Source organism: Lepidochelys olivacea, assembly GCF_965140295.1.
Source record: "Lepidochelys olivacea isolate rLepOli2 genome assembly, chromosome: 1".
Classification (NCBI taxonomy): Eukaryota; Metazoa; Chordata; order Testudines; family Cheloniidae; genus Lepidochelys; species Lepidochelys olivacea.
In genome coordinates this window covers 38,577,285-38,823,332 of record NC_140411.1, presented here as the reverse complement: position 1 = coordinate 38,823,332, position 246,048 = coordinate 38,577,285, and the positions used below count along the sequence as shown (strand labels likewise).

General features: G+C 41.8%; 4 protein-coding genes and 1 long non-coding RNA gene across 6 annotated transcripts; 2 read left to right on the top strand and 3 right to left on the bottom strand.

Moving 5' to 3' along the window:
- Positions 1–2,714: 2,714 nt before the first annotated feature.
- On the top strand, positions 2,715–34,538 carry LOC311515904 (protein MFI). Its single transcript, XM_084619400.1, has 9 exons — positions 2,715–2,794; positions 9,112–9,190; positions 10,376–10,468; positions 11,888–11,941; positions 14,453–14,656; positions 18,214–18,347; positions 28,993–29,163; positions 29,413–29,468; positions 34,080–34,538. The coding sequence occupies exons 2-9, from the start codon at positions 9,122–9,124 to the stop codon at positions 34,256–34,258; spliced, it is 960 nt and encodes a 319-aa protein (XP_084475526.1). The 5' UTR covers positions 2,715–2,794; positions 9,112–9,121; the 3' UTR covers positions 34,259–34,538.
- Positions 34,539–38,052: 3,514 nt separating this feature from the next.
- On the bottom strand, positions 38,053–165,013 carry ATM (ATM serine/threonine kinase). Its single transcript, XM_084649077.1, has 63 exons — positions 164,925–165,013; positions 150,358–150,462; positions 150,163–150,275; positions 147,128–147,273; positions 145,192–145,356; positions 139,540–139,705; positions 138,892–139,130; positions 135,416–135,579; positions 132,284–132,453; positions 130,166–130,537; positions 129,397–129,591; positions 127,580–127,675; positions 126,142–126,367; positions 125,208–125,345; positions 124,106–124,231; positions 120,791–120,880; positions 118,924–119,095; positions 117,445–117,644; positions 116,796–116,878; positions 116,537–116,692; positions 115,923–115,998; positions 115,275–115,405; positions 114,556–114,676; positions 109,910–110,086; positions 106,817–106,986; positions 106,249–106,495; positions 105,451–105,569; positions 98,840–98,966; positions 97,652–97,851; positions 93,053–93,227; positions 90,851–91,015; positions 90,322–90,454; positions 87,359–87,454; positions 86,120–86,291; positions 85,536–85,677; positions 84,303–84,479; positions 81,450–81,627; positions 80,498–80,585; positions 79,884–80,039; positions 78,686–78,794; positions 77,658–77,746; positions 77,472–77,574; positions 76,039–76,187; positions 70,067–70,171; positions 69,137–69,256; positions 67,755–67,989; positions 64,834–65,001; positions 64,559–64,678; positions 63,442–63,659; positions 62,720–62,927; positions 61,322–61,435; positions 60,654–60,812; positions 59,030–59,168; positions 57,283–57,365; positions 56,698–56,838; positions 55,126–55,242; positions 52,854–53,003; positions 52,063–52,228; positions 49,469–49,555; positions 49,265–49,379; positions 42,991–43,054; positions 41,955–42,091; positions 38,053–41,831 (listed from the first exon to the last, which is right to left on the bottom strand). Exons 2-63 carry the CDS (start codon positions 150,427–150,429, stop codon positions 41,651–41,653), a joined length of 9,216 nt encoding a protein of 3,071 aa, XP_084505203.1. The 5' UTR covers positions 150,430–150,462; positions 164,925–165,013; the 3' UTR covers positions 38,053–41,650.
- Positions 165,014–165,085: 72 nt separating this feature from the next.
- NPAT (nuclear protein, coactivator of histone transcription) lies at positions 165,086–197,589 on the top strand. 2 transcript variants are annotated; one of them, XM_084644530.1, is made up of 18 exons: positions 165,086–165,241; positions 169,132–169,250; positions 171,451–171,511; positions 172,993–173,065; positions 173,630–173,670; positions 174,624–174,851; positions 175,372–175,453; positions 176,752–176,884; positions 179,518–179,609; positions 179,697–179,784; positions 181,769–181,865; positions 182,430–182,555; positions 183,876–185,549; positions 187,091–187,206; positions 187,284–187,392; positions 189,541–189,598; positions 193,653–194,799; positions 195,685–197,589. In XM_084644530.1, the coding sequence occupies exons 1-18, from the start codon at positions 165,205–165,207 to the stop codon at positions 195,760–195,762; spliced, it is 4,359 nt and encodes a 1,452-aa protein (XP_084500656.1). In that variant the 5' UTR covers positions 165,086–165,204; the 3' UTR covers positions 195,763–197,589. The 2 variants fall into 2 exon arrangements, with proteins under 2 accessions (XP_084500656.1, XP_084500655.1); XM_084644529.1 differs by having other exon boundaries at positions 175,369–175,453.
- On the bottom strand, positions 176,779–180,800 carry LOC311529135. Its single transcript, XR_014713776.1, has 3 exons — positions 180,375–180,800; positions 178,099–178,180; positions 176,779–176,882 (listed from the first exon to the last, which is right to left on the bottom strand). It is a non-coding gene; the product is annotated as an uncharacterized lncRNA (long non-coding RNA).
- A 1,942-nt stretch (positions 197,590–199,531) lies between the features above and the next one.
- On the bottom strand, positions 199,532–219,453 carry ACAT1 (acetyl-CoA acetyltransferase 1; the record flags this gene model as incomplete). Its single annotated transcript, XM_084644746.1, has 12 exons — positions 199,532–200,021; positions 202,061–202,218; positions 204,749–204,813; positions 205,263–205,376; positions 208,020–208,115; positions 209,125–209,275; positions 211,772–211,915; positions 214,512–214,612; positions 214,892–214,987; positions 215,665–215,782; positions 217,165–217,212; positions 219,298–219,453. 12 exons carry the CDS (start codon positions 219,451–219,453, stop codon positions 199,901–199,903), a joined length of 1,368 nt encoding a protein of 455 aa, XP_084500872.1. The 3' UTR covers positions 199,532–199,900.
- Positions 219,454–246,048: the final 26,595 nt, after the last annotated feature.

The following is a 246,048-nucleotide window of genomic DNA, read 5'->3' as shown; positions in this document are numbered from 1 at the left end:
CATCGGATGCATACTGTGGAAACTGCAGAAGACATTATTTATACACAGAGACCATGAAACGATACCTCCTCCCACCCCATTCTCCAGCAGGAGAGTGAGTTTGTGTGTGTATGGGGTGGGGGGTGAGAAAACCTGTATTTGTGCTAGAAATGGCCCACCTTGATTATCATGCACATTGTAGGGAGAGTGGTCGCTTTGGATGAGCTATTACCAGCAGGAGAGTGAGTTTGTGTGTGTGGTTTTTGGAGGGGGGTGGGGGGGGTGAGAAAACCTGTATTTGTGCTGGAAATGGCCCACCTTGATTATCATACACATTTTAAAGAGAGTAGTCACTTTGGATGGGCTATTACCAGCAGGAGAGTGAGTTTGTGTGTGGGGGGGGGGGGCGAAGGGTGAGAAAATCTGGATTTGTGCTGGAAATGGCCCAACTTGATGATCACTTTAGATAAGCTATTACCAGCAGGAGAGTGGGGTGGGAGGAGGTATTGTTTCATGGTCTCTGTGTATATATAATGTCTTCTGCAGTTTCCACAGTATGCATCCGATGAAGTGAGCTGTAGCTCACGAAAGCTCATGCTCAAATAAATTGGTTAGTCTCTAAGGTGCCACAAGTACTCCTTTTCTTTTTGCGAATACAGACTAACACGGCTGTTACTCTGAAACCTGTCATTATATTCACACTCATTAGCATATTTTCATAAAATCATATGGAGTGCAACATCACACACCTCATAATTTTTTAATATATTTATACTCACAACACCCCTAGAAAGTTCTATTAACTCTCTTTTTACAAAGAACTGAGGATCAGGAAGACAACTTACCCAAGGTTACAAATGATATCTGTGGCAGAGCAGGGAATCAAATCTTGGTCTCCAAAGTCCTATGCTAGTGTTCCATCTAGTGGTCTACCTTTCCTCTCCTACATGCACAAAATATATATTAGTCATCTTTGTATTCCAGGTGAATTCCCTTTGGTTCAGGACTGCTCTTCAAGAAGGCGCACTAATACAGGCTAAGAAATGTCTTCTCTGACAGTGGCATCATTATATTCCAGATAATAGAGTCTGTATCTGCCCTGTCACTCCCCCACCCCTGTTGCTTTCCTACAGTATTTTAAATCGGGGGTAAACAGTACAATCTGTGGTCCAATCCTGACAGGTGCACAATGCCCACACATCTCAATGTGCTGAGGGCATCTATCTCCTTACAGAAGGGTGCCCTCATTTGTGGAGGGCAGGAGCTAGGTGAGCCTCCTTTGGGGCTGGTGAAATACTTCCCTCTGAGGGAAAATGGGGGCAGTTCTGCTCTTGTCTTGACCTGGAACAGCAGTCCCAACCCTGGAAAGATCTCATCTTCCTCAGTTCCCCAGAGCCCTTGGCTCCCATTCTGCACCCCAGCCAGAAGGAAACTTCTGGACTCCCCTGGATCTCCCCTCCTCAGTCCCCAGCCGAAGACACCTCCCTCAGACCCTCCCCTCCCCACCCTCCAGCCCGGAGACACCTCCCCCGCACACACACCCCCTGAGCCCCCAGCCGGGAGACACCTCCCCTGGACCCGCCCCCCAGCTCCCAGCCGGGAGACACCTCCCCCGGACCCCCCCCGAGCCCCCAGCCGGGAGACACCTCCCCTGGACCCGCCCCCCAGCTCCCAGCCGGGAGACACCTCCCCCGGATCCCCCCCCTCAGCCCCCAGCCGGGAGACACCTCCCCCCCGAGCCCCCAGCCGGGAGACACCTCCCCTGGACCCGCCCCCCAGCTCCCAGCCGGGAGACACCTCCCCCGGACCCCCCCCCTGAGCCCCCAGCCGGGAGACACCTCCCCTGGACCCGCCCCCCAGCTCCCAGCCGGGAGACACCTCCCCCGGATCCCCCCCCTCAGCCCCCAGCCGGGAGACACCTCCCCCCCGAGCCCCCAGCCGGGAGACACCTCCCCTGGACCCGCCCCCCAGCTCCCAGCCGGGAGACACCTCCCCCGGATCCCCCCCCTCAGCCCCCAGCCGGGAGACACCTCCCCCGGACCCCCCCCCGAGCCCCCAGCCGGGAGACACCTCCCCTGGACCCGCCCCCCAGCTCCCAGCCGGGAGACACCTCCCCCGGATCCCCCCCCTCAGCCCCCAGCCGGGAGACACCTCCCCCCCGAGCCCCCAGCCGGGAGACACCTCCCCTGGACCCGCCCCCCAGCTCCCAGCCGGGAGACACCTCCCCCGGACCCCCCCCCTGAGCCCCCAGCCGGGAGACACCTCCCCTGGACCCGCCCCCCAGCTCCCAGCCGGGAGACACCTCCCCCGGATCCCCCCCCTCAGCCCCCAGCCGGGAGACACCTCCCCCCCGAGCCCCCAGCCGGGAGACACCTCCCCTGGACCCGCCCCCCAGCTCCCAGCCGGGAGACACCTCCCCCGGATCCCCCCCCTCAGCCCCCAGCCGGGAGACACCTCCCCTGGACCCGCCCCTGAGCCCCCAGCCGGGAGACACCTCCCCCGGACACCCCCAGCCCCCGGACACGCCCCAGTCCGGAGACACCTCTCACAGACCCCCGAGCCGGGAGACACCTCCCTCTCAGCCCCCAGCCGGGGTCACCTCCCTGGTCCCGGTCCCCTCCCCAGCCGGGAGACTCCTCCCCCGGACACCCTCCCGCCCTTAGCCCCCGGACACTTCCCCTGCTCTGGACCTTCCTCCTCTCACCTATAAGCCCCGCCCCCTCAGTCCCCGCCCCTAGGCTGTGGGTTACTATAGCAACGGGAGGCGCAGCCGCCACCAGCCGAGCCGACCTGGCGCTGCGGGGCCCGGTACCCGGTGAGGTGCGGGGGGGGAGGGGGGGCGCGCAGGGCTTCCCCTCACCCCCGCCTGTCGCCAGCAGTTCACCCAGGAGGGGAGCGGGGAAAATCACCTCCTGGCCCCGACCCCCCCTCCCGCTCCGGGGCCCCTCCTGCTCCCAGGGTTTCCCTGTTTCCTTTCCAGTCATTTCCTGGCTCCTCTCCTCCGCTCCAGGCGCCGCAAGGCGTCCCGCTAACTCCGGGGCCACTTTTATTTAGGTGCCTTTATTCTTTTTTCTAAAGCCATCAATTGTCGGGTTTTTTTAGTCCCTGCCCCCCCGGCCCCAAAGACAACTGCTTCAAAGGCTCTTTTCCTGTTTAAATAAAAATGTGCATATGTGTTGGAGGGAAACAAATTTGGATAATGCACACATTTAGTTTTCAAAATTCCCGAAAATTATTGTAAAGAAAACATAAGAACATAAGAACGGCCATACTGGGTCAGACCAAAGGTCCATCTAGCCCCGTACCCTGTCTTCTGACAGTGGACAGTGGCAGGTGCCTCTGAGGGAATGAACAGAACAGGTAATCATCAAATGATCCATCCCCTGTCACCCATTCCCAGCTTCTGGCAAACGGAAGCTAGGGACACCATCCCTGCCCATCCTGGGTAATAATCTTTGCTACACCTATCCTCCATGAACTTATCTAGTTGTTGTTTTTTTTAACCCCGTTACAGTCTTGGCCTTCACAACATCCTCTGGCACAGAGTTCCACAGACTGTGTGTTGTGTGAAGAAATACTTCCTTTTGTTTGTTTTAAACCTGCTGCCTGTTAATTTCATTGGGTGACCCCTGGTTCTTGTATTTTGAGAAGGAATAAATAACACTTCCTTATTTACTTTCTCCACACCAGTCATGGTTTTCTAGACCTCAATCATATCCGCCCCTTAGTCTTCTCTTTTCCAAGCTGAAAAGTCCCAGTCTTATTAATCTCTCCTCGTTTGGAAGCTGTTCCATACCCCTAATCATTTTTTAAAAATGCGAGAAACAATTATCTCAAAGTTATCAAAATAGCCCGTACAGTTTCCTGTCAAACATGATAATTTTCTGTGGGGAATAAGGCTGCTATTTCTGCTGTTGTGTCCCACCCACTTTTAGCTAAGAACTAAAGCAGAGAGCTTTTTAGCTCGGTTGCTCTGTACCTCCTCCTCAAAAACAAAATCTATGGTAACATGGATTGCACAGATGTACAACACCTTCAAAGGCTATTTGTATTATTCAACCTTTTTATGGCCAGAAGAACACAGCTGCTTTAATGGAAACATGCAAACTAACTGTAATCACTGTAAAGTCAGCATTTAAAAATGTAGAATAAAGTGAGTAGTTCAGCATGATACAGAGTATGACAGATGTAGAAATGGAATCTAGTTTAAACTCAGGGAAGATGCTCATGCAGTTTGGCTAATGAGAACTCTAGCAGCAATTTAGAAGCCAGATTTTTATTTCTTAGAGATTGGAGGCAATATCCTTATATTTTGTAAATTTAAACTCTGTACACTTTATAATCCATGGAAGATTATCACTTTCAAATCCAAATTTATGCTTGCAGAACTTGGCATATATTTTACTGACTTGCATGACTTGTGTTGAAAAATCAGAATGGATCTTTTCAAATGCATTGTAAATCAAAATGCAATAGTGTCTTAGGCGAAATTACACCCAAAATATACAGTACTACAAAATTTAAAGACATCCCTGAAATTAAACTTCAAAGATGTACTGAAATTCCTCACTTTAAAAGATATTACATGTTTTGATGCCAGTTCTTCAAGGTGTTGCTTACCTTCAATTCCACTGAAATCAATGAGTTGAAGGCAATCAGTATGGTCCAGGAGTTATTCAGCACCGTTTGTGAGAGTGCTCTTTGCTTGGTCTTTTATTTTTGTCATTTGATGACAGATTATTATTGCACCAAATCAACTTTTCCAGAGGAAGCACTTCCTTTTACTGACGGACATAAGTTTTGATCTGTATAATTAGGTTGAGATAAGATAAATTGACCTGGTAATGTCAATTGGAATTTGCATTTAAGCATTGTGTTTGCTTTCCCTATTGCATGGTCCTAAGGCCTTGTCTACTACTACCACTTTACAGCGCTGCAACTTTCTCACTCAGTGTAGGTGCCCAGGCCCTGTCTCATGCCTAAACTCCACTGCAATTCCCTCATGTATCTCAGCTGCAGGGCCCAATCTGTCAGGCAGTCACAGAGCATGCCTGATCCCACATAAAATGGGGGTGGGGGAAGGGGAAAGCATATCCTCCATTATAACCTTTAGTCTAATGGATAGGGTACTTGCACAGGATGTGGGAAATCGTGGTTCAGGCCCCTCTGACTGATAAGAAGGGATTTGAATGAAGGTTTCCCACTTCACAGATGAGTGCCTTAACCACTGGACTATAGTCATTTTTGCTCTCTTTCTGGCTAAGTGCATATTTAATTATTTTTATCCAGTGGAACACCTTAGAGAGAAACCCACTTCAGAATATCCCAGAGCCCAGTGGTTATGGTACTCACCTCAGAGGTGAGAAAACCATCTTCAAATCCCTTCTCTCCAGGTGGAGGAGGGAATTGAACCAGGGTCTCCCACATCCTGGATGAGTTCCCCAACCACTGAATTAAAAGTTAAGGGAGTCTTTCTCCTTCACTCATCACCACATGGCCATTTTCCATGGAATTGGGTTTTCCACTGCTGTTGTGGCCAGAGATAGCTTTGGGGCCTGTCACGGGAGAGGGTTCGTGGCTATGGATCCCAAATGGGATCCAGCCTGGACTGTTTGGCATGTAACTCCAGGAGAGAGTTGGGGCTTAGAACACACACCTCTCCTCAGCATCTATTCATTAGCTTAGGCAGCTCCTTGTCTAGTGTGCTGGCTTTGTGGATCCCATTGTTAGGTGCTTATCTCTGCCCATGCATTTTATAAGGAGCCTATGCACTTAAGTCAGAGTCTCTGGCATCCACTGGATGGCTAGGTGCTTAAAAGTTAGGTGTTGCAATGCCAAAGTCCCTTTGTGGATTTTTGCCTTGGCCCCTAATAGCACCTAGAATCCAAGAGCAGATGAGGTCCTAAAATCAGTCCTAAATTGTGAGCCTTTAGGGCAGAGGATGAGACACATCCTTGATCGTGAGGGCAAGAATCACTTGGCCATCCCTTCAAGCTTCTTCCCAAGTCTATTAGAATCACCTCTATTTTGTTCAGACTGACTTTCAGTTAAATTGCTGCCATGCATATTCCAGCCAGGATCAGGCACTAACAAAGCACCCACATTGCATCACCTGAGTTAACTGAAATTACAAAAGTGAGCTGAATTTCATCCTTACACTGAGAGCACTGCAGCCCAAGTCATCTCATAGTTCCCCACAGTGATATCTTACACCAACCTTGAAAAAAGAGGCATCAAGGTAGAGCTTTACAGAACCCCACATGAAAGAACCATCAGAGCACTCATTTGAGGGAAGCTGGTACTTTACTTATTACTTCTTTTGTTCTATTCTTTTAGGTATATAGGTCCAACTGACATGATGCAATTAGACACATGTTCTCCCATAACCTCTAAAACCTCAGGAAGTTAAACTGGCTACAACTCCTCCAGTGAGAGCACTGTCAGCAGAATTGCACTGTCCAACTTATTACAGTAAAGAGCTTTCAAAGGTGTGATGCTAAAGTTCAAAGAATGGTGATGCTAAAGATGAAGCAAATTTTCTTGTTTTCCACCATTGCTTCTGCATTCTTCATCTTTAGCATCACAATGCCATACAACTTTGAAAACTCTTTATTATAATCATTGGACTGAGTGCAATTGTGCTGACAGTACTCTAACCTGTTGGCCATACATTTCTACTCCTGACAGTCATCAATAAACCAAGTTTACCTATGAGGATCATGAAGAAAGAGAAGATGCTTAAGAATCATCATATAAATAGTTCAGGAAAAAATATCATAATGTCCTACCAGCCATTAGACAAATTGAGTCACCAGCTGCAGAGCATAGAGAATTCTGCCCTGATGATGACACTGTCTGAAAAAGGTGTAATTTCCACCCTGCTGTCACCACACATTACCAAAGACAAGATCCACGTTATGCCCCGCTCTGTGCATGACACCTGAAATTACCTGACAAAATACACATTTAGGATTTTGTGTTTCTCCTGCTATAGTGGCTGATATTACATCCAAAGCAGATATTACATCCGAGGCTGGAGCACCCATAGGGAAAATTTAGTGGGTGCTCTGCACCCACCGGCAGCCAAGCTCCCCTCACCCACCGTCCCACCTCCCCCACTGAGTGCACTGTGTCCACGCTTCTCTGCCTACCTCCCAGCGCTTCCCGCCCTCCCAGTGCTTTAGCACACTCCGTGAGGTGTGGGAGGAGCGGGAATGTAGCGTGCTCAGGGAAAGAGGCAGAGCCGGGGTGAGGATTTGGGGAAGGAGTTGGAATATTGGCAGGGAGGGTGCAGAGTTGGGGCAGGGACTTTGGGGAAGGGGTTGGAATGGGGGTGGGTCCTCATGGAAAGGATGGAGTGGGGGCAGAGAGGGGGTTGAATACCCACGGGAAACAGGGGAATTGAGCACCTATGGTGGGTCAGACAGACAAAGAAAACGTAAAGCAGGAAGGAGAACACAGGGTCAGGCATTTGGAAGGAGAAGAGAATTTTTGACTACAGGACCAGTCAAAGCTGAGAAACTGGCTGTAGGAGAGATAGACTCTGGGCCAGGAGCAGATTTACCATGAAAGAAACCATGTGGTGGCATGGGGCCCCCAATAGGAGGCCCCCCAAAATGCAGGACAAATCTCATCTGACAAACTGCCCCTGAGTCCCGGACGGCGGTGCAGCAGGGCTCAGGCAGGTAGGCTGCCTGCATGCCGTGGCCAGTGGCTCCACACTGCTCCCGGAAGCGGACAGCTGCTGGCATATCTCTGCGTGACCCTAGTGGTGGGGGGGAGGCTCTGCGCGCTGCCCTTGCTCCGGGCGGCGCACGGAAACCCATTTCCCCCAAGAGGCGCGCAGAGATCCCTGCCCACTCTGCCTCCCTCCCTGCAATAACCTCAGGGCTGCCCAAGAAGCAGCTGATGCCGCTGGCCCCAGGGGCTGCTGGAGCAACAGTGGTCCCAGAGCAGCAGCGGTCCCAGGGGCCACCCTGGAGGCCATTGGAGCAGCAGCCCCCGGGGGCCTCGGAGAGCAGTCAGCCCCTGCCACCAGAGCAGTGGTATCCCAGGGTTCCCCAGAGCAGTGGTGCTCCGGGCTCCAAGAGCTACTAAGTTTTAGTCGGGGTATTTATAGTAAAAGTCATGGACAGGTCACGGGCCATGAATTTTTGTTTATTGCCCGTGACCTGTCCATGACTTTTACTAAAAATACCCGTGAAGATATCTTAATCTTACATATGAGAGAATGAGATCTACTAGTTCTAAAATCTACTAGTTCTACTAGTTGTAAAATCTTAAAGATGATAAGAAACAACCAGTTCAATTCACTATCTACAGCTAATAATTCCATTATTTAATAAATTAGATAGTTTTAATTGCAAAACATATTTTGATAAATGTAGCACATTTTTAATATAATTTGAATTTCCATCCAAATAGAGCTTGCCACAAATCACAAGTTAAAAAAATATCATCTAGTAAATAAGAAATGTATCATTCACCATTTTCTACATAATAAAAAATGTAAAAATTAAGACTCTGTATAAATATATGTTTAGCTCTATAATTGCTTAAATTAATGGAGATAAATATAGCATATTGTCCTGGTGAGCAAAAAGAAGCACCAAATTTAGTGTAAAGGCCATATTTAGTTGCAAATCCAACCAATGATAATCACCCTTTCTTCAGGTTTCCTGCTTGCTGATTTAAATCATGATTAAAATCAGTTATTTAAATCACTTTGATTTCAAGCAGTACACCCATGCTGAATGCAATTGTGCATGGCCATCATTGAAAAGCAGGTATTGTTTTTTGTCTGTATCTGTATTTCACAGTTACTTATGCAAATTCTATGAATTATTTAATTTTGTAATTTCTACCTAAGATTACTGCTCTAGAGGGGATATAAATTAGTTAGAGAAACTAGTTATTGATGAGTAACCTATTTTTTCTCCATCTTAATTCAAGTCTTAAAAGCTAATGTGGGTGAGGTAACACAGCTACAACAACATTTTTAAAAGACACATTTTTTTAAAAGTGTTTTTTTTACCAGATACTTACTTTAAACTGGTTATAAAAGAAAAAGGGCGTGAAAATAGCAACTGAGGCAGTATTGAATAGTTGTGAACAATAGCCTTATTGTTTTAGGCATTTGTAAATGTCAATGGAAGAAGACAAACAGAACCATGCTGCAAGAGTCATTCAGAGGTGTTGGAAAAGATGTATTGTGAGTGTGAAGCACTATTTTATGTTTAATCATTTTTTTAATCCTTAAACACTTAAGTAACAATTTTGATATTTTTCTCCTCTATAAACCAAAATGGTGATGGAAAGTTTGCCATGAGCAGGAACTCCAGGGGTGTGAATCCCCCTTCCAGTACAGCTGTCCCCACACATAGGGCTGATGCTGGCCATAAAACTTAATAGAGAGTTAACGATCCACAGAAGCCTGCATATACAGTATATTACAAATTATATGTAATTTTATATTGTCAAAAGCCAGTAGAATTCCATAGCTGCCACAAGAAAAAAAATCACATCACATTACCAAAGGGCGGTGGTGTATTAATATAGGTGGAATGTGTGGGCTTCCTTCAGGGGTGTTTTGGTCTTTTTATTCTGTGTTCTGCACAGTCTACAGTAGCGCATAGCATGCAGTGAGGCACTGATTACAATAGCTTTAGGAACAGAGGGACAGCCCTCATCAGGAGGGTGGGTGACTTCTGTATTACTGGGGAAAGTTGCCATTTAAAGTGTTATAAGTTGTTAATGATGGGATGATGGTAAAGAGAAGCAAAGGAGGAAGCTGGACAGAAATGGGAAGTATAAAAGGCACTTAGATACCACGGTGATAACCTAGTTCACAGAGAAAGAAATGGACAGACTTTTAAAAAGTTATTGTAAAGGTAATCCCCTAAATCCAAAGCTGAGGAATAAAAGGTGGTCTCGTTGGGAGTCTTACCAAAGAGATCTTTTCAAAGGTAACTATGGTAAATTAGGAGATTTAGATGCTCTCCTTTAAAATTTCCCCTAGTATATGGCAGCAATTCCATGCTTTAATTTGTATCTATATGCATTTCTTTCTCTGAAAGCTCTCTCACTTTTAACTCACTCTGACTTAATACCAAAATAAACAATATAAACTTATTTTTTCAAATATGCACTTTGTTACACACATTTGACTGAATTCAGCAGTGCTGTAATGCTATTAACTTCACTCTTAAGGGCTGGGATGAGTACACCAGGCACAAGTTTAACTCTGTGAGGCCATTTGATGGATTGTGCCCCACACTGTCCTAAATTCTGTGTGATTTGGCATGGGGAAACCCTGAACAGTGTCATAACTATGTTCAAAATCTGGAAAAACTCCAGGGACAATAGTTTTTCTTGGTATATTTATACTTCTCTACAGAATGTCCGAGTCTTTCAATACTACAAAGAACTGATAGGCTTTAGAGGAGTTGGGGACCCTCATCTTCTGATGAAATGCATTGACCCTAGAGAGGTAAGCGCTGTATTTACTGATGTATTTTCATTGCTATATCTGTGTACATGTTACACACATACTGTACAATATAGTTCAGGGTGTTAGTGTTTTAATTTTAGTTTGTCTCACTGTCGTTTATTTGGGGCATAGTATTGGGAGACAAGGATCATTACAGCATTATAAATCAAATACAGTTTTTGACTGTTCCATCATTTGAATTCCAAGATTTACTGATGTAGGATACTTTGTGGATTGAACACAACCAAAACTATGTGCCAGAAAAGAAATATATAGTAGTTACAAAAGAAAGTATCAGTAAATAACAAAAGTAAAAGCATATCCAAGCTAGAATTAGAGGGAAAAAGGAAAGGAGAAGGCTGAGCCCATAGAAGTCAGTTGTTTTCTAGGAATTAAGGACACCAACTCATTTCATATAGAGAGGCCATTTAATAGCTAACAGATGGTAAAAGGCATTTTGGGTCCAATCTGACTCATACTGTTTCAGGCCAAGCCTGATTATTTTCAGAGCATGTTGTAAAAATCATCTTTCCACAAAAACCTTTGTGTAATAAATTGCCCCAAGGCATTAGTCACATATGAAATGCTGACTGGATAAAAACAGTGGTCCATCTAGACCAGTATCTAATGCTTGAGTGGATGTGCAAAAAAAAGTGCAGTAGGCAGTTATAGAAAAACCCAACCCTCAGGAAAGTTTCTTCCTCTCCCTCAATAGCTAGAGGCTGACTTGTGGTCAGATGTCTGAGAGTTTTTTATCGCTTCCAGAACTCTTGCTTACTTTAAAAAAATATTTATTGTTGTCACTCCGAATATTCGCATTATCCATATAAATGCCTTATTCCTCCTTGGAAGAAATACTAAAACAAGAACAAAAGTGAAAGAGAAAATCTCCTCCCTCACCCTAAAAAAACAATTAAACAAAAAACAGTAATATAAAGAAGAAGTGAGGAAGAGAGTCAATTATAGACATCATTCTGTGAACCCTACTTATTGTTTCTTGTCCTCAGATGCTATGGTGATGGATATCTTAAGTACATATGGAGAAAATTTAATGAAAGCCATTGCTCTCCCACCTTTACTTGTTTGCTTCTTGCATGCCACAGTATGATGTCCACACTATACTGCAGAGAGCAGAATGAGGCCCATTATTCTGCCTTTTAAACTTTTTACATACTTCAATTTATAGATGAAAGTCTTTTTCATCTAGAAAACATGGCACTTCCATAAGAATAAAATATCAACCTATTTATATTGTGTGCATCCCTATTAATATGATATTGGACTTATGTCAGAGAAGAATCTAAACACATCTTTATGTATGACAAACTAAGTTATTTAACTGTCCATTACTGTATCTTTCTGTCTTGATTTCTCAGGACTATGGAAGCTTCGTGGATTAATGTCTTTTTCTTCTTGCAGGCAGAGTTACTAGATGCTGCAGCAGGTGTTTATATCCGATTCAGACTAGGTGGTGTAAGTAGCGTTTTAAAGAATATTGAAATATTGACATTCATTCTATATCTAGGTAATCACAACTTAATGGACTTATATTAATTGTATTCTAACAAACTAGCAAGGTTAGTATTTTTTAACCAGGGTTCCTGAAATTAGCTTCCTAAATCCATTCTTAAGCATCTGACTAATTGATCTGACTTTTCAGCTGGATTTGTGGGTGCTCTCACTGCTATGGAGGTGCAGGGGTGCAATCCTGGCCTTATTGATGTCAAGGGGAGTTTTTCCAGTGGTTTCAATGGGACCAGAATTTCACCCCAAGACTTTATTTAAGTGACTTAATTGAAAATTTTGACCCAAGAGTCTGCTTAGATTTTGGCCTTAAGTATTTGCCTATTGGTATTATACAGCTGAACAGTCACTCTGGAATAGCACAAGCCCTGTGTAAGAGTCTCCTGCTTTCAAAATATCTAATACAGGATTGTAAATCTATTGCTACAGCACTTGAAATAGCTGGAGAGAAGCTGATTTATTGCTAGGTTTTAGAGTAGTGAAGTCAGCTGTAGCTCATGAAAGCTTATGCTCAAATAAATTGGTTAGTCTCTAAGGTGTCACAAGTACTCCTTTTCTTTTTGTGATTTATTGCTAACATTCTTCCCTGCTGTCTGGCTAACAATTTCTAGTAAACTGTATTTGGCAGACTTCTACCCTGTAATTATTTGGTTTCTGCTCCTGACCTACTCTTCCCTGTCTAATACCAACTTATGAATAATACAACATTAGTAAACCTCACCTTGATGACATATGATATTAATAAAACAGTTTGCTCTCTGGTGGAAGGCACAGTGTAGTGCTCAAGGTCCTGAGCTGATTTATTCCTTACAGGATTATCCGGTTCAGTGAAAGTAAACATGGAGGTGGATGAAGTTTTTAGATTGGAATTATGGAGCCAACATATTCTTTTCTTTACTTACCAAACATTGGCACCATGACAAAATATAAATTTGAAAAATGATTATTTTAATCAGAACTGTCCTAACATTTTAAGCTGTAGTATTTGCAATATATTTACAAGACAGTCCAATATGACCTTATATTTCTAGGTTTCCATCTCTCATGCTAGAGACACATACACGATTATCTTGCATCATAACATTTTCCATCTAAAAAGTAATATTAGCACAGGGAGAGAATGTATGCTTCAATTACCTATTACTCCTCTTTAAAAGTTCTTTAACTCCCTCACAGGTTGTCAGTCTTTCTCCATCCCCTCCATGTCAGTCTTCACAATGGGCATTCAGGAGTTCTAGAAAGAAAAATCATGGGTTAGACAGAATTTTTCCCTTTCTCATCTATTTACTACTAAGAGATTTAGACTATGGAAACAAGGCTGCTAATCTATATATTTCAACTGAGAACATACCAGATGGACCAGGACTTGTCATTGAAATTACAGCACCTCTGACTGAGAGAGTGGGTTGCTTGAAACCAAACCAACAAAAAAACCCTCTCAGTTCTTTAAAATCTATTTAGCCATCCACACAGCAAAATTAGTTTCACTGCAGAAATTATTACAGGTTATAATCTAATTTATTAATGTATTTTCTCATCTTTAGATCATCAGTAAGGTCCATTACGTAAAAGTATTAATTTGCATGTACCTAGCACCTTTTATTTAAGGTTGCCAAATTGCTTTTCAGACTAACTAATCCTCAGAATAGGCATCTGAGAGAGAGGTAAATTATTATCTCTATTTTACAGACAGGAAAACTGATTAAAAGAAAGGTTATATGACTTACTAAATTCACACAAAGAGTTTGCAGTTTATCTGGAAGTAAAACCCACAAATACAGATTCACAGTCTCTGTTATAGCTACTGTGCATGCTTAACTTTTCATTTAAAATATTTTTTCTCTTCCCAATAAACTTCCTTCATTCAGTTCAGAAAAATAAACATTATAAAAGAAACAATAAATGCCCATAAATGTTGTGTATGCTTGTGACAACACACCAAAGACCTTGCACTCACTTAGAGTCAATGGAAAAACTCCCACTGATTTTACGGAGTTGAGGACTGCATCTTTAATTTCACTCAGAATTGTAATCAGCCAATCAAATCTAATTTCAGCCTGTCCTGTATGGTGTTAAGCTATATTGAAATGGGTAAAGGAACTGTTTCATGGCTTTTGTAAACCCGTTTCTGTCAATAGGGTTAGACAAGGTATTAATCTGACAATTTTTAAAAAGTAGGAACATTTGTTTATAACAGGTTTCAGAGTAACAGCCATGTTAGTCAGTATTCGCAAATAGAAAAGGAGTACTTGTGGCACTTTAGGGACTAACCAATTTATTTGAGCATAAGCTTTCGTGAGCTACAGCGCATCCGATGAAGTGAGCTGTAGCTCACGAAAGCTTATGCTCAAATAAATTGGTTAATCTCTAAGGTGCCACAAGTACTGCTTTTCTTTTTGTTTATAACAGACACTGTCACTAACTGGATCTCTCACTTTCAAGTGTGATATTTCTTTACAGACTAAATATCCTCCAAGTATATATTACAAAATATTCACTCATAGACCCATCGTGGATATGTGTGCTAATAGCCCTAAAGATTATACAAAGCCAGCATACAAACAGCTGCTGCCAGAGGCTATTCATGGACAGATTTGGAAAGATGACCGTAATGGCTGGTACAAGCGTGTGGAGAATAATGGTTGGAGACTTCTTTCGATCAGAGTAAGCAAAGAATAGCATTTAAATTTTTTCTTTAAAATGTTAACTTCTTTTTCTTACATAACCTACACATTATAGAGATTTAATTTCACTCACTATATGGATCACTTCATAATGTATGGGATCTTTATTTCCATTTGAAATAATGACCTATGGCAATAGTCACTCCCTGTGAGATGTTATAATACTATCGTCATCATTTATTTATAACATGTTCCTCATCACCAGGTCACTGAACAACATAATAAATAGAATATGATTGAATTACCATAAGTACCGTACTACAAGATCATGTGCTGGGTATGAAATAAACCTGTTTATTAAAGTACAATATAATACTTAAATATTAAAATACAATTTCATACTTCTCCATATTAAGGTATAATTTTGTTTGGATTAAAAATCTGTGAGAGGAGTCAATGTACTTTTCTCTAATACAATGTATAGCTTGAAATATAAAAAATATTGAAATTATGTTATGTTAAAATTATGTCTTGTTAAATTCTTTTGGAAATAATTGGTAATATTTTTAAAAGTGAAAGGTTTGTACAAACATAACACAGAGTAATTACAGAATTTAATTAGTTATTCAGGGAATTATTTGGACCCCAAGAATGACTATGAAAAGAAAACTCCATTTCAAGTATCAATCATGAGATGATTTAGGGCTGGATTACTTGGTATCTGAAGGTTTGTGGAGGTAAAGGCAGGTCTAAGCCACCTTTCTGTCTTCCCTGTCCTGAGTCTGAGCTTGCAAGTTAGAGCAACCACAGGGCTGCACTAATGAATAGAATTCCTTTTTGGATATGATACACAGCATTACAACATTTAAATAATTTCTAATACACTGCATAATGACATGAATCATTCAATGTGACATCATCAGAAGTCTTCTCTAATCCTATTATTCTAACTTACTCCACTTCTTCACACCTTTAGCTCATCCTGTCCAGCCGCCTCTTCCAAGCAGGCATTTTGATGAGGTTGTTGAAGACAGTATACCAGTCTCCTCATTTCTGTCTGTTCCTCCTTTTTTATTTACCAATCACTTTTCCCACTTCCTAAGTGCCTGAACCCATATAACATTAGACCAGTGGGTCTTAAGTGTGGTGGATTGAGGGTATGCCATCCAATTTACTTCAACCTTCCACCCCCATCCCATCCCTCTTCAGGGACCACTCTCGCAAGATTGCCCTTCAGTGGGAGGTTCAATCTCTTCTTCAGACAGGGCCATAGAGGAAGTACTGTTGGACCTCAGAGGACAAGGCTTTTATTCCCATTATTCCCTGATCCCCAAGTCAAAGGAGGCCTCAGGCTCATCTTAGATGTAAGAGAGTTGAACAAATTGCAGAAGAAAATAAAATTCCGCCTGGTTACCCCAGTGACAATTATTCTTTCCCTGGAATAAGGAGACTGGTATGATGCCCTCAACTTGAGGGATGCTTACTTCCATAGCACAATATGTCCCAACCATAGAAAGTTTCTCAGGTTTGGGGTGAATGGTTGACACTATCAGTTCACAGTATGTCCTTTCCGCCTGGCAGCTGCTCCTCAGGTATTCACAAAGTGCATGACAATGGTAGCAGGTCATCTTCAAAAATTAGGTGTCCATAAGTTCTCATACCTGGATGATTGGTTGATCAGAGGTCAATCAGAATCTCAGGTCCTCTCCAGCATATCCACTGCTCTATCCATATTCAGTGCTCTGGAGCTCTTAGGGAGCAGAGAAAAATCAATACTGAGGCCTGTACAGACAATAGAATTCATTGGAGCAGTCCTCGACTCCACAAAACAGGTTTGAAACCATTCAGAACCTAGTACTTCAAATGAAAGCTTACCGCTCACAACAGCATGCAGGTTCCTCCGCCTGTTAGGTCACATGGCAGCATGTATCTATGTAGTGCAATACACCAGACTGCGACTCAGGATACTACAGACATAGCTAGCATTATTATTTGCCCCAAATTGTCACCACTTGGATAAGGTGGGTCAAGTGCCAGAGCTAGTCCTGTTGTCTCTGGATTGGTGGACAGACCCTCTAAAAGTTTGTGTGGGCATTCCCTTCCTTCCCACGCTGCCAACACTCACTCTAGCCACGCACGCATCATCTCTAGGTTTGGGGGCTCATATTGGATCCCTGAAGACTCAAGGACTCTGGTCATCTCAGGACCTAGAGGCTCACATAAATGTCAGGGAGTTAAAAGCAGTACGTCTATCCTGCTCAACCTTCCTCCCCTACATATGCGGGGAAGGTATGTATAATATGACAGACAATTCAGTGACTATATTTTATATAAACAATCAAGGAGGGGCATGGTCAACCCAGCTCTGCAAGGAGGCAGTTCCCCTCTGGGTCTTCTGTATAACCAACTCGATTCACCTCAAAACTGTTTTCCTTCCAGGGAAGCAGAGCACACTGGCAGATCAGCTGAGCAGATCGTTACCAAGCAACACAAGTGGAATTGACATGTGCAGTCACTCAAAGAAGAAACGGTTACCTACCTTTCTATTACAGTTGTTCTTTGAGCTGTGTGGCACATGTCTATTCCGTGAGCCAACCATCTTCCCCTCTATATCAGAGTACATCCAGTTTGAAGGAACCGAGGGAGGTCAGGAGCAGCTCCGCCCTCTTACATCAGCGTGCAGTCATGCACAGCAACAGGAGGGCATTTGAGCCACCCCAATGGGTACTGCTGGGGGGGAAAAATTTCCGACATTTGTGCACGAGGTGTGCACACACCTACAGTGGAAAGGACATATGCAACACATCTTGAAGAACAACAGTTACGGAGATATAGGTAACCTTTTCCTTCCATAATAATAAGACTTTGCATATACATAGCGACATCTTTCACCCAAAGATCTCCAAGTACTTTACAAAAGTGGGCAAATGTTACTATCTCTATTTTACAAATGAGGAAACTGAGGGGCAAAGAAGTTAAGTGACTTGCATAGGTCACAGAGAGTCAGTGGTGGTGTAGGGAATAGGAATCAAACTTCTGACTCACGTTCTCTTATTCTAGGCATAAAACCATGCTGCTTATTTCTGCCCTCTTCCCTATTACATCTATCCCTATGCCTATTCCTTTAAGCCTGTCGGGTGGTAGCCTCTGAGTAATAGTTCTGGAGCTTCTCAGAGAAACCTAATCTGTGTTTGGCCATTATTTGTGTGATTATTATATTACTTCTCAGTATGTTATCCATGAGATTTTTCTCTCCACTATATTAAACAGATTATCAGCAATTTAAGAATCAGCACTCTTTTTATGCAAAAATTTACTAAGGCAAGGCACAATTACCATTGAATTAATGTTTGGAAGAGAAAGTATACTCCTTGCATGTTTAACCTTGTGTCTCTCAAGTTACCGACAGGATAATGTATCTTATGCTGAACAGATAAGCAAAACAGGCAAGTGGTAAGTCTTTAATGATTCTCAATGTAAAGGATCAATCATGGGGTTTATAAATGAGAAGACATGGCCAGGGGTGTAGTGGGGAAGAAAATCAGTAATGGTGTTTTTGTGAAACTAGTCCAAACAATACATCACATTTGCCAGTAGTTTTGGAGGACCATAGATCCTGTAACTGCTGAGGACAACACAAAGGAAAAGGAATTCCATTACTCTAAGCTGAAGAGGAAACAAGACATTGACCAGAGAAGAAAAAGGAGAAAAATTGAATGGATGACAAAAATGTGAGTTGATGCAATTTTCAGACTTATGTTTCTGGGCATGATTAGAGTGGTATTCTGGTCATGGGTCTTTTCAGAAATCATTAGCTTTCATGGCTAAATTATCTTAAAACACCATGTAACTGTGTTATAAGTAATGAAGTTGTATATCACTACCAAGTCCTGTTGAACCTCCAAATGGAGCTAGTTCCATTTGGGGCAGCAGGATATTGCCTCTTCTATATCTGAGGCTGGATAGCTCCTGCAGGAGCTATTATTTTATTGGCTAGATCCCTCTGCAGCTATGCAATGGCGGCTGTGGAGGCAACGCAGAAGGAGGTGATGTGACCTTGGGCTGTACTATCTCCCATGTGGATTTCCGCATAAATATCTGGGAGCATAGAGAAAGACAGCATCACAGAGGGTGATAGTTCTTCCCAGTTCTATTCAGAAAAGAGGAACTCCACATATAGGCAGCTTCCTCTTCTGCTTGTAGATCACTGCCCCCATCATCTCTAGAATATAGCACCTCCTGCCCCCAGGAATTTTCATCTTATTTCCCAGAGAAGATCACCCATATCTGGAATGGCTGTATAAGCCACCAGGAGCAAGCTGAGAACAAGATCAGAAACATAACATCTTCATTCTAAGACACCAACCTATACACACAAACAATAGTCATTGAATCACTGAGTGCAAGCAGGGTCACCATCTGTGACAAGGACAACTGCTGTTGCTATATGGTAGGTTTGTATGGAATACAACAGAGCATTCCTAACCGAGATTGCCAATACTTCATTTAATAAGAGAAATCTACCATGCAGCCTAAAAAGGGCAATAGTCTAACCAGAACCAAAAAAACATTGCTCGACACTCATGACCTCGCAGCTATGGCCAGCGTCTAGCCTCCTTTTCTAAGCAAACTAATGAAGAAACTAGCAAAACACAGTCTCCAATGGGTCCTATCAATTGCCAGAATCCTGGCTCCATCTCAGTAAGGCTTCAGACCAGGCCACAATACAGACACATCACTTGTTGCTCTATTAATGACATTCTTTGGGCCATAGATAAGGGAAGATCATCCATGGTCATCCTGTTGGACCTCTCTGACATTTGTTACTGCTGATCACTAAACTCTCTAGTCCAGCCTCTAAGAACGTGCAGGGTTGGAAGGTCACACCCTGAAATAACTCAGGTCCTTCCTTTTAGGTCCTTCCAAACCAATAGCTACTTATGGGCAATTGTTTATCCACCTCCAAGGTCCTGACCAGTGGAATCCCACAAAATCTCCGCTATATGATTTAACGTCTATATTGAACCATGTTAAATAGGTAGGAAGGCAGATAGAGCAATCATCTCTAATGCTAACACAATGGAAGAAAAGTTGTGGCTCTCAAGCCAAATAGATATCAACATTTTTATAACCCCCGCTTGAGTAGGCCAAATTTTATAGTCTATTTTCTGAAGAGAGAAAACAAATTATTCCTTGGCATTAACCGTTGTTTCAGGATCAGGTGGGCATGTGTAAAAAGTACACAATTGCAATCCCAAGTGCCTCCATCACCAAACAGGCATACCACTGGATGTCATTTAACTGGACATTCATTTTATTTTAAAGATTACTACAAACTTAATTTATTAGAAAAAATATAGCATCCAGAGGTATGACTTTTAAATGGGAACATATTCACAGATTCTAAGGGTCAGAGAAATCTCTATGATCAGCTCCACTAGCCTGACTTCCTCCATAACATAGGCCATAGATTTATACAAGCCCTTATTGGCTTTTTCGAGAGGGATAACAGTATTGTGCTGCACATCACCAGTTCCAAACACATTGGCTTAACACAGATTAATCAGAATTAAGCTCACATACATCTATATTGTAATGCAGTACCCACTTCATCACATCTAAGGCCTTGTCTACACTACGAAATTAGGTCGAATTTATAGAAGTTGGTTTTGTACAAAGCGTTTTTATACAGTCGATTGTGTGTCCCTCCCACACAAATGCTCTAAGTGCATGTAGTCGGCTGTGTCCACAGTACCGAGGCAACCGTCGACCTCCGGAGTGTTGCACTGTGGGTAGCACAGTTCCCGCAGTCTCCGCCACCCATTTGAATTCTGGGTAGAAATCCCAATGCCTGATGGGGCTAAAACATTGTCACGGGTGGTTCTGAGTACATATCGTCACGCCCTCCCTCCCTCCATGAAAGCAATGGCAGACAATCGCTTTTCTGGGTTACCCGTGCAGACGCCATACCATGGCAAGCATGGAGCCCGCTCAGCTCACTGTCACCGTATGTTTTCTGGGTGCTGGCAGACGCGGTACTGCATTGCTACACAGCAGCAGTTTATTGCCTTTTGGCAGCAGACAGTGCAGTATGACTGGTAGTCGATGTAGTCCAGGGTGCTCTTTTAACTGACCTCGATGAGGTCAGGGGCACCTGGGCAAACATGGGAGTGACTCAGCCAGGTCATTTCCCTTTTAAGTTTCGTCTCATGGTGATTCAGTCCTACCAGCAGTGCACTTTTAATCAGCACCCAGGAGATGACGATGACCAGCAGTCATACTGCATCGTCTTCTACCGAGCACCCAGGAGATGACAATGGCTAGCGGTCGTACTGCACAGTCTGCTGCCAGCAAGATGTATAAAGATAGATGAAGTGGATCAAAACAAGAAATAGACCAGATCCAGGAAGTTTGTGGAAAGCGTAGGGGACAATTTCCTGGTGCAAGTGCTAGAGGAGCCAACTGGGGGGGAACTTTTCTTGACCTGCTGCTCACAAACCGGGAAGAATTAGTGGGGGAAGCAAAAGTGGATGGGAATCTGGGAGGCAGTGACCATGAGTTGGTTGAGTTCAGGATCCTGACACAGGGAAGAAAGGTAAGCAGCAGGATACGGACCCTGGACTTCAGGAAAGCAGACTTCGACTCCCTCAGGGAACGGATGGGTAGGATCCCCTGGGGGACTAACATGAAGGGGAAAGGAGTCCAGGAGAGCTGGCTGTATTTCAAGGAATCCCTGTTGAGGTTACAGGGACAAACCATCCCGATGAGTCGAAAGAATAGTAAATATGGCAGACGACCAGCTTGGCTTAACGGTGAAATCCTAGCGGATCTAAAACATAAAAAAGAAGCTTACAAGAAGTGGAAGGTTCGACATATGACCAGGGAAGAGTATAAAAATATTGCTCGGGCATGTAGGAATGAAATCAGGAGGGCCAAATCGCACCTGGAGCTGCAGCTAGCAAGAGATGTCAAGAGTAACAAGAAGGGTTTCTTCAGGTATATTGGCAACAAGAAGAAAGCCAAGGAAAGTGTGGGCCCCTTAATGAATGAGGGAGGCAACCTAGTGACAGAGGATGTGGAAAAAGCTAATGTACTCAATGCTTTTTTTGCCTCTGTCTTCACTAACAAGGTCAGCTCCCAGACTGCTGCGCTGGGCATCACAACATGGGGAGTAGATGGCCAGCCCTCTGTGGAGAAAGAGGTGGTTAGGGACTATTTAGAAGTCCATGGGGCTGGACAAGTTGCATTCGAGAGTGCTAAAGGAATTGGCGGCTGTGATTGCAGAGCCATTGGCCATTATCTTTTAAAACTCGTGGCGAACGGGGGAAGTCCCAGATGACTGGAAAAAGGCTAATGTAGTGCCAATCTTTAAAAAAGGGAAGAAGGAGGATCCTGGGAACTACAGGCCAGTCAGCCTCACCTCAGTCCCCAGAAAAATCATGGAGCAGGTCCTCAAGGAATCAATCCTGAAGCACTTACACGAGAGGAAAGTGATCAGGAACAGTCAGCATGGATTCACGAAGGGAAGGTCATGCCTGACTAATCTAATCGCCTTCTATGATGAGATTACTGGTTCTGTGGATGAAGGGAAAGCAGTGGATGTATTGTTTCTTGACTTTAGCAAAGCTTTTGACACGGTCTCCCACAGTATTCTTGTCAGCAAGTTAAGGAAGTATGGGCTGGATGAATGCACTATAAGGTGGGTAGAAAGTTGGCTAGATTGTCGGGCTCAACGGGTAGTGATCAATGGCTCCATGTCTAGTTGGCAGCTGGTATCAAGTGGAGTGCCCCAGGGGTCAGTCCTGGGGCCGGTTTTGTTCAATATCTTCATAAATGATCTGGAGGATGGTGTGGATTGCACTCTCAGCAAATTTGCAGATGATACTAAAATGGGAGGCGTGGTAGATACGCTGGAGGGCAGGGATAGGATACAGAGGGACCTAGACAAATTGGAGGGTTGGGCCAAAAGAAATCTGATGAGGTTCAATAAGGATAAGTGTAGGGTCCTGCACTTAGGACGGAAGAACCCAATGCACAGCTACTGACTAGGGACCGAACGGCTAGGCAGCAGTTCTACGGAAAAGGACCTGGGGTGACAGTGGACGAGAAGCTGGATATGAGTCAGCAGTGTGCCCTTGTTGCCAAGAAGGCCAATGGCATTTTGGGACGTATAAGTAGGGGCATAGCGAGCAGATCGAGGGACGTGATCGTTCCCCTTTATTCGACATTGGTGAGGCCTCATCTGGAGTACTGTGTCCAGTTTTGGGCCCCACACTACAAGAAGGATGTGGATAAATTGGAGAGAGTCCAGCGAAGGGCAACAAAAATGATTAGGGGTCTGGAACACATGAGTTATGAGGAGAGGCTGAGGGAACTGGGATTGTTTAGTCTGCAGAAGAGAAGAATGAGGGGGGATTTGATAGCTGCTTTCAACTACCTGAGAGGTGGTTCCAGAGAGGATGGTTCTAGACTATTCTTAGTGGTAGAAGAGGACAGGACAAGGAGTAATGGTCTCAAGTTGCAGTGGGGGAGGTTTAGGTTGGATATTAGGAAAAACTTTTTCACTAAGAGGGTGGTGAAACACTGGAATGCGTTACCTAGGGAGGTGGTAGAATCTCCTTCCTTAGAAGTTTTTAAGGTCAGGCTTGACAAAGCCCTGGCTGGGATGATTTAATTGGGGATTGGTCCTGCTTTGAGCAGGGGGTTGGACTAGATGATCTCCTGAGGTTCCTTCCAACCCTGATATTCTATGATTCTATGATTTGTTTTGTACTCATTTTCTCCACCCTCTCTCCGTGAAATCAACGGCCTGCTAAACCCAATTTTGAGTTCTATCCTTGAGGTTTTGAGTTCTATCCTTGAGGGGTCCATTCTGTTTCTTGTAAAACCACCCCCTTTGTTGATTTTAATTCCCTGTAAGCCAACCCTGTAAGCCATGTGGTCAGTCGCCCCTCCCTCCGTCAGAGCAACAGCAAACAATCATTTCGCACCCTTTTCCCTGGATTGCCCGAGCAGACGACATAGCACAGCAAGCATGGAGCCCGTTCAGCTCACTGCAGCAGTTATGACCATTGTAAACACTTCGCATATTATCGTGCAGTGTATGCAGAACCAGCACCTGAAAACCCAGGCGAAGAGGCGATGGCAGTGCGGTGATGAGGACATGAACACACTTTTCTCTAAAACTGCGTTCCCCCGCAATTTGGAGATCATGGTGTTAATGGGGCTGGCTTATGCCACGGAACGCTGATTCTGGGCCCGGGAAACAAGCACAGAGTGGTGGGACTGCATACTGTTGCAGGTCTGGGATGATTCCCAGTGGCTCCGAAACTTTCGCATGCGTAAGGGCACTTTCATGGAACTTTGTGACTTGCATTCCCCTGCCCTGAAGTGCAAGAATACCAAGATGAGAGCAGCCCTCACAGTTCACAAGCGAGTGGCAATAGCCCTGTGGAAGCTTGCAACGCCAGACAGCTGCCGGTCAATCGGTAATCCATTTGGAGTGGGCAAATCTACTATGGGGGTTGCTGTGATGCAAGTAGCCAATGCAATCATTGAGCTGCTGCTATCAAAGGTGGTGACTCTGGGAAATGTGCAGGTCATAGTGGATGGCTTTGCTGCAATGGGATTCCCTAACTGTGGTGGGGCTATAGACAGAACGCATATCCCTATTTTGGGACCGGAGCACCAGGGCAGCCAGTACATAAACCGCAAGGGGTACTTTTCAATGGTGCTGCAAGAACTGGTGGATCACAAGGGACGTTTCACCAACATCAACGTGGGATGGCGGGAAAGGTTCATGACGCTCGCGTCTTCAGGAACTCTGGTCTGTTTAAACGGCTGCAGGAAGGGATTTACTTCCCAGACCAGAAAATAACTGTTGGGGATGTTGAAATGCCTATAGTTATCCTTGGGGACCCAGCCTGTGCCTTAATGCCCTGGCTCATGAAGACGTACACAGGCACCCTGGACAGTAGTAAGGAGCTGTTCAACTAGAGGCTGAGCAAGTGCAGAATGGTGGTAGAGTGTGCATTTGGATGTTTAAAGGGTCACTGGCGCAGTTTACTGACTTGCTCAGACCTCAGTGAAACCAATATTCCCATTGTTATTATTGCTTGCTGTGTGCTCCACAATCTCTGTGGAGTAAGGGGGAGATGTTTATGGTGGGATGGGAGGTTGATGCAAATCATCTGGCCACTGAATACGCGCAGCCAGACACCAGGGCGGTTAGAAGAGCACAGCAGGAAGCAGTGCGCATCAGAGAAGCTTTGAAAACCAGTTTCATGACTGGCCAGTGTTCTATGTGACACTTTGGTTGTTTCTCCTTGATGAAAACCCGCCCCCTTGGTTGCCTCTAAATTCACTGTAAGTCACCCGCCCTCCCCGCTTCGATCACAGCTTGCTTGCAAAGGAAATAAAGTTACTATCATTTAAAAAACATGTATTCTTTATTAATTGATTACAAAAATAGGGAGATAACTCACAAGGTAGCCCAGGTGGGGTGTGGGAGGAGGGTAGGAGGGAAGGAAAAGACCACTTTAAAACTTGTTGAATGCCAGCCTTCTGTTGCTTGGGCTGTCCACTGGGGTGGAGTGGTTGGGTGCCCGGAGCCTCCCACCCCACGTTCTTGGGCATCTGGGTGAGGAGGCTATGGAACTTGGGGAAGACAGAGGGTGGTTAAGCAGGGGCTGCAGCAGCAGTCTGTGATCTTGCTGCCATTCATGAACCTCCACCAGACGCCAGAGCATGTCCATTTGATCCCGCAGTAGCCCCAGCGTTGCTCATGCCTCCTCTGATCTTCCTGCCGCCACCTCTCCTCATGTTCATCGGCCACTGTCCTGTACTCTGCTGTTGTGTCCCTCCACACATTCTGCTGAGCTCTGTCAGTGCCGGATGACTGCATGAGCTCAGAGAACATGTCATTGCGCGTGCGTTTTTTTCGCTGCCTTATCTGAGATAGCCTTTGGGACAGAGGAGGGAGGCTTGAAACATTTGCAGTTGCTGGAGGAAAAAAAGGGAGTGAAGATACATTTTACAGAACAATGGCTATACTCTTTCATGGTGAACAACACTATTCACATTACATAGCACATTTGATTTTGGTACAAGGTCGCATTTTGTATCTTATATTGAGTGCCTGTGGCTTCGGTGTTAGAGATCACACATGCAGGGCTGGGCAACAGAATTCGGCGCGCAGGCGGCCATGGTAAGCCATAGTCTTTCGGCTTCTGCAACGTTCATAACAGCAGCCCCCTCCTTTCCCATGCCAAGCAAAGCCCGTTAAGTTGGCCATTTAGTACTGCAGTTTTCCTGTTAATGTGCAGCAGCAGAAACCAAACTAACCCTCTCCCCCCATCCAATTTTCTGGGATGATCGCTTTTCCCCTCCCCCAACCTCCTGGCTGATATCAGGAAAGATCCCTGCTAGCCAAACGCGAACAGCTCAGTGCCAATGCCCGCCCCACACCCCCCCGCGGCTAACTGTGGGGAGGATTCCTTTTCAGCCACAGGCAAACAGCCCAGTAGGAATGGGCACCTCTGAATGTCCCCTTAATTAAATTCCCCTGTTTCAACCAGGTTACCATGAACAATATCACTCTCCTGAGGATAACAGAGAAATAAAGAAGGGATGTTGCTTGAATGGCAGCAAACACTGGGACCATATGCTGCCAGGCTTTGTCATGCAATGATACCAGATTACTTGCTACTATCATGGCGTGGTAAAGTGTCCTACCATGGAGGACAGAATAAGGCTGCTCTCCCCAGAAACCTTCTGCAAAGGCTTTTAGAATACCTCCAGGAGAGCTTCATGGAGATGTTCCTGGAGGATTTCTGCTCCATCCCCAGACACGTTAACAGACTTTTCCAGTAGCAGCACTGGCCACGAATGCATCCCAAGTCCTCAGGGCTACTTAGTCATTAAAAAATGCTTGCTTTTATAACATGTATTATATTTAAAAAGATACACTCACCAGAGTTCCCTTCTCCGGCTTCGTTGGGTTGGGAGGGTATTTCAGTCAGGGTGATAAAAAGATCCTGGCTGTCGGGGAGAACAGTGTGCTGTGTGCTCTCCCCAAGCTTGTCCCCCTCCTCCTCCTCATCTTCCCCATCGTGGCGGAGAACATCCCATCATCGGAGTCCATGGACAGGGGTGGGGTAGTGGTGGCGGCCCCCCCTAGAATTGCATGCAGCTCAGCATAGAAGCGGCATGTCTGCGGCTCTGTTCCAGAGTGTCTGTTTGATTCTTTGGTTTTCTGGTACGCTTGTCTGAGCTCCTTAAGTTTCATGCGGCGCTGTGTTGTGTCCCTGATGTAGCCTCTGTCCCTCATGGCCTCTGAGATTTTTTGAAATGTTTTGGCATTTCGTCTTTTGGAACGTAGTTCTGATAGCATGGATTCCTCTCCCCATACAGCGATCAGATCCTGTACCTCCCGTTCGGTCCATGCTGGAGCTCCTTTTTGATTCTGGGATTGCATGGTCACCTGTGCTGATGAGCTCTGCATGGTCACCTGTGCTGATGAGCTCGCCTGGCCAAACAGGAAATGAGGTTCAAAAGTTCCCAGGGCTTTTCCTGTACAGCTGGCCAGTGCATCCAAGTTCAGATTGCTGTCCAGAGCGGTCACAACTGTGCACTGTGGAATAGCTCCAGGAGGCCAATACCTTCGAATTGCGTCCACACTAACCCTAATTCGAAATGGCGATGTCGATTTCAGCGTTAATCCCCTCGTTGAGGAGGAATACAGAAATCGGTTTTAAGAGCCCTTTATGTCGAAAAAATGGCTTTGTTGTGTGGACGCGTGCAGGGTTAATTCGGATTTAATGCGGCTAAATTGGACATAACCTCATAGTGTAGATCAGGCCTAACATAATGCTACCCTCACTTTGAGGAGGAGAACATGACTCCACTTTCACCAGAGTTTCAGCAGCACAACACAACAAGCTGCTGTAATGGGAATGTTAAAGTTCCTCTTACCCCAGCCAAAGAAACAAGATAAGAAGTTGATCCCAAATTACAGTCTGAAGCAGGAGATTATTTCTGGGTGTCACAGGGTCACCGTAATGAGCTTTTAAAAAATAATGAGCTAAATCCTTCATTCATTACTCAGGCAAAACATCTCTTGGAGAGACAAGGCGGGGGAAGTGATCTCTTTTATTGGACCAACTTCTGTTGGTCAGAGAGACATGTTTTCGAGCTTACACAGAGCTCTTCTTCAGGTCTATTGAAGTCAATGGGAATTTGCCAGAGAAAGGAATAAGCCCACAGAGATAGAAGAAAGAAATACAGCTCTATTTTGAAAATTGTTGAAGTTCAGCTTTTGTCCCATTCTGACCTGAGATATAATTCAAACAACATTCTTATATGTAAAAGGCAAGGGGACACACAATTGTTTTTGTAGTATAATTTTTAAAGTTACTTCCATTTATTTAGTATCATAACATTACTCACCACAAAGAGCTTGCAAATCATTTCAAAGTGTGATGCCCAAAGAATTTCAATAAGCCTAAAATAGTTGGATTGTTTGTGGTGTTTAACAATGTTTTCTTTAACAACAAAAATCAGTTTTTCCTTGTGATTTCTTTCTCCCTATATTACTGGGAGATGGGGCAGGCATGAAGAATGATGATTCTTTTCAGAGGAAGAGGCAAGTTGGCCCATGTAGTTCTTGCAAGTATCCTCCTTCCTAAACAAAGGGGAATAATTTCCCAAAGACAAGAACTAAGAATATAAAGCATAAATGGGATACTCAGGTTTTCTTCTTCTCATATATTCTAAGCTACTACTAGATTATCCTTCTCATAGGCATAGTCCTGACATAATTAATGTACGGGGTCAAGACAGGTGCTTTAAAATGGTAGGGAAATATTTATAAAAGTAGCTTCTCCTAGGAGTTAGGTCATTTTTTGACCCTCTCATGTGCCTGAAGTGAAGATCTCTGTTTCAGTTGTATATCCAGTGTACAAATTGTTGTGCATGGTGTGGTGTACTGTTTAAAAAACCCAGAACTCACTCTATATGGTGGTTGAGAAGGTGATGCCTACACAATTGTTATATCATTTTGTAAAACGCTTTGAGGATCATTTGGGATAAAAACTCTAATATAGTTGATATTAAAATGATAAAAGAAAAAAAATAGTAGAATCTATATTTAAATTGTGTACACACATACTTGATTCTCTTCCCCTCCTTACTATGTCACCATTAAATCTCAATTAATAATGACTAAGGTACACAATATTTCAGTTCACAGAACACCCATGTTATCCTTAGTTGGTTCTGCTAGAATAAGACAATATGTTGGGATATAGTGCCCCTTACCGTCAGAAAATATAACTGTTCCAAGCAACCTGCAATAACAAATTCTTGTTTCACTATTAGGTATCATGCAAGAAGCTTGCGGGTCAAAACAGAGGACCCTACCACTACAATCTTAATTCAGAGAAGTGCAGAAGGCATCGTCAATGCTATTGAGAAAGGAGGAACAGACAATGTAATGGAATGGGAAGTGGATGAACTGTTGCAATGGACAAATGCACTTAACTTTGAAGAGTAAGTATGTGGGTTTTTTTGTTTGTTTTCTTTCCCCTCTGAAGGACTTTATGATAGAGCCCTGATGATCCCCAGCTTCTCCCATTTTAAATCTTCTCCCTCCATTATTCTCTATTGTGGCCTTGATCTTCTTGGAAACGTTTTAGCTTCCAAAAAGTTAACTTCCCCAAAATAATAAAATTGTGTTTAATTTTCAGGATTTTATTAATTGTACCTTAAACTGAATGTGTGTTTACTTAATGTGCTTAGATATATTAGCCAGTGGAAAGAAACTGCAACAAGCAACTCATCAGCTAACTACCAGGGTAAGTGGTGCCAACTATAGCTGTGGTAAATGGCTTCAAATAAAATTTTGCTCTCAAAAATTACTTTAAAAATTGCAGCTATGTTCCATGTTTATTGTGTCAATTATTTTTTTCCATATCCACTATCTTTAGCTTCCAGGCAAAAATATTCTAATTCCCATCATGCAAACTCACCAAGAAATCTGTATATTTATCAGTATCATCAAGATCTGGTAATCTTTGATATGAATATCAAAAGTGTAAGTCATTTTTAACCTAATACTTGAAAAGGAAAATGGAATGTAGAATTCCAGAAAATATTTGCCTCTTCAAAGTCAAATCCTTTTTCTTAAACTCAACTGTAACCAATTATGATTTACACATTTGCTTCTACGATCTGATTTGTTAATATTTCTCCAAACATCAGTATTGCTCATCTTTGAGAAAACAAACAAGTTCTGATCGCTCTAGTCTTTTTTAAATTGAATTTCTGAATCATCTTTATTAGTAACGCATGTGTCTTTTTACAATCAGGTTTTATATGCAGTAATTTAGTTTCTCTTTTTTTACATGTTTTTTCTCTGCTATTAGCAGGCCAATAAACCTAAAATTAGACTTACCAGATATGTTGGTTCACAGGCATGTTATTTATTTGTATTATAGTAGTGCCTGGGATTTCCCAATTGTGGACCAGAACCCAACTGTGCTAGGCACTGTACGAACACAGAACAAAAAAGACAGGCTCTGGCCCAAATACCTTACTATCCAAGTAAGGCCTGGTTTTAAATATGCAAGAGCTATGCTTTCCAAGTTTTCCAGTGAGGAAGATTCTTGTATACTCCATCTATCCATTTGAAAGACTCAAGGGAATACTCTACTATTTTAAACTAAAAATACACAAAACAGAATCTCTTGGGATGATGTACTAAGATTTATTTTAATTTATTATTGTGGCTTATTGCTGATATGCGACTCCATCACTAATGTATGTAATGCACTTGCACCCAGTATATTTTAGGACTAAATAAACCATATTCTTGGCTGTAGTTGTTAGGTGGGAGTTGACAACCAGACAAAGGCGTGTCTGTGTTCTGTATGGGCTTAGGTATCACAGTGTGCGTGGTACTTGGGCTATATCCATACTTAACACTTCCAGTACAAGGGATTTTACAAGTATCACAAAAGTTGATCAGCAGCTTGTCTGGAATAAAGGAATGAACTTTGCAAAAAAGTGCATCTCTCAGATTATTCCATAGTAATATTCACCCTAACATATGAAAAAAATTTGCAGAGCACCTTATAAAAGTAAAGCATTTTCCACAAAGCCAGTGAATGTTAAAACATTTTCATGACACACTAACTGGGTTATGTTTGGAACTGGCATACCCAGTTCCAAAATAATCAATCATTTTTAAACAGGGGTGTGTCACATGTGGCAGCCAACCTTAAAAAATAAATGATTTATTTCATATGCTAAACACATTGTAACAGCATCAGTTGGTAGGTTAGAAGTGCATGAGAAAGTCTGAAATCCCTGAGAGTCTTCAGTCAGTTGGATCTCTTGATTATTTGTAGATAAGGCCAGAAGGGACCATTGTGATCATCTACTCTGAACTCCTGTAGAGCACAAGCCACAGATCTCCCCCAAAATAATGCCTAGAATAGATCTTTTACAACATCCAATCTTGATTTAAAAATTGTCAGTGATGGAGAATGCACCTTGACCATTGGTAAATTGTTCCAACTATTAATTACTTTCACCATTAAAAATTACACCTTATTTCTAGTCTGAATTTGTCTTCATCTTCCAACCATTGGATCATGTTATATCTTTCTCTGCTAGCTTGAAAAGCCCATTATTAAATATTTCCCCATGGAGGTACTTACAGGCAGTAACTCTTTAACCCAGTCACTCTTTAAACTTCTCTTTGTTTAGTTAAATAGATTGAATTCCTTGAGTCTATCACTATAAGGCATGTTTTCTTTAATCATTCTTGTGGTTCTTCTCTGAACCTTCTCTAATTTATCAACATCCTTCTTGAATTGTGGGCACCAGAACTGGACACAGTATTCAGCAGCAGTCACACCAGTGCCAAATACAGAAGTAAAATAACCGCTCTACTCGAGATTCCCGTTTTATGAATCCCAGAATCACACTTTTGGCCACAGCGTCACACTGGAAGCTCATGTTCAGCTGATTATCCACCATGACCTCCCAGAATAAAATCCCCTATCCTGTAAATATGGCCTGCATTCTTTGTGCCTAGACATATACATTTACATTCAACCATATTAAAATGCACATTGTTTACTTGCTCCCAGTTTACCAAGAGATCCAGATTGCTCTGAATCAGTGATTTGTCCGTTTTGTTATTTACCTCTCCCCCAATTTTTGTGTCATCTATAAACTTTGTCAGTGATGATTTTATGTTAAACAGTGAAGGGCCAAGAACCAATCCCTGCAGGACTCCACTAGAAACAGACTTGCTCAGTGACAACTCTCTGTTTATGGTTACATTTTGAGATCTATCAGTTAGCCAGTTTTTAATCCATCTAATGTGTGCCATGTTAATTTTATATAGTTCAGTTTTTTTAATCAAAATGTCATGTGGTACCAAAGCAAACTTACATGGGTAGGGGGAGGAGCCCCTTCAGGGAGGCTAGCCCCTGGTTCTGCTCCTTCCATCCACAAGCCCCGAGACTCCCTGCCCTCCTCTGCAGCCAGAGCCCCGAGACCCTCTACCCCCCTCCCGTGGCCAGAGCCCCGAGTTCCCCTTTCCCCCCACGTGGCCAGAGTAGCCCTGAGTCACCCCCTCCCCATGGCCAGAGGAGCCCTGGGTCAAGTGGAGCCCTGAACCCCACCCCCAACCTGCTTGGAGGAGCCCTGGGCTGGCCAGAGCCCAGGCCAGCCACAGCTGCACCTCCTCTCCCCAGACCCCAAGCTGCCCCGCTTCTTGTCCTTATTTCTGCTGCCCATGGAATTCTCCTTGTGTCCCTTGGCTTCCCTTATCAATTTTCTACAATTCCTAACTTCTGATTTATATTTTTTACTATCAACTTTCCCTTTCTTCCATTTGTTGTATGTTATTTTCTTTAGCTGTCTTCACTTCCCCTCTAAACTTGGTTCTTTTTTAACCAGCACAGCCTTCTTTCTCAGTTGTGGGATTGTGGCTTTTGGAGCATCTAGTAAGGTGTTCTTAAATAATTCCCAAGAATCTTAACATTTTTCTATTTAAATTTTTCCTCTCAGCTGATTTGACTTGTAATTGTTTTCAGCTTTGTGAAATTGGCCTATTAAAGCACCAAATATATATATTACTGGTCTGGATTTTATTCAGTTTGCACAACATAAATGTGATCAAGTCATAATCACTTGTACCTAAGCTACCATTAACATTTAGTTTGGTAATCAGTTCCTCTTTAGCTGTTAGGACAAAGTCTAATATAGAATCCTCCAGTGGTGGCTGCAACACTTTTTGAGTTAGGAAATTGTCATCTATAATGTTTAGAAATTACAAGGACATTTTAATACTGGCAGCATTATCTAGCCATTAGTAAAGAGACATTGGCTAGTGCAATGGGATGTATAAAAAATTAGATTTTTCTACTGATTCTGGAAGAGGTCAGGGTTGTGGGGTTTTTTTTAATGTAATTTGCTAAAAATGATGCCTAATATTAAAATGATTGTAGGATGCAAATAAAAAGCCTTGAGTATTTTTAATTAACAGTAATGCTGTCATCACAGAAAACAATGTAAAAATATCTCAGTTATGCTATCACTGCTCCAGTGACAGACAACACAGTTGCTGAAGTGGTAGGGAATCCAAAGCTAAATAAATATAAGCCAGTTATAAGCTGATGTGTTCCCCGACAGGGGTTTGCATTGATTTAACAAAATTGATTTAAAAACAATTTTAGTTAAATCTGTGAAACTATTATGTGTAGACAAAGCCTTAGTTAAGTCAGACAAGAATCACTCTTCTGTTTATTGGCCATCTTGACAAAGCAGCTCTCACAATGATGCTCTATTTAGACATTATGCAGTGGTCTGGGCTGTATTAATATGCAACATCTCATAGAAGGGTGGTGGGACTAGTCAAAAGAAGGCCAAGATACAAATAAAGGGCCAAATTCTGCTCTCATTTGCACTGTGCAAATCCAGAATAACTGTTGACTTCTATAGATTTACTAATGAGTTACTCCACTGGGAAAGTAGAATTTGGCCCACAGTTTATTCTTGTGGAGGAGAAAAGGGGAATAGCTTTCATTGTTGGAAAATTAGACTGTATTTGCATTTGATTTTTTAACAATGGTACAGAATAAAACTGCTAGCAAGGTATGTTTCCTAAAGTTGTTTTTGTTCATTCTAATTTCCTCCATCTCGCTAACACAAACAGAACTTTTTAAGCAGGTTTGTTCAAGTGTGCTGAGTTTCTGAGTTTAATCTTTGTTCTTTTAAAACAGCATTATACGGATTTTTTTCAACAAAAAGTTACAATGTGTGAATATTGTAAAGAGAAAAGAACTATGATAGGTCAAAGTATAACTGTGGGACAGTTAGTTTAAATATCTATATTAACTCTCACAGATTTTTCTGACCTATATTTCAATTTTTATTTTTATTTTTTTTAGGTTTCCAGTTTATTGTATCACAACATGATCCAGGTGAATTCTCAGAGCTACCCTATGGAAACATCCAGGAAATACCAATCCTTAATCCATTAACTTTAAATGAAACAGACTTCAAGTCAGGGACATCTATAACACCATTAAACTCACCTTGTAATCTCCCAATGGATAACAAATTCTGAATAATTTTGCTCCTATTCATTTGGATACTATTTTGCTCTACTTCAATTTGATATGAAATGGAGCTATAGTTTCAGCAGTTAGAGCTGACTAAACAAGAAATCTGCATGTGAAACATAAATGTGCTACATGATTCTCTCCTCTATAAAAACAAATTACAACAGTATCCAAAACGGTTTTGAATCAGTCATAATGTGCTAATAACAACCTCCCCTACTTTTATTCCTCTTCTAGAACACCTACATTCAATACATAAAATTATGCCAAATGCTTCAGCAAATATTATAGTGATCTGTTCTTTCTATAGATTTTTTTTCAGCCTCTAAAATAAAGTGGATGCTTACAACTGATACTTATCACTTCCAGGACTTTTGAAAACACTTTCGAGTCCATTAAGCCTCGCAGTACCCCTGTGAGCTAGCTATGGATTACCCTCCATTTTAGCAGTGAAGAGACTGAAGGTTAAGTGACTTGCCCAGTGCCGCCATCTTGCTTCTATTTGACATACACTGTTACAGTCAGAGTTCTAAAACCCAGCAGATCCTACACAGTACAATTGTGTCAATGGAATTTGCTGCTATCCTACTCAGAGTAAGATGAAGGCAGAGCAACTACTGAATAGTTATGTTTCAGAGCAGGGCTGAATGGAAAATGTTAACATTGGTCTGAACCTACCTGAAAATGGGTGTGAGGGGGGCGGCGCTCTTTTTTGTTTTGAACCAGAGCACCATCATTTCACGTTTGTTAGTAGCAGGGCTACAGTGCAAAAAACCTCTAAAACAAACTAATGGGAATTGGTCTGAGATGGCAGAACACATAACGGCCATATTGGGTCAGACCAAAGGTCCATCTAGCCCAGTATCCTGCCTTCCAACAATGGCCAGTGCCAGGTGCCCCAGAGGGAATGAACAGAACAGGTAATCATCAAGTGATCCATCCCCTGTCTCTCATTCCCAGCTTCTGGGAAACAGGCTAGGGACACCATCCCTTCCCATTCTGGCTAATACCCATTGATGGACCAATCCTCCATGAATTTATCTAGTTCTTTTTTGAATCCTGTCTTGGAATTCACAACATCCTCTGGCAAAGAGTTCCACAGGTTGACAGTGTGTTGTGTGAAGAAATACTTAGTTTTTTTAAACCTGCTGCCTATTAATTTCATTGGGTGACCCCTAGGGTCTTGTGTTATGAGAAGGAATAAATAACGCTTCCTTATTTACTTTTTTAGTCCTCTCTTTTCCAAGCTGAAAAGTCCCAGTCTTATTAATCTCTCCTCAGACGGAAGCTATTCCATACCCCTAATAATTTTTGTTGCCGTTTTCTGAACCTTTTCCAATATCAATATATCTTTTTTGAGATGGGGCAACCACATCTGCATGCAGTATTCAACATATGGGTGCACCATGGATTTATGTAGAGGCAATATGATATTTTCTGTCTTCTTATCTATCCCTTTCTTAATGATTCCCAACATTGCTAGCTTGTTTGACTGCTGCTGCTGCACGTTGAATGGATGTTTTCAGAGAACTATGCACAATGACTCGAAGATCTCTTTCTTCAGTGGTAACAGCTAATTTAGACCCCATCATTTTATATGTATAGTTGGGATTACATTTTCCAATATGAATTACTTTGCATTTGCCAACATGAATTTCATCTGCCATTTTGTTGCCCAGTCACCCAGTTCTGTGAGGTCCTTTCGTAGCTCTTCAGAGTCTGCCTGGGACTTAACAATCTTGAGTAGTTTTGTATCATCTGCAAATATTGCCACCTCACTGTTTACCCCTTTTTCCAGATCATTTATGAATATGTTAAATAGGACTGTACAGACCCCTGGTGGACACCACTATCCACCACTCTCCATTCTGAAATTTGACCATTCCTACCCTTGGTTTCCTATCTTTTAACCAGTTACCAATACATGATTACCTTCCCTCTTATCCCATGACAGCTCACTTTGATTAAGAGCCTTGGGTGAGGGACCTTGTCAAAGGCTTTGTGAAAATCTAAGTACACTATATCCACTGGGGCTCCCCCTTGTCCACATGCTTGTTGATCCCTCAAAGAATTCTAGTAGATTGGTGAGGCATGATTTCCCTTTACAAAAGCCATGTTGACTCTTCCCCAACAAATTATGTTCATCTATGTATCTGACAATTTAGTTTCAACCAGTTTGCCCAGTACTGTGTTAAGCATCGGGTCATAACTAACCTTTTTAGTGAAGACTGAAGCAAAACAGACGAACACCTCAGCCTTCTTGGTGTCATCTATTAATTCTTCTTCCCTGCTAAGTAATGGACCTACATTTTATTTTGTCTTTCTCTTGCTCCTAATGTATTTATAAAACCTCCTCTTATTGATTTTTGTGCCCCTTGATAGGTGTAACTCATTTTGTGCCTTAACCTTTCTGATTTTTTCCATCCATCCATACTTAACTATTCTTTTGTATTCATCCTGAAAAATCTGTTTCCACTTCCTGGAGAATTCCTTTTTGATTTCCAGACATTAAAGAACTCCGAATACAGCCATATTGGCTTCTTACTATTCTTCCTTTCTTTCCTTCTCATTAGGATAGTTTGCTGTTGTGCCTTTAATATGGTCTCCTTGAGATATTGCCAGTTCTCCTGAACTCCTCTTTCCCTTAGATTTTCTTCCTGTGGGACCTTACCTACCAACTCCTCACTGTTATTCAATATAGAGTCTAAAATTCTAGATTTTGCATTTTGTTGTATTGCTTTTTCAACAGATGCCTGGGTAGCTGAAGTGCCCCATTACTCCCAGGTCTTGTGTTTTAGATATTTGTTCTAGAAGTGCATCATTGGCTTCTTCCTCCTGAGTTCATGGTCTATAGCAGAACCCCTAGCCGGTTTGTAATATCAAAACAAAACAGTTTTGCTTAAATAATCTTTACAAAGAAGTTTACCAACAGGATTTTTTTGGGGGGTGAGACGTCCCTTGTTATACCTTACATTATGGAATTTATTCCAAAACAACTGTGGGAGAAAACACACACAAAAGCTGACCTTTTTCTTGGACTAACGGGTGAAACATTGAATAAACCGAAGATTGTTTTGGCAATAAAAACAACTTACAAAAAGAGTGTTTTGTAATTATGGGCTGTAATCTGTTTCAGGACTTTCTATAACTACTATATATATAGTGAAGGGAGGGATTGCAAACACTTTGGCAGACAGGATATGTGTGTGTGTGTGTATATATATATATATAGAGAGAGAGAGAGAGAGACAGACAGACAGACACACACACACACCTGCACTCATGGCAGGACGATGTATTATCTAGACCATTTAACCTAAGCAGGAGATATGGTATAACTCCTCTTATACATCGACTTCTGTAAATCAATTCCAAGTCATACTTATGTGATAAAAGCGAGATATTTAACACACTCTTCTCTATGCATTCCTTCTCTACAGCAGCTCCCAATTTTTCCAGTCATGGTCTTCACTCCCTTGCCCCACCCCCTCCCGCTAAAATGATCAGTTTAGTTAATAGTGACATTTTAAATATCATCATTAGGTTTTGGTATCAACATTCAATAGATCAGTGGAGCAAGGGGAGTTCATATCTTTCAAAGGCTTTGTTTCAGGTTGTCTGCAGACTCTACAAGACAACACTGCAGCAGCTTACACTAGGTTCAGACTCTGAACCGCAAAATAATAAAAAGAACATATACCTTCAACTTTTAACAGTCACACAATTGAATTTCACTACGTCAACCCTAGCACCCATTGCTAACAATGATATCTTTATTGAAAATTTTTCACAGAAGCGTTATAGCTCTTGCAGGTACAGAAGATTAATATTCATACAGAAAAAACAATCAGTCATGCAGTACCACATGCAAATATAAAATACATTTTATGAATTCATAACTTCTCAGTTTTAAGCAAAGAGTTTTTAGTGGTGAAATCAGATGTGTATTCTAATGTGTATTCTTTAAGCCCAAAGTTCCATAGCAACATAACTCACTTCATAACTACTGGGAAATTAATGAGAAAGTGTGTGTTGTTGGTCAGAGATCATGAAAAGGTTCCAGTTCAGTAGTTATGGAGACTGAAGTCTTCACTTTCCCCAAACAGCCTGGCTTCCCCACACTACCCTGCCAATTTAGCTCCATTGCTGTTCTGGAGTAATCTTCTCTAGTGGTAGAAATGGTAGGTTCAGTCTCCACAGCCTATTGAAATCTGTGGCCTCTTTGCTGAGATTTGAGGTGGGGCACTTGTCCAACAGAAACTGCGTAAACACCAATAATTCATTTTACATATGCAACAAAGTTGTCACTGGCTTTAAAAAAATATAAATCTAAATCTGTTATTTAAAAAAAAACAACCCTTCCCTTCATATCATATGCTCACAAAGGTCTAATATTTTCCTTAGAAACAGTCTATGAAAAATTCATCACATTTTTCAAGCATATAACAATTAACATACTCCAGGGAAATACCAGAATATAAAAAAATGCAGTATAACATGGCTTCACATATTTTTACCTTACTAATATAGTAAATGCATATGGCTCTTCGATATTAATCTACCTTAGTTTCAATGCTACTGCACTTCAATTTCTGCCTAACCATTATTCAGAACAAAATGCCATTCACACTTCATGTATTTATTAAAGGTCTTTTCTGGGTCTCTCTTATACAAAGGAAAATCCAGGCATGTGGCTCAAAAATATACCGTTTAGAAGTCAAATACAATATTCACTTTTCCAGTTCTTACTTTTAAAAAGAGAGAACTACTGCAACATACAAAAACCGAAAGAAAGCTCAATGCTTAAATGGCTTCTGTTGGGTGGTGTGGCGTGGCGTACTGTGGCTTGACACTGGTAACTTCACTGTAATTAGTATAACAAGGTTAATGTAAATGCTAGTGTATCACACATTAACATCACTTAGTTAGGTATTCCTCCACACAAGTAACATTGTCAATGTAAAATTAATACATGATCTTCCATTATAAATAACGAAAGCATACATAATTTATATACATTTCTTTTTTGCCATTAATGCAGCTTGGGCAATGAAAACAAATGGATTAATTTCATTTTCTGGTCCTCATGCACACTGAGTTCACACGACACTACAGGGGAATGTTTAAATTTAAAACTCTCTCATCTCTGAAGCTAAAAATTAATGAACAGTTTATTCATATTAGATTAATGATTTATTTTAACACAAAACCTAAATTTTGGGCCTAACTAGTTGACAGTGTCCCTTTCCAGGGGGATTTCTCCATAACCGGTGCAGTCGGGATAGAGTTTACCCAGACACTTATGTGCTACATCTATACATATAACAGGAGCTAGAACCCTGGCCCAATTAAACATGAGTCCCTTACAGTGATTTTGGTGTTTTTTAGAGGAATGGTGACAAAATTGCAGGTCGTAAAACCAATAGCCCAGATTTAAAAAAATAAGTGCCTAAAGTTAAGACTCCTATTTCTGTATTTAGGCCTCTAGATAAGTTACCTGACATTCTGACGTGCTCAGCATCCAGCAGCTTCCACTAAAGTCACTCACTACATTTGAAAATCATCCCACAGTTGCATGGCAAGACTCTTCTCCTTTTCCTAGATGATGTCATTAATACTTCAGTATAGTGGGGCACTTGTCCCATCAGACACGTTTAATTCTGAGGTGTAGCTACAAACTACTGTCCCCCTAAAGGAAGTAATTTTCACTCTTCCCTTACTCTGTATAGTAGGAAACCCAGGATGCAATTTTAAGGTTGAATCCAACACTGATGAGCGTCAATATAAGTGTATGCACAGAGTTGTTGTAAATGTGTCGGTCCCAGGATATTAGAGAGACAAGGTGGGTGAGGTGATACCTTTTATTGGACCCACTTCTGCTGATGAGAGAGACAAGCTTTCATGCCATACAGAGCTCTTCTTCAGGTCTGCAAAATGTATATTAGAAAGTTTGTCTCTCTCACCAACAGAAGTGGGTCCAATAAAAGATATTACCTCACCCACCATGTCTCTAACAGAAATGTGTGTCTGCAGCATCACCAAACTAAAAAAGACTTGTCTTAATTTCTACCAGAAGTCTGAAATAAAATGTGCATAGAAAAAATAAATTTTAAAATTACAGTGAAATAGCAAAAATAAGGCAAACTAAAGTCAGCGAAATGCTAAATTATGCCAACACTCCATCATTAACTTACACTGCTATGAAAAAGGCAGAAAGTCCATATTAAGGATTTTGCTGAATTTTGTCAGAGTTTGTATCTTTTATTAGTACTTTTTAAAATAAAACAAAAAATGTTTCAGGAAGGATTTCAGAAGGCATAACATGGACACTATGGACGGAACAGATTTCCCTATTACACATGCTTATTGACTATCTTACCAAAGTAGGCAGTTTCATATATTACAAAGGGGCAAGCAATGAAATGTAACTAGTAAAACTGCACACAAGTTGTGCATTCAAAATATAACTTTAAAGCTTCCAAAATGTATTTATGTCAGATATCAAAAGAGAGTTTACTCTTGAACCAGACCCTGTATGTCAGGTTTCAGCCCAGGATCAGTCTACTTTAATAGATGAGTTGGAGATAAAGTTAATGTCGTTACTTAAAATGCTAAAAATCATGGTTTATACAAGGAAAGTGTCAAAACAATTTAAGCTACAGCAGCACAAAAAGCAGCACTATATTCTACTTGGCTCAAAGATCATTTATCTAGAAAATACTGTGCAATAATGTCCCATTTCCTCATCATCAGCTGTCTAATTAGGCTATAAAATACACAAGAACCTATCAGTTCACTGGATATGAAATTATTTTTAGCGCTAAACTGTTATATTTAACATTTCCCTTTTTGTAGTTTTGTCTAGTATCACTTCAACATCAGCTTTAAGATACAGTGTTTCTTCTTCTTTTGTAACACATTTAAGTGACTTATTTGATGTCTTTTAGCTTACAAATCATTCATTCAGTAAAGGTAATAATATAGTCTATAAATGTGACACAAATCAAGCTCTAGATGCTTAACTAATATCCAAGATTAGATGGATGTTTTAAAAAGGTTTTGCAAGAACATTGTACATGCCATCTCACTGCAAGCAAAAAGTATCTGTTCCTGGAAGGTCACAAGATTTTCTTGGTATGGTATAGGAACACCAGAATACTGCACTTAGGGTTTTGTGTATGGTGAACACAGTTCTGGAGATCAACAATATAATCTGATAAAGATCATTTAAAAATTAAACACTTGTTTCAGGACTACTGCTTTATAATCTACACAGTTGATTCTCATATAGTATTTCCATTAAGAAACATCAATATGAAATGCTGACCCAGCCACCCTTCCCCCAGAATTGAACAGGTTTCCTATTCACTCTTTAAAATCTATTGGATACTTCAAGATCATACCCAGGGCTTCCACCCTGGAAAGAGCCGACTGAGGTTTTTGGGATCCATAGCCTGCTGTATGAGAAGGTTCACCTGTCCTCCCACACTGAGCACTGTTCCCTCCTCTACACCTTTCAGCTTCTCCTGAAGCCTCATCAGGACACGTTCTGCAACTTTGTTAAAACTCTGGTCATCTCTGATAGCAAAATAAAAATGACAAATAATCAGATTATATATGTCGCCCGAATAGGATGAACAACTTTGGGTAAGAAGAGAAAAGTATAAAATCCAAGGCAAGAAATTAAGAAGCACCTCTTACCTGGCTTTTCTGTTACATTCCTGATCACTGGTACTGAGTGTGGAGTTGATGTCAGCCTCATCCTCTGGTCTCTGTTGCAAATACAATGCTTTCAAAGGATTCATGGTCCAGTCAAAGAGAGGATCATAGAGCAGCACCTACACAGGAAAGAATTATCTTTTTAAATTAAGTTTTAAACTACAACTAGTTCAATGTCCTAACAGGAAGACATAAATAAAACAGCTGAAGCCCATGCTAGACACGTGGGTAAGAGTCTCTTATTTGGCACAATCCAGTAGAATCAGAATGTCTCAATTAAGCAGACATGGTCCAGAATCAAAACCCAGCACATCTGACCATCCCCAGACATTGGAGAACTTCTGATCCAATCCAAATTTTGTTGCACTGGCCCATCTCTACAATTCAAAGGTCATTATTTTTAATGATTAAATATTGTTATTGGTTTTCAGTACACAATCTTATGCTCCTTTTTAAATTCCTTTTTAATTTTCAAATTATTAAGAAGCTTGTGTAGCAAAACACCATTGTTTCTCTTATTTTGTTGAGTGTTTGGTTGCGTGTTAGCATTGTTTTACGGTTGTGCCTTGATTATTATGTTCTTTAAAAGTAACACCGTGTTGCCAGGGCAAAATACCCAAACTGATATTTTCTATTACACTTCACGAAATCACCACATTTTGTCTACTGAAAGTACTGTATAAAAGGGATTTAATTCCGATGGCATTGGTCCTGGTAGGAATGCTATAGTTCTCTCTGACTGGAAGTTTCTGGATACTGAATAACAGGCAATTTGTTTTAACAATTTATATGCCTGAAATGGTTATCACAGTAATGTGAGTTGGTGATGGTTTAGAAAAAGCTACATGCATGCGTAATTCTGGAAAATGCAATGGAACTACAACGTGAAAAACTTGCTACAAATATTCATTTGTAGCTAATAGTAAGAGTCATAAAACATTCCAGCCTGCATATATGAAGGCAGGGAATTAAAAGTTTTCTTTCAGTTTTCCATCAGGAAGCATGAAGAAACATTTACCTCCACGATAGTCAGCAAAGCTTCTTGGGAATTTCTCATAACAGCCATAGTCTTCTCACAGCATCTACAAAAAAAATTTTTTTTTAAAATCACATTTTTGGATTTTCTCCCATTTTAGTAAAACCAAAGAGTATTTTTCGATCGTTTAAACAACTGGTATTCATACCCTTCTCAGAGATTATTTTACCACAAGATTATCCTCACTGAAGCTTCCATTTTAGAAAATGACTGAGGAATTTCTGACCTGATAATTTTCTGTTAGCATCCTCTCTCTCCATTCTTCACTAATGGGCTAATGTCCCACACCTGTGAATTTGTAGGGGGCCCAATGTTGTTGCTGGAGCCTTTAAGACTAGCCATGAACTTCAGCTCAGGCCACCAGACGAGTTCTTCCTAAACTATAGTAACACTCCAGCAACCGATTATTAGCGACAACTTGACAAAAACCTGATATATTAATTACCTTAACACAATTATATGTCTAAGTGTCCTATTAGAGAAAAAAATCAATTTGTAGTCCAGTTACTTACCAAATTGCCAGGGAGGGTTGAATGAGGAGAGAAACTGCTAATAGTAAGACTATTACCAGGTAAGAAATTTCTCATTCTGTTGCACATCTCCTCATTCATCACTAATGGGAAGTAGCGAGCAGCGAACCACAGAAGTAGGGAGGAAAAGAGAACAGATTTTTAATTATTATAGTAAAATAATAGGCAAGAATGGCTGTTCCCCCATATAAAGAAAGCAATGTAAACTAAGACGTTATCTGGGAACCAACCCAGTCGCAATCATCATCATCATGTTCCCATTACGCCTCTGGTGTTTAGGGCAGTGATGAAGAGACGGGCTCCACCTTACGAAGAGAGGGAAGAGCATCTTTGCAAGCAGGCTAGCTAACCTAGTGAGGAGGGCTTTAAACTAGGTTCACTGGGGGAAGGAGACCAAAGCCCTGAGGTAAGTGGGAAAGCGGGATACCGGGAGGAAGCACAGGCAGGAATGTCTGTGAGGGGAGGGCTCCTGCCTCATACTGAGAATGAGGGGCGATCAGCAGATTATCTCAAGTGCTTATATACGAATGCACAAAGCCTTGGAAACAAGCAGGGAGAACTGGAGGTCCTGGTGATGTCAAGGAATTATGACGTGATTGGAATAACAGAGACTTGGTGGGATAACTCACATGACTGGAGTACTGTCATGGATGGTTATAAACTGTTCAGGAAGGACAGGCAGGGCAGAAAAGGTGGGGGAGTAGCACTGTATGTAAGGGAGCAGTATGACTGCTCAGAGCTCCGGTATGATACTGCAGAAAAACATGAGTGTCTCTGGATTAAGTTTAGAAGTGTGAGCAACAGGAGTGATGTAGTGGTGGGAGTCTGCTATAGACCACCGGACCAGGGGGATGAGGTGGATGAGGCTTTCTTCCGGCAGCTCGCAGAAGCTACTAGATCGCATTCCCTGGTTCTCATGGGTGACTTTAATTTTCCTGATATCTGCTGGGAGAGCAGTACAGCGGTGCATAGACAATCCAGGAAGTTTTTGGAAAGCGTAGGGGACAATTTCCTGGTGCAAGTGCTAGAGGAGCCAACTGGGGGGGAGCTTTTCTTGACCTGCTGCTCACAAACCGGGAAGAATTAGTAGGGGAAGCAAAAGTGGATGGGAATCTGGGAGGCAGTGACCATGAGTTGGTTGAGTTCAAGATCCTGACATAGGGAAGAAAGGTAAGCAGCAGGATACGGACCCTGGACTTCAGGAAAGCAGACTTCGACTCCCTCAGGGAACGGATGGGTAGGATCCCCTGGGGGACTAACATGAAGGGGAAAGGAGTCCAGGAGAGCTGGCTGTATTTCAAGGAATCCCTGTTGAGGTTACAGGGACAAACCATCCCGATGTGTCGAAAGAATAGTAAATATGGCAGGCGACCAGCTTGGCTTAACGGTGAAATCCTAGTGGATCTTAAGCATAAAAAAGAAGCTTACAAGAAGTGGAAGGTTGGATATATGACCAGGGAAGAGTATAAAAATATTGCTCGGGCATGTAGGAATGAAATTAGGAGGGCCAAATCGCACCTGGAGCTGCAGCTAGCGAGAGATGTTAAAAGTAACAAGAAGGGTTTCTTCAGGTATGTTGGCAACAAGAAGAAAGCCAAGGAAAGTGTGGGCCCCTTAATGAATGAGGGAGGCAACCTAGTGATGGAGGATGTGGAAAAAGCTAATGAACTCAATGATTTTTTTGCCTCTGTCTTCACTAACAAGGTCAGCTCCCAGACTGCTGTGCTGGGCATCACAACATGGGGAATAGATGGCCAGCCCCCTGTGGAGAAAGAGGTGGTTAGGGACTATTTAGAAAAACTGGATGTGCACAAGTCCATGGGGCCAGATGAGTTGCATCCGAGAGTGCTAAAGGAACTGGCGGCTGTGATTGCAGAGCCATTGGCCATTATCTTTGAAACCTCGTGGCGAACGGGGGAAGTCCCGGATGACTGGAAAAAGGCTGATGTAGTGCCAATCTTTAAAAAAGGGAAGGAGGAGGATCCTGGGAACTATAGGCCAGTCAGCCTCACTTCAGTCCCCGGAAAAATCATGGAGCAGGTCCTCAAAGAATCAATCCTGAAGCACTTACATGAGAGGAAAGTGATCAGGAACAGTCAGCATGGATTCACCAAGGGAAGGTCATGCCTGACTAATCTAATCGCCTTCTATGATGAGATTACTGGTTCTGTGGATGAAGGGAAAGCAGTGGATGTTTTGTATCTTGACTTTAGCAAAGCTTTTGACACTGTCTCCCACAGTATTCTTGTCAGCAAGTTAAGGAAGTATGGGCTGGATGAATGCACCATAAGGTGGGTAGAAAGTTGGCTAGATTGTTGGGCTCAACAGGTAGTGATCAATGGCTCCATGTCTAGTTGGCAGCCGGTGTCAAGTGGAGTGCCCCAGGGGTCGGTCCTGGGGCCGGTTTTGTTCAATATCTTCATAAATGATCTGGAGGATGGTGTGGATTGCACTCTCAGCAAATTTGCGGATGTTACTAAACTGGGAGGAGTGGTAGATACACTGGAGGGCAGGGATAGGATACAGAGGGACCTAGACAAATTGGAGGATTGGGCCAAAAGAAATCTGATGAGGTTCAATAAGGATAAGTGCAGGGTCCTGCACTTAGGACGGAAGAACCCAATGCACAGCTACAGACTAGGGACCGAATGGCTAGGCAGCAGTTCTGCGGAAAAGGACCTAGGGGTGACAGTGGACGAGAAGCTGGATATGAGCCAGCAGTGTGCCCTTGTTGCCAAGAAGGCCAATGGCATTTTGGGATGTATAAGTAGGGGCATAGCGAGCAGATCGAGGGACGTGATCGTCCCCCTCTATTTGACATTGGTGAGGCCTCATCTGGAGTACTGTGTCCAGTTTTGGGCCCCACACTACAAGAAGGATGTGGATAAATTGGAGAGAGTCCAGCGAAGGGCAACAAAAATGATTAGGGGTCTGGAACACATGAGTTATGAGGAGAGGCTGAGGGAACTGGGATTGTTTAGTCTGCAGAAGAGAAGAATGAGGGGGGATTTGATAGCTGCTTTCAACTACCTGAGAGGTAGTTCCAGAGAGGATGGTTCTAGACTATTCTCAGTGGTGGAAGAGGACAGGACAAGGAGTAATGGTCTCAAGTTGCAGTGGGGGAGGTTCAGGTTGGATATTAGGAAAAACTTTTTCACTAGGAGGGTGGTGAAACACTGGAATGCGTTGCCTAGGGAGGTGGTGGAATCTCCTTCCTTAGACGTTTTTAAGGTCAGGCTTGACAAAGAGCTGGGATGATTTAATTGGGTATGGGTCCTGCTTTTGAGCAGGGGGTTGGACTAGATGACCTCCTGAGGTCCCTTCCAACCCTGATATTCTATGATTCTATGAAGCTCCTCCACTCTCGTGTGTTTCTGGCAAGGCTTTCAATGGTTCCCCAGCTGTGTTCCAAGTTTTTTCAGCTCAGCTTCCACAGCTCTTCACCATGTTGTTTTTGAGCAGCCTCATTTTCGCTTGCATTCAGGTGTCCATCTTAATGCTATTCTGGTGATGGAACCGGTTTCCATCTGAAGCACATGGCGAATCTGTCTCCAACGCCTCCTGGTAATGATGGTGCTCATAGCTTCTTGGCTGCACTGTGTGGATAGGTCTTGGTCTGAGATTGTTCTGAGCCAAAAGACATGAGGATTTTTCTGAGGTTGTATGGAATGAAGACAGTTTCAACATGTCAAAAGCCGAACCAGCCCAGTAGTATCTTCTTATTAAAGGATGCCTCTGTAGGGGAATGGACACTTAACTGCAAGTCTTCCTTTGATGAGGCTCATACACTTTTCCCCCATTGCTCCTAGATGCCTACATATTGACTGGTCATTGTCATAGACAGTTTATTGGACTCAAATTGCTGGTCTGATCCTATGTGGCCATGTTTGTGGTTTTCGTTCAGACACACCACTGACAGAGCTGTCAAAGTGAACTACAAGGATGTGTATGCTGAGATTTTGGAAATTTGTTTTCGAGGTATGTGCTTCTCCCCTCCAGACAGCCATGTCTGTTTTGACCCTGGGTGGGCAATTCTCTGCATTGGCTTCAAAAGCTGTTCTTCATTTGAACAGGGGATATAAATCCTTTGGAGGAGTGTCCAGTTTGAACTAGCCTGTTCGTCTGGTCACTAATTGGTCGTGTTACCTATTGCATGGGTATTGGTGTGTAACTTGCGACCTGAGCCTTGCTGTGACTTTGGGTGCTGAGGAACACCCAATGTTCCTAAGGAGTCACCCATCCAAGTACTAATCAGCATGAGCCTGTTTACCTTCTGAGAGCAGACTGTCCTGAAGAAAATCCAGAATAGCTGGGTATCAGGGTTCTTGGGGTTTTTGTTTTCCCTTGATACCATAAGATAAACTTTATCCAGATTCAGGTTAGATCTTTCGTGTTCAAGCTTCTTGAAGAAGAGTAAATTCCCTGTCACTTTGGAGAACAGTGCAAGCCTGATTAATAGTTCTGTCCTAACAGCCAAGCTGTCAAGTGTAAATGGGCTGAATGGGGGATAGGACCTTGGTAAAGGATGTCTGGTCTCATTTCTAGATGCAGTGGAGGGAGGGGTTTCTAACATTATGTCTATTAGGTCAAAAACCATGTTCTCCTTGGCTAGTGCGCAGCTAGATCTATCACAAGAAAACAAATCAAAATTGAAGTTATACAGAAGACTCTCAACACCAGTCTTACAAACGACCAGTTTTATATGAGCAAGTTGACATGCCTTCATACTGATGCCTTCGAAGCACTGGAAATGCCTTTGCAGTGGTTTGAAGGCAAGAAGAAAGCAATGCAGAGCATCATAACGCAACTTACGTTACGTACGTACAGTGATTTTGAGGTGTTCTATTTTTATGAACTACTCACTGTAGGCCGCACTAACAGCATAGGGTGCGTAGAGAGAGTGCAGCCTAAGGGTGAACTTTGCGGATCTGCACATGTGCAGAAGGGACTCCTGGCCAGAGAAGGGAGGGTCTCCAGGACCTGTTATGGTTGTTACTGCCTAGCACCAGTTTTTTATCTTACCAAGCAACAGTTTCTGATTTCGTAACCTGTTTTCCTGTACTGATTGGTCAACTGATAATACATATATATATTGTACATTATTATCAGTTCTTTGGCAAGCAATCTGGCTAAGGGTGTGTGTGTGTTTGCCCTACCGTGATTCTGCCTGACCAACAGAGCTCCAGTGCTTATGGCTTTACTTTCTTTTTTTAATAAAGTTTATTATTTAAACTACTCACTGAGGACTCCAGAATTTGGATATTGGACCAGGCAGGTAGCAGGAGGAACCCACAAAGTGGTACTAGTGCCACAAAAGGGAAAGGCCTAGCAGAGTGTGCCCCAATACTCAATCCCCAGTACAATAAGGGGTCTACCGTAAAACAAAATGGTCAAGAGAAACTGCACCATCAACTGTTCCATTGCCAAAGGGAGAAAATCTAGTGGCCTGCACTGATGGGAGTCTCCAGCAACAACTGACCACCTTTGAACTCCATCAATGGGCAGCCTTAACCCATTAGTGATAAATGAGGAGAGAAGCTGTGCAACTGAAGGACAATATTAAAGATTCCATAATTGATTGTTACATGGTACTAATTCAGATTTAGTTACTCTCCATAGGAAGTTAAGTGTTCTCTCAACACTCTCTGCACTATATTACATACTATAAACAATCATAATTTAGGGAACCTTCTGCTGCCCTCTTACACCTAAGAAGCATCACTTACCTTCTAAAGACTCCCTCCACGCCAGTGATGCCCATCCCATCCACAATGTCTCTGGTTAACCTAAAGGGAACAGTTTCTGGTGTGGGAAGGATTTTGCCCTGTTCAAAAGCAACCCCTGAAGTAAGAGATATAGTGAAATGTTACAAAAATGTTTAGGAAAAGAAAATTGAAAGCTTTTTTTTTTTTTTTTACTTTTCCTCTTACCTAGGTCTATGTGCACCAATTCTGCAGTTTGCTCATCTATCAGGATATTCTGTACATGTCTATCTCCAAGCCCAAGTATGTAACCAACTGAAAAGAGATTATCTCAAAATGAAACTATCTGTATGTAATCATGATTTGTAAAGCTATTTTAAATTTTAGTGTACGTGATTGCTCCTTAGCGTACATGATTACGCCCACACATTCACCTTTGTAAAAATGTTGAAAATTCTAATAGAACATATTCGTAGAATAAGCTTGATTTATGTAAACAAGTTAAAAAGAGAAAAATAATACATACAGTTCTATATGTATACATGTAGCTCCAGTATAGTATACCAAATGTCATACAATACGTTTGCAAACGAAGAGATGGAATTAGATAAAATAGGTGAAAATGTCTGCTGATGTAAATGTGCACAGCTGTATTTCAGAGGAATTCTTCCCATTTGCATCAGCAGACAATTTAGCCCTATGACTTCATAAAACCGGTCCAAGTAAGAAAGTAGATTCATGGTAAAATAAAGAACAAGTCAAAAATATTTAATATGCAGTAGAACTCTCACATCTGGATTTTGCTAATCTATAAATTTTATAAATACGTACAAAAGAAGCAATCTTTCCTCACTTTTCAGCAAAACGATTTGATAGGAGATGCTGTAGTGAGTGACTACTAGCAAAGTTTCATATTTTTACAAAACAGTATTTCATAAGTTCATTCTGGCATATAATAAATAACAACTACAATTGTCAAAATAAATGTACAACATGCATTTTGTGATGCATTATCTTTTTCTTATTAGCTGACAACGAACCCACTAATTTGTTAAATTCAGTCATTCACAAATAAGTCTCCGGGTCATATGTCAATCAGTAAATTCTACTGTACTTTATATAACAAATTGAATTCAAAGTATGGACATCATCTTCGTGTGTGAAAAAGTATGAAAGACTGGTTCTGTATAGGGCTGTGTACACCACTTAAGCTGCATGTTGAGGTCTTAAACATGTCACTGGGCTGTGTGCAGGTCTACTGAACAGGAATTTACCCTAAGAGAAGGCATACATGCTAGCCATCACCTTCAGCCCCCAACTAAAACCTCTCCAGCTCATCATAAAGAATCTACAACCTATTCTGAAGGACGACCCACCACTCTCACAGATCTTGGGAGACAGGCCAGTCCTTGCTTACACACAGCCCCCCAATCTGAAGCAAATACTCACCAGCAACCACACACCACACAACAAAAACGCTAACCAAGGAACCTATCCTTGCAACAAAGCCCCTTGCCAACTGTGTCCACATATCTATTCAGGGGACACCATCATAGGGCCTAATCACATCAGCCACGCTATCAGAGGCTCGTTCACCTGCGCATCTACCAATGTGATATATGCCATCATGTGCCAGCAATGCCCCTCTGCCATGCACATTGGCCAAACTGGACAGTCTCTACGTAAAAGAATAAATGGACACAAATCAGACGTCAAGAATTATAACATTCAAAAACCAGTTGGAGAACACTTCTATCTCTTTGGTCACTCGATTACAGACCTAAAAGTGGCAATTCTTCAACAAAAAAACTTCAAAAACAGACTCCAAAGAGAGACTGCTGAATTGGAATTAATTTGCAATCTGGACACCATTAAATTAGGCTTGAATAAAGACTGGGAGTGGATGTGTCATTACACAAAGTAAAACTATTTCTCTATGTTTATTTCCCCCCACACTGTTCCTCACATGTTCTTGTCAACTGTTAGAAATGGCCCACCTTGATTATCACTACAAAAGGGTTTTTTTTCTCTCCTGCTAGTAATAGCTCGCCTTACCTGATCATTCTCGTTACAGTGTGTATGGTAACACCCATCGTTTCATGTTCTCTATGTATATAAAATCTCCCCACTGTATTTTCCACTGCATGCATCCGATGAAGTGAGCTGTAGCTCACGAAAGCTCATGCTCAAATAAATTTTTTAGTCTCTAAGGTGCCACAAGTACTCCTTTTCTTTTTGCAGATACAGACTAACTACTGGCTGCTACTCTGAAACATGCTCAGTATGTTCATCTTATATTAAATAGGGATTCTTGCCATGTTGTTTAGACCGAAGATAGAGCCTACTTTAACACTATTGGATGTCTTCCAGAACCTAAATATTTATTTTAGCCCCAGAACTCAATTATCCAGGAGTTAAGGAAAAAATATCAATTTTATGGAACCTTATTAAAACCCACTTTTTGCATTTCCCTGTTAACTGCAGCAGCCGTTAGGTAATTGAGTGTTTGACTGAAAATATATTTTAAATCTTGTAGGACTTAAAAAAACCTTATAAAAAGCAAAACAGCAATGTTTGATACGGTCTTTCTAGTGAGACGAATGGAATCAGTGTTTCAATAAACTGGGTGCTGGAAGGCATCATTTAAAAAAAACAAAACACCTGTTTTTGTTATTCTTTATTTCCCACCCAATATGTCTTAGCTTAATTGCTGTTACCGTAAAATGTTCTAATCTCCTTGTTTATAGTTATGCTAGTTTATACCAACATTAGGTTTGAAAATATATTCTCTTGAAAAGAATGATAGCAGTTGCTTTACATACCAATAGATGATGTAGCTACACTGCGAGTATATGCCAATCGTTTCTCAAACCAAACAGCTGGGTCCAAGAATTTTTCCATGCAGAAATAGCGAAACACAGGTTGAAAATTCTGGCAAACGTCCATAAAGATGTTGTATTTCTCTTCAGAATGCTGTTTTTGTGCATCCTTTAAACAAACCACAAATAAATTAGACATGTTTTCACTCATTAACTAGTTTGGATGGAGCCTACTCCAATCTTTGGAAAGAAATACACAATGTTCTACTCCCATATCAAATGCTCTCTCTCTAACACAGATACACAATCTTGTAGCTGTGATAAAACTTCTTTGTATTCATGTTAATAATTATATTATTTTCTAGTTTTCATAAACTACTGTGTTCTCTCATTATCATGAGAAACACTGACAAGTGTAAATTAATTCTGCAAAATATGGCATGCCCTGTTCGGCTTCCACAAAGGGTCCATTTTGAACTTCAACTGAGCTTTGATAATGGAAGGGATCATCACATGATACTATTGGAGATCCAACTATAGTTTGTTTCTTCTTATGCCAAGTTTTTACTTTATAATTTAGACTTTTAGTAATTAACCTCAGGTTATTGTCATATAAACCTGGAGACCTAGTTAAGTAGTTCTATTTCATTGCCTATATTCTCAGTTTTTAATATTGTGCTTATAAACAGAAATTTATTCATTAACACAATACTTTATTTTTTTTAAAAGGTCAAAACTCTAAAGAATCTCTGCACAACACTAAATGAGCAAGATTTTTTGCTATTGTGACTCACCATCATAGTCTTTTGGCAGTGAATACTGCTGTAGTCTTTTGGCCTGTATCTCCTGTGAGCGCCCTCTTCAGGATTCACAAGAAATTCACCGATGGGAGCTGTCCCTGAGCACCACTCCAGGACACCACTTCTCTGAGAAAGGGGGACCACCTGGGAAAAGAATACCAACACCACAAACATAACATGTATCTCTTAAAAAGGCATGTGTATTGGAGTAGACTGTACAATTGAGTTCAACATACCTTGTTATGACCCAGCGTACTTGGGGCAGCCCTCACTGGAAATGCCAAGGTCAGGACAGGCTGCAAAAGGGAGAGCAGATACTCCCAAGACTGGTGGGTAACACTGAAGTTAAACTCCTCAACCAGTCACAAACTATGCTTCTGATTCCCCACATTGGTTATCAAGAAGCAAAAAATAAATCACATAGCCTCCTTTACTGCATCCCAATTCTCTGTTTCCCAATCAGCACCTAGTGCTCACCTAGGTCCAGTACAGTGAGAAGTTATTTTAAAAAACCTCTGCTCATATAGACAAAATGTTCTTCTGACCCCAAAGGGTCAGCCACATCACCAGGTCAGCATAGGTTTGGATCTTACACAAAATACCACGCTGACAGCCAGTCCTTTAGTGTCTAAAACTAAAGATTTATAATAAAGAAAAAAGAAAGAACAAGAGAGATGTTAAATGGTAAAACAGTCACATACATAAAAAGAGGTCAGAAGCAGGACTGAAGACAAAATGGAGAAGATGCAGCTACCTTTTATCGTCTTTTGCCATGTGGCTTTGTTTCAAACACAAGCTTGTGCCATACAGCATCACACTTGTTTTTATACAGCTTTTTCTAAGCACAACTGGAAGACCTCATTTTAGCAAAAGAAACTGCTAGGGAACCATTCACAGCTATTACTAATACTTCAATACAACATAATTACCCTGCTGAGTTTCCACGTTTGGTCAGGTAGTAAAATGATGCAATGATTACTAATAGTTCAACACAAACTTCATAAGATTATTACAAGCAATTGCTCGGATTAAGATATCATGTAACAATTGCAATGAGCATATGTGAAATTGGAGATACTAGATGACCACAGTGGTACCTTCTGACCTATCAACCAGTTTTTAAACCATTATCAAATCTCACAAATATAGTCTGTTCACTAGTACCTGGCAATAGATGTCCATATCACAATTGGCTCTAACTGCCCCCTCCTTGTTGGTAGCCTTAGCAGACTGAATTGGTAAGGAGACTAAACAATCCTCTGGCTATTGAGTGGTGGGTATCTCTTTTAGTTTTGATTCCTTCCTACTCCTTTGTTTTTTGTACATCTTCTGTCTTCTTGTCCTTGTTGTTTATTGCTGATGGATTATGAAAGACTCGAAATCTCATAGTAAAGAGGGGGTTTGTGTTTTCATGATGATATTTTCCATTTATACATTTAAAAACCTTATTAACACCTTTTCCTTCCTCCCTGTCCTCCTTCATTTTGCATGTTTACAAAATATACCAAGTTTGTTTGAAGACTATTTAAGCAAGACAGAGTGAAATCCACCTATGAGTTCTTGAAAGTATTATAGGATACATAAATAATTAGGATAAATCACTTCACAGACTGAAACACACAGCTCCAATTTGTCAAAGACAAAGCTCATTCAACTTTCATTTAAAAAAATTATCAGCTCATTTTAACTCTTTTTATAATAGGTTTGTACATACCATACACATTAAAGGGAAGAAAAAGGGGAAAAACTTATGTCCAAACTAATTTTCTATATCCAGAAATATTAAATTCATTCTTTGTCTCATCAAATACAGTTCTGACTTTCAGATCCTGCATTTGCAGATTTAGGATTGGGCTTCTGGACTCAGTTGAACTTGTAAGGGATCCTACAAGACTGAAATTAAAGAGAAATCTTAAATGATCTTGTGTGCTGAAGCCTAATGGTCAGCAGCTTACAACTGAGTGGCAGTACATGGCTTTCTCATTTTACTGTTCCAAGTCTGTACAAAGAAAGCTTCCAAGAGTATTTAAATAGACATCAGGGCACCAAATAATTTTTCTGTGGACTTTTATCGTTTGTGGAAAATTAAATGGTAGCCTTTGTTTTATCTGAACTCTTCCCCACCCGAGGACATAGTTAATTTCTTGACAACATACAGTACTTTTAGCTAGCTTTTGGGTTATAGAAATAAAAGAAGAGAGTAAAATTGTCACACTACACAAGTGCCATTTATCACAACTCTGCTGCAGCAGCTGCTGGAGGCTACCTTATATCTTCGGATGGTGAGTTTTCTTTTTCTGGTTTCAGTGTTTTGCTGGAGCAGTGTATTACACATCTGGAAAACCTGCTGCATGACAGCATCCTGTCTCAGGTCATCCCGGCCCTTTAGAAGAAATACAAAAAGCAATTAAAGGACAATACTTCTAACATCCAACTTCCTCTTTATTGCAATAAAGGTGCTCTTAGAAGACCAACAGCATCCATAAAACATAAAAATTAAATGTTCTCCTATCCACCCAAGTCAAGCTATGCAAATGTAATTAATACTTGGTTTTGTAGTACACTTCAGAAGCTTGAAAATAAAGTTCATCTACCAGTTTTTATTCCTTCTTCCCATGTCAAACATTTTCTTTTTGATTTTTAGGGTTTCCAAAACCTATGTAACTTACTTACGTTAGCATGCTTTTAAAGATCTCATTTTATTCAACGTTACACCCTATCCCATAGTTAGCCATAAGGACTGCAGAGTGCAGCTTTTCCAGGGGTCTCAGAGTACTACAACTGCAACACAGTCCTAGTTACCACTGCCAGAGATCTGTAAAACCCACATTTCCCAAGAGTAGTGCTATATCACTGTGCAATCAGATGGGCTAGAAATTAAGCTGGTTGAACTAATGCAGTCACTATTTTTAAAGCCCCTTGGGAATGTATAAATGGAGTTAGAGATCATTAATCAAATCAATCCATTCAAATCAATCCATTTTCTAGACTCTTGTAAATATGTTTGAAATTTCAAAGTCTCTGCTTTTAAATTCTCTCCAACTAGTAATCCTTTTATTTCTAAGAAAAACAAGACTAAGCACTTAGAATAAAGAGGGCTGGACTAGATGTTCTCCTAAGGTCTCTTCCAACTCTAATCTTCTACGATTCTATCCAAATAATTCTATACCAACAAGCATGAACTTCTGAGCACATCTTTGCTTAGCAGTGTGAAAATAAAGTGCTTTATTTCAATACACACTCCAGCCACTAGAAGGAACATAAATAATCACACACTTCAGCAGGTCTCATATTCTATCCAGTACTGGGCAATAGTACATGTCCATATTGTAGGAGGACGGATATATACAAATTAGTATATTCTATAGATACTTAGTGATTTCCTTTTCAAAATACTTATACAAACACACACACTCAAAATAACCCGTACTGGGGAAACAGACAGAGATCTTAAGTGATGCACCCAAGCACATAGGAGGAGTCTGCTAGAGAGCTGGGATGAGAACTTAAAGAGCTTCAGGCTTTCATTCCTGTACTCAGATCACAACTTTCTCCATAGCCCTGATTTTTAAAGGTATTTGGGCATTGTAATGCCTAACTGACCTAGGAGCCTAACTCTCATTTTCAAAGGGTGACATAGGCAAGTCTCGTTGAAGTCAGTGGGACTTAGGCTCCTAAATGCTTATGTCACTTTTGAAAATGAGTGAGGCTCCTAAGTCAGTTAGGCATTGAAACACTTAGCAAAGCAACACTTAATACTTTTAAAAATTTGGCTCCATGTCTATGATTTGTAGAAACAGGACACTGCCTTCTGGCAACTACATCATATACAGCTCACCTTGACAAGTTGCCTCCTCTCTTTTCCATCTGATCCTATACAATCTATTATTTTAGGCAGATTCAGGCCTCCTGCTAAGCGAAACTCTGGCTTGAATGACCTTATTGTCACCAAATTTTCATATTTTCCAGTAGGGTCCACCTGAAATTATAATTAAAAATTACTATAAAATATCAGATTCATTACACTGAGGAAAAATGTTTCATTATCTATAGACCTGAAGCTTTACAAACTTCATTAGCAGCCTTTAAACAATGCAAGATTGTTACTATAGGATATCTGTAGTCTCCCAAGGTCAAGTAGTTTATTAATCATACTAGCACTAAAAATAAGCATATAAAAACCTAATGAAACAATATCTATATTAAGAGATGAATATACAATATCACAAATATATACCAAAATCTATTGAAAAATATACAAATCTGTAAACGTGTACTCATAAGCACATACATAAACACAACAAAGGTGGGGAAAGAGGGTATTTAAAGCAAAGAAAAAAAAAGCAAAGGACCACACACCTTGACTTCCATTGAGAAGGAATGGATGCATATTAAATTGTAAATATATCTCAACTTTATTCACCTTAATTTCCATGGTGGGAACAACAACATCCTCCAAGTTCTTTAGTTTAGTAATAGGCTGGCCAGCAGGAATACTTATGCCTTCTGCAGTGAAAATCAATGCATTATTTTAAATCAAGAACTGCAGTTCACACTTATCAGTTTACCCTTGTTTTCCCCCAAAAGGTTGCTCAGTCTGGGTCCTGAACCCAATATCTGAGTGAGGGAAAGGGCAGCTACTCTCATAAGCAGTCCTTGGGCCCTTTCATCTAAGGAGCCAGACTGAGGTAATGAAAACACTTCCCTCACAGTCAGGAGCAATGGAAGCTCCCTGAAAGTAGGGGGCCACCAGTGGCCGAACCATGGCCCCACCCCCCAAGCCGCCACCCTCATGCTGCCCCTTCTCTGCAAGCCCATGTGCTCATGCTGCCTCACTCACCTGATGCCCCATCCTGCCCCTTCCCCCCAAGTCTCTGCCCCCGTGCTGCCCCTTCCCCGAGACCCCGCCCTCGTGCCGCCACTCCCCCCCAGACCTCATCCCCGCTCCACCCCTCCTCACAACACCCCGGCCTCCGCCTTTTCTGCGGAAAAGGACCTAGGGGTGACAGTGGACGAGAAGCTGGATATGAGTCAGCAGTGTGCCCTTGTTGCCAAGAAGGCCAATGGCATTTTGGGATGTATAAGTAGGGGCATAGCGAGCAGATCGAGGGACGTGATCGTTCCCCTCTATTCGACATTGGTGAGGCCTCATCTGGAGTACTGTGTCCAGTTTTGGGCCCCACACTACAAGAAGGATGTGGATAAATTGGAGAGAGTCCAGCGAAGGGCAACAAAAATGATTAGGGGTCTAGAACACATGAGTTATGAGGAGAGGCTGAGGGAGCTGGGATTGTTTAGCCTGCAGAAGAGAAGAATGAGGGGGGATTTGATAGCTGCTTTCAACTACCTGAAAGGGGGTTCCAAAGAGGATGGCTCTAGACTGTTCTCAATGGTAGCAGATGACAGAACGAGGAGTAATGGTCTCAAGTTGCAGTGGGGGAGGTTCAGGTTGGATATTAGGAAAAACTTTTTCACTAAGAGGGTGGTGAAACACTGGAATGCGTTGCCTAGGGAGGTGGTGGAATCTCCTTCCTTAGAGGTTTTTAAGGTCAGGCTTGACAAAGCTCTGGCTGGGATGATTTAACTGGGAATTGGTCCTGCTTCGAGCAGGGGGTTGGACTAGATGACCTTCACGGGTCCCTTCCAACCCTGATATTCTATGATTCTATGATTCTCTCTCCCCCTCCCTTGTTGCTTGCCCCTACGGCCAGTAAAAAGGGATGGGGTCATGACCCCCAGGCCTCCCCTGTTCCAGTGCCCTTGCTCCCAGTAGCACTAGGAATTCTCTGCAGGTCTCATATCCAAGAACCACTCCAGCTGAACCTCACAGTGCAAGTTGTTTCATGAGACGTCTAAACCAGAGTAGGTCTTATATTTAATACAATTAGGACATAGTAGCAGTACAGCAGCCCATCTGCATTTTGGTAATAATACTTAATATTTAAATAGCATCTTTCATCCAAGGATCTCAAGAAAACAATCGTTAACTGACCTATCCCCACCTTATGCAGTGTCATGCCTATTTTACAGCTGGGGGAACTGAAGGCTAGAGAGACTCAGTGACCGCCCCAAGATAAGGCAATGGTAGAGCTGGGAGTAAAGCGTAGTAATTGTAACTCTAAATACATTGCCTAACTACTGACCAAGAAGCCCTCTTTTCAAATACTTACTTCTTTGACATTTCCATGGAGTGGCATCCAGATTTGCTAATGTGATGTATGCATCACAAAGTGCCTCAACACCTCTAACCATTTGAGGTCTCCTACTTTTTATGATGTTAATTATCTTGCTGGCAGCCTCCATTCGATCCTACAGAACAAAACAAACAAACAAAAACCCAAACACGATGAAGTGAGCTGTAGCTCACGACAGCTTATGCTCAAATAAATTGGTTAGTCTCTAAGGTGCTACAAGTACTCCTTTTGTTTTTACGAATACAGACTAACACAGCTGCTACTCTGAAACCTGACCTTTTGCAAGTTACTTCTTGTCAGATCAAAGACACACAGTATATTGCCATCAAGTAGAACTGAAGCTATCCTGTGAAAACAGAGGAAACACAAGTACTGAATACCCTCTGCAATACAAACCTGGATTCATATAAATGCTAATTCAGTGTTTTCCAACCTGGGGTGGGAAGAACAGTGAACTATTTGTGGGAGTGGGTATATCCAAACAATGTGGAGAAGGAGTGAGGCTGCGAAAGCTGCAGGACACCAGATCCACTCTCCATCCTCCTGCAAACATGGGGCAAATAAAGGGGTTGTTGGTTCTTGGAAATCCACCCACCATCCCCTTTCCTGCTTCTGCTATTGTCCCTAATGTAGCTGGCTGGGGGAGCAGCTCACATGTACAAGGCTGAAGGCTCAAGCGGCTTGCCCGCCCAAGCTTCCCTTCTCTGCTTCCAACTTTGTGGCACTTTGCTCAACTTATCACACCACCAATGGGAGCCCCAAACCGCAGCTACACGTAGACTACTGACGAGTTGGGGAAAGGGATCAGAACTATCAGAGAAGAGGAGACAAGCCAGCGACAAATATGGAAAAAAGATAAGGAAACCCTCCCAGAAAAGACAACGGGAAATGGACAGAATAAAGGAGAGAAGCCAGAAAACTATGAGAGGACAACAGTGTGAGGGGACAAAGAAAGTGCCCAAAGAGCACCACAGAGGGGCTCCAATAATGAAAGGCTGAGAAAATCACCATAATCATAGCAATGATAATTATCAACCAAAACAATAATAATGCTAACTTAAAAAAAAAGCCATGATATAATGTTACAAGTCATTACGGTTTATAGCACTAACGTTACTCTTTTTCTCTGGGAAAGAAATAAAGATATTAGAATCATGTTGCACAAACCCAAATACTTTTATCTTACAGATTTACATTAAACACTCACTTAACATTAAAACAGAAAAAACTTTGGTCATTATCAACTTCTCGCTTATAAACCCGCTCAAGCTCTTGATGCAGCTAAAATGTCTTTACAATATCTCACAGGGTGAAAAATCCAAAAAAAATTTCCTTTCTGACACTCTTGTAATAGCTGATTTGAATAACAACTGTCAAGGCTGGTAGGTCCCCAATGTCCATAATTACAAGTTTTGATTTTAAAAATCAATATTTAATTTTTCCCCATTCTTCCTCACCCCACCAAAAAAATCAAGTAAATGAAACTCTGCACTATAACATCCTTTTAAAGTAAATTAACTTTCTGACATTATGATACTAAATGTGATTCATAACCTAGAACTATGTGATTCATAAACAAAATTCAGTTTGATTTGAGTACCATATCTAGCTGGGAGATTTCTTTCGGTACATTTTTTGTTAGTCTGTTTCTTCTTATTGCCTCTGATTTTGCCAAGAGTTCATCCTTGTTGGCATTTGCCAAAGCCAATACTATAAACAAAGTATGATGTGGATGATCCAGTGAAATTCTAGATATTAGCTGTCAAGAAATATAACAAAAGTCAGTTATTAAAGATATTATAAAAATTAAAATGAATTACAAATCAGAGCAGTTAACTAAGATTTTAAACTAAGAAGCAAATGTTCAATAAAACACTATTCAACTCTTTCATATTATAATCAACATAGAAAGGACTGAACTTTTTTTTTTAACCTTTCATGGTCCTTTACAGACAAAAATAAAGTAACACCATAGCTAAGTCTGTATTTTGATGTCTGTACTATATAAAGTATGTTTTTAATACAATGGTCTGATTATTCTAAGAAGACTCCTAAATCAGTGGAAAGAATTGGCAGAACAAAAACCAAGTTTTACATTTCAAGTTTGCTACATCTCATTCTGTAATGGAATAGTTTAGGCTTCATGACTCAGTCAAGACAGAATTGTGCTCAAGAAGATGCATGTTCTCTTTAGGAGTTTTAACATAAGTAAGACGCATCTCTGTACCATTAATCTAATCACAATACTTATGATTTAGTATTGATTACATTATTTAAAACTTCATGAAATCCTAGACAGCCCATGATCTTGGTTCCCATTCGAGCAGCCAGCTGGTACATCAGAGGCAAAAACTTGTATGACGGAATCTTCTCTGCATCTGTCTGTTGAAAAATAAATCAGATGTAACACAGCAATGCACATAAAAGAGATCACAAACACAAATCAGTAGATAAGCACCAGTGGGTATGTACTGACATTTTAAAAACATTTTAAAAACATTTATTGGCTGCCCTAGTGGCAGCATGCTGCACACCACTCCCTCCTCACTAGTCGCTCGCTGGGTGCCACAAGTCCCAGTGCTTGCAGCTTGATCAGTATGCAGCAGCACAACCGCTCATGGGTTTGAGCTATCAGGATCATACTCAGCCAGCTTTGCTATTAAGTAGCAAATTCAGTTCAAAGTAGCCTTACTGGTTTATAAAACTCTGAGTGGGACTGACCCTGATTATATGAAAGACCTCTTCATTCAGTCACTGCCTGATGGCTTTTTATTATTATTATTAAAAGTGCTATTATTGTTATTTTATTACAGCAGTGCTTAGATGCCTCAATTAAGATTGAGGCCCCACGGGTCTGGGTACTATAAAAATGGATGGTAAGACAGTCCCCAACCGGGAAAGCTTACAATATAATTTAAAACAAGAAACAACATAAGTGTATTAAAAAACATATAAAGGAAAGAAGGGAGGACAAGGATGCCTGTAAAAGGAACACATGATTACATAGACTTATTCAATTGTTCCAAGTAATTCTAGTTTTTAAAAATTAATTATAAGACAGAGAAAAGAAATAAGCTAGATATCAGCAACCACTACTGGCAATGTGTTTAACCCTTATCACTTAGGTATTTCCTCCAGGTATCATGGTAGATGCTTACAATCTAAATTAGGCATAACACAGCAAAGAATGAGAAAGGGAAGGGTAAAAGGTAAGGGAAAGACAAGGGTACAACAGTGAAAGATCAAGAGATGTGCTTAATGTTATGGACACTTTTGCTAACTTTTGTTATTAAAAATGTAGGGGACAGAAACAGAAAAGAGGACCACAGTTAATGATGAAGGGTGATAAATGAGCAGTACATAAAGTGAGAGTTGAGGAAAGACTGAAGAAGGCTGGTGTACAGGTCATGTGCCAGACTCCAGGCATATGGGCATCTTGAGAAAGTGTGTAGAGTAGCTAATGGAAGGAGGCAGATGGAGAAAGCAAATAAGTGAGCTGTTTTGGAAGAGTGCAGTTCAGGACATAGTCATTAAGATACAAATGAGAGACGAGAGGTGGACACACTGGCAGAGCCGTGCAGGTCCTAGCATGTGAAAATGAGGAATCTGAATTTGATTTTCATGTAGAATCAAAAGGATAAGAAAAAAGTAAGAGCAGAAACTTACCTTCATCATTCCATTGACTTCAAAAACTCCAGAGTTCTCAAGCCAGAGGGAGCAGAGGCGGAAGATCCACATATCATGCTCTTCTCCACTAAGTAAGCAACTGATGTAGTTCTCTACCGCTTTGCATAAGAAACGTTTACGATCTTCACTCAGTGCACGAATTGCACATTCATCAAGTTCAAGCTCCCGCTGAACCTTCACTGTGTATCTATGAATGGACATTAACCATCTGTTAAAACACTGACGGGGAGGCAGGCTGGAGTTCTCTCACCTACAACTTTAAGAAATTTTCCAGCATTTTATACTTGCTTTTGTATCAGCAAAGAAAATCAAGCAATCCTTAGATCAAGTACCCTCAATGTCCTCCTCATTTGGGTACACTGGGCACCCTTGATCTGTGATTAAAACACACTGAAAATCTAGTCCCATTTTTTCTAATGACTGGACGTGAACACACCAATGTAAAAGTGAATTTCTGGCAATAGAAACAAGCACGAAGACTTGACCCACCTCCTACAGAAAACAGAGAATCACTAAAGCTTAGAGTTTTCCCTCACTTTCCCTTCCTCTTACTAAGAATAGAAGAAAAATAGTCAGATGAACTCTAAGATTCCATCAGCTCTACTGCATGTGCAAATCCCAAATCTGGTTACACTTTGCTCTCCTCTCTGGTGCTGTATGGCAATTAGCTATAGTTACCTCCCCTCAATCTGGACACCCACCTGTTTGTCTGAACCCTGTGCTCCTTTAGGAGGCCAATTTCCTCCTTGGCTTTCTTCAGCAAAGCTTGCTTGTTTTCAAACTCTGAGGATTTCATGTAGTTCTCAATTCTTTGGTACTGAGTATCAGAGAAACGAGCTAAAGAAAGGAAAGCCTTCATCTTTCCACTCTTTAGCTCATCACTGCTGTCTCCACTGTGGCTCCCAGCAATTTCCACTGCCTAAGAGGAAAGTTACAAATATAGAAATGATAAGACTGATGATCATGTTCGCATAATAGCTATAGCTAACGTCTACTCTCATACTGCTTGATTAAACAATTATTATTATTTAATGTTTGTATATACTAGCAGATGCACATACAAAATAAAACCAATTGTGTTAAAGTATTTTTTTCCTAAGTGAATGTAATCCTCAGAAAGGACTTGGATTTTTCAGCGCTAGCAGTTGATGCCCATTTTAGTTACAGAACCAAATGGAATTCCTCCAACACTTACTATGTATTACTCATATAATAACAGTTGTCCATGGTGCTTTACAGTACAGATAAAGAAAAATTCTCTGCCATGAAGAGCTTACAGTCTAAGAAGGGCAGTCTAACAAACGAAAGACAAGGAGATGACAACACAAGATAGAAAAGAGGCTGGAGTTACAAGTGAAACGGAGATGATGGTGAAGGTATTTGGAGAATATCAGAAAAGTCAGAAGGGATAACTACAACTGAAGAGTCACAAATTAGAGGGAGTAATGAAGTGAGTGGCAAGCAATACTGAAAGCAATGAGGCGGTTGCCGAGAGAATACAAGGTGAGAGATCAGTGAGAGTACAGACCATATTGAAGGCAAGATCAAGGGAGTAACCCTTACAGTGAGTGGAGGAGTACAAAAGTCAAATAATTTTACCTCCAAACAGGCTATTAAATCTAAGTTTCACTGTGGAGTCTACAAAATCATTAATAAAAAGGGTATTTGCATCTGAGATGTTATTCTAGAATATATTGAAAATCATAGTATCAATATGGAAAAAATGAATGCGGCATTGTAAAATTTACTTTGACATTTTTACAAGGTATTATATACAGAAGAATCTATTTAGTTGCATGTTTCCATGAACCGCCCTACCTTTTCTAAGTATTTCTGCATGATAACTGTAGGGTTTTCCAAACATGTTTCTGCTAACCAGTTTCCACATAACCTCAGACACTCTGTGTATATCAGTCTTAGGCTCGGATCATTCTCAACCTTTGGAGAAGCACATTTTTAGAAAAAAATACCAGACTTCAACTCAAAAGTAATTTTCCATATAAGATGGTCAACCTGTAAAACCTTTTTTCCCATCTAAATACAGCAAATTAAATTAATTAGGCCCGATGTCAAGGTTACATGTTGACACACACCTGAAACCAATTTGTATCCAATTTCTTGATCATCTCCTTGAGAATACTCAGTGCTAGACTTTCTTCTTTTTTAGCCCAGAAAACCTGAGCTTCCTCCAGTTGCCACTCTGAGACTACACACATAGCTGGATTGTATTGCTTGATCTGAAACATTGCTCTTTCAGGAAGCTGAAATAGAAAAACTAAATTGTCAATTATATTTGTAAGTAATGGACACATTTCATAACAGGCTCTCCGACACCATCAGCACTTTATTTTATTTCTTTAAGACATCCCTCTTCTGCCTGCTTAGTGTTAAGAATTGTTTTGTTGGGAAGAAGGCAAGGTCTTTTTACATGTTAGAGCACAGGCATAGGCTACCCTATCATTCTGATAACCAACAAGTTTCAAAGTATAGATTCTTGAACTGAGCTTCACAAAACGTTAAATGAAGCATTAACATTTAACATTGTAATTACTGTGAGGTAATAAGACAATATGGGACAGTGAGCTGGCTTATATTCATAACCAAAAGACTGTTAAAAAAGAGGTTCAAAATGTGTTTTAATGGAGGCCAGGTAATCCACCAAAACAATATTACAATTTTGTTACAAACATTCTACACAATTCAAAAAACCCAAATGTTAGAATTCCAGGAAAGAACCGTTAAGGGCTTGGCTACACTTGTGAGTTAGAGTGCATTAAAGCATCCCCGGGCGCCCTAGCTCACTACCCGTCCACACTGGCAAGGCACGTAGAGCGCCCTGACTCCATGGCTAGAGCGCTCCTGGTACTCCACCTCGGCGAGAAGATTAACGCTTGTTGCACCTTGGCTGAAACTCCTGGGTGTCAGTGTGATCGAGGTGTTGCATTACTGCGCTCTGATCAGCCTCCGGAAACGTCCCATAATCCCTTTAAGTCAAGTGGCCACTCTTCTCATTGTTTTGAACTCACTGTAGGAATGTGGATATGCCCTTTGAAAGCTCTGTTTCTGACAGCTGGCACGCTTATCTGCTCCGAGACAAAGCAACCATTAGTGTGGAATGCTGTGAGAGAGAGAAGCGGGGGGGGGGAGGGAGGAGGGGTCTGCTGCTGTCTGAACTTACAAGACAGCATGCTGACATGCTCTCAGCCCCCCCCCAAACCCATTCTCTCTTCCCCCACATACACACAACACACTCCCTGTCACACTCCACCCAACCACCCCCATTTGAAAAGCACATTGCAGCCACTTGCATGCTGGGATAGCTACCATAATGCACTGCTCTCTGTGGCCGTTGCAAGAGCTGCTAATGTGGCCATGCCAGTACGCTTGTAGCTGTCAGTGTGGACAGATTGCAGCACTTTCCCTACTGCGCTCTATGAAGGCTGTTTTAACTCAAAGCACTCTACATCTGCAAGTGTAGCCATGCCCTAAGTGACCCAGCCCATTCCTGACTAACATATAATCCCTCAGCACTACTCACTTTACCCAAATATACACAGTCCCCTCAACCTTTCCCTCTAAAATTTGCAATCATATGCAAATATCAAAATAACAAATTACCAAATTATTGGAAATTGATCCCTTAAGTAGGAAATGTGGTTTTACAATCTCCTGCATATATTTTTGCAAATATTAGGGGACAAAGGTAAGGTTTTTCTATTCAGGTTCTTATAAGGCACTCAGAGTATCTGAGATTGGGTGGGCAGTGTAAATTGGGTTGATGAGGTGATAAGGGCAAGATATGAAAGATTATATAGCAATGAATCTCTTAAGCCATTCTGGAGACGCTGAGTGCTTGTTTACTCTACAAAATTAGGCTGACTTAAGTTAGGTCGACCTATAGCCATTGTAGCAATTAAATAGGCTGTTTGGTGTCCACACTGCCATCCTCCTTCCGGGAGTGTGCATCCTCATCAGAAGCGCTTTCACTGACTGAAGTGGGGCATTGTGGGGAACTGAAAGCTGCAGGGCTCACACTTCATCTCCTGTTGACCAGCTGGAGCTCACAACGGAAGCCCCTCACCCTGGGGCTGACAGCTGGAGCCAGAGAAAAAATGGCCTTAGTGAAATCATGGCACCAGTGAAGTAAATGGAAGCTTTGCATTTGATTTCAATGGGCCAGGATTTCACCCCCTATGTGCCTTAGAAACATTCTTAAAACAACTTCTAGAAAAATTTTAAAAAATCCTAAACTTTATAATTTCACATGCCATGTCTCATTCCAGGGTCGATATTTTCTAAGACAGGTTTTATTTCAAGGAATAAGGATATAAAGAGGATATAAAAAGTATTGCAGCATCATAATTCTGGGTCAGAGCTGTTAACCAAGCTCAATATGCACAAAATGTATAACTGGTGCTCACATGGTAGCCAGAAATAGCCCAGGTCACCTTTCACATCCTACATTGAGTTTTCAGGTCAGGCAGATGTAACTGAAAATTGAACACATTTGATTTAGAAGTCACTGGGATAAAAAAAATGGGAATTCTACAAGATGATTCATAGAGATTGACTCTTCAGAATATAATGGCACTTTAAGTGTATATATATTTGAACATGACACCAAGATGCTGATGTTGAGGAATTCTTTCTGCAACTCTCTCCTGGAATGCTGGGAGAATCTATGGCGTGATGATGAAGTTTTACATCTACCCAGTGTACCAAACTGGAATTACAAAAGTTGTAGAAACATCATTTACAGATAAAAATTTCAGTTTTATAACATATACTGCACGGAAAGGCGTGTAATTATGAACAAAAATGTGAAGATATGCGTGTAGCATTCATAAAATATTATGTAGGTTGACTCTCTAGACAAACAATTCAATGAATAAACTTATACGGAGTATAGGAATTTAAGCATAGTTGGTCTTCAGCATTATAGTGAAAAAATTCCTTGTTAACTGGAGAAGTAAGTGTTTTTCAGACTGATTCTTGCTGGAACTACGGTAGTTACCTGAGTGTTTTTGGCAGTTCGTGCCAATTTAGACAGTTCCACTAGATGTTTGGTGAGAATGTCTTTAATACATTCTCTTTTGGAATTCTCACTTTCCTTCTCAAGAAGGATCTCCAGAATTACAGTCCGTAAGGCCATGATAGGCTCCTGGAAACCAAAGTCACTGTCCTTGAGAAGCTGGGACTGTCTCTGCCACTTCAGATAAATGTCATTCAGTTGTTTGTTAGTAACAGATCTGAAATCACAGACATTAAGAAAGGAAAAGGAAAAAAGAGCTGCTATTACTTCTAACCAAATATTAATGAAATCTGAGATGTGAAGGAGCTTGTTTTACAAATCCCAGGACTATAAAACAATTGAAGTCAGTAGCTCACAATATATGGTCCAGAAAACAAAAATAGTTCATGAAACCCTTCCTGGTCATGCACAGAACAAACATCTTGAAAAGCAAGCAAGTGGAGGATAGGGATTATAAAAGGATTTTCAACATTTATAAGAAGTTACGCAAAACAGCTGATTTAAGCAAACCCAGGTTTGTGAAAGGAACATTCGGGAGGCACGACAATTCCAGTGTACATGTTCTTGAACACTTGTTTGAATTTAATTTGCTAAGTTCTAGTATGTGATAAGGCTGATAAAAAAGCTGGCAAAGGGAATCTTAATCTGTATCTACATGTACATGGCTGCATGACAGAATAAGGGTATATCTACACGTGGAGCTGTGGGTATGATTCCCAGCTTGAGCAGACATACTCACACTAGCTCTCATCAAGTTAGCATGCTAAAAATAGAACATGGCAGCAGCAGCACAAGCTATAGAAGAGTGTGTTTTATATGGCCCATATTTTTATTATACTGCATGCCTTTTAGATGTACTGTTTTATCTTGTTAGAGTATAAGCTCTTTGGGGGGTACTGTATCCTTTTTTGTGTTTATACAGCACCTAGCACATTGTGGGAGCTACTGGAAAAAAAATACTACTAAATCATTAACAAATATTAGTCCTGACAAGGTTTACAATAAACTAAAATAAAGACAGTCCATGCCCTGAAGAACTAACAGTTTAGAAGGTAAACAAATAGAAAACAGGATGCACTGGGAAATCCAGAAAAGTCCAGTATAGTGGATTTTCATAATACCAGCATTCTTTTCCTGTTTTTATAAGCAGGAAAATATTTATAGAAAAAGGCCTTTATTTATAACTAGAGAACCTGCGAAGTTGCTTGTAAAGGTGGTATCTATAAAGTACATTTGTCAAAGAAGGAAAACAGAGGGACTAGCCTCTAGTTACAGGTTGCTTAAAAATAGCTGAGAGATGCAAGAACAACATCAGACTCATAGCTAGAACTGGAAGGGGAATTTAACATGAAGAAATAAAATACCTGGAGAAAAGCTGTCCTATGTTTTCCAACTCTCCAATGATCTGTAATCTGCAGAGTGTGGGATACAATGAAAACACAGACTCAAGACTGCCTTTGCACAGCTCCTCTACTTCGCTCACCCTAGGGATACAATACAGCAATGCTAAATACCTTTATCTATTGACAATACAGTTTACATGTACAGAATAGATATCAAATATAAAGTATATAGCACCAACACATATTTTATATTTCAGTTTAGTAAGAATTTTGCATTATTATTAAAATAAAAAATTCAAGGTTTCTCCCTTAAGAATCTAAATGAAAATGTGATCAGGTTTACTGTCTCATAGCCTATATGACATTCAATTTAAAGGGACTACTCGGAAGTAACTTTTTCATCTATTAACAGGAAGGGGATGTACACTAACAGAAGGTCATTTCTCCATAGAAAGTAACTCTATTTTTTAAAAAATTAAATTTGTCCCTTCCTCATAGAAACTTCTTGCTGCTCTCTTGAAAACTGCTGGTACTTTGGTGTAACAGGACCTGCAGAGACAAGGACTTGTTATGGCATAAAATGCCAGTAGTTTGTCTCTTCCTCCTTAGTTTGAGGATTAAGGCTTTTAATATCTATCATTATTGGACAGCATTTGCAGCCTTGCAAAGAGGTTGTTATAAATATCTCTACCAAAAAGATTACATGTGTATGTTGTTTGTGGGCACAAAAGTCACTTTACACAATTAATTCTGTCCGTGTGTCAAGCATACATGTCCTATTAACACTAACATGACTTGTATAGGCACGAAAAGGAGAATTCAGGTCAAAAATCTATAAGTCAAGTTACAGCTCAAATATCAGTCTGATTTTGTTTGTGTAATACTTTTCTACAGCTGCACAAACACAACAAGGTTTTACATACAGAATATTTATAGGCATTTGGTTTTTACCTGGCATCTTTCAGGCCTTCATGGAAAGCAGAGAATTCTCTGTCTCTTAAAGACTGCAGAGCATTATACAATGATTCATGGTAGCCTGATCTTCCCATCTCATCTCTTTAAAAAAAAAAAGATTAAAAACAGCAAAATTATATTTAAACTTAAGGTCATCAATAATCGTTATGATTGAAAACTACAGTATTAACATTCTCTTTGATATAGTACATTTAAGTCATTTTGGTGGTGTCTTCATAAAAGACACAAACTAACCTAACTGAATAAGGAGTACAGTCAGGAATTTTTAAGTGGTTAGGTAAAGATTTGCCTAAAAAAATAAAAAGCAACCCTGTAACACAATACATCCTGTAAGCCTAAGTTATTGTTTTCAAGTAAACAAATTAAAAAGGCAGTGAGAAATTATTAAAATTGTATTTTATACATGGAGTCAAAATTTCAAATTACATTAAAATGTACATCCACCAATGTGATATATGCCATCATGTGCCAGCAATGCCCCTCTGCCATATACATTGGTCAAACTGGACAGTCTCTACGTAAAAGAATAAATGGACACAAATCAGATGTCAAGAATTATAACATTCATAAACCAGTCAGAGAACACTTCAATCTCTCTGGTCACGCAATCACAGACATGAAGGTCGCTATCTTAAAACAAAAAAACTTCAAATCCAGACTCCAGCGAGAAACTGCTGAATTGGAATTCATTTGCAAATTGGATACTATTAATTTAGGCTTAAATAGAGACTGGGAGTGGCTAAGTCATTATGCAAGGTAGCCTGTTTCCTCTTGTTTTTTCCTACCCCCCCCCAGATGTTCTGGTTTAACTTGGATTTAAACTTGAAGAGTGGTCAGTTTGGATGAGCTATTACCAGCAGGAGAGTGAGTTTGTGTGTGTATGGGGGTGGGGGGGATGTGAGAAAACCTGGATTTGTGCAGGAAATAGCCCAACTTGATTGTCATGCACATTGTGTAAAGAGTTGTCACTTTGGATGGGCTATCACCAGCAGGAGAGTGAATTTGTGTGGGGGGGTGGAGGGTGAGAAAACCTGGATTTGTGCTGGAAATGGCCCACCTGATGATCACTTTAGATAAGCTATTACCAGCAGGACAGTGGGGTGGGAGGAGGTATTGTTTCATATTCTCTGTGTATATATAAAGCCTGCTGCAGTTTCCACGATATGCATCCGAGGAAGTGAGCTGTAGCTCACGAAAGCTTATGCTCTAATAAATTGGTTAGTCTCTAAGGTGCCACAAGTACTCCTTTTCTTTTATTAAAATATATGTAATTATTCCAAAAACTATCATACAATAAATCTACAATTTTAACCTAAACAACAAAATGCACACATGTAAAGGTTCTTGTATTATCTGATTGCGTTCTAATATGTACATCAGTATTGTATTAATAGCAATTCTGGATCTGGATCACCTTTCCAGGGCAGTGTCATCTGCCACTGAGCATGTCCATGAGTTGCAGATCATGAAACACCTTCCAAATATGGAGGATAACTGTGATATAAGCAGTCACAGACAATCTGACGGCAGTACCAAGGGTGCAGCAGATGGTGGTGTTGTCCCAGTAAAAGGGCAGTGATGCCTAAAGATGGTACTGAACATGGTGAATGTAAGCTGCCATCAAATAAGCCTGTTGTCAATGACATACTATAAAGGCATGCAATTGCCCCTCCAGAAGTAACTCTGGAAAGGCAGAGGAACTATGATGGGGTCAGTGGCATTTGCTCGGATAAGGATCTCTGCATCCTCATCTGTCACCTACTTATTGCAATTTTTGCACTGGTATGGCACATGGCTTACATGGATGAGAAAGGGGGACTGGAACTGCATACACATTTTCCACTGTTCACAGTGCAGGTGATTCAGCAATGCAACACTAACTCTACTACCTCTCAATCCAAGTCCCGTGGTGATGGTGACAGGCAGAGGATGCTGCTGGAGGTCCTTAGTCACAATCCTGCACACAGATGGCCTGGGAGTGATGGTCACTCATCACAGACTGGAGCAAATGCCATGATCAGATCCTTCCCTGGTGTCAGAGTCATCCTACCTAAGGATAGTGCTGCTCTCCTCAAATGGGGAAGGGGATGGAAAAAGGTCCCTAATAAATTCTTGCTCCAACCAAATTTGTCAGAGTGACATATCTTGGCTGGTCATCCAGCTTTGCTATGGTCTAAATATAAGAAAGACCCCCCCAAAATTTTGCAGCTAGGAATGTTCACACACTCCTTGACAGAAATGATGGAGTTGAGTGTAGAACCGCTGTATTTGTCAGACTGTTGGTGTGGTATGATATAGATATTTCTGCACTCAGAGTAGACTTGCTGGCAGGACACAGCTACCAGAAGCGAGTGCTGGTTACACCTTTTATTTGATTGGCAAATATGATGATGAATGGAGATATGCTCTGGTGCGGGGTTTGCCACCTGCTTTTTGATTGCCCACAAACTTGAGTCACTGCTGAAGGGTGTTAATGACAGACTTGTGCTCTTCTGCTTCGGTCTTGCTACAGGTCGTCATGCTTTTGTCATCATTGCATATGCACTGACAATGACACATCCAGATGACGATATGGACCCCTTTCTGGTCTCCAATGTCTCCAAAGAAGGTTGCGTGCTGGTTCCCATACTCTTTTTCTTCCTTTTTTGGCTATGCTTATGGATGCATTTCAAGACACAGACAAATGAGTATTTATCCAGTTCCATACTGATGGGACATTTTCAAGCTGCAAGACTGCCATGCTCACACGAAAGTGGCAGATTTACTCATTAAGGAGCGATTATTTGCTGATGACTATGCATTGGTTGCTGACTTGATTGATGACATTAAATTTATACTTGATCACTTCAAATATGCAGTCAATCATTTTGGTTTCACCTAAATGGTTTGCACCTAAAGAAAACTGGACACCGTACCCAGCATGTGCCAGGAGATACCCAATTATTAAGTTCACCAGTGTGCCTCTTCAGTCAGTAGAGAAGTTTTGCTACCTAGGGAGTATGCTGTCACACAATGCCACAATTGATCTCCATCTCACAATGCCATCTCACAGGGCAAGCCAACTCTGCATTTGATATGCTGTCTCACCACCTATGCCATGATAGGGGCATCAAAATAAGCACTAAGCTAAATGTGTATTGGGCAGTTGTGCTTACAATGCTTCAATGGTTATGAGGTATGGACACCATATCGGACACATATTAGGAAACTTGATCATTTCCACGTGTGCCATCTTCACTCTGTTCGCAGAGTCAAATGGTAAGACAAGATTCCCAATATAAAAATTCTTAATCATTGTTGGATGTTCAGTATTTATATAATGCTGATTAAAGATCAGCTACGCTGGTCTGGTCATCTCATTCATATGGCCAACTGAAGAATACCCAATGCTATATTCTGTGGTCAGTTAAAGCAAGGCACTCATTCTCATGGTGGCCAGTCCAAAAGACACACTGAAGTCAAACTTGAAGGCATGTCAAGTTGATCTCGGCAACTGGGAAGCAACAGCCTTATAAGAAAGCAAGATGGCAGCAGATCTGTCATGTCGCCGTTAACCGCTTTGAAGCAAAGCGCATTAACAACTTATATGAAATATGTGAACATCACAAAGCAATGATACAACAGCCTCCAATAGTCATGGACAATCTTCTCTGTCCTACATGTAACCATGCTTGTGGTTCTTGCATTGGCCTAACCTCACACACAGGTATTCACCTACAGTGTTTGCTGAATCCTTGCATGTCAACACTGACATGAGACTCCACCTAAGTTCCTTCTAAGCTGTGAAGCCGCCCACCAGTCTATCAAGTGCTGCACACTTCAGGTGCTCCTCCCTCCACTGCTCCTGCCCTCTGCCTTGGAGTCCCTGGCCACCTGCTCCTGGGAGCCTCCTGCTAGCTGTGTGGGGCCAGTGGGGGAGGGTGTGTGTGTGTGCTGATCTCAGGGTGTCCCCCTCCCCTTGCTCTTCATCTCCACAGAGCTGGGGGGAGGGCAACGGGACATAACAGGGCTCAGGAGTGGGATGGAGCTTGCTGGTGGCTGCTGCTGTGTCTGAAGAAGCAGGCTTCAGACTGATGAATGAGGATCTACTTAAAGGGGCAGCATGTGTCTCTCTCCCACACACACACAAACACACACACAGAGTGCCTCTCTCACACACACACTCACAGTGTGTGCCTCCCTCTCTCACTCACACACACACACACAGTGTGCCTCCCTCTCACACACAAAGAATCTTTCACAGTCACCTCCCAACACATACTTTTATTATTATTATTGTTGTTATTTCTTGATACTTCCTGCAATGCACATATATTCGCTGTAATTTTATTCTTTCAAAGTGCTGTTATTTTAGTTTTTTGACTGGTTTATGCATTTCATAAACTTATTTCTCTCCTATGCTAATTCTTTGAGTAGTCATAAAAAGAAAAGGAGGACTTGTGGCACTTTACAGACTAACCAATTTATTTGAGCATAAGCTTTCGTGAGCTCACTTCATTGGATGAAGCTCAAATAAATTGGTTAGTCTCTAAGGTGCCACAAGTACTCCTTTTCTTTTTGCGAATACAGACTAACACAGCTGCTACTCTGAAACCTGTCTTTGAGTAGTGAGTTCTAAAATGCCAAACCTGTCCTGGCTAGAGTAATTATCCCTATGGTAACTTTAAAAAAAAATTATATCTAGGTTTCTGGTTTCTGCTGGTGGTGCACATTACCTCGATATTGGTGCACATAACAAAATTAATTCCGCACATGGATGGAAAAAATTAGAGGGAATTCCACCATCAATAGTCCTAAACTCTCACTCTCTTGCCAGTCCCTTTTCAACAAAAGATTCCCTTTTCCTTAATTCTTGGCCACATATTTTATTTCCAACCTTTTTTCTCTGCCCTTTATTCCCCCTCTCCTTGATCTTTGTCTATTCCCCTTCTTTCCAGCCCAAATATCACTCTCTTTACCTTCCATACTGAATCTGAAGAATCTTTTTATCTAGGTTGTTATACCACACACATTACTGCAGCATTTTAGAATAGCTTGTCTCTGCTACCTTCCCTATACCAGGGCCAAGGGAGCCTCACATGAGTGAGAGCATCCTGAATGCGGCAGCTGGAAGAATGAGTGTCACATGGACTTCCATTAGATGGGAAACATGGAGATGAGCAGCAGCCTCCACAAGTTGCTTTTAAGTGAGCACTGTTTCAATGTAGCAGAAGAGAATACTGCAGTCAGAAGCACCTCTTTTTCAGATCCATCTCCACAGAAGAAGCCAGGGAGAAAGTTCCCCTCCTCCTGCTTGCAAAATATCGGTGGAAGGACTCAGTGATGTAACTTAAGCCTTTACCAAGATGGGAGGGGATCTAGTCCCTTTTCCCTCTAAAGGGAATATAGGCTTGTTCTCCTCATCAGAGACAAGGTGTACGCTACTCCATGCCCAGTACATCATGTCACCCTTAGGCATAAACCTTTCCTTATGAAGGAGTAGCCACAGAACCAAATTGGACACTCTTTTCTTCAACTATTGGTGAAGTCACTCTTAAGGATCAAAGAGCAATCTTTTCATTCTCCTATAAATCAAAAATGGATGCAGGAAAGCATTTCCCTCACACTTAAAAAAAAAAAAAAGATTCATCTTGTGGCTGAGACTAAAAATGAAAAGGCGATTTTAAAGAAAATTATCAGTAAATGAAAAGAGGAAATACAGCTATAACAGTAGCATTTGCTATAATAGACTGATACACACACATTACAAACAGGGGTTTTACATGAAAGGGGATTGGTTTTTGTTTTTATTTCAATTGTGCAGATAACTAAGATAAACAATACTGCACCGTTTCTGTCCCACAGCAGTTATATTTTGAAGTTTTCCTTTTCCTTAAAAAGGAACAGGATTGTTAGATTAAGCTTTAACAGACTCCAGCTGGAAAAGATAAACAGAGAAGTTGGTTTACTTAGCAGAAGAGATGTGGTCCCACTGCATGTTCCTCCAAGCTGCCTGGTAACGAATCTCCTTCAGTTCAGCACACCACTCTGTGTTTTCATATTCCAAGCCTTTTAAATAGGTGGAAAGAGTATGGCAGAGCCCAAAATTCTGCAAGGCCTACAATCAGTAAGATTAAAAACAAAAGGCAACATTTCACTAGTCTGGGCTGCTTTTCAAATGGATTTGCTTACCCTTTTGTTACCAAAGTAAGATTTCCAGGTGTGGAACTACCATTATTTCTAACCTAAGAACTCTGTAAGTGTAAAGCATTCACAAATAAAAAGGCTCCAGCCTCAGCCATCTCCCAAAACATCATCCACAGAACAAATCTTCTTGACACATGAGAAATGAACTGCCTGTGCAATTTTTTCACTCCCCCACTCTTGGGCAGTGGCACGGCAGCAGATCACTGACTAAAGGGCCTTCTGCACTTGTGACAAGAAGGATTGGCAAGATTTTCCCCTGATTAAGCCTCAGTACTCCTGTGGAGTCGGTAAAGGATCTTTCTATATATTTGGATCATTTAACTAAGTAATGAAATGCAGCTACTCCTGAAGAGGACCATGACAGATGTTCAACAGTGCACAGCAGTAGCAAATGGTTTTGGGGCAGTAAAGGAAGAATCCCAGATTAAACTGAAACCGCAGGAGGAAATTTAGATAGGCAGAAATTAGTTATCAAAGTTGGAATTTAGCCGAATATTGGGGTGAACATCCCATGTCTTACAAAATGTGCCACTGTGTATTTAATGACCACATGTAGACAAGACCTCGATTTTACTTTTTATCTGAAAGATGGTACCATCTAGCAGGACAGTGTACTGAAGGATTAATTCTATAGCAGTGGTTTTCAACCTATGGTCCACAGACTATGTCTAAGGGGTCCACAAAAGGTTGTTGTTGTCACAGAACATTGGTTTTCAACCTGTGATTTGACACCTGGGAGTCTGCAGACTATGCCTAAGATTTCCAAAGGGGTCTGCACTTCCATTTGAAATTTTTTAGGGGTCCGCAAATGAAGCCACTGCTCTATAGTGATTCAGGTGGCAGCGCGCTAACAATACCATTACTTCCTGCAGCACCCGTGTTTTTAGGAGATCTTGAGTTTGAGTCATGACTTAACTCTTCTTAGTTTGAAATATCTGCTGAGTGTCATAGCACAAGGTGATACGGTTGCAGGCTTCCAAGACGAAAATACAACATAGCATCTCATACTAATAATACATAGTGTGGTCATAGTTAAAGTGCTACTATATGAAAATACATCAAAGACTAAAGCCCAGACTATTATGTTAATAGAATACCAGAACAAAATCAATTTCAGGTTTACTTAAGCAAGAATATTTCTGATCCCTAGAGGGGGTGATTCCTGTATTTATTTCCTACTAAAGGAGTGAATTACCTCTATTATTCCTGCCTGGCGAGTAGCTGGAGGGAGGCTTGCTTCAAGGTCATAGGTTACAAGGGCCTTTCCCCATATGGCCTCGTGCTCATATGTTCTTATCCTGTTACACATAAAGAGTAGTTCTGAGATTTCAAATGCTTCATAAATAAAATTATGCTTTTATAAAAAATGAATAAATTGTACCTAGCTAATGGCTGTAACATTCTTCCTCCACCACAGCCATAGAGACTATCAGGCTCTCCTATACTTCTGTATATTTCCATGAGAAGGTCCTAAGACATACCATCACAAAACAAAACATTTCATAAATTACTTTGAAACAACTTCAATTATAGTATACATAAATATCTATATATATGCATTAGAAAATCACGTCTGAGATGGTTAACAATGTTTGACATTTACATCAAAAGCAAGAATACTGAGATCCAGTGCAATACTGTCAGACTGCCTAGACCAGAGACTCTCTAAATGCTTACTGTTAAGATTTTTAAAAGAATTTAGGAAATTTGGCTAACAGGCAAAAGTAGCATAAAATTAATCGACATAAGATGTGAAGCTGACAATTTGAAAGTTGGTGAATGTGATTTATGAAGAATGAAATATTAGTTGAGAGCGATTACTGACTCAGAATAAGTAGCAAATAAATTTGTGCAACATGACACAAATGCAGAGTATACCATTGTGTAACACCATAGTCATGCTGTTTTGATCTGAGAGAGCTGTTCTTGGTCATTCAAACTCACTACGATCATCCACTTGCTATATTTTATTGATATATGTAGCATCTCTCTGGAACAAAAGCTCAGTCAACGGTAACCATATGATCAGTTCTTTTATGAGCAAAAATTGTTTCTCTGTGTTTTTATACAATTGCCTGCTACTACTATTTCAGATGAGTTAGTGTGAGCAAGGGCTGATGTGTTCCCAAATACCCTATTCAGCTCATCTATGAAGGCAATTGAATGTTTTACTTTGAACTAGAGCTAGTAAAAAAAAAAAAAGTTACTCAAAATGTTTCGAAAGGGGGATGGGGGAGCAGGAGGGAACATTCAAGAAAATATTTCTCTGAGTTTTGACCAGCTGGGCTCAAAACTCAGACAAGAAATATTGCTTACATTGGAAATACATATGTTGATTATTTCATTTCATTAGGTAGGTTTACTTTAAGATTAGATAATACTTCGTATGAGGAAGGCACTATTCCATACCTGTAAGCTTATTCCAGTTTCTTCTTTACTTTTCTCATTCAAACTGTTAATAGTTGGACTTTGGCTTTCTTCTTCAAATGTTAGATTTTTAGATGCTTTGAAAGCAGATCTATGAGAAGGGGACAAACATGTTGAATTAATTGAAAATCAGTACAGGCCACAGAGATGCTGAAATAATCCCTAAAAGGGCCAGATCCCTGGTGTTTCAGAGAAGAGCTTGGCATACCTTGGAGTTGGGCAATTTCCTACAACCTTTCTGCTTTTAATAGTGAATGCCACTAGATGCCAAACCAGCCCCGAAGGGAAGTTAGAGTAAGTCTTGTGGTTGCTCTAACTTATGCTGATGAATAACAACTTCCAAGGAGTTGCTCAGTTAGTCAGTATGGCCAGTTGTTACATCTCCACTCTATCTGAAATGATGTATACCAGTGGTGGGCAACCTGCAGCCCGCGGGCCACACGTGGCCCATCAGGGTAATCCACTGGTGAGCCGTGAGACAGAATTTACATTGACCGTCCGCAGGCATGGCCACCTGCAGGTCCTAGTGGCTGCAGTTCGCTCACTGCTTTAATTCTGTGAAGTTATTCTGAGCCAAAATAAACAATTCACTACATTCAGTATTGTATCAGTGTAAAAAAAAATAAAAATAATGCATTACATAGGAAAGTTTTATGTTCATTGTATACATCATTCATGTCTACACTCAGTATATTATGAGATGCTGAACAGTAAAACCACGTAATTCTGGGCACCATTCTGTGTAAATTTCCCACTCCACTCCCCCATTTCTGATATAATTTAAGCAATTAATTTGTCATGAACTGCTAGAGTTAAAATTTAATATACTATCCTATTTGGAAGTTGAGATTTAAGACTTTTGGATGATAGAACATATTAGTTTTTAGCTCTAGTTGTTTTCAAGATACCAGGCACTAAAATCATGCTGGAACTGAAGTGATAAGAAAGCGTTCTGGTAGGTAATCAGAAAGATATGATTTTAACATCTGATAGCTATCATTCTGTCAGGGCTAGAGCCACTTTCGTGGGCTAGTACATTTTTCTGAGCTTAAAAAAGGAAGATTTGTCTTCCTGATACATAATTCACCTTTCCTTCTCCAACAAAACACCACTGTACAAACATCCACAACATGACCTGTTTTGACTGAAATGTGAAGAATTTTCACACAAAAAATAGTACCTTTTTTGTTGTTTGTCTAAGTTTATCTTGTCTGCATAGATTTCTGTGTAGAGCAAAGCTGTGAAGTGAGCAGCACAAGATTGTGCTACCATAGCAACCTCAAGGTAATTCAACTCCAGCCAGAAACTGTCATCAAAAACTGTACCTGAAAGAGATCTATTTAAATACAGCATTAATACTAATGTAATAATACGAGGCCTGCCCTGTAACATAAAGCTAAACAAAAGAAATACACTGTAACAGTAAAGCCTATGCCAACAGGTACTGTTTTATCTCTAAAAAGACACACCTACACCATGTAAGATATTTCCAGACAAAAGGTTTTTGGAAACTGCATTCAGTTTAATCTACAACCCTTCTAAAGGACCCCTATTTTCAAGAGAGCAGATTTCCAGGTATTATATGCAATAAAATGTCACTAGTGTGACATATATGACAATATCACATAAATACACAATGTGTATCTATTACTTTGAATGTCTTGTTTTCTTATTACAATTATTTAAGTGGCATCCATGTACATTGTAACTCCTCCAAGGTGTCACCAAGTTTTAGTACAGAGAAAAAAAAGTAATCTTAAATCAAAGCTAATTTTAAAAATAGATACAACTCACCTCTTTTGACTTCTCAAGTAATCAACAACATCAAGCATTGTTCGTCGAGATATTTTATCTAAACCTCCACGAATAAAGGTTTCTGGTTCTACAATTTATATTAAAAGAGAGAGAAGTGTGAATACACATCATAAAATGTCTGATGGTAAAAAAAGGTGTTGTTTACATTAAGGTGAATGATTAAACAGTGAATAATTGCACAAACAAGATTTTCTAAATGCTGTCTGACTAAAACTGGTGTGTGTTTTATATCTAGTGTTAGAAACATAGGCTACATCTACACTACACACCACTGGCGGAGGCATGTAGTGTTCGTGTAGCTACATGCTGCAGTGAAAAGCACACTGTGTCCACACTGCAACGTGTAGCTACACTTCAGTGAAAGGCTCTGCAGAGGGGAGGCAGCAGTGAAAGGCTTCACCTGTGCTGTTGCCAGAACCTTTCACCGCAGTGAGGAAAGGCTCCAGAAGCAGGAAGCTTCTAGAATCTTTCCCTGTGACGAGGAAAGGCTCCAGGAGTGAGGAGCTGCCAGAATCTTTCCCTCTGCGAGAGCCTTTCCCCATTGCTGGAGTCATTTCTTGTGGTGGGGAAGGGCTCTAGCAGCTGAGAGCTGGCAGAACCTTTTCCTACTCCTGGAGTCTTTCACTGTGGCAGGGAAGAGCTGATGCAGCAGGACACTACACAGCTAAAACCAGCCGTGCCAACAGGGAGGCATGGCTTGGGTGAGTAGAGAGCCATGTAGGGTACACACTCGAATACACACCCACACCTTTCAGATGTGTCTTTACTCCACATGCCTATGCACTGCCTCACTGTCTACACTGCTATTTATACCAGTGCTACTCAGGTATGTACACTACATGTCTGCCGTAAGAAGTACGCAGTGCAGACACACGCTTAGAGAAAGAGGAAGAAATCATAATTCTTTTCCATGCCATTTTCATGTCATTACCTGAATTGGAATTTGCAGGTGTAGTTGATCTGCTCGATGATGAGGAGTATCTGCAACAAGCTGTGAAAAACCTCTGTATATGCATGGACAGAAGATTTCGCCAAGTTTCATTTGAATCATGAAGCAGGATATCATGAATCAGGTATGGGAGCAAAGTCTGACAAAAGTCTGTTTTCACCTGGAACCCACAAGCACACACAGTCAGCTGCTGGTAAACACATTTCTCAGCTCCTAACTATAGTCAAGGTCCACTGGCCAATATGACTCTTTTACTGTAAAACAAATAAAATAAGCTTTATCAACTCATGCATATCAATTTAGTATCTGAATGCCTACTAAAAGAGTGGTTTCAGAGTAACAGCCATGTTAGTCTGTATCCACAAAAAGAAAAGGAGGATTTGTGGCACCTTAGAGACTAACAAATTTATTTGAGCATAAGCTTTCGTGAGCTACAGCTCACTTCATCGGATGCATTCAGTGGAAAATACAGGAGGGAGATTTATGTACACAGAGAACATGAAACAATGGGTGTTACCATACACACTGTAAGGAGAGTGATCAGGTAAGGTGAGCTATTACCAGCAGGAGAGCGGGGGTGGTGGTGGGGAGCCTTTTGTAGTGATAATCAAGGTGGGCCATTTCCAGCAGTTGACAAGAACGCCTGAGGAACAGCGGGGGGAGGGGGGAATAAACATGGGGAAATAGTTTTACTTTGTGCAATGACCCATCCACTCCCAGTCTTTATTCAAGCCTAAGTTAATTGTATCCAGTTTGCAAATTAATTCCAATTCAGCAGTCTCTCCTTGGAGTCTGTTTCTGAAGTTTTTTTGTTGAAGAATTGCCACTTTTAGGTCTGTAATCAAGTGACCAAAGAGACTGAAGTGTTCTCCGACTGGTTTTTGAATGTTATAGTTCTTGACAGCCGATTTGTGTCCATTTATTCTTTTACGTAGAGACTGTCCAGTTTGGCCAATGTACATGGCAGAGGAGCATTGCTGGCACATGATGGATGGCATATATCACATTGGTAGATGTGTGGGTGAAGGAGCCTCTGATAGCGTGGCTGATGTGATTAGGCCCTATGATGGTGTCCCCTGAATAGATATGTGGACACAGTTGGCAAGGGCCTTTGTTAGGTTCCTGGGTTAGTGTTTTTGTTGTGTGGTGTGTTGTTGCTGGTATTTGCTTCAGGTTGGGGGGCTGTCTGTAAGCAAGGACTGGCCTGTCTCCCAAGATCTGTGAGAGTGATGGGTCGTCCTTCAATAGATTGTAGGTCCTTGATGGTGCGTTGGAGAGGTTTTAGTTGGGGGCTGAAGGTGATGGTTAGTGGTGTTCTGTTATTTTCTCTGTTGGGCCTGTCTTGTAGTAGGTAACTTCTGGGTACTCTTCTGGCTCTGTCAATCTGTTTTTTCACTTGAGCAGGTGGGTATTGTAGTTGTAAAAACGCTTGATAGAGATCTTGTAGGTGTTTGTCTCTGTCTGAGGGGTTGGAGCAAATGCGGTTGTATTGCAGAGCCTGGCTGTAGACAATGGATCGTGTGGTGTGGTCTGGATGAAAGCTGGAGGCACGTAGGTAGGCACAGTGGTCAGTAGGTTTCCGGTATAGGGTGGTGTTTATGTGATCATCGCTTATTATTACTGTAGTGTCCAGGAAGTGGATCTCTTGTGTGGACTGATCCAGGCTGAGGTTGATGGTGGGATGGAAATTGTTGAAATCATGGTGGAATTCCTCAAGGGCTTCTTTTCCATGGGTCCAGATGATGAGGATGTCATCAATGTAGCGCAAGTAGAGTTGGGGCATTAGGGGATGAGAGCTGAGGAAGCGTTGTTCTAAGTCAGCCATAAAAATGTTGGCATACTGTGGGGCCATGCGGGTATCCATAGCAGTGCCGCTGATTTGAGGTATATATTGTCCCCAAATGTGAAATAGTTATGGGTGAGGACAAAGTCACAAAGTTCAGCCACCAGGTTTGCCATGACATTATTGGGGATTCTGTTCCTGTCGGCTTGTAATCCATCTTTGTGTGGAATGTTGGTGTAGAGGGCTTCTATGTCCATAGTGGCTAGGATGGTGTTTTCAGGAAGATCACCGATGGACTGTAGTTTCCTCAGGAAGTCAGTGGTGTCTCAAAGATAGCTGGTAGTGCTGGTAGTGTAGGGCCTGAGGAGGGAGTCTACATAGCCAGACAATCCTGCTGTCAAGGTGCCAATGCCTGAGATGATGGGGCGTCCAGGATTTCCAGGTTTATGGATCTTGGGTAGCAGATAGAATACCCCAGGTCGGGGTTCCAGGGGTGTGTCTGTGCGGATTCGTTCTTGTGCTTTTTCAGGGAGTTTCTTCAGCAAATGGTGTAGTTTCTTTTGGTAACTCTCAGTGGGATCAGAGGGTAATGGCTTGTAGAAAGTGGTGTTGGAGAGCTGCCTAGCAGCCTCTTGTTCACATTCCAACCTATTCATGGTGACGACAGCACCTCCTTTGTCAGGGTTACCCCCCCGCTCTCCTGCTGGTAATAGCTCACCTTACCTGATCACTCTCCTTACAGTGTGTATGGTAACACCCATTGTTTCATGTTTTCTGTGTATATAAATCTCCTCACTGTATTTTCCACTGAATGCATCCGATGAAGTGAGCTGTAGCTCACGAAAGCTTACGCTCAAATAAATTTGTTAGTCTCTAAGGTGCCACAAGTACTCCTCATTCTTTTTACTAAAAAAGTGCTTAATATTTTTTTCTATTTGAAAAAATGGTGATTTTATAACAGAAATTATCTGATGTTAATAGGAGTCATGACTAAGTTTGCCACAATTATCTTTGGCTGCTGCACATGGAAGCTATATATAAACTGAGCTCACCTCACACATTGGTTTCAGTAACTGAAGAACTTCATTTCTCACTCCTCCACTGTCCAGTAATGAACAGGTCAGATTCTTGATCCAGGTATCATGACTTACACTCTGAGGAATCCACACACTTGCATCATCCAGGTTTTCTGAAGGACTCTCTCTTTCATTACTTGGTACTTCTAAAAACTACACAAAAACAAAAATTAAATAAAAAAATGCAAGGATGTGTTCCTCTAAAAAATAACCAGCACACACACAACTTGGTCCAAAAATTTAGATGAACAACAAAATTAAACACACACAATGCAGAGTCCAGCTGGATGAAAGCATTTAATCAGGCTTAGTTTATATTATAAAATAAATGTAAAATGTTATAATAATGCATGGTTATAGTTAAAACCAAAGAAATAAGGAAATAGTAATGGTATATTTCAGAGTAGTAGCTGTGTTAGTCTGTATTCGTAAAAAGAAAAGGAGTACTTGTAGAACCTTAGAGGCTAACAAATTTATTTGAGCATAAGCTTTCATGAGCTACAGCTCACTTCATTATGTTTGGGTTTTTGTTTGTTTGTTTTGTTCTGTAGGATCGAATGGAGGCTACCAGCAAGTACTCCTTTTCTTTTTAGTAATGGTATAGTTTCTCCAGGAAAATCAAGGCCCCACTACACATCATATTTTAGGTTGCAAAGTCAAGTGCTTGAACGGTAGGAAATGCTTGGTTTACAGTTGCTCATGCGACCTTAATTCTGCTCCTTTGTACTTCCATCAAGTGCACTGATTAGGCAGCAGTCTTGTGGAAAAAATAGTATGTGATCAAGTAAATAAGGACTTTCATCATAATGTATACATACAGAACTTCCTGATAGCAAGGCTGTGGAGTCCTTTCCACGAAAAAGGTAATGGGAGCCCCACAGCTTGTTATATTTGGAACTAAACTTGATCCTGTAAACATTTCACTTAATATCAGGTCTTTTAGTTAATGGGATGACTCACTGTAGTAAACATAAGGTGCAAAAATAAGCGTTTGCAAAAATCAGTCCCCCTGAGAAAGTACAAGAGGTAGGAAAGATGTACAAAAGGAACTAATACTGTACTGGCAGGAAGAGGGGGACTATCTTAAGGATCTTTTCCATCTCTAGATTCTGTAAAACTGGTCTTCAGAAATGTTTACAGATCTATATTTGTTTTTATATTTTCTGTTCTCATTACCCTGAACTGCACAAAAATAAATAAAAGAAATACCTTCTTTCTAGACACTCTGAAAGGATGTAGATATATTAACATGGGATCAGCTTTGTTTTTGTAAATCTCCCAAAATTCGTTACCAGCCTTGGTGGCTAAAATGTTTTTCAAACAGGCAGCAGCAGCAGATCGAACACCAATACTGAAAGATAAGCATATCTGAGTAACAGATTCTTTAATAATTTAACATAACCTTATGAAGTCTATGTTAAAAAAGTATGTACATCAAAGATAATTCTAAAGGCACTTGATACTGATGAGCCATAGGATGTGCATTACGGATGTGTGTTACAAAAGAGACTGCAAATATTTACAAAAAGGCCGCAACTGGCATTGGGCAACAAGATCATTTAGCTAGAATCCACATCCAGCCCCTGACTAGAGACATTGTAGAACACCACAAACTGATTGGAATATGAGTAATCTGAACCTCAAAGTGGATCATTAGTGGAGAGTTAACAGATTGTTGCTTGTGTGCAGGTATTAAATAAAATTAGGAGACAGAAGGCAGAAAATCTTTTTACAACAATAGCTACTTTTTTTCATTGGTGCTCGTTTAAGCACCGAATCAAATGTACACTTACCAATCATCTATTAAAGCATTATTTATTAGAGTCAGCATTATGAAGACCCACTGAAGTTCTCTATCTTCAAATAAGTCAGCTGCCTTGGAATAGAATGCATTTTTACTATGTTGCAGAGTTATGGTGGAGAAATCTATAGGACCCAGTTCTCCCAAACAACTTCCAACAGCCTCTGCAAATGCAAATATTACTTTTATAGTCTCCAAATAGTAGAGGAAAAAGCTTTACTTTTTTTAGCTGTGTATATGTGTGTGTGTGTGTATATGCATACATATTACATACAGTTTTATGTGAGCCGTGTTGTTCTTTCAACATCTCATGTTAGTGGAAACTAAGGGCATGTTTATACTACAAACTTAAATTTCTCTGTAAGTTTCTATGTTAGTTGAGCCCAGAAAGCCTTGGAGATGCCAAGCCTCGGTGCAATGCCCAGGCTCCTGGCAGGAAGCCTCAGTGGAGCTGGGCTTCCCACGGGGAACCCAGGCAGCAGGCGGCTGGGAACCAGGGGGCAATCAGGCTCTGAGTGGGGAGCTGGGTGTGCACAGTCTGTCTCAGAGCGTGGAAACTGGGCAGCAGCATGGCTAAGAGCCAGGAACCTGCGGGAAGCTGGGATTTAGCTGGAGCCTCCTACCCGCCATGGAGTGGCTGCTCGGCTTTCTTGTCAATTTCATGGCTCCAGGACATACACTAAGTTTCAGACAGAAGGAAATAGACAGACATATGTCTATTTCCTTGCTGCATTCATACAATCCATATTTGTCCCAACAGATTTTGGCTTTCAAGTTTTGACATGTCCACATTCAGCTGTAGCTATGAAAATTCTAGATCTTCTAAAACATATTGTGTAACATTTCTTTTACCATCATCAAGATGAGAAGAGACATGCTGCAGACATAAGGGTTGGGCTCTGGTCCAAATTCAGGAAGTACTTAATGGAAATATATTGCAGGAATGACAAATGTATAGTTTTGTTTTCAGAAGTGCTGAGCAATGCCAGTTCCCATAACAGCTATTGCAGTTGTGGGTGCTCATCAGCGCTGAATACCAGGTTTTTAGTTTTTCAGATGAGGAAGATCTAAACGCCTGGTTTACCACTGCATACTAGATGTTTAAGTGAACAGCACTAATTTTAGCATCATGGGAAACATTTTGCAATTGCCTAAGATTAAAATAATTGTCATTTAGCGATACTAGTGCTAATGTAGAAGATGTAGATACTCACAAAGCAAAATTACTTACCTAAAACTGCCTTTTCACCTGTATGATTAACTGCTGTCTTGGATAGTTGTAGCAAGCTCACCACCAACTTTACTATGACATAGTCCTGGGGGTTTTCTACCATTTAGAAGAAAAAAGGAAAGCATTAATGTCTATTCCACGTGTATTTGTAACAGACAAATTACACTACTTGTAATTCTATTTCAACTAAGATCTCAAAATGCATTCTGAACATTAAAGGGGATAGTTATCGGGTCAAATTTGGTACACAAAAGCTTTTATAAAATGTAACACAAAATAGAAATGTTTCCATATTTTTAAAAATCATCACTTCTTGAACCAACTCTTGTATGTTTCTTGGTCCAAGTCACAGGATTCCCTGGAACTAAAATTTATATATATATTATTTCCAGGATTTTATAATGGAAATGCAAACAGACTTCTAATTTTACCTTTTGATAGCTGCATACATTAAATATTATCATGAGATAACCAAATGGTATTTACAGCACAGCAGGATGTCATAACAACTGACTGCAAGAAAATATATAGAGTCAAGGTCTGGGATCTTCTGGTACTTATTACCTTCCTCTACAGTCAGCCCTTTCTCTATTAGATTTGTCTGAAACTTTTCATGTTTTTTAAACAATGTACTGATTTTGTATTGAGGCAAGAGTGACTCAAATAGGGAGGAAAAAGAGGAATTTATCCAACCATGGCAAACATATGGGAATTCAGGGCCAGATACAGAAATATGGGCTGGCCAATAATATTGAAAACCTACAGCAATTCAAGCTTCTTCTCTTCCCTCACCTCCTCGCATTTCCAGCACCCTTTTTTGTTACTTTTGGAGAGACTTAAAACACGTTAATAGCCCAAAGAACTAAAGGAGGGAGGTAAAGAGGAAGAAGGGGATCGCTGAAACATCAATTAGGGAGAAAGTGGTATAGATAAGGGAGAGGAATTTTTGAAGTTATTTTACTTCTTGAATCTTTTTTATTTTTCATAAAATCCATGAATTACATGGTACAAAGACACATTCAGCTGTTTCCTTTTTTAAAAAAGCATTAATTTAAAATTGTTAAAGATCACAATTCAATTTTTAAAATTCAAAGTAGCTGTGGACAAACTACCAAAATGTCCAGTCCACATTTCTGCTCATAAAAGGACAGTTGGTTGATTCATATTTCAAACTTAACAGTAGTGCTTTTACATTACAGTAGTAGTTTTATTAAGTTGTTATAGCTAGTTGTAGGTATGCAGTACATTCTATTATGGAACTGCACAGTGCCTAACACAACAGGGCCTTCAAGTTAGCTGACGCCTCAATGTGCTTCTGTAACACGAACAAATTAATAATAAATAATCATCACTACAGAAATGTAGGACTGGAAGGGCCTTGAGAAGTCATCCATTCCCCCATGCTGAGGCAGGATCAAGTGAATCTAGACCATCTTTGAAAGGTGTTTGTCTAACCTGTTCTTAAAAACCTTCAATAATAACCACAGTGACAATAATTAAGGTAGTAAGCCAGTTTCCAGTTTATCCCTGACCTCCCGTAACTTGCACAAAAAAAATCTGCTGTCAGCCTTTATTTTAGGCTAGAGGATTTTAAACAAACACACATACACACACAGGAGGCTAATTGGACAAGCCATGGTTACCTTACAGGACTTTAAAAACTTGTTTTAACATTTTCTGGTCAACTCATAATTCAGGAATGGCTTGGGCTCAAAGATTTCACACTTGTATGACACACTCATGATGACCTCTGAAAACTAAGTGTTAGGTCTTGTTTAATCTTAAGGAATTCCAGTATTTTTATAAATGAATCCATATATTTTAAACACTGTTTTGTAGACCTTGTGAAATCTGTACTACCCACACCAAAGGTGACAATGTCCATAGGAAATCTTATACAGCCTGCAAACACAAACAGTCTCTTTGAAGTTTTAATGTTTCATAGTGCCTCTTGTAAATTGTATCAAATTATTATAGGCAGAACTGCCTATTATAATAGCACTGCCTATTATAAAGGCTGCCTGACATTTCCCATTATAAGATCCTATTTTCAATCACTCATAACTTTGCCAAACTTCCCTGTTTGGGCTGTAGTTTTCCATGTCAGGTGTCTGTCTCAGGCTGAATGTTTTGGTGTTTTTTTTGGGAAAAATTCACCCATAATAATTCAGTCACTTCCAAGAACAAGGCTAGGGGAAGTCTCAATGTCTAGTCCATGTAAAAAAAATTCTGGCAACCTTTTTTTGAACAGCTCTAGCATCCCACATGCTTTGGAGCCAGGAACTTTGGCAAGGGGGTGACCTCTGTCTCTGTGATGTGTCTTTTGCCATCTCTATGAAACTTCACTCAAATTTGGCCAAGTTATAAGCCTTTGAACAACTGCAGTTTACACATGCTTAGTGGAGATTTCTATTTTAGCAGCTAAAATCTGTAAAGATTCCATCTTCAAAGAGCTTGCTTGAGCTGTTCACAGTTCTTAAGTGTGATCGGATTGTGCATGCACCATCCTCCCAGAGTGGCTGAGCACACTCCAGCAGTGAATTGCTGCTCTGGGCCAAGGTGGACACCAGAACTGAGCCTGTCTCTGCTGGGCTCTTTGGCTCCCCACTTCTGGTGTCTAGAGCGTGGAAGAGGAAGTTGCCTGATTTTAATTTAGAGGGGAAAACAGCTGGACTGAGTCCAGGGAAAGGAAAAGATTGGGACAAGGAGCCGGGTAAGATGATAGTGAATATATACTGCTCATATATACAAATATACCTACAAAAAAGTAGGTGTAGTTATATCACTCATATGACATTATGTATTGTATAATACTCACTAAGAGAAATTTCACAATTTGCATCATAATTTATACAGTACATATCAGTCTGGTGTATGTGTGAAATTATAGTGGAGTTATTTTACTAATCAAAAGAATACAGCATGCAGAGGAAGAAATAAAGCATGCTATCAGGAGTCTGTACCCTGGAAATGTTTCATGAGATCCTTCATCTGATCTTTATGTTGTTCCAGTTGTTTGCGTAAATCATTTAATCCTTCAAGTCTTGCAAATGGCAGCGACTCACAGAAACTTACCGATAAAAAATGGTTAATTTCCTGCAAAACAACATTTTTGTAATAAGTATACATTGCATATACTCGTTGCATCTGACGAAGTGGGTATTCACCCACGAAAGCTTATGTTCAAATAAGTCTGTTAGTCTATAAGGTGCCACAGGACTCTTTACTGCATATACTATGTTTTAAGTGGTGAAATGGTCCTCAAAGGTATTTCACTGAACACCAACAGATATGAAATGTACACAAGAATTGAGAGACAAACAAATTGACTAGCTCCTGTAACTAGGGATAGAATAAAAAAAGTCAACATGTCTACTTTAAGGGGAAATAAATTTCTTTCTATACTGTATCATATAGCCAGTACATTTGCCTTCAGTTGAAAGGGACCTATTACCGTGACTGTGCCAGGGCCCAAATTAAATAGTTAATTACCTCCAAAAGTGAAAATGCTCCTTTACTGTATTTGATTTTCTGCTGAGTAGCACGCAAATCTTTAAAAGCAGGATGCTCAGGAAAAGGATCTAAATGTTTGATTGTTTGGTACAAGTTTTCATTATCCTTGTTATCGATCACTAGGTACTTCAACAAGTCTAGGACCTGTATATTAAATTAATTAATTAATTAATTAATTTAAAAGGGATAAAAAAAAACAGCTTAATAAAAAAAGGCTCCTCAAGCCAAGCACAATATTCTATGAAATAACATTTATGCATTCTATACAGACTAAATTATTCCAAACTGATAACTGAATATAACCAAAAATTCATAAACTATGTGTTTTACATTATTGCATGTTATAAAGTGTTTAAAAAGACTTTGGCACATTCACGGACAATATAATATTTGTATGAGTGTCACTGTAGCCATGTCAGTCCCAAGATCCTAGAGAAACAAGGTGGGTGAGGTAATATATTTTATTGGACCAACTTCTGTTGGTGACAGAGACAAGTTTTTGCGGTTACACAGAGCTCTTCTTCAGGTCTAAGTATGTTTCCCAGATCTGAAGAAGAGCTCTGTGTAAGCTCAAAAACTTGTCTTTCTCACCAACGGAAGTTACTCCAATAAAAGATATTACCTCACCCATCTTGTCTTTCTAATGTAATATTTGTAATTCATTGAGGCTTAAAAATAGAGATAGGATAAGAATGAAGTAACTGACACAGAAATTCTATAATTTAATAATTTATTTGATTTTCTTACTGTTGAAAGCTATAATATTTTGCATGATTTGGTTGGCTTACTTTGCTGTTAATCTGAATGCCTAATAGCGTTACTAGAATAAATTGAATATTAATAAGGCTGGTATTTGCCACGCTATCACAGATCTGCTGTTTTTATTTAAGTTTGGCTGCTCGGCTGCTTAAAAGTCCACTGCAGAACTTCTTTAAATATTTTTTTTAATTAAGTTGCTAGCTCTCTAAGTGCAAAGACATTCTTCCAAAAGTTACCAAGTGTAACAAATTTGGTGCCGTTAGCCTAAAAATTATCAATATACAGTGCTTCTGCAGAGGTTCCTGTATTTTATATACAGATATAAGATGACAGGAGAGCTATAAAGACATGTAATTTAGGAATTTATAATATGCTTTATTATAGTAAGACCTAGACTTATTTATATGAGTTTTATTAACATTTTATGTGTATTAGGGATTTTCCTATTTTAATGAATGTACTGGGGTTTTGGGTACATTTTAATTAAACAACCACATATTATATTTGAAAAAAAATTGTGCTGTTTTCTTAGGCATTTTTTTTTCAGCTAAATCATGGGCTGTATTTTTTGCCATGATAAAGCTGTAGTTTCCCCAATTTATTGCCATGACAAGCCTTAAATATAAACAAAACTGTGAAGACAACTACTATACTGCTCTCTCTGTTGACCAAGAACTTGTATGCTAAATTTCAGCAAAAAGCACAATTTTACAGGAAGGCACAAACCCAGTAGACAGGGTTTTGAGAGCAGAACTGCTGCAATAACCATAACTGTGGAGTTGCAAATGCCCCTCTACTGATAGTTTGCTTTAAAGCCACTGAGCAACTAATACAGAGAACTGAATATTTGCCAGTCTGAAGTATCTAGGCTGGGGTAGTCAATAGGTGGAACGCGGGCCAAATCTGGACCACCAGACACTTTTGAACGGATCCTGAAATCTTTTTATTTACTTATCATTATTGTTATTATTTTCTCTGGAGTCTAGACCTTGACGAAGAAATTTGGAACTTGACAAAAATAATTGACTACCCCGACTTAGGCTAACAACATGTCTACATAGAAAAATGCAGTCTATACACATCTATATCTGAAGTAAAGTTCTGTCCATATATTCCCCTTCAACAGTAGTGTGTGCTACAGGGCTAAACAAAAGATGTCTAAGAAGCAGAAATGTAGTAAAAACTGTACTTTTCTTACTGAAAAAGGCCATTTAAAAAAAAAATCTTATGAAATAACTGACAACTGGTAACAAATGAAAAAAATCGTGATGTAATCCTACAGAATATAGAAAAAGGTGACTAAACTTTATGTTTAAAACACAGATATTTTTATAACTAATACTTTTGTTGACTTGAACTAACTACAAAAGCCAGGAGGCACATAATAAAGAAAAGCAACAAGCGCATCTTCTGAAAAGCTACCTGCTTCTGAATTTCAGGCTGGTCCCTGACGAGAGGTATTAGCGTTCCAACAACAACATGAAGGTGATTCTCTAGGGCATCCTTACAATATGTGACTGCTGCGTGGCAAACATGATTTAGAAGGTCACAGCAGAGGGAAAAGCTGCGCATGGACATGTCTCTGCCAAGATTAGGTCTGCCACAGGGGAAAAAAACAACAAGTTTGAGGAATTAAATTAAAAAAACAAATATTTCCATTGTCAAAGCACTAACTAACCCTTTGCATGACAGGGAGAAATGGGGGGAGTGGGGTGGGGGGCATATAAACATATTTAAGAGGCAGTGATTTCAGTCTTAAAATGGTTGACCCAATCATCACAGTGATTTAAATTTCTGCACCTTAATAGTACCAAATCCCCAAGTCCTTCCATCATTGTTATATATGCTAAATTTAGCCATTGTCAATATGGTTTAATTCAACAGAGTCAAACAAGAGTGAAAAAGAAACAGATCTCCTCTAGGGAGGAAAAAATAGTATACAGGCTGCCACGGATGAAAGGTAATGGATTTTGTTGCAAGGAGCACCGGAGTGGGGAATTCTCTGATCACATCCCTCCCTTTTGTGAAGTGGATGTCCTGTTATAACAGCTCCTGTATTCCCGTGGAATTTGCCACAATACATTGAATTTGTCACATCACAGAACAATACTCTAGAACCTAGACAGTCCATGGGAGTTAAGGCACTCAACTCTCACTGAAATTCTTAGGGTCCCTTGAAAATTCCATACTAAACCATCACTAAGTATAAATATATTTGCTTCTAGCCTTTATAGATTGGAAGATAATCATGCCAAATGTAAACTGAGTTTAAGCTGACATGGTGACAGTTTTCTGAGTGTGTAGAAAACCCAAAACAATGTTAATTGACTCCTACATCACTACGGATTGTTCCCTCTAAAATCTAAAGATAGCAATTAAATTATTGCCCTGTTGATCATTTTAGCTGAAACATCCAAATGATGTGTTTAGTCCCACAATACCAAATTGCTTTCCTCACCTCCTCAGTTGCCAAAAGCATCAGCTGTTCCCTACTCGCCTACTAAAACCTCCTGCTTAACCCTTAGCCCCTAGAATGAAGTTATATGTTGTCAACACAAAATTCTGCAGATATTAAAAACTGAAAATGTGGGAAAAGTGTGAAATAAATATTATGGGCTACTGTACTGATAATGTATTCACTTTCAGAATTAACTGGTTAATAGTCTCTATTTTTAAATGTAATGGAAGATGTGCAGCAGATTGCAGGGACGTTGTCACAGAATTTAGGTCCAAACTTGCAAACTTGTGCAAGTTAGCAGTGCAGGAGTTCATGAGGGAGAAGAAATCATGTTATTTATCAAAGAAGAGGGCAGACAGACAGAATAAATAAAACAGAAGTGATTGTAGGGCATGGTTACACTTGCATATGTAGAGCACTGTGAGTTAAACCAGCCCTCCGAGAGCACAGCAGGGAAAGTGCTGCCGTGTGTTTACACTGTCAGATTCAAGCGCACTGGCGTGGCCACATTAGCAGCTCTTGCAACGCCACAAAGAGCAGTGCATTGTGGCAGCTATCCCAGCATGCATTTAGCTGCAACATGCTTTTCAAATGGGAGGGTGAGGGCTGGAATGTGACAGGAAGTGTGTTGTGTGTATGTGGGGGGAGAGAGAGTGGGTTTGGAGGGGCTGAGAGCATGTCAGCATGCTGTCTTGTAAGTTCAGACACCAGCAGACTCCTCCTCCTCCCCCCTGCCTCTCTCTCTTGCACACAGCATTCCACACTAATGGTTGCTTTGTCTCGGAGCAGATAAGCATGCTGGCTGTCAGAAATGGAGCTTTGAAAGGGCATATCCACATTCCTACAGCCGATTCCAAAACAAGAGTGACCATTTGACTTAAGGGGATTATGGGACATTTCCGGAGGCCGATCGCAGCGCAATAACGCAACACCTCGTTCACACTGACGCTGGGGCATTTCAGCCGAGGCACAGCAAGCGTTATGCTTCTCATGGAGGTGGATTATCAGGAGCGCTCCAGCTGCAGAGTCCAGGCCCTCTAAATGCCTTGCCAGTGTGAGTGGATCGTGAGTTAGGGCACCTGGGGCTGCTTTAATGCGCTCTAACTTGCAAGTGTAGCCAAGCCCAGAGTCACAGAGCTTTCTCCAAAGGCTGTTGGGGTGCAGAAGTAGAGGTAAAGCCTGGGCATTAAAGAAGCTAACATGGTGGCAGATAGTGGGTCAAGAAAAGAAGGCAGAGTAAAAGTTGAGAAGCTGACAGAGGGAATTTAATAGACTGACATCATGGGGAAAGGGAGAGTACTGTTTAAATAGGGCAAGTGGTGGGCAGAGAAAGAATTCAGAGACAAATGAGTAAGAAAGAAGGGTTTGTTGAAGACTAGACTATAAAACATTTCAATGATCTGAATAATATTCTAGGTTACTGGAATACCCTTATACTTTGTTATATTAGCAGACAGCATTGTGATCTCAAACATTCCTTGGAGTAGCAACACTGGGAAATTTATAGAAAAGGGCAGAAGAGATTTACCAAATGTTATGTTCACAATGAAGGTGCTTGCATAATACTCACTGTTCTTTGATTAACTTTGCTTTGGTATCAAATAGCAAATCTTAGTTTTCGTCGTGAAGTTATGTGTCATTTCGAGCCATATACTCAATGCATTTAACAACATTTAAATGATCAAAAAGTCCAGGGAAGGCTGCCTACAGAAGACTTAATTTCAACAAAAAGACCCATCTTCTATAGTCCAATAAATAGGGCTGTGGTCAGGGAAGAAGGCCTATAACTATGGTGACCAGATGTCCCGTTTTTAAAGGGACGGTCCCATATTTAAGCCCTCCTACAGCTGTCCCATTTTTTCTTTAAAAAGGGGAAACTATCCCGTAGTTTTCTGTCTTCCCCTCCATCAGTACCGGCGGGTACTGCTTCTGCCCAGATCCCTACTTGCCAGCCACCTGCCAACTCAGAGGTGAGTGGGGGGGGTCCAGTGGCTGATGATGGGGGTAGGTGTGCAAGGCACCACCCTGGTGGTGGGGCAAAGCTGCAGCGTGTGGGGGCGGCCACTCCACCTGCTGGTCCCTCAGCACAGCCTTCGCTGTGCACCAGCTTTTGGCCAGCAGGGCCCCGTCCCCCACCCTGTTTCTGGCTGGCACTGGCTGCATGCTGCGAGCTGCAGTGGCTGCTGAGTGCGGGCAGGCGCCAGGCAGCTATGTGTTGCCTCTGTTGCCCACCCATCAGCCCTTTATGTGCTTCTCCTCTTGCTGCTTTGCCCCTTCATCCCCTCTGCTCTTCCATATCTCCCTAGGCAGAACCCGTCCTGCTCCCAGTGCTGTGCGGAGAACCAGCCCCTAGTCAGAGTGCTCAGTTAACCAACAGCCTGGCCGGCAGGCTCCTCCCTTCCCCCACTGCCTATGGCTGGACCAGTGCCCTGGGAAAGCCCACGACCCTCCTGCTCAGGACGCTGGCCAGGAGGAGCTGAGCCCTGTATGTGCCAAAGCTCAGAGCACTGGCATGGGGAAGCCTCTCTGCCCCTCATCTAAGCTCTGGAGTGGAGCAGGGGAAGTGATTTCCAGCCTGTTCATGCCCTGACCCTGCAGGCTCCACAGCAGCCCCACAGGCAGGGGCTTAGCACCCTCTTCACCTGCCCCCCATCCTGGAACCTGCCCCCATGGAGAACGGGGCTGCTCCATCCCCTAGGCACATTTTCCTGCTGAGCCACTTCTCTGGCCGGATTTGCTAAAGCCCCTGCAGTCAGGTTCCCTGGGCCCTGGTGCACAATGCATCCTAAAGGGCTTAACCTTTTCCAGCCTGCACTGTAGCCAGGGGATAGGAGGCAGCTGGGTTATTTCAGTGGCCAGCAGCAGCCTGGAGGTGATAGCTGCCTTTCAACACTGTTTGGGCTGGAAGCAGCTCCCATCCTTTCTCTCCCGCACAGTGCCAAAAGGCTGCTGCTGGTCACATTCTGGTGTGAACCCTGGCAGAAATCTGGGGGGGGGAGGCATGTGACCCTTCATTCCTCCCCGCCCCACACGTGTTGCCTCAAGAAGACGCGGCACCAGGTACCAGGACAGGTGGGTCCATCCCGGGGGCCCAGCCAGGTATGAAGCCTGAAGAGCACCAGGCAGGGAGGGTCGGGTTGGTCAGTCACACCCGCTCCCCCGCCCGTGTGAGAGAGGTGTACAGGAGTGTGTGTGTGTGTCACCTTTCCTTGTGTGAACCCTAAAGCCTTAAAGATAAGAAGATAAATAAAAAGAATCCAACTAGCAGTATTTCTTTTTAACAGGGACTCAGGCAACTTGATGTTAATTTAAACATTTGTACCGCATAGGTCTGATTGATTGCCATTGAACTCGGCTTGAATACAAGTAATTTTATCAGGTGTGCCATATTCAGTGTAGGGAAATATGGTCACCCTACCTATAATCAATCGCTAGTGTGACACTAACATCAGTTTTTCACTAGCTTCTACATAGATGATACAACAGCTACTAGTGGTACTAAAATATGTGGATAACAGTGAGAAGGTAAAAAAGGAAGAACTAGAAGACAATTATGTATTTACCTGCTGTTGATGTAGTGAATCAGGGTATATATTATATCTCGAAGAACAAAAGCCCACGCTCCTCCTAAACCATCCTTTATCTCTTTAAGTAACAAATTAACAAACAAGTAATAAATGGTAAGAATCCTGTGTTTTTTGTAAATATTGTTTGTATCAGCTGCCTGTTTGCAAATGGCTAGTAGAATTTTCTGGAATGAATCCTGTAAATGAATGAAAACACCAAGTGAAAAGCCGCCTTTCATATCATAACAGCAAAATTAAATTATTTTAACTTTAGGAAAAAATGTAAACATAAGACAAGTTTTGTATTTCCCGAGTCATATATAAATGCACATATTTATTTCAAATGCTAGAAAATGCACTGTAGAGACCAATCGTACAAGGAATGGGGGGTGCAGACTGGATATTCCTACAGGTTCTTTCTATTTTTAGTTTCCATGACTGTGCAAAAAACTGCTTTTTGTTTTCCTGAAAACAAAAAGCACTGAAGGCAGTCTTCATCAATGATAAAAAAAAAAGTGGAAAAATGTAAAAATGCAAGATTGTTTTAACAGAACACATACATATAGTAAAAAGTAAATAGGCACACAAAAACAACATATGCAGAGCTTTTGTGATTTGTGCATGGCTATGCTACATTCTGGAAACACATACTCTCCCATTTAGTTATAAAACAACTAAATATTAGTATGTTTTTCTCCAATCTATAGACAACATAAAGGAGAACAGTCATACTTCGTGTGAAGCAAACGTGTCTAAACATAAGGATGCAGAAATCCACCCTGTCAGCAGGGGGAGAAAATATTTATACTTAAATATATCATGATCTGATGTAATTCTTTAGTCAGTATGTGACAGAAATATTGTGAATCTAACCTATATAGTTTTATTTAATGTATGTAAATCCCCCCCCAACTTGATTTATTTTTAAAAATGTGGCCCTGTCTTTCTTTCACTTTTTTTTTTTAACTAATCTTTTATGCATGTAACATTCATAAAGTTACTGTGGCCTTTAACTTAGGGACGTGTCTTTTTTCTGCTACTAATAGAAACATAAAGAGATTCCCTAAAATTATATTGGAAAGTTTTTTCTTTGTTGTCATGCACTGACAATTTACAAATAAAAATATACATAATTAAAAGGAAATCTTCTAACAATGCCAAAAAAAGGCAAAATCATATACTTACAGGATTTTTAGAAAGTACAGCTACAATACTTTTTAACTTGGTTTTATGACAACTGCTAATATAATCGAAGGTTGCCTTGATCACATAAGATGGAAAATGAGGAGGATTAGGAGCAGGGTCCAGTTCCCTGAATGAATTAAAAAACACAGTGAGACAAGACTTCCAAAAACTTGTTCAGAGATGAAGGATATGGATGCTTTAAATGGATGCATATATAACATGTTGCATGGCTGATTTGGTTTCACCCTGATAAGGCAAGAAAAAATTGCTATATAGTAACTAGTGTGAAAAAATACAGCAAAGTACAAATTCTTCCTACATAACAGTAATATTTTCAGCAATAAGTGGAGAATTAGTTATACTTCCCAGCAAACTAACAAATAGAAATAAAATGAGATGTAATCTCCAAATACAACATAAAGACTTCATTTCTATAGGGAAATATTTGCACTTGTTTTGTTTAATCCAATTGTAGGATGCCTTTGGCATGTTATCAAAGCACCAAACACCAAAATACAAAAACATGAAATTAAATACAAGCCAATCAGCCAAATCCACTCCCAGACCTTGTAAAAATGTAATTCACAAGAATAAATCATAGTCATCATGCATGTTACTCCAATCATAAAGGGATCAAACAGAAACTGGTAAGAATAAAGAAAACAGAAGGGTAGCAGATTTGAAAGCAAAGGGTTGGGGGTCCAGAAACAGTCAACATAGAAAAACAGGTCAAATGAAATAAATAAATCTTTCAGCATGCTCTGAAGTCAGCCAATGAGGAATTTTAGTAGACCAACTCTACACAAGAGAGTTTTATAGCTGGAAATCCTCTAAAATGACAGCCCTGCTCCCAGTTCAGTCCAGAATGTAATAAAGAACTAAGAGAACCAACCCATGCTTGTCAGGGAGAAATATGGCAAATGGCTAGGGTGACGAGATAGGAACTGTGAAAAAACGGGATGGGGGTGGGGGGTAATAGGTGCCTATATAAGAAAAAGTCCCAAAAACCGGGACTGTCCCTATAAAAACAGGACATCTGGTCACCCTACAAACGGCAGTCTTATTCAAATACTTAGTGCCTAAACTACACATAATGTTAGAAACTAATGGATGGAGGGAAGGAGGATAAACCTCAATACTGATGCAAAAATGGTTATTAATAAAATACAATTTATTACAAACTGCTCTTTGCCTTTGCTGAATTTCAGAAGATGCAGTAACTTTATACACATACATGATGCTTGAAGAATAATAGCTTACATGCTTGAGTTTATTAAATAAAATGTTTAGTCTCACTAGAGAAACTCCCACAAAATCTCTGCTTTTTCTCAGTAAGTGACAAATACGAAAAACATCATAAAGAATGATGGCCATAAAATTGTACTCAGCACCTCCAGGTCACGTTGTACGGACTCTGGAATGCAGCTTTATAACTTGTATTTTGGCCTAATATTCTATATCATTTTAGAAAAATATATCTAAATGCTATTGTGATATTTGATTTGCACACCGTGTTTGGTAGGAGTCTTAATTGCTACTGTAGATTGTAATCTTGAGAAAAGTTTGAACACCAGTAAGTGTCTTTTCAAAGAATGGAAGCGCTCCCCCTTATTAAAGGATGTGAAGAAACTTTTTTTCTAGGATTGCAAAAGATGACCACTTGTATTTAAAAATTCTCTAAGAATAATTTAAGTTTAAAAAGATTATTTTAAAATCCGATTTTCATATATAAAATATGAGTGTTTTGACTCATTTGAGAAAGAACATTTCATCTCTTAAGCACTGATGAATTAAAGGAATCTCAGAAAATAAAATGAATAAAAAAGTTAAAATCAAGTTTAGAAATGTTCTGAGAATTTCCCGCTCGAAAGACAAAAACAATATAACCACAAAGTTGAAGATTTACAACCCTGTTGAAGATGCATAAACAAGATTATATATTCACAAGCTGAAGATGCTACTAAGACCAACCCATGCAAGAGCTGAGCCAAAGTTATTTGGATCCAGCCAAACCCTTGACAGAGGTGTGTCTTTCACCCTCACTGAAACTATGGAAAGAGGGGGGTAATAAATCTCTCTGGGTATGTCTACACTACGAAATTAGGTCGAATTTATAGAAGTCGGTTTTTTTGAAATCGGTTTTATATATTCGAGTGTGTGTGTCCCCACAGAAAATGCTCTAAAGTGCATTAAGTGCATTAACTCGGCGGAGCGCTTCCACAGTACCGAGGCAAGCGTCGACTTCTGGAGCGTTGCACTGTGGGTAGCTATCCCACAGTTCCCGCAGTCTCCGCTGCCCATTGGAATTCTGGGTTGATATCCCAATGCCTGATGCGGCAAAAAACATTGTCGCAGGTGGTTCTGGGTACATGTCGTCAGGACCCCGTTCCCACCCTCCCTCCCCCCGTGAAAGCAAGGGCAGACAATCATTTCGCGCCTTTTTTGTCTGCTGCCAGCCAAAGATGTAAAGGATCGATGGAGTGGGTCAGAACAAGACATAGACCAGATTTGTTTTGGACTCATTTTCCTCCTCCCCTATCTAGATCACACTGCAGTCAGTCACAGAGAAGGCGCAGCGAGGTTAATCTAGCCATGTATCAATCAGAGGCCAGGCTAACCTCCTTGTTCCAATAAGAACGATAACTTAGGTGCACCATTTCTTATTGGAACCCTCCGTGCAGTCCTGCCTGAAATACTCCTTGATGTACAGGCACACCCTTTGTTGATTTTAGCTCCCTGAAGCCAACCCTGTAAGCCGTGTCGTCAGTCGCCCCTCCCTCCGTCAGAGCAACGGCAGACAATCGTTCCGCGCCTTCTTTCTGTGCGGAGACGCCATACCAAGGCAAGCATGGAGGCCGCTGAGCTCATTTTGGCAATTAGGAGCACATTAAACACCACACGCATTATCCAGCAATATATGCAGCACCAGAACATGGCAACGCGATACCGGGCGAGGAGGCGACGTCAGCGCGGTCCCGTGAGTGATCAGGACATGGACACAGATTTCTCTGAAAGCATGGGCCCTGCCAATGCATGCATCATGGTGCTAATGGGGCAGGTTCATGCCGTGGAACGCCGATTCTGGGCTCGGGAAACAAGCACAGACTGGTGGGACCGCATAGTGTTGCAGGTCTGGGACGATTCCCAGTGGCTGCGAAACTTTCGCATGTGTAAGGGCACTTTCATGGAACTTTGTGACTTGCTTTCCCCTGCCCTGAAGCGCATGAATACCAGGATGAGAGCAGCCCTCACAGTTGAGAAGCGAGTGGCGATAGCCCTGTGGAAGCTTGCAACGCCAGACAGCTACCGGTCAGTTGGGAATCAATTTGGAGTGGGCAAATCTACTGTGGGGGCTGCTGTGATGCAAGTAGCTCACGCAATCAAAGATCTGCTGATATCAAGGGTAGTGACCCTGGGAAATGTGCAGGTCATAGTGGATGGCTTTGCTGCAATGGGATTCCCTAACTGTGGTGGGGCTATAGACGGAACCCATATCCCTATCTTGGCACCAGAGCACCAAGCCGGCGAGTACATAAACCGCAAGGGGTACTTTTCGATAGTGCTGCAAGCTCTGGTGGATCACAAGGGACGTTTCACCAACATCAACGTGGGATGGCCGGGAAAGGTGCATGACGCTCGCATCTTCAGGAACTCTGGTCTGTTTCAAAAGCTGCAGGAAGGGACTTTCTTCCCAGACCAGAAAATAACTGTTGGGGATGTTGAAATGCCTATATGTATCCTTGGGGACCCAGCCTACCCCTTAATGCCATGGCTCATGAAGCCGTACACAGGCAGCCTGGACAGTGGTCAGGAGCTGTTCAACTACAGGCTGAGCAAGTGCAGAATGGTGGTAGAATGTGCATTTGGACGTTTAAAGGCGCGCTGGCGCAGTTTACTGACTCGCTTAGACCTCAGCGAAACCAATATTCCCACTGTTATTACTGCTTGCTGTGTGCTCCACAATATCTGTGAGAGTAAGGGGGAGACGTTTATGGCGGGGTGGGAGATTGAGGCAAATCGCCTGGCTGCTGGTTACGCGCAGCCAGACACCAGGGCGGTTAGAAGAGCTCAGGAGGGCGCGGCACGCATCAGAGAAGCTTTGAAAACCAGTTTCATGACTGGCCAGGCTACAGTGTGAAAGTTCTGTTTGTTTCTCCCTGATGAAACCCCCCGCCCCTTGGTTCACTCTACTTCCCTGTAAGCTAACCACCCTCCCCTCCTCCCTTTAATCACCGCTTGCAGAGGCAATAAAGTCATTGCTGCTTCACAGTCATGCATTCGTTATTCATTCATCACACAAATAGGGGGATGACTACCAAGGTATCCCAGGAGGGGTGGTGGAGGAGGGAAGGAAAATGCCACACAGCACATTAAGCACAGCACTTTAAAAGTTTACAACTTTAAAATTTATTGAATGACAGCCTTCTTTTTTTTGGGCAATCCTCTGTTGTGGAGTCGCTGGTTGGCCGGAGGCCCCCCCACCGCGTTCTGGGTGTGGAGGCTATGGAACTTGGGGAGGAGGGCGGTTGGTTACAGAGGGGCAGCAGTGGCAGTCTGTGCTCCAGCTGCCTTTGCTGCAGCTCAACCATACACTGGAGCATTCTGGTTTGGTCCTGCAGCAGCCTCAGCATTGAATCCTGCCTTCTCTCATCACGCTGCCGCGACATTTGAGCTTCAGCCCTGTCTTCTGCCCGCCACTTACTCTCTTCAGCCCGCCACTTACTCTCTTCAGCCCTCCACCTCTCCTCCCGGTCATTTTGTGCTTTCCTGCACTCTGACATTATTTGCCTCCACGCATTCGTCTGTGCTCTGTCAGTGTGGGAGGACAGCATTAGCTCGGAGAACATTTCATCTCGAGTGCGTTTTTTTTTCTTTCTAAGCTTCACTAGCCTCTGGGAAGGAGAAGATCCTGTGATCATTGAAACACATCCAGCTGGTGGAGAAAAAAAAAGGGACAGCGGTATTTAAAAACACACATTTTATAAAACAGTGGCTACACTCTTTCAGGGTAAACCTTGCTGTTAACATTACATACATAGCACATGTGCTTTCGTTACAAGGTCGCATTTTGCCTCCTCCCACCGCGTGACTACCCCCTCAACCCTCCCCCCTCCCCGTGGCTAACAGCAGGGAACATTTCTGTTCAGCCACAGGCAAACAGCCCAGCAGGAATGTGTCCCTGAAGAAAAGCACCCTATTTCAACCAGGTGACCATGAATTATATCTCACTCTCCTGAGGATAACACAGAGAGAGAAAGAACGGATTTTGGTTGAATGCCAGCAAACATACACTGCAATGCTTTGTTCTACAGTGATTCCCGAGTATGTGTTACTGGCCTGGAGTGATAAAAGTGTCCTACCATGAAGGACGAAATAAGGCTGCCCTCCCCAGAAACCTTTTGCAAAGGCTTTAGGACTACATCTAGGAGAACCGCAAATGCCAGGGCAAAGTAATCCTTTCACATGCTTGCTTTTAAACCATGTATAGCATTTTAAAAGGTACACTCACCAGAGGTCCCTTCTCCGCCTGCTGGGTCCAGGAGGCAGCCTTGGGTGGGTTCGGGGGGTACTGGCTCCAGGTCTAGGGTGAGAAACAGTTCCTGGCTGTCGGGAAAACCGGTTTCTCCGCTTGCTTGCTGTGAGCCATCTACAACCTCCTCCTCCTCCTCCTCCTCTTCTTCGTCCCCAAAACCTGCTTCCGTATTGCCTCCATCTCCATTGAAGGAGTCAAACAACACGGCTGGGGTAGTGGTGGCTGAACCCCCTAAAATGGCATGCAGCTCATCATAGAAGCGGCATGTTTGGGGCTCTGACCCAGAGCGGCTGTTCGCCTCTCTGGTTTTCTGGTAGGCTTGCCTCAGCTCCTTCAGTTTCACGCGGCACTGCTTCGGGTCCCTGTTACGGCCTCTGTCCTTCATGCCCTGGGAGATTTTCACAAAGGTTTTGGCATTTCGAAAACTGGAACGGAGTTCTGATAGCACGGATTCCTCTCCCCAAACAGCGATCAGATCCCGTACCTCCCGTTCGGTCCATGCTGGAGCTCTTTTGCGATTCTGGGACTCCATCATGGTCACCTGTGCTGATGAGCTCTGCATGGTCACCTGCAGCTTGCCACGTTGGCCAAACAGGAAATGAGATTCAAAAGTTCGCGGTTCTTTTCCTGTCTACCTGGCCAGTGCATCTGAGTTGAGAGTGCTGTCCAGAGCGGTCAGAATGGAGCACTCTGGGATAGCTCCCGGAGGCCAATACCATCGAATTGTGTCCACAGTACCCCAAATTCGAGCTGGGAACGTCGATTTAAGCGCTAATCCACTTGTCAGGGGTGGAGTAAGGAAATCGATTTTAAGAGCCCTTTAAGTCGAATTAAAGGGCTTCACTGTGTGGACGGGTGCAGGTTTAAATCGATTTAACGCTGCTAAATTCGACCTAAAGTCCTAGTGTAGACCAGGGCTCTGAACTGAAATACCCACTCTTCTATTTTGCTCTCTTGAAATCCTAGAAGAAATTTTGAGAGCATATGCTGGGACGCACACACCCCACACATGCAAAATGTTGTACATAAGTAAAAAGGTATGAAATACATCTTCTTCTAAAAGTCTATATCTACATACCCTGTAAATTTACTTAGGTCACCTCCTTCTCCTGCCTTGGTGTTGACTGGCTCATGTAGGGTCATCAGCAGCTCCACTACAATCTCTGGCAAGTTACTGTGAGATAAATTGTCAATCTGCTAGAAAACAACATTAGATACATTTAATGTTTTCATATGAACAGCTTTAATACGGAAATATTTTAACTCTGAAGGTCTCAATTTCAATTTGTGTTTTTCTGAGGTAACTTCTTTTTCTTCTTGTCTGAGCTACCTATTTATCCTTTGAGTTGTCCATCTTAAAATTAAAGGGACACAATCAACTTAGAAATCACAATTCTTTCTAGAAATGTTTTACCAACTGTAATTACAACACCTAAGATTCACCATAAATTAAATGTTTCTCTATATTTTCAGTTTATTTACATTCTGCATTTGACATAACATTATGTATAGTCATTAGTTCCCACGAATAGTCAGTGCCCCTGTTGGGGGGATGGGAGAAGGCTTCACAGAGAATCAGAGAGAAAAAACTTAAAACATAGGCAAATGTGACTGCAAAAGCATAACAACTTTTAATTCATATTTTGAAATGTTTTAGATTTCCAGTTGACAGTGTTGCTTTAAGACAGCACAGCTGACCTTACTTGAAAGATTCAGAATAAAAATACCAAATTTTGACTTACTTTATTGCAAAATATCCTAAGTTGAAGACCTGAATTATCTGACCTATTACTTACTATTTTCTCCTCCAGTCCATTACAAGTCATACATCAGTTTATGCATTTATAAAGGAAACAAAGTACATTAAAATAGGTACCTGTTTTCCTAAGCAGTTTTCATCCTTAAGCATGTCGTAGACTTTATAAGCTGTATCTCTCTGTTGTGCTATTTCACTATCTCCAGGGCTTTCATAAGCAAAATAGGGAAGGATATTTACAAGTATCTTTGGAAAGCAGCATGCTAGAAGCTGCCGCCAGTCTTTTTCAATCATGTTAGCAATAGATTTCACATCTTCAAACTGACTTCTAATCACCAGGTGTGGAACCAAAGCTTTATAACAAGCCCTACAAGTAAACAAATATATTTCAAAATTTTCCTTGAATTACAATGGAATTTTTGAAATACCCTACCTTTTAAACATAATATAGTTGATATGTTGTATGACTGTCTAGTTACAGCTATAAAATAAATCTCCAACATAATAGCAGGTAATAGACATGATACCTGGAATTAATTTTAAAGACTTAACTACATGCCTTTTAAAGCAAAATCTTACAGTACAAGAAGCAAAATTACATTATTTTGATACTTGAGATAGCATGTTTCATGGTCTTAAATAAAACTAGTTTAACCTGATTTCACATACATTTTATGTATAAACCTACCTGTAGAACTCCTCAAGGCTAGAGTAGTTCAAAACAATGTAAGGAAAAGCAGATAGGCTATATCCACTATCTTTCATTCTCAGCCACTCCAGCACCAGATAGTCTAACTGGGAAATCATGAAGTCTTCTATACTTTTATAGCCAAAAACGTTCGATACTCTCTCCAAAACCTGTGCAATAAGTAAGACTGTGAGATAACATGCAGCGTATACGTTGTGCTGCAGCACCCTCAGCAGTTACATGTCTCAAAGCCTCACCTTCTAACATCTTTTTGCTCTTTTAATAGTATTTATATAGTTCAACTTCTAAGTAGTACAAAGTAGAAATGACCGATATTATACCATAGCACAGGGATGGGCAAACTTTTTGGCCTGAGGGCCACATCTGGGTATGGAAATTGTATGGCGGGCCATGAATGTTCACGATATTGGAGGTTGGGGTGCAGGAGGGGGTGAGGGCTCCGACCGAGGGTGTGGACTCTGGGGTGGGGCCAGAAATGAGGAGTTCAGGGTGCAGGAGGGGGCTCCAGGCTGGAGCAGAGGGTTGGGGTGCAGGGAGGGGTGAGGGCTCCGGCTGGGGGTGTGGGCTCTGGCATGGGGCTCGGTATGAGGGGTTGGGGGTGCAAGAGGGTGCTCCAGGCTGGAACCAAGGTGTTCAGAGGATGGAAGGGGGATAAGGCTGGGGCAGGGGATTGGGGCATTGGAGGGGTACAGGCTCCGGGCGTCGCTTACCTCAAGCGGCTCCTGGAAGCAGCAGCATGTTCCTCCTCCAGCTCCTAAATGGAGGCACAGCCAGGTGGCTCTGCGCGCTGCCCCGTCTGCAGGTGCCGCCCCCGCATCTCCCATTGGCCTCAGTTCCCAGACAATGGGAGCTGCGTGGGCGGTGCTTGGGGCAGGAGCAGTGGCAGCGTGCGGAGTCCTCTGGCTGCCCCTATGTGCCTCTGCTTCTGGGAGCCGCACGGAGCCACGGAATACACAGAGAGGGACAAGCCCTCGACCCCGCTCCCTGGCTGGAGTGCCAGAGCGGAGCAAGCCCTGGACCCTGCTACTCAGCGGGAGCTCGAGGGCCAGATTAAAACATCCGAAGGGCTGGATGTGGCCCCTGGACCATAGTTTGCCCACCCCTGCCATAGCACCATTTTCCCTTATGTGGAGAGGGATGGAATCTTTAATTATGGCTATCATTTGCCTTTTTTTTTTTTCTCGTTGTCAAATGTAATACCAAAATACACTAAGCTGGGGGGAAAACATACTCTTAAATGACAAATACAAAGGAACATTGCATTTTTCAGTAGACTGCACTTATCATTTTACATGTTTTGCATATGGAAAAACTGACTTTACTTTGTTTGATTGTGAGCATCTTTAACTGGGTCTAAAATCTAGGGTGGAGGGAGACAGACAGTCATTGCGAAGCGGGGTGGGGAATGGAGAGGGAATGAGGCGAGGCAGTGAGACTCAGCTGATGGCATGAGGGGAGTCAAGCCAGATCCTTCCCAGGCCTGTTCCAGACCCTCTGGGTACTATTCCCTGATGCCTGGCCTGATCCAGCGCACCATGGCAGTGGCTCCAGCACCTCTGGGTGCTGCTCACTGCGTCCTGGCCAGATCCCAGGCATCATAGAAACTGCTTGAGCCCCAGAAGGTCCCTGTCCCTGCTCTCCAGAACAATCTCAGGCTTTGTGGTGGCAGCTCCAGCACCTCTGGATTCTGCTCTCACCTCCTCCCTAGCCCCCTGGGCATGTATGAATTTATGCAGGGACAGAGCCCCCATAGTATTTCCACTTTGGGGGCCCTAGCCTCCTTTACCTGCCTGGTTCCACCATCCCTGGCAAAAATATTTACAGTGCGTGATCCTGATTATAGTTTAAAGATGTCCATGAAAATACAGGAGTTATTACAAAAATGTTAACCTTAGAATTATTGCATATTCTTTATTTTAACATGAGAAACTTAAAACAATCACTGAGGTATTTTAGTAAGTAAAAAAATTAATTAGCCAGTCTGTTTGCATACAATGAAAGAGCTATAAAAATTTTCAGCATTAACTAAATACCCTTTATAGCACTTGTAGCCAATTAATTTATTTATCAGTGTGTTACCTAGTGTTATGGTCAATTCATTAGTTATTTCATATATCATTAACGTGTGCTAAATAGATTTCAGTTGTAGGTACAGATGTAAGATAGGATTCTAGAAGTATAAGATTGACAAGTATTTATGACTGATAAATGCATATTAGGTATACAAGCAAGGCCTGGTTGTAATGCAAGGCCTATAAGCAGGGGCCTATAAGATTTTAGCTTAGCCACACTAGGCTGCAGGCTTAAGGAGACTTGACATGAGTGGGTGATCTAAGATTGACTCTATGCCAATAAAACCACAAGATTACTGTAAAAGATGTGCCAATAAGTGATGTTAAGGAAAAATAGACTGCAGTAAACTGCAAGACACCAAGCTGTAACATCACACAAAGTTCTGTTCTGACCATAGGTCACCCTGGAAACAGGTTGATGCTCATAAGGAAAAGGGGAACTAAGAGAACAACCTATGGAAAGTGAGGCACCCCAAAATTTATGGGTATGGAAGTACAGATAAGGAAAAAGAGGTTGGAACCCTCCTGCATATGAATAAGGTGTTAGGTGTGGTCAGAAAAACAATATAAATGAGGTTCTCTGGTTAGGTAAAAGTGGGAAGACACCGATGGAAGACCCCCTCTATCAATGGCCACCATTTAAGAGATCCACCAGACTCAATAATATCTTGGGCTATTGCTTGGAATCTCTCAGGTTGTGTAGACATTATGTGAGTGTAACATATGAATACAACCAAGACTGTTTTACATGTCACTATGTTGTGGTCACTGTATTTGTTTTTCATGTGCTCCTAAGAGTCTCCCAATCTAAAAGAACTATAAAGGGTAACTTTCACCACATTAATCTGAAAAACTGTGGCCGCACAGGAGCTGAACTCAGAGTGAGGTAACACAGAACTATCAATCAATTCAATTTAAAATAAAGGCTACACACTACAACTCTGCTTTACTTGTATAAGTTATAACCTAACTATACGAAGCATTTCTCCCGTATACTTGCCTTTTTTATAAGGTGAGGCTCTAATCCATTTTCTTTCACAGACTGGCAAATAGCAAACAAAGCCTGCTTTTCACACACAGGACTGCAACATAAAACCATGGTTATCAGCAACAGAAGAACTGCTCTTCTATTACACTGCTCATCCAAGAGGTCTTCAGGGCTCATGCCACCACGTGCCTTCATCGATTAAGAATGAAATAACTGTTAAGAATGTTAAATGGGAGCCTCTGAACTTTTACATGAGCTAAAAAACTAAAAACACTCTTCATAACAATATAAAGGGGGCAGTATGTTGAGCTCCTGAGATGCATATGGGGAATGGAATGGATGGCTTAGGAATTCAACTGCCCCCTCTCCCCTCCTATGGAACAGCGCTGCTGAGCTATCAAGTTAGTCTCATGCAATCATCTTACTTGGAAGGCTGGTGACTGTAATTTGAGGTTGGGAATACATGCTAAAACAAAGAAAAATATGAAAGGATCCTTAAGACTTGGAAGAAAAGTCAAGAAGCCATCATGTGGTGGGAAAGGAGAAGAAAAAATGACGGATGCGAGGGAGAAAACTGTATGGATATCCCCCAATGGAATTCCAATTATCCTACAACATGAATGCAGCTTATCCCTTTCTCTAATTCTCCCCCAGTCTTGTCATTTTTAAACCAAATTTGGGGTTTGTGAAAGTTACTGCACAGAACACGGAAATATTTATCTTATGAAAATGTAAGCCCTTTGTTTTTACACTACACAGATACAATATTCATGGGCACAATCTCTGGAAAGAGAGAGAGAAAAATGTTCTCTCTGTTAGCATCTATGTACCTCTGAAAGCAGCTGCATAAAATTGAGGTTACTTATCTGTAACGAAGGTTCTTTGAGATGTGTGGTCTCTATTTGAATTCCACAGATGGCCACACATTGGCACCATGCACCTGAGTTTGGAGATCTGTAGCAAGTAGTGTCAATTAGTCTACACGTGTGCAGTTGTTTTCTTCATGCTAAGAACTGAGGGCATAAGGGGTAGTGTAGTTCCTCTTCTTTCCGCAAATCAGATAAGATTTGAAGCACAGGGGAAGGAGGGCAGCTAGTGGAATACAGCTAGGGACCACATACCTTGGAAGAACCTCCGGTTATATGTAATCAACCTCCATTTCTTCTTCAAGTGCTGGTCCCTATGTGTATTCCACACAAATGTGATTAACAAGCAGTATTTAAATGGGGGGGATGGGATGGGGAGGAGTGTCAAAGATGCAGTTGGTATAGATACTTCTAATACTGTACTCCCAACAGCTGCATATGCAGAGGAGGCTTGAACTAATGTGTAATGCTTTGTGAATGTATGGATGGAGCTCCAGGTAGCTGGGTTGTAAATGTCCAAGAAGTGGAGGGCTGTTCTTCAACAAGTGTAGGGACTCGTCCATCTTCTTTCCGAATAAGCTAGACTCTTCAAAAGGCAAATTCTCTATGGTATTTTGAACCTCCATTAGAAACCCCAAGGAGTGCAGCCAAGACTCATGCCTCATGGCTATGCCTGTGGCTATCCCTCTAGATGCAGTATCAACTGCATCCATTGCAGCTTGAAGGGTCATTCTGGTCAATAGTTAGTCTTCCTCAATGAGGGCCTGGAATTGGGCTCTGTCTTCTTAAGAGAGTTTGTTCTTAAAGTCTAAAACCCAAAAATAATTATTGAAATAATATTTTGCTAACAAAGCTTGATAGTTATGGAACTGAAAACGTGTAGTCTTCCTCCCCAGATCAAGTCATTTTGAATCCTTACCTGTCAGTGTAGCCTTGAGATGTTGTAATCTAGACCACCCAGTGGCTTCCTGCACCACCAGGGAGTTGGGTGCTGGGTGTATAAAGAGGAACAGGAACTCAGCTCCTTTGGCTGATACAAAATAGCATCTCTCAGTCCTTGCACAGTGGGGATACAAGAGACCAGAGTGTGTCAGACCACCTCTGCTAGTTCCATCATGGCTTCCGTACTGGGAAGGTCACCCTACTGGGACCAGGAGGTTATAAAATATCAAAGAGACAATGCTGGATATCCTGGATTTCTTCTATTGGAATATGGAGGTCATACGCTACTCTCTGCAGAAGCTCTTGATATTGCCTGTGGTCACCAGGTGAAGATGGCGAAGATGGGGCAATTGCAGCTTCTGGCAAGGAAGATGAAACACCTATTGGTACCTGTGGATCCGGCTCAATCTCCTCTATCTCATGCTCTAATTGAGAGTGTAGGTGTTGCATGAGAGTGGTATGGTGGGTTGCATGGGTGGAGCCAGGATGTCTACTGTAGGGATCCCAGGAGCCCTAATCGGGCCAGTAGGAAGGGTTGACCAGTTGAGGGTCACTGTACCATCAGTCCCTTGGGTAGTCATATTGGGGTGAAGGATGGACACTGGATCTTCTCGAGTATCTGTCCAGACTCACGTCCCTACATGGGGGTGAAGGATCGCCTGGAACCTCAAACTCCTCTGAAGAGAAAGCCAGCTCCCATTCCACCAGCAGAGCTGTCAGTACTGGTAGATGAAAGCTCCATCTTAAGGGGTGACAAGGTGAATGTTCCTGTCTCCTTGAAGTAGTTTTCTCCTCTGGAGTGACAATGTCTTTCAGAAAGGTAAGACCCAAAAGATAATGAGACTGAGGATAAGGAAGGATAAAGATATCCACAGGTGAGGTGTAAGTTTCAGTCTGTCCTGGAGTCTGGGGCATTACAGTAGTCAGGATCAATGGATCTGGCACATCTATAGTCATCATGGATGGCAGGTTTTACAGGGATGAGATGGTACTGTACCATTGAAGAGTCTATATGTGAACTCTTAGATGGTCTCGGTGGGTGCCGATCCTCAGGCTTAGGAGCCAGAACAGGCGTTGGTACTGGAGGATTCTTTTTCCTTCATGCCTTGCTCTCATGGCCAGAGGGTTTAAGTAAGCCTAATTCCTTAGGACCAACACACGGGGACTCACCCAACTTGGACACAGTTGGGGAGGGATCCCTTCCCCTGGAAGCAGATCTGGAAGTAGATCTGTCCTTATGCTTGTGAGTGCTCCTTACTCTCATGAGAAGCCCTGGATGACAACTCCTTGGGCTTAGCAGCTCTGACTTCCACTCCTGAGTTAGTGCTCAGAGGGGTACTAGTAATTGGTTGAGGCTGATGTAAAAAGGGGTCCCCCTGGCCTGGATTAGACGGAGGTCTCTAGCCGTCTCCATCAGATGTTTTCTCAGCTGAAGCCCAGGAGCTTTGCAGGTGGGGGAAATGAGCAGCAGGCAGTAGAGGCAGCGTTGGTGCTTGTTACTCATGGAGAAGGAGTGGGGGCAGGATACACAGTTCTTTAACTCAAGGACTCTGGGCACAGTCTTTGTGCATAGGGAAAGACACCCCGAGGCAAGAAAACTAAGCTATACTAACTATGCTAAGATTAAAATATTACACTAAAATACTAAACCTATTCACAATATATTTACAGTCTCATTAAGAGAAAGCAGCAAAAAGAAATCTGTGGACAGAAAATTCCAACTCAGGCCATGTGGTAATAAGAAAGAACTGGAGAGGTATTAGTCCACACTGCCCTTTAAGCCTTCAGTTCAGAACATGGTAACAACTGCTCGTTTGGAGACCAATGGACACTACTTGCTAGAAATCTCCAAATTAAGATGCATGATATGCAGGAGTACCCACATGTGGAATACACACAGGGACCAGCACTCAAAAAACAATCATGCATTCTCACTCCTGCATCCACTGTCAAAGCTTTTTATTATTTTTATATATACCTATGACAGTGCTTAAAGCTGCAATGCAGGCTTCCCTACATCACATATACCATGAACTTAAACCCTGACTTCAAGAAACTACCTCTGGAGATGACAGAGTATTTCAAGTTCACTGTTTATTCAAAATGGTAACCTCTGAAACAGCCCACATGGGTGCCAATTTATGTCAATTGTGGAAGTGCTTTTTGAAGGGAGCACCTGTCTAGTAATAACTATACTAAGACCACTATCTCATTTCTCAGAAACTATTCACTGGTAACGTCTTTAGAAAAGCTTGTAGAGGCAGATAATGGTTGACAGCGATGCCTGGAAAACCTGCTTTTATCCCAGATGATGTTTCACATAATAATGGCTGTGCACCAGGGAAACAGAGACAGAAAATTGTCTACATGCTTATATAATGTTTCTTATTAATAATAAAATATTAAATCAGTGAGTGATAGATAAAAGGAAGATCTAAAGTGCTCCAAATTTAGTAATCAAATGCTACGGACATAGGCACATAAATATAGGCATTTAAATATTTAGACTGGAAACTCTTTGAGGTGAGTCTGTCTACTATGATGTGTCTGTACAGTGCCTAGCACAATGAAACGCCATTTTTGGTTGATCCTTAGACTACTGTAATAATCATGATTATTATGATTAGTAAGTATTCAGAGGGCTAGCAGTCTGGAAAATGGCAGCATTAAAAGGGTTTAACCATTTGTAGCATGGACAGGACAGTGACAAGGGAGGTGCCTAGTGAAAAATGTTGCCCCTTGGTTCACTAGTCATGAAAAATGACAGTCTTCTAGCAATGACAAAGTTCTTAGAAAATGAAGCATATGGCCCTGAATATTTACACATGCTTAATGATTAGATCTTATTACCAGATCTCTCATTCCTTCTTGAACTCTGAAGTATACATTCTCAAAGGCCTTTTGTTGGATCTTCAAAGGAAGAGCTTTTGGCAATCCAGAAGAATCTCTCTGTTTCACATCTTGGAACAAACTTAAAGTAAAATGAGGACAACAATTATTTAACCTAACAATTAATCTTCAGAACTGGTGTATATTTTACAAGGTATATATTACGGTTTCTTTGTTTTGAGGGACAGAAGGCGGTGTCTGGAATCCGCATTTTTCAAAGGCCTTGTGTTGAGTCAACCCTTCCTCCATCCAAAAATGTTCAGATGGAAGTATGAGCATTTGCTGGATGGAAGGGAGAGGAATCATCTGAAAGTGTCCAAGTCCTCTCCAATCCCTGCCAACCAGGGAGCAAAGGACCCAAACTCTCATCCTTTGTCACTGTTGTCTTTACCTCATGGAGCACTGCAAGGATAAATTCATTAATATTTGTGAAGAGTTCCTCAGAAGCTCTCTTATTTAGGCAAAGGACAAAATCATTGCTTGTCTAGCACAAGGCATCACGTTATCTACAGTACTTAGTCTATTTTTTCCATGAAGATAAGTATATTTACATGAAGGGTCTACACACAATGGGTTTTACACAAGAGCTACATAGCACGCAAAAGAGAAAAACTGTCTATTATCCTTAAATACACTGATTTGATTACCTAAACAAACTACAAAAAGGTCTGGGTTATCACCTGGTTATTGACTTTGCAGCAAGCATGCAAACTTGATGGTAGCTATCTGCGAGGAAATGTGGGAAAGCATCACTCACAGGCAGATCTTTATCATTTACATTAAGCACAGCCCAATTTGAATGAGGATCAGCCTGAAGAAAATTAACATTTGTTGTTAAATATGTATGGAATTTATACAGAAATGAACACTGGACATACTTGTTATACTGATGTATGCAATAGCTCTTTCGACAGTACTTTCAAGCAAACATTGAGTATTACATTTACTCCACCAGTAATACTCAGCCCCAGGCTCAAGAGCCAAAAGTGGCTCTTTAATAAGTTACCTGTGGCTCCTTGCAGCACATGACATTAAAGTTATCAACCAATCTGGATGCTTTTACTATGTTATTAACCAATTAAGGTATCAACTTGCACTAAGTTATTAACTTATTTGCTGTGAGAATAACATATATATATATAATTAATATAAACTAAATATTTCACCGTCATACTGTTTAAATATGAATAGTACTTATAGAAAATGAAACAATGAATTCACACTATTGTGGCTCTTTGGGAAATGCTGATTGCTAATTTGGCTCCTGAACCACTAAGATCTGAGTATCACCGTACTACACTAACATCACATAGGAAAATATGGTTCACCTCAAGTAGGGCTTTCATGCAGTTCAGTAGGGCCACTCTTACTGGAGCTGTACATCTCCCTTCCTTTGTCAAGTGCCTGAAACAGAAGCCATTTAAATATATGAAAAATACTATTACAAGCTTAATGTCAGGAAAAAAGTCTTCAGAGATTTCTCTCTGCTCTCTGTAATTCATTCTTAGATGCTTTTAAGTAACACTTCTGACCTGATTAGCAAGCATCTTTTCCCCCGAGTTTTAAAGGACTATTTATTTTCTTCTTTGTGTATCAATATAATAAACACTACTTGGAAGAGTGTTTGTTAATTATTGCCGTAAAGCCAGCAGGGAGAATTCTCTCTTTTTTCTCTCAGTTAATTTTATTTAATTATCTTGGCAATGGACTAAGGAATTTAAAAAACAACTCAGGATCTGGAAATCACTGCCCCATCATATTGATGTTTGGATCTAAGTTTACCTTTCAACGTGCCTTTAAACTATCACTTAGTGGCTATGAGGATCAGTGATCTAACTTTAATATAGAACAGACACCCGAAAAGATTCACATGGGAGAAGTGTATAAGTCATCAGTCATCAAGCCAAGAAATAGACTGCTGCATAAAATAAATAAAACATACCAAAATGCTCCCACCACAGTTAAAAATTGTCCTTGGACTTCCCCTGTTTCTTCCACATTTGGGTTGGCTTGGCCCAACTCCACTGCTACGGGAAGTAGATTATTTAGAATTGCTTGACAAACTTCTTGATCTCGACGATACAAGGAACACACATCACTGGGAAAGAAAGAAGAGATAGCTTTAGAAGCCAAACAGTAATAAAGCCAGATAGTTGCTGAATAAAATATTTTATTACTATATAATTGATGTTATTTCTTACGAAAGAGGCTTGAGAAGCATAAGAAGATCGTCTTCTGGCAACAAATTTTCTTCAGTTGGGAGTTCCTTCAAAAGGACTAAATACTAAGGCATAATTAAAAATAGAACACATTAGTCATATTTTTATACACACACACGAAAACAAAATAACAAGGATAAGCATTTTCAATGGCTGCTAAATGCTTTATGTCAAATATTTATGTCAATATTTAGGACAAAGCATTATTGAAAATATTTATGTCAATTTTTACACTGTTAGATAATTTGACATTTGTTTCATTCAAATGAATTATTTGATGCACAATAATATGGGCAATTAAACCTTATATTTTGGCACGTAAACATATCAGCTCTAGTAGTCGGAAAGGAGTTCCTATACTCTGTCCCAGAGAATAAGACTGCACAACCTCCAAGCCACCTGCTAATGGTGAAAACTGAAGGAAGATACCGTATGGCCCAATAGTCTAGTGTCTGGTTTCTGACAAACCCTATAAGCTATTTTAAAAAAAATTAAATCTTCAGAAGCAGACACTATAAGTTTTTCTGAGTCCAAGAGAATGGCCACAGAATGTGTGTATGACTTTCAGAGATAATGTTTATGTACAGAGAGATAACTGCTGAATCAAGAAGTTTCTCAATATCACACTCACCACCTGTAGATGCAGTGATTTAGCAGTATCAAATATACTTTTATCAATTAGCGTTAACAGCTTCCGCCGTATGTCAGGAACTCTGAAGCAGACTGTATGGATTTGTGCTGTAGTTACACATAGACACAAAAATCTCAGAATTTCAAGGAGGAGTAAATCCTGCTTTGTCAAATGTTCTTCAGCTAATGGACTCATAGCACCTGAAAAAAAATTTCTTGTCAAGTACAAAAAAATGCTTCTTCTAGGAAAATAAAAGTTACATTAAAAATATGATAGAGTTATGTGCATTTATCAAGTTAAATTATGTTCTCAAAAAAATGTAAGATTGGCAGTCTTGAAGTCTCTTAGCTACAGAATAGGTACAGTATGGACAGCAGCAGCTCAAGCTTTCTCCATCCTAAGTGAGGCCCCTGTTCCAGAGTGACCACCTCTAGAAACAGAAGGGTATTTTTCACTCTCTATATCCAGACATACCCTAGGCCTCTGTGCAAAAACCGGCAACCAGACTATCAACAGAACCATTTGTTATGTGTTTTTTTGTGGACACTTGCCACTCAGAATTTGGTTGAGACCACAAACAAATTTCCACACATTTTACAAAGCCCACCCAACAAACCTAAGGTTGATGACAACTGACTCTATACTACTGACTGGGTCCAAATTTGTGACCTAGAGAGAATGGCTCCATATACAAGTCAATTTTCTGCAATGTCCAGAGCTGCTGCCACTGTCACCAACACCAAGTGTTTACTATTATTTATCAAATGGTCTGGAGGAACTAATTCAAGAGGTTCTCATTCAACACAGTGGAATAAACGGACAAAGAACAGTTTGAAGTATTAGCATAACAAAATGATCTTTCCCCTCCAAAATAAAATAGAAATCGTAGTCCTGACTAAGGCATAAGGTGATCTCAGATTTCAAAACAAAACACTATATCACTGATGGTGCCAAACCAGCCTGGTAGGAAAAAAAACTGGGTCATGGATAAGGAAAGTGCCATTTCTTTTGCATGTCTGGATATGTGAGAAAGCTGACCTTGCCAAAGAGGTGATAGACCTACTCTGCAAGAAAAGAGACAATTAGAAAACACAAGAAAATATCCTGGTACTGCGTATGAAGGGAAGCACGGACTAGTGATTAGACCTGGAGACCTAAGCTCTACTCCCTGTTCTGCTACAGACTCACTGTGTGACCCTGAACAAGTTATTTACTTTATCTGCTTCAGTTTTACCAACTGTAAACTAAGAATAGTAGTTTCCTCCCAAGGCTTTAGTTAACGTTTGTACAACAATACGGAATTGCTAAGCACTGTTATTGTTCTGGGAAGCAAATGGCTCAACTACAATCCCAGCAACTGTAATGGTCCAATGTATTGCCTAACTGTGATGTGAGACAAGTGGGCAGTGTAAGATTGAAAGAAGCATGTGCCCTACACTTATGCAAACAATTCTGGGCAGAAAGCATACTTTCACTTACCAGTTATGTTTTGCATCTCCCCAGACTCATTTGCATCACCGAAGTCAGTGATACAGTGATCATCAAATCGTTCCATGGCTACATGGTTATCTACTTCCATTGCACTCTCTTCAATATCGTCTTCCATTAGGTCTACATCTCCAGCATCACTTGGTTTGCCAGTAAAGACCATCTAACAAAAGCATCACATTCTTGTAAAAAATTTTCGGTGGCTGAAGATGCCATATAGGTAACAGAACATGGAAACAGACCATCATTTCCTTGTGAACCAAACAGAGTGAGAAAGGACATGGGATGCTAAGATCATGAATTTACTCACTTGAGTAGTGTGCACACCATGTGGGTCAATAAGTTTTTTTAAAAAATAATACTTTCTGCTATACAACATGTGTTCATTTTGCTGTTACCTGTCCTCACATTTTTCCACTTCTCTGTTTTCTCTACCTATCCCATCATGTCATACATCTAGTTCTTTGAGCCAAAGGGTGTCTTCCTGTTACTTGTTTGTATATTTCCAAGCACACAGTAGGGTCCTGATTCTTGACAGGGCCCCTTCAGCAGTATTGTACTACATACAGTAAATAATAATTATAATTGTAGTTAATCTCACTGAAATCCCTGTTTGCACTTCTGTGCAACCTACCAACTTAAAGTCATCAACTATGAAGCATTATATTTACTTCAGCCTTCTGCGATAAACCCATCTTCTAGTTAGCTAGTGCACTGTGTGTGATTTGAACTGTTTTCTTTAGATGGTGAGCTCTTTGGGAAAGAGACTGCTTTCTTTTCGGGGTTTCGTAGAATGTCGACTGAATTGTTAGCACTTAAACACCAACGTTACTTTAGAAACTGGCAAACTTCTGATTAGAAAGAAACCAGAGCATGACACAAGGACTCCCTAAATAATTACCATTCAACCAACTGGCTGACAAGCTAACAGTCGTGAGACTGTCAGCTTCTCCTCACGCACAATACGAAGTATGTTATTTATTTGGATTGGACATCCAGCTCAAGGAGCATTGGAAGTGGATGAGGATACAGTTTCCAGGTTTTTACTAAACTTAGTGATGCCACATTCTGTTCCCTTGCTACTAAGTGTAGGACAGAAGTGTACATATTTGAAGAATTCAGCATGAATATTTATTTTTCAAGCACCTTTAAAAAGTTACTTTAAACAGCATAAAAATACTTCATCTTTTCCAAACGCAAAAAAAATTTAACAAAAAATAGATGAGCTTAATACAATGAAAAAGAAATGGAAGCAAATTCTTATGTGCTTGCAGCTCCCAGATTTGACCTTGATTCAGATCTGTTACAAGGACAAGTATTTCTGCATTTATTATCAAATCAATTACCGAAAAGCACAGGTACAAGCTAGTGCAACAGGTGATGCTGTAAGATGTACGGCTGAGTAGTAAGATGTGTGTTTTGACAATCTTAAGCATAAATTAAGCTGTTTGTGGATGTTAAAATAACTGATCAAAAAGCCATAACTACTTACGTAAACTTTACAATGTGTTTCTATTTTTCATTCACTTAATGAAAGTGGGGCTTATAATTTATTATTTCTATAGCTTTATCAGTGTGCTCTTTTCATTCATATAGTATCAAAACAAGGCTTAAACAATATAACTAAATTTTGGACACAAGATTAGTATAGTACTTTGATCAATGTTTTTTCATTGTTCACACATGTAGGAATGGTCCAAACAAACACTACTAGTTAGAAAGGCCCTTAAGTCTGATATATTTTTATTGCCTAATTTGTTTTCTGTAATAAAATCACATTTGGTTTGTCTCTGAGTTATTTATACTGTATAAATAATCCTCATGCAAAGAAACATAGCATTTAGAGAAACATACTTACCAGATGTTTGCAAATATCTACAAAATCATTCATCGCCTTTGATGTTAACAAACTCAGGAATAAGCCTGATAAGATCTTACTTGGACTGCTCTGTCAGAAAGTAAAGTATACAGACCAGTTATCACAGTACATAACATATTCTGTTTTTAGAAAGAAATCCACACTGTGAATACATTAAACAGATAATATTAAGAATACAGGTCCAGATTCCAATCTCAAAGGAGTGTGTCATGCATTACAATTTATCTTGAAAAATCCGAAACGGAACATGTCTGTAAGCAAGTTCAAATATATTACTAATCAAGTAGAAAAGTTTTTTTTCTAAAATGTTATCAGTTCGGCTGTTTTTTGTGTCAGAGAGAGGTACTGTAATCTCTCTCATCTGTGTCATTTTGGATAAATGACTTTTTTAAAACTCCAATGAGAAAACAAAAAAATTGAATATTAATCAAAGATTTAAAAAAATCACGATTTCTTTAAAATCCTCTCATATACCTATTTATTGCTTTACCTTGAGGAACACTCATAGAATGAGTAGTAGCCTCCAGGATGTGTAAAAAAAGAAAACAGTCTAGTAATGTATCTGTAAGCGGCAGCCACATCCTAGTGATGCTATAGTTAAAGCTGAGGTGGATTTCAATATTAAATCTTTATTTTCAAGGGTCTTTTTGGGTACAAATATTCATTCCAGGAGCTGTTGCAAGGAGTGGCTACAACTTTAACCTTTACGCTAATGCAACACAGTGCACCTTATGTTGCATTAAACTTTTTTTACTGAATGATAGCGGTGGCAGTAAATATTATAGCTAAGGCTAGCAGCCTGCATTCTAGCCCCATTTCAGTCACTCATAACTTTCTGAAACTTTTTTTGATCAAAAATTGTGCTGTGCTTGGTCTCCGCACAAAGATTATTTTAAAAAAACGGGTCTCTTGTTTCTGAGCACAGGGAGTTTAAAAACACCTCTCTCAATTATAACGATAATTCTGGTAATTTTTTTAAATAGTCATAAAGCCAAACTGTGGGGACTGAAATATCCTGCCCTGGTTTTGATCTGACAGGTGAACATCTGAAAATTACTCATGGATCACATGCAGGAGATTTTTTTCTGATGAGTTCAAAAGCTGCACAGCTAAGGAGAGGTTTGCTTCACATGCATGCATAGCGACAAGTTGAGAAGTGCAATTAAACAGAATATTGCAAACAGCAAAATACAGTGGCGGTTGGGTTTATGCTAAAACTGCCATCGCCTAGCCTGGTTCTGCAGACTCTGGCACAGCTGCTAAGGTGAAGAAGAGGGGTTCCTTCCAGCATATATTGGAAGATGCTGGGATGTACATACAAATGTGTTAAGAACATACTAAAGTCCTCATCAAAATGAAGTTGACAGAAAGACTCTCATTGACTTCAATGGGCTTTGGATCAGATATTATACTCCCTATAATCAGGCTGGGTCAAGTGCACACTGAATTTGCAGCTCATCTTTTGCTGATCACGTAAGCAACAAAAGGGCTAAATAAAGGTTCCTGAAGACTCTGTAAGGTGTGCAGGAGGGAGCCTCATTTCTGATGTACCTCAGGATATCCGAAGCAGGGTGAGGTGCAAAACTGAGTACCAACTAAGGTGGATAGACGAGGGACTCCCTCTAATAGACTCTAGTCTTGTCTCACCAAATACTGATTTAGTTATTAAATTTATTCTCACCATTGTCTATTTATTGCTGCCTAAAAGATCTTTCAATTTCTAGAGAGTAAAGCTCCTTTTTATGTTTTATCCCCTCTTTTTTGCTACTGTTTTGCCCAGGAATTTCCACATAAATCACGAGGGAAGTTTTCAAAGGGCCAAATCTAAGTTGGGAGTCTATTTGTGCCTTTGAAAATCTCCCTCTAAGTGAAGAGAATGTTAAAATTGCATAATTAATCGTTCGAAATGCAGGAAATGCTATGGGTTAAGGTTGCACGCTTGAGGTTCTAAATCCATTGTGAGCTCTGCCCTCTTGTGTACATGCTCTACAATATGGTATTTAATTTCATGATAAAACACTGGGCCACACCCTCAGCTGAATCAAATCAGCATAGCTTTGCTGACTTCAATGACTTTACAATACAGCCTTTAATTACATAATTGTATACAATTTTCAACAACAGAATTTTTTTCCCCAATGCTGACTTCAACAGAGCTTGTAGCTGACTTAATGAAGCATCATCAGTTTACACCAGCTGAGGATCTGGTTCATTATTTCTCAAATATTACACCATACAATTTTTTTGTTACTTCAGATATAGGTGTAGGCCCTTGCAGTAACATGTACTACTCTGCATATGCCAGACAGGGATGAGTAATATACTCTATCAGATATATATAGTACTCCACTTACTACAGAGTAAGTATAGGGGGGAGGGATAGCTCAGTGGTTTGAGCATTGGCCTGCTAAACCCAGGATTGCGAGCTCAGTCCTTGAGGGGACCATTTAGGGATCTGGGGCAAAAACTGGGGATTGGTCTTGCTTTGAGCAGGGGGTTGGACTAGATGATCTCCTGAGTGCCCTTCTAACCCTGATATTCTATGATTCTATGATAAGAACATAAGAACGGCCATACTGGGTCAGACCATCTAGCCCAGTATCCTGTCTTCTGATAGTGGCCAATGACAGGTGCTTCAGAGGGAATGAACAGAACAGGTAATCATCAAGTGATCCATCCTGTCGCCCATTCCCAGCTTCTGGCAAACAAAGGCTAGGAATTTCAGAGCATGGTTTTGCATCGGAACAATACTGAATATATATTAGCATATACAGGCCTCCTAAATTCACAATTCATAGTCAACTGCCTGATCCTCTTAATTGTATCTAAGAAAGAACATTCTGCTGGTTGGAGAGAGAACACAGTAAAAAGTACATACCTTAGTGAATAGAGAACTTATATTAAATAACAGTCAAAAAGAAACTGATTGATGATAATGAAATTCATGTAAGTGTAAAATGATAAGGACTTAAGATTATAGAAAAAAGTATTTTATATTGTACTGTATTTGAGAAATAGCATGCAACTGAAAACTACTGTAATGCATGCTCATAAGGAGGTAGGAGTTGAAGTTGCATATCGTTGTCTTAACTTTGGCATTTCCTGATATAAATGTGCAACTTTAATGTTCGAATAGTTTTTTCCCTATGCAATACATAATTCAGTAAATATGAAAGAGATAAACATCTCAGAAGCTTACAAAATACATTATTGTTGCTTTTTAAAAGTTACAGTTAAGTTAGCTATATATTACAGAATAGAAATAATGGACAAACATTTTTTTAAATATCCTACCTTGGTACAATTACACAAGCAGTTGGTACACAGGGTTATCAAAGTCCTCAACGAGATGATCCTAGAGTCTTCGTTTAGTTTACTTTTAGACTGAGAAATGCTTTCTCCAACATAATGCATGAGAGACTATTAAAAACAGAAATACAAATACAATGTAGTAAAAATCTCTCAGTCACATATTTCCCTTATTTGACTGCATGCACGCACGTACACACAGACGTGGTTCTGCTGCACATTTAAGCTTCGCTATTTAGGTCATAAGTTAGTAGTTTTGGAGTGGAAGGTTTGCTTTTTTTTTTCCATTTTAAACATTCATTGCTCTCTAGAGGTGCTGAACTGACCACACAGGCCTGATAGAAATTCAAATTTTCTAATCACTAAGGAAAAACATGGCATTTGTCCATATTGCCCTGATATTGTGCTTCAACTCTGATGCAAGGCACCACCTCTAGTCATGAAAAGATCATTCGATCTCCATGTGTGTTCAGTCTTTGACCTACCTACTCAGATTCCCAACAAAGAAGTTAAACAGTTTTAGTAGTGATGGTGGCTTTATAGATACATGGCTACTAGGGAATTAGAGCAGGACTACCAAATAAGTTCAAAAAGTCAAAGTGCTCTCAGTGACTAATTCATTACCAATATGGATAGATCTGCACAAGTGACCTAGAGGTGAAGGGTGCCATTATCTTATTAACAAACCCCTTAGCTATCTGGACACTGATCATTTTGATTTTTTATATTTTCCCAAAAGCAAGTAGGCAAAATTTTAATAACAAGAATATCTTCAATTGCAAAATAATTGTAGTTTCAGTAGCGTGTATGTAATTTTAGTTATGCCTAGTTTCTGTTACAGCTTAAAAAAGAAAATTCTATATAATTATTTTAGTAATAGTGAGAAAATATTTAATCTAGTCCCCATACATTAAATACGTATTGAATTCTGTCACCTACTGTGACAGATTTGTTAAGCAAAAACCAGCAGAAACAATTGTTTTATGTTTTGAAAATATGAAAATACTCATTTTTAATAATTATTCATCATTTTAATGTTATTGAATATTGTTTTCTTTACAGTTATCAAACACACATTATTACTAACCTTAGCTTTATGGAACAATTCTGATTTACATGCATCCTCTTCAGTTAATGTGCCAGCATAGCAATAGCAGCTAAGAACACCAGTCAAGAGACTGGCACATCGGACTAGGTGTTCTGCAGTAGTAGACTTGGAATAAATCTAATACATAATATAAATACATCATAAATTTTACAGTAAATGGTGCTTCAGCAGCTTACATAGCTATTAATGGTTCTTTTAATGCTTTAACGTTTATTACATTAATACTTCTCTTCTATACTGTACAGCCTTTCAACAAAGGATCACAAAGAACTTTACAAACAGCTTCATTACACTCCTGTAAAATAGGTAAGTATTTTTATCTGTAATTTAAAGATGAGCAGATGTAGGCACAGAACTTATGTGACTTGCTCAAGATCATTGGCAAACCCAGGAATAAGCCAGTTCAAGAACAGTAAGATACTAACAACAGTGCAGCCTTGTCTAAGGAACTGGAACGTTCAAAATTGCAATTCCTTTTCTTCCCAGGCACAAGCTGATAGTCACCACTAAGGTGAAATCCTGGCTCTACTGCTATCAATGAGAGCTCTAACATTTACTGAACTGGGCCAGGACTTCACCTGAGATGTTTAATTAGGTACTTCAACAAAACTCCGAATTATGGAGGGCAGAAATTGTATGGAAGGACAAAAATGGTCAAAATTGTAATTTTATGTATACTTCTTAGTTTGCAGATCATGTAACTATCTCCCATGTAAGTTGTTTGGGGTATCCTGAAGAGCATTATAGGGAAACAAACATTTGTCTACTTCATTTTATAGGAAATATTTAAAATTGCCTGCAATTCAATTTTAACAGGAAAACTGCTAAAATTCAAGGAAAAGCACATGTGACTGTGACTTTAAAAATACAGAAATAAGCAGAACGTGGACTTCAATGTTCATTTCTAACTCACCTCAGAAGAGTAGCTGTTTAAAAGCTGTTCTGACACCACTAACAGACAGTGCTCCAGTGTTTCTCTATGGTTTTGGTTGACAGCAAGTCCTGAACCAGACAGATTTTTATCTGCAATGTTCACTGCAAGGCTGGTGAAAATAGCCATTTCATCAAAAGTTGTTTGTAGATACAGCTCTTCTATTTCCAAGAAACTGACTTCTCCTTTGTCTTGTGTGTGCTGCACGCTTGAAGAAAGACACATTGCTCTTATTGTGACATCCTGTTTTACTACCTGTACCTTTAAAACCATTATTTAAACACAAGAAACATAAGCAGAAATAAAATGGAATTTTTATTTGTGCTTCTAGTCATTTATTGTGCTCTCTCATTTCTCAGGTGAATCTCACTAAGTTACTTACTATTTTAATCGTAGTCTGAGATGATTATCAAGATGAATCTATACACTGTAGATCAGTGGTTCTCAATGAGGGGCAGGTTTCAGGGGGTCCACCACGCAGGGACAGTGTTAGACTTGATGGGTCCCAGGGCAGAAAGCTGAAGCCCTGCCATGAGGAGCTGAAGCCCAGGGCCCTGAACCTGAAGTCAAAGCCTGAGCAACTTAGCTTTGGGGGGCCCCCTGTGGTGTGGGGCCCTGGGCAATAGCTCTGCTTGCTACGCCTTAATGCCGGCTCTGTCTTTTACATGCAGCAAATAGTTGTTGTGGCACAGGTGGGCCGTGGAGTTTTAATAACGGGTTGCGGGGGGTGGTCTCCGAAAGAAAAAGGTTGAGAACCTCTGCTGTGGACGAAATGTGCTCACAATCTTGGTGCGTGACCTCGGAGCATTCTGGAAAGCAGTGTTCACCAAGGCAGTGTGCGCCACCTGCCTATGTCCCCCCACAACACCCCAGGATGTACAAAGGGGAGGCATTTGGAGCTGTGGCCAACTCCTTCCACTAAATCAAGTTTTAAGACTATAAAGTAATGGTGAAGAAGGATGGGTACTGTGGATCCATGAGGGCAATTTCTAATTAGTTGGGGGCTTTTTTTAAGGTTTTTTTTGTTTTGCTTTGTTTTTTTGATAATTGCTTTACTAAGATATATTACTGGTAAGAGAGACGTTATGGAACCTCTTCAGGGAGGAGATTTTGTCTTCATACCTGTCTAAAGCACCTGACCAGACTGTAGATGCACTATTTTTACAATGCCCAAAAGTGTGCTAAATACTTTACAGAAATGAACATTAAAAGATATGAGAGAGACAGGAAAACATGTGTTCCATATCTTCAGTGCTTGCTGGAATGGCAAGAACCTGTAATGCTACTTTAGCCAAGTAGGGGGAATACAGAATATCAATGAGGATATGTACTACAAGTAAAAAAATCCTGGTTCAACCCTAAAAATACTGCCCCTAAATATGAAGAGCATACTAACTACATTCATTAATTTTAAACATACCACTCAGTAGCATTTTGGAAAAAGTTCATTGCAGCTCTGCAGTTCTTCATAGTCAGGCTCACAAGAATTTTCTGCAGCACTAGATGAGGAAAATCACTGTAAAGAAAATAAACTTTTTTTAAAAAAAAACCCAGAGCTGAAATTCAGGTGAGAAACATCTATACTTATTAGGTGATTATGACTCCGAACTTCAAATCTCAAATCTAACCTTAATTTTGTACATTTAAGCAGGACTAGGTATCAGGACTCCTGAGTTCTACACACATTACTCCTGAGGAAATTCTGTGCCAAAAAATTAAAATGTCTAGGCACAATATTTTAAAGTTATGCAAATTTAATTTGTCAATAAATAAATATGGAAGCTCCAGCATAACAGTGGGAAGCACAGGCCACTGGCTGCACAGAGGTGAGAGATCACCCTGCAGCTCCCCCTCAGGACACAGACTCGGCGGTAAGGCTGTACCCAACCCTGACACAGCGCAACGGCCGGGTCTGCTCTAGAAACACCCTGAGGCCCTGCCCCTCTGCACCAGGTGTGAACAGGTAGGCTCAGCCTGGCAGGATCCTTAGTGTGGGGGGATCCAGATGTGGGGTGAGATGGTCCTGTGTGGTATAATCTGGATGCGGGTGGATAAGTGGGAGGTCCAGGTGCAGTTGGGATCTGGATGCACAGGGGCAACGGGACTCTGCAGCAGGGTCTAGGTGAAGGTGCTTGGGGCTCAGCAGGGTGTGGGGGATGGGACTCTGCAGAGGGGATCTGCATGTGAGGGGGTTCAGTGGGGGGGGGTCTGGGGTCCAGATACACCTGGCTGTAGCTCAGTAGGATGGGGGTCCAGGGGGCTCGTTGGGGTGGTCCAGGTGCAGCGGGGGTATGGCTCATCAGGGTGAAGGGGGCGGTCTTGGGGCTGGGGTGGGAGGCTGGATGTGGGGGAAGAGGGCGGGGCTCGGCGAGGGGGATCCGGATGCAGGGAGTGAGTTAGGGCGTGGGGGACTCATGGGGGGGTTCTGAGGCTCAGCAGGGGTCTGGGTATGGGAGGGTCCAGATGCACGGGGGCTGGGTGACCGGGGAAGCAGCTCCTCATACAGTGACCCTTCCCCCCATGGCTGAGGAGTAATGTGGGCAGAAAGTGGGATGGGGTGGAGTTTCCTACAGCCTGGGGAGATTTCTGGGGGTGGGTCTGACCCGGACATGGCCACTCCTTGCAAAGGAAGATCAAGTCCCATCCTCCCCTACTCCCAACACAGCTGGGACTAGCAGCTGAGCCTGGCGCAGGGCAGAAGCCACCAGCTGGATCTTCCCCATTCCCACCTCCTGCCCCACAGTGCTCTACCTCTCTGCCAGTTGCTCTGGGTGCCTGAAACGATGCGCCCGCGCTGCTGGGGCTTTGCTTCCCAGTCAGAAAGTCATTTTTCTGTGTGGAAGCAAAGAAATCTGCGGGGGGCATGAATTCTGCGTGCATGCAGTGGTGCAGAATTTCCCCCAGAAGTAACACATCTATGCCAGAGTCGCTGTGTGACCTTATGGAAGTCACCATCTCTGTCTCAGTTTATCAGTTTGTAAAAATGGGGTAATTTTCATCTAACAGCAGTTTTATAAAACAAGGTTTTTGGTTTTTTTTTTACATTCGAGTCAGGAAAAACTAACCATTTCCAAAACAAGTGTTTTATGATACCCTACAGAAAGTTAACACGCAGATTTATAAACTCTACCAAAATATTAGCAACATATGAAGACTTCAATATTTCATTTTTTCCTGCCTGCTTTTTTGTTATGTTTTGAGTTTATACAAAGAGCGGATTATACTCCAAGTTGTTACCTGCATAGCACAGGGGGTAACTCAATACATTCTTCCATCTTCTCTTCCAAATGACAGAACAGTAGCCATTTTATTATTGCTTCTTTTAACATGTACCCTGTATTTCCTTCACAATTATTCTGCATCATTCCTACTTTCAAAGTTTCTGGTATTACGTAGGCAGTCATTGCTAACGCCAAACAACGTGCAGCAGGACTACAACAAAACAGAGCAAAGAACAGCTTGTGGGAAATCATAATTAAATTTATATTCAACTACTATTATTATGAGGCAAAGTCTTTATTTTTGGATCTTGGACAGCTCTAAGAATATTGTCAAATGCATAAATAAAATACTTAAGCATGCATATTAAAAATTCCTTTATAAGAGTACTCACTCTGCATGCATTTTCAAACCCATATTTTAGACATTATAGATTCCACTTGTCTATTTTAAAACTATTTTGGATCCAATCTTTTGAAATTAGATTAATGGTAAAAGAACAAAAAATATGCTTTGCTTTGTTTCAACAAAAGTAGAATGAATTTATTTTGGCCAAAATTTGTTTTTAAGAAACTTGCCCTGGTCACTTCTCTTCCATGTCAACTTTCAGACTGGAGCGAGTTTTTATGGCTGAATTATAAATGTCTGAAAAACAGGTTTTAACACAAATATGTACAGTACTTACTTAAAACGCCACAAGAACAAATTTAGTATTTCTGTTCACGGAGGAAAAACAGCTATATAGAATCAAAGACACAAGATACACTATCCCTGGTTCCCATCTTACCTTGAAAGCTTGTATGCAGACCCTGAAAATATCTTCCAGAGTTCTTTGTCTATTACAACAAGGTTTCCTTGAATTATGGCTCCAAGTAACCCAAAACTTTCTGTTTCAACTTGCTGAAAACTTATGCTGCGAACTGTAAGAGACCAAACTTTTGCCCAGATTCTCTGCAACTCCAACTTTTGTGTGCTTTCCAAATCTAATTTTTGGCTCTGACAAACAGCAACCTCTGTAAGGCACCTTAGCACATATGGGGTCCTTTCCCCTTTCCTCTGCTGAGGTAGTAGCATGTGCAGTATAGTGAGTAAGGGCGATAATTCACGGTTAGGAAGACTCATAGGATACTTTGATATTAATCGGGCTGTAATCTGTAACCTTAAAAACAGAAAGTGAAGGCAATTAACTTGAAATGTACATAAATTCATCATGTGTTGAAAAGCAGTAAAATATAATATAAGCAGTTTCAGAGAATCATTTTACACTTCTATTGTTGCATATTTAACTGTGATTGTTTAAGTGTTCAAGATAGCTTGTTCAATCACCAATTATTCTATCATTTTGAAGCATTTAAGTATATTCAGCCTCACCACATAAATGCTGTTTTACAAGTTGATTGTCAGATATCAGTGAAGCAAACAGAAAATTAATTTTCATTTCTGTAATTTTATTTCTCATAGATAAGGCAAAGATTTTGTCATGATTATTTTTAGTAAAAGTCACAGACAGGTCACGGGCTTCGGTGAATTTTTGGTTATTGCGTGTGACCTGTCTGTGACTTTTACTAAAAATAACTGTGACAAAATGGGAAGAGAGGAGAGTCCAGCATCCACGGCTACTGGAGTTCCGGGGTCCAACCTGCACCCTGCAGTGGCTGGGAGCTGCGGGGACACTCCCCCGTGTCACATAGTGGCTGGGACTGTTGGGGGCCCCCACCGCCCACTCGCAGCAGCTGGGAGCTTTTGGGGCCCCCCACCCCCCACAGCGACTTGGAGCTAGGGGGGTCCCTCCCCCACCCGCTGTGGCTCAGTGTTGCAAGGTCTCCCCTGCCACCCGCAGAAGCTGGGAGCTGTGTGGTCCCTATTACCTGGCAGCTCAGAGCTGCTGGACCCCCCGCCCAGCAGCTGACACCTCCAGCCACGCTGTCCTGGGCTGAAGCAGAAAATGTCTCTGAGCTCTCTGGCAGCCATGGATTCCGTGACTTCCATGACAAAATCTTAGCTTTATTAATAGATTATAAAGCTGGAAGGAACAACTCTGATCATCTAGCCTGCCTCCTATATAAAACAGGCCATATTCCTGTTTGAACTAAAGCATCTCTTTTAGAAAAAAATCCAATCTTGATTTAAAAAAATTTCCAGTGGAGAATCCACCTCAGCCCTTTGTAAACTGTTCCAACGATTAATTCCTTGTGCTGTTTAAAAATGTGCCCCTTATTTGCAGCCTGAGTTTGTCTAGCTTCAACTTCCAACCACTGGATCCTGTTATACCTTTATCTATTATGTCAAAGATTATATTATTATTATTATACTCTTCAAACCAGTTTACCCATCATAAAATGGTGAGAATAGAGATGAGGTTCTCACCGAAGGCATTATTCTTATTGAAACTCCACAGCCCCTCATAAAAGCCAGTATTTTCATTCACCATCATTTCATTGTCATACATTAGTCATATATCATGTCAGACCCGAAGAAGACCCCTGTGTAGCTCAAAAGCTTATCTCTGTCACCAACAGAAGTTGGTTGATAAAAGATACTACCTCACCCACGTTGTGTCTCTCATATATCATGTCAGTTATCCAAGCCAGCAATGTGAAAGTTCTGACTTCTAACTATTATGTGGTATTTGACATAGAAGCTTTTATAACAAGAATTTCAAGAACATTCTTCATGATTTTTCAAGAGCTGGGAAAAGCTAGGCTGATTCCATGGTAGCCTCTCTCTGTGTTCTGTATCTGAGCACCTTACTTTGCAGCACAAAGCATTTGGGAGACAATTCAGTATAAAATGTAGGAAGTTACAGTTCACAGATAATGAAATAATTGAATGTGAAACTAAAACCTGTTAATAAGTTATTGGTACTGATATCAGTTCCAAGGTGAAAGAAAAAAGATGTTTTTACCAAGGTATAACATCAAAATCATTCTGTGATCTTTGCAGGTTGTCTCGAATTATTTCCCATCCCAATTCGATCCTCCTACGCTTGCTCGGTGCAGCTTCATCTCCAGGCTCTCTTTGTGTAACAGTGTATGACTGGGTTATCTCCAGGACTTTGGTGTCTTCAGTAAAGACCTTTCCAAAGATATAGTAAAAAGAGATAAAAGTATTCAAATGCTCATATAAGAACGGCCCTACTGGGTCAGACCAAAGGTCCATCTAGCCCAGTATCGTGTCTTCTGACAGTAGCCAGTGCCAGGTGCCCCAGAGGGAATGAACAGAACAGGTAATCATTAAGTGATCCATCCCCTGTCGCTCATTCCCAACTTCTGGCAAACAGAGGCTAGGAACACCATTCCTGCCCATACTGGCTAATAGCCATTGATGGACCTATCATAGAATCATAGAATATGAGAGTTGGAAAGGACCTCAGGAGATCATCTAGTCCAACCCCCCTACTCAAAGCAGGACTAATCCCCAATTTTTTTTGCCCCAGACCTCTAAATGGCCCTCTCAAGAATTGAACTCACAACCCTGGGTTTGGCAGGCCAATGCTCAAACCACTGAGCTATCCCTCCCCCGTAAGGAAAGTTAAGCATTAGAGCAAGACATCTAAGTGGATGTAAGGAGACACAGGACTAGAACCCATGTCTGTGAAGCATAGGGCAGCTGAGGTTCCCACACCACCACCATGAGGCTATCCTCCATGAATTTATCTAGTTCTTTTTTGAACCCTGTTATGGTCTTGGCCTTCACAACATCCTCCGGCAAGGAGTTCCACAGCTTGACTGTGCGTTGTGTAGAAGAAATACTTCCTTTTATTTGTTTTAAACCTTTTGCCTATTAATTTCATTTGGTGACCCCTAGTTCTTGTTATGAAAAGAAGTAAACAACACTTCCTTATCTACTTTCTCTACATCAGTCATGATTTTATAGACCTCAATCATATCTCCCCTTAGCTGTCTCTTTTCCAAGCTGAAAAGTCCCAGTATTATTAATCTCTCCTCATATAGAAGCCATTCCATACCCTTAATCATTTTTGTTGCCCTTTTCTGAACCTTTTCCAATTCCAATATATCTTTTTTGAGATGGGGCGACCACATCTACACACAGTATTCAAGACGTGGGTATACTATGGATTTATATAGCTGCAGCATGATATTTTCTGTCCTATTATCTAACCCTTTCTTAATCATTCCCAGCATTCTGTTCGCTTTTTTGACTGCCGCTGCATATTGAGTGGATGTTGTCAGAGAACTATCCACAACGACTCCAAGATCTCTTTCCTGAGTGGTAACAGCTAATTTAGACCCCATCATTTTATACGTATTGTTGGGATTATGCTTTCCAGTGTGCATTACTTTGTATTTATCAACATTAAATTTCATCTGCCATTTTGTTGCCCAGTCACCCAGTTTTGAGAGATCCTTTTGTAGCTCTTTGCAGTCTGCCTGGGTCTTAACTATCTTTAGTAATTTTGTATAATCTGCAAATATTGCCACCTCACTGTTTACCCCTTTTGCAGATCATTTATGAATATGTGGAATAAGACCAGTCCCAGAACAGACCCCTGGAGGACACCACTATTTACCTCTCTCCATTCTGAAAACTGACCATTTATACCTACCCTTTGTTCCCTATCTTTTAACCAGTTAGCAATCCATGAGAGCATGTTCCCTCTTATCCTGTGGAAGCTTACTTTGCATAAGAGCCTTTGATGAGGGAACCTTGTCACCCTCACCCTCTATTAAAGGCCATGAGATGTTTCAAACTAAGGGGTATGTCTATATTTTGAGTTGGGAGTGTGATTCTGAGCTTGAGGAGACATGCTGATACTAGTTCTAACTGAGCTAAATGCACTAAAACCAGAATATAACATCAGTGGCCCAGTAGCAGGAGGGGTTAGCTGCCCCGAGTAGTATATATCGTCTCTTATGGACATGCACTCGGGGCAGCTAGCCCCTCTCACTGCTTGCACTGCTGGGGTTACACTATTTTTAGTGAGCTAGCTCAATCAGAGCTATTGCGAATATATCTCCTCCAGCTGGGAATCACATCACCAGCTTACAAAGTAGACATACCTGAAGTTAATAATTATTTACCATCTATAAAGCACTCCAGAGAACTTTCTCATTTCCCTCTTAGCTTGCTTCACAACCTTCAAAGACCACATATGGCAGCAACCTAGATACTGGCAGAGGGCACAAGGATGCTGCTGTCTCCAGCACCTATCAATGCTATGCCTATCAGCCATTAGGATTTGATCAGAGATTTGCTTCCTGCTCTCCAGAGGCGAAGTGTCCTACTACCTCTGTCATCTGAAAAGCAAGAAGCCAAACTTGGGATCTTCCTTCAAAAGCAAGGCTTAGAACTACGAGACCTAAGTATTATTACAGTACTTACACTCTCCAGTAATTAATCAATAAGGGTAGGATTTTCACAAGAGCCCAAAGTGATTTAGGAGCACAAAGTACCATTGACTTTCAATTAAACTTGTGCTCCCAAGTCACATAAACAATCATATAGAATTGTCAATTACCCATTCTTTCAACTGCATACAGAATAAAAGTACTAACTAAATATGAACTTCTGCAATAACAAATAATTTTGCTCTATTTAGAATTCCTTGATATTATAAAAAAGTATACCAGAAATATAAGGATGCTTCTCCCTTACAAGCCTGTAACCATGTTAAACTTTCAAATATATAACATTCGAACACTTTCAGCAGCAAACAGAAAATGTCTGCTTCCATCTCTGCACTGTACCTTACACATGGAAATATTTTGGGGAAAGTTAATCCAAATATCACTAAAGCAATTAAACTTCTCTATAAACTGAACAGGAGGGCTCCTTCTGGAGTCTGTGTGCAGCCTCTATTGGACCTGAGTATTAGGATCTCAATTAGACTCTCAAGACTGTCATTTAAATGAGGTAAAAAAAAATATGTCTCTAGACCAGAGACTAAAGATACTGAAGTATAAGTACACAAATATGCAAGACATATTAATGGAACATTCAAGTGTGTGAATAGCATAGTACAGTATACACATCCACTTTACATTCACTTGGAACAATGTGTAAAAATGTCATTTACTTGATGACAAATATCAGCCATTAATTCAATCAAGTTTTCCTTTACAGCAATGTTGCGTGATCCTGAAGAATACTTTCCTCTACTGCCAATGAGACTTAACTCATTCACCAGCAGATCATACACGTTGTATAAGATTCTTTGCCATTTTGCTGAGTCATATGCACCTGTATATGAAAAGATAAAATTTAAGTTATATATGCAGTTTATTTGTCATAATCTGATTAAATAATCTGACTATACAATATAGCATTCTATGTTCACAGATGAGCAGAGAATGTTTAACAGCAATTAGTGTTTAATTTTTCAGGAGGTTTTATAATGCGAACATTTGCTATTTAAAACAAAAAATGTTCGAACATTTGCGAAGAGAGGATAAAGTCTGGATGCAAAATAAGAGGAAGAAAAAACAAAATCAAGAATCCCACTGTCATCTGTTCCAACCTAAACATCCAGAACCAAGCAGCACCCACCCCCAGAGACTCTAGGTCCCCAGTGCAGCTACCCTTCCACTTGGCTGAGGGAGGGGCAAGAATACTTCCCCAACAGCAGCCAGGAAGAGCTGACCCATGTGTTTTCTCAACCCAAGGACACGACAGGTGTCACAGATTACACTGCAGAATTTTAATACCCAACATATTCTGATTTGGCCCTGCTCTATACTCCTTGCCCTTCCAAAGCAGCAGATATAGCAGGACCACCAATCTCCAGCATCCCCTGTGCAAAAGAAGAACCCTGGTGTGAAGATGGCGTACACAGGCAAGATGCAAACATAGACAATGAAGTCCAAGGACCCTATATGCTGGGGACTGGGGACAGATGCTAAGAGAATGTAGGGGAATGTGGTCTAAGAGGGACTTCATATAACTGGAGATTAATAGTTAACAAGGGATTAATAAAAAAATTTAATGCGTTAAAAAAAACACTACAATGGGTTGGATAGTAGTAAATACAAATCAGCAGTTAGGAAACAGAGTTGACAGGGGAAACTAAATGTATCAATCAAAAAATCTATGCCTGGTAGTGCTAAGCACAATAAAAAGGAATTTTTTACATGTATTAGAAACAAACAAAACCCTAGTGATGGTATGGGTCCAATACTAGACAAGGATGGTAAAATTATCAAGTCTGATGTAGAAAAGGCAGAAGTATTCAATAAATATTTCTGTTCTGTATTCCAAAGAAAGCAGGGTGATGTATTCATGTCTTGCAATGATAATGAAATACGTCCTATTACATCAGAAACTAGGGAGGATGTTAAAGAACAACTATTAAAGTTAAACATTTTAAAATCTGCAGGACCTGAAAACTTGCACCTAAGAGTATTCAATGAATTAACCGAGGAGATCTCTGAACCATTAATATTGATTTAACAAATCTTGGAACACTGGAAATGTTCGAGGACTGGAAAAAAAAAAACCCTAATGTTGTGCCAATATTTAAAAAAGGGCGAATGGGATGGCAGGGAAATTATAGACCAGTTAATCTTACATCAGTACAGGACAAAAATCATGGAAATGCTGATATGGCACACAATCAGTAAAATAAAAGATGGCAGCATAATTAATGCCAATCAACATGGTTTTATGAATAAAGGCGCTTGTCAAACAAACTTGGCATTTTTTGATGAGTTTGGTTAATAAAGGTAAATGTTGACATAATGGACTTAGACTTTTGCAAGGTATTTAACTTAGTCCCACATGACATTCTGATAAAGAATTACCCTATACAAAATCTATGTAGACGATATTAACTCATATCACATAAAGTAACTGTAAATGGGGCATCATCATCCCAAGGGAGTGTTTCTAATGAGTTCCCGCAGGTATCTATTCTCAGCCCATTGTTATTCAATATCTTTATGAATGATCTGGAAGAAAACATAAAATCATTGCTGGTGAAGTTTGCAAATGATACAAAAATTGGTGGAGTATTAAATAATGCTGGGGACAGGTCAGTTATATAGACCAACATGGACTGCTTTGTAAGGGGGCTCACTTGAACATCGTATGTTTTAACACTGCCAAATGCTAAGTCATACAACATCTAGGTACAAAGAAAATCGCTCACATTTATAAGATGGGGGACTGTATCCTGGAAAGCAGTGACTCTGACAAGGACTTAGGGGTCATGGTAGATAACCAGTTGAATATGTGTTTCCAAGGAGATGAATGTCACTAAAAGGGCAAACAGGATCCCTGGATGTATAAGACAGGGAATATGAACTAGATGGAGGTGGTATTTCCTTATATGTTTATAGTGAGATCATTACTAGAATATTGTGTCCAATTTTGTTTTCTACTCTTCAAAAAGGATGTTGAAAGATTACAGAAGGTTCTTAAATGAGAGGAAAGACTAATTAAAGGTCTAGAACAGCATTTCTCGAACGGGGGTCTGCAAGGGTACTCCAGGAGGTCCATGGGCCCTGCTGATCAACTCCTTCCCCCCCCCACAGCGCCTCCTGCATGCCGGGGAACAGCTGTTCAGCAATGTGCAGAAGGTGCTGGGAGGAAAGGGAAGGAGCAGAGATGGGGTGCATTTGGAGGAGAGGGCGGAAAGAGGTGCAGAGCGGGAGAGGGACAAGGTGGGATGTGCGTGGGGTCATGGGGGAAGGGGCTGAGTAGGGGGGCTTGGGGATCTGCGAAAAATTTTAGATCTAAATGGAGGTCCTCGGGTTGCTAAAGTTTGAGAAATGCTGGTTTAGAAAACATGCCTTATAGTGAGTACCTAAAGAAGCTTTATTTCATTTATCAAAGAGAAGGTAATAAAGGTGACTTGATTGCAGTCTGCAAATACCTATCTGGTAAAGACATGGCTCTTAATCAAGATGCAAGGGCTGGAAACTGAAGCTAGACAAATTCAGATTAGAAATACGATATATTTTTAATTAGGGTAATTAACCGTTGAAAAAATTTGCCCAAGGCATGGTGGATTGTCCATCACTTGCAGTCTTTAAATCAAGAATAGACATCTTCTAAAAAACATGATATAGCTCAGATAGAAGTTATGGGTTGATGCAGAAATTACTGGGTGAGGTTCTTTGGCCCGTGTTTTCCAGGATGTCAGACTAGATGACCATAACGGTCACTCCTGGTCTTACTATCTATAAAATTAACAAGATGTGAACATGTGTGCCAATCTGCACTTTGCTCACTCCTGTATGTTGTATCCATTCCCCCCAGCCTTTTCCCCCTCCCCCTCTTCTTTTTAAATTTTAAACTCTTTGACCAGATGCTGGGTGTTCCCATTCAGCACCTAGCGTATTTTGAGTGTTATTATAACACAATAATAGTTAAAAACACATATTCCCCAATTCAGTCAGCTTTAATGCACAGTGTAAAACTACTGAGAAGCAACAGTTACTCCTGTGATTATTCTCCAAGCACACCAGTGACATCCAGAACTTCTGTGCTCGGGCAATTTGAACTCTGCCAAAGTTAAAAAAGCAAAAAAAAAAAAAGAAGCTTTTTATTGTGTACCTTTCTCCTGTGTTTTGGCTCCCTTTGGATGATGGACACGAACCTGCAGTTGAAGTAACTGAATTATTAACTCCTTTAGAGACTCTTTTGGTCTATACTGAGTCCATATATAAAGCACTGTAGGAAGAATTTCTTCTCCTAGCTTACAAATCCGCATACGACAGTTCACAGCATACACACTGAAGAAGTCATTAATTGCTGCAAGAATATGATCCAGACCTGCAGAGGCGTTCTCCTGCCTGGAATATAAACCAAGCACTTCATCTACAGCAAAAATAGCCAACTTTATGTTAATAAGAAGTATTAACAAATAAAGAATGACTTGTCTGGATTTTTTTTAAATCTATTCCTTGAATTCTAAATTGAGTACTGAACAAACCTAACTTAATAAGTAAGGGAAGAATACTCGAAAGACCTCACCTCTGCATACTTGCAGACAATGCAAAATATTTACAAAATACATAAATAAATGCATAAAAGATTAACATTTCAAAGAGCTCTGAGTAAACAGAAAGATGTTGAAGGTCAGAATCACAGAAGTCAGGGATCAATGACCTCCACAGACCACCAAGTCCAACCCCAATTACCTAGGACAAATTATCCTCTGAAATACAATTTTGACACACAAAACAAAAAGATGAAAATTACCTTGCATATCGTAGTGCTTTTTCAAAGAAGCAATAAAGATTTGAATTTAGTTCATCAGTTTGGAAGCAGCATCCTCTGATCAGTGTATGAATTATTCTAGCCACCAAGACTCTGTTAATATCTCTGGAAGGTTTGAGATACAATTTGCAGTACAGGGTCAGCAGATCTGTAAACATAATCCAAAGAATCAAAAATCATCTAAAGGTATAACTGTCTCCTTAGCCTGGGTAAAACAGTGATTTAAGAGACCAGAACATACAACTCTAACAAGCTGATTAAATGCAGAAGTTACACAGGGAGAAAAACAACCACTTAAACAGTAAAATTAAAATATTTTGCCTGAGTTATGAAAATATCCACTTGCTATTAACATCATAGACATTTGGATCATTGTTCACAAAAGTTAATTCCCTGTTTTGCACACAGAAACAGTAAGACAATATTATCTAAACATACCACGGGTAGTTGAATGCCACAAAAACCAAAACAGAACAAAGAAATTGCAAAAACCCCCTAGAGACTACTAACTAACATTTCAGCTAATTCTTACAGAGAATTATTTCACTCCCTTTTAGCATGTCACCAGAGTCAGAATTTTCACTTGTACTATGATATGCCAGAGTGTAATGTTCCAATGAGTACCAACAGAAAAATGGAAAAGGTGTATTAGGTACTATTAAATTTTGGTTTTTTCCATTTTCTAGTATTTTTATTTAACAGGTAATTATTAAACTAATACTTCATAGAGCTTTGAAGATGCAGTGTTACACTGTATAAGCATTATTTTTATATCTTGTAGGAGAGGATCTATAAAAAGAGCTTTAAAGATCAGCACTAAAACCTACAGGGACATCTCAGTAGAACCCTGTGCAGACACAAAATTTATATCCGTGGATGCTGATATCCGCGAAGCTGCAGGGCTCTACCGGAGCCAGCACCCCACGTGGGCAGCTCCTCTGGCATGGCTGTACCATCCCCTGCCCTGCCCTCAGCCCCGCCCACTGGGGCGGGTACCAGGCTCACTGGCAGCTGTCCCTGGTCATGCTAGTGTGTGCTAGTGGCTCACACTCTCCCAGACAGGAGTCCCTTCCATGCAGCGGTCTGTGTGTTCTGGGGCTGGGGGTGGTACAGCCATGCTGCTTTTGCCACTGCGGTTCCTGGTGGAGCCCTGCAGCTCTGCAGATATGAATTTTGTATCTGTGCAAAGCTCTACATCTCAGCACTAACTGGAATTTGGCAACTGAAGAATAGCATCTTCAAGAGCCTGCTAAAGAAATCACAATTATATTATTATACGTATAAAATATATGTTAAAAGGATATTATTAAAGTTGCAAAGTCTAGAACTCAAAGTTAGGAAACGCCAGAATTAAGCTTGCCTGTGCACCTTTAACTCGGCCCTCTTGTGCATATGCATTATAATTAGGGCTCCAAGTCTGTCACAGAGATCGCGGAAGTCACGGATTCCATGACTTTCCATGATTTCTGTAGGGACCAGTGTGGCTGGCTCCGGGGCCAGCTGCTCAGGCGGCCCGCAGGTCAGCCATACCAGCCACTGCTCTGGCAGCAGCAGTTCCAGGGCAGCAGGAACAGCCATGGTCCACTGCCCCAGGCAGCAGTCCCTGGGAGGGCCGCCCAGAGCAGACACACTCCGCAGCCCATCCCCAACCAGCTGGAGCAGTGGTCCCTGGCTGGCTGGAGCAGCTGCGGTCTGCAGCCCCAGGCAGCCAGCTGGAGCAGCCGTGGTCCACGGCCCCGGGCTGCCGGCTGGAGCAGTCATGGCCCTGGGCTTTGGTCCCCGGCTGACCGGCCGGAGCAGCCGCGTTCTGCAGCTCAGGGCAATGGTCCCTGACCGGCCGGAACAGGATTTATACCACAGACCTCTGCCACCCGAGCTAATGGAGTAACTGATAGAGTTAGTAGGGTGTTGCCTTTTCTGTGGATCAGCACAGAGGGTGTGGGGAAAATGAGACACAGATTTTGCCAGTGGATTTCACAGATATCTGACAGCTAAAGAATAATGGGACTTGGGAATCTTCAACTCCATTCTCACCTCCGGAGGGGAATATTCTCTAGTGGGCATAGACCAGGGAGTGGCAACCTTTGGCTTGCAGCCCGTCAGGGAAAGCCGCTGATGGGCTGGGACGGTTTGTTTAACTGCTGCGTCCGCAGGCACCGCCCCTGCAGCTCCCATTGGCTGCAGTTCCTGGCTGCCCCTACACTTAGGAGCCGTAGGGGGGCCATGCTACTGCTTCTGGGAGCTACATGGAGTGGCCCCTGACCCTGCTCCCCAGCTGGAGCAGCGGAGCGGGGCAAGCCCCAGACCCCGCTCCCAAGCAGGAGTTTGAGGGCCAGATTAAAACGGCTGGCATGCCAGACCAGCCACCGCTGGTCTAGTGGCTCAAATCCAATGAATTGTTCCACAAATTGCCCCTCTGAACTGACAAATCTGCAAACAAAAATGAGCTGATCAACATGTAATAAATCTGGTGTTGAATCCACAATAACTGAAAAATATTTGGCTTGTTGAAGTTCTGCAGTTATTGTTTTTTTAAACTTTCTGGCCCATCTAATCAATGAATTCTTCACAAGTAGTAGATGGCAAATAAAAGGTACTGTCTTTACCCTTCAGCAATATGATCTGCTAAAAATGGATCAAATGAGCAATCAGCTCCAAAATCCCCAAATAGTTACTATTATGTGGTAAACCTAACAGCTCCTTGTGGCCATGAAATGCAAGTCTGCGCTCACTTAAGAACTTAAGAACCGCTACAACATGCTTAAGAACATTTCTTCAGAACGGACACTCTGTCTGAAACTGCTGAACTAGGTACCCATCAACTGCCTTTGCATGCCATATACATGTGAGGATTCAAATTCGGTGGTCCAAGTTTTTCTCATTTTCAGAAAGACATTCAGGATGTTTCCAGTCACTAAAACCTTCAATAAAGGAATGTGTTTTGGTTGAAAGAAGTTTGCAGACAAAGCAGTAAACATTTCCAGAAGATGGTGAGTAAATAAGCCAGTGCCACATAACAGATTCACCACTGTGCAGCTGAAAAGAGCACAGATCTGCAGACAACAAATGCGTCTTCCCTCCAATCACCCAAGCAGAAGCAGAGAATTTTTTAATATATTTTTTTTTTCGACAGGCAGCTGAATTCATAGCAATCCAAAAATTCCTGAACCTTTCATGAATGTTATCCCACAATGCAGGATCACTGCTAAATTCATCTGCTTGTATTGAATTTGTCTCATTAGCATAACTCAGTCCCAGCTTGCTTGCCTCCCGCAGATCCTGACCTGTATTTTCCTCCTCTTGAAGGCCAAGGCCTCCATTGCCAGCAAGAGTGTCCGCTGAACAAACCTTGTTGGCTTTGTCCGCTGTTTCTCCTTTCACTCTCTCCTTGAAGTACTGATTTATTGTCAGTATTTTTTGTAACAAAGCTACTTATTTAACCTCCTTTGCTTGTTTCAGCTTTCTCTTAGCACTCCTGCTTAATGCAGATCCATACTGTGGATTTCAAAAGCAAATATAGTGGCGGTAAGTTTTTTTTACTGTCAATTCTATAGACACTGTTGGCACCTAACCAATCACACAGCTAGTCATTTGCATGTTGCAACAGGTATTATTTGAAAATACAAACTTCTGTTAAATGTTCCTGATATAATTAGTGAGATAAATGGATTGGGGGAGAGTGGGCGGGGGGTTTCTTGGACTTTTTAGTTTCTTAGGTTTGTTGCTGTAATGATATCCTCCGTCGCATCTTCAAAGCATGCTCCACTCTCCTGCATCACGTGGGGACTTGGCCACGTTTGAGATGAGTGACAATTTTACCCTGTTCATCTTGGTGGAGTGCCAGGAATTTGTACATGTGTGAGAGCCTGGTGGAGGGGATATCTAAAAGGTTATGAACCTTCATAGTTGGGACATGAATCAACCTCTGTCGCTCCCATTTCGAAAACCCATAAGCGCACCTTCCTCAAATCAGGGCACAGCACAGCAGATGGTGGTGGTAGTGTGGGTCCCTGGAGCGAGGGGCTGGGCAAATTGGGGAACAGCGGGGAGGACAGAATTTCCTGCCTGTGGCCTGGAAGTTGGTACCTACCTCTCCGCCGGAATGGCAGGAACTGGATCCGGGAGCCAGCCAGTTTTTTCTGTCAGCAGCTTCTCCAGGCTTCAGCAGCAGCTGCTGCTCTTCCCATCGTCTTGGTGGGGACGCTGATTTCGGTTACTCCAGTAACCAGACTTTTAGCGTCCGATCAGCATTGCTGACCAGACACTGCCAGGCCTCCTTTTCAACTGGACTTTCTGGTCAAAAACTGGAGACCTGGCATTGGGTCCCTTGGTATTAAAAACTGTACCACGAGGGTGGTGGTGGTGGTGGTGGTGGAGGGTGTTGGACTTGGGGCTTCCCCCTGCCTGTCCCACAGTTTCTGCCAGTGCTCAGGGTTTCCGCCTGACCCATGGCTTCTGCCAGGGCTCGGGCTTTCACCCCTCCCCAACAAACAGCTTCTGCCAACTGTTTCTGGGGTGCCCATTTTTCTGGGGCCCCCAAATTGGCATGGGTCCGTGTCTTAAACCGCCACTGGTTGGAGATACGATACTGGTCTAGATGGACCACTGGTCTGATGCAGTACGGCAGCTCTTAGGTTCTTATGTTCAATATGTATGTGAATATTTTTAATCAAAACAAGACCAAAAGCATTCGTTTGATGAAGTATATCAGCAATCCCAAGTCTTTGTTTTGTCTTTTTTGTCTGAAATTATAGCAATATCCTTCAAACTACAGCTCAGAATATGATTTTACATAGTGCTTTTCTCAAGTATGATATCTCCAATCCCAAGGCACTTTCCCAGTAGTGCAATTGTTTCTGCACTTTCTTCTACTTTTACGCATGCAATATCCACCGCCATCCTCTCCTTCAAATCTTTCAAGACCTACTTCTTCTGTGGTGCTTATAATAAATCTGCCAACTGCTAATGAGCAGGTTGAGGGGCTGCCATGGGCAGCACTTTTGTATTAATTCAGAAATTATGATGTCCCTCTCCTCCATCTTTCATGTGTCAAATGCCATGGAGCACTGCTTGTATGTTCTATCACATTCCCCATCCCTTCAGCATTTTTTTTTATTTTTTGGTCTTCTTAGACTGTAAGTTCTTCAGGGCTGTCCTTTACTATATGTCTGCACAGGGCTTATCACAATGGGGTGTGCACATGATTGAGATCTTTGGATATTACCATAATACAGGTAATAACACTCACTGGTAATACATGAACCACACCAGACAATATAGTCTCAATAATAAACTGGACATTGAAATTGATTTGATTGAGTCATTGTTCCCAGTACACAAGGGTTAATGTACATGGAATAACAGATAATAATAAAGGAATAATACTGTAATATCCACCTCTGCCTCCTTATCTTGTCTATATAAATTCTATGGTCTTTGGGGTAGAGGCTATTTCTTACTTTATATTATTTGTACAGTGCCTCATACAACAGAGCCTCTTAGTGCTACTGAAATACAAATAAATAATAGTAATAATAAACAGTAAATAACAATCATATCCCTAAACACATTTCTATACTAGGAAATACATGTTTGTAAATAGACATTATTGAAATAGAAGCGTTATATACTAACCTGACCACTGTTGCTTAGATATCTCACACCAGTATTTCCTCACTGAAAGAATATCTTTTAGTAGTATGCTACTACAGTCAGCTCCATAAATAGCACAACTTGATGCATCTTTCACTATGTCCATGACATAATTCAGAAGCTCCTGACATTTTAGTCTGGGTGCTCCTATGCAGAAAATAGCAGGAGATACAAACATGGGTTTTTTAATTAAACCAAGTATTGAACAATGAAGCCAAGACTGGAATTAGTGAATTCATAAAATCTTAACACTACCATATTTATCTCAAAGTTATAGTATATTTCCTCCCATTGCATTCTTCCACTACCAACAAATATTTGAAGTTTTTTCTTGTAGCTTGCAAATTTTTTTTTTTTTTTTAAATATTAGGAATAACGCACATATAGCATGTATGTTCTCTGTATATGACAGATCACATTGCAATTTCTATCTGTTTTTGTTAATGCCCTTGTTTTTAAAGAAACCCTTTCTAATAATGAATTTACCTAAAAGACTGTGGAGACCTGAAAAAAGGGATAAGCCATACATTGGTTACATTCACAAGCACCAATAAACAGAGAAATAACACAAAGGGATTCTGAGGTTTTAGAATGTTAGCCTGAAATGAGAGTGATATTCAGCTGAAAAAATGCATGCTAACACAGGGGTTCTCAACCTTTTTCTTTCTGAGGCCCCGCCAATATGCTATAAAACCTCCATGGCCCACCTGTGCCACAACAAGTTTTTCTGCATATCAAGTAGATTAAAAGCCAGGGCGGGTGTTAGGCGGTAGCAAGCAGGACAATTGACCAGGGCCCCAGACCACAAGGGGCCCCCGCAAAGCTATGTTGCTTGGACTTTGGCTTCAGCCCCATGTGGCAGGGTTCGGGCGTCAGCCCTGCATGGTGGTGCTCGGGCTCTGGCTTTCTTCCTGGGCCCCAGTGACCCTTAACGCTGGCCCTGCTCTCTTGTTTATTTTGGTGGACCCCTTGAAACCTGCTTGCAGTCCCCCAGGGGGCCACAGACCCCTGGTTGAGAACCGCTCTGCTAACACATATAGGAGTCTCAACATTTAATGGAGGGAAGAAACTTGGAGAGCAGTTATGCTGAAAGAAACATAAGGAGGATGTTAAAAACATAAGAAACAAAGTAGATGAGCTTCCAATGCAACCTGGCAGCAAAAAGCTAAATGTGATTTTGGGCTGCAGGGAAGTGATAGTCCTCATCTACAAGGCTCTGGTGAATCTGTACTTGAATACTGTGTTCGGTTCTGAGCTTCTCAATACAAGAAAGATGTAAACAAATTGGAGGGACTGTAGACAGTGTGACACAAATATTTTACTGTGGAGAGCATTAACTGATGAGGAAAGATGAACAGAACTACATCATTTTGTTAGAAGATAATTAAGTGGTCAACACACCCTTTTACAAGTATTTGAAAGATGAGGAATTGTCTAGGACTGTCCAGAGGTATAACTAGGAGAAATGGGATAGAATTCACAAAACGACAATTCAAAACTTTTCTGCTGGTCAGGGTACTTGGGTTATTGAATAGCTTCCCAAGGAAATTGGCAGAAACTTTATCACTTGAAAATTCTGCCTCAAATCATGTTTTCCTCTATGCTTTGTACAAGCACTGTCCATACCGTAAGTGCTCAGTAAACAAGTAGACTATATAAAGCACTACAATTACCTGCAGGTGAAGAAACAATTCTCTATTACCACAGACATGAACTAATACAAAATTTCCATCTAGAACTTCTAAACACCAATGAAAAAGGTTCACTGGGACATTCAAGAAAAATAAGCACTAATTTATAACTGTGGTCCTTGAATATTTTAAAATAGCATGTCATACCTTGTTCAGAGTAAACAGTTGAACCTGACAGTAAAGCAGTAAAAGATCTATAATTATATGTGGATATATAAATTACTAACTTTTATTAGCACATCTAATGAAGTATTTGACCAAACCGCTGAGCTCTTGCATCTTTTTCTGCCTGGAAGCTTGTGTTGCGGCAGATACATTTGGTTTTGCCAATCTAATACTGTCAGTTTCTTTCTGGATGTATTTCTGCAGAAACCTTTAAAAATACAAAATGGGTATTTGTCAGAACCAGGCTAATGATTAAAATAAAATGGGTAAACATTATTTGTTGAAACTTAAAATCCAGGCACCAGCTGAGCAATTTTGGTTCTGAAACAATTAATAAACCCAGATATATATTACTGGTGTAAATCTAATGGAAATAGCTAGCAGACAGTGACAGGAACTGATTATCTAGTACATTTTGGGTCTGAATTATTTTATCTATTTAGATTTTAAGCTACTTTGGGTAAGAATTGTATCTTCCTCTAAAATTTGTATAGTGTTGAGCATAAAGTAAGTGATTAAAAGGAAAATTATACTGATATGCCTCTATTATTCATGTTACAATAAATATGTATAATTATTATAGCACAGAATATTTAAAAGTACTGTTTATTGTTCATAATGAAGAAAAATTTGAGTTCTTTCTAAATAAATGAGCTTCGCATCAGACTCCACAGCATGTTTTTGACTGAATATTTTAAAATTATTCCTTGAAAAAGATGCATGATTTCCATTAATTTTAATGGGAGGTGGGTTAATCATGTACTGTTCTGAGAACAGTCTCATATCACTTAGAGTGAATATGTAGTGTAAATAGACTATTAGTTTGTATTAGATGTACTACAAGAGTATGTTCAAGGTTTTCATTACATCACTGATTTTCTGATCTGCAATATTTACTTGGTTTAGTGTCTGTATCTTTGTTTTCTTCTAACATAAACCCTTTTTGTGTTAGTCATAGCAAAAGTAACAAAAGATAATATAAAAATCTTTTTGATTGTTATATTACATGGTAGAAATACATCTGAAGCTTAGTTTAGATCTATAGTTTAGAAGTATGTATGTATGTATGGAAGCAGACTTCAGACACTGATTTTTAATATGGAAGCACATCATGCTATGCTCCATTTTCCTCTCAATGGAAGATTAAGATGCAACACACAGAATATATAGAACAATAGTCCTACGGGAATTCTGCACCACTGTGCACACACAGAATTCATGTCCCCCACAGATTTATTTGCTTCCTAGCAGAAAAATGATTTTCTGACAGGGAAGCAAAGGGAAGCCACAAGAGTGGTCACGCGCCCCTCCCCAGCAGCATGGACGCAGCGTTTCAGGCACCCAGAGCAGCCAGTGGAGAGGTAAATCACAGGTGGCTGGGGATCCCCCGCCAGTGGTGGGTCAGACCACTCCCTCTCCACCCAACCCCCAAGCATCCAGATCCCTGAGACACTGCGCTGGCTAGCCCCAACCCCACCCAAGGCTGGGGATGACCCAGCTGGTGGCTCCTAGCCTGCGCTGGGCTCAGCTGCTAGCCCCAGCTGGGATGGAGGTGGGGGAGAAGCGCACTTCCCTTGCATGGAGTGACTGGGCCAAGGCAGACCTACCCCTAGAAATCTCCCCTGGCTCTGCACCACCCCACACCCCCTTCCTGCCCCAACACTCCTCAGCCGTGGGGGGAGGGGTCACTGTACGGGAGCTACTCTCCCAAACACCCAACCCCCGTGCATCCAGATCCCCCTGTAGGATGCCCCTCCCACACCCAACCCCTCCCCAAAGCCTGACCCCTTCACCCAGACCACCACGTGTTGAGCTCCTCACGCTCGAACCCGCACCCTGACAAGCCCCACCTTTTATGCACCTGGACCATCCCAATGAGCAGCCTGCACCTGGGCCCCAAACATATGCACCCAGACCTCCACCCCACCAAGCCCTGCTCCCCAACACCCGGACTCCCACAATCAGCCCCCACACCCAGATTCCCCTGCTGAGCCCCATCCCCCCACATTCGGACACACCCTGCTAAGCTCCAACTACCTTCACCTAGACCCTCCTGCAAAGTCCCATTGTCCCGGCACACAGAACGCTCCCAATGAGCCTCTGTGCATACATATCCTCCCTGCTCCCACACCCAGATTGCCCCACACAGAACCTTTTCACTCCACACTTGGATCCCCCCCACTAAGCTCCTCTACACTTGGATCCTGCCAGGCTAAGCCTGCCTGCCCACACCTGGTGCAGCTGGCGCAGAGAGGTAGGGCCACAGGGTGTTTCTGGGGCAGTCTGGCCCTTGCATTGTGCAGCCTCATTACTGAGTACATGTCTCTGGCTGGGGCTGCACAGTGATCTCCCAACTCCGTGCAGCCAGAGGCCTTATCTCCCCATTGCCATGCTGGAGCCTCTACGTTTATTTATTGACAAAAAAATTGCAGAATTTTAAAATATTGTGCACAGACTTTTTATTTTTCTGGCAAAGAATTTTTAATTTTTTGGTGCAAAATTCCCTCAGGAGTAAGAGCAGATTCCATATTAAATATGAGAGCCTCCACAGACCATACAGTATAACTCCTTTGGCCCATGAGCCACAATTCAGCTATCCTAGTTCAAAGGACTGATTAAAAACATACATTTCTAATAACATGTCTATACCATATGTATAGTCCATAGTCCATTCAAAGAACTGCAAATTGAAAGCTGGACACAAACTGAAAATATTTATTAGAAAAAAGTAATGTAAAGTTAGTACTTATTGTAAGATAAAATCTGAACAGGTGACTAACAATAACTACACTAGCAATCAACCTTATTTAATCAAGTTTCCGCTAGCATTGAAGCATGGTGTGACCAGGCCTTAGTATCCTCTGCAACTGGTAAACTCTTACACTGAGCCATGTCACTTTCTTTTTGTGACTATCTTTAAAAATATGTAAATTTAAAATAATCTTTTAAGACATTTCTTATTTACAGACAGACAGATAAGATTTTTAATCCAATCTACAGCTCTAGGAAAAATATTGGTGTTTATCTGATAATCTATTAAACAAAACAGTGCTGTTTTGTACAGTGAGAAAGACAGCAATTTAGACAAAAATGATACCTAAATACAGCATCCCAGTTCAGTTGTTTTCCTTGTTTAGAGTCAGAATTACGATCCAGTTGGTTAATTGTTTCAGAATCACGGATGAGACGTTTGAATTTTTCAACTTCTTTCTGAAAATGTGTTTCAGGAAAAAGGTTATTTATTATGCATTCACTCCACTGTTTTACACACACACAAAGGGATTTTAATTACCCTTCGCTCTGTAATTTTGTCATTTTCAAGTTGACGGCAGCAAACAAGCAGCTCATGTAGCACAAGACTCATGGTTCAACTTAGCAGCTGATAAATAACTTGCATCTGTAAATGGGAGTAAAGACAATCAGTATTTTAATTATGAAATAAACTGCCTTACTACTGTAGCTAGCCAACCTACTTAAAAGATGGGAAATGCAACGCAAAATGGGATTCTAGCTTCAATTTTAAGTCTTTTAAAAATACGTTACCTGAAGTGTTTTGATATTTTAGTTGCTTTCAGTTCATAATTGTGGTCATCCTGTCTTACATGCATAGGTATTTTTAAAATTTATGTTTTATTTCACAGAGAGGATCACCAGAACCTGGATTGGTCTTGTGGGCCATCAAGAACAAGTAGAATCAGAAATAGTCTCATTACAAGCATGTAACACATTCTCACAAGTAGTTGTTATGGAACAATTGACAACAATGAAGGCCATCTCATATGACTGTGGGTAGGTTTACACAGGGGAAAAAAAACCCTGCGGCTAGTCCTGCCAGCTGACTCAGGCTCACAGGGCTCGGGCTGCAGGACTGTCTCATTTCTGTATAGACTTCTGGGTATGGGCTGGAGCCCTGCAGGCAGGAGGATCCCAGAGCTCAGGCTCTCAGTCCGACGCCAGATGTCTACACAGCAATGAAACAGCCGCACAGCCCAAGTCGGCTAGCACGGGCCAGCCCCGGGTTTCTCTTTGTTCTGTAGACATACTCTCTGACTTCTGCCCTGACATAGAGAAGTGAGAGCTGGGTAGACAACACAGACCAAAGCATCAACAGTGAACAGATGACACCTAGCTCTACAGTTCTTTTGGATGACACAAAAAGCTCCATCTCTCAGCACTCAGCCCAAAATCAGAAGCTGTCTAAAGCTCAGCCAAGGGAAGACTAAGGTAGTGCTGGCAGGAAAAGGGAATCATTTTGAAAAAAATTTTCCTCCTCTATAACATCCCCCTCTATCAAGAGCATCTACCTTAAGACTGGTTTCAGAGTGGTAGCCGTGTTAGTCTGTATCACCAAAAACAACAAGGAGTCCTTGTGGCACCTTAGGGTATGTCTACACTACACACGGGATCGGCGGGCAGCTATCTATCAAGCGGGGGGTCAATTTATCGCGTCTAGTCTAGATGTGATAAATCGACCAAGTGCTCTCCCATCGACTCCTGTACTCCACCGCCACGAGAGGCACAGGCAGAGTTAGTGAGGCGCAGGGGGAGTGGCAGCAGTCAACTCACTGCGGTGAAGACACCATGGTAAGTTGATCTAATTATGTCGACTTCAGCTACGTTATTCACGTAGCTGAAGTTGCATAACTTAGATTGATCCCCGCCCCCGTGTGTAGACCAGGGCTCTGAGACTAACAAATTTATTTGGGCATACACTTTCGTAGGCTAGAACCCACTTCATCAGATGCATGGAGTGGAAAATACAATAGTAGGTATAAATACACAGCACATGAAAAGATGGGAGTTGCCTTACCAAGTGAGAAGGCCAGTCTAACGAGACAATTCAATTAACAGTAGGACACCAAGGGAGGAAAAATCACTTTTGTAGTGGTAATGAGAGTGACCCATTTCAAACAGGTTTCAGAGTAACAGAGTAACGGCTGTTACTCTGAAACCTGTCATTATGCAAGGCACTGCATTTAGCCGTATGGAGTGGAAATCTATCATGCATCTGAGGAAGTGAGCTGTAGCTCACGAAAGCTTATGCTCTAATAAATTGGTTAGTCTCTAAGGTGCCACAAGTACTCCTTTTCCATTTCAAACAGTTGACAAGAAGGTGAGAGTAACAATGGGGGGAAACTAGTATGGGGGAAATTAGATTTAGGTTTTGTCATGACCCAACCACTCCCAGTCTTCATTCAGGCCTAAATTGATTATGTCCAGTTTGCAAATTTATTGTAATTCTGCAGTTTCAGCTTCATGAAAAAACTCATGCAGATACAGAAAGACATCATCTTCCTTTCCAAATGCAAACAAATGGACATCATACCAAAAGGACTGAAGGTAAAAAATCCATTACAATCAACATACCACACAGACTATGGTGAGAGATTGTGCCACACGCTCTCAAAGAAACTGTGGAACCACCTGATCAACATCCTATACAGCAAACAGGAGAAGATCAAGAATGAGCTCTCAAAACTAGAAACTCTTAAAAAAACCAATCTTCCACACAAACACCCTCGTGTCTGGACTTTACAAAAACTAGACAAGCCATTTACAACACACACTTTGCTTCTCTACAGGGGAAAAAGGACACTAAACTATCTAAACTCCTACACACCACAAGAGGCCACAACAGTGGTTCCCTTAACTCATCCAACAATATTGTTAATCTATCCAGCTATGCTATGCTACTAGCCCACCAGAAGAGTCTGTCCTATCTCGGGGCCTCTCCTTCTGCCCCACCACCCCAAAAACATGACATAGTTCTGCAGTGACCTAGAATCCTACTTTTGATGTCTCCGACTCAAGTAATATTTCCAACACACCACTGAACAGCACACTAACCCACAAAAAGCTTCCTACCAACACCACAAAAAGAAGGACTCTGTGTGGACTCCTCCTGAAAGTCGAAACAACAGATTGGACTTCTACATAGAGTGCTTCCACCGACGTGCACAGGCTGAAATTGTGGAAAAGTAGCATCACTTGCTCCATAACCTCAGCCTTACAGAACACAATGCCATCCACAGCCTCAGAAACAACTCTGACATTAAATATAAAAGGCTGACAAAGGAGATGCTGTAGTCATCATGAATAGGTCGGAATATGAATGAGAGGCTGCTAGTCAACTCTCTGACACCACATTCTACAGGCCATTACCCTCTGATCCCACTGAGGATTACCAAAAGAAACTACACCATCTGCTCAAGGAACTCCCTGGAGAAGCAAAGGAACAAATCTACACTGACACACCCCTAGAGCACCAACCAGGGGTATTCTATCTGCTACCCAAAATTGATAAACCTAGGAATCCTGGATGCCTCATCATCTCGGGCATTGGCACCCTGACAGCAGGATTATCTGGCTATGTAGACGCTCTCCTCAGGCCCTACGCTACCAGCACTCCTAGCTATTTTCAAGACACCACTGACTTCCTGGGGAAACTACAATCCATCGATGATCTTCCAGAAAACATCCTCCTGGCCACTATGGATGTAGAAACCCTCTACACCAGCATTACACACAAAGATGGACTATAAGCTGTCTGGAATAGCATCCCCAATACTATCATGGCAAACCTGGTGGCTAAACTTTCTGACTTTGTCCTCACCCACAACTATTTCAATTTGGGGACAATTTATATCTTCAAGTCAGTGGCACTGCTGTGGGCACCCGCATGGCCCCACAGTATGCCAACATTTTTATGTTGGACTTAGAACAAAGCTTCCTCAGCTCTCGTCCCCTAACTCCTCTACTTTACTTGCGCTACACTGATGACATCTTCATCATCTGGACCCATGGGAAGGAGGCCCTTGAGGAATTCCACCATGATTTCAGCAATTTCCATCCCACCATCAATCTCAGCCTGGACCAGTCCACACAAGAGATCCACTTCCTAGACACTACAGTGCTAATAAGCGATGGTCACATAAACACCACCCTATCCCAGAAACCTACTGACAGCTATACTTACCTACATGCCTCCAGCTTTCATCCAGACCACAGCACATGATCCATTGTCTACAGCCAAGCTCTAAGATACAACCACATTGGCTCCAATCCCTCAGAGACAAACACCTACAGAATCTCTATCAAGCGTCCTTAAAACTACAATACCCACCTGGTGAAGTGAACAGATTGACAGAGCCAGAAGGGTACCCACAAGTCACCTACTACAAGACAGGCCCAACAAAGAAAGTAACAGAACGCCACTAGCCGTTACTTACAGCCCCCAACTAAAACCTGTCCAGCGCATCATCAAGGATCTACAACCTATCCTGAAGGATGATCCCTCACTCTCACAGACCTTGGGAGACAGGCCAGTCCTCGCTTACAGACAACCCCCCAACCTGAAGCAAATACTCACCAGCAACTACACATCACACAACAAAACACCAACCCAGGAACCAAAACCTGCAACAAACCCCAGTGCCAACTCTGTCCACATCACCATCGTAGGACCTAACCACATCAGCCACACTATCAGAGACTCGTTCACCTGCACATCTACCAATGTGATATATGACATCATGTGCCAGCAATGCCCCTCTGCCATGTACATTGCCAAACTGGACAGTCTGCACGCAAAAGAATAAATGGACACAAATCTGACGTCAGGAATTATAACATTCAAAAACCAGTATAACACTTCAATCTCCCTGGTCACTCAATAACAGAGCTAAAAGTTGCAATTCTTCAACAAAAAAACTTCAAAAACAGACTCCAATGTGAAACTGCAGAACTGGAATAAATTTGCAAACTGGACACCACCAAATTAGGCCTGAATAAAGACTGGGAGTGGTTGGGTCATTACAAAACCTAAACCTAATTTCCCCCACTGTTACTCACACCTTCTTGTCAACTGTTTGAAATGGGTCACTCTCATTACCACTACAAAAGTGATTTTTCCTCCCTTGGTATCCTACTGTTAATTGAATTGTTTCATTAGACTGACCTCACACTTGGTAAGGCAACTCCCATCTTTTCATGTGCTGTGTATTTATACAATACATTTATTGTATTTTCCACTCCATACATCTGATGAAGTGGGTTCTAGCCCACAAAAGCTTATGCCCAAATAAATTGGTTAGTCTCTAAGGTGCCACAAGAAGCCCTTGTTGTTTTTACCTTCAGACTGTTAAATTTGCAGCCTCAGGGTCCTTTTGGACTCAGTACCACAGGATGCCAAAGCAGCCATGGCAGGAAAAAATGACCACCTCCCTCTGTGACTAGCCAGAATATTGGCTCCATCCTATTAACACTGACCTGGTCTTCATGAGCCACATATTAATTTCAAACTGAAACTGAATTATGTTTTTCTTGCAAAATACAAAAGTAGAAAAATTTTGGTTGGGTCAAACGAAATGTTTTGAAAATGTTGATATTTTAAAAAAAATACTGAAATGGGTAGTTTAGAAAATGCCGAAACATTTTGTTTTGACGTTTCTGAAAAAAAATCGAGGTTTTTGGGGGCAAAAAAATTTGCTGAATTTGACCCAAATTCACAAAGTTTTGGTGCCTCTCACAAATGCATTTTTCAACCAACTAAATATTCAACAACAAAAAAATGCTCAGCTCTGAAGTTGAGTGCCTTGCACCTCAAACCATCAGACTTCTTTCCCAGTCCCTGGATCATTTTTAGGGCCTTCTTTGGCCCATATTTCCACATCCTTCTTGAAGTGTGGACACCAAAACTAGACAATATAATAGTAGTGATCTTAGCAATGCTAAGTACAGAGGCAAGAACACTTCCTTATGTCTACTTAATAGTCCACTTTTTATACATCCAAGGATTGCATTCATTCTTTTTGCCAGAGCATTACACAGAAAGCTCATGTTGAGGCAAAAAGAAAAGGAGTACTTGTGGCACCTTAGAGACTAACTCGTGAGCTACAGCTCACTACATCGGATGCATTCAGTGGAAAATACAGTGGGGAGATTTATATACATAGAGAACATGAAACAATGGGTGTTACCATACACACTGTAACGAGAGTGATCACTTAAGGTGAGCTATTACCAGCAGGAGAGCGGGAGCGGAAAAAAACCTTTTGTAGTGATAATCAAGGAGGGCCATTTGCAGCAGTTGACAAGAACGTCTGAGGAACAGCGGGGGTGGGGGGGAAAGGGAAATAAACATGGGGAAATAGTTTTACTTTGTGTAATGACCCATCCACTCCCAGTCTTTATTCAAGCCTAAATTAATTGTATCCAGTTTGCAAATTAATTCCAATTCAGCAGTCTCTCGTTGGAGTCTGTTTTTGAAGTTTTTTTGTTGAAGAATTGCCACTTTTAGGTCTGTAATTGAGTGACCAAAGAAACTGAAGTGTTCTCTGACTGGTTTTTGAATGTTATAATTCTTGACGTCTGATTTGTGTCCATTTATTCTTTTACGTAGAGACTGTCCAGTTTCACCAATGTACATGGCAGAGGGGCATTGCTGGCACATGATGTCATATATCACATTGGTAGATGTGCAGGTGAATGAGCCTCTGATAGTGTGACTGATGTGATTAGGCCCTATGATGGTGTCCTCTGAATAGATATGTGGACACAGTTGGCAAAGGGCTTTGTTGCAAGGACAGGTTCCTGGGTTAGTGGTTCTGTTGTGTGATGTGTGGTTGCTGGTGAGTATTTGCTTCAGGTTGGAGGGCTGTCTGTAAGCAAGGACCGGCCTGTCTCCCAAGGTCTGTGAGAGTGATGGGTCGTCCTTCAGGAAAGGTTGTAGATCCTTGATGGTGCGTTGGAGAGGTTTTAGTTGGGGGCTGAAGGTGATGGCTAGTGGCATTCTGTTATTTTCCTTGTTGGGCCTGTCCTGTAGTAGGTGACTTGTGGGTACTCTTCTGGCTCTGTCAATCTGTTTCTTCACTTCAGCAGGTGGGTACTGTAGTTGTAAGAACGCTTGATAGAGATCTTGTAGGTGTTTGTCTCTGTCTGAGGGGTTGGAGCAAATGCGGTTGTATCGTAGAGCTTGGCTGTAGACAATGGATTGTGTGATGTGGTCTAGATGAAAGCTGGAGGCATGCAGGTAGGAATACCGGTCAGTATGTTTCCGGGATAGGATGGTGTTTATGTGACCATCGCTTATTAGCACCATAGTGTCCAGTAAGTGGATCTCTTGTGTGGACTGGTCCAGGCTGAGGTTGATGGTGGGATGGAAATTGTTGAAATCATGGTGGAATTCCTCAAGGGCTCCTTTTCCCTGGGTTCAGATGATGAAGATGTCATCAGTGTAGCGCAAGTAGAGTAGGGGCATTACGGGACGAGAGCTGAAGAAGCGTTGTTCTAAGTCAGCCATAGAAATGTTAGCATGTTGAGGCAATTATTAACGATGACACCTATGACCTTCTCTGAGTCACTGCTTTCCAAAAGCTTCTCCAATCCTGTAGAAATAATTTGCATTCCTTTTCCCCAGATGTAGAACCTTACATATGGGTGTATTAAAACACATTTTGTTGGATTCTGACAATTTAACCAGGCCATTCAGCAGCTTCCTACTAGGTAACATGAGTCACTGATAAACACATCACCTTAGTGCTCCACTCTGCACTGGCTCCTGATAAATACAGCATCCAATTCATGGTCTCTGTCCTGATATTCAAAGCCCTCCATACTGTTGGCTCTAGCTTCCCAAGACATAGTCTCTGTCTCTCCAACTATGATCATGAACTGCCATGATAGCTATATTGTACTATAATAATGAAATCTTCAACCAGTAGAGGAGGCAGAACTTCCAAAAGTCACATTAAATTATGGAACTCACTCCCTCAGGAATTATCATAGAACCAACCACTTTCAGAATGAAATGCAAAAACTCTTTTCTCCAAGCTTTCCCTCAATATGTTCAAGCTACGACCTCTTACAGATTAGAAATTTATATGGATAATGCAAAAGTCCAGTTATATTACATAGGTTTTAAAAAACAATATAACCCTCATGCTTCTGAGCATAAACCAACCACTAAATGATGTGAGCTAGCAACAAAAATCAATTATTTTCTCAACTCTACTCCTCATATGGCCATGTTATTCCATAATTGTCCACCACAGAGTTTCTTGCACTCTTCTCTGAATGATCATTGTTCAGAGACATAATACGGGACTACATGGACTGCTGGCCTAGTCCACTATGGCAATTCCTATGTTCCTAATACTTATTGTAAAATATACAGGAAGTGCAATATAGTAGCCATAACACTGCAGTAGAAAAACTTTGAAAAGACACTGTCAATTTAAGTGATATGTAAACAAACTTCTTGTTACTAATATGAATATCACAATATCACAGATTATTGAAACAACTATGAAAATCCAAGTTACGTTTCACTATTTATGCTGTTTGTTTACTTTTAATCTCCTGAATCTAGGCAATGAAAATGCATTTAGTCTTTAATCAATTTCACTTTTATTTATTGTCAATTTGTTTGAAGTTCTTAATGAAGCAACCTTTAGGTTACTGCAGGGAATATTTGTTTGAAGGCAATTTTTACTATTGGAATGTTTTTTTAAAAACCATGAACATGTTTTCATTGGTCTTAGGTTTAAGAAAGACCTGTTTTTAAAAAGATTTAGAAATTTTGATTTAGGAAAAAAAAAGAATTTAGAAATCATCGTGTCACTTGGAATTTCCTGGCATTTAAATACTTTGCCTCCTATTTAGCATTATGTTAAGCTCATTACTACGTTCAATATGTAATAAACAGAAATTAAGAATTACTAGAAAGAAACTAACACACCACTTAATCCTAGCAGGAACAGAAAAACAGTTTGTTCAGATAAAGCAAGACCTGACAAATATTCTTTCAAACACCTTCTCACTTTGCAATTGTTTTGATTTGATAAACAAAACTTACATTTTATCCTTTGAGATGTTTCATGTTTAACATTTGTACGCTACTTTTTTAAAAAAAAAAGCATGAGTCTAAAAGAATGTAGAACTTGTAAAACCAGATGCTGCCTAGTATCAGATTGATCAGTAATACTTTTCTCACATTGACTTAAACAAGGAAGACTCAAAATAAAGAATACATTAGAACAGAGGTGTATGCAGGCTAAAACAGAGTCCTAAAATTCAACCTTTGACTGACCTTTTCCTGTAACTTGAGGCTACAAATAAAGTTGCACCACCCTAGATTCCTGTTGCCAGTGAACTTGAGCAATAAATAGGGCCCTACCAAATTCACGGCCATGAAAAACACGTCATGGACCGTGAAATCTCGTCTCCCTCCATGAAATCTGGTCATTTGTGTGCTTTTACTCTGCACTATACAGATTTCACAGGGGGAGACTAGTGTTTCTCAAATTGGGCGTCCTGATCCAAAAGGAAGTTGCGGGGGAGAGGTCACAAGGTTATTTTGGGGGGGTCACAGTATTGCCATCCTCACTTCTGCACTGCCTTCCGAGCTGGGAGGCTGGAGAGCAGCGGCTGTTGGCCAGGTGTCCAGTGCTGAAGGCAGCACCCCGCCAGCAGCAGCATCGCAGAAGTAAGAGTGGTAATACCATACCCATGCCACCCTTACTTCTGCGCTGCTGTCTTCAGAGCTGGGCAGCCAGAGAGCAGCAGCTGTTGGCTGGACACCCAGCTATGAAGGCAGTGCCCCACCGCAGCAGTGCAGAAGTGAGGATGGCAACACTATGCCATGCCACCCTTACTTCTGCACTGCTGCCTTCAGGTCTGGGCGGCCGGAGAGCGATGGTGGCTAACTGAGGGCCCAGTTCTGCAGGCAACAGCGCAGAAGTAATAGGGGTGGCAATACCATACCATCCTTACTTCTGTGCTGCTGCTGGAAGAAGCTCTGCCTTCAGAGCTCTGCACCCGGCCAGCAGCTGCTCCTCTCTAGCTTCCCAGCTCTGAAGGCAGCACCGCCGCCAGCAGCAGAGCAGAAGTAAGGGCAGCAGTATTGCAACCCTCCCCCCCACAACTCCTTTTTCGGTCAGGACCCCTACAAATACAACACTGTGAAATTTCAGATTTAAATAGTTGAAATCATGAAATGTAGGATATTTAAAATCCTATGACCATGACATTAACCAAAATGGACCATGAATTTGATAGGACCCTAGCAATAAGCTATTTCTATCTATCAAAGAGACTAGAAAAACAAGGAATGCAATGGCTGTGTACATTTATAGGTGTTATCATCAAGCATTTGGCAGTCTTTGGTGTGTAGTCTTTGGTGTGTGAAATGTAGTCTTTGGTGTGTGAAAGTGGGTACCCTAGATTTGCATGGAAGATGTGCTTATGTGCCATAAAGATGCAAAACTAATTTCTTCAAGTTAGCAGTCCCACAATAAAGTTTTTATATGTACGCTATACATTAGAAAACCTAATAAACAAATCAGCCTCTTTGTCCTATAGGCCAAGAAGAAAGAGAGCCAGAAACATTTTTTTATTTTATTTTAAATACTTTGGCAGTGTTCATATGCTGTGGTGGTGGGGGGCTAGTGAACATGTATCAAATCTGCTCCTTGTTTTGTATTCAGAGAGCATTCTGCTTCCCCTGGTGAGAAATATAGGTTTTTAGCGCTTTTTACTTACTAACCTCTCAACCTCCATACCAGCCCAACTACAGCAGAATGAGCTCGATTCTGTTGTGGTTCTGTGCATGAACAGAATTAAATTCCGAGTGCAGGGGCAAATCTGTCCTCAGTTTTACCTGTGTAACCTCCCTGAAAGGAAGGATTTACATCAGTGTAACTGGGAGTCTAGTTTGACCTGCAGAAGCTTTATTAGAGACCATGCTCATGAGAGGGAAAAAACCCAGCTTAATTCTCAGATCCCAGCTTGACCCTGCAGGATTAATGGTTAGAGAGGAGTATAAAGATATTGCTCGAGCACACAGTGACGTAATCAGGAAGGCGAAAACACAACTGGAGTTGCACCTAGCAAGGGATGTGAAGGGTAACAAGAAGGGTTTCTACAGGTATGTTAGCAACAAGAAAAAGGTCAGGGAAAGTGTGGGACCCTTAAGGAATAGGGAAGGCAACCTAGTGACAGATGATGTGGAAAAAGCTGAAGTACTCAATGTTTTTTTTTGCCTCGGTCTTCACAGACAAGGTCAGCTCCCACACTGCTGTCCTGGGCAACACAGTATGGGGAAGAGGTGAGCAGCCCTCAGTGATGAAAGAACAGGTTAAGGACTATTTAGAAAAGCTGGGCATGCACAAGTCCCTGGATCCAGATCTAATGCATCTGAGGGTGCTGAAGGAATTGGCTGATGTGATTGCAGAGCCATTGGCCATTATCTATGAAAACTTGTGGCGATGGGGGGGAGGTCCCGGACCATTGAAAAAAGGCAAATATAGTGCCCATCTTTAAAAATTGGAAGAAGAAGAACCCGGGGAACTACAGACCATCAGCCTCACCTCAGTCCCTGGAAAAATCAAGGAGCAGGTCCTCAAGAAAACCATTTTGAAGCATCTGGAGGAGAGGAAGGTGATCAGGAACAGTCAACATGGATTCACCAAGGGCAAGTCATGCCTGACTAACCTGATTGCCTTCTATGATGAGATAAATGGCTCCGTGGATATGGGGAAAGCAGTGGACGTGATATAACTGGACTTTAGCAAAGCACAGTATTCTTGCCAGCAAGTTAAAAAAGTATGGATTGGATGAATGGACTATAAGGTGGATAGAAAACTGGCTAGATTGTTGGGCTGAACGGGTAGCGATCAACAGCTCGATGTCTACATGGCAGCTGGTATCAAGCGGCGTGCCCCAGGGGTCAGTCCTAGGGCTGGTTTCGTTCAACATCTTTATTAATGATCTGGATGATGGGATGGATTGCACCCTCAGCAAGTTCGTAGATGACACTAAGATGGGGGGAGAGGTAGATATGCTGGAGGGTAGGGGTAGGGTCCAGAGTGACCTAGACAAATTGGAGGATTGGGCCAAAAGAAATCTGATGAGGTTCAACAAGGACAAGTGCAGACTTCTGCACTTAGGACGGAAGAATCCCATGCACCATTACAGGCTGGGGACCGACTGGCTAAGCAGCAGATCTGCAGAAAAGGACCTGGGGATTACAGAAGCTGGATATAAATCAGCAGGGTGCCCTTGTTGCCAAGAAGGCTAATGGCATATTGGGCTGCATTAGTAGGAGCATTGCCAGCAGATTGAGGGAAGTGATTATTCCCTTCTATTTGGCACTGGTGAGGCCACATCTGGAGTACTGTGTCCAGTTTTGGGCCCCCCACTACAGAAAGGATGTGGAAAAATTGGAGAGAGTCCAGCAGAGGGCAACGAAAATTATTACAGGGCTGGGGCACATGACTTATGAGGAGAGGCTGTGGGAACTGGCCTTGTTGTCTGCAGAAGAGAAAAGTGAGGGGGGATTTGATAGCAGCATTCAACTATCTGAAAGGAGGTTCCAGAGAGGATGGAGCTCGGCTGTTCTCAGTGGTGGCAGATGACAGAACAAGAAGCAGTGGTCTCAAGTTGCAGAGGGTGAGGTCTAGGTTGGATATTAGGAAACACTATTTCACTAGGAGGGTGGTGAAGCACTGGAATGGGTTACCTAGGAAGATGGTGGCTCTTCCATCCTTAGAGGTTTTTAAGGCCCGGATTGACAAAGTCCTGGCTGGGATGATTTAGCTGGTGTTGGTCCTGCTTTGAACAGGCGATTGGACTAGATGACCTGCTGAGGTCTCTTCCAATCCTAATCTTCTATGAACACACATTTTATTTTGAACTGCATATATATGACACAGATGATCCTGAAGGACAAACATGGGTCTCCATGGCACTGTGTTCAAGTACACAAAGCACTGCATGGCAGAACTGAAAGGGGAGAGAAAATAACACCCAAACCCACACAACTAAGGGCAACACCACCAGCTAAGAGAAAAAGGGTGTGAGGCAGCCAGGGAGGGCCACAGGACCAAGTGGGAAGCAGCAGAATCTGAGGCAGCTGGGATGCAGGGAGGCCCCTAGGTCTGGGAAAGAGGCGGGAGGATGTGAAGGTGGGGGAGAGGGTAGGTGAATGTGAAGGAGCCTGGGTACGGGGGCCTCCCAGGTCCAGCACGAACAGGAGGATGCTAGATGGCTGGGGCAGTGGCCCAGTTCTGAGGTGGTGGCCGGGAGATAGATGTGAGGTGGCCAGGAGTGGAAGGCCAGCCAGGGGTAGGGAAATAGGGGTGGAAAGACCCTAGGTCTGGGAGAGATATGTGTGAGATAAACAGGAGTGGAGATGGCTGTGAGGCAGTCGTGGGGGGCGGGGAAGAGAGATGGTCGTGAGGCGGCCGGGAGGTGTGTGTGGAGAGGAAGAGTGCAGAGAGACGCCCGTGAGCCTGCCACGGGCAGGGGAGGGCAGGGAGACAGTTGTGAGGCGACCGGTAGGTTGGGGAGGCAGGAAGATGGTTGTGAGGCGGCTGGAGGGGGCGGGGGGAGCAGGGAGACAGATGTGTGAGGTGGCCCGGGGGGGGGGGGGGGGAGGGCAGGGAGACAGATTATGAGGTGGCCGGGGGGAGGGGGCAGGGAGACAGATTATGAGGTGGCCGGGGGGGAGGGGGCAGGGAGACAGATTATGAGGTGGCCGGGGGGGGGAAGGGGGGCAGGGAGACAGATGTGTGAGGTAGCCGGGGGGGGGAGGGGGGGCAGGGAGACAGATGTGTGAGGTAGCCGGGGGGGGGAGGGGGGGCAGGGAGACAGATGTGAGAGGTGGCCGGGGGGGGAGGGGGGGCAGGGAGACAGATTATGAGGTGGCCGGGGGGGAGGGGAGTGGGCAGGGAGACAGATGTGTGAGGTGGCCGGGGGGGAGGGGAGCGGGGGGGGAAGGGAGACAGATGTGGGAGGTGGCCAGGGGGGGAGGGGAGGGGGCAGGGAGACAGATTATGAGGTGGCCGGGGGGGAGGGGGCAGGGAGACAGATGTGTGAGGTGGCGGGGGGGGGGCAGGGAGACAGATGTGTGAGGTGGCCGGGGGGGGAGGGGGGGACAGGGAGACAGATTATGAGGTGGCCGGGGGGGAGGGGAGCGGGCAGGGAGACAGATGTGAGAGGTGGCCGGGGGGGAGGGGAGCGGGCAGGGAGACAGATTATGAGGTGGCCGGGGGGGAGGGGAGCGGGCAGGGAGACAGATGTGTGAGGTGGCCGGGGGGGGAGGGGGGGCAGGGAGACAGATGTGTGAGGTGGCCGGGGGGGGAGGGGGGGCAGGGAGACAGATGTGTGAGGTGGCCTGGGGGGGAGGGGGGGGCAGGGAGACAGATTATGAGGTGGCCGGGGGGGAGGGGAGCGGGCAGGGAGACAGATGTGAGAGGTGGCCGGGGGGGGGCGGCAGGGAGACAGATTATGAGGTGGCCGGGGGGGAGGGGAGCGGGCAGGGAGACAGATGTGTGAGGTGGCCGGGGAGGGGAGTGGGCAGGGAGACAGATGTGTGAGGTGGCCGTGGGGGAGGGGAGGGGGCAGGGAGACAGATGTGTGAGGTGGCCGTGGGGGAGGGGAGGGGGCAGGGAGACAGATGTGTGAGGTGGCCGTGGGGGAGGGGAGTGGGCAGGGAGACAGATGTGTGAGGTGGCCGTGGGGGAGGGGAGGGGGCAGGGAGACAGATGTGTGAGGTGGCCGGGGAGGGGGGGAGCGGAGCGGGGGGGGCAGGGAGACAGATGTGTGAGGTGGCCGTGGGGGGAGGGGAGGGGGCAGGGAGACAGATGTGTGAGGTGGCCGGGGGGGGAGAGGAGCGGAGCGGGGGGAGGGGGGGCAGGGAGACAGACGTGTGAGGTGGCCGGGGATGCCAGGAGAGCCCAGGCTGCGCTGCCGGTAGGACCCGCGGACCAAGGCAGCCCCAGAATCTGAGCTCAGACTCGAGGCTTGGAGCACCCGACTCCTCCCCCCGCGAGGCTGAAACCGCCACCCGAAGTCAGTTACCGCACGCGGCGTCCCCAGGCCCCACTCTGCCTCCGCGAACGCGAGGTGCCGCAGGGCAACAGTCTCAGCGAAGCGAATACACATGCGCCTCCCCCCCCCGTCCTCGCCTGGCGCGAACCCGGAAGCGGAAGCCTGCTCACTTCCGGCGGAAGGAATTGGGCGGGGCGGACGGCGGCTCCGAGTTTCCGATTCCGCGCCTTGGCAGTCGGAGGTCGCGGGGCTGGTTGGCTGCTCTCCTGGGGGCCGCCGCTGCCGCCGTGCCCCAGCCCCGCGCGGGGCCATGCTGCTGCCGTCCGACGTGGCCCGGCTGGTGCTGGGTGAGTCCGGGGACCGGGCGGGTCACGTCTCCCGCTCCGCAGGCAGCGCCCGCCGTGCGGGGCCGGGGCTGCAGCCACCGCTTGTCGCGGGGGCGGGGGCGAGAGCCGCGAGGGCGCCGGACTGCAGCCGTCGCTCCCTGGCGTTGGGGCCTCACAGGCACCGGGGCTGTTCGACGTGCAACCGACGCAAACCGGCTGCGTGCAGGAGGCGTGGCCCGACCGCGGCAGGAGCAGACTTGCGCCCCGTGCCTTTGGGGTCGCGTTAAGGGAGGGCCCCCTAGGGCCAAGGGCTGCCGCGTACGGCAGTTGCTTGTGCCGCTTCCCTGTTGTTGCGTGTTAGCCACTGACAGCGTGGTCAGGGCTGTGTAAAATGCAGAAATACAGAGCGCCTCTGCCAGTGGCTGTTCCCTGCTGTGCCCTCGTGTTACAACAGAAAAAAGACTCGCGACTCCCCTCCCACCTCGCCCTAAAGAAAGAGAGTAGCACTGACCTTCCCTGGATCTGGTTGCAACACCCCCGCTGAGAACACGTTTATGTCACACACATTTTACTCTCTGTGGCCCTGTCTTAACACAGTCGTGGTATGCAAAAAGACCTGTCAAAATGCAAAGAGACCCGTGAAACAACATTAACAGGCTGTGTCTTAACATGGGGAGAGGGAGCCTGTACTATCCCAAAAAGTGTAATCCAAATTTAGAAAGGTCACGTTTTCTTGTATCTTTCTACAAAAAGAAATCTGGTGAGTGAGGTCTAATTAGACTTCTGATTACCAGAAGAATTATGTGGGTGACCCAGAATATTTAGACTGCCAAAGGTTCATTGAAAGAAAAGGAGTACTTGTGGCACCTTAGAGACTAACCAATTTATTTGAGCATAAGCTTTCGTGAGCTACAGCTCACTTCATCGAATGCATCCGATGAAGTGAGCTGTAGCTCACGAAAGCTTATGCTCAAATAAATTGGTTAGTCTCTAAGATGCCACAAGTACTCCTTTTCCTTTTGCGAATACAGACTAACATGGCTGCTACTCTGAAAAGTTTCATTGAGCATCTAGTGTCGCTATGATTTGGACTAAGGGTCTTGCAATTTGGAAAGACATTGTCCTGCTGTCAAGGACATGCTCTTTGCCATTCTTATTAAAATTATAATTTATAAGCTATTATTGGGTTTTGTGAAGATAAATTGATTAATGTTTGTAAGGAACTAAATTAATAGGTTGAACTCACCATGGAAAAGCCCATGGGGACATAAATAATTTTGTATTCAGGGTTTGGTGATGTGCAGTAAATAAGGCCTGGAGCCACACATTGAACCACAAGGATAAAACAAAATATTAGATAGCTGCTTATTAGGTGAGCACTGTTCATCCAGTGTGCTGAATAAGGCAGGTGACCTGTAGAAAAAATAGTATATGATGTTTTAATTAGAGGTTGTATCGTAACACCATCTAGCGACACCATCATAGGACCCAGCCACACCATTAGAGGCTCATTCACCTGCACATCTACTAACGTGATAGATGTCATCATGTGCCTTGTACATTGGCCAAACCGGACAGTCCCTACAGAAAAGGATAAATGGACACAAATCAGACATCAGGAATGGTAACATACAAAAGCCAGTAGGAGAACACTTCAGTCTCCCTGGACACTCAATAACAGATTTAAAAGTAGCTATCCTTCAACAAAAAAACTTCAAAAACAGTCTTCAGAGAGAAACTGCAGAACTACAATTCATTTCCAAACTTAACACCATCCATTTGGGCTTGAATAGGGACTGGGAGTGTCTGGCTAACTACAAATCAATTTTCCCTGTCTTGGTATTGACACCTCTTCATCAATTATTGGGAGTGGACAACATCCACCCTGACTAAATTGGCCTTCAACATTGGTTCTCCACTTGTAAGGTAGCTCCCTTCTCGTCATGTGCCAATATATATTTATACCTGTATCTGTAATTTTCTCTCCATTTATCTGAAGAAGTGGGTTTTTTACCCCCAAAAGCTTATGCCCAAATAAATCTGTTAGTCTTTAAAGTGCCACTGGACTCCTTGTTGTTATCATAATACATGTATGCAATTGGGCAAGGGCAACCTTAATCCTGGTAATTCATAACTTTTGAGTGTTTGATTTTGCAACTTTAATGTTCTTTGAACATAGCTCTCTGTGTGTGTATTACTGTAAGCATATAGTCATCCTATGCAGCTATGGGAATGCTTATGTTGCATTTTAAAACCTGTGGCAGTGAGGCTCAGAGCTTGGGTCTACATACATGGGCTCACGCTGCAGTTCAGCTCAGGCTTTGAAACCCACCCCCTTGCCCAGGATTCAGAGCCCAACCTCCAGCCCAAGTCTGAATGTCTACAGATCTGTTTTTAGTGCAGTGCCACAAGCCTGAATCTGTAGACAGACCAGGGCTCTGAAACTCCCTCTTGTGCATTTTAAAATGCAGTGAAAACGTACCATGTGTTTCAGGAAGTCAGAGAGAGAGTAATGGTGTGGCTGGATTTTTAAAAAATATCTGAATAATTTTGACATCAAAACATGGGTACAGAATTACAGGCTGTGCCAGTAGTGTTACACAACTCTTCATGATGTTAACTATTCATCTTAAGGACCAAGTACAAATATTTCCATGATGTATAGCATTGCAAGAACTAGCTTCAGTGAATTGTGGGGTTTTTAATTTTTATTTCATGCATCATGTGTTGAATACTGATGTGGACCAGAAAGAGAAGAAGGCTTTGATTTGATCTGATCTTTTTGTCAGTTCTAGGAATGGTATTTTATAAGAGACTAATTAGAGGTAGATGTTTGGGACTGGAATCCCATCAGAGACATTTAAAATAGAGTTGCTAAAGCACCATCCAGTGTAGCACAGGGGCAAGTATACTACGGCATGGAATAGGCAAAATGACATACTATCATGATTCTGTGTTCTGGATCCTATATACAAATTACTCCTTTTAGTGCCTGAAGGAATTTCAGCACTAAAATGGAAGTTAAATAATTATACACATTTCCTAAAGGTTGGAAATATTTTTGGGGTAGGAATTTCTGTCTATTTCACATTAAAGTAACTAAAATGGGATCAGAGGTGCACAAGAGATTGTTGGTATGTCTACTGAATATGAAGTTTACAGCATGGAATTATATTACTTTTCCAATTATGCCATCTGCTAGTAATGTTAATCTTTTTGAAGAAATTGAACATGTTTTAACGTTGCTCATGTTTTTTCTGTTTTGGAACTGTTATATATGCACACCGAATCTTGATTGTTGTATGGCAGTGCATTTTATAAAAATATACTGTAGAGTTCCATTTCATTTAAAACTGGAATTTTTGGCTCATGTACAAAGCCGTGGATATAAAAGCAGATATCTGCAGATATGCAGGGATCTAGATATAAAATTTGGATCCGCATCCATCCACAGTCTGCAAACATGGTCCGTGGATATCTGCAGATTTGCAGGGCTCGATTATATATTGCTCAGATTGTCAATCTTTTCTGGCAAGAATTGTATTTTTTTTTGTCTATCGAGGGATATGCACAGCTCTGTTTCTACGTAAACAGTAATAGTTCTTTAGGTGGTACTAATAGTTTTAGTCTTGAAAGTAGCTTTGTTTGGATTTATGTAGCACAGCATCAGCAATGTTATGTACAGTCTTTTTTTTTTTTTTTTTGACAATTAGAGAAATGTATGGAAAAGGAGCTATTCTTTCAAAATATAACTTGTTTTCTTTCATTTTTGTCAATTGAGTCCATAGATAGTTGCGATATGAGCATTCTTAATTAATATGTATAGTTGTATCGGAACTTTGACATCTACCACGTGTAGCATGGAGAAGCAAGTAACAAAACTGCAAAACTTTCTGTCTTGTCTGTTACAGGGTATTTACAACAGGAGAAGCTTTTAGCCACCTGCCGTGAATTTATATTGGAAAGCTCAGATTTAAAGGAATATGCTGAGCACTATACAGAGGAAGGATTTGTTCCAGCCTGTTTACTGGTGAGTTCATCTTTACAGCACACAAGATAAAGTTACACTGTGGCATAGTCTGAAAATCTCTCCTAAATAATTTATTTTTCCATCCACACAGACTTCTACACTTTTAGAATGTGAGTAAACTACACAGCATCTACCACTCAGAGGCTGTTTGAAATCTTTGAATAGTTTGAAATAGTAACCTCTCTCTCTCTTTTTGGCATCACATAAAGCACTGTATGTGCCCAGCTGCCTCTATCCTACATTGCTAATAATACTGAAGGGTAGATATCTAAAAACTTTACAAATCCAAGAGTAAAATATGCAGATGGTATTGAAAGTGTTTAATTCAATCTGTTTTGTAGCTGTGAGCAAGGAGTTACTTTTGGTAAAGTATTGCAAGAAGCTACATTGATTACAGGGCTGCTACAGTTATTTAAAGTAAGAGTACTTTATTATGAGTATGACAATCTTTGTATTGTGTAGATGTAACATTTAATTACAGTCTGTTCCACGTAAATATTAACTTGAATTAGATAAATCAGTTTCACTTAAAGATCTCAAATTTGTGCATGCTTACTAGCACAACCAGAAGTCTGGTGAATGCATTGATTCTTTCCCAGTTTGACAACTGTAATGGCTTCCTCACTTAGTACCCTCATCTATTCCAACTGAGATGTAATTTGTCTATAATCTTGTCACTCATGATTTGTTTATTAACTATGCATGTAAACATAACTATGTTAACTCTCTCACTTCAGTGGCTGCCTTTTCTAATGCACTCGAAATGAGGTTTTGACTAGCATTCCAAATGGCATGGCTTTGATTATTGTATGTGCAACTTTGATATTCATATTTGCACCGACTCACAGCTTTCATTCTATTTTTCTAATACACCATTTGATAACTATGAATCCTTGGCCTGCAATATTCGAGGTTGGTGGAAATCTCTCCCTTGTGAGATCCACGTTTCTGACTCACCAACTCAAAAAAAGGACTTAAAATGGTTTACCTAGTTATAAGCATTTAATCAGTCATGTTGCTAGTAGCCTACTGGGCTGTCTGAATTTCAGTTCTGAATTCAGCTGCGACCAGTAAGAATTAGATAGATAAACAAAAGGGAGAGAAAGAGATTATGTGGGTTATTAAATTAAATTATAATGACATATTCTTTTATTTTATAACTTTTAATATGGAAAATATATAGACTATTTTCCTTTTCTTGGCGATATTTTTTTTTCCTGTTTCTAAATGCAAGTGATGTTAGGAAATTCCATGGGACCAAAATCTCATTAGAATTCACATGCTTTATAATTCAAGAGAGCTTTTAACGAGTATCAGAGGACTGTAGGTGATTACCAATATCAAACAAGACAAGAAACTGAAACTAAGGATAGTGGTAATTTGAAAATCCTAATTTTCTGTGTGTCACCTGAAATCATGGTGTAATGGGACAGGTGCAGATGGTTTGCTGTAAAATTATTAAAAACTCTCACTTTTGGCAGCAACTCTCCTGAGGTGTCTGTTCTCTTATCAACATGTTGTACTGCCTCAGGCTGATGGCCTTCACTTGCATGCACATTGCAGCTATTCCCTAACAACCAAAAATGACACTGCCTAACTTTCTCCTGCCTCTAACTCTATTATCCCCTAATAACAAGAGCGAATTAAAGCAAGTTAATGTATTCTTGGCTGATATATCCTGGAATGGCTACTCTGCAGAAGGCTGTACGCTTAAAAGTTTCTATTATTGTTGAGGAATGCATTTTGTCCCTGAATTGCACTTTTTGCATCCTCAAGAGAGCAGCATCAGCAGGGTAATCTACATCTATTTGTGTCTGCGTCTACATGGTGTAGATCAGTGGTTCTCAAACTTTTTTACTGGTGAACCCTTTCACATAGCAAGCCTCTGAGCTCAACCCCCCCTTATAAATTAAAACCACTTTTTTATATATTTAACACCATTATAAATGCTGGAGGCAGAGCGGGGTTGGGGTGGAGGTTGACAGCTCGTGACCCCCCATCTAATGACCTTGCGACCTCTTGAGGGGTCCCAACCCCGAGCTTGAGAACCCCTGGCATAGATCCTAAAAAACTACAAGAACTGAATGCGTTAGGACTCAGTCTTTTTCACAGTTTGAGTAATGTAATAGAAGAGGTAACGTGTAGGTTGCTGCTGAACATTCTTTAATCTAACACTGATCTTTTTTTTTTTTCCTTTCAGTCTTTGTTTGGAAAAAACTTGACATCCATTCTTAATGAGTATGTAGCCATGAAAACAAAAGGTAAGCACTGAGGGTCAGACATTTGCTGTATAGCACTTCATTTTCATTTATCTATTTAGGTTGTAAACTTTTTGGAGTAGAGACAGTGTCTCTCTCTCTCTCTCCGTACCTAGCACAAGCCCCAGTCTAGGTTGGGACCTTTAGGTTCTATCACAACACAAATAATCGATAATTTGATCAGAGTTTTAAAAGAAGATGTCTGCTATCATAGCTAGTAATTGTGTGCATGCTTTCTCACTGAAAATTTGAACAGACTCTTTAATATAGCAATGGACAGAAGTGTATCTGAGGCATAAAGTAAATGTAGGTTCATGATTATAGAGTTGTACTGTTTGTATATAGAAAAATAACCAGAGGAGACTTGCAGTGCATGTGTAAAATTTGGCTTCCCTGTCTTGATTTCCTTAACCTTATTTGAAAAGTTCAAAATTAATTATTAACATTTTGTGTGGATAAGAGAGAGAAAAGTGCAACTGTTTTTTTTAAAAAAAAGCAACTAATGAAAGTCTGTCTTCCACCTCGTTTTGTTCACCGTTGACCTCTGTGCAAGTGACCAGACTTTGCTCTGCTGGTGCTTTGTGAGACTTGGGGTCGGAGGGCATACAGTGTAGTTAAGTGTATGACCTTAGATCGCTATGTAAAGAACTGCCATGTCTTGAATATTTGTATAATGTTGTTTTCCTCACTTATTTATGTTCAATAAAAATTTTAGCTGTAAGACACAAATTTAATTGCAGCAAAATAACATTTACTTGGCATCTTGAAGAACATTATAAAGAGGTCTGTCTAAATCTGGGGAAGATGACATGAGCTTCTCTGACTTTAAACTCAGCTAATAAAGTGGGTGTGAAGAAGGTATTTTAATGAAGTATGGAATTAAAAAAGGTGTGGACTTGATCCTCAGAGCTGTTTAGTATCTACATTAAAGTTACTGGGAACTCCAAGTACTCAGGACTGCCAACTCAGACCTACTATGCACAAAAAATCTAATTTGGTTTTTTAGTCTTTTCTATAATCTTAGCTGCTTGGAGATTCTTCCTTCTGTCCATTTGTTTTTTAAAGATTGTGTGCTCCCCAAATTTCAAGCATATTAACTTCCCTCAGTGATTTCTCAAAACGAGCAGTGATTCCTGTAACAGGCTATATGTATAGGGTACATTTTTCCAAAATGAGCAGTGATTCCTGTTAAAGGCCATACATATACAGTGAAAAATTCAAAAATACTTGAACAACTTAAGGGCATAAATCCAATTTTCAGAAGTGGCTTAGGCACTAAGACTATAGACTTGCAATGCCTAAGTCACTTTTGATAGTGAGACTTAGGCTCCTAAGTTGCTTAGGCATGTCTGAAAATTTTACTTAATGTTTATCTCTTGACTATATTACACTAGGTTTCTGACACAGCTTCTCTCCAGCTACCTGTTTTAGCTCTCTGAAGAATGTGTTAATGTGTTCATGTATTTTTTTATTTTTTTTTTTAGAAACCACAAATGAAGTTCCAGTAATTATGTCATCTTTGTGGAAGAAGTTAGACTATACTCTTTCTCAGATCAGGTAATTTGTAATGTTGAAATCAAGAATAGAGGATTTTCCTTTAAAGTGAGACTATCTACCTCCTTGCTTTCCTTTACTTCATTTTCACATTTTACAAACATACTGTTGACACACATTGACTAAGAGTAATGAAGATATTTTTTATGTTTATTTTTCTCTGTGAATTGGCAGGGAAAGAATCTGCATTTGACCGTAAAGTGGTTGGGTGGGAATCTCAAAACTGTTCAAGCTCCATTTATGCTAGTCAGAGAAATCAGATAGGGAGGTGCTAGTGTGGTTTCCTTGGCCTATGTAGACATAGCCTTAGTGTCATATAACGTGGTACTGTAGTTGCCATGGTTATTGGTTCCAAAATTCAACCTAATTTCACAGTAGATCTCACTTAAAGAATTTAATCTACGTTAATCATTTTAACAAATCCATGCCTCATCCAGAAACATCGCCAAATCAGTATGTGACTAGCGCATAAACTAGTAAATGCATAACTATAGAATGATCCTTCTTCTGTTTAGGTGTCTGTGGTGTGTTTTCTACTTATTTTGACTGGCTTATCTTATTTTGTAGGAGTATGCAGAATTCTGCAGGATTTTCTGCTAATCAAAGGAGTAGGTATCTAATTGAATCATATAGATGTAATACATGGGGTTCAAGTTCAGAACTGATTTTGATTGAGACCTACCTCTCCTGAAAAGAATATCAACCTTGTGGTTTTGATAATCTTTGTACTCACTCCTAAAACTAGATTTTAATTTTCTACTCCCTTAAGCTTATTTAATTGACGGTTCAAAGGGGAACTAAAATCATGACCAATCCAGTTGCAGTCTAGCCTCACTAGAAAGTGGAAAACAATGTGAACAGATAGCTTGTCTAGAATTATTCACCTCTTTGGAAGATCTACCAAATGAACTTCTAAACAGCAAAATTATTTTATTTTCACAATCACTAGAATAAATTCCATGCCTTACAAGTCTTTACTCAGAAACTTTCGTGAGAAAACCAAATGTTAAATACAGGTATTGTTTGCTCTTGAATCTCACAATCCCATTGCCTGTATTGGACACAATTACAATGTTTATTGTTCTGGGAATCTCCTACAGCTTAAGTTTGTCAGGCTTGGTTTACATACAGTGTATGTACCTGTTTCACTATTTCAGTTAGAGATGTGGGTTTTATACAGTAAAATTGGTACAGCCCGTAGTGTGGATGCAGTTATGCCGCAATAAAAATGCCCATAAACTTACAGGAATAAACAACATTGATATAAGCACCTTTATACTGGTTTAATTGTGCCTATACTAGTTAGCTGTACTGCTTTAACTATACTGGTTTCAAACTAACATAGTTAAAGCCATACAAAAATTGTGTGCAGACAAGCTCTTGCAGAAGCTATTGTACTTGTGGTCCCCATTTCTTGTCTCCCTCCCTGCTAAAAGAGCAGTTGGCCCTGTTGGGGTGCCCATAATTACATCTTCAAGTAATGGTGACTATTGCCTGGAAAAACAACTGCCTCTTGAAAATATCCAATAATGGATCTCATTGTAGCCTTAACTTTCCTCAGCACGTACAAGAAGTGGAATTGCAGAAATGAAAAGGCAGAGAATACTTCAGTCAGCTCCTCCAACCTCAGGATTGTTGTCTATAGCCCACCAGTCAGGACAACTTAATTCCTCTTGTGTGACAACTACCCCAATTATTCACAGACCAGCAGTAAATCAAAATGCGTCACAGCCAAGATTGAATATGTTGTTTGCACACCAGGCCCAAACACAGGAAAATAATGTCGGCAGTAAGTAAAATGTGTTACTGATTTTTTTATTTATTCGATGTATGTATACAGGTGGAATTATTTTATAATGTATAATAGTCACCTTATACAAATGATAGCTTGCTTTGAGAAATTCCTGCTTTGCATATTCTTACTGGTGTCCAGACCAAGTCAGACATTAAGAATAAGAAGATTGCACAATGAAGAGATTGTTTGTTTTTAATTTGCATATTGGCTATGGCTCCATGTATGTTGGTGGCTCAGATCCTTTGTGTTCAGATCCTTCCACATGCACCTAACATCCCCAGAAAAGAAGGTTAGCAACTTGAATCGTATCTGCATGTTTTTGTCAGGATTTTGTAAATAGAATGCTGTGCTTTGTATGGTGATACCAAATGACACGTAATCTATTCACAAGAGGGGTGGGGATTGGAATTGGATACTGATTGGGATATTAATATGCAGTCCCAGTTTTCTTTAGTGCCTTAAGAAGCTTCATTAGAAAAGATGTTGGTGTCACCCATATTCTTTTTTAAAGCAGGAGATCCCATACATATTCTAGTTCCTGGACCTCAAGAACGAAAATTTAATTCAAGCTTGCTATCTCCAGGAAGACGAAAAAGGTGAATGTTCCTTTTATAATTTGTGCAACATGCTTGACTTGAACATGAGGTTCTTTGGGACATAAAAATTGCAATACTGGATCAGACCCAAGGCCCATCTAATGCTGTATCTGTCAGTAGCCAGTACCAGATGTTTCAGAGGTCGGTATAACAACCTCGCAGTAGATAGATGTGGGGAAATCTGCCCTCCTACCCTGCAACTAGGTCTCATTCTGATCTCTAGTAGTTAGAGAAGCTTAAACCTTGAAGGATGAGGTTTAATATACTTTCCAAAATTTGTTAGCATTAATTATGATAACTGGATATACATATAAATATCCAATCGATTTTTTTAATCTAGAGAACCTTTTGGACTCAGCTTCCTGTGGAAATGAGTTCCACTGTCCAGTTAAATATGTGGAAGTGTTTCCTTTTATTGGCTTTGTATTTCCCACCTTTTAATTTGATTGAAATGGCCTCTTGTTCTTGTGTTATGAGACAGGGAGGACAGAATTTCTCAGTTTTCCTCCTCTAGACTATTTATTATTTTATATGCTCATCATGTCTCTTTTCTAATATAAAGAATCCCAGTCTTCTCATTCTGTGTGTATAAGAGGTTTTCCAGATCCTTGATCTTCCTTGTCACTCTTCTCTGAACCCACTCTAATTCTTCAATATCCTTTTAGAGAAGGGATGATCAGTGCAGCACACAGTGTGACTGGATGAGGCTTCACTATTGATTAAATATAGACATTAGAATGTTCTCTGTTTTATTCTCCATCAAATTCCTTATGTAACCTAACATCTTGTTGCTGTTTTGACCAGAGTAGCTCATTGAGCAGAGGTCTCCATTGAACTGTCAACAGTGATGCCCAAGTCCCTTTCTTGAGTTAATATAATTAATTTAGAGCCCTTTAAGGTATATAAGCAGTTTATTTTTTTCCCCTCCAACATGCATTACCTTGTATTTGTGGACATTAAAGTTAATTTCTCATCATGTTGCCCATTCGTCTAATTTATTTATGTACGTGATAATTGACCTGATATCCTAGATTAAGTATAGGGTGTCTTGTTTAACATAAGACAGATAGTTGACTATGCAGAGATAACACAATTAAAATTGTTTTATTTTTTGTTTTTCGTTACAAATATGCAGTTCAGTTTTTATTGGTTAAAATTTTCTACTTGCAAGGTTGGAAGAGGAAGTATTTATTTATGGCATGAGTCAGTAACCTCTTGTGGACAGAACCTTTTCCCAACATTGTTTACAAAGAATGCATTTTCGCAAAATATGGCATAAACTTCCAAAAATGTTTCAGTGAATCTCAGAAGAAGAAAAGTATTGCATCACCTGGACCTCATTCAACAAGTAGAAATTTTCAGGACTCTAGTGTGGTGGTAGTGGAAGAAGAGAGTGAACCCCTCCAGGAACTCATAGAGGGCAATTTCCCTGTAAGTATAAAAACAAAACACCACAGTTTCATTTTAAGGACTTGTATTGGTAAGGATAGAGTAGAAAGGAGTGCTCTATGTCACTGTGTTCTGACAACTTAAAAAGCTCCATGTCTTCTGTAGCCAAGCCAGTATTCATTCAAAGAATGTCCATGCTATACTCACTAGGTAGTTAAGTGCATGATGACCCAATTCAAAATCATCAGTCTTACATCTTAGATCCAAAGCACTGAATGTACTACCAGATTTTCAGAATACAGTAACTCCTCACTTAACGTTGTCGCGGTTAACGATGTTTTGTTAATAGGTTGCTGACCTATTAGAGAACATACTTCTTTAAAGTCCTGCAGTGTTCCCTTATAATGTGGTTTGTCTCTCCCTGCTCTGCCTGTCTGGTGCTCCTGCCAGGGACCAGGTTGGGGCGGGGGGCTTGCCCTGTTTTGCCTGCCCAGCATTCCAGCCGTGGAGCGGGCAAGACCCCGCGCTCCCACCCTGCTCCCCAGCAGGAGCCCCGGGCGGGCAGAACAGGGCAAGCCCCCATGCTCCAATACCGCTCCTCGCTGGAACGCCCGGCAGGCAGAGCGGGGCAATCCCATGACCCCACTACACCCCTGCCTCAACCAAGCTTCACAATCATCATTGATGAGTATGGTATTAAATTGGTGGTTTAAAATTATTTAAAACTTGTACTATATATGTCTATAAGGTCTTTTGTCTGGCAAAAAAAATTTCCCTAGAACTGAACTCTCCTTATCTACATTAATTCTTATGGGGAAATTGGATTTGCTAACATCATTTTGCTTAAAGTTGCATTTTTCAAGAATATAACTAGGGCGTTAAGTTACTGTAATTATGATAAGCAACGTATTAAAAGACTGATTAGTCCTCCCTGTTTGACTGGGTTTCTTAAAAGTACATATCTTCCATAAATGATAGAGTTTGATACTAGATTAAAAATAGGAACCAGAATCAAAATTTTGATTCTGACCCCAAACAGCTTTCTCTTAAAGTAATTATAGCAGGAGCCACCACTATAGTTAAGGTTAAACAGGTTTCCACTCTGACACTAGGGTTTCAGTCATTCATAATAGTTTGATGCTTTCAGGCTGAAATTTTCCAGTCTTGATAAGTCTGCTCAAAGTTCAAACTTTTAGTTGTTTTTGAAAGCTTATGCAAAAATGGTTCAGGCATCTGAATATGAAGGAAGTACGTACATTTGTGTGGCGGGGGAGAATCCTGTTCCATGCAGCACAGGTCTGTAGGAGAGATCTCTTTCCTGCACATTTCTGGAGGTTCCTAAGGTGTGTAGAGAAGGAGTTCCTCAGACCTTATAAAGTTCAGTGGGGCCACAGTCAAGGGTTCTTATTAGAAAGGTTGTCACAGCCGATATGCTTTTCACTCTGCAACTGTTGTTGCACATGCATATACAACACGGGTTTTTTAGCTGTATGCTTAATAAGTTTAGTGATATAAACCCTCTGCAAAATGTACTTTTCATGTGCAACATGCAATTTCTAAAGGGTCATAACTTGGTCAAAGTAAAACCAAATTTCTCTGCGACACCTAGTGCCAACTTTCAACATTATTCTTCAGTCATTTTGGCTGTAAAGTGATTCAGTAAATAAAAGTTGTAGGAAATTTTCTTTTATATTTGGAAAAAAATATTCTGGTGGTATCAAGAAAAATAGTTGCAGACTTATGCGCATTATTGCTACTTTTTGCAAGCAAGCCATACTTTGAGGTCCTGAGAGTGAAACTACTTAAGTTCCTTTCCCGCTCCCCATCTTTTTAAAATGAAACAAACCAACCTAGTAATTTCTTACAAAAAAAAAAAAAAACTATGTTGAGGTGGTAAGGTTACATGGTAAGAGGCTGAAACTCAGGAAGTACAGTTAAAGTTGTGTTTACAATCTTATCTCTTCCCTTTGATCATATACTCTACAATAATCCTCAATTACACAGTGGGGAAAAAAATACTGGGGCTTCTGTTGGTGGAGTTTTCAATGCTTTTCTTAGAGAGGACATGTGGTAACCCTTGATGAAGCACTTTTAGCCGCTGTTCAAGAAACCTCAACATTAACAGACAAGTCAGTTATTAGTCTGGTTTAAATCTGCCCTTTCAGGGCAAGATGAGACAGTGCTCAAGGATGCCATGTGCTGCCCCAGACAGATCTTTGTCAATGAGTGCTTAGTTAGGCCTGGATATGGTCCAGACACTGCACTTGTCATGTAGGCATAGATCTGGGTGTCTCTGGGCAGCATGTGATGTTAGATGGCCAAGGAGATAAACTTTTCTCAAGGGTGAGTTTGTATGGGTGACAGGTGGTGTCTACCATGAAAAGCAGTTGGAACAGATGTCTGCATGGAGAAACTCCAAAAGTCTCTCTGATCTTGTTGTCTCTGCAGGATGGAGTTGGGCCTGGGTTAGGGTGGGCTGCTAGGATCCTTCTCACTAGATGTCTGTTACAGTAGTAGTTATGATAAACTTCCTCATTATTATGAGTCTTTTCTGTGTATTCAAACTGTTAGTGTCCTGAACATGAAGCTGATCTTACTAGTAAATGGGAAATTGATGTTCCTTTTCTAGTCATAATAAAAAATATAATTCTGACCACTTTAAAACTGTTTTGTAGCAATTGGTCATTGAAAATGCCAGAGAGAAAATCCTGAGAAACAAATCTCTTCAGGAGAAGCTTGCAGAAAACATTAACAAATTTTTGGGCAGGTAATAAATTTATGTATGAAATATCCTGATCTTGTGTACCTGTTTTACTTCTGAATGCTATACTAACTGTTTTTAATTGTGTTCCAGTGAGGGCAGTGTTGCTCAGATTCCTAAACAGACAGACAGTGGTCCTGCAGAACCGGAGACCTCAATTGATGAAATCTTTGGACTTCAGGTAGACTTGCAATATCTCACGTTTGAGCTGGTAAAGCCACAGCTGCTATGTATAAATGCAGGCTGGCACACATACACAGTGGGATCCTGCTAAAACCTAGCTTAAATATCTTGCTTTGAAGTCAGTGCTTTTCTCACATTTGTCTTATGAAAGCTACAAAGTTGTCAGTTAAGTAACTGTCGTGGTAATGAGGCTAAATGTCCCCTTTCTTGTTTATCTGAGTGCACTCTCCTCAGGTGGTCTGCCTCTTGCCCTTCTCTGTCTCAAGGTGGAATGTTTTGATTCTTTCATTCTTAGGCCAGGAGCTGGGTACACTCCCTTATGTATACCAACCCCCGTCACCTGGGTTTTGGGTCCCAGGGACCCCTCCCTTTGGGAACCAGTGACCAGTTATATTTACCAACAGCCTCCTTATGACAGTCTTTTTATTTAGAGTTGGAACAAAACAGAGGAAAAAGGAATTAAAAACAACATAGGTCATACAGTCAGCTGCTTGCATATTTAGTCTCATCTAATCCTATGCTTCACTACCAGCTGATTTTCCTCTTCAGTTACTAGGACAGAACAGAATTGTAGAAGGGTTGACTCACCACTGGGGTGCCCCCCATATGGGTTGGCATGGTGTAGCAATGGTCTTTTCTAGTGCCCCGATGATGGTTGCTCCGCTCTCATGGTTGGGAGGGGAGGGGGTGCCAGCTGTCAGACCTCTGACCGCTGGAGCCCCACAACCAAGCCCCACACAGTTAAGTAGGTGGAAGCACACCTGGTGAAGACGCACACTGCCAACAGAAGGAGCATAGTGTAGACATGAAATACCGCTTTAATTACTGCAGTAACCGTATGTTGACTTCACTGAAGTTGACTTAGTTTTGTAGTGTAGACATGCCCTTTGTGATGAGCAACAACTCCTAGGGCTTCTCTCAAAAGTTTGGGTGTCGGGGTCAACCACAGGAGCTCATTTCAGTCTTGTGGCTTCCTATTGTCTTGTTTATTTTACAGTAACTCCCCACTTAACATCGTCCCGGTTAACATTGTTACGTTGCTGATCAGTTAGAGAACACACTCATTTAAAGTTGCACAGTGCTCCCTTATAACGTCGTTTGGCAGCCGCCTGCTTTGTCCACTGCTTGCAGGAAGAGCAGCCCATTGCAGCTAGCTGGTGGGGGCTTGGAACCAGGGTGGACTGGCAGCCCCCCATTAGCTCCCCTAAGTTCCCTGTGCTGCAGCCTCCCAGCAGGCTATCAATTGCCGGGCAGTTCATCTGTCCCCTCCCCCGCACTGCTGTGTGCTGCTCCTGTCCTCTGCCTTGGAACTGCTCCCGGGAGCCTTCTGCTTCCTGTGCAGAGTGGGGGGACAGAGGGGTGCTAATGTCAGGGTGTCCTCCTCCCCTGCTCTTGTACCCCATCTCCACAGAGCAGGTGGGGACACAGGGAGCTTGCTGGCAGCAGCTGCTGTCTCAACTTGCTGATCTACTTAAAAAGGCAATGTACTTAGAGTGGGCTCAGCGTACTTAAAGTGGCAATGCGCGTCTCTCTCTTATACGTGGTGTGTGTCTGTCTCTCCCTCTCTCTGCCATGGTGTGTCTCCTCCCTCCATTCGTGCTGCCTTGTAGAGCATGAGGCTACATTAACAACATGTTAACCCTTGAGGGCTCAGCTGAGAGCTAGTTCATCATTTAGCAGTAAGGCTTCCCCTAGGAAATATCCCACCCTCTGACTCCACCACCTTACCCAAGCTTCACAATCATCATTGCCGTGTACAGTATTGTTTGTTTAAAACTTATACTGTGTGTGTGTGTGTGTATAGTCTTTTGTCTGGTGAAAAAAATTCTTATGGGGAAATTGGATTCGCTTAACATCATTTTGCTTAAAGTAGCATTTTTCAGGAACATAACTACAATGTTAAGCGAGGAGTTACTGTACTCATTATTTAGTATGTAAATGACTATGTAAATCAGTTCTCTGTGACTTTACCATTTTTTCAGAATGAAATCCACATGTCAGAAGAAGCAATACAGGACATCCTGGAACAGACAGAGTCAGACCCAGCTTTTCAGGCACTCTTTGACCTGTTTGAACCTGGTAGGTTAGGGTTTTCACATCTGTAAAGAATGGGCTAGAATGGTGACGTGTTCAAAACTTTGCTTGAAAAGCAGAATTGATTCAGCAGAGTACCTTTGCAGACTGGGAGAAGTGGACTTTATACTGTTATTCCCTCAAATCTGATTAGCCATCATGTAAATATCTCTTTCGATTTCATATGGATCACTTTCAAGTATTTCAAGTAAATATTATTTTTATGTAGTGTGTCAGTGGTTACACATTCGTCTTCATTTTAGCTTTCAGTTGACAGGAGGATATAGATCATGTTTGTCTTGCTATTTTGTTTTTTATTCAACTGGAGCTTTTATTTCTTATGTCTGCTCAGTATGGTTCCAGGAATGCACTTAGTAAAAATGGAAATGTTTTCAAGTTATTGATGGATCTTTAGTGAGAATCAGTGAATAGTTCTTCTTTGTGTCCTCGTATACTGAACATTTGCAAATTTTTATTTAAACTGTGCTCATTTAATCTTAAACAGAAAATTTTATATACTTGAGACAGAAATGTCTATTTAAATTTTCTTACTGCTTTAATTTGAAATAGGTAAAAACAAGACTAATAAAAATGCACCTCATGCCATTTCCAGTCAGAATGGAGTAGAAGGTACAATGTTGGTGGATGAAGATAATCTGGAAACAATTGAAAGTTCTTTAGAAACACAAGAAGCTAGTAAGTGTATTCATTCTATAAAATCTACATTCATTCAACATTCATTCTATAAAATCTATTCCAGTATTGGTTTTCTTCCATTACAAAAATACTTACACAGTTGATTGTCTACAATTCATGGCTTTATATTTTAATTAATAATCCCTTAGTCCTGCAATTTACAGTGTATAGGGAGACTGATGCACCCATGCAGAGCCTTGTTGAAGCTGGGAATACATATGGGCATACCAGTCCACCCATGCATTGTAAATTGAAATATGTGTGCTTGCAAAACTGTCTTCTCATCTAAAACAGAAATGCTCCCAGTTTTTATGTGAGCATCTTAGTTCCATAGTAGAAACTGTTGTATAATATCTAGCCGTGGCAATCTTTTCCCCCATTCTGTAGTGTTCTGGTTTAATGACGTATTTACTAAGGTTTCATCTAGCGATCCCCTGAAATACCACTTGGCGTATTTCTCTAGGGATGTAGAGACTTTGTCACTCTTATAACTCCAGCTGCAGACCTGTAGTGTTAATAGACTTGGCATCTAAATCAGGGTGATTGGGGTACTGACAACACAAATAAGAGAGATGGAAGGAAATGATTGTACCTTTGAGTTATTCAGTCTTAGTTTTAAAACAAACAATTAACTTAGTAAAAAGCAACTTTGCAGCTTACAAGTTCAGGTTACTTCCTGATACAGGTAAGTGATCACCAGTAATTTTTAATAGAATTTTGTTTAAAATGGATAGCATAGTTTCTATGTGTGGGTTTAAACTGATATTGAATGCCCTAACTGCTATCAGATATTCTAAGTAGCATTAACCTGCTGCTGAATGTATCATATACATCTTCCATTCAGTGGAGTGCTACCAGGTAACATACAAGATACTGTGAGGGACAAGCAACAAAAGGGATTAAATTTGCCTGGGGGATGGGACTGTGAGCCAGATACTTATAACCAAGGAATTAAATAAAATGTTTATACAGACTAAACATTTGACTGCCTGACCTCTGCACTCCAACTTTCTGTTTCATGTAACTTCTAATCAGTTTTAAAATTGGGAGAGAGGGGAAAGTACATTGCATGGGAGATGAAGGAAGGTAGGGGAAAAATGCCCAAAAAGTTGGGGTCAATTTCAAAATAAATACTGAAAACTAGAAGTCATTGTTTTTGCTGGCCAAGAATTATGCTGGAAATATTGCATTCAGTATGTCACTTATGAAACCGTTTGTCATTGCAGTGACTAATGGACAGTTAACACCTTGTAAGAGAATAATTTGCTGAAATAATAAAATTTATAGAAATATTGAAACAACCCAACTGCTATTTTGCAGGTGATCACTCCAGAGAGGCTCGGTCCTGTACAGATTATCATTCAGAAGAAGCATCGTGTGCCTCGAAGAACAGCAATGATGATGATATCACTAAGAAAAGTGTAACTTGTGAACAGTCCCATGGAAGCGGTAAACAGAAGAAACAAACTAATAACCTTAAAACAGTAACTGATGAACAAATTGGTGAGCTTGAAATTGCCTTTGAATCTGTGCCTGATTTGACTGACTCTGACCAAAGACAGAATTCTGGTACTGAACAAAACGAACACTTTGTGGAATCTTACAGTAATAAAGAGTCAGCTGAATTAGTATCCCAAAGTCAAACAGCTATGGAAACTGAAAAAGACACACTAAATCATAATGGTCAGATTACACCCTGTTTGGAGTATGATCATTCTGATATTCCACAGAGTTCCTTGGCTTCACTTGATGAAGATACTATAACTATTGAAAACAGAACATATCCTGGAACAAGTGAGTGTCCTTTATCGCCAGATACTTCGTTATCTGAAAAAACAAATATAAGTCCCTCTCACAGGAGCCCTGATCACAGTGTGATGCTAAAAAAAAGTAATGCATCCAAGTGTAGTCAATCAGGAGATTCAAATGAAAAGGATAGAACAAAAGAAACACCCATGTTGCCTGTTGCTTTACAACAAAATTCTAATCACCTTTCTAACGGTCAAGACCTAGATAAAATGGTGTTGGATTGTGTTGAAAGATCTGTAAATATATCAGCTCCGACGAGAACGGAGTTGCAGCTTGAAGTTGTAGATACTTCCAACAAACCTCATCCAGGTGATCAGTATTCACTTGATAAGCCTTCTACAAAAGATTTAAGTCTCCTTTCAGGGTCATCAGACTCTGGGAGAACACAAGTGGACACGCAAGAACCTTCATCGTCTACAGAAAGAGATGCTGAGACTATATTTTTCTCTTCAGGTGATGATGGATGTACAGAAATTTCTGTAGTATCCACTGAAAGTAACCCTACTGTATCTGAAGCATGCCATACCCCTCCACTAGAAACTGCATGCTTGAGAGAAGAGTCTAGCACTGAGTTCAAAAGTATTGGTGGTGTTTCTTCTAGCAGTCAGCTCATGGGTGTAGATCCTTCTAGTATAGTGTCACTCAAAATCATCATCAGTGATGACCCATTTATTTCATCTGACACTGAGTTAAACAATGCAGTTTCCAGCATCACTGGAGAAAATTTGCCAACTATAATACTATCTTCTCCAGCCAAAACTACAGGGCTGTCCAAATGTGTAACTTCAGAAGAGACTGAAAGAGCTGGGGACTCGGCTTTGGCCGAGCAGAATCTTCATGTGCTCAGACCTAAAGACCCTGTTGTGTCCACAGCTAATATGCAGAATGAAGATTGCACTGTTTTTTCAGTTGCTAGTGCAACTAATCTTTCCAAGGATGGGGGATTTATACAGTTGATGCCGGCAACGAGCACAGCTTTTGGCAATTCAAATAACCTTTATATAGCAACCTGTGTGACTGATCCAACCACATTGGGCACTACTGTAACTCCATCTAACGTAGTTGTGTTGCCTGGCAATTCTGTGCCACTTGCTGCCCAAGCTCCAGCAACACAACAGTTACAGACTCCTCCTAGATCAAACATGTTTACAGTGAATCAGACTGTATCTCCAAACTTTTCACAAGGTAACTTGGTTAAAGCATTCGTTGAATATGTACATAGTGCTTACTTTTTCATTTGTCCTTGTACATGTATTAAAAGTAAAGGGGTATCTAAGAATCAGTTTATCTACCACTTCAAACTAACTAGACATTTAAATAACTTGTAAGTATATTTGTGTATTTATTATTTCATTTACTTCCAGCTACAGTGTATACTGCTTTGAAAAGTTGGACTGACCTTTCGGGGCAAATATCACATAATTATAGAAATGATAATGCTGGAAAGGGATCTTTTGGTTTTTTCAGGCCAGAAGGATTAGTTAACTTTTCCTTAAAACATCCCAAGATAAAACAGTGGCACTGTCTACCTCACTGGGCACAATTTTCAAATGTTGGATTATCTGCCTTTCAAAACACTTCTCTAAATATCCCAGATTATTATCTGTACTCCCTCTCCAATAGAAAGGAAGCAGTAAGAGAACTATTAATTCTGAATACTAAGTATAAAACAAATGGGCTGAAATAGAAAGGACACATTTAATTCAAATAGAAAAATGAGGGTCATATATGCTTCTGATTGATTTATCCAGCAGCAAATCAGAAGATACATCTTTTAATAATAAGTTATTTATAAATCTCTTAGGTGTCCTTTGTAAGACTCCTGTATTTTAAACTATTTTCCTGCATGGTGTTGGTACTTGTCTTAGACTGAATGACTAGCTAGTTATATCATAGTAATTTTCTTCCCTTCTCAAGTGACTGCCATATTTCAATGTTTTCTTTAAAGCCTGGTCTACACTCAGAAGTTGTACCGGTACAGTTATTTTGCTTACGGATGTGATACTTTTACCAAAATAGCTATACCAATAAAAGCCCTAGTGTGGGTGCAGTTATACCAGAATAAAGGTGATCTATATTTATACCTGTACAGTTAAAGTAGTACAATGTTTTTAGAAAATATTTTTAAAATGTCAAATAATAATAATAAAGTAAGTCCTGTCTAGATAATAAAATCTAAAACTAACTTGCTACCATCAACATACATTTAGATAGGTATATTTGCAAAAATGTAAATGTAACTCATGGTCATCCCTTCACTGGTCTGCAGCTATTTCTGTGTGGGCAGAGGTAAGTGTAAAAATATCTCCAGTTTGCAGAATTTCAGGGTGCTGTTCATCTGTTTAACTAGTGTTTGTTTTTTGAACTATGTATAGTCTGTGGTTTTGCCTTATTCAAAATCTGCATGTTTTTCTCCATTCAAATTTTGTGTCGTATGTGCAGTCACTCAACTGAAGAGGAAACTCTGCTCTACATAGTCTTTATTTTACAGTTAGTCTGCTAAAGTAATTTTCCGGTATTATGTGTCTTGCACATCAGGCAGACAGAAGCTTCATAGCCTAGTATCTATAATGCATAGTAAACATTCCTAGCTTGGCTATGAAATAGCATCCTCCCCACTTGGGTTTTCAAAACTATCCAGGGGAAAGACCAATTTCAGGAGCCATTTGTTCTGTTCTGACTGAAATATTTTAATTTGTATTCTATAAAAATAATTATTTTTTTAGGTTCTGCCATTATAATTGCATCTCCAGTGCAGCCTGTTCTACCAGGAATGGTGGGGATGATCCCCGTATCAGTAGTGGGACAAAGTGGAAATACTTTCTCAGCACCTCCCCACCAGGTAAAGTGTTACTAATAAATCTTCATGTTCTCAAAATTTTCAAACAAGCCCTAATGTGATACTTTGATTCTTTGAAGGTTCTACACATGCCTATAGCAAATCCTGTGTGCAACAGAAGTGTTCCTAAAATACCGATCCCTCCCAAATCTCAGAAGACCACCGGAGCAAGAAACAAGTCAAATACAGGTACAGGGCTTAAACTACTTGAGCTGTATAGGGCTCAACAAAAATTGGAATTTCTAGAACCATTTAATTTGACTATGTGAAATTTTTAAAGTGGTGTTCTGGGAAAATCAACTTTCAAAGTGGCATTGAGGGAGTTCATGTTTGTTGTTTTATGACTGCCTGTCAGATATGCTCAGTTCACAAATAAAAAACTGCCAGCCTTACAAAATCTTTGTAGGCTCAAAGTCAAGCGTGGGTGGTTTTTTCCAGCTTTTTATTGTAGCCATTCAGTATGTTTCTGTCACATATGTGGTTGCAGGGGAGGAGAGAGGAACCCACCTGTGGCCAAAATAACTCCTCTGAAGAGTGAATTGATTGCTTCATGTTTTACGCCTGTTTGGCTGCATTTACAGTTGTAATTTGAATTATTTTATAAAACCAATTTATTCTTGCCATAAATATTGATCTGATCAAAACCACATTGAAATAGAAAAAGTAAAGCAGAATAGCCACCTGTACTCCTGAGGGAATTCTGCGTCAAAAAATTAAAAATTATGCGCATATTTGAAAATTCTGCGAATTTTATTTGTCAATAATATGTGGCTCTAGCTTGGTAGTTGGGAGCACAGGCCACTGGCTTCATTGAGATGGGAGATCACCCTGAAGCCCCCACCTCCCCCTTACAGGGACTCGGCAGTGAGGCTGCACCTGACCCTGACACAGTGCAAAGGCCAGGCCTGCCCTGCCCCATAAACACCCTGGGGCCCTGCCCCTCTGTGCCAGGTGCACCAGGTGTGGGTGGGCAGGCTCAGCCCAACAGGATCCAAGTGTGGAGAGGCTTAGTGTGGGGTGAGAGGTTTCTGTGTGGGGCAGTCTGGGTGCAGGCAGCTCAGTGGGAGATCTGAATGCACAGGGGTGCTTTTGAGGGGGAGGTTCCAGATGCAGGGGATCCAGGTGAAGGTGATTAGGGCTCAGCTGAGAGGGTCTGGGTGTGGGGGGAGGATCATCGGGGGGGTCCAGGTGTAGGGGGGTAGGGCTTATCTGGGTGAGGTTTCGATGGGCCTGCTTAATGGGGGAGCCCAAGCTGCTGCTGAGGGAATGCCACATGCCAGGCTCCCGCTTCCCCCTGTAATTCCCCTATCCCCTTTTCTTCCCCATCTCATCCCCTTCCCCTCACTTCAGGGGTGCTGGAACAATTTGTATAGTGGGGGTCCTGAGAGCCATTGAACCAAACTGTAAATGCTGTATATAATGGAAACCACTTCAAGCCAGGGGGTGCGGTAGCACCCCCAGGTCCAGCACCTATGCCTCACTCCCACATTCCCCTCCCCTTGCACCATTCCACCCCCTCTTCCTTCTCCACTGCCTCTTCCCCCCACGCCCCCTTACCCAGCCCCACCACAGGCTCTCCCTGTTGCACAGAAAACAGGAAGGCTCCCAGTACACAGCAGCGGAGCACAACTGGCACTAGGACCCAGGGGGACGCAGTCTCCTTCAGCTGAGCAGCTCTGGGCTCAGTGGCACATAACGCTGTGTGCCCCGCCATGACTTGCCTCTGCTTCGGGGGGCAGTCCCCCCCCCGAAAACTGCAGCCATGGTCGTCCCCCTGCCCACGCAGCTTCCCTGCCATTTTCTGCGGGCACACAGTCTGCAGAATTTCCCCTAGAGTAACGCTATCAGTTTTTATTAAATAGCAATAGTCAGATGTACACTGTAAAAATGTAATGTACCAGTGCAATCCCCTTCCCCCATTTTATGTATAATTATATATTTAAACATGTGGATAAATTCTCTCCCTGCATTACGAAGGATTGCTTCTTTAAATGGCAAATTTTAATAAGATAGTTGAAGGTAATTTAATTTTTTCCCTGCCCCTGGACATTTTACATTTATACATCCAAGTTGTTTTAACTAAAATGGTATACTGGGAGCTGTATGTTGGCACTTAATTGATCGACCTGTGCTATTTTTCCATTTCAGATATTTTCATAATCCAGTAACTATTAAAACTATAAAACATACTATGGAGCTGTTATCACCAAGTTGCTCTTTTGATTTTTTTTAACATGTGAAGTGGTGTGAACAAGTGGGATATTCCTATGCTACCAGCTCTAAGAAGGTTAGTTTGGATATTTTCAATTTATTAACTGTTACACCTCACCATTTCAGGAAAGCTGGTAAGCTGTACAGCAAAGCCTGTGAACCATCCAAGTTCTCGAGTACAAAGGTTAGCATAAATACTTCTTCAGTCTTGCTTTGTTTCAACTTCTGCGGATTCCTTCGTAACTTCGTTTGGGAAAGAAACTTCACAAACACTTGTGAATTAACTATTTGTGGTTCTTTTCCTCCTTTCTTGTACCTACCAACTCTTGACATTTTCTGTTTTTAAACTAGAGCCTTGGTCCCAGATACAGAGGGTTGCATGCCAATCGGTGATAGCCATAGGCTAGGGCAGGGCTGGCCAACCTGAGCCTGAGAAGAAGCCAGAATTTACCAATGTACATTGCCAAAGAGCCACAGCAATACGTCAGCAGCCCCCCATCAGCTCCCCATGCCTCCCGATCAGCTGTTTTGTGGCATGCAGGAGGCTCTGGGGGTGGGGGGCAGAGAGAAGTGAGGGCACAGCAGGCTCAGGGGAGGGGGTGGGGAAGGGGTGGAGTGGGGGCAGGGCATGTAGTAGAGCCAGGGGTTGAGCAGTGAGCACCCCCTGGCACACTGGAAAGTTGGCGCCTGTTGCTCCAGCCCCGGAGTCGATGCCCATACAAGGAGCCGCATATTAACTTCTGAAGAGCCACAGGGTGGCCACCCCTGGGCTAGGGCACTGTTTTTCAAACCGTGGGTCGCAACCCAGTAGTGGGTCGCAGCATGTCAGGCACTGGGTCGCTTTGCTCTGGTCAGCACCACCGACCGGGAAGTTAAAAGTACAGTCAGCGGTGCTGCCCAGCTAAGGCAGGCTAGTCCTTACCTGTTCCGACACTGTGCTGCATCCTGGAAGCGGCCAGCAGCAGGTCCGGCTTCTAGGCAGGGGGTCCGCAGGGGGCAGTGCCTGCAGGCGAGAGTCGCGTGAAGCCACTTGTGTGCTGCCTAGGAGCCGGAACTGCTGCTGCTGGCTGCTTCTGGGGTGCAGCACGGTCTGCAGTGCCAGGACAGGCGGGAAGCCTGCCTCTGCACCCCGAGTGTGCTGCTGACCGGGAGCTGCTGGAGGTAAGTCTGTGCCCCAACCCCACACCTCAGCCCTGAGCCCCTCCCAAACCTGAAACCCCTTCCTGCACCCCAAACCATCATCCCCGACCCCGCCCCAGAGCCTGCAATCCCAGCCTAGAGCACCCTCCCAGCCTAGAGTCTGAACCCCTCATTCCCGGCCCCAGCCCTACCCCCTCATCCCCAGCTCTGTTGGGTCACGGGCATCAACAATTTTCTTCAACTGGGTCCCCAGAAGAAAAGTTTTAAAATTACTGGGCTAGTGTTATACTATTTGTTTCTCTGCTAGTTTTTGCTATCCTGATTTTTCAAAGAAAATTTTCAGATTTTAAAAAAGTCTGAGGTAGGAGAGAGTGCCAGATGCATTTATTGGAGGGTTTTAAAAATACAGTTGATTTTCCAGACTATACTAAGATGTTAAAGGATGAGGGGAAGGAATGTTAGGCTGGTCTTGGAGGAGAAGGTGTTAATTTTGTATTTCTTAGAATAAAACTGGTGTCAATTCATAATTATAACTGGATGCTAGAATCAGGAATGTTCCTCCTTATTTTAGTCAGGTAGAGGAGAAGAGGACCAGAGTTCAATATTAGCAGCAGGGTAGATAAAAATTAAATTTAAATAATTTTTCAAACAAAAATAAATTTTTTTCATATTAAAAATACACCTGTTTAAAAAGAAATGTGAATTTCATACAAATATGTTAAGCTAACTTTATTATTATATTTTAAATAAAAAATAAATATGCTGAATCCATGAGCCTGTGTTAAAAGTTTTTAGTTAAAGGCTGCTTTTCTATACAAAGAAAAAAATCAGGGTAAAACATCTAACTTTTGAAATCAAGCTTTATAAATATGCCACAATAGGTCAGCCTAAGTAATTTAGGAGGCTGTCTCATTTTCAAGAAATTTAGGCGAGACTAGGAATTTGTTCCCATAATATAAGAACTAGGGGCCACCAAATGAAATTAATGGGGAGCAGGTTTAAAACAAATAAAAGGAAGTTGTTCTTCACACAATGCACAGTCAACTCCTTGCCTGAGGAGGTTGTGAAGGCTAGGACTATAACAGGGTTTAAAAGAGAACTAGATAAATTCATGAAGGCTGAGTCCATTAATGGCTATTAGCCAGGATGGGTAAGGAATGGTGTCCCTAGCCTGTTTGTCAGAGTGTGGAGATGGATGGCTGGAGAGAGATCACTTGATCATTACCTGTTAGGTTCACTCCCTCTGGAGAACCTGGCATTGGCCACTGTCGGTAGACAGGACACTGGGCTGGATGGACCTTTGGTCTGACCCACTATGGCCATTTTTATGTTCTTATGCCTAAGTGACAGTGACGGCAGCTTATTTGAAAATTTTCCCAGGCTGACCTGAATTCAGTTTAATTCACTGACTATAGTTAATCTATTTAAGAAATCATTTAGTTGTAAATGTGAAACATTGTTTGGATACATAAACCTGTCTTATCAAAACATTTAAGGTGGTTTTGTTTAATAAAAATAAATGTTTATGCTGTTTTGTGTGTTTAATTAAATTCCAGTTACCATCTTAATGCAGCTTGACACAAATCATGTACAAAAAGTTAATTTAGTAAATAAGCAGCCTCACTCATCATTTAACATACTAAAAATGTATAATTAATAAGAGTATGAAAATATTAAACTGTATAATTGCTTAGATAAATGTATGTAGTTACAGTGTACCTTCCTAGGTAACAAAAAGATGTACCCAATCTATGATAAAAGCTCTCTAGTTGTAAATCAAGATGTTTTAATGGTTATATCAGCCAATGAGAGAATGCTCCTTCAGTTATTTTCAAAAGGAAGTATAAATGGAAAAGCTGATGATTTAAATCAAATCCACCCTGATTAGCCTTCCCTATTGCTACTCTTGCAGGAAGGAGTTTGAAAAGACCACCTGGGAAAGAGGGAGGGAGTAGAGGAGGAAATTAGGAGGGCAGTACATTGAGAGTAGAAAGTAGAATCAGAAGAAAAAAGTCTTGGAAGTGAAGAGTACTCAGACTAAATTACACCAAATCCTCGCTAGAACGTGTGTGTATATAGTGTGAATTTGCATATAATGTGGTCGCAGCCATGGATCCCAAATTTAATTACTTTAATTACAATTTATTTTAACGCGGTCCCCCCTATAACACGGTACGACGCATGGATCCCAAATCCTGCATTCTAGCAAGGGTCTGGTGTTCTAAAGTACTGAATGAAGAGAAAAATTAGACAGTTAAAACACATTGGAAAGATGGAGGAACCTATAGGAAATGGAGTAAGTTAAATTTTCTATTTCAGAGAAAGTTTGATGTAAATAAAAGATTACAATGAAATCCATATATACCAATGTATACTCTTCTATTATTGTACATGTAAAGTGGTGGGTGCTTTCTTCTGTATCTGATAGAGAAACACAGAGGCAAGATTTGAGACCCCCTTGTTTTGGAGTATTCAACCCTCTACTAATCTTAATCCACCTTAGTCATATAAATTCTACTTGCACCCTGCGAAGGGGGCAGTGTGTTGCCGTTCCTGAAAGGAAGAGTGAGAGTTTCCACAGTGTGTCCTGTACTTCATCTTAAGTTGAACTGAAATGACAAAAGAACTACAATGATCCACCGAGTTTTTCTCTGTTGGATTCATCAGCCCATTGATTACTCATGCCCTTCTTTTCCTTATCCAGTCATTTCAATGTTCGTATAAGAAAAGGAGTACTTGTGGCACCTTAGAGACTAACCAATTTATTTGAGCATAAGCTTTCATGTAGCTCATAAAAGCTTATGCTCAAATAAATTGGTTAGTCTCTAAGGTGCCACAAGTACTCCTTTTCTTTTTGCGAATACAGACTAACACGGCTGCTACTCTGAAACCAGCGTTCCCATAGTAAAACCAAGGACATGCTACTAGACACAGCCCTTAGAGGGTTCATATGTGCTCTCACCCAAATACGCATTTTCATTTGCAATCTGAGCAAATGTTAAGCTATATTTACAACACTGAGAAATAGCTTAGATTGAAAAACTTGCATAATATAAATCAAAATTATGTTCCTGAAATATTTCTATCACATTTGTCAGGACTGGAAATTCAGACAGGAATGCCTGTGCAGATCTGGGAAGGAAATTGGAAGAGAGTTCACTTACTGTACCAGCAGAGACCACGAGTTCAAATTCCAAACAGAATGAAAGCCACAGGAGAGTTCTTTGCTTTGATAGCGCTTTATCTACTCCAGGAGGAAATACTCAAGTTCAAAATACTAAGAGCTTATTACAAAAAGAAAGGAATGAAAATCCTCCAAGTACTGCATCTGCCTCTGTCAAAACACAGTCCAACAAAAGAGAGAAGGATAAAACTTTGCCTAGAATTCTATGTAAGGCTGAGGTTGGCGGTAGTAGAAATGCAGCTGTGAAAGAAGCCCAGCCTGAGAGAAGGCCTGTGGCTGCAGGACTCACATTAGATCCCTTTCACAAGACAACAGCGAATAAAGAGAATGAATTAAGAAGGGATGTTGATGAAAAACAAAAGAACCAGGATGCTGCAAAACTGTCAAATGGCCAAAAGAATGTCGGCCTTTGGAATGAGAAAACTGTTGCTTTGGTGCAGGAACAGAACAAAAAACAAGGATCACTGTCGAATGTGAACAGCAAAACTTCAGGATCTGTTTCCCTATCTTCAAAGGAGCCAAAAAGAGACCAAACAAAACCTTCCAACCATAGCCTTAGTTTGGCAAGTCCATTAACTAAACAAGCTGTGGAGATGCTACATGGCATTCAGTGGCACAGCCCTGCTAGCAAAGTGGTTGAAAATGGGGATTTACCAGTACCCCGCACACCATCAGGAGTTGGGGATACACAAACAGAGGATATCTCAGACAGTGTAAGGACACCAACTTGTAGACGTTACATTGAAGACAGCACAACCCCTAGAATAATGGTCCCTCCTGCTACTCCAGACTTGCCTGCCTGCAGCCCGGCTAGTGAAACAGGTAGTGAAAACAGTGTCAGTATGGCTGCCCACACATTGATGATTCTATCAAGGGCTGCTATTGCAAGGACTAATACTATGACTCCCCTGAAAGACAACAAACAACAATTCAGGTCAGTGAGAAGCACAGCAAAAAAAAGGAAACTGGAGGACTTAAATGAATGTGAGAGAAACTCCCGTTCTGCTAGTAAAAAGGAACTTCAGAGCTCTACAACACCAGTGAAAAAGAAGAAAATAAAGGCAAGTACCTAAATTAATTTTTCATTTTAAAAATGTCAATACTTAAATTTTTTTTAGCCCCAATATGTATCTAGCATTGGATGGTAAAGAGCTGTGAGCTCAACACCCACTAAATGAATTCCTTAGTGTCATAGCTCCTTGAGCCCGCTTTTCTTCATCGTAACTAACAAAATATTTCTTAGGATTCAGACTACCTCACATACATAGGTGCAACTCCCAGTAACTTTGTTGGCAACTGCGTATGAAGGTCAAATTAGCCTGTTAGAAACGTACTCATCATAAAAAGAGAGATCTGGAATGCAATCCCTTTCCCACAGCCTCGGTGCAGTGATAGACCCAGGAGCGGACATACTTTGTCTATTTGAAATATTATCTTTAATAAAACTTGGGAGTTTAAGCCAATGGTGAATTTCAAAGGCATTACTCTAGATCAAGTGTTAAAGCAGTCCATGTAAACTGTGATGGGACAAGATACATTCTGTAGCTTTTGTAATTCGTAATACTTAGTCCTATAATATTTTTCATCCAGAGATCTCAAAGTGGTTTACAAAGTTGCGTAAGCATGGTCCATATTTTACAGATGGGGAAACTTAAAGCAGAAACAAAGGGACTTGTCCAAGGCCACAGAACAAACAAGAGTTGGAAATGCAACCCACTCTACTCCCACAATCCCTGAATCATACAGTGCATAGTCACTACTACAGTGCTCAATTAAAATACATGTATACAATAATTTAATACAAGGATGTGGTACTTTCTGAATAAGTGCCTTGTATTTACCTCTTCAGCATGTGGATGGGGAAGCACGAAGCAAAAGAAAGAAATTTTCAAACTTTCACCTCCATGATTTTAGGGTTTAACATGAGCCTTTCCTTCTCCCAACAGAAAAAGAAGCTGCCACATTGTTTTCCAGCTGGAATGGATGTGGACAAGTTCTTGTTATCTCTGCATTATGATGAATAAAGTAGTTGAACTATGACTATTTAAAACAAGGTGTCGCTTTGTAAAGGGTGAGCTGCACTTTCAGTGCACTGAAGTTTCACTTTATAGCAAAATCATGCTGTTTCTGAAGCAGGTTGCTAGTTTGTAAATAGAATTCTAAGTTGGTATATTTTATTTTTGAGAAAGCACTTACAGTGATGTAGAGCCATTTATTTACAAAACTGTACAGGTAGACTTGTTTGGATAATGTAAGTATTGTACAAACGTATTGTGAGAAGAGTTGTCAACAACCAAATGTTCTTAGTTTGTTTCCTATAACACCAGATGTTTATGTTCTGCAGACTTCTTTACTTACCATCTAAATTGCTTCATCATTTTGTGAATTTGAGGGCAGTGATTCTGTAGCTCAGCATTTCTAAGCCTTGCAGCACTGCTGATTTTAAACAAGGCAGTTGAGAGAAGAACTGGGAAATTGAGCATTTGGATCATCTTTTACAACAGGTATTGGGGGTTCTCAAATCAGACTGTTGTTAATTTGTTTGTAGTAGAGTTCTCTCCTACCCCTCCACACCGTGTTCTGTCAGATGCTTTTTAAAACTGCATGGGTGATGAAAGATACCCTGAAAGGAGAGAGTAATGGGCACAAACACACGTTGTCTCTTCCGCCCCCCTCAAAAAAGGTGTACTATCTTCCAATAAAGGTGCCTAAGAATTTTACAGAATCTTAAACAGCAGTTACCAGCTTAGCCAAATGCAGATCTTGCTAGCTACGATGGTATCTTTTGAAGCGCAAAAATTATTTAAAATAGTAAAGTTTTAAATATTTAAAATTTTAATAGCCAGACTATATGTAGTTTTTCTCAACAGTGAAAAGGGGTTTGGTTCACATGGCTTAGTTCTGTATCCATGCATTTGGAGATCATTTGGAGATCAGCAGTGCAACATTCTGCATTATGTTGGATTGGAATGGAAGTTTTGCTCACTGAAATCCGAATACCCTAGCTAATTTAGTAAATGCCATGTACTTACAGGACTCAAATGAACACAACTGTTGCTGGGGAAAAAAAAAAATCTCAAAAAGGTAGTGAGTTTGATTTAGGGCCTACCCACAGGAAAAGAAGAACGTTCAATGACAGCTTGAGTGAAATATTTCACTGGTGTAGGTAGTGAGTTTTTAGAGATTGGCAATACTGTTAAGGATTTCTAACAATCAGTGAACAGGGCACTCACTCTCTCCTGGGTCTTCCACTGTAATTTTACTTTTTGGTGGGGGGTCTGAGTTGATGATGTAGTGAGACTAAGAATCGAAAATACTCTAATGGAAAGATGATTCTTTCAACCCTATTTTGCATTGTCAAGAGGGTAACTTCCTGTTTGTTCTACTTAAAAAGTTTTTAGCTTCACCTTTAGTTCAAAATGAAGGTAGACTGTGGTGGTATCCAGTAGGGTAGTTCAACATAGTGATTAACAGAAGGTGGCAGGACAAAGCTCCTATGTATCCTGCATTTTGATAGGAATTGGTATATATACAAATTAATAAAACAACTCTCTTCTGATCACTAGTCCTAATCCCTACTCCAAATGGTATAAGGTCTAACTCGTTTTGCAGAATTTTCTTCACTGGCAGTGGTGTGTTTCCTCTTTGTTCTCAACTTGTTGATATGTTACTGAATAATGTAATAGTTTTCTTGTAAGATCTGTACGGTGACATGGCAGTGTTTCAAATAGTATCCAAGGATTCCTAAGGAACCAAATATTATGCAGTAGATGTTTATATTAAACCTATCCACTAACTTAATACTGCATAGCATTTAAGGCTTGAATAAATATTTTGGTTTTAATCCAGAAGTTTGTCTATTGATTTTATGTACCAAACAGCCCTTTACCAGTCCTATGCTGGTATTCAGTTCACTTTCATTTTTGCTCTGCTTTACATCTTCAGAGGACTGTGGTAATGCTAAGTTATCAGGTCTGTTTGCAGAAATATAAAACATGGAATGGTAAAGCTGAATTTTCTTTTTTTGAAAGATGTTTTAAGGGAGTAGTCATCTTTGGTGCAAGAAAGGTGTAGCGTTTTTCAATGACTTGATATTACCTATTTTACACAAAGCCTTCAACTTCTTTAGCTATCATTTTTCCAGTATTAATGTTGCCATAGAGAAGGAGGCAGGCTTGGACTGAGGTTAAGTAGAAATCCTTAACCCATACTAGTCTTCCTCTGAAGTCTTACCAGTTGTATAGGCTTTTCTGAGGTGCACATGAGCTAGCTATAAAGAACAATATTCAAAGAACCCCCAACAGATTAGACTGCAAGACTTGTGAAGCTAATCAATTTAAAGCTGCTGTAAGGAAGGTAGTGTAGTCATGACAGAATGAAATGTTGCTGTGTAGAGGAGGGTTGAAGTTACTTCTGATTTTAAGTTTCAGGTGTGCTTGCATCAAAGTCATAATTTCCAGACACAAAATTGGTGTGTTTGTCAGTTACCTGCCTCACCTTTGAGTGGTTACTGCCAGAGTATGTTTCTTGACAAGACCAGGGTGCTGCCAAAAGTGAATTAACAACTTCAGTACAACTTCTGAATCAAAAGACCAAATCTTTTCATATGGGTTGACTTCTAGGAAATGAAGGAGTGGAGACTGGTAGTATAACATACACAGAGCCTTCAAAGAAGCAGGCTGCTGCTAGTTGCAGTGCATGGGGCTTGTGTAGTACACATGTTGGCTGTGATTTTAGAAATCTTTTTAAAAAGACCTGTGTGCGAGCAGGTCTGGGAACAGAGGTAAATTTAAGAATATCTAAATACCAAAACTATTCATTCAGGTTAAACATTCATTGGTGCTGTCGCCAATTTGGTAGATTATCTGCTAGTGACCGCAAGTTTTCACACATGGTAAGACCACCACTGGGGAAAAAAAAAGTGCTAAGAAAGACTTTAGGTAATCAGCTGAAACACCTGCTTAAAGAACTAAAAGTTTACATTACTGCTAGTACTATGAAAACTAGAGGAGGATTGGTCATTTCTTTGCTTCTTACACCCCCTCAAAGCTGCACTAGAATTGCATCCACCTATTCTACGGACATTGTTTTCAAACCATATGCAGAATCTTCAGTGAAAATACATATTCTGATCTTTCTACATTTCTAAGTTTGCATCTGGATATATCTGTTCAGCTCAAAACAGTCATCAAAACTGTAGCACAGAATCAGGCCAGAAGGCAAAATTTTTAAAACTGCTCCTGAACTAGCACAAAGGTGACAGTAGTTTACTTGAACATAAGCAATTGTCAGCCAGTTTTTTCTGGATACCACAGATTGATGGGCTTGTCTCACAGGAAGCTGTAATTGTATAAAGTAGGGTGTGAACTTAATGGGATATGGTTATACTAGTTAACTCTGCAAGTGAACACTTATCTCTGACTAAACTGAAAAGGCCCTCTGACAAATGAGAAATGCCAATTATCTGTGCATAATCCAAAGGTTAAGTATTTTTAGCTGTAGCTGACAAACTTGTCTTCTATGAGGTCAGTTACTATTTTGTAACAATAGGGTTAAAGCTAATCAAAGTGCTGCAGAAATCCTGAATGAAAAGCTGGTTTAAAAACTCCTCCAGCATTGTAGTTAACTGTAGAAGTCTAAACAGTTGATGGCAAGCTAGGCTCATGCTCTTGTTGTAAAGATACGTTCCAACAACAAGATTCAGGTAAGTAACTGCCAGGTGACTTTCATGGGAAAAAAACTTGAACTAGATATTACAGGTTTAAATAAAAAATTGAGCACTTAAGCTATGTGTCCATTTTAAAGATCTATGAATGATTTAATATCAATTCATTATTCACCAAGGAAAACAATTTTCATTCAAATAATTACTTGCAGGGAGATCATCCACAGAACAGCTACATCCCGAGTAGGCATACAGTCTTTGTCTAGTGACAACTTGTAGTTTACCATAATTTGACAAGTTTTAGTTCACACTATGTAAAAAACTGCACTAAATTAGTTTAAGGTACAAAACAGCTGTGAGCATGACTGATGAAGGTTTTAGAGAAATACTATAGAAAACCAAGTTAAAGTGGGTGTTATCTGCAAATCCATAAATAATGTAACTGCCACCACCACTCAGATTATTTTAAGGTTTGGTATTTTCAACAGCCAGCCAGACTACAGCTTTTGGATCAGAATCGCAGAAGCACCACCTCCTCCATTACAAATTCCTGCAAGACCATACTGTCCTTGCTTCAGCACATGGGCCATGTGAGCAACAATTCTCGCTCCAGACATTCTATGTAGAAAAGAAAACAGTTTAGTTTTCAGGAAGTCATCTTGATTTTACACAAGTTTCTCTAAGACAATCAACAGATTCAAAGGGCAGTACTGCTGTAGCACTGCATCCTCGGATTAAGTATCTAATACCCATACTTAAGAGTAATAAAAGCAACTTTCCACCAGTTTTTCCACTTTGTCTTTATGTAAATAGCATTCTAAACACAGCTCTTTAAAATACCTGACTTCCTATTCCCTGCTGGAACTGAATTAACTGGGCTGCATTGCAAAGCACAGCTCTCTCAAAAAGACAACAGGATGCACATAAGTCTCTTCCATGCTGCCACCACCGTAGGAAGAAATAATTTTGAGAGCAGCTGCTTGTTCAAGTGGTGGTTTTGTGCACCGATTTCTTCATCAACTACAAGTTTGAGGATGTACAATGAGGTGCTGCTTTTGCTGTGATTAAGACCCTAAGCCATCAAACACAGTGGTCTGGTCTACACTAGGAAATTGTCAACATAACTAAGTCACACAAGGGGTGTGAAAAATCCACACCCCCTGATCAACGCAGTTAAACTTACCTAATCCCCCCTGTAGGCAATGTTAAGTCAATGCGAAAATTCTACGATCAACCTAACTACTGCCCGTCAGGGAGGTGGAGTATCTACACCAACAGGAGAATTCCTCCCACCGGCATAGATAGCATCTTCACTGAAGCAGTCCAGCTGCACCACTGCAGTGTTTTAAGTGTAGACAAGCATTCTGGCACAAAAGTCAGTCATTTAGTTCATAAATGTTTGCAGGATCAGAGCCCTACATACTTACAGAGAGAGGGACTTTTGAAAATAACCTATCCAGAGAAGACTATGGTGATGCTGATTTGGTCAGAGAACGCCAACAGAATATGGCAAGGAAGATGTTAGGACCACTCCTGAAATCACAGGGGCTAACATCTTTACCAACAAAGCTTGCAACTGAAGGGGCACTTCTGGATCATCATTTGCTCCTGGAATCCCCGATGGTTTTTTCCAGTCTGTATTTAGCTAGACGATTGGGGCTATTTTTCTTCAGTAGATCTGCACAATGCCAGTTATCACCTCCAAAGTAGATTACTGGGAAAGACTTAAGACCATTCAGAAACTACAGCTGCTTCATAATGGGGGACAACTTTTTTTTTTTGGGGGGGGGGTGGGGGGTAGAGAAGGGGAAGGGAGGCTAGATGGGTTAAACTGAAGAGAGCACATTATATCAGTGCTCCAATGACTGCACTGGCTTCTAACTGCAATACTAGGCATTTAGTAAATGTTCTGGATCCACCTTACACAACAGCGGAGATCAAATGTGAGGGTATTTTCAGTAGAGGGCCCTAGACCTGGAGTTTAATTGCCTGTTGGTCTTTACACTATGCCCTGAAGGTCCTCTATTTAACTTTGGCTTTTTGTAGGAGGGCTTAGTCAGCATAACAAATACTTAATAGTACAATAGATATTGAAAGCATGGCAGAAACATTAATTAGTGGCTTTACTGTTGCAGTTGATGCTGATCGGAGTAATGTCTATTTCCTGGTTAACGCATTAAATAATTTGAAATTTTTGGGAAAAAATGGTACATGCACCAAGACAACGGTGATGGGAGCAAATAAATGAACTGAATAAATAAATTTTGTGGGGGACAAGGAAAATTCTTCATCCAAGAAAAGGTTCCCAATCTTGCTCGTCTACTGCATAGAAGAGCTAAATACTGAGGAGAAAGGTGAACCTCCAACCAAGCCTGATTCACAGTGCCCTGAAAGTTAAGCCTTGGATAAAATTAAAATGGACTTGCTACCAAACTGCCATCATCAATTCTTGTTCACGGTTCTTCCTACTGACTGGCTCCCTGTGACCGTTAGCAAAAGCCTTTGCCCCTGGCTTAAAAAACTAAAGACAAAATGGAAGAGTTAAAAAAACATGGCCCAAGCACACAAACGCAATGATGTGTTTAACAGATACTGTCCAAGAATAAGACCTACCCCAAAGTGCAAACAAAAAACACACAATGGAGTACTTCACCTACCCTATTGGATGTCCCAAAGACACAGCGCCTCCATGTATGTTCACCTTCTGTGGATCAATATCCAGCATTTTAATATTGGCTAAGACTACAACGCTGAATGCTTCATTGATTTCCCACATCGCAATGTCTTCCTTTTTCAATCCTGCATCACTAAGAACCTAGAAATAAAACATTGTGAAAGTTATGTATCCAAAAGCACTTCCCGGTGGTCCTGTTTTGTTTTGAATTCAATGTTACACTTCCTATAACTAGTTGAAAGTTACCCAGTGAAGCACTCGGCCTGGATCAGAAGCTTCCCCTTGTCACAGGGCTTTTCACCAGTTTCCCAGCTCGGATACACATTATTCAAAAGTGGTGTTAAAACTATTTCCTGCAAAGAAAGGATTGTACAGAAGACTGCACATCTCAGCAGTTGCCCCTGTAAAAACAGGGCTACAGTGGCTCTAGATCTGACTTTAAGTCACAATTGAAATGAGCTCAAGGGAAGCCCAGCAGAGAAAAAAAGAAGAGTGCAGGGCCTCTACTTTGAAGGTGTCAAACACAAAGCCTACTTGATGTACTTTTGGGGGTTGTGTAGCATGTTCAGATTCTGCAAAATCTAAACTGTCTTCTTTGCCCTCATGCTTACAAATACGCTGTGTTTCATTTGGAAGGTTAACTGACACATATCTTCCCCATTTGCAGACAGCTCGTAACAACAGCTCTGGAAATTCACTCCCCCTTTTCCATTAGCCTCAGTCGAGTGATGATGCTTCACATGTCAGCAACTATTTATTAGCTGGAAATGGAGTGGAAGTGAAGCCCGTGGATGCAAACTGGGAGTTGATGCAAAGAAGAAAATAGAAGGGGAGGGGAAAAAAAAGGAGGCAAGACAAGCCATTTAAAAGTTTTACCGGTGTCACTACTGGTTAGGGGGGTGATTTTTTTTTTGCTTCCGGTTATACTGGTATGGTATAATACCAGTATAGCTTCTTTGAGTTCTTGAATTGGAATAAGCTATACCAGTATACGCACTTTTCTACTTCTGTAACTATCTAAACTCGGGAGGGATGCAAAACTTCTAAGTACAGACAAGACCAAAGCCAGGAAAGCAGTAGAGATGTAGAAGTGAGGACAAGAAGAGAAATAGTGGTAGGTCCTAAGAGTGACAATATTTTCCCAAGTGATGCAGAATGCAACTGACTTAAAAATGTTACATAAAAATCTTTTTTCTAACCTTGATCTTTATGCAATCACCACAACATCATCAGTGAGAGATCTGTGGATCGAGGAGGATTACATAGATGTAAATTTATGCCCCAGCCCAAGCACCATAATTAAAAAAAATAAATTTGGCCTTTCCTACACAATGAGTTTGACACCCCAATCTAGTTATTAGCATTAATGCTAACACCTGAGGACTCAAGCCTCCATTTTAATATTTATACCTTGCAAGCTAAATTGGTTTTAACACATCAATAATTCCATCAATGTAATTCAATGAAGTGGGTTAAGTTTTAAGAAACAGCTACAGTTGTATGGACATAACCTTTTCTACTGACCAAAGCCATAAATCAGCTCAAACAACCAACACATTTGACAAATATTTTCCACAGATTTGGGTTAATCTGATGCTGCCAAATACACATTTCCTCACTAGTCTACAAAGGAACATTTTACCAGTTACGCCAGTATACCAGCCCTGTACCCCACCATGTAGACACACTTATTCTGATAAGACTTTTTTCTGTTTAGGTCAAAACAAAAGTGCCCACATGGGGGGAGGGGGATGTGTGTGTTATATACTAGTATAGCTATATCAGTTTAAATTCATACCTTAGATTGTATTAAAAAAAATCCTTCTGGTGCAGGCAAGGCCTTAGTTATTGATAATTGCTTTGATATGCTCAGAATAATTTAATAGTTAACCACCCAGCTAGATTCTCTCTCAAGCATTGAGATTAACAGGTCTGTCTTAACTTCAACTCAGGCAACACTATTAATCCCACAGTCTGGCACTAAAGGAGTCTGCATAGCAAGTGCCAATACAGAAGAACATGGAAAGCGGTCAGCTTTATTTTACCTACTTTTGTCATACCCACAGAGAGAGCCTTTATTTAATACAATGAACAGCATCATTTAACTAGTTCCTTGTTGAGCCACTGACTCAAATCCCATCAGACTTCTGTCTAAAATTTTTTTCACTTGTTACTTGTAACACCTGAAGTTACTATAATGGCTAAATAAGAAATATTTTTTTCTATTTTCTAATTTGTTTACTTTGGGTATTTGACTTGATAGCCTATTTATGTTGTGTTCCTGTTTGTGAGGATTTTTCAGACAGCAACAGGATGACTAAACCACAAAAAACTGGCAGAGCTATTGAGGGGCAAGGAAGTACCTGTAACTACTTTCAACTCTTTTCTTTAAGCTGACTAGATTTCAAGGGGACTGTGTTCCCTTAATAAAAAAACCCATCTAGAACAGAAAACTACATGCCCACTTTGCATGGGAATTATTCTTGTGGCTAAGCAATCATAATATAAATACTACTTTACACTTTACCTACAAGGTCAAAAAGTACTTTATAAATGATGCAAATATTGTCTGTATTCCAATCAGAGGAAAATGCATGTTGGATCACTGGAGCAATTTAGGCAAGCTTACAATTTTTTTTTTATATTCAGCAATGATCAGTTTTGTTCCTACCTTGGGAACAGCATATGCAGGTGCAATTGGAAAGTCAATAGGATCAACAGCAGCATCTGCAAAAGCTGTAAGACCATAAATATTATAGAAATCTTTTATCACTTTTCACAAAGGAAATATTCACCTATACAGGATACATGTCCAGTACTCCCCTCCTCCACCAATTAATTTTTCTATTCATTTAAATAAAATGACTCCTGAAAACAGACTGTAAACTGTGTGTGCTTGTATGCAAACAGTATGGTAATATTTTCAGATTTTACTTTTAAAATGTGTTAGACATAAACCCATTCAGGAAAGGCTGGCTATGATCAGGAGTCAAACCACATTTGGCTCCTCAAATTTAAAAGAACAGTTCAAGTTATGTTACAGCTGCACCTTCCTAGCCAATGAACCTATCCCATGTTCCCCCATGAAAAAGACGACTGGTAAAGCAAGATTCCAAGTCACATGGCAAATCAGAAGAGTATTTTCCAGCACAGTACTTGAGAGAGGCATTTGGAAAAATTCCTACCCACTATTCTTGCAAGTGGTGTGACATTAAGTCTCTTGGCTGCCTCTGCAGTCATCACAACCAAAGCAGCTGCTCCATCATTCAGTGTGCTGGCATTGGCAGCAGTTACTGTTCCTGAAAAAAGTAGAACAGTATTTAAACAGAGGAAGGAAAACGCAATAGCTCAGGTATCTCTTTCCAATGCATTTATCTGGCAGAGGGGCCCTGAATCTGAGCTCTTGTCTATACAAGTGTGGGGCACTGGCTTAACTAAGGCTACATCCACACTACAAGCTAGGAGTGTGATTTCCCAGTTCGCATACAAATTCTCCTGATTGCTCGATGAGAGCTAGCATGAGTATTATTAGTAGTGCAGCTGTGGTAGCATAGGCAGTGGCTGCATGGTTTAGCTGTGCTGAGTACATACCCACAGGTTGCAGGAGTGTTTGTACTTGGCATGGCTAAACCATTCCAACGCTGCCAGTGCGACTGAAGCTACACTACTACTTACACAAGTGCTAGCTCTCACTGAGTTACCTCAAGTAGGTGTACGTGAGCTGGCAGATCACACCCCTAGCTTGTAGTATAATGTAAACATACTCTCAAGGTGAGCTTTTAAATTGAATTGGTGCAAAAACCCATGTGGACACCTACACCAATTTAAGCCAGGTTTAAATTGGTGTATCTTGCTTAGGTAAGGTAATGGCTTCCACATTACCAATAATCAATTTAACTCCAATCGATACAGGGCTGCAAAAAAGTGTGGCAACTACACGGATTTAGCTTCAGAGATCCATCGACTGGAGACGGATGCATGTGAAGGCACACATGCTCCCACTGGAATAAGAAGTTACACTGTTGTAAACTGTATGTGTAGACCAAGCCTGTAACCATATTGATTTATGCCAGATTTAAAGTCAATTTAAGTGTCCCGATATAAGGTTTTCCATCAGATTAAACCAGATTTGAAAACGAAGGCGGGTTACTTAGAACCAGAGTTCTCTGAGAAGGCTCTGCATATTCCCAACTTACGGGTACTGCGCCGCATTCTGGTAGTGCCTTCTTTTGCAGGGCCAGCTAGAGAGAGCAGCGTCATGCTCCTCACCTCTCCCCTTCCCGCAGCACCCCCAGTGTTCCAAGGGAGAGGCTATATACGAGAGAGCGTGCCCTCACTACATCAGAGCCAGAGATCAAGGACTCTGGCAAAAAGGGGAAGGCCAGTGGGAGTGTGAACATGCAGAGCAATCTCTAACAACTCTGATTAGAAGTAAGTAACTTCCATCTCTTCTTCAAGTGGCTCTGCATATTCCTACTTACTGGACAGGCTGTTAAGCAGTGCTGAAAATTAACCTGGAAGTAGGAACAGAGTCTTAACTGTATAAGGGCCGAAGTAGTGCTTTACCAAATCCAGCATCTGCCCTACAGGCCAAGTCCAAAGTACGGTGCTTAGTGAAGATGTGCGCCAAAGTCCAGATTGCAGCTCTGCAAATTTCAGCAACTGGCAGAACTGACAGGGGAAAAAATAATCACTAACACTAACTATCCTAACAATAAAAAGGGCTCTGACTCCAAAGAGACTAGAGTTGTTCACATCCATCCAGGCACACGGCAAGAAGGAACTGAGGTACTGAGGGCACTCCAGCCCCTATACAAGTCTTGCTCTCAGAACATCGGTGAGACTGGACAGGAGGGGCAAAGAGTGCAAAAGCGCTCCAGCTGACCCTGCTAGGTGGTTCTGTGGCTAGGTACCACAAAGCAGCATAGTACCCATAAGTGGGAATATGCAGAGCCACTTGAAGAAGCAATCTCTTAGTTAAACAAGTTCAACTTATAATTAAAGCCTGAAGAGAATGAAAAATGGACTGGATCAGCACTCAAAGCAATAATGTTCCATACTATGCAACAAAAAAACAGATACAGCTCCCACACTCATGTACCACTTCTCCAGGAAAGACACTCATCTTGACATCTACTTTTCAGTATTAGCATTCCACTTACAAAAACATTTGGGAAACTGCAATTCTAGACCAACTTTGCTGTTTGATTCCCCCACAATTATCACCTGTTTCAAGTGAAAACCATTAAAGCCTGTCACTAAACCAGACCTTGCATTTCTCCAGGAAACACTGCTGCACATTGTCCAGTTATAAGAACAATTCTCCAGGCAACAAAGAGTGCTGCTGTAATTGGTGCCCACTGTATTCTTATGTTTTCTATCTGGAAATCATTCGTCTTTACCTGAAAACAGCTTATCTGGGTCAAAATACATTGGGTGGAAAGAATATGTTATTCACCCTCCTATCAATGTGGTCCAACTTGAAAGAGTTTTGAGATTTTATTTTTTGAAATTAAGTACCATAAGAATACACAGCTCTCAAAGTTAAGCCCTGAACAAGAGCAGCCTCCTGTGTTCAACTGAAGATAAGCATGGTCCTCCTGCTAACATACTTTGGAGGAACTCGGTCAAAAAAGACAAACACCAGAGTCCCTGTTTCAAGTAAAGCAGTTCACCTTTGACTGCAACTAGAGCTGTGGAAATCTTTAATTTAAAATTTGATACATCCCTTCCTCTCCTGCAACACATCAGTAACATATTGGTAATAAGCACGAAGTCTATGTTTAATAAAATAATTACATATGTCCCAGTAATTTCAATTGGAAACTATTCTTCACTACTTGGCTTAGTGTGGAGAGACTTAAAATATTGTCTACGGAATTTGCTCTGTAAAAACAAATAAAAATTAAAAAAAAATCAATTGCTCCATATACAGTATGTACCATTTTCTTTTTGAAAAACAGTCTTCAGCTTTGGAACTTTACTGAAATCAACACGCTTGTACTCTTCATCTTCTTTCACTTCTGTATCTGGTTTCCCTGAAATACAGATGCCAAATCAAAGCCACTCAATCAGTTTTTGGCATTTTAGCATGAAAAGCTGCACTATGATGCACATGACACCTCACCAGGTTATTTTTGTTATGATTTATCCAAAATGTAACCCTTAAGACAGAGGTCCCCAAACTGTGGGGCACACCAATCTAGGGGGGCACAGAGGAACATTCAGGGGAGTGTGGTGGGTCCAGCCCAGCCCCCACAAGGGGTGGGGAAGGAGCACCATCCATCCCAGCTCTGCTCTGGCCCCGCCCTCAGCCCTTGGCTGCAGCTCCATTCCCAGACCCAGCCCTAGACCTGCCCCCAGCCTCAGCTCCCTTACCCCATCCGCGTTTACACACACACACACGCCGCGTCCCCGCTCCCAGCCCCGAGGGGGAGGCAGGAGACAGACGGGTAAGAGGAGGCGCAACCCTGAAAAGTTTGGGGACCACTGACATAAGGTATTCTGCACTCATTTATTCTATGCTACATTCCATTTTTAGACACCCTGACGTATTATTTCTATAAAAATGTGACTTAATTTAGCTCTGAAGAGAGACACACAAAAATTGACAAGCTTGCTCCTTTATCCCATTGATCCACAACAGGTTTATTGTTAAGACAAGACGTTTATCAATTCACCTCCCAGGCTGGTGGAGAAAGAAAAAAGAATCACAGATCAATTAGGTGTATTAAAATAGTAAAAAACAAATTGAGATGAATTACAGGCCACATTAGCTAGCACTTATTCTATGTTGCAACACTCAAGCAAGTTACAAAAGAAGGATGGATAACTCCAATACCTCAGTAAAAACAAAGAGGAAAAAAATTACCATAAACAGTCACCAACTGTGTTTGCCAGAAAGCAAGCTAAGAATATTGTTTTTCTACAGAAATGTAAAAAATATTCCCAAAATTTGCACATTCCAGCTGCAATGTTAGTATTCATCACTGCACAATTTAACATCTTTTAACATGAAAAAAATTTTAGAATGTATTTCCATAATACCTTTTTGTGAAATAGTGACAGGAACAACCTCCTTTGTCAGTTCTCCTGATTCCCAGGCTGTCCTGCTCCTAGTGTAAGAATTTATAGCGTAAGTGTCTTGCTCCTCTCGTGAAACAGTAAGCTTCTTAGCCGTATTTTCAGCACAATTACCCTAGGGGAAAACAAAGACCATTCTGAGAACATGAACCAGAAATGTAGATGGGAAGATTAACTCCTATCTTTTTTAAATGGATGTGACAGAACTTTTGAAGTGAATTTTTAAGTGTTACAGTTGCCAGGAGGTTCTATTGTGACAACTGCTACAGGAATCTGAACTTCACAACAGAAGTTAGTGAGCAATTTTCTGGACAGATGTAATTTAAGCCAGAAAGCCATGATCGTAATGACGGATGCAGTGTAATTGTAGCCATGTCAGTTCCAGCATATTAGATAGACAAGGTGGGTGAGGTTAATAGCTTTTATTGGACCAACTTCTCTGTTGGTGAGAGAAAAAAGCTTTTGAGCCACACCAAAAAGCTCGAAAGCTTGTGTCTCTCACCAACAGAAGTTGGTCCAATAAAAGCTATTACCTCAGCCACCTTGTCTCTCTAATGTTCCTAATGAGGCCTTTATAATTTAATAATAAAAAAAAAAAAGTGTGAATTTAATGCTTTTGAAATGGCTTGGATCGACACTCTGAAGCCCTGTTTAGCCACATAACAGTACATCCACACAGTTCTCACCAATGCACATCATTCCTATACTGGTGGGACTGCCTTCGAGGCTTGAAAGGGTACTTCAATCTCCAGATCTTATTCAGTCCTTGGATTCTCAGCAGTGCATGACAAATTGACAAGTAGTGCCAATTTTTCATCCAACAACTGAACTGAGACCACCTATGTTTTTGCACAGGTTACTGAACAGTGTGATAATTTCTCTCTCTTTTTTTTTTAAATTGTATACATAACTATCCTCTAACTTGACTGCGACCACCTAACTCATTTCACACAGGTTACTGAACAGCCATAGAACCAACAGTTACAAATCTCATTCACTACGAACACGGGCTATACATTCACTGGTGACATAGGTGAAGGGTAATATATCCCATTACCAATTCCATGAGATACACTAAGTCCACCTGGGAGCTAGACCCCTCCTCCTTGGTCCACCAGGCTAACTTCCTAAATATCTGCATGCACATTTGGTTAAACTTATACTGTTTCTATAGCAAAGTCTACGTATAAAACATTGCATAGAGATCGGTCTGCATTAGTTTGATTGGAGCATTCCTCTAATTCCTCACACAAGTGAGTTAATTTCTATACCTCTATCTAGCCAAACACAGGGTGACAGAGGCTTGTCCTCCTCCACAGTTCTGGCTGGGTGGGGAGGCTCTGCTCCATCGGGACTACAGCCGCCCCTCCTCTTTCCCCCCATAACTTTGCATCCTCAGGGATTGCATGTCACTGGCCCTGGGGCCGCGCAGGAAGCCCTCTGCAGCTCTTCTGTCATGGCCCTGTTCACTCACTCCCATGGCAGCGAACCTGCAGAGGGGCTCCCTGTACTGGGCAGGAACCATTCAGCAGCAGGGTGGTCTCCCTTGCAGCCAGTGGATCTTTATCCTCCTCTTCCTCACAGTCCTAACCAGTAGTCTCAGCTCGATTATCCAAAACCCTGCATTAGCTGAATCTCTTCCTTGTCCCCCAGCATGGCATATATTCCCCCTGCAGCATGTCTCTCATGCTAGGGGACAAAGGAAGGCTTTCAGATAATAGAGTTTCAATAGGGAGTAGACTGCGTAACCTTATGCAGAGTACATTACTTCTCCAGCCTGGAGGAGAACAAGGTATGTATAACAAAGGTGAAGTCTGTATCAGTGAAGAAATGTTTTAATCTATAGGCCAGACAAAGATTGTAAAATATTATTTGTGCAACTGCTACTATTTAGGAAGCAAGGAGTAGAAACTCATCCAATAAAGACTTTGGGTAGGAGAATTCCTTCAGTGGGGAGAACAATCATTAGTTCCTCAAAATGCCCACCAGTCCCGCTTCAATCCTATCTGGATTCATCTTAAACCAGTGAGCTATTGTCAGGATGCTAGCTGACATGGAACCAGGAGAATCAAATATTATGAGGCGGTATCAGATGAGAGAGAGACTACAGATAGTCTCAAATCTCATTCTCCTCTAGGAGCCTCACATATATATTTTGAAGAGGAGGTAACAGGGAAACCGTGCTGGGCCACACAAGTGGATGCCCTCAGGGAGGTTGAGCAGTTTTATTGGTCCCCCCCTGGAAGGAAGGAATAGTGAGTTATTAGTGATCAACTGCGCATTCTACAGCATACACCAGGGTCTTGAGTCTCTGTCTACCACTGTCCTGGACTCTTGAGAAAGGCCTCACACACAGCCACACAAAGCAATCACTTTGCCTGCTCCTGAATTTCGATCTGCCTAGCCTCTCCACACCGCTCACAATAAGAATCATGAAAGTGGAAGAACCCTTTCTTCAGAACCAGTTCTGTCCCTCATTTCCCAGGCATGCCAGAACCAACATTTAAACAGTTACTAATAAACTCTTGAGTTCGGTAGTAGGTTCATGGTAGGCAAAAAAAAAAAAAAAAGAATGTTGCCGTATGTTTCAGTATTGAACAGCAATAATTACCATGTGGATTTTGTTGTAAACATCAGTCAAGCCATCTTTTACAATCAAATCTTCCAGCTTCACTCCTCCATAAGGTGTTGCCCCTCTGCTCATTGTATAGGGAACATTAGACATGCTCTCCATCCCACCAGCCACCATCACATCCTTCTCAAACAAAACAAGCATATGTTAAAGTAAATTACAATAAAAGCCATTTTATATAAAATTTCTTCCTACATAACAAAAGATTAAAAAACATGTTACAGATGTTTCTAACAAAATTGCTTCTATTTTTTGTGTAACAACAGTAAAAGAGTGAAAACGCTTAATTGGTGTAGTGAACATGACCAATGTTCTGTGTCTGAGCTGTAATTTCAAAAGATTGAGAAGCAAAAAGTCTTGAAGATTACTTACAGGAAAGTTACAACATGGAGAGTTTCTGAGGGGAAAAAAAAAAGATTTGACAAATTTCTTAGCCAGTATTTCTTTTTAATCTTTCATTCGCTGCCCTGGTGCTCTGGCCACCTCACATCAATTAGCATTTTCTTTCTCCTACACCTCGATTGTTGAAATGCAACTGCCTCCAAGATTAAAGTAGAATTTTCTTATTAAAAAGTCTTAGTTTTGCATATTTGTTCCATTTCAGTTCTCCATTAGCAACATGTTATATCTACAGGACAAGCAGCTGTTTCAGAATTTAAGACACCGGCAAGAAAGAGAGATCTGTTCACATGAAGTACTGGCTGCTCTATACAATGTTGTGTCGTCTCACAGTGTGGAAAAATCTGACCCAACTTCAAAACACAGTTTACCACGTTGTCTGCTAATAAGCCGGCAACAAACAGGAGTCTTTAAACAGTTTTATCATTGAACCCCAAATTCTATTTAATTAGTATGTGCATTTATTAATATTTCTACATGGTTTTCAAGAAGTAGTTCCTGCAGTTTTATCATCCTTTGTAAGATGTGGTTCACCATTCCCTGGGGCGCCACACATGAAGTCTCTAGAGTCTCAGCATGAAGAATACATGTAACCATTTTAATGCAGTGCATTACACATGGGTAGGGATAAGAAAAATTGCAAGTTTAATGCTTTTCTGTAGTCTATAGAAAAGTTCAGTAAAACACTTTTATATTGCATCCTCATAAAGGATACTTTACAAGGAGTCAGTCATGGGATTAAGAAAAGGAAGGTTTTTTTATGGTAAGATTTAAAGTAATGATGCTTTGTTCAGTATTAGGTGTACACTGGATCCAATAAAAACAACTGAGAGTCATGAGGATGAGATGGCCAGTAGAGAGAACTCAAAGGCATTTATGACTAGAAATCAGAAATGGGAAGCCAGGGAAGGGAACAGAAGATTTCTTAAAAGCGTTCTTTTTTTTAAGCTTTGTTATTCTGATCCTATATAATTTTACGTCTCCAGCCCTTCTAGTTTTTTAAAAAATAATCTATAAATACAGTAAAGGCTCTAAAACAGTACAAATCACACATCCACTCAAGTCAATGGGAGTTTTGTCATTAACTGTAATGGGATCAGAATTACTGAGTGTGCAGCTGGAGAAAAAAATCTCTAATTATATAGTTTCTAAGACCTACTTACAGTCAATTAGGGCTGAATCCAGGAAAGTGGGTAGAGAGACAGTGACATACTGTGGGAATCAGGCATGCATAATCACTTCAGGTCAAATCTCTAATTCTCTGAAATATGAGAGCCCCTACAAAGTGCGAGGCCTGCTTCCATCAAATGTAAACCTAAATTACTAATCCCAGCAGTAACTACTGAAATAGAAGTACTGGACCTGTTCCTGATCCCACTGAAGTTAATGGCAAGAATACCATTTAGGGCCTGATCAAAGACCAGTACAGTCAGTAGCAAAAGATTCCCCTTGACTTCAGGCTCTACACCAAGCCCTTAATACTAGGTCAGATTGGGTTTGGTGTGAATTAAGCAGTGGGCCTAAATCATTGATATCAGTAACTGTACCAAGGAGGAGGAGCAGGAGAGAGTGTGTGCATATTTTAAGAAATGAAAGAATACTTATGTCAGCAGGTAGGTTTTCCAAAGATGTACCATAATTGGCAGATAAGATTTTTTTTCTCCTAATCTAGGCCTGGTCTATATTAAAAGGTTACATCAGCATAACATGTCAGTCGGGGGTAAAAAAACAAAAAAAAAACCCCCACAAATCACACCCCCACTGATGCAGCCATACTAACAAAACCCCAAGACACAGCTATGTTGACAGAAGAGGGTCTCAGACAACACAGCTAACTTTGTTTGAGGCGGGTGGTTTTCCTATAACAGGAAAAACTCTTCTGTCAGCATATATTGAGTATTAAAGGGTTATGCTAGAGTAGTCTCTAGTTCTGACTACCGGTATATGTCTACACAAGAGGCACGAGTCAAAGAAACCTGGTTAAGATCTAGGTATTTTGCTTCTCTACCTTCTCTTCCCCTTAAAAGGAAAAGCTTATAATACTGACCACAACTACTTCCACCACTATTAACTGTATCCTAAGATATATGCGAGACACATTTCTAAATAAACAAATTTGTTAACTGTGTATCCACAAAATTAGGATTTATGTAAAAAATATGAATTCTTGTTAAGCAGTATTAGCACAAAAACAAAAAGTAGTATATTATAATGAGCAGGAAACCACCACATTAGTCTCATATTTCTCAGAGATCAGAATTTCCACATTTTGGCAATCAGATCTCATGTTTGAAGTTAACGGGCACTAAAATTCACATACCTGATTTCCACACATCAGATTCTGTGCTGCCATCATGACGGACTTCATTCCAGAAGCACAAACTTTATTGATAGTTGTAGCAGGAGTACAGTTTGGTAAACCTGAGACAAGTAAATATAATAATCAACCAAGACAACAACATTATTCTATTTATAATTTAATTACATCATCCATTTTTAACATTTAACTATTAGCTGCTAATCTCATTGCACTGCCCCTCATTACAAAAAAAACTGCCTTTCACCATCACTAATATTTCATAAGGGGCTAACTTTCATCTAAAGTAAAATAGTTATAATCTGTACCTACAGTTCTATAGCAGCTCTATGTAGTATAAATTCTCTAGATCTTTAAGCACAGAAACAAAAACATGTTAATACCTGCACCCAGTAGTGCTTGTCTTGTTGGAGCTTGTCCTTGTCCAGCCTGCAAGACATTACCCATATACACTTCTTTCACTTCTTCTGCAGGAATACCTATAAAATAAATCAAGAGGTTTTTTCTAAGTGAGACAAGCAATAGACTAGTATTTTTACCTTTTACATAAAGTTTTCAATCTAACACTGGCAATAAAATGCATTGATTTTACTCCAGTGAGGCTAAAATACAGCACACAGACCTACATTGAGCGCCTCGCGGGTTTCCACACTTATGGTTCATGAAAAAATGCTGAAGACTGCTCTAGAGACCAAAGTCCTCTAGGCATCCACAGAACAAAAACAGCACAACCACCAGGAATGCTGCCTTCAACAAACTCCTGGGCAGTGTGTTTCAACCCATTAGAGCAATTCCATCTCCATGTCTTAGTACTGTAAATCAGTGTTTAATGTGGTGATAGGTTTTGGAAGGTGGACACCTAACCAGTAGAAACCAGATTAACATTTTATTTCACATAGGCCACTGATTAAAAGTCTAATCTATTCTTAAAAGCAACACTGAAACAAAAGCACTCAAATCAGGCATTAAGTGCTTTACACATTTCATGCTTAGATTTTGTTTTTTAATTGTATCAACTGATAAAAGTTTAAGATCTCAAAGATTAAAAACTCACCCACCCACATACACACTTATTTTTTTCAAAACAAGATACAAATTGATACTGTTCACTGGGGCAATGTGTAACTTTGTTTTGTGAACAAATATTTACACATACCTGCTCTTTCAATTGCTCCTTTTATTGCAATGGAACCAAGTTCAGTGGCTCGCAACGATGAAAGGGATCCTTGGAAAGATCCAATGGGAGTCCGTGCTGCACTTGCTATGACCACTTCCTAGTAGAATAGAATATGTGGTAAGAGTTACAGTATTTAAAAACATAAAATTTCTTTTAACTTAGTCACTGTTTCAAAGAAAAAACAAAGTGTGAACCATTTGTACAGTATACAATTGTACAACACAATGTGGGAGCCAAACTGGTCACTGACTTTAGGTGCCAATGCAGTACAAACATTTTAATAATTTTTATGTTATATTAATTGAGACACCTGCCCAAGAAACAAGACATTAAAAATGTCATGATAATTTAGCCAATGTTAAAGATCTTCTTGTGAGGCTAACCATAAATTAACTTCTGAATTAAACAAGGTATGACTTTCAACTCCTTATCGAGGAGCTCACTGCATCTGACTATTTTGAATTACAACATAATATGGGGTTATTTTAAGTATTATGAAGATTTGTATGGCTTTTACCCCTATTTTTACTCAGCTCCCCCCGCCCCCATGAACAAGTCTGCCTGCTAAGCTAGCCCATCAATCTGATGGCAGTATGATGCACTGACATTGAAGGGACTGAAGTCTGTGTCCCCCACCTTGGGGCCTGTTCCTGAATGCTTCCTCAATGGTGTTGATGAGCACCTTCAACCCCCATGTTTCAGTGGGAGTCAAATACACTCAGCACCACGCTGTGTCAGGCCCTTGGTTCTTTATTTACTGAGGTAGGCAGGATTTTGGATGGAATACCTTGTGTCACTTGATTTACTCTCCTCCCACTCCACAAGTAAACAGTAACAGGATTAACAAAGAGGCAGACAAATTCAGATGCCGTCAGTTACAGACCAGGTCAGACACAGGTAAGTGCTGAGTGAAATTTTCAAAATGAGAGAGAGAGAGAGAGAGAGAGAGAGAGAGAGAGAGAGAGCATTGACCAGCTCCCTGTAAATTTAACAGAAGCATGATGCCCTGCCTTCCCAACCTCTCTGCGGCACTGCGCACTTTGAAGTTATCTGACATTTTGATACAGACAGATCTTAGAAAAAATCTAAACACTGTTCTAATACTACGTGAGAGACAGGTAACAAACATTCTTATTCAAGCTTATCACGTACCAAGATGTCTTAGCATATGTACTGGTCCGATTACAAGTTGGGAGGGTGGGGAAGAGAAGGGTTTCTATGCTTTTTTTAAGTAATCTCTCTCAAACAGAAGTCCTTGCAATCCAGTGGTTAGAGAGCAGGGCAGTGGGAGTCAGGAGACCTAGATTCTATTCCCAGCTTTGCCAATGACAAGCTGTGCGACTTTGGCCAAGTTACACATTCTCTACATTGAAAGTGTGTTGCAATGCTCAAGGTTTTAAAGATCAGACTCTAAAAGCAGGCTAGTAGCGATGGTTTATTATAACCAATGCTTGTAGCCATATGCTACTTAATACTTACATTTAAAGTGCGCTGTGATGCATAACCACGGTTTGTATATTTCAAAACCTAAAAACAAGAAAATTATTTTCAAAATTTTACTTCCCAATTTTGGTGACCTGACGTTTCAGCTCAGTAACAGATATATTGTGAAAATTGGGCATTTCTTACAAGTGACTGGGAAACACCGAGAATTACTAAATTTTTCAAGTTAAGAAACATTGGAAAAAATAAAAAACTAATACATCACAAAATGGACTTGGCTCATTTAGTTGACAAATGTGGTAAACATTCTGTAGTATATTTTCCAAAAGTAATAACATCTCAAATATGAGAGATGAGATCTCACTACATCATCTGTGATTAAATCTTTCCTGAAAAATTAAATATCTTTTTTTAAAAGCAATTTGTGGAAAGTATGGATTAAAAAAGTTCTGTCAGTTTTAATCACGTAATAGCTACTTCTCAGATATAGGAGCTCCAGTATTTCTCATCATCATTACATGCAATGAATCGGTAGGGAATGCTGCTACAAGTTTTGATTATTCAACCCCATTGTTTCTTTAGTCTTTTCACCTCTATCACTAAATTTAGCATTACAAAGGTAGCTAATTTCTAGAGCTCAATTTCACTGGCATATGTGATTTGTAAAATGGGTGGTGAACATAGGATTCAGCATCAAAAGATGACAACAGAACAACTAGAAAAGAAGTACTTGTGACACCTGAGAGACTAAAAAATTTATTTGAGCATAAGCTTTCTTAAGCTACTGTTAACTTCATCCTATTACTAGATGTACTCACAGTGGGGTAAAAATTCATTATATTTTTTTAAATAAAAAAATTATTTTAAAAGATACATTATCTTAGGAGTTTAAGTCAGCAGCTTAAAGTAATAAAAAAGTAAAATTATTTCACTAGACAGTGTATACATAGATTACAGACCGCTAGCATTTTACTGAAATAATATATTCAGGTAAGTTAATTAAAAGTAATCGTCACTTAAGGACTTTGAAGGAACACCATAAATTATATTCTAGTCATTTTAAGAAAAGTTAAAAAGTACTTTCAGGTACTATGTCCACCTTGAGTCCCCATGCCAGTTCTGATGATTTCTTAAAATTTTAGCTTCAGGAACAGGAAAAACAAATTCACAAGCAAGAAGAAGGAAACTGCCTATATAATTTTATGCATTTAACAACGTTCAATGAACAAAAAGAAAACATTTCCTCTAATCTTTCACTTATAGTCAATTTGGGTAATTATCTAACAATTTTAGGTGTGAAATTTTCTGAAAAATGGGTAAACTTTAAAGCTGACTGCATCCCTTTACGGTTTTATTAGAACATCCCAGAGAGTAGTTTATTCTTAGAACGGCCTGACCACTAACAAGGGTAACAGCCTTTTATCTTAAACTATCTACAGTTCATGTTATTCAGTCAACTGTACAAATACGCGAACACCGAGCAAAACATAGCTGACTGCAGTTCGCACTGCCTGTGCCGCGTACCTATATGTACAGACAACCGATTTTTTTTTTAACCTTGGCAGCTGATAAGATCTCAACTTTGGTTCTGTGGACATACCTGACCCCTTGCGTAAAACCACGAATGTCTGTCTGGGTGCTTCACCTGCCTCATCCCCTTTCCCAAGGCAGAGGCTCGCAACACTGGGCCGCACCAAGGGCTGGGGCTGTCAGGCTCGCTTGGCTCAAAGCGGCCCGCACGCAGCCCCGCGTCCCGCAACTGGGGCCGGCCGCACGGGCGGGCGGGCGGCTGAGCGGCTGAAAGACCAACGTGGCTGACCTCTGCTGATACTTCAGCCTTTTGCCACGGGCGCTTTCGGCTCCCTCGACCCAAGGAGCAGGCTCGGCGCCGGCGTGGCAGCGCGCCCCGATCCCGAACCCCCGCCCCAGCCTTGCCCTGTGCCACAGCCGCCTCCGCCTGCCCTTGGGCAGGTCACCCCAGGCCGAGCTCCCCAGCGCCCGGGAGGCGCCCCACGCTGCGCTTCCCTCGCCCGACCCGGGGTGGATTCTGGGCCCCGGGCAGCCCGCGGCGCGGGGTCTCGCCTCGCCCGGCGGGGGGGGGGGGGCGGGCGCGGTGACAGGCCCCATTTCCGCGGCGGGGGCTTCCCCTTCCCCTTCCCCGCCGCTCACCTGCAGCAGCCTCGCGACCTCCCGGCCGCCCAGCATCGCCGCCGCCGCCATCCCCGCCCGAGTGCCACTGGAAAAGGCCCCGCGCCTCACCTTCAGCGCGGCCGCCCCCTCCCTCAGCCAACGGGAGCCGCTGCTCCGCCCCCCGCCCGCTCCCATTGGCTCCTGCCAGCAAGGGGCTGATTCCATTGGAGGAGAAGGCGGGGCTTGTGAGGTGGGTCGGAGGGGGTTGGGGGGTGGGAAATAGGCTATTAAGTGCCACAGGCCCCTCCCCCCCAGGCTCCTGATGCCCGCTGCTACTAGGGTCGCCAACTTTTTAATTGTGCAAAACCGACCCCCCCCTTGCTTTGCCCAGTGTCCCGCCCCTTCGCTGAGCCCCCCCCCCCCCCCCGGTAACCGCTCTTACTCACGTTCACTGGGCTAGGACAGCGAGGGGAGAGGGTGAGGATGAAGGCTCCGGGTAGAGGTACGGGTTCTGGGGCTGAGGGGTTTAGGGCTCCGGGTAGGGGTACGGGTTCTGGGGCTGAGGGGTTTAGGGCTCCGGGTAGAGGTACGGGTTCTGGGGCTGAGGGGTTTAGGGCTCCGGGTAGGGGTACGGGTTCTGGGGCTGAGGGGTTTAGGGCTCCGGTTCTGGGGCTGAGGGGTTTAGGGCTCCGGGTAGGGGTACGGGTTCTGGGGCTGAGGGGTTTAGGGCTCCGGGTAGGGGTACGGGTTCTGGGGCTGAGGGGTTTAGGGCTCCGGGTAGAGGTACGGGTTCTGGGGCTGAGGGGTTTAGGGCTCCGGGTAGAGGTACGGGTTCTGGGGCTGAGGGGTTTAGGGCTCCGGGTAGGGGTACGGGTTCTGGGGCTGAGGGGTTTAGGGCTCCGGGTAGAGGTACGGGTTCTGGGGCTGAGGGGTTTAGGGCTCCGGGTAGGGGTACGGGTTCTGGGGCTGAGGGGTTTAGGGCTCCGGGTAGGGGTACGGGTTCTGGGGCTGAGGGGTTTAGGGCTCCGGGTAGCGGTACGGGTTCTGGGGCTGAAGGGTTTAGGGCTCCGGGTAGGGGTACGGGTTCTGGGGCTGAGGGGTTTAGGGCTCCGGGTAGCGGTACGGGTTCTGGGGCTGAAGGGTTTAGGGCTCCGGGTAGGGGTACGGGTTCTGGGGCTGAGGGGTTTAGGGCTCCGGGTAGGGGTACGGGTTCTGGGGCTGAAGGGTTTAGGGCTCCGGGTAGAGGTACGGGTTCTGGGGCTGAGGGGTTTAGGGCTCCGGGTAGGGGTACGGGTTCTGGGGCTGAGGGGTTTAGGGCTCCGGGTAGAGGTACGGGTTCTGGGGCTGAAGGGTTTAGGGCTCCGGGTAGGGGTACGGGTTCTGGGGCTGAAGGGTTTAGGGCTCCGGGTAGGGGTACGGGTTCTGGGGCTGAGGGGTTTAGGGCTCCGGGTAGGGGTACGGGTTCTGGGGCTGAGGGGTTTAGGGCTCCGGGTAGGGGTACGGGTTCTGGGGCTGAAGGGTTTAGGGCTCCGGGTAGAGGTACGGGTTCTGGGGCTGAGGGGTTTAGGGCTCCGGGTAGGGGTACGGGTTCTGGGGCTGAGGGGTTTAGGGCTCCGGGTAGCGGTACGGGTTCTGGGGCTGAAGGGTTTAGGGCTCCGGGTAGGGGTACGGGTTCTGGGGCTGAGGGGTTTAGGGCTCCGGGTAGGGGTACGGGTTCTGGGGCTGAAGGGTTTAGGGCTCCGGGTAGAGGTACGGGTTCTGGGGCTGAGGGGTTTAGGGCTCCGGGTAGGGGTACGGGTTCTGGGGCTGAGGGGTTTAGGGCTCCGGGTAGAGGTACGGGTTCTGGGGCTGAAGGGTTTAGGGCTCCGGGTAGGGGTACGGGTTCTGGGGCTGAAGGGTTTAGGGCTCCGGGTAGGGGTACGGGTTCTGGGGCTGAGGGGTTTAGGGCTCCGGGTAGGGGTACGGGTTCTGGGGCTGAGGGGTTTAGGGCTCCGGGTAGGGGTACGGGTTCTGGGGCTGAAGGGTTTAGGGCTCCGGGTAGAGGTACGGGTTCTGGGGCTGAGGGGTTTAGGGCTCCGGGTAGGGGTACGGGTTCTGGGGCTGAGGGGTTTAGGGCTCCGGGTAGCGGTACGGGTTCTGGGGCTGAAGGGTTTAGGGCTCCGGGTAGGGGTACGGGTTCTGGGGCTGAGGGGTTTAGGGCTCCGGGTAGGGGTACGGGTTCTGGGGCTGAGGGGTTTAGGGCTCCGGGTAGAGGTACGGGTTCTGGGGCTGAGGGGTTTAGGGCTCCGGGTAGGGGTACGGGTTCTGGGGCTGAGGGGTTTAGGGCTCCGGGTAGGGGTACGGGTTCTGGGGCTGAGGGGTTTAGGGCTCCGGGTAGGGGTACGGGTTCTGGGGCTGAAGGGTTTAGGGCTCCGGGTAGGGGTACGGGTTCTGGGGCTGAGGGGTTTAGGGCTCCGGGTAGGGGTACGGGTTCTGGGGCTGAGGGGTTTAGGGCTCCGGGTAGGGGTACGGGTTCTGGGGCTGAGGGGTTTAGGGCTCCGGGTAGCGGTACGGGTTCTGGGGCTGAAGGGTTTAGGGCTCCGGGTAGGGGTACGGGTTCTGGGGCTGAGGGGTTTAGGGCTCCGGGTAGGGGTACGGGTTCTGGGGCTGAAGGGTTTAGGGCTCCGGGTAGAGGTACGGGTTCTGGGGCTGAGGGGTTTAGGGCTCCGGGTAGGGGTACGGGTTCTGGGGCTGAGGGGTTTAGGGCTCCGGGTAGAGGTACGGGTTCTGGGGCTGAAGGGTTTAGGGCTCCGGGTAGGGGTACGGGTTCTGGGGCTGAAGGGTTTAGGGCTCCGGGTAGGGGTACGGGTTCTGGGGCTGAGGGGTTTAGGGCTCCGGGTAGAGGTACGGGTTCTGGGGCTGAAGGGTTTAGGGCTCCGGGTAGGGGTACGGGTTCTGGGGCTGAGGGGTTTAGGGCTCCGGGTAGGGGTACGGGTTCTGGGGCTGAGGGGTTTAGGGCTCCGGGTAGGGGTACGGGTTCTGGGGCTGAGGGGTTTAGGGCTCCGGGTAGGGGTACGGGTTCTGGGGCTGAGGGGTTTAGGGCTCCGGGTAGAGGTACGGGTTCTGGGGCTGAAGGGTTTAGGGCTCTCAGCTGGGGCCAAGGGGTGTGGAGTGAGGGAGCAGGCTCAGGGCTGTGGCAGAGGGGTAGAGTGCAGAGGAGGTTAGGGGTGCAGGAGGGGGTTCTGACCTGGGGCAGGGGGTTGGGAGTGCAGGCTCCAGGGGGGAAGCGCTTACCTCAGGCTCCCTGGCTCCGCCCTGCTCCCAGAAGCAGCTGGCATGTCCGGCCCCTAGACGAAGGCGCAGCCAGGCAGCTCTGCGCAGCGCCTGGTGCCTGCGCCAGCAGCACTACTCCTGCAGCTCCCATTGGCTGCGGTGCCTGTCCAATGGGAGCTGCGGAGCCAGCACTCGAGGCAGGGCATGTTGGGTGCTTGCAGGAGCTGCGTGGAACCAGGGCAGGAACGAAGCCTGCCTTAGCCCTGCTGCGTTGCCACCTGTACTTTTAACAGCCTGGTCAGCAGTGCTGACCAGAACCACCAGGGTCCCCTTTTGACCAGGCTTTCCACTCGAAAACTGGATGCCTGGCAATCCTAACTACCACCCATGGTAACGCAGCAGCCAGCCTGTCACCCCTATCCTCTCTGCACAAATTGTGTCTAAATCCTTTTCCACCCAGCTCCTCCTCTCAGCGCCTGTTCTCCCCACACAGGGCGTGCCTACGCTAGAGAAAGGCACAGTGCCGTAGCCATAACCCTGCAGAAGCTAGAAGCACAGGCATTGGTAAAGGCAGGGCTGCGCTTAGCCACAGTTTGGTCATCGCCCACCTTGGGATCTGCAACATATCTCTAAGTTCCCACCTTGCTCCATGCGCTCCTCATTACAACAATCATCTCTCCCCTGCCCCTCAGCAACCCTGCTCCTTCTCTAACTCCCTTTGCCAACTCCCTCTCCTTACCCAAATCTTTCCACCCTCACAGCTCAAGCCTTTGTACATGTCTCCCCTTTTCATCTTGCCCTCCTCAGCCTACCAAAGATGCAGCCTCACAACCCTTCCTTCCCACATCCCACTCCCCTCTTTATAGCATCATGCCCTTCCACATGAACACACCTCAAATGGCATGCCTAGTCCACTGTCCAGACACTGCCTCCCCTTTACAATTTCCCACATCAATTTACCACCACCAGTTTCAGGTGTAGCATGACATCCATTCTAACCTGTCACCACTCTGTTGGCTATACACTGGCTAGTACACATCTATATTATAGTGATAATAACTACCCACACTACACTTATTTTAATTATCAAGTATATATAGTAAGCATTAGTATAGCAGTTTTTAGCCTACACTGGCCTGAACCTTTATTATAATCCTGAACACTTAAGCATCCCAGAATACCATGCATTAGTTGAACTAGTTTAAATAGGAAAACTGTCAGTTTTAGGACAGAGGATTATTTCCTCATAACTACAGGAAAAAAGTTGCCCACACCAACCTAGGAGGTGCCTTCATCCCTAGCAGCTGGAATGTATATACTCAAAGAGAAGTGTGCATCATAACCTGGACTGCATAGGTCACAACATGGTACCAGAACAAACAGGGCAAAAATCTGACTAATTAAATGATTTATATGATACCTTTTTCTGGTAAACAAACAGAGTATAAAAGGATGGCTTTAGGGGAGTAGCTTGGGAGAGCACACCATCTTCCTAAGTTGAATGTAACCTCACAGCACAGGACTGCTCTTGGGAAGCTGGTATATAGCACCTTTTTCCTGCCCCATATTAATAAACTTGACTGACATTGATTATTTGGTCTCAAGTATATTTCATAACAAAATAGCAAACCAAAATGTAGTTAAGCAATTGACTATACAATTTATCAACAAATTGGTGAGCCGAGCCAGGAGCCATCTAGCCAAAATTGCCATCAAACCAACAGTCACAGTGTGATTGGAGGGGGATCATAGTAAGCGGTAGGACACCAGTGTTTGTGAATCTCTGGTATACCTGTGCAGCAGCCCAGGCCAAAGTACTCAGTCATTTCCAGTATGCACAGGAGGTGCTACTGGAACTTTTTAAATTGCTACTAGGGCAAAATGCCTTGTTAAAAGTAACCAGTTTTAGACTTAGTGCATAATAAAGCACTCGAGGTGAAACGCCCATACTTTAGGAATTCTTGGGCAAAAGCCACATTGTAAATGTGCATAGACAAAGAGTTTCCTTGGCAATAGCCATATAAAGAAATCACAGCTATGCCTAATAAAATGGAAAGATGATAGGACTGGAATCCTTTGTTGTACAATTTATAAACCATGGCAGTGCGTTGTTTGGACTTATTGTAAACAAACACCATCCTTGGAGTCATTATATACTCTGTTTAAATCAGAAATGGAGGAAAAACAAAGTAAAAAGGGAAGAGATAAAGAGCAAAAGGGCATGGCTATACAAGGGCTTTACTTAACTTGCTTAGTTTTAAACAGTAAAATAAAACCTTTAATGGAAAACAAATACAGAAAAGGAACAGAACAGATAGTTCAAACAACACTTGGAAGGTGTTAGTAGTCTAAACACTGCCTTAGCCCTTAGCATGTGACTTGCTAGATCCAAGAGATGCACTCAAGGAATGTCAAATTAACAGTATAGTCAAGAGAAAAAGGAAAAAGCTGAGTGGATGCAGCAAGCACAGGACTTAACGGGTGTATACACCATGGCACATAAACATTTAACTCAGGCCCACGTGAGTGTGCCAAGTGACCACTCTGAATGCAGACAAAAGCAGCAGGCATTCAGAGAACTAGACTCCTAAGGGGACACATTGCAGCTTTAAAACCAAATGCTATCCCTAATGCTCCCTTCCCCACCCCCACACGCTGCCTATGGGGATGAAGGGGACCACCAAGATTATAATAGGGAATATGAATTTGATGAACCCTGAATAAAAGATAATGAAAATCAAAAGGGTTTACCCGTACCTTCCAGAGGGGGAATGGTCACAAGACAATGGGCTATAAGCAGGGGATTAGCCATAATGACCAAGAAGAGATGGGAGAATTAACAGAAGGGGAAGCCTCCCCACCCCCCATGGTAGATTACGGGAATCCTCTGATTTGCATAAATCCAAAAGTCCAGGAAAAGAGACTCAATGACCTGTTGACACAAATGATGCTACTAGGGAGCTCAGGGAATCTATTCATGATTGTACAGAACCATGCCCCTAAGACAGTTCTGGAGAAAGTCTTTTTAGGGGTGGCCAAAATAGAGTAGAGTTTAAAACAACTAAATGACAGGAAAGTGTCTCTGAGGTACTAAAATCTAGCATTAAAACTTTTACTTTCATGGCACAAAATGTTGGGTAAATGCAAAAAGCAGATTCCGTAACTGCGTGGCAGCTGAGTAAAGTCCAGTGAGCTGCACAGTCTCAGTGAGGAGAATGATAAAGGTTTTGCAATTAACGGTTGATAGGGCATCTTGGAATGCTATATCTTACTGCTTTAAAAGGACAGTAAGCCTTTGACAATATTGTGGCTCAGGAAATAATGTGCCACGGACAAGCAGGTATAACTAACTGCTGGCAAATATTGACCAATCCCCTGGAAAACAATATACTAATTACCATGAACAGTTGTCATCAGCTTGGGATATGGATACTAATTGGAATAAACAATCCTCAGTTCATCTATTTGCTTGTAAACAATTAAGTTCCAGGAATCAAGCATTGGGTAGAATTGGTTGTAAACAAAAATATCTCCCTAAATGAGGTTCTGGGGCTAATAATGAAACCCCACTAGGGAATCCTGGTCACTAAAGCAGAAAAACAGAAAGATGCAAAATTGCAGTAGCCATGGTAGAGGGACAAGGGTCATGAGCTCAGAGCCTCCCAAACAGATGGGGCAGTAATTTTAACTAATGGGGGCAAGATATGGTATTGGTGTTAGGGGAAGGGAATGGTCCACCAGAGGAAAAGGATCTCTACAGAATAATAGGGGTGTAATTACAGGGGCAAATGTTGATCTATCAGTTTGTCTGCAATTTGTGCCTTCCATGACCCGAGAGGGTGAACAAGAAGGACCAACTGACCCTTACCAGCACCTCACACAGCAGGTCGTGCACCTGTCAAATAAATTGGACGCATTGGCCAACATCCAAAAGCAAACAAACACAGCCCCAGCAGTGGCTCAAATAGCACCCATTCCATTACGGGAATTCCCACCTTCTCAAATGAAGGTTACAGGCCTTGTGTAAAGTCCTGTGTTCCTTACAATTGGACATTGTGGCCATCACTGTGTATTAGTACTGATCAGAGGCAGTCAGCTAAAATTTGCTAATAAGGGTGTGGCTGTGTCAATTCTTTATGAAAATAACCCCTCAGTCTCTCCACCTTCATTTGGTACCTCTGCCCTTGGAAACATTTGCAACTAATCCTGTCCCCTTGGTTTTATCACAACCTTTCAGTGGTGTTGGGCTCTCGTAATATTGTGTTAAATAGAAATTATGTCTTTGGTCTCATGTGTTTGCTGGATCCCCAACATACACTGGGGTCTGATTTTATGGCACAATATGACTGCATTACTGATCTTACTAACCATTTGTGCATTACCATTGTTACCCTTCTGCCAGGCTGAGTTGATAGCAGCAAAGGCGGGGTTCAGTACACAGGGGTTCCCTCTCATCAAAGCAAATGCAAAACTGGCTTGAGCCCCCACCCAGTGACCTGGGAAGATCTTACACACACCCCTGGGTGCCTCAAAGAGGCAATACTTCTCCTCTCGCAAGCACAGAGTCTCGGTGTAGCAGAGAATCTTTAATAACATGAGGTAAACGACATCAGCATTAAATTGGGAAAACACCAAAACTAGTGTTCATTAACCAAACCATGAGCAAAGACCCACCCCAGCAAATTGGGCCACGTCCTTTCCCTCAGGTTCTTGAGTCCCACAACCCAAAAGTCTCTTGAGTCCAGCAATCCAAAAAGTCCAGCCCCAGAGTTCAAAAGTTCATCTGCAGAGTATTACTCCCCAGTCTGGGTAAAAATGTGCATGTGTGGGGGGAAAGAGGTAAGGGGCACCTTACGTGACCTGAAGCTGACTGCCCCACAGGGCTCCGCTCCGCTCGCGGTCTCAGGAACGGCTCCTCCAGCCCATCCACGAACAGCACCACTGCACTCTAGATCTTCAGGCTCCCCACTACTTAACACAGTGCTCAGTTATTTCAGCTCTTAGTAATTTTAGCTCTTTAGTGATTTCAGCTTGTAGTAGTGGGAGCCTTAGTGCTGGTATACCATAAGGCCAAAGTAACATTCCACAGTGGAGAGAGACAGAGGTGCAATTGGTGTTTCAGGCCCTCACAAAGGGGCCCACACCGCCAGGTACTAGTACCTGTCTCAAGCCTCTCTCAATTCACAGAGTTTTGGAACCCATGTTCCTTGCCTAGCGAGTGCTACTTAGTTGATGGTGAGTCCCTCCATCATACAAAAGGCCAAGTACAGTTCCACGGTCCTTGATTCCCATAATCAGGGTAATAACAATTTATTCTTCCTGCCCCAATAACAGAGACACTGGGGATCCCACAGCAGCCAAAGTGACCATTTGGGCAGCTATGGCCTCATTCTAGGCGGGGTGGGTGTGCCTATGCAATTGAGATCAGCCTCTGAAGTTCTTTTCCACAACTTGCCACACCTCACCACCAGATATCAGGGTGGAGCTCATCCTGACTCTGCTTAAACCATTGTACCACTTTTTAACAGCAACATCATTGTTGTAGACTCAGACTTTAAGGCCAGAGGGAACCATCATGATCATCCAGTCTGACCACCAGCACACTGCAGGCCACAGAACCTCACCCACCTACTCCTACAATAGGCCCCTAACCTCTGGCTGAGTTACTGAAGTCCCCAAATCATGTTTTAAAGACTAAGTTCCAGGGAATCCACCATTTACACTAGTTTAAACCTGCACGTGACCCATGCCTCATGCTGCAGAGGAAGGTGAACCTCCTCCCACCCCCCGCCAATCTGACTCAGGGGAAAATTCCTTCCCAACCCCAAATATGGCAGACAGACCTTGAGCATTTGGGCAAAACCCCCAGCCAGACACCTGGGAAAGAATTCTCTGTAGTAACTCAGAGCCCTCCCCCTATAGTGACCCATCACCAGCCACTGGAGATATTTGCTGCTAGCAGTCACAGATTGGCTACATGCCATCATAGGCAGTCTCCTCACACCCTTCCCTCCATAAACTTATTAAGCTCAGTCTTGAAGTCAGTTAGGTTTTTTTGCCCCCACTTTGGAAGGTGTTCCAGAACTTCACTCCTCTGACGGTTAGAAACCTTCATCTAATTTCAAGCCTAAACTAGCCCTGACTCGCATGCTATTGCAGTGGAAAAAAACCCCTGAACAATATAATTTGTCACTTGTTTACAGCACCCAACCCTTGCAAAGCATGTTGCTGCCTTTGAAGGAATCAAATGCTGCAGCCTGTGCTCAACATAAACATGACTGTGTGAACAGTTGTAACTATAATGACCTGATCCATCCCCTCAACATGCCCGGATGGGACCAAGTCTTATATTGCAGAAACCATTGCTTCCATTACAGCCAGGAGTACTATGCTATTGCATCTCTACTAACAATTCACCAATATGACCAGTCATCAAACTGGTTGTGGCAACTCTCTATATATTACCACAAGCTTAATCAAGTATCATCAGCTTGCTTGTCCATAGTGGCCACCACCCTTTATCTAATTCAATCTTTTACCCCAGACTTTCAATGGTTTCCTACCCTCCATATTTCAAACGTTTTTTTGTTAATACCAATGGAACCCAAACCTCAGTACAAATTTGCTTTTACATTTGATGGTCAACAGGTCACTTGGACCTATTTACCCCAGGGTGTCCACAGTCCCCCTTTCATTTTTCACAGGCAAATGAAGTGTGTTGTCATTTTCTAAACCCTCTGCTCTTTTCCAGTATGTTGATGACCTTTGTCTTGCTATAGCTACGTTGGAGGAACATCTAACCTTGTTGTAACAGCTTGAAAGTTCATCCATCAATCTGGTCTCAAATGTAACTCAACAAAGCAGCTGTTCACTCAAATGATGTCATTTTAGGCATTACTTTATCAAAAGATGGGGACATACAGTGGCTCAGCAGAAGATAGAACTAAATCTCTCTGCTCCTTTTCAGGACTTGTTGGCTATCACAAAGATTTCATCCCAGAATATGTCTCCATTACACCACTTTGTATCACCTTTTAAAAAAAGATGTCACTTGGCAATGTACACAGGACCACACACAGGTGGTTATGGCTCTTTAAGCAAACTGATTAGTGCTTCCACTTTAGTCATTCCTGCTAAAACATTCCACTTGGAAGTGACAATTTGCAAAGTGGCTATATCTGCTGTGCTCGCATAAGAAATCCAGAATAAATGCAGATCAATTGCATATGCCTCTAAAATGCTGTCTCTGGTTGTGCTCAAATATTCCTTGTGTGAGCACATTTGGGCTATTAAGCATATCACATTTCTAATTGGCCTTTCCTCAATTATTCTTCATTCTCCACATAAATCTACCAACTTTCTTCTTTCTGGTAAGGTAAAAGACAGACAGGCTCCAACACACTATTAGCACATTGATCTTTGTTGCTACAAGATAAGAACATCAATGTCTGACACTCACCTACCCCATTCCTTCTCCCACATGCGCTTCTGTGCAGTGGCCTTCCTCATAATTGTTCTTTGCCGGCCACATTACCTCAACCACCTGTTTTTCCAACCTTTACCTCCGTCAGTTGACATTTCTTCTTTAGTGGGTATTTTTACAGACAGTTCTAGCTTTTAATCATGGCAACCCACATGCAAGTTTTGGTTTGTACGTCCTCCCCCACATCCAGCACGCCTCATTCCCTCTCCTTTTCTTGCACCCCCCATATCAAACTTGCTGTTGTGGCATATGCATTGGAACACTTTGCATTTTCTACAATACCTTTACTATTCACTTTGACTCTGCATGGGTCTGTAATGTGCTTACGGAACTTTTTCCATTCTGATATTCTCATAATTTTGTCTCTTTTGACTCACATTTCTCTACTTGATAGTGTCACCTGCCCTCTGCTGCTTCCTTCCCTCCTTATGTTCTCAAGTATAAGAGTCAAAGCAAAACAGCTCCTTTTCATAAGGAAAGCTCCATGGCAGATCAGCTTGCAGAGCAAGGTGCTTAAGTGGGGGACAAATGGACCTTTTCTCATAACCCTGTGAGCACTACTGTCTCTGCAAACTGTGCCATGAACCCCATACCCAATTTGTGCATGCTGCAGTGTTATCTAAAGCATTAAGGCTAGTGCAGGAAGAGTGTGTGTGTGTGTGTGGGGGGGGGAATTGCCACAAGATTCACCTTTAAAACTGTAAAGGTTAACCCCTACAGCAGAAGGTCATTTGCTCATATACCATACAACCAAGTCATCCATCTGGGTGGTGCTGGAGAAAATTTGGAAAGATTTATTTTACTATGTGCATGATATTCCCTCATAAGGACATCGAGAAGCTGATAAAACCATGCAAAGATTGGAAAACTTGGGTTGGTAGCAAGGTATAAAAAATGATGAAAGGGAGTACTGTAACAATTGTCTAGCCTGTGCACAAATCAACCTAATCAGTGGTAAAAATAATGCTCCTCTCAGACCACAATGAACATCAGGAGCATGGTCAAGGTTACCAATAGATATTGTAGAGCCACTACCCACAACACCAAAAGGAAATAAATATATGTTGGTACTTGTGGATCCATCCTTCAAATGGACAGAGGCTTTTACAATGCACAAGAGCTTGTGTACTGGTAGAACAGGTATTCTCATGTTGTGGCTTACCAAAGAAACTGGAATCAGGTCAAGGAACTCACTTTACAGGCTAGGTTCTAAAAATTGTCTATTGTCCTTAGGTATTAAACAAAAATTCCATTCTTTATCTCCCTCAATCCTCTTGCCAAGAGGAAAGAACAAACAGAACCATCAAATTAATGTTTAAAAAGTGTGTGAAAGTAAATGGGGGGTGTCAAGGTTCGTTCCCCACTCTGAACTCTAGGGTACAGATGTGGAGATCTGCATGAAAGACCCCCTAAGCTTATTCTTACCAGCTTAGGTTAAAAACTTCCCCAAGGTACAAACTTTACCTTGTCCTTGAATCCTATGCTGCCATCACCAAGCGTGTTAAACAACGAACAGGGAAAGAGCCCACTTGGAAAAGTCTTCTCCCCAAAATATCCCCCCAAGCCCTACACCCCCTTTCCTGGGGAAGGTTTGATAAAAATCCTCACCAATCTGCATAGATGAACACAGACCCAAACCCTTGGATCTTAAGAACAATGAAAAAACAATCAAGTTCTTAAACGAAGAATTTTAATTAAAGAAAAAGTAAAAGAATCACCTCTGTAAAATCAGGATGGTAAATTCCTTACCGGGTAATCAGATTCAAAACATAGAGAATCCCTCTAGGCAAAACCTTAAGTTATAAAAAGACACAAAAACAGGAATATACATTCCATTCAGCACAGCTATTTTACCAGCCATTAAACAAAAGGAATCTAATGCATTTCCAGCTAGATTACTTACTAACTTTTCACAGGAGTTCTGAGCTGCATTCCTGATCTGTTCCCGGCAAAAGCATCACACAGAGAGACCCTTTGTCGTCCCCCCCGCTCAGCTTTGAAAGTATCTTGTCTCCTCATTGGTCATTTTGGTCAGGTGCCAGCAAGGTTATCTTAGCTTCTTAACCCTTTACAGTTGAAAGGGTTTTGCCTTTGGCCAGGAGTGATTTTATAGTTCTGTATACAGAAAGGTGGTTACCCTTCCCTTTATATTTATGACACACACCCCAAAACACAGTTAGGGTGAAACAGTGGCTATGATTTCTTCCTGGAGCTCCAGGATATAACGGAGTTAATAAGACACATGTACCTCTAAATATACTACCAAATGTATAAAGACTAACAATATTTTCCACATCTCAAGGACGATTTTTAACCAGTTGATTCTGGGAAGCTTTCAAGGGAAAGTGCATCAGCCACTTCGTTAGAAGTTCCTGAGATGTATTGTATGTCGAAATCAAAATCTTGGAAAGCTAAACCCACCGAATAAGTTTGTTATTTCCCGTGGCGGTACGAAGCCACTGTAGCGCAGCATGGTCGGTTTGCAGGTGGAAACGCCGTCCCAGATGTATGGGCGTAGCTTTTCCAGAGCATAGACAATGGCGTAACATCCTTTTTTCACTGACTGACCAGTTGCTTTCCCTCTCAGACAGCTTCTTGCTGAGAAACACAACAGGATGGAATTCTTGATCAGGTCCTTCCTGCATTAAAACTGTTCCCACACCATGCTCAGATGCATCTGTGGTTACTAGGAACAGTTTATCAAAGACTGGGGCCCTTTGCACAAGGTCAGACATGAGTGTCACTTTAAGCTGGTTAAAGGCCTTCTGACACTCTTCGGTCCACTGAACAGCATTTGGGTGTTAGTTAGGTCTGTCAGTGGGGCGGCAATTTGGCTGTATTGCGGTACAAATTGCCTGTAATATCCGGCCAAGCCTAAGAAGGATTGGACCTGTTTCTTTGACTTTGGGACAGGTCACTTTTGGATAGCATGCACTTTGGCCTGTAGGGGGTTGATAGTTCCTTGACCCACCTGGTGTCCAAGGCAAGTCACTCTGTTTAGGCCTATTTGACATGTCTTAGCCTTAACAGTTAGTCCTGCCTCCCTTATGCGCTTGAAGACTTTTTGTAGATGTTCCAGGTGTTCTGACCAGGAATCCGAAAATATGGCCACATCGTCAAGGTAGGTAACTGCATAGTCTCCCAATCCTGCTAGGAGACCATCTACAAGTCTTTGGAAGGTGGTGGGTACATTCTGCAGCGCAAAAGGGAGCACATTAAATTCATACAGCCCAACATGTGTGGTGAAGGCTGACCTTTCCTTGGCGGAGTCATCTAGCGGTACCTGCCAGTACCCCTTGGTTAAGTCCAAGGTAGAGATGAACTGGGTCCGTCCCAGTTTCTCCAATAGCTCATCTATGCGTGGCATTGGATAGTTGTCTTGGAGAGTTACGTTTTTGCATGGACTACTGTAAGCTAAATGCAGTATCTCCCCATCTGGCTTGGAAACTAGAACCACTGGAGTTGCCCATGCACTGCCAGAGGGGCGGATTACACCCATCTGTAGCATATCCTGGATCTCCCGTTCTATAGCAGTTTTAGCTTGAGGAGACACCCAGTAAGGTTGGACTTTAATTGCGTGAGCATTACCTGTGTCAATGGAGTGGTATGCCCGTTCAGTCAGTCCTGGGGTGGCTGAGAACGTCGGCGCATAACTAGTGCACAGCTCCTTGATCGGCTGTCGCTGCATACGCCCAAGGGTCATGGAGATGTTTACCTCTTCTACGCCACCAGCACTTTTCCCTTCATAGTAGACACCTTCAGGCCACTCAGCGTCATCTCCTCCATGGGCTGCAAACTGACAAACCTTTAATTCTCTGGAATAAAAGGGCTTTAGAGAATTAATATGGTACACCTTAGGCTTTTGGTTTGAGGTGGGGAATGCTATGAGATAATTAACAGCTCCCAGGCATGCTTGGACCATGAATGGTCCTTCCCACGACGCTTCCATTTTATGGGCCTGGAGCGCCTTTAAAACCATGACCTGGTTCCCTATTTTGAAGGAACGCTCTCTGGCATGTTTATCATACCAGGCTTTTTGCTCTTTTTGAGCATCCTGTAGGTTTTCTTTAGCAAGGGCTAAAGAGGTTCGGAGGGTGTTTTGTAGGTTGGCTATAAAAGTCCAGAATGTTAGTTCCTGGAGAAGGTGTGAACCCCTCCCATTGCTGCTTCACCAACTGTAATGGCCCCTTAACCTCGTGGCCACATACAAGTTCAAATGATGAAAACCCTAAACTGGGATGTGGTACAGCTCTGTAGGCAAAGAGCAACTGCTGCAACACTAGGTCCCAATCATTGGAGTGCTCATTTACGAATTTACGTATCATGGCCCCCAAAGTTCCATTAAACTTCTCCACCATGCCATTTGTTTGATGGTGATAAGGAGTGGTAACCAAGTGATTTACCAAGTGAGCTTCCCAAAGGCTTTCCATAGTTCCTGCCAGGAAATTAGTTCCTGCCTCTATGAGGATGTTGGAGGGCCAACCAGCCTGGCAAAAATGTCTGTTAGTGCCTGGCACACACTTTTAGCCCTGGTGTTGCTTAGAGCTACTGCTTCTGGCTATTGGGTGGCAAAATCCATGAAAGTCAGTATGTACTGCTTTCCTCTGGGTGTCTTTTTTGGAAAAGGACCCAGAATATCCACAGCTACTCGCTGAAAGGAAACCTCAATGATGGGGAGTGGCTGGAGACGGGCTTTGACCTGGTCTTGGGGTTTTCCCACTCTTTGGCACACCTCACAAGACCGGACATAGGTAGAAACATCCTTGCCCATTCCCTCCCAGTGGAACAACTTTCCCAAATGGTCTTTGGTTCTGTTCACCCCGGCATGGCCACTAGGATGATTGTGGGCTAAGCTTAATAGCTTTTCCCAGTACTTAGTTGGAACTACCAACTGTCTCTGAGGATGCCAGTCTTCCTGGTGTCCACCAGAAAGAGTTTCCTTGTATAAAAGTCCTCTTTTTACAACAAACCTGGATTGATTAGAAGAGCTGAGAGGCGGTGGGTTGCTCTGTGCTGCCATCCAAGCTCTTTGGAGGCTTTCATCTGCTTCCTGTTTGATCTGGAACTGTTCCCTTGAGGCTGGAGACATCAATTCCTCATTGGATTGTGGATCTGGGCTTGGTCCCTCTGGAAACGATGTAGGGGATTGGGCTGTTTCTGTTGACTGTGAACCGCTTTCCGCTGGTGCACTATGTTGGGGTTCAGGCTCCGGCTGAGCCTCTTGTGTAGGGTTATCTGCTACTGCCAGTGCAGGTTCGGTGGGGCCCTCTGGTCTTGTGGTTGTAAGTACTGGATTCAGTGCTGGCAATGGTTCTGGTGCTGGTTGTTCTGCTGGTTCCGGTTCTGGGACTGGCTCTGTTTGGGTCTCTGGGACTGGATCTGCTACTGCCGATGCAGACGTTGGCATGGGGTGCGGTTCCATTACCTCTGACTGGGTCCTGGTAGAAGTTTCCGAAACAGAGCTAGTCATGACAGCTTGCTTTGCCTGCCTGCGGGTGACCATTCCCACCCTCTTGGCTAGCTTCACATGATTGGCCAAGTCTTCCCCCAACAGCATGGGGATGGGCTAATCATCACAGACTGTAAAAGTCCACGTTTCTGACCAGCCCTTGTACTGGACAGGCAACTTGGCTGTAGGCAAATCGAAAGAGCTGGACTTGAAGGGTTGAATTGTTACTTGGATCTCTGGGTCGATTAAATTGGGGTCCACTAAGGAAGCATGGATAGCCAACACTTGCGCTCTGGTGTCCCTCCACGTGGTGACCTTCTTTCCGCCCACACTCACAGATTCCCTCCACTCCGAGGGTATCTGTGCGGCATCTGGGCCTGAGGGCCTCTGGTGTAATTCCGGTGCAATGAACTGTAATCTGTTGGGGTTCTTGGGGCAGTTGGCCTTTACATGCCCCAGCTCGTTACATTTAAAACATCATCCAGCTGACACATCACTGGGGCGAGGTGGGTTGCTGGAGAAGTGTGGCAGGACGATAAGGTGTCTGGAGTGTTCCTTGGTGTGTAGTTGGGGCCTTGGGCTGTCCCCGGTAGTAGGGTGAGGTCGGAGGTTGTCCCTTCTGGTCTCCACTCCAACTGCGACCAGGATTGTTCCTCTCTCCTCCCTCCACCCGTTTTGTTCCGGTTTGCCCCTTCTGATATTTGCCCCAACTGCTACTAGTTTTCTTTTCTTTTCTGCCACCTCCACCCATTTGGCTCCAATCTCCCCCATCTCGATTACAGTTGTGGGCTTCCCATCTAGGATGTATCTTTCTATTTCCTCAGGAACACCCTCTAAGAACTGTTCCATTTGCATTAGGAAGGGCAACTCTTCTGGAGATTTTTAACACTTGCTCCTGATATCCAGGCATCCCAATGTTTCATGATGTGGTAGGCATGTCGGGTAAATGACACGTCTGGTTTCCACCTTAGGGCTCTGAACCGCTGACAGGAATGCTCGGGTGTTAGCCCCATTCTGACTCTCGCCTTGGTTTTAAACCGTTCATACTTGTTCCTTAGGCATTTCAGCCGCCACCTCTGCTAAGGGTCCACTGAGCTGCGGCCTCAGCTCTACCATGTACTGGTCTGTAGAGATGCTGTACCCAAGGCAGGCCCTTTCGAAGTTTTCTAAGAAGGCCTCGGTATCATTGCCTGCCTTGTAGGTGGGGAACTTCCTGGGATGTGAGGTGGTAACTGGAAAATGATTGCTAGGGTTTGTTGGTATATTCTGCTGAGCCTTTGCCTTTTCCATCTCCAGTGCATGCTTCCATTCTTTTTCCTTTACCTCCATAGCTCTCCTGTGGGCAGCCTCTTTGGCTTTTTCTGCCTTGGGTTCTGTCATCTTAGCCTCTCTGTTTTTAACTAACTTTACACCTGAGAGTTAAAAAAAAACAAACAAACAACTGGCTTGTGAAATTTAGTTGTGTTGTAACCTGATACCTATGTTCTGTGATAGCTATTCTCAGCCTACAGAAAAATCCTCTAGCTGCTTTTAGCTAAAAAAAAAAAAACAAACCCCAAAAAACCAACCTCTTCAGGTCTGTGAAAAACTTGTGAATTTCCCTGCAGGAGGTTAACTTCCCTGCCTTTAGGTAGAGAAAACTCCAGCTCACAAAAGGAAGAACCCTTTGTTATACTTGCTGCTGTCCCCTTTTACAAAACCCTTTTAAAATCCTGCTGTGCTTCTGGTTCAAAATGATCTAAAAAAAAAAAAAACTCAAAATGATCCCACCACTACCACCATGTCAAGGTTCCTTCCCCACTCTGAACTCAAGGATACAGATGTGGAGACCTGCATGAAAGACCCCCTAAGCTTATTCTTACCAGCTTAGGTTAAAAACTTCCCCAAGGTACAAACTTTGCCTTGTCCTTGAATCCTATGCTGCCACCACCAAGCATGTTAAACAAACAACAGGGAAAGAGCCCACTTGGAGAAGTCTTCTCCCCAAAATATCCCCCCAAGCCCTACACCCCCTTTCTTGGGGAAGGCTTGACAAAAATCCTCACCAATTTGCATAGGTGAACACAGACCCAAACCCTTGGATCTTAAGAACAATGAAAAAACAATCAGGTTCTTAAACGAAGAATTTTAACTAAAGAAAAGGTAAAAGAATCACCTCTGTAAAATCAGGATTGTAAATACCTTACAGGGTAATCAGATTCAAAATATAGAGAATCCCTCTAGGCAAAACCTTAAGTTACAAAAAGACACAAAAACAGGAATATACATTCCTTTCAGCACAGCTATTTTACCAGCCATTAAACAAAAGGAATCTAATGCATTTCCAGCTAGATTACTTACTAACTTTTTACAGGAGTTCTGAGCTGCATTCCTGATCTGTTCCCGGCAAAAGCATCACACAGAGAGACCCTTTGTCCCCCGCTCCCCCGCTCAGCTTTGAAAGTATCTGGTCTCCTCATTGGTCATTTTGGTCAGGTGCCAGCAAGGTTATCTTAGCTTCTTACCCCTTTTCAGGAGTGATTTTATAGTTCTGTATACAGAAAGGTGGTTACCCTTCCCTTTATTTTTATGATGAGGGGGGAAAAAGGAAGCCTTATATCAAAATACCTCTTTCAAAGTAATGACAGGTAGGGAAATGGGAACCCCAGAACATTGCTTGTGGAAAGCTAGTGCTGAAGAGGGAATTAAGATGGATGCATTTATGCACAAGGTACAGGAACATATCAAATATGTGCATCTTTGTGTGGGGAAAAAACTGGGAAAGGCAAAAGCCTATTTTGACAAAGAGGTAGCAGAAAATGACTGGAAAGTTGGGGTCCAAGTTATGCTTCTGGTTTATGCAGTACCAGAGCATAGCCTATGTCACTGATGCCTTGACCCCTTGTATTTTAAAAAATGCATATATAAAATTCAAATTACTGGAAATAAAAGAAAAGTGAATAAAATGTATCATGCTAACCATCTTAACTTTCTCCCCACAAAAGCTACTTTGTGTTAATCACATCATCATGAACATGCTCCATTGCAATTCATGTTGAAAATGGACATAAACTTGCAATAGCACCTGACAGTGAAGATGCCAGTTCAGGTAATCCACAAGAATGAAGGGGATGAAGTAACTTTGCAATGCCAAGCAACATATAAGAACATAACGTAAGAATGGCCATACTGGGTCAGACCAAAGGTCCATCTAGCCCAGTATCCTGTCTTCCGACAGTGCCCAATACCAGGTGCCCCAGAAGGAATCAACAGAACAGGCAATCATCAAGTGATCCATCCCGTCGCTCATTTCCAGCTTCTGGAAAACAGAGGCTAGGGACCCCATCCCTGTCCATCTCGGCTAATAGCCACTGATGGACCTATCCTCCATGAACTTATCTAGTTCTTTTTTTAACCTCGTTATAGCCTTGGCCTTCACAACATCCTCTGGCAAGGAGTTCCACAGGTTTTCTGTGTGAAAAAATACTTTCGTTTGTTTTAAACCCGCTGCCTATTAATTTAATTTGGTGACTCCTAATTCTTGTGTTATGAGGAGTAAATAACACTTCCTTAATTTAACTTTCTCCACACAGCTATGTTTTTATAGACCTCTATCATATCCCCCCTTAGTTGGCTCTTTTCTAAGATGAAAAGTCCCAGTCTTATTAATCTCTCCTCATATAGCTGCTGTTCCATACCCCTAATCATTTTTGTTGACCTCTTCTGGACCTTTTCCAATTCTAATATATCTTTTTTGAGATGGGACGACCACATATGCACACAGTATTCAAGATGTGGGCGTACCATGGATTTATACAGAGGCATTATGATATTTTCTGTTGTCTTATCTATCCCTTTCTTAATGATTCCCAACATTCTGTTCACTTTTTTGACTGCCACTGCACAAGTGGATGTTTTCAGAGAACTATCCACAATGACTCCGAGATCTCTTTCTTCAGTGGTAACAGCCAGTTTACCAAGATGCATCCCAAGATAAAGGACTTGTGAACACAGAGTGAAGTCACCAGCAAATTAATGACTCTTGCCTAACCTATGCTGAAACCATAGGGATTGTATTCATGGTAAATAAAGTCTATACAGATGGGAATTGGAAAGAAAGAAAAAAATTTAATAATCCAAATTTAAATTCTGGAGATGCATCTATCAAAATTATCAATCTGGCTGAAAGCGACACTGGTATAGATCAATGTGTTGTAAAACAGGGACCTGGAACTGGAAACCAAAAGTTAATTTTAATGGTAGTGATCCAAGCTTCGTCCTACCATAAACAAACCACATAGTACCAGGGCACCAACAGAAATAGCCGCACAGTGTCCCCAGGTAGATCCAGAGCCACTCAGTGACTGAACTGTCACATTGGTACCTGGAACTTTGATAAATAACATACAGTTTATGCATATATCTGTAGTTTTAAATCTCTGATTGAAATATGGCTGAATTTGGCTACTGTGTAAAATCAAATGTATCACTTCTGTATAATTCTTTGTTAATCAGTATAATAGCTTCTTATCAGGAACATGCACACAACCCAGCAGCCAGGCAAGAGACTGTCCTGGCCTCTGGAATCTTCCAAACTAGAAAACTTCAAAGCTTAGGCTCAATTTCAAGACTATTCGGATCTGGAATGTCCATTTGGAACAGGGCTGATATGGAAAATATAAAAAGGCACATTAGCTATTCTGTTCATCGGGTGGCAGAAAGTGTCTCGAACCCCATAATTTATGGCACCGAAGACCTGGCTACTGAGGAACTGTATACAGGCTATAATATGCATGACATTGCTCAACTGTTTAACCAAATACAAGTACAAATTAATGAATGCATTGCCGTAAACAACCTAAGGGCAAGAGAAAATCATGCTGGTAGGGAGAGTACGTGTACTGCTTATGGAAATGACTGGCTAACCACCATAATCAATTCATTAGGGAACACTGAAAAAGGACAACTGCCTGACCTTATCAGAGATGAGCTGTTAACTGAATGGTATTCTCCTTAGTACATAACAAAATCTATAGTAAATCAACAATGTGTTAAATTCTGCAGGCAAATTCCTTTTAGCACAATTAATAATTTGGGATCAGTGACACCGCATCCCAACTGAGGCATGTGCTATTCAAAACAGTCCTTTTACTGCAAAAGAAATGTATAGTGATACTGTATCACTACCAGTACTGGATCCTGACCCAGCAGTATTTGACAGATTGATTATGGTCCATTCAGTAGGTTACCTGGAAGACAACATCTACAAGGAACGACTGGATCTATTGCAACTGTTAGTGTTCCACAGAGCAACACAAACCTAGAGAAAACCACATGCGGCTTGTTGTTTTATTAGGGGAATCGATACATGTGCCGGTGTGATGTTTTTGACATTGCCACTCCATTATGTGGTCACAATGGCTCACCTCAGCACAGAGACAAAGAAGCTAGCTGCTCCTGTCTCTTGTCCAGTAAAGCTTACCAAGTGGAGACAAAAAGCTGTATGGATAACCTATAATAAATGGACAGTACTGCATTGTAAATAATCACAAAAAAACTATAAATGGAAACCTCACTTGTGGTGTCACTACTCCAAATTTTTGTTTTACTCCTCATGTACATAGTACTGTGGGACACACTGCCTATCCCAGTTTTTCAAAACAAGTGATCTGCTAGGTCACCCCAATCCTTGACTCTGGGAGCCAGCCTTACCCTGCTCTGCTTTGTGAACCCCCACTCCCGGCCTGCTCATGCACAGCCTCTGGCATGTAAGCTTCTCCCAGCTACTTGCAACCGAATTACACTAGCCAATATCTCCAGTCCCAGAAACAACCCTAGGAACCGCATCTTGCCGTGTCCAGTTATGCCCATTGAACACTGCAAGCTTATAAATTCATCAATTTAACAAATAAATTGATAGGTACCAGGCTTGTTATCCCAAGGGGAGTCTCTGACACACTGCAAACCAAATGCACTGCTTCAGGTAGAACAAACAAATAGATTTATTAACTATAAAGATCGTTTTTAGTGATTATACGTCAAAGCACAACAAGTCAGATTTGGTCAAATGAAATAAAAGCAAAACGCATTCTAAGCTGATCTTAACTCTTTCAATGTCCTTAAAAACTTAGATGCTTCTCACTACAGGCTGGCTGGTTACTTTTCAGTCAGGCTCTCCCCTTTGATTAGCGTTTCAGTCGCTTGGTGGTGGTATCTGTATATGTAGGTGGAAGAGAGAGAGCATGGCAAAATATCTCTCCCTTTTATCATGTCCTTTCTTTCCTCTTGTCTTTGCCCACAACCCCTTCAGACTCAGGTGAGCATTGCCTCATTGCAGTCCCAAATTGCCCAAAGGAAGGGGGTGACTCCCTCGAGGGTCTAACAGGTTCTTTTGCTGCTGCCTAAGCCAGTGGCCATTGTTTCCTGTGAGGCTGGGCTGGGTTGTCCCACCCATGTCCTGATGAGGTGTGAACTGCCTCTCTGTTCTTGGAGAGTTTTTACATGGGCTTGCTTTAAGCCAGGAGGATACGTTTTCAGCCTCATAACTATATACATGAAATTATAACCTACAACCTTACTATAACAATTACTATTTAGTATTGTCGCCTATGTAGTCTGTTAAAATGCTTTAAATCACATATAAAGGCGTCACCATTGCTTCATGTATTAATTTGGCAAAGGTGCCACCCTGACTAACAATCAAGGCAACACACAGCTTGTTGACTAACATATACTGGCTAGTATACATATATATTATGTATTCATTTAAGTATACATATTAAGCATTAGTAGCTATACAATCTAAAGTGGCCTGCACCTTTATTATAATTCTGAACACTTATGCTAAGAATCTCATAACAACTTGTATCAGTTGAAGCCAGCCTCGGATTGAATAGAGAGGAAAATTGTCAGTACTGGGATAGATGATTATTTCTTCATAACTAACAAAAGGAGTTGCTCACACAAACCTAGGAGGTGCCTTTATCTCCCCTAGTAGCTGGAATATGTGTACTCAAAACAAAGAGAAGGGTGCATCGTAATGTGGAATGCACGGGGCACAGCATGATACCAGAACAAACAAGGCAAAAAGCTGACTAATTAAATGACATGTTCGGTACATTTTTCTGGTAAACAAGTAGGGTATAAAAGGATGGCTTTAGGGGCATAGCTTTGGGGAACACACCATCTTCCTAAGGGGAATGTAATCTGGCTGCATGGGACTGCTCTTTGGAGACTGGTATCATATAGAACCTTTTGCCTATACTGTATTAATAACCCTGCCTGACATTGGTAATTTGGTCTCAAATAAACAACTCTGCTCCTCTGGCAGAATGGAACTATCAGTCTTCATCCTAGAGCTTCAGTTGAACTTTTAGATATGCTGGGCCCAGACCAATGAGCACCTTGAACTTGACTTGATATTCTATGGGAAGCCAGGGTACAGAGCAGCAGACAGATAACATTTGCTTTCTGCAGCTCATGTTGCTGAGGAAACATTCTGCAGCATTCTGTATATGATCGTTGTCTGTTAGACTAAGATTTTCAGGCCTAGGAATAGCTCTACTTAAATATTTTACAGCAAGGACCAGATTTTCAGCATTTAATATGTAGTAGTACAGGCAGTAAACCCCAATCTTTCTAAAAGCATCGTGTTTATATTTTGCTCAATTTGCCCACAAATTCACTCTCCTGGTCTACTTCTCCCTCTCTGACACTCATCCACCCATACTGGAGGTTGAACAGTACCTATGTAACATGTCTGAAGTATGTTAGAGGTGTGTCTAAAAAAGTAGGTAATGGGTGGATCAATTATTTGTTATACTTGTTATGGCAAAAATGGAAAAGGAATGAAAAACGTAAAATAAATCAATAGCTATAGGTTTTGTACACAAAATAACCTTTATTTTCTCATTTTAAATACAAAACAGAACAATAATAGATGTTATGAAAATGGCATTGAACATAGGAATTATCATCAGGACTACCTTTGTAAGTTTAGTGCAATTCCTTCCTTTCCCTAACCCCTTGGAGAAAGTAATGGACAATTTACTGAGACTGCTATCCTGGTCCTTTGGGTTACTCCTGCATGTTGCCACCAAGCTGCTACTTCATTGTCAGTTCTGAGAAAATGAAACAAGCAAAATTTACACTCATGTACAAACCTTGGCTCCTAAAATGACTAAGCCCTGCTGTCTTCCACATAAGACCTTTGAGAGCCAGGTGGTCTAGTGCCCTAAACAATGTACATTCCAGTAGAGGGCTCTAAAGCATCAATATGACTTCTGAATGTGTATGTCAGCTTGTATATTCATTTCCCAGTGCTATTGGAAAGGCTGTAGGGAATTGGTACATTGAAGTTACCCTGGGACTCACATGTGACTCAAATATAGTTGCAGGCATTACTTACGAGTGATTTATCTCCTTTGCCCCTCTTGCAAACCCAGGTGCTATCATCCCTCATGATTTTCCTCAACCAGCTGGTCCCAAAAGAGCGAGCAGTGAATCATATGGTGGGAAGTAAATCAACCAAGGCAATTGTGGATTAATAAATGGCTCAGGGATAATACCTTCTAAACCCACCACACTTACTGCCACCAAACACTCAGAAAATCCCTCATGTGCATTTGTAGCGTTGTACGCTTCTAAACGGGTAAGGGGAGAAAATGACACCATATTGCTAGAATGGGCCCACAACACTGCCAACCAGAGCTCTGTTTTGTTAAACATTGACCCACAAGTAGGGCAAAGCAGTGTGGTAATTCATTGTGTATTCCAGCAAACATTTGCAACAGTAATGCTGTACAGCCTTCTGTTTCTTTTTTTTTAATTTAAAGGAAAATGCCACTATCAATTAAATCTTCTCTCATATAATGGGTCTGTAGTTGTGTATATAGGAAAACTGGTTATAACTGCATTTTATGCAGGAAGGTATTGGAAAGTAAAAACGTTTGTGTTATTTGGACTATTCAACAAAAGGTTATTGAACTTTGTAATAATGCTAGAAAAAAGGAAAAGCACTGGCAAAGTTCCACAAACAAGCAGGCAAAACACTGAATGCTAAAGGTTGAAATTAAAAAGGAAAAAGAACTGAACTGAGCACTTACACATTAATATATGGTCGTCGTAATGGCATACAAATGCTCTTTCAGTATGAAGGCTGAAAATTACATTTTCATTTAACAGTGCCTCCAGATTTTATGAAAAAAAATGTATATGCATATAGTTCTCTAAGTCATTTTAATGTGCATGGTAGGACAGCCTATTTGTCAAGGGCTTGATCATCCATAATTTAAATTTCTCTCTCCTTTCATACATGCCTTACAAGTGTTATATTACTAATAAATCTATATTTATGTAATATAATTGCTGTAATTAAATGTAAATTTTAGCGTATCTAAAGATAAGGGTTAAATTATACAAATTTGTAAAACTGTTTGCAAAAAACCTCAAACTAATGCACACACGGTTATGACAACTGTACACCACACAGTTAATAAAATTAAACAAATTGTAAAGAAAGTAAAAGGGATTACAAAACATAAATGGAAAATAGCCTCCCACAGTGCTTTAATGCAATTCTGCATCCCATTGCAATGTTTTTAGCGTTTCAGATATTGGTAGTGGTCCTGACTGTTATTGTGGCATGCTGGATTAAGCAACTGCAGCATATGCACTTTAAAAAGAATTGAAATGGTTACATCGTCCTAGTGAGGCAAAATCAGGGGTAATAAGGTATTGTGCCAACAAGAAGCCACACCTACTCAGTCCCTAAGGGAGCCTGGAGCTAATGTTGGACAAAGCCAAATATCCACTGACCTTACTAAATGGTGATAACTGAGTGTCTGTGTATGTAGATATATGTCTGTGTATGTAGATACATGGTTGGGGTGGGGAGGGATAGCTCAGTGGTTTGAGCATTGGCCTGCTAAACCCAGGGTTGTGAGTTCAATCCTTGAGGGGGCCATTTAGGGATCTGGGGCAAAAATTGGGGATTGGTCCTGCTTTGAGCAGGGGGTTGGACTAGATGATCTCCTGAGGTCCCTTCCAACCCTGATATTCTATGATTCTATGAATCATCAAGGAGGGGACTGATAGCAGAGAACGAGTTACTCCTATTATAAATCTTGGCACCATTGTGTGTTAAGTAAGCACATCACTGAGGTACCATTCCACCATTAGCTGAAGGTAAGAGAACACGTAGCAACAAAAACTGGTGGGAAAATAAAAAGCACTGGTGAGGCAGTTAATCACAAGATTGGGTGCATTTTGATACTGTGTTGCAATGCTGGTACATGCACCAAGGGTCCTGACAGAAAAATATAAGCAAAAGTGAGAAAACAAGAGTGGTATAAGAATCAGTCAGTCAGTGAGTGTTTGTAGGAGAGCAGAAAGAAAAGAGAAGAGGCCCCATGAAGACTTGACTCAAGAGAACTGCTGCCAGTGACCCATGGAAGACTGGTCATCAGAAGCAGGGCACCACCACTCAGCATCACTCCCAATTATATGTAACTTCAATTTGGGGTGCTCTTCGTCTATTGTGACAGTGTTGTGCTGTGTTGTGTCAATAAAGTGTTTGTTTTTAGAGATACTGCTTGTGTCAATCACTTATCGGACAAATGGGCCATGT

Coding starts and splice junctions, on each gene's coding strand:
- LOC311515904 (XM_084619400.1), top strand. CDS start 9,122: ATGTCAATGGAAGAAGACAAACAGAACCATGCTGCAAGAGTCATTCAG. Junction 9,191..10,375: donor GGTGTTGGAAAAGATGTATT/GTGAGTGTGAAG, acceptor ACTTCTCTACAG/AATGTCCGAGTCTTTCAATA. Junction 14,657..18,213: donor GGAGACTTCTTTCGATCAGA/GTAAGCAAAGAA, acceptor ATTTGCCAGTAG/TTTTGGAGGACCATAGATCC.
- NPAT (XM_084644529.1), top strand. CDS start 165,205: ATGCTGCTGCCGTCCGACGTGGCCCGGCTGGTGCTGG. Junction 171,512..172,992: donor TGTAGCCATGAAAACAAAAG/GTAAGCACTGAG, acceptor TTTTTTTTTTAG/AAACCACAAATGAAGTTCCA. Junction 179,610..179,696: donor ATTAACAAATTTTTGGGCAG/GTAATAAATTTA, acceptor ATTGTGTTCCAG/TGAGGGCAGTGTTGCTCAGA.
- ATM (XM_084649077.1), bottom strand. CDS start 150,429: ATGAGTCTTGTGCTACATGAGCTGCTTGTTTGCTGCCGTCAACTTGAA. Junction 93,228..97,651: donor ATTCACTACATCAACAGCAG/GTAAATACATAA, acceptor CCCCTGTGGCAG/ACCTAATCTTGGCAGAGACA. Junction 43,055..49,264: donor GTGGAGGGAGTCTTTAGAAG/GTAAGTGATGCT, acceptor TTTTTTTTGTAG/ATGCTGTGAGAAGACTATGG.